At 37.5% G+C, this 205,783-nt stretch overlaps 6 protein-coding genes and 1 long non-coding RNA gene across 12 annotated transcripts; 3 read left to right on the top strand and 4 right to left on the bottom strand.

The window, feature by feature from the left end:
* Nucleotides 1–2,274: 2,274 nt before the first annotated feature.
* On the bottom strand, nucleotides 2,275–10,345 carry LOC117984354 (retinoid-inducible serine carboxypeptidase-like). Its single transcript, XM_034970979.2, has 9 exons — nucleotides 9,880–10,345; nucleotides 8,761–8,987; nucleotides 7,720–7,816; nucleotides 6,588–6,718; nucleotides 5,853–6,153; nucleotides 4,823–5,005; nucleotides 3,619–3,696; nucleotides 2,890–3,044; nucleotides 2,275–2,369 (listed from the first exon to the last, which is right to left on the bottom strand). The coding sequence occupies exons 1-9, from the start codon at nucleotides 9,989–9,991 to the stop codon at nucleotides 2,313–2,315; spliced, it is 1,341 nt and encodes a 446-aa protein (XP_034826870.1). The 5' UTR covers nucleotides 9,992–10,345; the 3' UTR covers nucleotides 2,275–2,312.
* Nucleotides 10,346–11,463: 1,118 nt separating this feature from the next.
* Nucleotides 11,464–18,526, bottom strand: LOC117984521 (retinoid-inducible serine carboxypeptidase-like). 2 transcript variants are annotated; one of them, XR_011236989.1, is made up of 10 exons: nucleotides 18,030–18,526; nucleotides 17,069–17,292; nucleotides 15,741–15,840; nucleotides 15,496–15,626; nucleotides 14,832–15,147; nucleotides 14,175–14,366; nucleotides 13,485–13,562; nucleotides 12,973–13,127; nucleotides 12,260–12,383; nucleotides 11,464–11,516 (listed from the first exon to the last, which is right to left on the bottom strand). XR_011236989.1 is itself a non-coding variant. In XM_069500073.1 (9 exons), exons 1-9 carry the CDS (start codon nucleotides 18,079–18,081, stop codon nucleotides 12,321–12,323), a joined length of 1,311 nt encoding a protein of 436 aa, XP_069356174.1. In that variant the 5' UTR covers nucleotides 18,082–18,526; the 3' UTR covers nucleotides 12,171–12,320. The 2 variants fall into 2 exon arrangements, 1 of the variants encoding a protein (XP_069356174.1); XM_069500073.1 differs by lacking the exon at nucleotides 11,464–11,516 and having other exon boundaries at nucleotides 12,171–12,383.
* Nucleotides 18,527–26,329: 7,803 nt separating this feature from the next.
* On the top strand, nucleotides 26,330–49,628 carry LOC117984353 (facilitated trehalose transporter Tret1-2 homolog). Of its 3 annotated transcripts, XR_011237029.1 has the most exons (10): nucleotides 26,376–26,672; nucleotides 31,092–31,227; nucleotides 32,888–33,102; nucleotides 34,356–34,500; nucleotides 34,942–35,074; nucleotides 36,076–36,242; nucleotides 41,954–42,149; nucleotides 42,731–42,914; nucleotides 46,088–47,883; nucleotides 48,124–49,628. XR_011237029.1 is itself a non-coding variant. In XM_069500312.1 (9 exons), the coding sequence occupies exons 3-9, from the start codon at nucleotides 32,923–32,925 to the stop codon at nucleotides 46,268–46,270; spliced, it is 1,188 nt and encodes a 395-aa protein (XP_069356413.1). In that variant the 5' UTR covers nucleotides 26,330–26,356; nucleotides 31,092–31,227; nucleotides 32,888–32,922; the 3' UTR covers nucleotides 46,271–49,628. The 3 variants fall into 3 exon arrangements, 2 of the variants coding, with proteins under 2 accessions (XP_069356413.1, XP_034826869.1); XM_069500312.1 differs by lacking the exon at nucleotides 26,376–26,672 and adding an exon at nucleotides 26,330–26,356 and having other exon boundaries at nucleotides 46,088–49,628; XM_034970978.2 differs by having other exon boundaries at nucleotides 46,088–49,628.
* A 2,481-nt stretch (nucleotides 49,629–52,109) lies between these two features.
* On the top strand, nucleotides 52,110–55,077 carry LOC117984520 (pro-resilin-like). 2 transcript variants are annotated; one of them, XM_034971152.2, is made up of 5 exons: nucleotides 52,110–52,328; nucleotides 52,440–53,009; nucleotides 53,114–53,303; nucleotides 53,972–54,007; nucleotides 54,335–55,077. In XM_034971152.2, exons 1-5 carry the CDS (start codon nucleotides 52,317–52,319, stop codon nucleotides 54,700–54,702), a joined length of 1,176 nt encoding a protein of 391 aa, XP_034827043.1. In that variant the 5' UTR covers nucleotides 52,110–52,316; the 3' UTR covers nucleotides 54,703–55,077. The 2 variants fall into 2 exon arrangements, with proteins under 2 accessions (XP_034827043.1, XP_069356420.1); XM_069500319.1 differs by lacking the exons at nucleotides 52,110–52,328; nucleotides 53,114–53,303 and having other exon boundaries at nucleotides 52,359–52,950.
* LOC117984245 (uncharacterized) lies at nucleotides 54,914–63,027 on the bottom strand. The gene is made up of 6 exons (XM_034970865.2): nucleotides 62,736–63,027; nucleotides 60,841–61,049; nucleotides 59,188–59,323; nucleotides 57,835–58,100; nucleotides 56,818–57,019; nucleotides 54,914–56,363 (listed from the first exon to the last, which is right to left on the bottom strand). The coding sequence occupies exons 1-6, from the start codon at nucleotides 62,776–62,778 to the stop codon at nucleotides 56,290–56,292; spliced, it is 930 nt and encodes a 309-aa protein (XP_034826756.1). The 5' UTR covers nucleotides 62,779–63,027; the 3' UTR covers nucleotides 54,914–56,289.
* A 17,461-nt stretch (nucleotides 63,028–80,488) lies between these two features.
* LOC117984267 (uncharacterized) lies at nucleotides 80,489–201,887 on the bottom strand. 2 transcript variants are annotated; one of them, XM_069500332.1, is made up of 6 exons: nucleotides 201,649–201,887; nucleotides 169,483–169,595; nucleotides 92,168–92,382; nucleotides 83,036–83,171; nucleotides 81,216–81,475; nucleotides 80,489–80,903 (listed from the first exon to the last, which is right to left on the bottom strand). In XM_069500332.1, exons 2-6 carry the CDS (start codon nucleotides 169,538–169,540, stop codon nucleotides 80,688–80,690), a joined length of 885 nt encoding a protein of 294 aa, XP_069356433.1. In that variant the 5' UTR covers nucleotides 169,541–169,595; nucleotides 201,649–201,887; the 3' UTR covers nucleotides 80,489–80,687. The 2 variants fall into 2 exon arrangements, with proteins under 2 accessions (XP_069356433.1, XP_034826781.1); XM_034970890.2 differs by having other exon boundaries at nucleotides 201,653–201,887.
* LOC138402630 (uncharacterized) lies at nucleotides 153,981–154,589 on the top strand. Its single transcript, XR_011236988.1, has 2 exons — nucleotides 153,981–154,222; nucleotides 154,463–154,589. It is a non-coding gene; the product is annotated as an uncharacterized lncRNA (long non-coding RNA).
* Nucleotides 201,888–205,783: the final 3,896 nt, after the last annotated feature.

Genomic DNA, 205,783 nt, shown 5'->3' with positions numbered 1-205,783 from the left:
GGATTCTTTAAAACCCTAAACCAACGTAGACAAAGTGGCGGGCATCATCTATTTGGTGAAGAGATAGCTTGCATCGGAGACGGTTGTAGGCTACTTTTATCACGGAAAATTGGACTTCTCACGGGATTTCTAAAATGGTTTTTTGGATGATATCCACGTGGACGAAATCGCAGGAATTATTTAGTATCATGATAAAATACCTAATGTACTAATGGAGCATAGAGTTTGACTCGTTTAAGAGATTTGTGTTAGATTACAAGTGAGCTGATTTTAAACTTACCGAATTGCTCACATCCGAACACACATCGAGATCTCCGTGGCATTTTCCCTGCACAAATCTATCGACAGAAAATCTTTTCACAAAGCAAAAACAAGTCCGTAATCCGTAGCCGTGGTCAATCGTTCAGGCATGAATCGAGTCCGTAAATCAATCCTTAGGTAGTTATCGAGGTGGTTAAAGGAAACACAGAGTCCAGTAAACAAAGCAGGGTCAGATAAATTTATCAGAAATAGAAATATTTAGAACCGCACAAACAACAATACACGAAAACATGAAAAGTTTTGAACTTCAACGGTGACCAGGGTTGCCAGATATTTACCAATTGAATTCGCCCGTTTTTTTTTTTTTTAATAGATATAGCGAGCAAGCGAGCAGGCGGGTCACCTGATGTTAAGTGATTACCGCCGCCCATGAACATTTGCAGCACCAGAGGAGCCGCCGATGCGTTGCCGGCCTTTAGGAATTTGTTTTAGGATTTTGCCTGCTGAGTAGCCTAAAATCGCCCGTTTCTATCTTCCAGGGGCCCTACCGCGGTTGTTTGACAGCTACAATGTTACGATCACAATCATCTCTGATTGGTTAATGCTCGCTCACTATTGGCTACAATGCATTGTTGCAACAAGGATTGCACAAATTCAGCCAATCAGAACAATTGAGATTGTAATAATGATTGATACCGGTTTTAGACAATCGCCCTACTGGTAGCCTAAATGGTTACTGGTAGCCAATCGGGATTTTTGGGCGCCGATTGGCCCCCCGAGGTAGCCTAAATGGCGGTAATTCGCCTAATCTGGCACCACTGACGGTGACTGTGGCTGTCCAAATGTTTGTAATTTAAAATTACAACAATGTGCCCGCCATCTATTTACGTCTTTTATTAACTGTTATCTATTTGTTTAGCCGTACTCGCGCTTAGATGGCACCACAAGCGAATTTCAATTTGCGATTTTTTAATGTTCTGGAGTTGCACCCCTATGGCCTTGCTTGCTCTGCTTGGATGTTAGGAAACCTACTTTTTTTTAACTGGTTTTACGGCTCTGGGTTCTAACCCTTTTGAGCCTAAGTACCTTGGATATATACTATCTCTATGCTAAGTACCTAGACCTACGATCGTAGACTGATTAAAAAAGCTAAAGTACTGTGTAACCGCGTGTCGTGTGAGATAGCGATAGCACGATGTAACGATGAATAACACGACAATTACCATTGTTTATAAACCGCTCAACAATATTTGTAATAAACGTTTTTTTATGTGAAAACAAGTAAATAAGTAATGAGAAATACAATTACGCCACGAATTCTCAAAGTTTGTTTTGCAACTAAAGTTGCATTGCTTGTATGTATTCTTGAAAAAAACCAGTTACACGATAAGGGACAAAAAAAATATTAGCTGCGTCTCTGTTTATCACATTAGTAACTTTATCTGTGCTCTCTTTTTAGTGTAAATGAGAAAGCAAACGTTCCTTTGTCTACATTTTTTACTGGGTCTACGCGTCTACGCCTACGATTCACTAACGCCACAGATATATACCTACAGATATGCAACTAGCATGGCCCCCTCAGTCCCTCTCGCTTAAGCAGAGGTACAGAACGCGGCCGAAAGTACATTACTACATCGGCCTTTAGAATGACATTTCGGATTTGTAGAGCGTTATCTCTGTCACTCATACCTATATGACCTTTTGTCGGTCTCAACGACAGAGACAACGCTCTACAAATCTGCTATCACCTTCTAAAGGTCGATGTATTCGGCCGCGTACCTACTGTACCGTGCAATGCAACCAAAGAGTAGTAAAGGTAATCACTACGATTGGAACCTGCGTCGCTCTTTGACCACTAGGCCAAGCTCCGGGCGTGATACCTAAGCTGGTAAACCTACGCGCAGGTTCAAATTCTGCCGGTTCTGCAATTTTTGGTAATGATGTACGATGTACCTACCTATTTAAAAGTTATTTCCAATAAGTTGAATAAATAAAACAAACTTTGGCCATACTTAGATATTATAGTTTCTATTTATTTTATTCTATTATTTTTAATTTGTAATACGGTTTAGAACTCTCCTGATTCCAACGGGATTGTCGAGTGGAACCTGTAAAAATAGTATAGGTATTATAGTATGGGTAGTTACCATAATAAAATAACGTACATACAATATCTCCGTTAAAGAATATCAAGCTCAAATGCTTCGTAATAAACCAAGCTGGTTTCTAATTCCAGATCCTTCTTTCCACGCACATGCAAACTGTGGAACCAACTCCCATCGGTGATATTCCCATTAGATTACAACATGGAGTAAGGGGCGGACCAACAAATTCCTACAAGACCGGCAACTCATCGGTGGTTATTCTGGTGCTGCAAATGTTCATGGGCGGCGGTAATCACTTAACATCCGCCGCTTGGCGACCCGCCTGCTCTTTTGCTCGCTATCTCTATTAAAAAAAACGTCGCTGACTGGGTCGCGGTTGATTGGTTCTGTGTTCCCGTGACCCAGACGCTAAGCAAAGCGCAGGAGCGCCGCTATTTTTAATTAAAAACAAATTACTGGTAGATCGTCAGAATTGGTGGGTGGATTACCTTTTAAGTGAGTTAAGGATAAATGATAGGTTTACCAGTTGTCCTGCGACGTTTATCCAGTAAAATCGCAGCCTTGCCGTCTCTCGGAAGTAGCCTTCAATAAGACGATTGAACACCAAGGTGGTTCTTTCGGAATCTAAAAATTCTGCCTGTCCAGACCACGAGAGTTTGTTGACCCATTCTAATTGACCTAGGTATGTAGAGATTAGAAAAAGAATATTAGGGATATTATTAGGTATAAAAGATATAAAACGGCGATAGCCTAGTGGTTAAAACATCGTCGGCCTATACAAGACGTCGCGCGGCGGTGCGATTCGATCCCGGGCACGCATCTCTAACTTTTCGCAGTTAAGTATGTGAATTTTAAGAAATTAAATATCACTTGCTTTGACGGTGAAGGGCAACCTTGTGAGGGCAAACATGCATGCCTAAAAGTTCTCCATATTATATCCTCAAAGAAGTGTGAACTCTGCCAATCCTCACTTGACCGACGTGGCGGATTATGGTTCAAACCTATCTCACTCTGAGAGAAGACCCATAATCAGTTGCAGAGCGCTGGCGATGTGTTGATGATGATGATAAGGTATAATACAAACTTTAATAGTTAATACACTACTATAGGTCTGTACTATGTAACTTTATGTAAGTAGGTATAGGTACAAACAGTCGTGGTACCAATGTATAAAAAATATAGATAATCTGTTTTTGAAGTCGGTTAAAAACTGCGGGTATATAAGTAATACAAAAAAGCAATGAGTATTTACCGGGCGTATTGGAAACTGCATCCAGGTTGCCATTATAAATATTGACAGTCAAATTTGTGTTCTTGAGAATATGTTCCACTGAAATAAAAATTGTGGTTAGAGTTAGCATCAACTTCAAAGTACCTAGGTAAATATCTAAATTTATTAAACTAAAACATAAAATGAATTCGGATGTGGAACGTCCTTCCTTTCCCTCCAATTTTAATATGGATATGGATACCTTCCAGTCAAGAGTGAATAGACATCTTCTAGGTACGCGCTCCATCTTAGGCTGCATCATCACTGAGACTTGCTGGCAAGTGAATCACTTGCGCAAGTCTCACAGCAGCTAAGCGCTGGTCTGGATTAAATGAAAAAAAATCATTTTTGGAAATGGACCCTATCCTCGCTGTCGCACCTTGCTTCGTACGACCAAATAAAGTGACAAAATATCACCCACTTTAACTAAGCTTTAGATCAGAGCTTTTTCATGAAGCCAACGACTGCAGGTTTGTAGAAAACCACTCTGAATCCAAAGTTTGAATCTATTACCCCGAGTTATTCAGCCGTTTGAGTACTGAATAAAGATGTATTACTCCGGTACTTGGCAGAAGTGAATAGTTAGTGAACCATGGCCTGTTGGCCAAAGGCGCTTCGGGCGCGATACCCAGGGAGACACAGGTTTGAATCCTGCCGGTTCCACAATTTTTAGGGTTCCGTACCTCAAAAGGAAAAACGGAACCCTTATAGGATCACTTTAGTGTCTGTCTGTCTGTCTGTCTGTCAAGAAACTTACAGGGTACTTCCCGTTGACCTAGAATCATGAAATTTGGTAGGTAGGTAGATCTTATAGCTGACATTTGGGGAAAAATCTGAAAACCGTGAATTTGTGGTTACATCACACATAAAAAATTAAATTGTGGTCATGAACTAATAATTAGTATTTTAAATTTTCTAAGTAAGATAACTATATCAAGTGAAAGGTTTTCACCTGTGCATTCTAAAACAGATTTTATTTATTTTATTTATTTATATGTATCATAGTTTTTGAATTATCCTGCAAAATGTCGAAAAAATACGACTGTAGTACGGAACCCTCATTGCGCGAGCCTGACTCGCACTTGGCCGGTTTTTTTATATGAATATGAATTAAAAAATATATTTAGATATTACCCGAAGCTCCAGCCGCTTTAACCACTAGTCAATCACGGCTTGCAGTGCTTACCTTTGTCCACGATGGGTTTCATATAAGAGCTTCTAAAAGCTTGTATCGCCGCCTCACGCTGTCCATCATACTTGACAGTATCAGAAATGCCTAGGGCGGGCGCCACTACTGTCTCCATAAAACTGTTTATATTTGTGTTGGAGCGAAATACACTTTCAACGTAAGTTCTCTCTCCGAAATAATCTGAAGATATAAACGTGTAAATTAACATTTTAAGTAAAACATTGAGTAGGTATGTAATGTAGATGTTTTTATGTGTCGTGGTTTGTCGAGTTTTATTTTATTCATCCTTTTGTATACTTTCAAGCAAGTGTCAACAACAACTGTACAAAGTTACAACTCAATCGGTAGAACGATCCGCGAACGCATAAGTAATAATCGAAAAACCGCTTAATTTGCGGTTACATCCTTGCCTTTACATTCTAAAACAGATTTTTATTTATTTTACTTTGATTTATCGTGCAAAATGTCGAAAAAATACGGCTGCAGAACGGAACCCTAGTAGTAGTGCGCAAGTCTGACTCGCACTTGGCCATTTTTTTAATAATAATAATGTACCTAGGCTATCGCTGACTGAGGCTATCAACGCACAGCTTAAATCGCTGGGTCAGGAATTTTTAGAAAATTTCAGAAATTCTACCCGAGTGAACAAGGGGCTGGTCACCAGTCAACTAGTGATTGCTATACATATTATTATAATCGATAGTTTTCCAGTTTCCGTTATTTATGCTGACCTAATCCCTGCAGTAGGTATCAGGATTGAGGAGTGGAACTTGAAGTTCAATGACAAAGTCCCAATACCCGAATTTTGTACCAGCTTTGTACGCGATAGTTGTGTGGGACGTCATCAAATTAAATTGTTCCTTGTACTACACCTACAAGGATCTGTTCTGAATATAGAACAACGGCAACAATGCGTGATTGCAGCAATGCGGCTTCTACAGTGGCTGTACAGTGTCAATGTCTATATTGCATTAGGTGCAGAAGCAGTGTTGGACACATTTCGTCGCGCAATTCTTGACGTACTTACCCTGAGTGGAAGAATTCAGAGTCAATTTCTCAACAATGTGGGCCAAATTAACAGCAATGGCGCCAGCGTCCTCATTAACGAAATATCCGAGGGACGTGAAATGATCGAAAGCGTCTTGAAGCTTGTCCGATTGAACCAACGAGTTTGTTGTCTCAGAGAAATTTTCAACAGCTCCTCGGCCTCTACCGTCTATGTAGCCGAGCTGTTCTAAATAAAACCCTAACTTTGTAAGAGCCAAAGCAGGGGAAATCACAGGATTTCCTAAAATTATTCCCTTGAAGTCATTTGACACGCTGCCGTCCTGTAAAGTAAATGGTATAAATTTATAAAATGGTCTTTACAGTTCCGTACCCAAAGGGTGCCAGCGGTATTGCCGTAATAACAACCATTAATAATAAAAAGTTAAAAAAAAGGGTTACTTCTTTTACGATGGTACACCCTTCGTATGCGAGTGAAACTCGCACTTATTCATATTATTATATGTATATTTTATAAGTTTGTGAGTTTTAATAAGGGCGCAAACACATGACTGTGTTGTGGGGTCTTGCAGTAAATCTGGTATGGCGACGACCAATCGGAGGCCACGAGAGTGACAGACAAAAGTGCATGTCTTCTGCATATAAAATATACCTACTAAGGCTTTGAAGGAAAGTCTTCTGTCGCGTGCGGTGGGATCGCGTCACGAGTCACGACACACAACAACACGGATGGTTATGCAAAAGTATATTAACTTACCTCATATAATTTTATAGTAAGCGCAAGGGCAAGTTGTGAACCGTCTCCCTGGCTACAAATGTAAAGAGATGAATTTCTATATTCTTCGTGTGTGTCGTAAAATGATTGTAGTGTTCTGAGCAAGAAATCAGCTGGAAATATAAATCGTAACATTTAGTTAAAATTTTCAGTATAATAGTTTAATATAAGTAATTATCTTCTTATTAGGCGCGATATAATATGTAGAATATAGTTTAGATTATACAGAAGTGGAGAGGACGTGACCGTGCTATGCCACAAGAACGGGCATAATGTGTGGTACTGTACATTATGCCCGCTACGCTCAAAGACCGAAAACGCTCATTGAGCGAAAAAATAATAGGACGTTAGGATCCATATCGCAAATCACTGTGCATCGTACCTATTCTAATATGGTTCCTGAATACGAGTCATGGTTTTTCTTCATTGCCACAATGCAATATTGTGTCGTATAGCATGATAGCCACGGCACGAATTTCGCTATGTGAGCTTTCTTCGTTTGTCACAACTCGTCGTGAGCATTTTGATAAGAGCCATTATCACGAATTTGGCCTTGAACGTTGTCCCCAACCCTGGTCCCAACTCTGTTTGCCCAACGTGTGGATCGGGAAATTAGCATTGTGCCAACATTGGGAGTTGGGCCGTTCCATGTCGATTTTTTCAAAGGAATCTGCGCCAACGTTGGCGATCCATCCACACGTTGCCGCCAACGTCAGTCTTGTTGCAATACATAATATCGAGTGCGTACGTCCACCATCTTTTTTGACGTGGCATTTTTTTTTTTTTTATAAAACAAATAAAAATTATATGCACTGTAAGGTAAAATCGCTTAGAGCAATTTCAATTTCTGTATCGGACTTTTTCACGTTTGCTCTGACGCGACGGGACAGGCACCAACGTGTGGAGCCGGCCTTACAGTGCCACAACGACTTGTGAGCTACTTTTTGGCTCAATGAGCGTAACATTCACATCTACACTTTACTAACCTCTGTTTATTTGGTCTATGGAGGAGATATATTATACATCTTCACCACGTTTTCGCCACTAACCTAGCCATTACTGTATAAACCATGTTCAATGCATTTTCAAAGCGTATATAATAATAAAAGCTTACCATTCTGGTCTAAACCCGGGAACTTTGCTCTGTTGTTACTTGTACTAAAACCTGTTCCTAAAGGTGCATCCACGAATAATAAGTTATAGTTATTTATCTGTAAATAACACAAATATTATTAAAATGATGACTGATTTCTTATACAAAGAACACAAAATACTTAGAATACCAATGGTCACAAAGATGCTAATCCAGCTGCACACAAATCTCCAAATCAAAGTTAAGTAAATGACAACAAGCAGTGCTATAGTCACAGCTACGATATACCAGTTGCGCAACGCCTTTGACGTCGAAGAAATAATTTTGTTGTTAAGTATTATTCTCACATTATTTTTACTAACATAATATCATGTATACATACCTCATAGGTTAAAAAGTAATCATCGAACAAGGACAATTTTTTTTGAGTTACACACCCAACGGGTGCCAAACGGAACTTAGATATTTAACCAATTGACATGTACCTACACTGTTATTAGGAATAACCAACTTCAGTAAAAACTAAAAAGGAGTAAATGAGCCATTCCGGAAAAAATGCCCCGTCATTACCCGTTCAAAAGGGACAAATGCGGAAAAAATATTCCTGATTTTATTATAATTCTCCGCGCGATTTAATCATGTACACGAAAAGTACCTACTTTTTGCATTTCGCGCCGCCCGCGCTCCGCAAACGTTGCTTTGTATCAGTACATCGATGCAGAACTGGTATATCGTAAAAGCTATGGCTATATCGTTTTCCGCAGAGAACAATGTGAAAAAGATAGCACTACTCCTAGATCCACCAACCTAGCCCAGCCAAGACTCGTGTACAACAGGACCCTGAGGTTAGTAAGCAAACGTAATAGCGTTGAGGTCAATTTGTTATTTTATATATATTGACTAGCCTATCGTATCGGCCTTCGTCGTGGTTTGACAATTAGGTAAGTAGGTAAGGTACATACAAATCTTGAAAACTGACAATGGGAACTTGGACAAGGGACATTTTCAAATTATTCTTTAAAATAGTTATTACTCACAGATAGAATGGCTTTTTTTACTAACCCATGAATCGGCTCTTCTATTAAGATTCTCGTCATAGGGGCCAAACATGCCAAAATTAGCCAGAAAACTGGTCGATGTTCCAGTTATTCCATGTAGCCACAAAATTACAGGCCGGTCCATCGGGGAAGGTGCAAGAGTCGGGTAGAACCACCAAAACATATCACCCTGTCCGCGAAATCTTGTGAAGGCAGCCGTGGAGTCCACATCTCCTACTCTACCTTCTAGAACTGGTAAATAAAGTTAGTTGAATGAATGAATGAATATATTTATTTGGACATTTTTGGAGTGGAGGACGCTCCAGTCATACCATCTATTTTGTAGGACAATTGTTTTTCCGAGATTATTATCCAATTGTCTCAATATTTAAAATAATACTAAGTCTTTATTCAGACAATTTCGAAACCCCACCGAATCGACATGTTTTATACCTGCGCACTAAAATAGCTACCTACCTGAATCGAGTATTTTCACAGAGAAAAACTTGGGCGTCTTTTAAACCGAGCCTACTCACGAAGATTCAGCCTGTTATTATAATCACAAAAAAAAACTGGCGGCAGCTGTTGGACCATACTCACACCGCATGCAATGAATGAACAATAAGTAAGTATATTAATAAAATCGTGTACATAAAAAAAACCTAATTTATGTTACTCTACACATAAAGAACCTTAACATCAGTATGAAGCTGTCCAGCAATTTCCATTAAAGTCCTCTTGAAAATTGCTGGCGTGCGGCTGCCGCGGCCATGAAATACCAGATTACAGTCCTCTGTAATGAAATCCTTTCTTCAGTAAAGTAGGCAATTTCACAAGCAAGTGACAGAAAAAAAATTTACTTAGCTCTAGGATTAGGTATCTGTAAATTACTACGGAAAGAAAATAATATCTGAGACAAGTCAATAAGTATAGGTACAAGTACAAGTTTATCATTTAACACGTTTTTATGAGTTTTGTTAAAAACTATTAAGTACCTACCTATCCAACTTGTTGGTTGGCCTAATTTCTGTATTTACCTTAAGAAATTCCTCTTATGGACCTTTTTTAAAAGTTGCAAAAATTACAAAGTGTACCTACCTACTTATTTACATAAAAAAATTATCATAAAAATTATCTGACTTACGGATAGTTTCATAAAGATTTCTACTAGGAATCAGCCACCAAATAAGGGCGCCCAACCCGGCACCTAGTGCAAGTCCTACTATAACCAACAACACTACAGTAATATTTTTCATGTTTCAGCAGGACTAATAAAGTAGAAGCATGAACAGCCATGTAGCTTAATATCAATAAGGTATCGACCCAATAAAAAATTTTGTTATCAGAAGATTATTATCATTAGGTAGCTAACTACTTATATTATTCCGCAACTGATTGTAACCAAATAATGGCCATTTGTCATATAAATTACTAGCGACCCGCCCCGGCTTCACACGGGTAGCTTATTATAATTTCGAAGGGATCTCAATTCTTTTAAAATATAATTATAGCCTATGTCACTCAGCATTAACGTAAGTAGCTTCCTACTGGTGAAAGAATTTTCAAAATCGTTTTAGTAGTTCCAGAGATTACATCCTACAAACAAACTTACAAACTTTACCTCTTTATAATAATAATTATTACTATGCGAAACTATGACTAATTCTATTTTGTACACAATCTCAAAACTAAACTAAATGAACAGAGGTCTAAAATATGTATATCCCTGTGCAAAAGGATATGACCTGCCCATGACCTGCCAATGTATTTTAGTTCAGAGATTGTGTACAATACACTAATAAAGCTAGCTAGCTGCTAGCTTTTCATAGCCAATCTGCTTGACCGAAATTTGGTACACAGAAAGTTTACATTCCGAGGTACCTATGAAAGTACAAATACTTTTAACCTGCAAAATCAAAGAGTTCCAACGCTATGAAGTCGCAGGCGTCATCTAGTAATAAGTTTGATATATTTGTTGTTTATGTATAGGATATTTGAAGTAAATTATACCTAAAATATGGTGGGAGGCTTCAGCCATGGATATTATCTCTGGCCATGGCTAGTTACCACCCTACCGGCAAAGCCGTGCCGCCTAGCGATTTGACATTCCGGTACGATGCTATGTAGAAACTGATCAGGGGTATGGGTTCAATGAAACTGCCATACCCCTTTCAAGTTAGCCCGCTTCCATCTTAGACTGCATCATTACTTACCATCAGGTGAGATCGCAGTCAAGGGCTAACTTGTATCGAAATTAAAGAAATTAACCGCACCGAGCGAGGGTTCCGTACTACAATCGTAATTTTTCGACGTTTTGTATCAAGAACGCATTTATGTACATATGTATTATGCATTAAAAAAATGTGTTTTAGAATGTGTAAGTAAAGCCCTTTCATTATGATGCCCCATTAAGTACATTATTATTAGGTATTACTTTGAAAGTTGACATAAACACATTTAATTTTTTTTTTTGTGATGTAATCATAAATTCAAGGTTTTCAGTTTTTTCTCTTACGTGTCCTATAAGATCTACCTACCTGTCAAATTTCATGATTCTAGGTCAACGAGATTAGGTACACTATAGGTTTCTTGACAGACACGAGAGAGAGACAGACAGACAACGAAGTGATCCTTAGTGGTCCTTGTTTCCTTTTGAGGTACGGAACCCTAAAAATATCAGAATGCACTGAAAGACGGATAGATTTCATTGCACTTTATTTTCTTCTTCAGCAATGCAGCAGCTGCCGTGTCTCAATACACGGATATCCGTGATCCGCGTACCTGCGTATCCATTGTAAATAAACATTTTATTTTACCTAAGTACATATTTACCTACTGGTGTAATCTAGGTTTCTTACTATTTTCCCAGTTCCGTTATTAGTAAGCTATAGTTTTTGTATAATTTACATATTTTGTAAATACAGAAGAATAGTAAAGTTTCTATCCATACTAATATTCCATACATATTAATGTTATAAATGCGAAAGTGTGTCTGTCTGTCTGTTTGCTAGCTTTTCAAGGCCCATCCGTTCAACCGATGTTGACGAAATTTTGGTACAGAGATAGCTTGCATCCCGGGAAAGGACATGGGCTAATTTTATCCCGGAAAATCAAAGAGTTCCCACGGGATTTTTAAAAAGCTAAATCAATGTTTTTCCAGGATGCTTAAATTACGTAGATACATTTAAATGTAATCTTTCCTTGTTTACTATGGAACCCTAAAAAGTGGTAAGTCCTGTACTTATATAAAATCATTTGCATTTTGTCGTCATTACATTTTAATAATTAAGTAAGTACCTAAGTTTTGTTTGATTTTGTCCCTGAACAACCGCCCAAATATCTGCCATCAACATCTAGGTATTATCTATAGAATCCATCAATATTATACGAAATGCGAGATTCCTATTTCTAGCTGTGATAGTAAATTATGGGATGATAAATAACTTGTACTTAGGAATTAGGATACATTTACAGTTCTTTTAATATAAATTACTTAGGTACTTATAAGGTTTTGCTACAGGTACCTAGATACTAATTCCAGGATTGAAAATAAATGAAATAGGCTTGAGAAAGATTCTTCAATGTTTATCCAAATGAAGTCATATCACGTAAGAAGGCGTTGGTTCCCGCCGGATTGTCTCTTGGGACCTGTATAATTAATTCATTATTATTAATTATTCATGGTAAGTAAGTATACAGCAATTCATTTTTAATCACTTAATCTAATTAAATTTTAGAGTGGAGATCGTTGGGTTTAAATAATATTACCTAAATAATACTTAGTAGTAAACCTAATGCCTAATGCCAAAAGCTTTTGTTTTATAGCAAGGCAGTACAATACCCATTTTCTTCACTTCGTTGTCTGTCTGTCTTTCTGTCTGTTGTGTCTGTCAAGAAACCTACAGGTTATTTCCCGTTGACCTAGAATCATGAAATTTGGCAGGTAGGTAGGTCTTATTAGCACACACAAGAGGAAAAATCCGAAAACCATGAATTGGTGGTTACATCACCAAAAAAAACTTAAAATTTGTTCATGAACTGTACATTCTAAAACAGATTTATGTTTATGCATAATAGTTTTCGATTTATCGTGTAAAATGTCGAAAAAATACGACGGTTCCTTACTTTCTATTACGGTTACTTATAGTAAGGAACCCTCAGTGCGCGAGTCTGACTCGCACTTGGCCGGTTTTTTAACTTAGGTAAATCTTGGTAACAACTGCCGAAGTATTCTTACACTATGACCAGCTACATTGATCCAGAAGAACCTAAAGTTTCCGAAGGACTTGTAGTATCCTTCCAATCGGTCATTCTCCCAGATGGGTCGTCGGGGTGCGTTCCTGTATCCTTCTGCACCGGCCCACTTTAGACGATCCACCCAGAGAATTTGTCCTGACGGTTTTAATAAAAAATAATGTTTGAATAGACACCTATAAAGAAAGCGAACAGAAAACAGCAATCAGACACCGAATACCGACTACATAATAAGATACTTATTTTAAACATATCTAATAATAATTAAATTCTTAAAATAATTTGGTAGATACTATGTGATGGACATTCTTTGTATATTTTTTCTACTGTTATAATCTTTGGAATATATGTATACCTATATGCACCTCTACATAAATAATCTGTGTTGTGTTGTAAATGTTTTGAAATGTAACACGTTTTAGATATAAATAAATATATTAAATTATATTACAATAAATTATAATAAAAAGTATTTCGTGGAGGCTTTCAGCTTACCTGGAGTATCACAAATGAGGTCCAGATTGCCGTTGTATTTTGTTAAGATGATATCCGTTTCATTCAAAAGTTTTTCAACTGAAAAATTAAACAGATGCTACATCTATAGGTATTTAGCCCTTACTTAGAAACGATAGTCACGTTAAATATCACTTTATTAAGGTTTAAGATAAATTATTATTTATTTTATGTAACTACTAGAGGATGCCCACGACTTCGTCCGCGTGGATTTAGTTTTTGAAAATCCCGTGGGAACTCTTTGTTTTTCCGGGATAAAAGTAGCCTATGTCCTTCCCCGGGATGCAAGCTATCTCTGTATCAAATTTCGTCAAAATCGGTTGAACGGTTGAGCCGTGAAAAGCTAGCAGACAGACAGACAGACAGACAGACACACTTTCGCATTTATAATATTAGTATGGATTTTACGTAAATATTTAAATGAATGAATGGGTCTTCATTTATTGATCCAACACGTCACGGTACTCAGGTACGTAGGCTTAAAATCTAACATAACTAAATCAGAGTAGGTATTATTAGCTCGCAATAAAAACAATTGTAATTAACAACTTAATTATGTACCTACCTACAATCAGCAAATAAATGATTTGTATTTGAGTCTAAAATGTCGTGTGTCGTGCCAGTGAAATATTTTTTCAAGATAAAAAATAGTAAGTACAAGAGAATACTAACTGCTTTCAGTAACAGGCTTCATAAAGTCGGTCCTTAATGTACCGAAAACGTCATTACTTTGAGATCCCCAAATGACTCTTTCAGGAATACGAAGAGCTTGTTTCACCCTCGTGTTCATAAGAGTATCTAGGTTCAGTGCTTGTCTTGTTGATGTGTACGGCATGTCGCGAATCATCGCGTCCCTAGCAATTTCTGAGTAAAGAAATAAAGTTATTAAAATCACGAACTGCAGGAAACTACAAAATTTTCTTTTGATAAAAACCAGAGAATTCATCCGCGTTGATTCAGGTCTTAAAATCCCGTACTTAGTAACGGAATACGGTAAACGGAACTTTTCTCGGAATAAAAATGTAACTTCCAGAATGTAAACTAATCTAAATTCTAGGTAGAATTGCGAAGAGATAACAGATGGACAGACAGACTCGTATCTGTATATACAATAAAATTCTGTATTAAAAAAGTCCTGACTGACTTATAAAGTATTAAAATATCTACATAATAGGTAATGTGTAAAGAGTGAATACAATAAATAGATAGTGCTAAAGGTCATCTCTAATTCAAGTGCAGTAAATATAGGAATTGCCCCTGATTTCAGCAGTAGCATACCATAATTAGGTGCCTATTAACATAAAACATACTTACTTTTCACAAACTTACCATAAGCGCTTAAATTATCCGGCAAGTTGACTTCCATTTTAGTCAATATATTGTAAAAATCAACCCTAGTTGTTCTCCTGAGCACCACCTGTTGCGTTGCAGCCCACTGCATAGTAGAATTCCAGAAAAAACCTTCGTTAAATAACCTTTCGGCTTCTCGAGCTGATGCCTGTATGTCTTCATAGCCTTCCTGGTCAACAAGGCCAGCTGCTAGAAGTAAGGGTCCCCAAGTGAGGGTCGCATCTACTGGATGTATCCAAGCATTACCCATAGCGATTCCTCTCAAATTGGATTTGATTGAACCAGTATCTTCAGCCTATTAGGAAATATGTAGTTTAAATACATAACCTGCCTTACCTAGGTATTGTAATTAAAATACAGGGTGTTAACCTACTCGTTATCAATTTTTAAACAAAAAACAAACAAAAAGTCACACTACCTACGTAAACAAATGAGACAATTTGCTTATGTCGTGTAACTTATGAATTTACAAAGTTAAAACGATTTTGTTTTACGACGTACCTACTCAAAATGTTACATTGTGGTTACTATGGCGAATTTCACAATCCTAGTCGTGATGCTGGGTATCGATAGAGTTACCGACCTTGCACACGGGCCTTGGTGATATGACCATTAATTAATAAATAATAGTTGATATACCAACCTCTCGCATTCGAATGCCCATGTCAACTGCCATTTTCCCCCCATACGACTGTCCGTAAATGTAAAGTTCAACTCCTTCAAATTCTGGGTTACTCTGATAAAAACCTTTCATCAGCTCTACAAAATCTAAAGCTGTAATCGTAATATATATATTTTTTTAGAACGTGGATATAATAAATAAGTAAGTAAGTAGGTACCTAGTCCAAAAATAATCATGATGGCCGTTTTTGAATAAGGTGTTATTACCTATTTCGTCGTTACTTTTAGTTAAATATTTGTTATCTTCGACATAGCTAAAGCCAGTGCCGACAGGATTGTCCACAAATAGTACATTAAAATTTTTAATCTGAAAATAGGTAAAATGAAATGTATTGTAGGTATAAACTCTTTGAAAATTTTGCTAAAGTGAGCCGTTAAACACAGTCATGAGTGAGAAAATAGAGGTACAAGTAGGGACTTCATAATTATGGCCCCAACCAGACATGAATTAATTATGATTAAATTAATGCATAATAGAAAAATCCATAGTAAGTAATTATTAAGTAGGTACAATGGATTTTATAAATACAAAATAGATAGGAACTATGAATATTAGAAATACAAAAGTGTCTGTCTGTCTGCCACGTTTTTACAGCCCATCCATTCAACTAATTTTGACGGGTACCTACAGTGATAGCTAACATCTCGGGGACAGACACAGTCTACTTTTTATACTTATACGAGAGAATAAAAGGTTCCCAGATGGTTTAAAAAAACCGGCCAAGTGCGAGTCATGGCTCGCGCAGCGTTCCGTACTACAGTCGTATTTTTTCGATATTTTGCACGATAAATCAAAAAAAAATATTATTTCAACTAATGAATAAATAAACTATGTCTAATGTTAAATTGTTTCAGACTTTTCATACCCCTAATCTTATTTTTTTAAGAAAGAAAGAAAAGCTTTTTATTTGATCTCAATGAACACTCCGATAAACCTTAAAGCTAATTTAATTAATTACATAAAAATTATACTTATAGGTAAAAAATATTCTAAATAAAGTGTCACGTGTGACCAAATATAGGTCTCCTACTCAGCATTGCTGCAGCAAGCTGCAGCGCTGGTTTTCAGTGGGAGCCTAAAAAAGTGAAATCACGGACAAAAAGGTACGGTACGATCTATTTAAAGAATATTATCTACATTATAAAATAAAATTTAAACAAATAATTAAAAAAGACTAACAGTATATAAAAATGAAAAAAATGTAGGTGCTTAAAAACATAAGAAGAGGTATAACGGAATTATTAAGACAGAATATTGTAATAGATGAGTATTGTAATATTATATGAAATTCAGTGCTATAATCTCTTTTGAGGTTCGTAAGTTTAAAATCAATATTTTTGACAATATTTTATATATCAATAAACCTAGATAATGACGATATAATACTTAGTTTTGAGTGTACATTATCAAATAATGTAGTAATTACCCTTCTAAGTTTGTATGAAGAAAGCACCGTCCTGCGCCCACTTAATCCACGCGAACGATGTCACGGACATCATCTAGTAATAAATAAGTAGGTACAATAAGGTCTTACCCAAGTGTAGTTTCTCTCTTGCAGTGATAAGTCAAGTGGTCCGAGTATTTCGAAATTTCCGACTCCGGTGGATGATCCTCCCGGGCCGCCTTGCAACCATACTATAAGAGGTCTCTCTGTGTACTCTGTGACACTGGCCGTGGTGTAAAACAACCAGTAAAACATGTGAGCTCCTTCACGAACTTCGACATAGCCGAAATTTTGCTTGAAATCTCCAAACTGGGCTATTGATTACAAAATATTCATTACAGAAATATTCGAAGGGTTGAGTAAAACTATTTTTTTTTAAATCTTGTGTGCCTAGGACGTAGATCCGAGGCGATGCTATTCAGTATAACTTGGATTTGGATCAGAGAGCAGATTAGTGCGTAACCAATATTCGAATTCGGTCCGAGTTTTTGATATCCGTATCTTCACGGATTCGGATCGGATGAGGTTGTAATCGCTCTTAAATACATACATATATCTATAGGTATGTAAATCAGACGACTTGGCAGTAGGCTTATTATGATCACAAAAAAATTTTTTGTGTGTTATTATTATTCTAATCGGACACGATTTTCTAATATCAGGCTGAAATCTATTGAGCGATACTTTGACTTTACTCAGAGTTACAACGAAATAGTTTTATGTGAGAGCTATAATTATTATGCGTCTCTTTTTAACTGAAGCAAATGTCAAAGTACGATCTATAGCTTTTTAGCTTAGTCCTATGGCTTTGTCTAACATACTTAGGAACAAGAGTTCCTAAGTATATGAGCGCGCACCACGGTAAATTTCCATACGTTTTTTTCCGCAAAATCTGTGAACCATAGAACTAGAAAGAAGCGCGCGCACTGCCGAATTATATCCGCACCGGATTGTCATAGATATAAATTCCAATTTACGGATTTGAAAACGCACCGCAACTCGCCGCACTGTGGTGCGCGCTAGCTCTAATATAAAAAAAACATCCACTTACCATTTGCACACGCCCCTAATAATATTGGTATGGATAATGTATAGAGTAACATTTCGAAGTAATTTCTATGCTAGGCACTAATTACGAATGAAGAAGAGTAGTCGTGGAATATCCGAATCAGATAGGAATATAGTTATCAACTAATCCGATTAACTAAATTACTGTATTGGTCAATATTTGAAAGCATATCAGTTGTAATAATTTTTTAACGATAGTAGGTATAACCATTTACATCTATTCTATATTTTTATTTATTTGGTTCACTTATTCAAAAATAATATTACTTATTTATAGTTATTCTTAAAAAAATGTTAGGTAGGTAATTTCTAATCGATTTCAATTAGATTTAATGTAACCACTAAACAAATAAACACAACAATTCTAAAAATTCGTTACGAAAAATTCAGAATCATTTAAAAAATAAATAAAGTGTAATTAAGGGCGCGGCTGCAGGAGGCAAAGCGGCTGCAGGAAGCAGAGCGACTGCAGGAGGCAGAGCGGCTGCAGCGCTGGGGCCGCGCTCCTTTGTAAATTCGATCTATGAACTGATGCACGGCCGTAGCGCGGGTGTAGCGCTGCAGCCTACCTGCAGGTAAGTATTCTTGTCCTATATTATTCCGAAGCATACAAAGAGTAGGAATTAATGTTAATGACAGAGCTGTTGCAGTACAATCTTGGGACAGGACATTTGCCGCCAAAGTTTGAAGATTTATGCAATGGGTGACAAAGTGATGTTCCTAATGGATTTACGTGGATAATGGGGAGAAACTTTAAATTTAAAGTTGCTCACCAGTTGAGGACTGTTGATTTTAGGATAATTAAAGATTGCACGTAAAGGAATTGTAGGTCTAAAAGCTTCTTACGTTTTTGTAACGATGCATTTTTAAATAAGACACCTTGACCTTTCCATAAAGGTATGCAAAATTTCAACTTTCTAATATATTCAATTTTACCAATACTAGTTAAGTTGTAATCAAATTATCACTCCTACCAGTCAAGCAAATAGTCGTAAAAGAAATAAAGTAAATATTTTACCATTTGTTACATTAAGTAAATAAGGCTAAGGCAGACAGTTATAGTAAAAGTTATCTGGTTATTACCTTGTTGATATTAGTGACTATCACTACGAGTAATTTTTTTCAATGGGATAGAATTTCGCCTAGAACGCTTTATAAAAGAGTTCCAAATTCTATTAGGTGCGTCACATAAGATTGTAAAACAATGGAAATAGGTAGTCATAGATTTAATTTTGCTATTTTTAGCCTTTTATTTTAACTAGATGATACCTGCAATTTCGTTTGCGTGGATTTGGTTTTCTATCCGAGAGACCCATGAAATATCGTAAGAACTTTGATTTTCTGGGACAAGATGTAGCCTATATGTCTCCGAGATACAAGCATAATGTACTCTGTGATACAAGCTATACGAAAGTATGTCTGTCGGTCTGCCGACTTTTATAATATTAATATGGACAGTATAAGTAGATTTCGGTACTGTCTGTAACTAATATAGTGTCAGTGCTCTGTCAGAACTGATAAAATTCCCAACACTTGGAGAGTTGATTGATCAGCGACTATGAAGTTTGGATCATGGTGGCTTTAGGCGATAAAATAAAATAATAATAATACCTAAATAAAAATAATTTATTTGTTTTATTTTTTATTTATTTATTTATACCTATATGCATAGGTCACAATATCATATTTTCTGGAATTATTTTTGTTTATGTACAATATTTCGTCAAAAACCGGTCAATAACTTCTATGTTATCGACGATAGTGGATTTTATCAAGTCTCAAAGTCAAATCAAATGTGGGCACGTGAAAGCGATTCACGTAAGAGGCAAGTACCTACCTACTTTGCACCTTTTTCTTAATCTTAACAGTTGGAGTTGTCCGATAACAATCATTTGGACAGAACTGATTCTTATCACGAGAAAGACGCTGGTAATGATCTTGGACGCGGTCGTGGGCTTACGTACAAGCGGCAATTTTTCGACGACAGGGTGACTGCAGCTGTCGACGAGACATCGGTTGTTGTTGACGCCGACCCTGTCGTCACCAAGGTCGGCTCTAGCCCATTTAGCGTACGCTAGTAGGGCACGATTAAAATGGAATACCTAATTTATATTTTAACCAGCACATCAGAAATTCGGGAACAAATAGAATAGAATATACTAGCTTCTGCCCGCGGCTTAGCCCGCGTGGCCTCCAGGAAACAAATGGCATTTTTTTTTCAGAAACAAATATTATAACATCAGGACGCGCACCCTGAACAGCACCGAATAACACATAAAACCTTCCAACCCCCATTTCATTCCTTTAGGAGGGGGGGAGGGGGGGGGGGGTGTTTCTCATAGTTGTTTCTTAGCTGACACCTAACCTCAAAAAAAACCACCTAACTTTCCAAATTTCAAGGTCTTCTTCTTCTTCATTCTACATTCTGGGCTGGTTGCATAACTTCATATAGTGTGTTTTCTAATTTACCACTGATTAGGATAGTGAGGTCATAGTTTTTGGCGCCTTGTATCGTGCCAAGGTTTTGTCAATGCTATCAAAAGTTGTTCTGTCAAAGGCTCCCTCAATATCTATGAAAATGCCTAATGTCGATAGTTTGTTTTCTAAGCCATGCTCGATTTTGGACACAACAGAGTGCAATGCGGTTTCTGTTGATTTACCCGTACTGTAAGCATGTTGGTTGGGATGTAGTGGTATATGCTTTAAAGTTCTGTCCCTGAGAGACCGGTCGCCCAGTCTTTCGAGCGTCTTTAATAGAAATGATGTAAGGCTGATTGGTCTGAAGGACTTTGGCAATGTGTAGTCACTCCTACCAGGTTTTGGTAGGAAGACCACCTTCACTTCTCTCCAGGCCATTGGGATGTATTTGTATGCTATGCAGGCCTTGTATATTATTTCCAGCCAGGGCATCAGTTGAAGTTTTCCCCATTGTAGAAGTGCTGGGAAAATGGTATCGGTCCCTCCTGTTTTGAAAGGGTGAAAGGTGTCTATAGCCCAGCTGATTCTATCTCGCGTGACTATGTTGTTGGCAAGGTCCCAATCCTAAGACTATTGGATGGTGACCAAGGGTGTTCACCCAGTCTGTTGAATCTACTATTCTACAGCCAGGGAAGTGTGTTTCTATGAGCGTTTCGCTTATCTCTTTGTCGTCCTTGGTGTATGTTCCGTCAGCTTTCCTCAGCGAGCCGAGTGTGCGGGTGTTATCGTTTGCTAGAATCTTGCGTATGCGAGCAGCAGTATCGTTTGATTCTATGCTTGTGCAGAACTTTTGCCAGGAATTTATTTCCTTTTCCCTGACGCGTTTATTGTATTGGTATTGGGCCTCCTTATAGTTGTCCCAATCTTGTTCTTGTTTGGTGTTTTTGGCTCTGTTGAAAAGATGTCTATGTTTTTTCCTCATTCTTTCCAGATCAGGACCCCACCAGCTGTTTTTCGATGGTTGTTTTATGTTGTTTTTCTTTAGGGGACAAGCTTGTTCATAGCTTGTTCTAATATATTTTGTTAGTTTATTTACGTTTCCTTCGATGTTATCGATATCATCGATGTTTTTTGGTTTACTTACACCTATTTGTTGTGTCAGCAGGTTTTTGTATTTTAATATGTTAGTTTTCCTTGGATTTCTTTTTGGTACAAAAGAAATTACAGTACAGAAATTAGTACAAATTTCAAGTTAATAATATCAATAATTAAAACTTTCCCATACAAACTTTCATCTCCTGTTTTACCACCCTTGTGGGTGAGTTTCCAACAATCCTGAAAAACGTATTTCTTCATTTGAAACCGAAAACCGAAATACCAATTTTCATGCAAATAACTTGAAAAATGACGGACTTTCATACAAACTTCCATCCCCCATTTAACCCACTTAGGGGTGGAATTTCGAAAAATCCTTTCTTAGTGAATACCTACTCTTTACAAAGAATAGACCCTCCAAATTTCATGTCTTTAGGACCAGCGGTTTAGGCTGTGCGTTGATATATATGTCACTCAGTCAGTCAGCACTTTGAATTATATATATATATATATATATATATATATATATATATATATATAGAAGATTTGTATTCAAGTAAACTTTTACAAGTGTTTTTGAATTGTCAAATAATTTAATTTACCACTGGTTCGGAATGCCGTGGTGCATTAGGGTATTTTACCATATTATTTTGAAAAGTTTTAATTTGACCCTAAAGTGATAATAAGCCAACAAAAAATTTACAAAAATTTTATTCGATCGATAAGTGCAATAAAAACGCATTTAAATTTTGCATTTCTAATTTCACCGCGAAAACGCTGCCCGGCATCTTGTAAAGTTCGTGAGCTGTGATGACGTCACTTTGTCAAAAAGGAATTTTCTTAGTGAAAGAGTACATGAAGAAGTACATATTTTTTGCAATTTAAGATAAGTAAAGCGCCGTTTCATTCGTGTGCGATGTGCCTGCATGTGGGAATTACCAGTGTAAAAACACCGAATAAATTGTGGATTCAAGTCCCAAAAGATTTAAAGTAGGAGAAAAACATGGTTTAAAATTGCGAGAATACTTAGTATGAGAATAGTAGATAATCTATGGAGCTACCTATATGCTTTTACGAACCGGTTTTCCACTGCAATAATAGTAGATTATTAACCAAGGGGATAAAGCAGTGTCTTCTGTAGCGAGGGATTTAAGTTCACCCAAGACTAAGACAGCTTTATCACCGAGGAAAATACTCTACTTTTCGTACCATTTGCGAAAAAATTAACACAATAATAATATGAGATAAGCGTTTATTAAACGTATTTTTAGAACATTAACTTATTTATAAAAATAAATTAAAATAAACTTAACGTTTATGTATTTGAAGAAAACAAAAACGCGGCAAATTCCTAAGACTAATATTTTTTGTCGGAATAGCAAAGGCATCAAGCTCATACGGCCTCGTCGGTTTTCGTTATTTTATTTAATAATCATAACTGCATAATAAATGCGTATTCCTTTTTCAAAAAGATGTATAATGCTTTATATACAAACTCAATGGTGTAAACACAGATGTAGTTCAGTATAAATTTCGGTAAGTATTCCAAATTTAAATCACATTCTCCCACTAGAGGATGAATGAAATTCAGTACAATTTTCTTTCGCTGTTTTTAACAGATTAAAAATGACTATTGTTATGTTCCCTTTTTGTGGCATAGAATGTCATTCTTTTGAGCAAGTGGTACGAAAATGAAATATACTGTACAGGAACGGGAGTAATAATTTATTCATGAATCTGAAATTATACCTACTATTTGAAACGAAAACAAAGTAAAAAAACTTAAATTGAGACAAGCAAACAGTCTGAGCATACAGTGGTATTTTGTTAACAACTAACAAGTCTCTAACAAGTGCTAAGGTGACATTACACGACATTGACATCGTGACGTCACAGTCGGGATTCATCATGGCGGCTACAGCTTAGTGTGTTTCGGATACTTGTAGAACAGATTAAAAAAACCGGCCAAGTGCGAGTCAGGTCGTCATTTTGCACGATAATTCAAAAACTATGATACGTAAAAATAAATAAAAATCTGTTTTAGAATGCACAGGTTTAAGCCCTTTCATATAATACTCCACTTGATATACCTAGTTATCTTACTTCTAATATTAAAAATACTAATTATTAGTTCATGACCACAATTTTTTTTTGTGTGTGGATCTAACCCTAAATTCACTGTTTTCAGATTTTTCCCCAAATGTCAGCTATAAGATCTACCTACCTGCCAAATTTCATGATTGTAGGTAAACGGGAAGTACCCTATAGGTTTCTTGACAGACAGACAGACAGACAACAAAGTTTTTTTTAAAAATTTTAAATTCAGATACAAGTTAGCCCTTGACTGCAATGTCACCTGGTGGTAAGTGATGATGAATGTAACCTGGAAGGGGTATGGCAGTTTTTATTAAACCCATACCCCTTTGGTTTCTACACGGCATCGTACCGGAACACTAAATCGCTTGGCGGCACGGCTTTGCCGGTAGGGTGGTAACTAGCCACGGCCGAAGCCTCCCACCAGACAAAGTGATCCTATAAGGGTTCCGTTTTTCCATTTGAGGTACGGAACCCTAAAAATGAAATCTTTAAAATTTATTATATAATTTTATAAACTGAAAGTAACATTTTTCGATTGCTTTTTTCTCGCTTGGTGTAAAATACCCCATTATAAAATATGATGTTGGAAAACAATATTTCCCTTGTGGTCTTTGAAATCGCCGTGCTGCCACCGCGCTGGCCCAGTGCGGATTGACAGACTGGGTCTAACGTATTTCGTAGGGATCACGTGGAATTTGTTTTTGAAGTGAAAAGCCACTTAAATGTGATATGATAGTAGTATTAAGTCCAAGTATTAATCTTTAAAACCGAAAAGTACCTAGCACAATAATAATTGTTATAAACATTGATAAGTTCTCGTAGGTTTAACGATTTATTACTGATCATACTGATGATTAAAATTTTTACGCAAGATTTTGAGAATCCGAATTGTGAAGCTAAAGCAAGCTAAAGTCGAATCAAAAATTCAGTGAACTAAATTGACGTTTACAGTGTTAACAGTTTCTAATGCAAAAAAAATAGTGTTGTGATTAAAAAATCGATTATCCATCACTCACTTATTACATCGAGTAAACACACATATTTTGTTATTTACTGAAACTTCCCAATTGTGTTTATTATTATCGATATAAAAATATTTTAAATAGATAGCAATGATGCTTAGTATGGTTAGATGCTTAGTAATGATCTCCTTTTTGTCGGCATGTACTGAGAGATAATTTGTACGATACTGTTCAGTCCGGAAATAAAGCATTTGCCGACGCGAAGATTTTTCTTGAAGAAGAAGAATTGGTATTTCGGACAAGGTTTGTATAGTACTTTTTTCCCATTTGCGAAGAAACAATAAACAAATTATTAATCAAGAAAAAACGAACATTGCAGTTTGTACAATTAGACAACGATTCTTTTTAAACACACATAACTTTTGAAACAACGAACACTTAGTATGCGTGTTTCTATGAAATATTGACATGTGACGTCACAATGATTTGACGTCCGTATTGCTGGCGTGCTTACAAAAAAGAGAACATACATACTTAACAGGCTCGGGGTAGGTACCTAATAATAATTTCTTCAGTGGCTCAGATCTGGTTTTCTGGGAAACTTCGGTAGGTAATGGTTAATATGGTACGTTATCACGAAGAAACGAATTTGGAGTGTGGATTGTTGGATCGTATCATTGATATCTTAGATTGTAAGACTGTCTCTGTTATCATCAATTTTCAATTACCTACTGTCTACTGAGATTGCCATTAAGAGCATTAGCTCTTGATGGCAACTTTTAACTTGATGGAAAATTTTAACGAAATTATTCGTTACAAAAAAGCCCTGAGTCGTTTAAGAGAATTTGTAGAGTGATAACTTCTCAGAAAAACTATGCGTTACCGAAGTGTCCCATTACTCAAACTTAAAAAAGGTTTCAGAAAATATTTCTGAATTGAAACAAACCTCGAAATTGATTTTTGATATGTTTATTTATTTTATTTACATCTTACACTAAATGATGCCCACGACTTCGTCCACGTGCACTGAGGTTTTTAAAAATCCCCTGGGAAATCTTTTATTTTTCGGAAGGCATATAATGTCCATCTCCGAGACATAAATCCCGCAAATTGCTATTGCGCTGGACCCATGTCTCATTAACATCGAAATGACGTCATTTGACGTATATTTAAGTTAAAATATACCATCAGCTCGAAACTTCAGTCTAGTGCAGACGTCACTTAAATGGCGGCCACGCGCATTAGCAATTTGCAGGACTTATACGAGCGATTCTCTCATCTAAATCTATTAAACGGACGGGTCGTGAAAAGGTAACAGATAGCCAGATACACTCTCTCATTTACGATAATAAGCTGACTAGCTGATGCCCGCGATTTCGTCCGCGTGGACTTAAGGTTTTTAAAAATCCCGTGGAAACTCTTTAATTTTCCGGGATAAAAAGCCTATGTCACTCTCCAGGTCTTTATCTATACCCCTGCAAAAAATCACGTCAATCCGTTGCACTTTGCGACGTGATTGAAGGACAAACCAACAAACAAACACACTTTCGCATTTATAATAAGGGTACTGATTAGTAGGTATATGAAGGTTAGCCGCGACCTTACAAGTTTACTGTTAACAAGCAATTACTTTTCGATGTGTAATAACTAATAACCACTTCAACGAGAGTTCGCTTGGGTTGTCATGGTAAGTACAGTTCATTGTGATCCTTGGCAGTGAAACGTCTTATCGTGTAACGTAAGTAATCTCACATGACCGCGGTATGAACTGAGATTCTTATACGATTGTAATCGCGAATCAAAACAGATTGACGGATACGGTAGCGGTAGCAGTCAGAGTCGGCGGTCAAGAGGCTCCGGTCTCTCTCATTTGCTCGATACGATTTTCATTCGCTGATACCTACTTCCCTTTGGTGCATCGAGGAATAATCGCGGTGCGAGGAAACCGCTCTAGAGAGATATCAATTGCCGTTGTCGTCGGTGCGTTCTTGTTTGTGGAATACAATTGTGAGCGTTTCGTCATGATCAAAATTCCGGCAGCGTTCTTGAAACAGGTGATATGATTTTTTTTTTTAAATTTCGTGGCTAAGTATTTAATTACACAGGTTTACACAGGTCGGTTTGGAGTATAGAAGGTCGCAGTCGTCTATAGTATAGGTAGGACTGTACAAGAGTTTTACTTTAATTAATTTGAATTTAATTTTGAAACTTTAACTTTTAAGCAGATAATTAAAAAGATAGGATTGGTGAAATTTGGAATAAAGTATTTTTTCTTGACAAAGAATGTAATCAACCTATACTTACCAATACAAATAATTTAAAAGAACCTCCAAAATTTTAACGAATTTATTATTTAAAGATATAATGAAAAACTCTGAAACATTGTTGTTTAATGTACAACAGTAATTATGCTAAGCATTTCTTATTTCAATAACAATGAGAATGCTATGAAAAGTTCTGCCTTCTGGCCTTAACAATAGACATGAAACTTAAGGTAATTACTATATTTAACATACCTAGGTATATTTGATAATAAAATTAGACGCGAAAAGAATACAGCCTACAAACACTTTAACAGGTGTTTAGTTTAAAAACGTTGAATAGGTATGCTCTTTTTGGATAGGGAGCGGCCGCTCGTGTCAGATGTAAATTGTAATAGTAGTTTTTCAAAAGACTCTATAGTAATAATAAAAAAACTATCAATCGATACTAATCGACAATATTATTATAATGTGAAAGTGTGTCTGTAAGTTACTTTTTCCCATTACTTTACTATTTCACGTTTCATTTAGAAGTTTTTTTCTGGTGGGAGGCTACGACCGTGGCTAGTTACCACCCTACCGGCAAAGCAGTGCCGCCAAGTGATATGACGTTCCGGTACGATACCGCGTAGAAACTAAAGGGGCATGGGTTTAATAAAAACTGCCATACATCTTCCAGGTTAGCCCGCTTCCATCTCAGACTGCATCATCACTTACCACCAGGTGAAATTGCAGTCAAGGGCTAACTTGTATATTAATTAAAAAAAAACAGTAAACGTCTTCCGCAAGAATTAAGATTTGAATAATATTTTTTAATAAAATTAATATTATATTTCCAAGACTCCATTATGAAGGGATTGATCTTTAACATTTTACTTTTTTTGTTATAATCGTTACATCTGAAGCATGTCTCGGTAAAAATAGCTCGTAGTTCTTAAAAAATTGAATATCGGGGCTACTGATTTTTTACGAAAACGATAGGCTGTGATCGGTTAAACTTAAACCGATTTGAGATACCAACAGAGATATAGCTTGTATCCTGTATAGATAGACGGATACAGGCTACTTTTTATCCCTGAAAATCAAAGAGCTCTATTATTTTATTTTATTGGTAGAGCCAAATGGCTATAATAATAATAATATAATCTATGTCTAATTTTATTTTTAAATGGAAGCGATTGATGTTTTAAATTAAGCAATTAACTTAATACTTTGCTCATTTTCCTTATTTTAAATAAGTACCTACTAAACTTCTTTCATGTCGTGTCTGTCTGTCTGTCCATCCGCGGCTTAGCTCAAAGACTTTAACTAGCACTAGTCACTAGAAAACTGTAATTTGGCCTGGGTAGGTATATGCGGACCTAGTGGTACTTGAAATGTTAAAAAAATTCTTTAGGGTATTTCCACTTCACGTAAATTGGGGTCGCCGTTGGATAGGTCTTTCAAAAATATTGTAGGCGTGTGAAAACCATCGATCCGTTTGCAAAAATTAAGCTTTTTAAATAGCTAATACCTAAGTACAAATTTTTGTTACGAATCAACTCAATTTTTACATAGACTTAAAGTAGTACAAGTAGGTAAGTATGGTGTTTTCATAGTCTATCTATACTATAGTAAAGTTTGTAAGTTTGTTTGTAGGAAGTAATCTCTCGAACTGCTGAAGCGATTTTGAAAATTCTTTTACCTGTAGAAAGCTACATTATTACTGATTGACATAGGCTATATTTTATTTTCAAAAAAAAATGAGATGCCTACGAACGTTGTAATAAGCGCCCCTGCGAAGCCGGGGCGGTTCGCTAGTAGGCACTATTATAAAACACCACACCTACTTGTTCACATTCATACTTCGTATTTTTAAATTGTTATTATAAAATGAGGAACGGCACTTAACATCTTTGGTTCCGGTCAGTAGGTACATAACTAATATCTACATGTATGTGTACCTTTGATTGTTATGTGATGCCTGATGACACACACTGATGTGGACGATGTTTTACACAATGATTTTATAATATACATATCAATGTTATAATGTACAGAAGACCGGTAAAACGTTACTGATTCCGTGGAATGGTTGTATGGGAGGTCACCTAAATACTATCAAATGACCCCTAAATACCTATGTATGAAAATGGCCTTAACTCAACAGAGTTATTGATTGCCTTGTTTTTTTTAAAAACGTGAATGACTTTATTTAAGAAACTACTTAATGCATATTGCCATTGGGATTTTAAAATTTCTAATCACGCGTAAGTTTCAATTTAATAATTATTTAAATCATTAAAATTAAAACACCTTATCTAATATTTTCCTACTTGGGTTTCGAAACTACTTTCATGATAGGTATATAAATTTCTTAATTCCAATATTGTTATCTTGGCACAGTGCTATTTTTCTGATTAAAATGAGACTTGAGATCTGAGACCCGTGCTCAGTAGTGAGCCGGTGATCATGATGATCATTGATCATGATGATGATGATGATGAACATCTCCTACAACCATAGTACATAATATTTTAATGCCTACAACTCCTCAATGGGATCGTAACGTTTTACCGGTCACTCTGAATACCTAATACCTCTTTTTTGTATGCCTACCTATTATAATATCATTGCAATGCTTGGTTTCACATAAATTGCTGTTAACAGTAGGTAGGTATTTTCCGGAAATCTCAGATGAAAATGATTGTTATCATTATTTTCATTACCGTCATTATCACAATGGCTTCTTGGGTTTGTAAAATAAAATGTAAAATTTACCTACCTTCAGGCATACTGTTAGTTATATAAGTTTTATGAATTGAGTACAATAAATGGTAGGTATCTATATATTAATATACCTAGATACCTACATATTATACTTATAATATCAGTGTAGTACCCATTCTCAGAGCTCAGTTTACACAAAAGTGCGTTCAGACGTCATTATAATTTAAGCTAGCTCACCAGGCAAATATAAGTACCTACAATATTTTTTTAGGTTAGTAGTTATAAGGAAAATAAAATACAGTTAAAATTCGACATTCAACGTGAAACCTGTTTTGTTTTTTATATACGTATGCATACTTATTAATATTATCTTACTTCTTTTAGATAAAGGTACAAGGTTTAGCAGGTAAAAGCCTTACGATACGACATTTTCGAACGCCAAAGACTTTTATTTCGTTTCAAAAGAACATAGGTACCTATGTCATGTCGGCGTGGATAGCTGTCAAGAATCTTTCGTCGATCTAGATACTAGCTGCTGAACAGCAAAGCTGATTCTTTGCACAAAAAATGACCCACAATTCACACTAGGTATCACAAATCACAATCGGTCATAATTTTAATATTAAAAGGCAGTTTTTTCGAAAACTGTCAAAGAAACTTCATGATTAAGTATTTTAAAATACCTATATACTTAACAAGGTATCACTCGAGGAGGTAAACCACTTTTTTTCCGACATCCACATTTTATCTACAAGAGAAATAATTTTTATATTATTTTGTCTCATCAGAAAAGAAAAAAAAAAAAAAACATCTTAAATCTAGGCAACTATGGATTCAAAAAACTTTTTGATAAGGCAACCTAATACGGCTGGATTGGGAATAAAATGATCTTTGATTTGGTATATAATTCGATTAAATAGCAGATGAGGGTATTTTAATAATGCTTCATTATCTGTTCATACTTCATACAGCTGGCAACCCCATAGTTGCGCGGAGGGAAAACTAGGCAACCTTTGTTTTTTTTAACTCCTTGGGGTATAATCTTTCGGCTGATGCTCGACTTTCATAAATGACTAATAAGGGACGTTTAACGATTTTTTTTTACATAATATTCCCGTGATTTAGCTAGGCTAGCAAACTATGTGCGATGTTTCAATCTACACATTATCTACCATATATTTTCTATCACAATTAAATAACAGATGAGGGTAGATATTCCTAATACCGGATCTCTATTTATAGCTATGACTCTCTAGGATGTGTGTAAAGCGGGTTTTAGTAACGTCATCAATAACAAAAAAATATATATCTAACTACCCACCAGCGCAGCGAACAGGCTTCTTTACACTCCTAATACTTATTCTAATTTCTGTGGTAGGTAGGTATGTACTCGTAGCAATGAAAGCTAAATATTAAAAGATTGAGGATGTCGATGCGTGGGCTATCCTTTGCGATGTCCTGCCAGCATCATAACGGCCGACACTTACAACTAAATTGTTTCAGTTATGGCTGACCTTCGGTGCATCGCTGGCTTTTCTAATCATCGGTCTGGTCAGAGGATACTCAGCGTCCGCTATTCCATCGATAGAAAGTTTAGATTCTTATCTAATACAGAACAGCGAGGAAAAATCATGGATTGGTAAGAATGCATTTTTATCGTCTCTTATAAAAAGTTTTAGTTTACAGGCAGCCTCAAAATTTATCATGTCTAAATAGGAAGAATTTTTTAGAAGAGTGGAACTTTGGTTTCACGTTTCATGAGTGAAGATTTACTACGCGCGTACAAACTAAGAATAGGATTGAACTTCCGCCATATTGTAAATTCGCAGCTGGAAAAATATTTTGATTGATTCATTTCATATTATGTTTTCTGTATAATATTTTGTAGTAAGTACCAAGACTTAGATAAATACCTAATGTTAAAAAAATGCGTAAAAATGTTACGCATGCAAAGTATTTACCTTGAAAAAAGTAACTTTCAAGTGACACTTGATAGATAGATAGTTATTATAGTCGGCCGTCCTATTCTAACTTTGAACGCGTAAGAACACACTTAGTTCCTGCCATATCTAAAATTGTAAACCCGCTGTCTTGGCACTCTTGAAGAATAGTCAAGCTCTCGTTATTAGACTAAGCGCTCTCGCACTAGCTGTTCCGAAGTCAACTTCAATCACTCGAACGAACTTCTTTTAATCAATTTGAATTGTATGATTGTTAATAAAAATATATTTTCTATTTTACTAAGGTGATTGCTAATAACTAGATATATTCTTCAACTTAAAACTAAAGCCAGGAGAATTACAAAGACATGGTCCTGGTCTGAGAAGAAGTACACAAGAAACTCAGCCTAAGGAATCGGTCGGTAGGTATGCTGTCAGGTGTGATAGTACAGCACACTGTGGTGAGTGGTGATAGGAATATACTTAAGATAAATACTTAATTAATTATTATTATTGTAAATGATTATTATTATTATTATTTTTATTTATTATTGTAATTTTTTACTGCATCAGAAGGAGGGTAATGGCTTTGTTAGCGTTAAACAAAGATATTGAGTATAATTTATTCATAAAAATCCAGATAAGCAAAGCTTATAAAGTATTTTTTTAAGTGAAGACAAACTCGTATTCGTTATTCGTATCGTATTCCTATTTCATATTAGCACAGACTACAACGAAGGGCATAGGCTGCTTTTATCGCGGAAAATTAATGAGTTCCCACGGGATTTTTAGATAACCGAATTTCACGAGGACCTGGCGTAGACAAAGTTGCGAGCTTCATTTACTTGGTAGGTATAGCTGGAGCTCTAGCATCCTGGAGATAGACATAGACTGCTTTTTATCACAAATTAGATAGGTATACTTACTTTTATTTATATAAAAGCTGACTGACTGACTGACTGATCTATCAGTGCACAGATCCAACCTCTGGACGGATTGAGCTGAAATTTGGCATGCAGATAGCTATTAAGTCGTAGGCACTAGTCCACTAAAGGATTTTTGAAATTTCAACCTCTAACTAAGGGGATAAAATAGGGGTTTGAAATTTGTGTAATCCACGCGGACGAAGTCGCGAGCATAAGCTAGTGAAAAATAAAAGAGTTTCCACGGAATTTTTAAAAACCTAAGTAAATTCACGCGAACGAAGTCGTGGCCTGTGGGCATTATCTAGTAGATAATATTGGCGCGGGGTTTACGCACCTTTGGGTAAAATGACACTTACGAACGTGATTGGAAAACCAGTCTATAGAACTTAGAAGTCGTTGGAATTAAATTGCAATTTCTTTTATTTTCTTGCAGGCGCAATCCCACCTCTGGGCGCGTTCGTAGGAAGCATGTGTTCCGGGCCGCTGATGCAGCGAGCGGGCAGAAAACGCACACTACAGTTGACAGCTCCCCTCTGGGCGGCCAGTTGGATCACTCTAGGTTTCGCAGCCAACTTCCCACTCATCCTGCTGGGTCGAATTGTGTCTGGCCTTTGTGTAGGCTTCGTTTTGGCACCGGCGCAAGTATACGCAAGTATCATTTCATAATCTTCCCTACTCAGATACCTAGTAAGTAGTAATAAAGGTTATTTCCTATTAGCTGGCCACCCACTAAGCATGCCAGCCAGCCTTGCACTGCAATCGTAGTACGTTTGCCTCGAATTTCGATTGAAGCGCAAGGCAAGACAGGCGCGGCGGCATACCACAGAATACTAATAATAAAATTAATACTTACTTAGTACGAACATCAACGTGTTAATCTGGACCGCTGGACAACGCAAAGCCTGGCGAGGCAGGTGTGTTTGTAAGGGATTTGCATAGGATGGAAAGTCAAAGAGTTCCCAAGATATTAAAAAATTGGTCAAATGCAAGTCTGACTCGCACACGAAGTTTTCCGTACCATCGTACAAGAATTGATAACTGTTTAATTTTTTTTAATTTTCATAACAGCAATAGAAATAAGTAGGCACATTTTGTAAAAATTTCAACTCTCGCCCGCGAACAGACAGACGGACAGACGAACAGCGGAGGCTTAGTAATAGAGTCCCGTAGGCACCCTTTGGATACGAAACACTAAAAACCATAAATCTACACAGACGAAGTCGCATCACACAGGTTAGCATTGTCGATAAACTAAGATCTTTTGGTCATAGTTCGAACAATTAACCGTTCCAAATATAAATGAGTCTCTCTTTGCTTCGTGCTAAGTGCTAAGTAATATAAATTGTCTGTTTATGATAACGCTCATTTGCGATAGGTATTGTTTATATCTGTGAGAAGGACTGTGTGACTGATAGAGTCCGGAATTCTAAAAGTCAAAATCGATGTTTTTTTACAAAACCTTGTCCTTATTGCATTAATTTGCGGAAAAGCAACCTCACTCGTGAAATGACATACTAACGTTTAGTTGGGACTAGGGCCACTAGGCTTAAAAATTTGGGACAGGGAGAGGCTTGAAAAAAAGTTGATCTACCCAAATAATAGTTTATTCAAGGCATTGGAGTTTTATATTATAAAGTCACAATGGCTAACGTGCCCGGCACAGTTTAAAGTGAATTAATTATTCCTTACTTCATATAAAATTCCAATCAGTGCCTCATCCATCTGTCGTAGGTACGTGATAGGACTCGTGCCTAGCATGATCAGATAAAAAAAAAACAATAATGAGGCACCGTTATTTTGATTCTTGTAAAAATACACCTTGAACTTGTTTTGGTAGTATTGTATTGTATAAGCTTAAAATCATTTGTTTTAGTTGATAATAAAAATCATTTCTTTTTCAGGTCAGTGAATGCTGTGACCCCGAGATCCGCGGGCGCCTGGGCTCTTTGCCCACTCTGTCTATGTCCCTGGGCATCCTCATCTCTTACACAGCGGGCAGTTGGCTCTACTGGAGATACCTTGCCTTCTTTTCTGCTGTATTTTGTGGTGATGATATATACTTTTTAATTTCTGGCAAAGACATTTAATTTGACAAGTCTTATAACTAAAGAATGCAAAAGTCAAGACATTTAATATATTTTTACCACCACTCGCTCTAGAATGCCTTATTACCATAGATAAAAGAGTGCTTATTACAAACCTGTTAGCTAACGGTACAGTACGTCATAACATTCCTATGACTTTAGCCTGGTAAGTGGTTGTATAATGTTGTACTGAAATCCACTACGTCTTAAGGGTCTAATTTGAATTTAGAACATCCCGCAACATTTACATAAAACATGTTGAAAACTCTGTTTATTGTATTAACTGCGTTTTAATTGCCCTATTAAGTACGGTATTGAAGAGGAACTTGTTTGAAATTGCAAATCTGTCAAAAAATACTACTAAACTGATACGCACTTGACCAGTATCTTAATTTTCTTTCAGTGGCTTTGTTTGTGGTACTACTTCCGCTGCCCGAGTCCCCCGTATGGCTGCACTCCAAAGGGCTCGACAACACGTCTGCGATCAAGTGGCTCCACCTGTCACAGCATGCTATAGCAACAGTCAAAGATGAAGAGTAAGTTGTGCATACCCTACTGTATCTACCAGAGACAACTGTAGGGCGATTGTCTAAAACCTGCATCAATCATTATTACAATCTCAATTGTTCTGATTGGCTGAATTTGTGCGATTCTTGTTGCAGGAGAATGACAGCTACAAAGTCACGATCGCAATCACCTCTGATTAGTTGACACTCGCTCACTATTGGCTACAATGCATTGTTGCAACAAGAATCGCAAAATTCAGCCAATCAGAACAATTGAGGTTGTAATAATGATTGATGCAGGTTTCCCGCAGTCAAGGTGCAGAACTACTGTGGTTATTTTACGTGTTCATTACGTAGTTGTATCCATACTAATGCGATAAATCCGAGTGAGTATTTCTATCATCTATCTATCCGTACCTGCCATTTCACATATTTGGGGATTTCGCAGATGAGGGAACATTTTATTTTTAAATAAATAAAATGCAAAATTGTGGATAAATAACAGATAGTAGGTACTACAATAGTTAGATCCGAACACAATCTCCTGCCGCTGCCGCAGACAGTATGAAAAACTATAATGCAGTTCTACATCCAATCAGTGGTCACAAATTAATTAAAATTACACTAAAAAAACCAAATTTAATAATAGTTTAGTGTAGTTTCATCGTGGTCTTGGTCGTTCTTTGTCTGTACCAAACTTACAGATAGAGATATAAAATTTTATAATTAATTATTATTGTGACGCGAGAATATTATTATTACCAATGTGTGATCAGCAAAAATGCTGGTAGGTAGTTATTACTTTATTATACTTACTCACACGAATAATCTTTACTAATTAAATTAAATTAGTAAAGATTATTCGTGTGAGTAAGAATTGCTGTAAGTATTATAACATAGTGTAGGGTTGACACGACACCACCGAGCAGTAATCCAAGTTGGCACACTCAATTCAATTAACATTTAAACATCTAGATTAGAATTGTCATCTTTGCCAAAAAAAAAGTATCTTTAAATGTTGTATATTACAGAATTAACGAAAAAGTAGAAGAGCCGAAGAGTCTTTTTACCCGTGAAGTTTTCTTCTCCTCGGCGGTCATCAAACCTCTGACAGTCGGGTTCGCGCTGCTCTTCTTCCAGCAGTTCAGCGGCATCGATGCTGTCATATTTTTCACTGTGGAGATCTTCCAAAGCGCCGGTAACCGATTTGTACATAAGAAACAATGAGCCAAGACAGTGTTACGAAATTCTTGGTAACAGCCCAGAGTTGACAACCCGTGTCTCAGAGAGCACGTAAAGCATTCGGTCTTGCACCTGATTTCTCTCCGGTCGAGTCCCATTGGATGCCCCATTGAAGCTGGCATTACAGTGCAGTCAGGCGGACGATTTGCTAGCCGTCGTCGTTCAGGCGGACGCACAGGTGGGTAGGCTAGCAAGCTGATAGGTAGACGGGCAGGTGGACAATTAGAAAGAGATTTTTCTGATTTTTAATAATATTAAGATAACGTAACGTGTTCAACGACTATCACAAAAAAGCAATATGACATGAACATGAGCAATAAAAAATAATATTAGTAGGTACTTAGTTGTATATAGGTTTGATTATACCTACTCATTGGTAGTACCCGGATCCAGGTATCTACCCATTAATTTTTTCTTTGCCAAGTGAGCCATTAGTTTTTGTAGGTGTGTACATTGTACAGAGAACAATATATATTTCGATATACATATATTGTTAATGTTGTGAATCAAACGAGCACTTGATGGGAACTGACACTTTATTATAAATAGTTTTGTAGCATACCCACATAGTTAACATAATATTACAACATCTTTCCCCTTATTTTTATAAAGCTAAGAGTACAATATAATAATTATAAATTGGGCTGATATTAGGTATACATTTTAATATACGTACTTCAATCTTAAATATTAACATATTATATTTAGCTGTTTATATTTAAATCTAATCTATTATGATACTATACATTAATATACAATATCATCATTTCATATATTTTAAATTCATGCGAGCCTTGACAGCCGCCGGTCTGCGTGCTGTTATTATATTTTCATTATTTAATGCATTCTCATTATCATGGACCGGAAGGGTTTCCGCGGTAGTAGTAGCAGTAGAACCAATATCCTGATTTTCTGCGTCACTCCACTTATCTTCCTCCGTTGCGGAAGCTTCAACTGGTGGCATGAGAAGTAAGTGACGTCTATTTCGTCTGTATCGCCTCCCGGACACATTGTCCTTGACAAAGTACGAGCGCGGATGAGGCGCTGCACTTTGCACTACAGCACGCTTACGTTTACCTTCATCGACCATAACAACATTCTGTCCCGGTACTAGGTCAGCCAAAATTCGCGAATGCTGATCGTAATAAATTTTACTCTTAGCCTGCTTACGTAAGATGCTTTGGTGATCCGAGGTGTTATCACGGCAGGGTCTAAGGGATTGCTCGTGCGCCGGAAGCCTAGTATTTAATCTGCGCCCCATGAGCAGTTCAGCTGGAGAACTCAACCCATCGCGTGGACATGCTCTAAAGTTCAGCAAACCCAAATAAAAGTCTGAACCTGAATTAGTCGCTTTAATTAACATGTTTTTAATGGTTCTTACGCTTTTTTCACTTCGGCCATTAGCTTGAGGATAGTTGGGTGACGTAGTGATATGAGAAAACCCCCATTTTGTCCGGAAATCGGCAAATTCCTTTGAGCAATAAGCCGGTCCGTTGTCAGTAACCAGTTGCGCTGGAATACCATGCCTAGCGAATTGATCCTTCATGGCTTGTATGACCGCTTTGCTTCCTATACTACTGAGCGAACTGACCTCTATAAAGTTTGAAAAATAATCTACGAGAATCAAAAAGTTTTTATTTCGATACTGAAAAATATCCGAGCCTACCTTCGACCACGGGATGTCCGGTATCTCGTGTGGTATCATGGGTTCTCGCGAAGGTCGGGGCGCGTGCTGCGCGCACGTTGCACACCGGCGCACCGCGCATTCCACGTCGCGCGACATGCCCGGCCAAAACATTACCGCTCGAGCGCGCCGCTTGCACCGATCGATGCCCATGTGACCTTCATGAACACGGTTTATCATTTCTGCACGAAGACTTCGAGGTATGTAAACCAAATTATCTTTTAAAATAATATTATCTATGTATTCAAAAGTTTCTCTGTAAGACCATAATTGGCGCACACTTTCATCGACATCATATTTATTTACTGGCCACCCATCTTTTATGTACTTGATAATAGTTTGGCATTCCTTATCCGACTCGACACCTTTTTTAACTAATTCAATTTTTTCATCAGTAAATCGGACGTTATTAATTACAAAACATGACTGCGCCTCGACTTCGACCGATACATTACTATTCATCAGCTCCGGCAGGGGAGCGCGCGACAGAGTGTCCGCAACGAACATATATTTCCCTGGCTTATACACTACCTTAAAGTTATAACCTTGAATTCGTAGCATCATGCGCTGCAAACGCGCAGGCACCGCATCTAACGGTTTATTAAACAGGGCTTCTAAAGGCTTATGATCCGTTTCGACTGTGATGTCACCCCGGCCGAACAGATACTGATGAAATCGCTCTAAAGCAAATACAATGGCAAGCAACTCCTTTTCTATCTGCGCATACCTGGTTTGCGTGTCGGTAAGGGTGGAGGACGCAAATTCCACGGGGCGGCCCGCCTGCAGCAGCACAGCGCCCAGTGCGTGCGAGCTGGCGTCCACGGACAGCAGCACTGGCTCGCGCGGCGAGTACAGCGCCAGCACGGGCGCTGCGCATATCTTCCGCTTCAACTCACGCACGGCGTTATCATGTGCTTCTTCCCAACACCACACTACGTCTTCTTTCAATAAGCTGCGCAGAGGTGATGCCATTTCAGAGTAATTCGTGATAAATTTAGACAAATAGTTAACCATGCCTAAGAACCGTTCTAAAGCGGACCTATTTTGAGGCGTAGGCATGTCTTCGATAGCCTTTATCTTGCTTCTGTCGATTGCCATGCCCTTCGAGCTGAACGTGTGCCCTAGATAGCTCACTTCCTGTACGCTGAACTCACACTTTTCTTTATTAAATTTTATACCTACTTGCCTTGCCCTTTCTAATAAACATTTTAATCTTTCATCGTGCTGCGCCTTAGTCGTACCCCATACGATGATATCATCCACGAACGAATCTACACCCTCCAGATCTTCCAGGAGTTGCCGCACTCGAGCGTGAAACACCTCCGAGGCGCAATTAATTCCGTAAGGTAAGCGCAAAAACTGATATCGTCCAAAGGGTGTTCCAAACGTGCATAAATCTGCGCTCTCGTCATCAATCTGTATCATCCAGTACCCCGAACGAGCATCTAGCTTGCTGAAATATCGCGCGCCCTGCAGCTTGACGGCTATTTCCGTGAGTGTAGGTAGCGGGTAATGCGCGCGCCGCACCGCTCGGTTTAGCGGTCTCGGATCGAGACAAACACGTATACTACTACCGTTTTTCTTGGCTACCACTACTATCGCGTTCACCCAATCGGTAGGATGAGATACTTTCCTTATAACACCCATATCTTCCATACGCTTTAGTTCCACTTTTAACTTATCACGAACACCGATAGGTATTTTTCTGACAGGACAGACCGACGGTTGTACTCCTGAATCAATAATAATCTTATACTCGCCCGGTAACTTACCTAATCCTTTAAACAAATCCGTATATTGATCTATATTTATAGAGAATACACGTTTAACAATACCTAACTCCTCACAAGCATATTTGCCTAACACGCTCTCACAGTCATATTTACAAATGCAAAAATTAAGGTTATATAGACTATTTTTATATATCCAAGTAAGGTAACACGAACCCAGTATAGGTATTTTAGAACCACAAAAAGATTGAGCCCTAACGTTATTTTGATGTAAGGATGATAAATGAAAACCTAATTGTTTATATTTTTGCAAAGATATAACGTTAAGGTCCGATCCAGTATCGAGTTTAAATTTTTCCCTTTGAACACTATTAAGTAATTGTAAAGTTTCATACCATCTGTTGCTGTCCTTAAAAGTTAAATCACCTTCGACTGTCGAGATTACATAGCATTCTTCATCCGTATCACTGTTGTGTGTGTTGTGTATTTGATACACATTTTTTCGTGAATTTACACAAACTTTTTGAAAGTGCCCGATAGATCGACAAAGGAAACACAAAGCCCCGCGCGCCGGGCAATAATAACCACCATCGCACTGAAATCCGCCACATTTGTTACAAGACCGCGACGCCGCGTCCGTCGAGGATCCCCGAGGCGGAGCGCGAGCCACAGCGCCCCGAGCGCCGCCGCCACCGCGCGCCCAGCCGCGCCCGCGCCGAGTTCGCGGCGCCCAGCCGCCGGCTCGACCGCTTGTGCGCGCGCCTCGTATCATGTCCACTGACGTCGATGATGACGCACACGGCTCATCAGTCTTCGTCTTGGTGCCTTCGATGTTCTGTTTCTCTTCAATCGACATCTCATTAGCCCGGCATATCTTAAGGGCACCTTGCAGAGTTAACTCTTCTGATCTCAGTAACCTATCTCGTACTTTGCTATCCAATACGCCGCAAACTATTCGATCCCGAATAAGACCTTCCTTTTTTATAGTAATTAGATAAGGCTAGCTTTAAGTTTTATTGTATTAAAAAAAAAAAAAAAAAAAAAAGTATAACAAACGGTTGAAAGTAATAATTTATTAGTGGTTGTGCAACAATCTGGCAACAATACGGTGGTGCTTATACCGGTACTTACTCGGTACGAGATTCTAAAGGAGCCATTAGTACCTAAATGTACCGTAATGATACGTTGTTAGGGCCTCTTATAATGTGACTCAGATTTATTACATGCACCTAATTGCTAATTGAGATATTTGTACAGGCATATAAAAAAGATTTTAACGAAATAGTACAGAGATAACTTGCATCCTGGAGACGGACATTTTTATCCTAAAAAATCGAAGAGTTCCCACTGATTTTTTACAATCTTAAATACACCCGGGCGAAGCCGCGGGCATTGTCTTCGTACCTAGTAAGCAAGTTGCAACTTAGCGTGCAAACTAAGGCACAGCATGCACGGGATTTCGTTTGTTTTTCCACTCGTTGAATTCCGATAGATGTTCCAGTGGCCCTACCGCGGTTGTTTGACAGCTACAATGTCATGATCGCAATCATCTCTGATTGGTTAATGCTCGCTCACTATAGGCCACAATTCATTGTTGCAAGAAAAATCGCACAAATTCAGCCAATCAGAACAATAATTGAGATTGTAATAATGATTGATGCAGGTTTTAGACAATCGCCCTGCTGATCCAACAATTCGATGTGTCGTCCCTGACGCAGTAGTGAGCGCTGTGGTCTTTTATGTGAGAGATCTCGAGTTTGATCATTTTCAGGGGCAATTTAGGAATTTTTAATTTCTAAATTGTCTCTGGTCTGGTCAGGTGGAAGGCTTTGGCCGTGGCTAGTTACCACTTTAAAGTCGTACCGCCAAACGATTTACCGGTACAATGCCGCGTAGAAAACAATCAGGGTAGGTATAGTATGAAACTGCCATACCTCTACCAAGTTAGCCCGCTGGCCGCTTCCATCCTAGACTGCATCATCACTTCCAACTTTCATCACCAAGCGAGATCACAGTCGAGGGCTAACTTATATTGGAGGAAAAAACCAGTAGGTTGATTTCGAAAAACTTGCATCAATCATTATTACAATCGCAATTGTTTTGATTGGCTAATTTATGCTATTCTTGTTGCAACAATGCACTGTAGCCAATAAGTGAGCGAGTGGTCAGAGGTGATTGCGATCGTGACATTGTAGCTGTCACTCTACCGCATTCGAGCAGCTGATCCTGATCTGACAATCGGTTTATCTCCAGGAAGCACGCTGAACGCGATGATGGCAACGATAGCTGTGGGCGCGGTGCAACTGTTCAGCAACGGCGTGAGCACCCTGCTGGTGGACCGCGCGGGGCGGCGCCCCTTGCTGCTGCTCTCTGCGGTCACCATGTGCGTCTCCATGGTGGGGATGGGGGCGGCGTTTTACTTTAAGTTTGAACCTTCTTCATATCTTGGGTAAGTTGATGAGTGTTTTGAAACCCATGATCCCTCGGGATTACACTACGTTCATTATCATGATCAACCCATCGCCGGCTCACTACAGAGCACGGGTCTCATCTCAGAGTGCGAAGGGTTTTGACCATAGTCTACCACGCTGGCCATGTGCGGATTGGTAGACTTCGCACACCTTTGAGAACATTATGAAGAACTCTCAGGCATGCAGGTTTCCTCACGTTTTCCTTCACCGTTAAAGCAAGTGATATTTAATTAATTAAAACGCACATAACTCCGAAAAGTTAGTGGTGCGTGCCCGGGATCGAACCCCCGACCTCCGACTAGAAGGCGGACGTCCTAACCACTCGGCTATCACAACTTTTAAAATTATTACCTTACTAAAATCATAACTTACATCAGAATCATCCACCCCTGATCCGCGATAATTTTGATTTTTACTATCTAAATCATTACCGAAATCAGGGGTGCCGTAAGAAGAGGAGGGTGATCCACCAAACTGTTGTCTAGCGCCTTGAACTTGGCATGGACACACTGGCCGTGTGTGTGCCTTGATGTTAATTTTTTGCTTGCGATGCTTTCAGATACTTGCCCATCGCGAGCTTGGTTGTGTTCATGTTGGGCTTCTCGCTGGGTTTCGGCGGGCTGCCGTTCCTGCTGCTCGGAGAGCTGTTCCCCATGCACTACCGCTCGCAGCTCTCCGCCATGGGCAGCGCCGTCAACTTGCTCTCTATGTTCACTGTCATCAAATCCTATCACGCTTTAGAGGTAATATAAAATATACAGTACGCGGCAGAAAATAATGTACATCGACCTTTTGAATGAGAGTTCTGCTTTGTAGAGCGTTGTCTCTGTCACTCATACCTATGTGACGTTTTGTCGGTCTCAACGACAGAGGCAATGCTCTACAAAACCATTATCTCTTTCTAAAGGCTGATCTTCATTATTTTCTGCCGCGTAATGTTCACGTATTTTTGAGGGAGTTCGACGTGAGCTCTATTTCATTCAATATTAATTAAGTAAATCAGAAATGAGGAGAAATAGGTATGAGAACTAGAGTAACCGACATAGCTCAATGGGTTGTGAAGCTGAAGCGGCAAATGGCAATGGGCAGGGCACACAGATCGACAAACCGATAGTTGGGATCTCGTCTCAAGATGCGGGAATGGCGACCTTGCTCCGGAAGGCACATTTGCGTTGGAATACCCAACAATACAAGTCACAGGGAGCCGTTGGATTCAGGCGGCGCAAGACTGTGACGTGTGGAAACCCCTACAACTGAACTATGTGCAGCTTCGGTTGACGATGATGATGATGATAATGTTCTTTGAAGAAATTCATTCTAGTCAGTGCCGCGCCAATATTCCGTCCGAGTGCATTCATTCAGTCGTATTGGGTATTACATGTTCCTGCACAAATTTAGTTTTGACTACTGAAATCACGCCTTAGGAGTTCACATTTATTTTATCCAAAACACACTTGTTTTAGTCTCGTTCTTCTTTGTTAATGTCCCGCCTCTAGAGAACAACAGTGTTGTAAATGTGTACCCAACACTTATAATATTACGACGCAATATCGGGCCTAAGCGCTCCGTAATCCGTACACTTGACGTGGCCCACTGAGTTAACTAGATAAGAGCAACAGACATGTTACCAAGCTTTAAGCGTCATGATCAGGCCAAAACACCCCCAGTAATGATTACAAAGACGTAGCTTGGAAGGGTAGCACCGTAAGCACTGGCGAGAGTTGGTGGAAGCCGTTGCCGCGAGGCACTCAGAATTTAGATTTTTTTTGTAAGCTTGGAACTATTAACTATTTTTAGGTCCTTAATATAGTTTCGTTCAGTCTGTCTGTCCATCTGTCCATCTATCTGTGTGTCTCAGTTATTTTAAAAGTCTAAAACTAGATATAAGAGCTGCAAGGATCAAAAGTAGGTACAGTTATAGAAACCGCTACACAGAGGCATGTTTAAATTCTGAAAACACTACACAAATTTTAAACCCCTATTTTATCCCCTATGGGGTTAAAAATATTTTTTTTGAGGATGTCTACGTCACAATAGCTATCTGCGTGCCAAATTTCATCCCGATCTGCCTGGTAGACCTGTTGACCTGTGCGTTGATGGATGAGTCAGTCAGCATTTCATTTTATATATTTAGAAGATAATTGTGACATATTTTCTTTGACAGTTATTGGAAAAGTTTTTAACAACTAGCATGGCTACGGAACCCATCCGTATGCTTGTTTTTTTTTTTTTTTTTTTTTTTATTCAGATACAAGTTAGCCCTTGACTGCAATCTCACCTGGTGGTAAATGATGATACAGTCTAAGATGATAGCGGGCTAACCTGGAAGGGGTATGGCAGTTTTTATTAAACCCATACCCCTTTGGTTTCTACACGGCATCGTACCGGAACGCTAAATCGCTTGGCGGCACGGCTTTGCCGGTTGTTTGGACACAAACTTGACCAGTTTAAACATATTTAAGTACTTTATAAACTTTGAGTTACAAAAAGAGCATAAATATATATATATATATATATATATATATATATATATAATATATTATCCATACTTAATATTATTAATGCGAAAGTGTATCTGTCTGTCTGTCTGTCTACTAGCTTTTCACGGCCCAACAGTTCAACCAATTTTGACGTTTGGTGCATAGATAGCTTGCATCCTGGGGAAGGACATATACTACTTAGACCAGCGGCAAATTACAAAATGAAGAAATAAATAAATTAATAAAATAAAAATATTTTTTATTCGAATAAACTTTAATAATCTATTACTAGAAACTTTATTCGAATAACTCGAAAGACACGAATGGTACCCAACTGGTAGCAGGTTGTAGTCGGAGGATATTTTGCGGGACGTCTCTGACTCTAGTAGCACAGTAACTCTCTGACAAAGCCCATAAACAGCGGGTTCAAACTTATAATTGCCATTTCGTACACAAGCGTGGCCGTTTCGAGTCCATTCAGATTTCAGTGGCGGACATTCAACAAACTTTCAATTCTAGAGTAATTTGATAGAGATGCAAGTGGACTTCGATTTACATAATATGCACATAGGTATGACGTAGATACCTATTTGTACAGTTTTGAATTATTTAAAGGTGCCACAGTTAAATTATTGTTTCAACCGTGTATAGCTAAAGCGAAACTAAATTGACCCGAAAATTACTCTTTATCCTTTAATCTATACTTTTATTTATTTATTGCATTTATTTATACTCTTTAATCCTGTACCGAAAATCGGCATTATAATATGTTTAGATTTGGCAAAAGCTAACAGGCATTTTAGCGTTTAAACCCCCGTTAAAGACCCCGGATGGGTTCTAAGCTAGTCGGGCTAACGTCGACTAAACACGTGAGTACAGCCGGGACAGATATTATTTCTAACAGGCATTGGTTATTTTTATTATATTTTATTGGTATTTATATTGGTAGAGCCGATTATAATAAAAAATAAACAGTTTCTCTGACTTTTCTACAATAGTTACTTTACAATTTAAAATAAAATAATGTAGGTAGGTACCATGTAGGTACCTAAAATGTAAGATTAGAGGTAAAAGGTGGATAGATAACTGACAAGGTTAATTCATATGTAGAACACAATGCGGATTGGCAGACTTCACACACCTTTGAGAACATGGAGGACTCTCAGGCATGCAATGCTTAAAAACCCACATACCTCCGAAAAGTTAGAGGTGCATGCCCGGGATCGAACCTCCAACCTCCCGATAAGAAGGCTATCAGCGAGCAAGAATATTCTGTACCAAAAATTCAGATTCACGATCACAACGATTGAGATAGTAATTTATAGCAATCTAGTAGTCACCAATTTCGGGCTGAGCGGCCTTGCATCTAAAGAAATATTTAAACGTTTGACAGTTATGTATATTATACAAACAACAGTTTTTATTGTTTGTTACAGCACGTATTGACGTCTGCGGGAACCTTCTGGATGTACTCTTGCTTCTGCGCACTGGCCTTCTTCTTCGTGCTCTTCATGGTCCCCGAGACGAAGGGCAAATCTCTCGCCGAGATTGAAGAACACTTTAGGGGAACCAAGGAAAAGGACAACGTGAACTTACAAACGATAAAGACTAAATTTTAATCTTGGTCCATTTATACCTGTATTTGTACAGGTATAACTTATAGTTAAAAGCCGAAACACTGGCGCACCTTGGTTTGGTGAGGTAAATGGTTAACCTATAAGTAGGAAAGGCTTAAGTTTACCAGATTTCTAAGCTAAGGTTAGGATTCTGGTTTGGTTCACCTTATAGTCAAATTAGGTGTGGTAGAAAGCTGTAGGTAGGTAAAGTCCGCGCCAATCAAATTGTAGGCTCTGAATTAAACCGCGAGACGCGTCGCAATAGCATTTTTTAGGTGTCAGTGAAGCGTTACGTACGGGAGAGCGTTGCACACCAGCCCGCACACCATGCTGCACACCAGCCCGCACACCATGCTGCACTGCGCGTTCGCTATCTGCATTAGTGTGAGTGCTACATCCGTACACGATACACGAGTGCGTGGAATAATACCAGCGCGAGCTCGCACTTGCATCGTAGTTCAGAGACGACTACTTCATTACCGGTAATTATAAGTGTGGGTGTAGAAACAGATTAACTCTGCTCTCGCCTCTATGCTAATTTGAGGTGGACACTAGAATTAAGTAAAACGACTTTTGACTGGTCGAGTAGGTAGGTACTTTGTACTATAGTCTCTCCTAGGATTGGAATAGAAGAGGTTTTTATTCCAATAAACTTTTCCATGTGCTTTTGAATCTCCAAATGCCCTCACACCGAGAAGAATCAGCAAAGAACTCGGTGGTTACTCTTTTCAAAAATTTAATTAACAATATTATGTCATGTAACTACCTATTTACAATAAGTACCTAGGTAAGTAATTGCGGCCCGCGTATTCCTGTACTGAAGTAAATAAAATCTCTTTTATCATTTAGGCACATTTATATGATAATTTGATAATGTATGTAATAAAAAAAAATATATATAATGATTTATTTATTTAATTTATATGATAATAATAATATGCTCTACTCTTTTGAAGACTTTTTAAACGAATCTAAAATTAACTGTGGAATTATGTTTTATGTTACCTACTATTCCCACAAACGATTTTCAGACTTTCCTGATTGATTTTTGGGTACGCCGGTGTTTCATCAGCTTACATAAGTACTAAGTAGGTAGTCAATTATTTTTTACCGTTTGGTGAATTTTCCTACATTAATAAAAAAATAGTTGCATGTGTTTCCTTTTAAGAAATTCACCAAAAAATTAAGTTATTCATGCTCGGGCTACACTTAAAATCTTATTAAACATGTTACCGGTATAGCAGACTACAGGAGGATTGATTCTTGTAATTGTTATTTCATTTTAATTTTAATTCAAATGTGGATTATATTATGATTCAATGTGATTACCTTATATTACTATAGAATAACATAAATTTCATGCTTGTAGTCAATGATATTAGAAGAAAATAGGTAGATACGTTATACGCGGACCGCAAGTGGCACGTTAAAACTAAGCTAATTAGCAAACCTGAGCTCAGTCGCCCGCTGTCGTCGCGCTATCGATGACGTCGTTGATAGTAATGTGTATTTTGTTTTCGTCTCCCAAAACAACCGAAAATGCCGTCGTGTGTGATGAGATTCTGCACAAACTACACAAGCAAGGTTTCCAAAAGTCAAGGAATCACATTTCATTCGTAAGTAAAACTATTTCTTTTATATAATTCGTATTTTTCACTTATTTAACAATAACAAACTCGTGCACGTTCGTGTAAAATGCAACTCATTGCAATTTGTACCTTATGTCACATGCCATAAGTACGTATCAAGTTATCGTTGTACGTATTTTAAAGTTTGCGATCAAAGAATATAAAATAAACAGATAGGTCTCTTCTGAGTATTGACAATTCAAATAGTGTGCATATTTCCTGTTTTAGGGAAGGATAAATTAACTATGGTCTAACATCTTTTTACGGTCCACTGCTGGGTCTCTTCATACAATGAGGGAATTTTGGCTATGGGTATGTAGATTGTGTAATAGTAAATATTTTCAAAAATAAAAAATATTTTCATTTCACATTTTATTCCTTTACCTACCTTCCCGCGGCTTCGTCCGCGTAAAATTTAGTAATTTTATTTCGACTTCTTTTCCATGTATGGGAGCCCCCTTTATTTAATTTAATTTAATTTTTATTATTTTTATTATAGCGGCAATAGAAATACATTCTGTGAAAATTTCAACTGTCTACCTATTACGGCTTACGAGATACAGCCCGCTGACAGATGGACGTACAGACAGCGGAGGCTTAGTAATAGGGTCCCGTTGGCACCCCTTGGGCACGGAACCCTAAAAACGAGCGGAACCGCGGGAAAAAGCTAGTTCGTAATATATTAAATACCACAGTATAAGGTTTTTATTTTACTATACAACTACAGTGTAGGCATAAATCGGCATTAGCCGAAAAGACTTTACTGTTTTTTTTTTCTTTGGAGTTTCTAGTTTACCATCTCGTCCCGTCTCTTTTACGCTCGCATTATTAGGCATATATCCGTCCTTCTTCCACTCTTCTGTGCAGGACGAGGTAGTGCAAAATATAACCGTCTCTTTTTCGTGCGCAACTGAAGCTGATGTTATTAGTTCACCGTCCTTTACTCTCTGTTGTGTGAGGTTAAAATACTATCTATGCGTTTATGTGTGTTGAGTCTTTCGGCGCTGACGCAGCGTGCCATTAATAAACATCGAATTTGATATAAGTAACCTATCTACCTCTTTTTCTTCTAATATCATTGCTTGTAGTAAATAAAATAAGAGTAGAATAATTGAAGGAGTGATTGCCATGCAGCTGTGATAAAGTGTTGTATTGTTTTTAAGGAGGACTGCTTTAAATTATTCGTGTTAAACAATGATTTCTCATAACGTTTATGATTGTGTAATTAAATATTTTAAAAGCCGAAACAACCAGAACGCACGACTGAAACTTGTTCGACACAGCTCCCAAGTCCTAGAAGTTGTTAAGGTGTATTTACACATTCGCAAAAGAGGGAGCATCGCGACGAATGGCCAGTCGAGAGAGTGGAAGAGAGAGAGAGAGAGAAAAGTTTATATTCGTCTCCATTCTCGTCTTTCGACCGCGCAGCGGCGAGACCTTGCTCGACAATTGCAAATGTGTAGATGCAGGAACATACATGGGAACTGCATGAAGGTCATTACTCATTAGATATCACAAACAAAGCGCGCGTTGGACCTGTAGGCGCACACACGCGGATGCAAGTGGAACGTCCTGACTTCTGTCGAGCAGCAGTTGCCATTGCAGCGCGAGCCGTCGAACGTTGTGTCTGTTTCAGCCTTAAGTACTTTAAGTTTATGACATAATGCGGACGTGTTCTGTATAACAGAATAAGATGATCATAACCGTGATAATAAAGATGTTTTATTTATAAACTGCATTTTTATTTTTATCGTAGTCTTCCTATAGATATTATTTATTAGTTACCTACTATTGAATTAATCAATACCCATGCCAAATTACTGATTTCTAGCACTAATAGTCTCTGAGATTAACTGAGGACGGACGGACGGACAGACGGACGGACATGGCGAAACTATAATGGTTCCTTGTTTCTTACGGGGCCCTAATTAGACAAACCCGCACCCCTTTTGTGTGTTTGGGCGGTGGGCCATAGTCATAATATGGTTTGGGCTCTGACTACCGTGAACGAGTCACACCGTGCCGTGGCCAGGCCTATTAAAAATGCTTAATAATTTAAGTATAAATACTTACTAAATAATTCAGCGGTATATATAGCCGTTCAGGCACTATTAGGTAGGAAGTGAAGCAGGCTGGAAGTCGTAAGTGTACCTCGCGGGTAGGTATCTATATTGTGCACGCGTAATACTTTATAGCTAGATGTTATACTACGACACGACTGTTTGAACCGCGGCCAGTCAAAACACGTGTCCAGACCCAGGGAAAATTTATCTGCTCCAACTGCGGTGCGTTACCAAGTATACTCATATGCCCTGACTAACCAATTTTATAGTTCCGGTACAACGGGCAGCTTTTAAGGGATACCAACTAGTCTAATGACTAGTCCGTCGTGAATCGAAATAACTCAATCACAGTCGTTGTGAAATTGCATAAGAAACGTGCACGCTCTGGATTACACGTTCGTAAGAAATCACTCGTGAACGTGACGATTATTAGGTATATTACCTTTGACAAATTTAAAGGATACATATACTTATATTTACCTACTTGCTTTGCGCCTTTAAAAATGTGCGTCCTGCCTGCTGTGCTCGATTTATTTTTTAAATCCCGTGAGATCTCTTTGATTTTCAGGGATAAAAAATAGCCGTTATCCATCTCCAGGATGCAAGCTATCTCTGTACCTATAATAAATATTTAACTTTTTGACTCTGAGGCAATATAATAGTAGATTGAGTGACTTATAAAGTACAAGGGTAAGGCTTTTTGTAAAAACTATAAAATTGGGTGTTTTCCTACTTTAGAATTTGATAAATATTATTACTTTATTATAAACTAGGATAAAAATAATGACGTACCTACTCTGAAAAAAATATTAAAATCCGACAATGATTTACAAAGTTACAGGCATTTTTATTTTGGAGTGGGAGGGTCTTCTATCCCTTTCTCGCTAAACGAAAATTTGTATGAAACCGCACGAAGCTACTATGGCATTAGTAAGGTGTGACGTCAAAATGCTATATCGCTATCTCTTTCTAATCAGAAATGTTTAAATGCTTATAACTTTTTTGTTATTTGATCAATTTAATTAGTTTTTCAGTTTACGTCATTATTTTTATCCTAGTTTATAATAAAGTAATAAAAAAATTGGAGTCAAATACTCAATTATAAGATCTTTTAAAAGTATAGTTAGTCATGTCTACGTATAAGGTTTTTCATAATCAGAGTAAGGTTAGAGATGGATAAATACTAAACTAGAGCGTGCGCATGAGCATTGCACCATGCGCGGGCCGCACGCGCACGACGATGTGACACGGATCACTCACGAACAGATTTATCCGACGAACCTAAGTTCGATTTAAAGCAAATGTGTTACGTTATTACATGCCTCGATTTGGTGCTTCGGCTTTGCGTCCTCAATTTAGAATAGTGGCTTATTTGTCATATTGTTTAGCGGAGAACACAAAATAAGATTAGTTTCCACCTGTGGTTTCCACCAATATGGAGGTAGGATTATAAGAAAACTCGCGCACGAAGGGTTCCGTACCATCTCTATACATAAAAATGAATCGCTGAATGTGTTGCTAAAATGCGCAAATCTCGAGAACAGCTGAACCGATTTCGCTAATTCTTTTTTTATAATATTCCTTGAAGTACGAGGAAGGTTCTTACGGAGAGAAAAATTAAAAAAAATTGCCTGAAAAAGTCTAAAAACAACACTTTTCTATATTCACATACAAAAGATTCGTAATACAACGTTCGCCGGGTCAGCTAGTTCGGCAAAATAAAAACGACAAAAAATCATGTCTGTTGTATGGGAGCCCCCTTAAATAATTATTTTATTCTGTTTTTTAGTATTTATTGTTATAGCGGCAATAGAAATACATCATCTATGAAAATTACAACTAACTATCACGGTTCATGAGATACAGCCTGTTGACAGAAGGACGGACAGCAGAGTTTTAGTTAGTCCCGTTTGACCGTTTGGTACGGATCCCTAAAAAAAATTGCACGAGAAACCAAACAAGATGACATGAATGAAATAGATGGTCATGATTTCAATAGCCTAAAATGAGTTTTAATAATTAACCCAAATTAGCGAAGTTTAGTTTAGATTTAGATTAATTCCAACGAAGTAAGTACTTAGTACTTACCAATAAAAGTACATCTGTAGATAATCGTGATTTATGGCAATGTTGAACAGTGACAAGGATTTGAGCGCCCTGCTTTTGGAGACAAATGCATGAAATTAAAATCAGCCACGATGCGCGTGCACCTTATGGGATTAATATTGATAGGACATTCACCACTCTGATTCACACTATATAAGCTTAGACAAGAGGTTTCAATTTATTCCAAACTCAAGTGTGATTACAGGAACAATCCTAAAATCGAAATAGAATAGAAGTTAAAAGTGTATTAAAATGATACTAGTTGTAAGCATTTTTATTATGATTGATTATAAGTCACCGGTCTTTTAAATATTTTTGATGATGTTGTGAATTGATAATATTTTATGAATATTTATTAACTTCATTATTTTGCAGTGGCTTTTCTCCCTAACAGTTCTCTTGGTAAGGACGACCAAATGTGAACCACCAGTAAACAGCTACCTACCTCCATCAGCAGGATCTGGCGGAAGACCATCGTCACAATATGGTGCTCCTAATAGGCAAGGGAGACCTGGCTCAGGACCACAAAGTCAGTTGGGCGGCAACTATAACGCTCCAGGAAATTATCCTTCAAATTCTCTGTCAACTGAATATGGAGTACCTGGGCAAGGTTCTTCCGGATTTCCAAGAGATGGCTCACAAGGTCGTCAGGGGCAAGCTCCCAGTCAACAATACGGAACTCCCAACCAACGAGGTGGTAGTGGTGGAGGCAATTTTCCACCCAGCGGACGAGGCTCTTCCCAAAGGCCAGATACCTCTTACGGAGTACCATCTACCGATTATCAATCAGGAAACTTCAATGGCGGAAATGCAGGTCGCCAAAATCAAGGCGCTAGACAACAGTTTGGTGGATCACCCTCCTCTTCTTACGGCACCCCTGATTTCGGTAATGATTTAGATAGTAAAAATCAAAATTATCGCGGATCAGGGGTGGATGATTCTGATGTAAGTTATAATTTTATTAAGGTAATATCTATTTAGAAGTTTTCTCCGTTGATTTAATTTAACAGTTTGTTGAGAAAATATTAAAGACGAATACTTTTTTATAGGAGCCAGCTAAGTACGAATTTAGCTATGAAGTGGATGATGCAGCTACAGGTACAAAGTTTGGTCACTCTGAACGGCGAGATGGTGACGTTACCACAGGGGAGTATAACGTAGTATTGCCCGACGGTAGGAAGCAAGTGGTGGAGTACGAAGCAGATCGCGAGGGCTACAAGCCTCAGATCCGATATGAGGGTTTGTTTATTGTATCTCCGCTTAGGTATTTGTTTATTAAACAGCCATCCATAACGAGCCATCTGACAATTAATGATAATCATGATCTAGGTCACAGCATCTACAGTGTTAGACTCAATAGGTAACAAGGAATCGATGGTTTTTAACAGGTAGACGATTTCAGGCGATACATGAATTACCGAATGAAAAAGTTATTCTGTTTAGAGGTACCAAAACCCTTAAGTGCATAAGTTACTTAACTACTTATAGTTCAACCGTTTCAAAGCTGCTTTGCGGTTAATTTCAGTAAGGCGGAGTCAAGATAATTCTCAAAGCTAAAGCAGAGATCGATTTTTGTCAGCAGGATTCACCAATAACGATGAGATTGCCAAGACATTTGTTTTGAAGTAACTTAAAGCAACTATAAGTGCGCGACAGGTTAAGATGGCGCTCCGCAAACTCACACAGCCCCGCACTAGACAGCGCGGGTGACGTGCGGCTGCGAGGGGCGTTCCCCCGCCTCGTACCCCGACTGCTATCTCGACCCGTCGCGTATTTATGTTTAGTTTAGTTTTGAGTAGATACATTGGTAAATTATAATGTTATCAACGTACCTACTATTATTTCTAATCGCATCTACTATTATTTGTACGTATTATTATTTCTAATCGCATTTTGTTTCCAATTAGGAACTGGTGGTGGCAGTGGATCTGGTTTTGGAAGTGGTAATATTTTGAAATGTTTTTGTTTTATAAAAATTACCATAGTTTCGCTATTAGGTATTTTACTTTCTTTAGTAACGTTTTGATAGTATTTAATTTATTGCTTGTGTATAACGTGGTAATAATGCGGTATGTCCGTCTTCGGGATGCAATACAAGTATATCTCTGTATCAAGTTGTGCTAATGTTGGTTCAATGGTAACGCTATGAAAAGACAAACATAGGCCGACATAACAATAAGTTTAGTACAATAAGTACTATGGAATTGGACAGTCTGAATAATTTAGCTCTTTAATTCGACCTGAAGTAAATAAATGTTACTTATTTAAAGGAGGAAGAAACCAAGGTTATCCACGTGCAGATGCCAACGCTGAGGCTTTCGCTGGAGCAGGCTACTCTCAACAACCTGGTTCTGGTCAAGGCGGAAGATATCAGCAATCTGGTTTTGATTCAGGATCCGGTGCCGGTGGTTATCCGAGTAGTGAACAAGGCTTTCCCGGTGGACTCGGTGGTGGTAGTGGCTATCCTAGTCGACCTCAAGGTGGTAGAGGCAGGGGAGCTCAAGGTGGTGGAAATTATCCTGGCAGTCAAGGAGGGTATCCTGGGGGCAGACCACAAGGCGGCAGAAATGGGCTCCAAGGAGGAAGCGATGGTTACCCTAGCGGTGGCCCGAATGGTCCACGTGGTTCCGGATACTAAAATGTTACCGATATAAACGAGTAATAGTTAAGTCAAACGCATCTTGATCGCTTGTAAATAAATCCACATTGTAGAATAGGTATTTTTTTATTCTTAATAAATCACTTATCACATAATATAACACATTTCTTTTTAAAATGCGGCTTAGGTTCTAATTAGATTGAAGATTAAATTTTTTTGAACAACGTACCCAAGAATAAACTCGCGGTAAGATTACTTCCACGGCTGAATACTTTTTTTTTTATAAAATGGAAAGTTGTGAACTCAGTGAATTATCTATATTATTATTAAATGTATATTATAGAAAATGATGTCAATTTTTGGGCTAGTTTAATGGTCTTCGTCAATAATTGTCTGATATTTTTAACATGATGACTAAAATACACTTTCATTTCAGTTAATTAATGTACTCGTATATTGTTTAATGATTTGGCGGTTTGGAAGCTTTGCCGCGCCGACTTAATTAAATATTTTAATAAACGTAATCAGCAGTCGATTAATTTAATTTCACATTTTATTCGTGGCTTGATTGATTATTTATCAAGTAAAATTGAAAATGACTTACAAAATTTGTGCTAAATTATTTTATATTCTGGACAAAATATACAAATACAATAGCGATGAGCTGCAATTTATTGTAAAAAGATGTCAGAATCAGTGTCTTCTTAGCTAAAATAGTCATAATCCTACTAATATTATAAATGTGAAAGTGTGGATGTTTGTTACTCAATCACGCAAAAACGGCTTAACGGATATGGCTGAAATTTGGAATGGAGATACATTATACCCTGGATTAAGACATACTTAGGCTACTTTTTATCCCGCAAAATCAAAGAGTTCCCGCGGGATTTTGGGAAACGTAAATCCACGCGGACGAAGTCGCGGGCATCAGCTAGTATTCTATATTAAGTATTTGGATTGAATAATCGTATGTAGTTTTATTCATATTAAGTAGATGTACACATTTGAAAAAGCATATTACACAATCGAAGATTATGCACCTAAATGATAAAAGAGCGTGGATTTGACCTGGCATAATATATCAAATACTTATATCAAATCTTTGAAAAGAGCAACCGCCGAGTTTCTTGCTGGTTCTTCTCGGTAGGAAAGGCGTTCCAAACCAGTGGTAGATGCATTTGTCGTTTCAAAAGTACCTTCTTGTTAAAGTTAAATTGAATAAAAAATATTTTTATTTTTATATTTAAAAATAAACAAATTAATTTTATTATAAATAACAGATTTTTAGAAGGTTAAGAAAGTACGTAAAAATCTCTTTTATAAAATAAATGAGCTAAAACTGTTTAAATATATAAAACTAAAGAATCGTTTGCAAATAATTACATTTTAATAACATAAGTTAAATGAATACAAAATACAAAACATTTATCCTCGTGTCAGTTTTATACAACCTACCCTAAATACAGCACTTTTTTTCCAAATGCTCCAAATGCATAAATTTTTATTATACAGTTAAAGGAATCTCTTGATAATGTTAAAAAGTCGTTTTTACTCTATAATACTCTTAATGAAACATGGAAAAATAAAATATGCTTGTGGAATAATTAAAATAAACGAACAAAAAGCCTATAATATAATTAGCAGTGTGAATATTGCTGGAATAATGGCCCAAACTGAGAATTTTGTCCTTGTACTGTTATCTGAAAGGAAAAATGACCGGTCAAGTGCGAGTCGGACTCGTATGTCTTGTAAATTATTATAGTAAGTGACGTGCGTAGTGTGAGCGTGCGTAGCAGTCAGTGGGACAGCTCTGAAGTCTAGGAGCCGTGCATTTGAACATATTGCTATTGCGCTTTGCTGGGGTCGCCGGCTCTGTTTCTTCTTCTTCTTGAAGTGCCGTCTCCTATCGGAGGTTGGCAACCATTAGGGCTATCTGCGCCTGCATTATGAGAAATAGCAAATACGACCTCCTTCAGCTCATTACTCAGTGGAAAATAGCCGACAGAAGTCCACCTGGCCGAAGAAGAACATCGTGGCTAAAGAATTTACACCAATGCAATGGTACAGGAAGCGAGTACCCGATCTCTTTTCCACGCAGCAGCGTCCAAGGTTAACTAAAGTTTAATTAATGTTTAAATGCTAGACTATTCTTACCTTTGACAAGTTCCTCATTCTGTAAATCTGCAGCTGGTAGAAAGCCAGTAGTTTCACTAAACGCAGGCATCTCATAGATGGGCGGTGCTGCATCAAAGTTGTCTCCTGCATCTATAAGATCAGGCGAAGGACGTGGTGAATCCACTCGAAGGATGTGATGAATTACTTCGTCTTGGTATAGTGGCGGTAGAGCAGCTTGACACTGAAAGTTTTGACTTGTTATATTATCTTACGTGAAGGACGTATGGCCTAGTCGCGGGATGTGCAGCAGTGTTGGCATGAATCAATTAGGTAATTTTATTAATTTTATTTAGATTAAATATGAAATTAATTTAGATATAAAATTAATCGTGATCAAACTTAATCATGATTAAGTTAATCGCGATTATTAAAATTAATATAAATATTTTTGACATAAGGTATTGTTAAAACAAGAAAAAAAAAGCTGAGCTAGCGTAATTGCGTGATGCACAGTCGCTATTCATAGTCATGAACTCACTATTGTCTGTCCGTTTAGTACATCGTTGTACATAAATAGGAAAAAAAAATCAAAAAAACATGAGCACCGAATTCTCTTACCTAATCTTAGTCAAGTCGTATGCAGAAAGACCATGGGATTCCATTGCATTACCGAAGAAAACCTTTATCACTATGTGACGACCCTCAGAAATGGAATAAGACGCAGGGAGAGAGAGAGAGAGAGAGAGAGATTTTATCTCAACTTATCATTATTTAATCTATAAGTAGAGACCTTAGTTCTTTATTTCTTTAAAATAGTATTTGAATTAGCTGAACGACTGTGAATGTATAAACAATCCTCGAATTTTTTTCTAAATGATGATGAATGAAAATCGTTTTGAAATCCACCACGAAGATTTGCAATAGTTGTTTTAAACTTTTTGGAGAAAATATTATATGAGTTAAGTAGGTACCAATATTGCTTGAAGCGCTGAAACAATTATTTCTGGAAAATACAATTGCATTTTTATAGGTAAGACAAAAAAAGATGTAATTTACCTTAACAGTCAGCACGCTATCATGGAAATGATGCGGCATTAAAAAGAATCTTAACTCCAACGTCGTTTCGCGAGCATCGGCTCGTTCTCTTGATATCCTTTCCCAGGGTCCTCGGATATATTTTTTCGGTGCTAGTTGATCATTTATTAGCCACATTATTTGAGTCTTTGGGCGAGATCTAAATGACGTACAGTTAGCGTCTAGCAAATCACCTATTTCATACTCGTTCTCTAGTCCTTTTACTAAGGGCTTATTGTTTGGAAGCACTGCAAATTGCAATAATAAAAAACATGATTGAATATTTTATTTATTTGTACACTAGATGATACCCGCGACTTCGTCCGCGTAGAATCAGGTTTTTTTGAAAATCCCGTGGGAACTCTTTGATTTTCCGGGATAAAAAGTTACTTATGTCCATTCCCGGGATATAAGCTAACTCTGTAGGTACCCATCAAAATCGGTTTTAAACTGTTGGGCCGTGAAAAGCTAGCAGACAGAAGACAGACAGACACACTTTCGCATTTATAATATTAATAGTAAATAGTATAAATAGTAGTAGTAGTATGGAGGTTATTTACCCGTTAGGTAAGTAAATTATTTTCTCTTCTAAAATATTTAAAAATCCTGTTACTTTATCTAGCTTTTTACTTTTTAATTTGGGTTTTTAATGTCACGATAATTACCGTTAGGCCGCCCACGAACTTTGTTCTGTGGTTAGGTCTTTACTCAGAGCCTTTACCGGGTCAAAAGCTCATAATTTGGCTAATTAACTATAGGAACGAAACTATAAAGTATTTAGTATCACTATTCACAACCCACATCTTTATATATATAAAAGGAAAAGCTGACTGACCGACTGACTGATCTATTAACGCACAGCTCAAACCACTGGACCACAGAACAGAGTACCTATTGGTTTACTCCTCGGTGCACTGGACGGATCGGGCTGTTTGGCATGCAGATAGCTGTTATGACGTAGACATCCAATACGGAAGGATTTTTGAAAATTCAACCCCTAAGGGGGTAAAATGGAGGTTCGATATTTATGTAGTCCACGTGGACGAAGTCGTAAGCATAAGCTAGTTATAAAATAAGTGTATTTATTTGTTGTTTTGTCTTTCAATCACGCTGTAACACGGCAACGGATTAACGTAATAGGTAGGTATGGTTAAAAACCTGGAGGATGGCATAGGATACTTTTTGTCCCAGAAAATCAAAAGGTTTCCTCGAGATTTTTAAAAACCTTAATCCACGCGGAAAAAGTCACGCATTAGTTAGTAGGTAAAGTACAAGGAGCAACGCCAACAAGGCAGGCATTTGTTAGCAATAACATAACTATGTATGGAAACGTACGGTATATACTGACGGCTTTTTCTTTGTGAACTGTAACGAAGTAGGGCGCTTCTCCAGACACTTCGCAGCGATAGAGCCCGGCCGAGTCTTTTGTTAGGTGCTCCAGGGCGACCATCGTGCTTGATGAATGTGTCACCTAAAATTTACAACAGCTAAGTTATTATAAAACGCGTACTGAGCTCTGAGTGTAACTTTTCAGATTGTCAAATCTTTTACAGACTTTAGGCCTACAAAAATAAATATTATTTAATTTTTAGGTTTCCGTACCTCAAAAGGAAAAACGGAACCCTTATAGGATCACTTTGTTGTCTGTCTGTCTGTCAAGAAACCTACAGGGTACTTCCCGTTGACCTAGAATCATGAAATTTGGCAAGTACCTAGGTAGGTCTTGTAGCAGACATTTGGGGAAAAATCTGAAAAACGTGAATTTGTGGTTATATCACACAAAAAATATTAAATTGTGGTCATGAACTAATAATTAGTACTTTCAATTTTCAAAGTAAGATAACTATATCATGGGTATCATATTATGAAAGATCTTCCTGTGCATTCTAAAACAGATTTTTATTTATTTTTATGTATCATGGTTTTTTAATTATCGTGCAAAATGTCGAAATAATACGACTGTAATACGGAACCCTCGTTGCGCGAGCCCGAATCGCACTTGGTCGGTTTTTAATTCTTTGAAACTCTATTAGTACAATCCGTGTCAAACGGTAACAATAATCGTTTTACAGTACAAGTAGATACCAGATACGAAGTTACGTTAATGAGTTATGAGATGAGTGTCCCAAGTCTATTTACTGCTCATCAAGTAGGTACCTACCTAGGTAGCTTATATTTCTATGAGAAATCGCTTAAAGTTCACGCCGTTTCTCCAAAGAGTTTACAAGATGTTATTTACCGTGCTCTTAAAAGTACAGTTAACTTTAAGCGGTGACTGTTAAACAAAAACTTCTTAAAAGCAACATATTATTAGTAGAAGTATTTTCTAAACCGATGCACTTCAGTTAACGCGGCACTGCACGTAGTTGCTAACAAACAGTGCTATCGAATATTGCTAAACTTCACTACTTTGTGACAGTTTGAGATAAATGGGAGTTAAGTAAACTTGATGAGTACCTTCACAGGGTAATACTATAGTATATCCTAATAAATATTAGGTATTTACTACTTATCTACTACTTAGGCACCTACCTATATACCTACCTTAGGCTTGCTTCTCAAATAATTTTTAATTCATGAGTTTTTCAGGGATATCCCACCGGGATGTTAAGAGTAAGTATTTTCCTACTCAACTTTTACATTTCAAAGTTTATCTTGCTTACGTTAGAAGTTTTTAATAAATCTAAGTCGCTCAGATGCAAGGAAAGACTGAGAGCCAGCGCATGCCAGACCTTCGTATTTTACACAGAGAGGAACGATCAGCGACTAAGATTGAAGTTTGGATCCTGGTGGCTCTGGGAGATAACAGGTACTATAGGTGTAAAAAAATCCTACGTCAAAGTAGTATGAAGTCTTATTTTGTATATTTGCTTCGAAATTTTTGGTAAAACAACACCTACAAACATGCAATAATCCAAAAAATGGTGGTCCGTTATTATTAATTTAAAAAAATTGTCCCAGACTTAAAAGTTGTTTCACTGAACTTACATCAACAAACACTCCAGGCATAGTAAAGTAACTGATGGCTTTGTCATTGGAAGGCACATATCGATAGAACTCTCTGCCGTCTTTGTACCACTTGACGGAATATAGGTCATCACCTTCGAGATCAAACTGGCATCCCAGTAGCGCCTGCCTGCCTTCCGCCGCGATGCCTGGCACCTGGAGCTCTTTTATGTGAATACTTTCTACTAAAACTGAAATATACAAAGAAAAATAAGATAAAAATGTGTCAGGTGAGAGTCGGACTCGCACACGAAGGGTTCCGTACTATCGAACAAGAAATAACATTAAATTTTTCATTAATATTCGTGGCCATTTTGAAATTTTTATTATTTGTTGTTATAGCAACAATAGAAATACACATTCTATGAAAATTTCAACTATCTACGGACGGACGGACGGGCGGACAGCGGAGGCCTATTAATGTGGCAATAGGGTTCCGTTGTCACTCTTCGGGTACAGAACCCTAAAAAAGTTATAAGCAATGATAGTCTAGTTCAAGAGGTCGACTTTCTATTCGGCGGGTCCAGAATTCGACACTGGGCACGCACATCTAGCTTTTCCGAGTTATGTGTCTTAGCACTCTTAGCAATTAAATATCCCTTGCTCTAACGGTGAATCAAAACATTTTGACAAAACCTGCATACCTGAAAGTTTTCTATAATGTTTTCAAAGATGTGTGAAGTCTGCCAAGCGCACTTGACTATAGTAGACTATGGTTAATTCTTCTCATCATGCGAGGAGACCTGTGCTTAGTAGTGGGCCGGCGATGGGTTTATGATGAGGATTTAAAAATAATGTTAAGTAGGTATCTATCTAGTTAAGTAAATCTACTTGGTTGTGAAGTAAGGCATAATCTAGATAAGTAATAGCAAATAAGTATAAAAACATAGTAGGTACGATTGATTCATCCAATTAAAAATTATACGCGTACATCGGAGAAAAATTTTCATACCTACCCTATTGACTTTAATAATGGGTCAAGTTATAATATTTACTTATTCAAAGTCGAATAAAAATAACTTAACCCTAGATTTTTTTAGATTGTATGGAAGTTATCGATTATTTGATTTTCAATTTTTCTTTGGTTCTCAATTCGATGAATAAGTATTATTTAAATATACCTACCCTATTTAAATATCACGAAAATGGCCATTCGAAAAATATCCAAAGAATTTTATACTCGGCAGCACAGATACCTATCCCTTAAATAATCTAAAAACAACTATTTACAAAAGTAACCTCGCAATTACATCCTATAAGAACAATGTTTAACCTTTATCCTTGTTTACGATTCTGACCGAACCATAAGAGTTTTTGTTTAGAAATGTTCTAATTTTCATTCATATTTTTCCCCAGTTGGCCGCTTTTTATGGGCACTAAAACGTGCGCGGACTACGCCGATATTTAAAGTTGAAAAACTCTACCGACTTGTTTTCCACAAAGGAGGAAAATTCACGCCTACTAAAACATTATTGCTATTGCTTATTGTACAGGCCCTTAATGTAGCTAATCAAAGTTTTTATTTCCTGTTAAAACTGTAAAAAATACTTTTTCCTAAATACGTACCTACCTAACGTCAATCGTTATGGACAGCAATCAATCAGAAAGGTAAAGGAACTAAGATGGCAACTTTACGAGACTACTAAGTAGGTACTAATTTTCAGTCACTAACTAATCTAGTCAATTGACGAAACATAATATTGGATAGTTAATAATATTATGTTAAAACATCTTAAGTAGGTACAATGTTTCTTGCAAATAAACAATTTCAATTTTAATTTATTAATTAAATTTTCACATAACGAAAATGCAGGCTTCATGAAAGCTGCGTTAATTAAATTGAGTTGATAATTGGTAAATATATGAAAGTAATTTACCGTGTTTCCACAATAATATTGTAATTATCGGTGCACCGAACATATTGTCACTTTGTTAGATTTAATTTAACGAGTGGTCCACATACGCCCCCACAAATTATCCTCATTTCACTGCACAGCACGGAAAACCATCACAAGTTTTAATGTTGAACTAAGTTGTATTATTTCAGAATAAACAATAACATTGGAGGTTAAATTGTGCCGTTTGCGGCGAATCGGAAATAAAATAGGACGGCAAAATTCCGGCGACGCGTCTAAATTTAAAACTGGTGCCGACGCGTACGCATGCGCAGTAGTTTGCGAACTTTACTACTGGAATAGTATCAAAATGTTTGCGTGTGGCTTATTATTCATAACTAGTTAATACACTCCGCCTTTACCCTAAAAATTGTTTCTCATTGGAGGTCCACGCTATAGCGAAAACTTACATGTAAAATAATGTTTTTAGATCCAGCAGTTTAAGCTGTGTGTTACTATCATTATCGTCAACCGGTAGAAGTCCACTGCTGGATATAGGTCTCTTGTAGGGACTTCACAAGCCACGGTCTTGCGTCGTTTGAACCCAGCGGCAAAGTCGCTATTCTAGCACCCCAGGGCTCTTCCAACGTCTATTGGTTTTTAGAACTACGGGGCCTGTCCATTGCAACTTCAGCTTCCCAAACCGCTGAGCTATGTCGGTAACTCTGGACAAGACTACTGTGGAAGACTACGGATCAAAATGAGGTCACGTATGATCACGTAGAGAATGCTCCAAGCATAGCTCTCCTCATTGCCCACCGAGTGATGGCATACAGGTTTCCTCACAATGTTATCCGTCACCGTTAAAGTAGTTCATCTGAGAACATTCTCAGGCATGCAGATTTCCTCACAATGTTATCCTTCACCGTTAAAGTAGTTCACCCTGGTTAAAGCAACCACTGGGTTATCAATGTTAAGATTGATAGATTGACTGTATTTGGACAGCTTCGTATTGTATTAAGACAGGTCAGTAGACTAGGTACATTCAAGATATGTAAATGGGGTTAACCCCTTCGTAGAAAGGCACAAAGGGTGATGCATAATGAAGTTAATGCGATAAGTAATGCCAATGACTCATATAAAAATAATTCCCCTTGTTTAACGCAAGTAACAAGTATTCTTAATAAAAATGGCATAGGGGGAAAATAAATGTCGTCATGAGTAAAATATGTCCAAAATGAAATTCTAAGAAAATAAATGTTGTCGGTAACAGTCCAGTCCAGTAAGTAGTGATATTGAGAGACGCACGGTGGGATAGAATAATACCTACTAGTTTAATTTAAATAAACTCGCTAAATAAAGGCAAACAACCAACACTAAACCCAACTTACTTGTGTAAATAGTTAAACTACAGCAAATGTCTCTAAGGTTAACGCAGAACACCGATAAAACAAGGCAAATACTTCTATTTGCAAACATTTAATATTCCAGGGTGGGTTAATTGCGCGTAGTCACGGCCTTTTTGCTTCAGTATGTAGGCATGTGAGGAGAGCTGTTCATTCGAGTATTTGTCAAAGGAATTGAATCGATTTGGCCCTTCGATTCTTAAAGAGCAGACGGAAAACAGAAGCTTGATATTTTATCATCCGATTGCGAAAGCTATCGCCATGTCGAGTAGGTACCTACCTAAAAATAGTAAACATGAGAAACTAATAGAGCAAACAGGTTCGATTTAACAAAAACTAGGTTCGCAATTTCCTACGTTGCGAGGTATACTATATACTATTATAACAGTTATATATGGACCTATTGTTGTCTGAAAGTACAAATAAATAATAATAATACGAGTCCATAATTTACAGGCAGGATCAAATATGTTTTCGAGCTTAAAAGCTAAATAGCTTTATATATTAAAAATATATAAAGCGTGAACGACAAAATCAATGTTTTTGACACATTTTCATACGACAGCAATTTATACAACAATGGGTTGTTTGAATATTTTCGGCTTCCAGTAAAATTATAATTGACGTATACCGAAAATATTACAATAAAACTTAAAGCTAGCCTTATCTAATTACTATACAAATCATGCCCACGTGGAACGGTGCGGTGCCAAGAATACTGGCTGCATTTCCGCGCTGGACAGCCGTATAGTGATTCTATGTGTACCTATAATTTCAGCTTTCTAGGTACAAGAGTTTGGGCTGGGCTTTGATGAGTCAGTCAGTGATCATCAGTGACAGTCGACAGAGTTAGGACTTTTCTTTTTATATACCTACTCAGATTAATGATTCAGAATATAGTTGGACCCTCCTGATATCAACTAAATTGTGTGCCCCCTATAGTTACCTACATCAACATTTATGTCGAAATGAATCATGCCTAGTTAATAAATAAATAGTGCACGAAAAAGTTAAGTAGGTATAATAATCAAAGTAGTGTTGGCTGAAATTTGAAATGGAGGTAGCTTATACCTTGAATGAACACATTTTATACAATTTATACCGGAAAATCAAAGAATTCCCACAGGGTTTTTAAAAACCTAAATCAACGCGGATGGAAGTCGCCGACACCCTCTGAGTAGTAATATATATTATCTAACTGTATAAGTTGACCGACAGACGGCGAAATAAATCTAAATGAAACCTTGCTTGCCTCTGTGGAATGAATGATTAAACGGCGAAGTTCTTAGTTTGTGTTTACTTCAGCTTGGACAATAGTGTGTGGCCTGGACTAAGGGAAAATTACGCAGCCCCCGGGAACGCGCCCCGGTAAATCATCATTAGACGCCACGCTTGCGAGACGCGCCGCGTCTTTATAAAAGATTCAAGTTAATACGAGTAACTAGACAGGCGAGTAATGGAACTTACACTTGCAAGAATACCCTAAAAAATCGTTAGCGGCCATTTTTTACAACCAACTAATTGGATAGGAAAAGAACCGATTCCCAAAGACTACAATTTTTTGGAATGGCTCTATGGCGCCACTTTACATGTGAAAAACTATACTTTTTAAATCGTTTTTTGGCAGTGTTTTTTCTTTAAATTGCGGTTTGTTTTGAAACTTCTTTTGAAATCATTTCTAGACGTATACCTACAAATATCTTATTGAAAAAAATATAGTTTTTTTGCATAGTTGTCGATGTTGACTCTATTTGTCAAGATACAGGGCGTTATAGGTTTTTAAATAACTCTATGGTTTTTAAGGTTGGTTTCAAGCTGACTGAGGACACCAAATTGAAACTGTACTTATTTTGTTTTATTACTTAGGAAAGTTGCAAAAGGAGGACATTGTGAAGAGATGACGAGCGTGAGACGCAAAGTTTTGTTAATCAAAATACCGGTGAGCTGCCGCCGCGCCGGGTCAAAGTAGTTTGCAGTATCCCTTTTGATACTAGTGATGGGTATGATCACGAATATTAAATCATGTTCATTTGGTGATATTATAATTATTTTTCTTCACAGTGATTTCACAGGTGATTCTTCACGGAAAATGATTTTTCAATTTTCGCACTTACAATCTATTGCTACATTAATTTACAGATTGGTTTTCATAGAAGTTGTTCTCGCTCGCGCGCTCTTTAGCTCGGGTCGGACACAGTGCTCGTGCGAAATTGAAACAATAAAGCGGTATTAAATGTTATAATTTTTAAACTTTGTAAAAATTTACTTCATGATTTTTCTATATGCTAAAAGTAGCCTTAGAAGTAAGATCCTACTTAGCAAGTGTTACAATTAAAAGGTTTTTTATTTGATTTTTCTGCTATTCATGCTATCTGTGAAATAGTCCACCTCTCCTTGATAGGGGACAATGCGGGAATTATTTAAATTTATTAAATTCACGTTCATTAAACATGGGATAATTGCCACTGTCTTGACTTTATAATGAGCAAACTAAAACATTCAGGACATTTCTGTTTTACCTTTATTAGATTGTTGAATAATTTAGAAAATAAGTTCGAGCAGTGATGGAGTAAATTAGAGGGATGGGCTTATTTAAATCTATATTATAGGTACTAATGTTATAAACGCAAAAGTGTGTCTTTTATCTGTCTCCTAGCTTTTCACGGCCCGCCCATTAAATCGATTTTGGCTAAATTTTAAGTAAGAAAGTACAGCTTCATCTACTTACTGTCGTTACCGAAAGTTTGTGATTACCGAAAGTCACTTGTCTTAATTATGATAGATACCTAAGTGATGATAGCTGAACTGTGGATTTAATCTTACAGTACCTAACACGATACGGAGTTTCCTGGGAATATAATTACCTACCGCTTGCTAATATCCGAATCTAAATATTATTACTCCCGAGGAGATAGCTTTGTAGAATTATGTAACTTTGATTTAATCAATGCAAGCTGTGCAATTTATAATGCAGACATTCATAATAACTAGGTTCTAGGAAAGCTCAATAAGCAACATACATATTTTTGAACATTACTAACTAGATTATCCTCGGCACTTCGCCCGCGTGGATTTAGGTTTTAAAAACCCCGTGGAAACTTTTCTAGGAAAAAATTTGCGTATATCCAGGTCTTTAACTACCTATATCCTTCACGTCCTCCCGTTGCTTCGTTTCGACGTGATTGAAAGATAAACTAACAAACAAATACACCTTCGCATTTATAATATTATGGGTAGTGATAGTGGAGAAGGCGCGCGGGGCGCCACGCTTCCTGGTTCTGCCCCGAAAAATCAGTGCCAGTGAAATCAGTTGAGTAAGCCGTTAAAGCGTTCAGAAAGAAAACATGAATAAACATAGCAGTAATAGCACGTACCTAATAGCGAAATTGAGAAGGATTTCAAAACAATTGCTACCCCAATTTGAATTTGTACCCAAGGAGTTTTATTTTTATAACATTTAGCACTTTTTGTTTCGATTTACATTCGGTTACGAATTGAATAATTTGAAGAAATAAAATAGAACTAACAAAAAGTTTTAGTCGGTGCTGTATTTTAAGTACATTTAAAAGATAGAGATAGTAAGTATTATGCATTCTGTGATAGACCTAACTTTAAATTCCTCTTCTAAGCAAGGACACTAATTAATCCTAGGCTGCTTTATTTGTATTCATTGGATGTCTTTGTAATTGCATGAAACAGATTTGTTATAAAACGACATCTTGCCTAATAGAATAGTTATTTTGATAAGAAGATTAACAATTTCAGTAGTTAGGTAAGAGCCAAATGCAGTAACCGCAAGCAATTTGGCTGGATTGGGTGAGCTCACGATACTATTTGTTTGAGGAGAACTTTATTTAATGCAGTTCCGAACATTATGAATTCTAAGTCAGGAAGTTAACTACGACGGAAATCTCGCAGCGATATACTAAGAATATAAATCCAACCTTAGCAAAACTCTACCGACAGGTCGAGATGGCAATAGGGGAGATAACGCCCCGTACACCCGCACATCCCCCGCGCTTACCCGGTGCGGGTGAGCCCGGTAGGTAGACGTGCGGGTGTGCGGGGCGTCCCCCCGCCTCATACCCTGATTGTCATCTGTACCGGGTGGGACATTTCAGTGGATGCTTATAGGCTAAGCATTTGACTTATCGGTAAAGTCGTACCAATATCAAATACTATCAGTAGGTACAAGTGACTACTTTTTATATAATTTCAGTACCTATTATTGCACTATGTACTTCATGCTATCTATTGAAAGTGTATATAGGTACATACCTAATTAGTTAATTACCTATTTTAACTAATTGTTACAAATGTGAAAGAGTTCATTGTTATAAGTAGGTAAAATTTTTTTCGCATGGCATATCTGGTCATCTGGTTTGCATGATATATGCAAAAAATCATGCAAGGTCTGGTATAAAATAGCTTCATTACGATATAGATAATTTTTTACCAACTCAACTTTTCTAACTGCTTACACCCACCAAGGTTGCAATGCCTATCGAGGATTAACTACTTGTACCTATATAAACCTAAGTGCTTGCTTGAAGTGCTAGAACTTGGAAGTCTATTCATCTTGGAAATCACATTCGATAACGATATAAGTCCCACACGCTAGGCCTTGCGACGCCTGAATCCAACGGCTCCCAGTGACTCGTTTGATGTCAGCTGTCTACCTAGTGAGGGGTCGGCCAATAATGAGCTTTGCGGTGCGAGGTCGCCATTCTAGCTCCTCGGGACCCCAACGTCCCATGTGTGCCATGTGTTATGTCATTGTCACTTCAGCTTCGCATTCCGTTGAGCTTTGTCGGTTATTCTGGTCCTGCTCATTTCTGATTTGATTTAGATCTAATCAGAAATTCAAGTTTATTCAAATTGGGTACATTGTACACTTTTTGATGGTTTTTTTTTCAGATACAAGTTAGCCCTTGACTGCAATCTCACCTGATGGTAAGTTATGATGCAGTCTAAGATGATAGCGGGCTAACCTGGAAGGGGTATGGCAGTTTTTATCCCATACCCCTTTGGCAATGCTGCTCTCAAATTACCTATGTGTCGTTGATATTTTTTATGGTTCATAATCCATTTGTTTCACTAGGTGCAAAACTGCTGAGTTGTCTGTTATTTATGTGTTATTGTGACACATCGATTAATAGTTTCACCTGTTAGGTGGAGCCAAATGCAGTTACCGCAAGCAATTTGGCAGAACTCAGTGAACTCACTATGCTGTTTGTATCGGGAAATGTTATTTTGATGCAGTTTCAAACGTTATGAATACAAAGGTGGAAAGCTAACGACTAGACGTCGGTTATAATCTTGTCAATACTGCCTCTATACCTATTGTTTGAATAAATAAATAAAAATCTTTTTTATTCGTATACACTTTTACAAGTACTTACGAATAGTCGGATGCATCTACCACTGGTTCGGAATGCCTTGAATGAAAGATTGATCGGTTTGATTTTAACAAAGAATTTCACCTACGTCCTCTCCAGTTCTTACCTAATCTATGGAAACAACCTTGACAAATTTTGTGTCAGATAACCTGACCTCCGCCCGGGACCCGGGCAGAGATCGGGTTGTATGGGATTTCTACTCAATAAAACTCTCTCGGTGGCCACCATCAGTGCATTTACATTCCATTAACACATCCATTAACGGCAGAGTGAACAGGCATCTTCTAGGCAAGCGCGCTCTAAGACCAAGAACCAAGACCTCATCATTGCTTTCTTTAAGTTTAAAGCATGATTCTCGTCAAGCGCAAGTCTATCCTGTAAAAAATAAATTATAATGAGCGACTCCAGGAACTCTTAAAAACGTGTGCCGGTGCCTTTCTTGCGCGAGACCTCTTGATCTTGGCACAGAAAAATGAACCCCGAGCTCATGTTAGGCTTGGCAGTTCACAGGGTCACATACCTACTTATAGGGATGCGATCCATCCACTAGCTATAGACATAGAGTATAGTCTAGCTAGTCAACTTTGGTAATAAATAATGAATTATTGATATCTACCAACATTATTTAGTAAGTTATAAAGTTGTTGACAACCTCCCTGGCGCAGTGTTAAGCGCTGTGGTCTTATTAGAGGGAGGTCCCGGGTTCGATTCCTGGCAGGGATTTGGAATTTTATAATTTCTAAATTTCTGGTCTGGTCTGGTGGGAGGCCTCGGCCGTGGCTAGTTACCACCCTACCGGCAAAGCCGTGCCGCCAAGCGATTTAGCGTTCCGGTACGATGCCGTGTAGAAACCAAAGGTGTATGGGTATAATAAAAACTGCCATACTCCTTCTAGGTTAGCCCGCTCCCACCTTAGACTGCATCGTCACTTACCATCAGGTGAGATTGCAGTCAAGGGCTAACTTGTATCTTAATAAAATAAAATAAAATAAATAATAAGTACGTATTGCATTTTGTAAGTGATGTTAGCAAAGTGTCAATCTGTACCTGCTTGCATTTGAACAGGGTTACAAACGTTTTTTATATTGAAACAATCGCGTTTGTTTGATATTCGCTAATAGCTAAGTTCTAAAGTAGATTTCAGTGCGGTTTTCACCGTCCTTGTGTAATGTCGAACATTTTACGAGGGCGACTTAATATTACTAGGTTATGCCCGCGACATCGTTCGCGTGGACTACACAAATTTCAAACCCCTATTTTACCCCTTTAGGGGTTGATTTTTCAAAAACCCTTTCTTAACGGACGCCTACGTCATAATAGCATGCCAAATTTCAGCCTGGTCCATCCAGTAGTTTGAGCTGTGCGTTGATAGATCAGTCAGTCAGTCAGTCACCTTTCTCTTTTATATATTATATAGCTTGCACGGTGGTAATTAATATATTCTTCACCTATAGCCCTAATACTATTATTAAAAAGAAAAAAACTGGTTTGTAATGATAGCCTTGAAGCTTTATCTATTCGTGAATGAGCATTATAAAACAATATAGGCAGAATCAAGATAAAGTTTGTATCAGTAATTATAATACTTTCTTAATGATATTACAATAACGAGCAGCAGAAAGTAAATCAAAAATTATTAATGGAATCAATAAAACTTTAATCAGTTATAGTTCGGGTGAAATTTTGATCAAGCTGAGTTTGTAACTCTGATTTTAATCAAAGTTATTGACCTTTTTTAAGGTAGTAAGGTAGGTAAGTACCTTTTTTAGGGCTCCGTACCTCAAAAGGAAAGTCAGAACCCTTATAGGATCACTTTGTTGTCTGTCAGTCTGTCAAGAAACCTACAGGGTACTTCCTGTTGACCTAGAATCATGAAATTTGGCAGGTAGCTAGGTCTTATAGTAGACATAGGGGGAAAATCCGAAAACCGTGCATTTGTGGTTACATCATACAAAAAAAATGTAGTCATGAACTAAAAATTAGTATTTTCAATTTTCGAAGTAAGATAACTATATCAAGTGGGGTATCATGTACCTGTGCATTCTAAAACAGATTTTTATTTATTTTTATGCATCATAGTTTTTGAATTATCGTGCAAAATGTCGAAAAAATTCGACTGTAGTACGGAACCCTCATTCCGCGAGCCTGACTCGCACTTGGCCGGTTTATTTTATTCATACAGTGTGAGATAGAAGCGGGTTAATCTGGAAGCGGTATGGCAGCTATCATTGAATACATACCTCTCTAGCCTATTTTTATTATATCCATATTATCCCTTTTTGGTTTCTATGTGGCATCGTCATACCGGAATCTGTGGTTGTACTTATCCATAGATGTAACTTACCTCAATCTTAAAACGCTAACTGCTAGAGTTTCATCGTAATCGATCTTGTAAAGTTTGTGTAATGTGCTAATGGGACAAACTATAACGGAGGAGGTTATCTATTCGACCGATTTGCATGTGTTCATACATACGTAATAAGCTATAGGTACGTTGAATTATTGTCTATGTCACTCAGTCAGTTTCTCCTTTTGTATAAATAGATGTAGATGTTCTGTGTTTATTTTGTAGTTTGCAGCTTTGTACAATGTACTCCTAATCTTAGTTACCCTGTGTAGTAGGTATATACAATAAGTTAAATCGTTAGTGACTGAAACTTCGTAATTGCCTTATTGGAACGGAATAAGCTCATTTAGATGTTCAGACCAATTGTTCAAGCGCTCAATACTCACTGATTAAAGTTACAATAGCGGATAATGATGTTTTAACTTTGATGATTCTTCTCGCGACTTGGGCGCGTTTGGAACCCTCGTAGCTTTAGTTTTAAGTTTGCGTAATAATTATCACCACTATATCTTACAAATCCAAGAACTGACAATCGAAATGAGTAATTTATTACCTATTTTAAATAAATCATTTGTTTTTGACTTTGACTTGACTTTAACCATTGTTTTAACAGAAAACTCCATTTTTGTCTATATAATTATTCATAAGATGTTTTTAAAGATTTAATTAAACTACCGTTATTATACCATTTCTAATTTAAAGAAGATAGGGATCTTTTAGGGCTTTAGGCTCTTGGCCCAGATTTAAACGCGCATCGAAATTGATTTTATTAATTAGCACAATAATTCAACTTTTGTAACCATTGGAATATAAGTTAGCCCTTGATTGCGATTTCAACTGATAGTAAGTGATGATGGAACTTAGAAGGGGTATGGCACTTTCATTAAGCCCCTGATCGGTTTCAACACGACATTGAACCGGGACACTAAATCGCTTGGCGGCACGACTTTGCCAGTAGAGTGGTAACTAGCCACCGCCGAAGCCTCCCACCAGACCAAACTAGAAATAATTTAGATAATTATAAATTCCCAAATTAACCTTGCCAGGAATCGACCCCGGGACCTCCCACGTCTTATAATAAGACCACAGCGCTCACCACTGCGCCAGGGATGTCGTAAAAGATATAGAGATAAGTATTTTTTGGTTTTTAAACGAAACGAAATGGCACAAAAAGTCTAGATTTAGTTATAAACCGACTTCAAGAAAAGGGATGACTTCAAAATCGACAATTTGATAGACGAACACTGACTGGTCGTCTGTTAGTCGTCTCGCGTAGCGCGTTGCTACGAATCGCGCACCGCGTAATGCGACTGAAGCGTAGCGGAGCGGACCACTATTCCTGGAATAGGTAGATACCCTAAGGGTCCACTAATGAAAGATTTTGAGAATATCGACGCAAATGAAGTCGCGGGAATGAGCTAGTCTGCAATAATCCTTTTAAATTTTAGAGCGGTCTCAAATAAAAGTTACTTATTTGTTTTAGTACCTACTATTTTTAATAATAATTATACCTACGTTTCCTTTCAAAGTATTGAAACTTTGCTGCGCGAATCTGACTCGCAATTGGCTGGTTTTTTTATCACGCTCGCCTGACTTCAAAGTACACTATGTTATTTGAAGTTCTTTTTTATTTCATTAATTACACGTATTGAAATTCTCATTCAAACATGAAGTATTTTTTAAATAATTTTTAAATCAACATTAGGAGAATGTATTCAACAAATATGTTTTGACATAAATCAAGCCCCCTATTACCAAAAAATACGTTTTTATTATTTTTTCATACTTACGTACTGACTTGCCGCACGACTGAGTTTTTCTTTCTACTCAATATGTGAACGGATGTTTTGATTTCACACGGTGGATACATCGGAAAGTTATCTATTAGATTTATAAACATTTATAGACAGCCCTCGCTATCTTCCCCTCCGACGTCACAACAATAGCGTGAGCCATTTCCAGGCATTTCCCATTTAAATTTGTTCCCTCGGTTTCCTTATCGGCGGGGCGGTTGAATGCAAAGACACGTGGTGCATTACACGAGGGGATTGCTTGATGACTCACAGTTGCAATGGCGATTGATCGGCTGCTTGTATCGTAGAATAAGTAATTGCTGTTGGTTTTCCTTTTATCGGGGAGAAAATAAAGCTAGATGGCATTTGAACAATCCCTTCTAATAGCGACTTTGCTTGTTTTTATACGGATAGGCTAATTAGAATAGATTATGTTATTTATGAGATGGTGATACTTTGTCGTGGCCTTCTTCTCAAACCAGGGCGCGTGTAGAACCACAGCTTTAATTTTAGGTAGTTAATTATCAGCATTACTTCAATTCATTTGTCAAATACAACAATTGACAATCAAAAAGTGTACAGTGGTAGGACCCATTTTGAATAAAAGCCTTTGACTTTGATTTTCATAGCAAGAAGGATAAAATAAATAATCACCTGAGTTAATTGATTGCTTGGCAGATTATTATCAAATAAACCACTTAGTTGATCACGCAGAAGACTATCTTATTTTTGAGCTTTTATAGCTGAAAGTTTGTAAGCTAGCACTGCCTTTATTATAGCTAGCATCTTTTCAAAATTTACAGCAGACTCTCGGGACATAAGTAATATGCATGTATCGAAAACAAAATAACCTGTCAGTAACAAAATGCCTCTTTGTTGACTATTCAATATTCATTGCACATTTCCCAATATTGTAGTCTGTAGCATATTTCTATAACATAGGTTACTATAGGACATATATACATAACTCTATTGGTTTTAATGCCACCAACATCCTCTTTCACACAATAGTGCACCACAGCAATCAATTACTTACCGAACGTCCAATATCAGGGACATGACATTAATTGACCTGATTTATAATAATGTTTATTCATTTTTCGAACACAACATGACAACAATTAAGAATAATGAGTGTGTTAACGTAATGCGATGGAGAGTGGGCGCGCCATGCCTCAATATTATGCAAACTGTATGCAAACACCTAATGGGTTTGCCACACGCAACATCCTAAGCGTCTACGAGTAAAACATTTTATAGACAAAAAAACTTTTTTTAACATAGTAATGATTGTAGGTCGGCAATAAACTATTTTGCTATTGGCACGCAATTATAAATGCACGTAACTCTTGTATATGTAAAACTAGCTGATGCCCGCGACTTCATCCGCGTGGATTTACGTTTTTCAAAATCCCGCGGGAACTCTTTGATTTTCCGGGATAAAAAGTAGCCTATGTTAACACATAGCCTGGATTAACATCCAGGGTATAATCTATCTTCATTCCAAATTTTAGCCAAATACGTCCAGTAGTTTTTGCGTGAAGGAGTAATAAACATACACACACACACACACACACACACATACAAACTTTCGCCTTTATAATATTAGTCGGGATAATATTATTTATTTTTATTCTTTACGTGTACCATAAGACCTACCTACCTACCTGCCAAGTTTCAGGATTCTAGATCAACGGGAAGTACCCTATACAGGTTTCTTCACAGACAGACGGACAATGAAGTGAGCCTATAAGGGTTTATTTTTTCCTTTTGAGGTACGGAACCCTAAAAACTAGATAAACACCAGATGGAGGACTAAGTTACGAGCATCAGTGTATAATTATAGATTGGATGGTGGATTATTTATTATCAAAGCAAGATCACTGACACTTCTCAAGTGAGATGATGCAAGTCCAAGATAATAAACACTTGGCGCCCTCATGTGGCGCAAGCATGACGAGTTTGATATTTTCATTTACCTATTAATTTATGTAACAGGTGCAACTTACCTCTTTAATAAACAATTTTAGTCTGAATTGATAATAATTTAATTAAAAAGTGGGCTCGGACGCAATCCCTATAATCCTTGAAATTTAGCCGTTGGCACGCCGGGGAAAAATTTGTTACGATATTTAGGTAGGTGTCCAAATTAACCGTTAAGTAAAATATTTATTAAATTTACAGCATTCTTTCTTGTTATTTTCATAAATCAGAGCCAGCTATCTAGAGCTATCTAGGCCATTACCTACCTACTCTTCTTTTATTCGTAATTAATGTGGGACAATATAACTTCGCGACAGGTCGAGATGGCAATTGGGGTATTTAAGAGGTGGGGGGGGGACGCCCCGCACACCCGCACGTCACCCGCGCTATCCCGCACTGGGTTAGCGCAGGGGCTGTGCGGGTTTGCGTGGGGTCCCCATTCCGATTGCTATCTCGACCTGTCGCGTACTAAAGGTAGATTAAATCCTTTTGACATTTTTATTTTTCGATAATCAGGAATAATTTGCTATCAAGAGAAGAAGAGAACTTTACTTGTGAGGATGAATTGTTGTATATCAAATAATATTTGTATAAAGAGCAGAATTTTTTGTATAAAGAGCAGAATAAAAAAAATCTTTTTGATCACATAGTATATTAATGTTTGAGCTACTTTACTCATTATTTACATTTTCATATTCACGTAGATACTTATAGGTACTAATATTTAATAACAATAAGCAACAATTTTAACTGGATACCTTAAAACATGTAAGTAGGTACTTATAATTAACGTAATTGAAGCTAGTACAATGACAATAATTGATTAAAGGCAAATATTTCTGCCCTTCAATTTATTTCGGAAAATAATCAACCAGAATAATAATATTTTTTTCTAATATTACGACGCTAAAGTTAGGCGCGCATAAAACTTTAATTAACTTATTTGAATCATCAATGTGCCAACCAAAGTCGGTCGTAATTTTCTTAAATCTTTTTATGCCTCAAAATTTTTATATTGTTCATAAACTCTTTTATGCAGCATGGCCAACATTATGTACTATTCTTTTATTTTTTTATGTACAATATTAAAATAATTTAAAAACGTCACAAGCTTAGACATTTTCACTTCATATGCCTACTTAGCCAGTATGATAATATTTTTTTGCGTATACAGATTTGATTATTACATTTTCATAATTTTCTTTATTTCTTTGTTATGTACAGTGCATATATTTTGTGTCGATAAAATGAAGACAAATATATTGTAAATAAAATAAAATGGTTTTTAAATAACAATAAGTTGTAGCGTTTTATTTCTTCGGGTAGTAATATTATAATATTTTTCAAATTTCCCAAAAAGCAAATATGGTTCATTGGATTAACACGACTATTTTTATTACTTGATATCTTTTTATTTTAATCGACGTCTGCCACGAAATATTTTATTTTGATAGATAATATTTTTATCAGTACCTACTCTGCCACAGTCCAATGTAAAAAAAATTTAGTACGGATTTACTGAGACAGCTAGTGTAAAGCAAAGCGCCCACTACAAATAAATTTTGTGGGAATTAGTTTTGGAAAATCACTTGCACTCGTCGCTTACGTACTTACGCATTTAAAAGCTAAAAACTCGCAACAACTGAACTCTTGGAAGTTTTTTATACTAAAACTTGGTGAAATTGACACGGACATGACAATAACAGCTGACTTCTGCAACTTTTATAACTAGTGCACACTTAGCTTTAAAGTTATACACAATATTAGGTATATTGTGTCTTTTCCGAATATTTTTTAAACTTATTCTTAATGTGTAGATATAACTTAGTATAAATAGCTATGATTTACTATCTTAATATACTTAGCATCGGTTCTACCGCAAATTGACTGAATATTTACTTAAGTATTAGTTACTTATAATACGGTAGGTACATATACAGTATTTTATTTTCGTACATAATTTTAATAACAATATTTTGAAAATTTTTCTATACAATTCGTCCCTGTTATGTAAATTTTTATATTTCTTATTTTTATATTTTATATTCTTTATTAATTCTTTATCCGATGAGTATCCGAACTTTTTCTAATAATACTTTGCATAGTAATTAACAGTAAATGATTGCAATAAAATGAGTAGCCTAGCCTATTCCTTTCACAAACTATTTTCCTTTAAATAAGTTGTAAGATACCTCATCTCAATGACTAGGATAAATATTATTATAACATTTGCATATAGACAATCAACAATTAATAGTTGATTATAAATACTTCGTAGTAACTAAATATTTTATAATAATAATAAAAATTAAAGTTTTATTAAATGCAAAAAAAACTCAGTATACATATTATTAAATATACATTTAGAAAAACAATGTATTATTTTTAGCGATGCTTGTGAATAGGATCTCTTCTAATAACGAGTATTGTTGCATTAGCTATTAGGTTAGTAGCGATTGTGTTGCAACTGCTCTGCTGTCACACGACATGTTGTGGCTAATGTGAATACGCCTTAACAGAGGTCCCTCTGTCACTCGCTCCATACAAACGTAGTTTCATTCTCATTTGAATATTAAGTAACCAAAGTCAATGAAATTTTGTAGACACATTTTACAAACTAATACCTGTGTCTGTGGTGAGCCCAATTTCAGTAAAAATGTCTAGTTTGAAAGTTACACGAGCTTAAAGATTTGTATATAAGTAGGTAAATTCTAAAGTCCGTGTAATTATTTTAAAACAAAATATTTTTACGGAAATCTGAAAAACCACATGTAGAGATATATATATTAGTTCCTAGAACGTATCCACAAAATTTCATTGAGTTTTATTGGTTATATACAAATGACAGTTAAACTACGTTTGTTTGGAGCGCACTACGAATAAACCCCTCTTAAGGCGAAGCATGCCCGATACCTTTATCATCACCAATCAGCCATTTTGCGACTACTTTGATCACTAACTTATTTTGATGCTGCATCGTGCTTTAGTGATTTGTTGCGTTAATGTTGTGTGTCTCATTAAATCGTTGCATGGCATACAAAATATGTGCACGGATTGAAACGTGTAGGCTTCAATAATAATCAAAATATTATGTGTAGAGCTAAAAGTTCAATCACAGCTTCCAGCTTCCTAAAAGCAAACAAATCTCTCAATTGCAATTGTTTTAAAAGTATCGTATGTGCCAGCCTTTAAATTGAGCGTTATAGCGAATATTATTTTGCAGAGGTACAAAGATAAAACAAGGACTGTCCCTGGGGCCTAGAGTGTGACGTGAATTTAGCTAGCTAAGATAGGCTCTGAGTCTTGACATATCAAAGTGATACAGAAAAATTAAGAAGTGAAATGTCTTCAACTAAACTCGATATTATGTTCAGAAATCCAGAGGTATCGTTAGTCAATATTATATTTTAGAAAATCAGTTCTGCGGACACGTTTCTACCATGTACCTAACAGGATTGGCACAAGGCAGAGTCTTCGTTCCCTGTCTTCAAAGTACATATATACAAACCTCTTGATCTTTGAATGGAGATGTTAAATTATATTCCTGCTATTTATTTCTTATTTACATAACAAACAAAAATTATGTCAGTTTACAATTTTAAAATTACTACAATAACATGCCTACTTGTGGCTTTAAATCATTAAACCATATTTTGTACGTTCATCTGCATATTAAAGCAGCGATAAATTTTGGTGGTACTCAATATTAAAATACGTTATTCAAATTTGCTTTATCAAATTGTATATTACATGATATAAACCGCGTAATTGTATAATTTAAACTTTTCGTTTTACAGGTTAATGGTAATTATAGCTTTGGCAAAAATATAGTTCTTTGGATCACTGAGGTGATAAAAACAATCTTGTAAATTTTGTTATAAATGCAGGTAACCTTATTTAAATAAAAAATAAATAAAATAAAATAAAAATCGTTTTTATTCAAATAAACTTTTACAAGTAGGTACTTTCGATTAGTCGGATGCATCTACCACTGGTTCGGAATGCCTTTTCTACCGATTTGTATCAAGTATACCTAATTTAAGTAAATAAGACAAAAAGCATTATGTGTGGGCATGCATATACTTACACTTTGTACCTACTTTACAAAGTATTTAATATGGCTGCAAACACATTGTATACTTTATAAGTAAGAGTAGCTACAGATTTTTTCATCGATCATCTCACCAAGCACGGAAAAATAGCTTCTGGTGTGTATAGTGTAGAGACTAGAGAGCGTAAAATGTGATAGCGTCAATCATTTTTAAGCTAGGTCTACATTTGCGACGCGAAACCCACAATACATAGTGCGATTAGTTTTGTGGCTTCGAGTTCACTATTTGCGGCGTTCCTCATGTCCCGATATCGGTACTTCTGTCACGAAAAAGGTACTACAAACTAGATTCCGAAAAGTTTTGGTAAAGTAAAATTTTGGTAGTGTAGAGGGTTTTTTTTAAAGATTATGCACGAATCGCAGGCTATTCACGGCCGCGATTCATGCGGGCTCAAGACTATCATCAAATAACATTATCATTAATTTTAATCGGCAAATTGAAAACTTATCTAAGGGTCTGTATCACAATCTCCAGATAAACTTTATCTAACGGATAAATTTGACATTTTGACAGATGTCCTATACAAAAACTGTCATTAGGTCAAATTTATTCCTTAGATAACGTTTATCTGGAGGTTGTGAAACAGGCCCTAAATAACAATAAATATATTTTACAAATATTGTACATTGATAAATATAATTTATTTAGTTGCATACTTCAATTTATTATTTACTACGTTGTGTTCAATACAAGTTTATTAAAACCTCAAAATGGCAGTTTCTGTATGATAAAATATACAATGGTAAAACATACAATCGGCTTTATCATGATTTATTTGCGTAAAGTGTATATATTATTCCAATTCATATTTTTATTTTCTTTATCTCATGACACTTTCAACTAATTATCCATACACAAAATTTGCATTAAAAGATCTACATATTATAATAACTATGATACATTTCACACTTTGGATATGTACTGCAACTTGGAATGCGTACTGTATAAATTAGGTTAGAATCTACAGAGTACTGTTGAGTAATGTACTAGTAGAATTAGTATTAAAGGCAATGTTGCCCGACGCTCGGCCGACTGTCCAGTAGCCTGCACGCGATCGGCGCGCGATGTTCCTTCAAGCAATTCTCGTGAACGCGCGTATCCTTTCAGTCTTTCGCCTTGCACGCTCTCTTCGTTGCTTCGCCAATAAACTGTGGCGATAGTTGCGAGACACTAGTAACAAAAAAATGTTTTTTACATGACTTCGAGGAATAACAAGAAGAATGAGGTTTTATAACTATGTATTTCATACACAATATTATTGATTAGACTAAAAAGCTGTTTTTAAATCGAATAGGTGCTGCTAGAACTACATATTTATACTTTTGAATTGTAAAATGAATTTACGACTGATTCGGAATATAATTATTCCTTCCGAAAATTATCACCAAGAAAGTAGATGGTTATTTTTTTCAATATTTTACTTCTTAGATACTATTCCTATTGTTAGTAGGTAGATTCTTTTAATATTCAGTAAGGACTTACTTTTAACTTAAGGTCTCCTTTTCTAAAATGTTTAGATTTAACTTTGAAGTCGAGGCCAAGAGTCGTGGTCTCGAGGCCATCGTCGTGTTTGAAGTGATCTGGAGGCAAGACTGCACCGGAGGGCGCAGGCTCCCCGTTAATGTACCATGTCAGCCTGGTGGCGGGTCGCGATCGACCCGATGTGCAGTTGACTTGCACTCTATCCCCTATCTGGTACCGCAGGCGGGAGCCTGTAATAATCGGCCCCGTTGCAGGCAAAGCTGAAACAAAAACAGTATATAAAATAAAATTTTTCAGCAGGGATGTGCCAAGGCATGGGTTTAGAGCCAAAATATAAAACTACCTTGCGACGCGATGCAAATTCGTAACACAAACTGCGATGCGTTGTGATTTCGTACCGTAAGAAGTCTTTCTATAGTTTCTACCATGATTCAGATAACTATCCAAACCATTCATTCCGGAATCATGAACAGTAGCTGTAGCGTATTTTTTGTTTTTGAGGATTGTCTAGTATCATAGATTGCTAAAAGTGTGTTGCACGTTTGTAACAACGTAAAATTGGAGACCGTATGCGCGATGCGAATCAATTTGTAAGTTTTTGCGAAGCGTTCGCAGAATTTGAGGATGCGGCGTCGATAAATGTTGTTTCGGCTCAACCTGACCTGCGGGATATTCGCTAACTCAGTGTCTAATACTGAATGATAGCCACCGAGCTCATTTGACATTTATTTTTAGTCCATTGAAGGTCTTCTACGAAAAATTATTTTGATGTCATTCAGTGAAGCAGCAATGTAGAACCAACCAATACTTATAATAAAACTGTATGTCAAATAAGCTCGGCGGTTATCATTCAGTGTTAGAAACTGAGTTACGCACTCATCCAATCCGAGTCGTGAAAATACGTTTCGAAGTAATCATAGAACAATTTGTATGGTAGCTTATGACATATGACGTAGATATTTTTTATATCCGTATTTTCACGGTTTCGGATCCGATGAGTGCGTGATCGCTCTGAGCGAATTCGCTGGTATCTACCGGCGGCGGCGGGGCTATTTGCGTTTTTTCAATTCTTGGCGTATCTTAGGGCTAGTGGTAAAGTAATGTTTGGAAAAGAAGGGATTCTTTATTCCTCGCACATCCTTAAATGGGTCATAAATATTTTATAGAACTTCTCAAGTGATACCTATATATGGTTAAAACTGTCGAGCTCTATTTCTGGTTGTCGCCAGTGGGTTAGACTGAAACGGCCTATAAATAATTAAATGCTGAACTTATTTAAAACTCTTTCAGACAGGAAAAATTAAAATTGCAAAGTGTTAAAACAAACAGTGAACAAACCAAACCTGGACCGAAATAAATATGTATAAAATGTCAGAAAAGAATTCCGTTTACTAAAATAATATCCATACTTTCGTCATGCCAAAAGTGAAATATTTATTTCATGGAGGATGACAATATGTGCTCAGAAAGAAAATTCAACTGAGAAGAGCCGCCAAGAAACTCATCAGGTTTTGGACTCGGAATTTTCAACTTTGCGGAAAATTAGGTAGGTATACCAAGTTAGTTTAGCAATTGCGTTTGCCTGTTTCCCGGACATCCAGGCGTGTAACATTGGGGTTTTTGTTGATCTTGTAGGTATATTGTATTGTTGGTAGGTACATAGATATACCGTATATAGTCAGTCATATCTGCTTGGTCGGAGACTGTATAGAACAGTGATCGTTTTCCGTAGATATCGCAGAGATAGCGCCCGCCTGTCTCCAGGACAGCTTAGGTAACATGCTACATCACGTGTTATATTGATGTTATACGGTACATACCGACTATAGTCATATCCGCGTGGTCGGAGACGGTGGGGAACAGTGGCCGCTCACCGGACACCTCGCAACGGTAGCGTCCGCCTGTCTCCAGGACAGCCGGGTAAAGTGTTACATTTGAGCCGTTAGGGCTTGAATTCTGTGAAAATATAGCCTTATTTTAATACTACAAATAATTAAGCATTAAAAAGGTAAGGCAACTATACAGCTTCGCTATTGCACACGTCATGTCAATTTTATACAAAGTCTGCAATTTTTTTCACCTGCAGCATACATAAACATATATATTAAGTACTTTAACAGCAACCCAAATGTGAATTCAAGGAGCAAGTTGCCAAATCAAAGTTCATAATTTGTATTAGTCAATTAATTCAACTACGTTACCGGCAGGTCCAGATGGCAATAGGGGTATTAGGCGAGGGACGCCCGGCTCACATACCCGTACGCCACCCGCGCTATCTTGCACCAGGTTAGCACAGGGGCTCTGCGGGCGTGCGGGGCGTCCCCACCTCGACTGCCATCTGGACTTGTCGCTTACTATACTTATTTCTTGTAAAATAGGTAATACATAATATGCGTAATATATAACATGTGGAAAACACGTATGGTAACACAGTTATGTTACTCAATTGCAGGAACTAATGCCAACATAATATACAAATGTCAGGGGTAAAAATAACTCTGAGCGGACTGTATGCCGAAAGTTACAGCGATTGAAGTCGGTAGCTATATGAAATAGTATTTTGTAAGGTTAAGTTGGTAAGGTTAAGCCATCTGTCAGGGTTCATAAATCCTAAGGCGGAGCTTCGTGCTTCTCACTCCCCCGTCGTGACACTGAAAGGCCAGTAGAGCCAACATGCATAATTCAAAAAGTTTCTGACATCTTTGATTTAAGCTAACGGAAAATAAGATAAATGGCTGATTAAAATTCAGTTAAGGGCCAATTTTTAGATGGCTAAAATAATGCTTAGCTGAGGAATAAATCTGAGAGTATGTAGAGCGTTGTCTCTGTCACTCATATCTATATGACGTTTTGTCGGTCTCAACGACAGGGACAACGCTCTACAAATCTGCTATCTCCTTCTAAAGGTCGTTATTACTTTCGGCCGCGTACTACAGTACCGCATACCACTACAGTAGTGGTATCGTAACTAACGTAACCTGGTACAAAAAAGTTATAAGCATACATCATACACATTATTACATTCTCATAGTCCGATAGTCCAGAGTTAGACGAATGCAATAAAGAAGAGAAACGATGAATAGTCGTGAAGCGTGCATCCATGTAACCGCAATATTGTCTTCATAGTTCACATAAAAACAATTTACATGTGTTATGCTGCATTTGACATAGCAAGGCTCATGTTCTGGGACAGAGATTCGTAGTAAAACAAGGGTACATCCTTATATTTTAGTCCAGTTCGTATGTTTTTCGGATTTATTCTTTCAATTATTTTACAAGACCTACCTCTGTGCTCTATAAACAATATTGTATAGTCCGCGACAGTTTGAGATGGCAAACTGGCATAGCGCAGGAGCTACTGTGCAAGTGTGCGGGGTGTTACCTCCCCGATTGCCATCTCGACGCGTATCATAGGTTTGACGATCGTATGCAAATACGCTTTGAAGGGTTCTATTGTTGCGGTCTTATTTTTGCCGCAGTATGAGGCATCGAAAATCTATAGATATCTGAGTACATTACTTACATACTATCAAAGCTTATACCAAGACTAGCTTATGCTCGCAACTTCGTCCGCGTGGACTCCACAAATTTCAAACCCCTCATTCACCCCCTTAGAGGTTCAATTTTCAAAAATCCTTTCTTAGCGGATGCTTACGTCATAATAGCTACCTATCTGCATGCCAAATTTCAGCCCGATCCGTCCAGTAGTTTGAGCTGTGCGTTGATAGATCAGTCAGTCAGTCACTCACCTTTTCCTTTTATATCAAAGCTTATACCAAGACTTTAGTATTCGATATGACGATGTTTCCGAGAAATAAAGCCTTAACATTCGGATATACGGACAACAAAGTGATCCTATAAGGGTTTCATCTTTTCCATTATGAGGCACAAACCCGTAAAAATGAGGGAATAATTAAATAATGAATAAAGAGAAGAGGTTGTAATTGTAAAGGCAACGTTAGTTAAATATGGTTTATTATTAAATATGGTATTTTGGGGTGTAAGTGGCCCGAATTCCATCCTAGTGGCCAAAGTCAACCTCACCTGCCCGTGGTGCACCCTGCCAATCAGCTAACGAGGCTCTGACGCTCCCAGTCCCATTCATGGGTCGCTGTATTTATACCGCACAGCGTAATCACTATGGTATGTCTGCTTCGTGGTAGGATTCTATCCCGAATCCGCCTGGCTAGCGACCACACTCCAGTCGTAACCAGCCGCAAAGCACCCTGTGCGTTCCGGCTGCGAGCTGGAGAGCCAGTTCCCCCTCCCATCCCCCCGAATAGTGTAATTTCTGTGGCCATTGGGTCCGTCGTGGAGAATTAGGCCCTCTCGTATCCGTAGGCGTGATATATTGGCGCGGGGTCCAGGGAGACCCGATGAAACGGTTGTCCACTGGCCGCCCGTTGGTCCGTAGGGGGCCCGAACCTAGGATTCCCGACCTAGGAGGCTGCCCCGCCGGCGACGAAAAAAGCCCGGTGAATGACCGGAGTGCCGGAGTGGGAGACCGGAGTGGAACCCGCCGGTCATTCAACGGATCGGATTGGGGGCCCTTCCGTCCCCCGTGCCAGTAACTCACTCTACCTGCGTGATCGGGAGCGGCTGACTCTACATCTTTGACCTGGAGACCACCGTTGTTACAACATTCGTCAACCCGGTCCCCTCTTCGATCAACCCCCAATATACACACATGATGCCAAAAATTAACAGAAAGAATCGTTATACAGCGGCGCCTCGTTCCACATTCCGTGTGAACTTTTGCAACATTAGAGGGTTGCACTCCAACCTAAACGCCGTTCATCATCACCTTGAAACGGCGAAGCCAGCTATACTATTCCTAACTGAAACTCAAATCTCACCCCCCGACGATACTTTGTATCTAAACTACCCCGGCTACAAACTGGAACATGTCCTCTCGCCACGCGCTGGCGTGTGTGTGTATATTAGAGGGGATATTTGCGGTCAACGCCTGTACACCCTAGAGGTTGGGGGCCTATCTCTACTTTGGTTGCGCGTGGACTTCGGGGGTCAAACCCGAGTCTATGCGTGCCTGTACAGATCCCATAGCGGAAACGCTGAGACGGACCGACTCTTCGACCACGTCCAAAGATCAGTGGACTATATACAGGAGCATATTCCTTCCGCCGAGGTGGTGATCCTAGGGGACTTCAATGCCCACCATGTGGAATGGCTAGGATCACGTACCACTGATCACGCCGGGAGGTGCGCCCATAATTTTGTCCTGGCATACGACTTCAACCAACTGGTTACGCTACCTACTAGGATCCCCGATATCGCTGATCATACCCCCTCTATTCTCGATCTTTTTCTCACCACTCACCCTACCGGCTACCAAGTTAGTGTCGATGCTCCGCTAGGGACGTCTGATCACTGCTTGGTATAGACCACCGTGCAACTTCCATCATCCGTTTGCACGCGTGCTACCGGTAGCCGTAGAGTTTGGCATTACAAATCAGCTGACTGGGATGGTCTCCGCGAATTCTACGCCTCATATCCATGGGGGCAGCTTTGTTTTTCCGTAAATGACCCCAACATCTGTGCTGTGGCCGTTGCTGACGCTATACTCCAAGGTATGGATTGCTTCATCCCCAACTCTTTAATACCCACCGGTGAGCGAGCACAGAAATGGTTTAACGGGACCTGTAAGAGGGCTGCAAACCTTAAGCAATCCTCTTACCGATCCTGGTTATCAGCACAACGCAACAACGAACCAAATACCGCCATCCTGAAAAAACAATTTAATGCTGCCTCTAGATCCTACAAAAATGCCATTGCCAGGGCAAAATTCAAGCATGTCGACAGAATTGGACAGAGACTAGTCGCAATGCCATCTGGTTCCCGCGCGTTCTGGTCGCTGGCAAAAGCCATTCAAGGCAACTTCTGTCGTTCCTCGTTTCCACCTTTGCGCAAACCGGATGATACACTGGCCCACACCGCCAAAGAGAAAGCCGAAATTCTAGGCACACTCTTTGCTGCCAATTCAACGCTTGATGACGGGGGGAGAACACCGCCTACCATCCCGCGGTGTCAAAGCTCGCTGCGTGACATACGCTTTACCCAAACAGCTGTGCGTAAGGCACTCCTCTCTCTCGACGTCAATAAAGCGAGTGGGCTGGACGGTATTCCTGCGGTTGTGCTCAAAATATGTGCTCCTGAGCTGACACCGGTCCTGACTCGTCTGTTCCGTCTGTCTTACTCCTCCGGCACAGTTCCATCTTCGTGGAAGACTGCCTTAGTTCACCCTATTCCGAAGAAAGGCAATCATTCGGACCCCTCAAATTATCGACCTATCGCGATTACCTCCCTCCTGTCCAAAGTCATGGAGCAAATCATTAACGCCCAGCTGCTGGGATATCTTGAGGAGCACCAGCTGATCAGTGATCGTCAATACGGTTTTCGCCACGGCCGATCAGCTGGTGATCTTCTTATTTATCTCACGCACCGCTGGGCGGAAGCCATTGACAGCAAGGGAGAGGCTCTGGCGGTCAGTCTTGATATTGCAAAAGCCTTTGATAGGGTTTGGCATGGGGCACTTCTATCGAAACTACCATCTTACGGACTACCAGTGAAGCTGTGTAATTGGGTCGCCAGTTTCCTTGACGGTCGCAGCATCAAGGTCGCTGTCGACGGTTTTTGCTCGGAACTCAAACCCATCAATGCTGGCGTCCCTCAGGGCTCGGTGCTATCGCCCAGACTGTTCATCCTGCATATCAATGACATGTTGCATCACAACAACATCCATTGCTATGCGGATGACAGTACGGGTGATGCCCTGTACAAAGGACATACACAGCTTTCTCGCGCAGTGCTGGAGGAGTGTAGAGCCAAACTTGTGTCTGACATAGAAACCTGCCTAGGTAAAGTGTCAGAATGGGGCGCACAAAACCTAGTGCAATTTAACCCCACTAAAACACAGGTTTGCGCGTTTTCCGCCAAGAAGTCCCCTTTTACACTGCCTCTTCTCTTTCAGAGCACTCCCCTCACACCTTCCAACAGCATTGGGATCCTTGGAGTCCACATTTCGAGCGAGGTTCAATTCGGCGATCATTTGGAAAGCAAGGCCAAATTAGCCTCCAAAAAGCTTGGGGTGCTCAACAGAGCAAAGCGGTACTTCGCGCCCGAGCATAGGCTCCTACTCTATAAGGCGCAAGTCCGCCCTCACATGGAGTACTGCTCCCACCTTTGGGCTGGAGCACCCCAGTACCAACTCCTTCCATTTGATCGGATCCAAAGGCGGGCTGTTCGACTTGTGGACGATCCCAAACTAACCGGCTCGTTGGAAAGCCTGGAGCACTGCAGAGACGTTAGCTCTCTATGCGTGTTCTATCGCCTGTATAATGGGGAGTGCTCTGAAGAGCTTTTTGACCTCATTCCACCCTCTTTTTTCTACAACCGCATCGCGCGCCACCGTAAGGAATTTCACCCTCACCATCTGGGTGTCTGGTGCACTTCGACCGTCCGCTGCGCCAGATCCTTCTTTCCACGCACGTGCAAACTGTGGAACCAACTCCCATCGGCGGTGTTCCCACTAGATTATAACATGGGGTTATTCAAGGGGCGGACCAACAAATTCCTAAAAGGCCGGCAACGCATCGGCGGCTCCTCTGGTGCTGCAAATGTTCATGGGCGGCGGTAATCACTTAACATCAGGTGACCCGCCTGCTCGCTTGCTCGCTATATCTATTAAAAAAAAAAAAAAAAAAAAAATGGTGCTTGTTTGCCTTCACTATGCTCATGGTCTCTGATATAATATTCACAAACTGAAATTCGTGCAGTGCAAGGCTTTGCAGGGAGTAGATTGTCTATTAACATCCTAAGTATAAACTCTTTGGTGCTTAGTGCTCGTTAATAATTCGTTATTAAATACGTCACTATATTATTTCATCCAGAGTTATTCTTTCTCATTTTTATTTTTAAACATTTTGAAATCTACATTAATTTTAAAAACCGGCCAAGTGCGAGTCAGGCTCGCGCAGCGAGAGTACAGTACTACAGTCGTATTTTTTCGACATTTTGCACGATAATTCAAAAACTATGATGCATAAAAATAAATAAAAATAAAATACCACAATATTTTTTTGTGTGATGTAACCCTAAATACACGATTTTCAGATTTTTCCCCTTATGTCTTCTATAAGACCACCTACCTGCTAAATTTCATGATTCTACGTCAACGGGAAGTACCTTGTAGGTTTCTTGACAGACCGACAGACAGACAACAAAGTGATCCTATAAGAGTTCTGTTTTTCCTTTTGAGGTACGGAACCCTAAAAAGAGGTAAAGTTTGTAAGTTTGGATGTAGGGTGTAATCGCAGGAACTAATGATCCGCTGAAAATTCTTTCTCTGATAGAGTTACATTATCCCCGAGTCCCCGAGTCTATAGGCTATAATAATTAGGTACTTTATCATGCGGACAAAGTCGCGGGCTAAGACTAGTACCTGCTTATTAAAAAATTTAGATTAATTGATTTAAACTCTTTATAAATTCTTGAATAAAAAGCGTTTTAAAGTGTTACAGTACGTAAACAAGCGTAGAATAATGACATTTACCTACCTGTCTTGTAAGTGTACCTGTGTATGTAATTGTACACTTTTATCATGCTCAAATTTTCCTTATAAAATTATTTTTTAATTTATGTTGGTAGGTACAATACAGTAAATAAAAAGTTTCTTTTTATACGGTTGAAATTACCTATGGTGGTGGAGATTAATACACGGAAGAATACTTTTCATGGCGAGTTTGTTTACGACGGCCGCTTCATGCGGTAATTTCCGCTTGTACAGTGTACACGGGGAGCTCCGAGACCTAAGCAAACGCCGCAACTCACAACACGATTAATTTAATGAAACGCCCTGTCAAAACTTTCTATTAGGCCTATTGCCCACTAGGTCACCGAATTTGAATCACAGTTTTTACATACTAAAATACTGAGCGCTAGTCAAATCACTTGTGCCGGTGCCCCAGGTAGACGTATCATTTGCGGCGGCGGCGATTCGATTCGGCGACCTAGTGGACGTTAAGCTTTAAGCTAAAGGCTAATTAGGAGTGAGCCGTTCGCGCTGAAGATTTCTGGCTTTGTTAGTCTTACTATACTGGTGCGCTTTCAACATGCGTAGAGAGAACTACCTATGCTAGGAGGAAGCTGCCAAAGCAATGCATGCAATAGTACATATTATGAGTAGTAGGTACCATGTATAATATTGCACGTGTTGCGTGTGCGTCACAAACGAAAGAGAGGATACAAGAGTGTGCTTGCGTTATTAAACAAGCACCACAGGGTTTAAGGCACGCTTATTGTCAGCGTAAATGACGTAGGTACCTACCTATGCGCAAAGCATACGAATATTATGTTTGGGTAGTTACGGCATGCATCTAACACAAGTTGAAAGCGCACCAGGCAGTGTGGTTAGGCTGATCCTATTCTGATCAGCTATCCCGACTAACTCTGATTAACTCTGGCATTATTTAGGGGATGTGGTCACAATTCGCAAGATACATAAATAGTACCTAATAGACATAATGTGGTTGCAGCTTCGTTTTTGATTTAGAATAAAAATAGTTCTAAAGCTCTAAGTTGACTCCAGGATACTTAGATATAAAAAGTTAATCTTACTTTACTGAAAGTAGATAGCGCAACAATTCATAACATAGGCAGATAAAAGTTGCGGAGGAACCGTTGCAACTAATTGACGGAAGTCGGAACAGCTTTTCACGGCAAGTGTTTACGGTGGCCTCTCCACGGCGTAATATCCGCTCGTGTGGGAAGCTCCGAGACCAGAGCAAACGACTCGACTGGCGGCATGATTAATTTCATTATACGCTCTCTTAAGAGTTCTTTATTACTTGACTAGCTGACCCACTATAGCTTTGGTCAGTGACTTGTGAATATTATAATTAGGTGTATAGAAGGTCACTTGAGACATTTGGGATGGTTTGAGCTTTAGTTATATTACTGATGATGCGGGGTATAAAGTGGCATGTCGTATGATTGATTTAATAATAACAAGCGCTCTCAAGCGTTTTTTATTATTTATCCTTTTGGGGACGTTCTTTATTCTCGGGAATTCTTGGGTTTTCTGTGTCAATCGATCTTTTAAAAGTAGGGTCTAATTTTATAACATTTTACTTTTCAAAATCAGCTTACAACGAAGTAGTAAAATAATACCTCGTGAAAGGCTCCTGAATAAAATAGAGCCTAACTACTTATAATTAGTTAGGCTTTAATAAGGTCTCTAATGAATTAGTATTAAAATTATTACATTACATTATATTAAAAACCTAAATACGAAGCCACGGGCATCAGCTAGTTATTTTAATAAGAGACCTTACCTATTAGAACTGAATATTTTAATTTAAATCCATACTTATATTATAAATGCGAAAGTGTGTCTGTCTATCTGTCTGTCTGTCTTTTCACGGCCCAGCAGTTTAACCGTTTTTGATGAAATTTGGCACAGAGTTAGCTTACATCTCTGGGAAGGACATAGGCTACATTTTATCCCGGAAAATCATAGAGTTCTCACATGATTCTTGAAGGCCCATCCGTTTAACCGATTTGTATGATATTTGGTTCAGAGATATCATCACGGAATACACGGCATAACGGAAATTAAAACAACTTTTATCCCGGAAAATCAAAGAGTTTCCACGGTATTTAAAAAAAAACCTTAATCCACGCAGACGAAGTCGCGGGCATCATCTAGTAAAACATAATTACAGATTGTTCGTGACGGTACAAGACTGTAACTTTTCTACAACTTTCATCCCCTATTTTACTACCCTCAAGGGGAGATTTTCGAAAATAACATATGCAGGTTTTAATTATTTAAAGCTAGTAATCTGATTTCTAACTTCAAAAACTTAGGACTTTTATATAACCTTCCAACCCAACCTTCCAACATCAAAACCTTAGCATCTGCAGTGACTACTCACTTCTACATCAACTCCAGGCAGCAAAAACTTTCTTCTCGGTTCAACGTCTCTCGGAACATGCCTGAAGAATTCCTTTCCGTCCTTGTACCACTTGACCGAGTACAACACGTCACTTGGGCCCAGCTGCCAGCGACAGGACAGGGACGGCCGTGTCCCCAGGGGCACATGCGCTGGCACCCGCAGCTCCAGCAGTTCTAGGCTGGTCACCGTGTACTCTGAAACAATTCACGAATTTATTGGATCATAAAACTTTTTTCCTAGTAGGTACATGTACCTAAATTGTGGAACCAACTCTTTGCTTACTAGATGATGCCCGCGATTTCGTCCGCGTGGATTTAGGTTTCTTAAAAAAACCCCTTGGGAACACTTGGCTTTGCCGGGATAAATAGTAGCCTATGTCCTGCCCCGAGATGTAAGCTAACTCTGTACTTATCCTAATAAATCCTAACCATCAAAATCGGATCAACTTTTGAGCTGTGAAGAGCTAACAGACAGAGAGACATACTTTCGCATTTATAATATTAGCATGGATTAGGTTTTAATTGTGTTATTAAGTAGATAGGGGCGGATCAACAAATTCCTAAAAACGCATTAGCGATTTCTCTGGTGATGTTCAAGGTGTCAAGAACATCTGCAGCACCAGAGAAATGCTATTAGGAATATGTATATTCGCTTATTGAATAACCATATATCATACTTTTGGGGCATCGCCAAATTTATTCTTATAAATATAAGAATAGGATACCTAGATCTCCATAAAAAACAATAAAATGGTGTCAGCTACACCAATAATTGAAGCAATGGGGGCCGTGGTGATGATATTATTAATGAAGTAGTCGGTAATCAACTCCTTTGACACCCGTTGGCATTATGCAAAATACTCCTCTTCAAATATATTCCATATGCCTACATCAGCTCCTATTTATTTAAGTATTTTGTATACTCGCATTTTTATTCGGCTGGAGGTAGCATGTTATGAAGGCAAAAATCCATTAAACGCCACGTCAAATAATTTCCCATGTGACGTTCGCTCGCGGCCCGTAAAAGAGGCACTATTGCCCTCGCCCAGCGGTGGATAATATTACTTTACGACCCGCGGGGCTTCGCGGGCGGAACGCAAATGTAAGTAAATTGGCGAATAAAGACAACAAGCGCGCAAAAGAGGCACACCACTGTCGCCAAGGCGTGGATACAGCTTCTAGTCTTGGGCCCACTTGCACCAAACTGCAATCTGGTTTATTAAAATTGTAATGCTGTTACTTTGGTCAAAATTCCAAGGTTTATCGAAGAATATAGAAGTCAAAGAAGAATAAAAGGACATAAAAACATTTAAAAGGTTGGTGCAAGTCGACCTTGGTCCCGTAGGAGGGTCCGCAGCAGGTGCCGCCGCTGTCCTGTAGCTCAGCCACAAGGCGATGCGTGGATCACCGTTGGTTTTACTCGCTAAAAGTCCGTCATTACCTTCCCGGGCGCGGTAGTATCTTATTTACTTTAGTCTTCATATTCGTTTATAGCTGATGTATAAACAACTTTGAAGATGCGAAGCTTTTGACACAGAGATCATATTATAGGAACATAGAGTCACCATGATAGAACTGTATCTACATGGTTACCAGTTACCACACCATTCGTACGAGTTAACGGGCTATGCTATTGTACATCCCAGAATGTCTTCTGAGATAAGTCCCAATGTAGTTTGGTTTGTCAACTTGTTGACAAAAAAATGTCAAAACATCAGATTTAAAAGTTTGAACGGCGAAAAGCTAAATAGCATAAAATAATGGAAATTGGGTAGCGATAAAGTATGTACAAACCCCACAGGCTGCAGCATGCTAACAAACTCGAAAATATTGCACATTTTTCCTTAATAAACCATGTAATTAAATTTTTAGAAACATGTTTCTTGCGGTGAAGCAATTTCAACATTCTAAATTGTAATTTCAGTTTTCATTTTTATTCAATCCCTTGAACTACATTTCCCTTTCCACGCTCGCGAACACTACGGGAAAGAGAAAAGCCAAATTGAATAGAGATTTCAAATTACTTACTATTATAAAATGTGAATCCCGTTCTTATTTTCATTTTCCAGCTTTTATTGAGAAGACAATCTATTATTGGAATGCATTTTTACGGTTATATAACTGTAGTTGAATGAGAATTTTGCAATTCAAATGAAGTGCAACTATTAAGTGATTTTTTAGGAGTTTAGTAGAAAAAGAAGAGAGAACTTTATTGCACACCAAGTGAGCATGCAACTTGCAAGGGCTTACAAACAAGCTCTTGCTGGCAATGTATGGATATACTTTGGTTTTAGGTAAGTAGGTAGTTATATTAATATCACAAAGATGACCAAATTTAAAATAAACGTGTAGCCAAGCAAAGCAGAGTTGTATCTAAATACTAATTATTATCATAGAATATTATAGTTTCGCAATATTCTTTTATACAATTCTATTAAATAAACTTAAATCTAAATTAAAAGTACTTAAAAATATAAAATAAAACATACTAACTTAAATAAACATTGTGGCTAATTCCGTTGTACACAATCTCTAAACTAAACTAAAATAACACGTCTAAAAGTCAAAAGTCAAATGATTTATTCAAAATAGGTAATAAATTACTCTTATTGATTGTCTGGTATAGTGTTAGATTTGTAAGATAATATAGTGGTGATAATTATAACGCAAACTTAAAACTAAAGCTACGAGGGTTCCAAACGCGCCCAGGTCTGAGAAGAGCCCACAACAAACTCAGCCGGGTATTCTTTTTATTATCACCACTTTACAAAATTATTGAAACTTATTAGAACTATCACAAAGTCGTTAAGCAACTCATTCCCAAGCTTGCTTATCATTTAAATAATCCTTTACATTGTAATAGGATTTTTCAATTAGTTTACGTTTTATGAAAACTTTGAACTTGTTGAGAGACATCTCCAATATGTCTTCTGGAAGCTTATTATAGAAACGTATGGAATTACGAGCAAATGAATTGCTAACTTTACTGAGCCTAGAGGCGGGAATTACAAGTTTATTTTTATTTCTAGTATTTATATTATGACAGTCACTTTTTTTTTTTTAAATTATTTATGTTTTTATGTACGTACAGTAAATTTTCAAAAATATATTGATTATGCACTGTCATAATTTTAACTTCCCTAAATTTAGTTCTCAGCGACTCTCGTTAAAATTTAATGCTATCCCTTTCATAATGTTGCTGCGGAAAAGGATAGCACTAGATTTAGACCTAATAATTTAGTTTAGTTTAGAGATTGTGTACAAGAGAATCGGCCCAACTTAAAATTAAACGTCGTCAAAAAGTCCGCCCCTGGTTGCCCCTGGGCCAAAGGTGCCCATTAAGCTGGCACTATTGCCACGCTGAATGGCGAAGGACAACCTTTGGACCAGGTAGGCCCCAGAATAGGAATAGTATAGCTTTAGAGTTTCGAATAATTCTTCGAAGTTTATAGACATGTAGAGAAGACGTTCACATTTGGCATGAATGCTAGTACCACGAGTACTGTACTTAGGATGCGAAAACACACTGTTAAGTTAGTTAGATATGGCTGTAACTCTTCCCCAACGCGGGTGCCTTGACTACGAAGATAGCGCACGTCGCGACGGCCTTTAGTAGTTTAGTACTTGTACTTCAAGTTCATCCGTACCATGTAAAGCTGCCAACTTTCGAGTAAAAAATTTAGGATACTAATTTTTTTAATTTTTTAATTTGTCAAACTAATAAAGACTTCAGTAGAAATAGAGTAACCGAAATTAGTAGGTAATTCAAACCAAACGTGATTCAGGGGCAGCGGTGTGGAAATCTCTCCAAAAGACCTTTAACCAGCAGCGGACGCGGACGTCCATCCACTGAGACGACGAATAAGGAATTATTAAAGTGAATCTTACTATACAACCAACGTGTAGTCCGCGACAGGTCGAGATTGCAATCTGCAAAAAATATGAGGCGGGGGGACGCTCCGCACACCCGCACGTCACTCGTGTTCGCCCGCACCGGATTAGCCCGGGGGCTGTGCGGAAGTGCGGGGCGTTCCCTTCCCGATTGCAACCTGTCACGTACTATAGATACCAACAGATACCTACAGCTCAAATTGCTGGGTAAAGAAACTTGACCAGGCGTAAATCATGTCGAAGATTTTGGTCTGAAGGCATTCCATTGCCGCGGTAGCCGATAGCCAGAGGGAATCCCTGCTAGTAAGCACAAATAATACGTATTGAAGAATTAAGAAAACTCGAGATTTTGCACGTAGGTTCTCTCTATAACGTAGATCCTAGCAAAGAAACGATATTCAGAAATTCCGCCCGATTGAAGCTAAGTAGTTTGATATAAGTATGGGATTAATAAAGAGCCAGTTTAAATAATACAAAATAAAGTCAAGCCAAAGTAGTCAAGCAGAATTGGACAGAGTTTTATCAATGCTCTACATAATAAAGGTCATTATTAAACAGATATAACAATATAATAATTTGGTATAATTGAAAATATTGATATAGTAATTAGATAAGCCGGCTAACTGTAAGTTTTATTGTGATATATTTTTTTATTGTGGAATTAAACCAATTTAAATTTAAATAAACATGTTAAAATCTATTTCTAGTTTCACTCTAACCAATATTTTAGACATAAAATACCTTCCTACCTGTTAAAATTTTCATTTGATATTTTTATGACGTTTATCGTGAAATAGGTACAATGTAGGTTTTTAAAAATACACAAGTTCAAGCTGAAATTGTAAAAGCGAGTGATTTTTGCCTGGAATACACAATGGGGGTTCGGGATCAGGTGTATCGGTGTTAGAGGGTATAACGGTGGTAATGTATTGTTTCAATATGCGGTAGCTATCAAAAACCCCGACAACCGTCGCCTTCGCGGCCTTTTTTCCCTATTTCCTTTTGTTTATAAGCATAAATATTTTCATAAGTCTCGTGGTCTATTTGTCCCTCGTGACGTGACTGTTCGACCTGTACGCAAATTGGTCACGATTCGCTCGCAAAGAAATATTGGTCATACTCATACCTAAGTAGGTATATGGCTAAATTCCTGTAAAGTTTTATTTAATTTTTGCATGCTGCCATGCGGAGTAATTTCACTAAGTTTCGTATTTATTTTATCTATATTCCAGAACCAAACATAAAACCTATTATTATTATATCAATGTTTTGCCAAAGATATTTTTATTTTGCCAGAGTAGGAAAATCCGGTTTTTTTATTAGAGCTTAAATTTTGAAAGTTCTAATTATACTTACCTCTGATAATATATATATTAAATAATTGTTTAACCTTTAAGAGTCGAATATGTAATCGAATCGTATGCGGAAATATTTGACTATTAGTTACTGTGAATATATTATCTCTATGGGTGAATTACTATCCCAAAAAACCCTTCACCACTAAATGATAAATGAAAATGTTATATCACAGATTAATTTAAAATAGGTTACCTTACTTACTTTACTCAGAATTTTTACCTTATTACATTACCTTACTTATCTTATTCAGAATTATATGGGTCAAACACTTAGCAATGAGAAAAATAATGCAGAGAGAGACTTTTTTTTTATTAAAAAAACATTTAGGGGCCAAACTCTAATAATTGAGAATCAATATCAGTGTAATTACTGAAGCCGATCACGTACGAATCGAACATGCTTGTTATATCATTCCCAGAATATTAGATGAGACCTACTATCGAGCTCACGCTAATGTAATAATTTCGTAAGTATTTATTAAATGAGTTTTATGTTAACTAGCTTTTGTCTGCAGTTTTAACGACCACTCAAATGAAAAAAAAACTTCTTTAAATTGGTCGACCCAAATAAAAAGTTATATATTATACAGATCGCGCGGCGAGAGTTTGGCTTTGACCTTCGGGTGGAGGGGATTACTGCGCATGGGTACTGTCACGCACACAATACTTTTCCTTTTTTATGTACCAGGTTGGATATTTGAGTGGGTCAAAATTCATGTACAGTGGTAATAATGCTAGAAAATAATACGAAATAGATAAACTTCTTCATTTATTAAAACTATTGATAGTTATTTTACTTATATAAAATGTTTATTTCCTTTTAAAGTTTACAGAGACAGCGATGAAAATTCTAAATAATTGTTTTTTAATAAAATTATTTATTCCAAGATACATGTAAAATTGGTACATACAAACAAAAGAAAACTTAAAATAATTATTAAATACAAAAGTTAACATTAAAAAAAAGTCTTAGCAGCAGTGCTATTCAGATTCTGAATCAGTTAAAGGTTTAACGCCTTCTATGAAATCACCGCATGGTCCAGTGGTGCTGCCGCGACACGAAATTGTTGAAAACACTTGTGAACGTGATTGTACAACACGAGTGCGCGGTACGTCGTATCGATGCGAGAGGCAGGGAACGACTGGAGCAGTGGAGCGCCAATCAGAGCACCGCGTGCGCCTACACACCCGCCCCGCACCCCACTAATTGCCCGTTGATACCCAATTTCTGATTTCTGCGCAATAACGGTCAAAGCCAAACTCTCGCCGCGCGTACTGTATCAATGCAGAAGTTACAATAATTAAAACTCTTAGCAGTTTAAACTACTTCTAATTGCAAACACCAGTCAAAAGTACATGAATTTAGAGGTTCGTCAAAAATAGTTTTATCTAAAAATTTACTCGCTTAAACCTGCGACTTCGTCCGCGTGGACTACACAAATGTCAAACCTCTATTTAATCCCTAGGGATTGAAATTTTCTAAAATCTTTTCTTAGCGGACGCCTACGTAATAATAGCTATCTGTATACCAAACTTCAGCCTGATACGTCCAGTGGTTTGAGCTTTGAGTTGATAGATTAGTCAGTCAGTCAGTCAGTCAGTCAGCTTTGCTTTTTATATGTATAGATTATTTTTGAATCTAATGATGATTAATTTCAGCGAAGGGGTTTTTTGTTCTAGAGATACGGAACCCTACAAATTACGACGAAATGTGTGTGGGATTACCTAAGTAATCTAATCTAAATAAAATAATAAGCAGTATACACTATATTAGTATAGCTTTGATATTAGGCAACATCTGCCCCAGAGGACGAACATGACTGCTCATGTCACGCGATCCAACGCTAATGAATTGACAGCCGCCATACAAACGCGCTTGTAATCCCAGCTACAGCCGAAAGCTCTTCTGAGTATTCCGATTAATGGAACTTGATCAATTTAACCCAATTATAACGGTACCCAGCGCTTCCTTCTTCAAACTCATTCAATTTTGAGACTATTTGACCCCGCAAATATTTGTAAGGTCAAGAACCCGCCAGTAACAAATAATAATTTATTGAATAAAATATCCTACGTTTAATCATTTACTTGGACTTTACGTGAAATCCAACGGTAGAATTATGCAAACCAGGACAGCATCGACATCCAAAGTTAATAGTGACGATGTGAATGTGTTTTGCCGGACAGCTCGTGAAAGCAGAAAGAGGGTAGTTCGCTACTGTCCATGACAGCTCGAACTTCATCTTTCGCAGCACTGCAGTCCGGTCGTGACCACGACCTGTGCAACTCGACTGCAGGGTCGAAATATCGACAAATAAAATCATAAATTAATCGTAGTAATCCGTTATCTACAAACCACGAAATAAGCTTAAAATCGATAGTGGGAGAGTTCGACTAAAAACAAAATTCAAGCAACACAACTTCAAGCAGTCTTGTCTGCTATATCTGTAATCTTTTTTGTAGAGTATGAAGCCAAAAGCTGAGAGTACTGAATGAAGTGAGCCTACTGACTGGTGCAAAGTAGAGAGGTGACAAGTGAAGTATGCCGATGACTTTGGAGTAGGTGAAGCTGAATGAAGGGATGACAAAGCTAGTCTTCTGGCCTAGCACACCACTTACGTTTCAACGTGACGATTTTTCAACATTTACCCTAACTCTGATGAAAAACCTAAGATTTACTGGTTGAATGCTAGTAAAGTCTAGAATACGTCGGACTTAGGTTTTACTGGAAAAATCTTAGGATTTACCTAATCTTTTGCAATGAGTGACTGATAATAATCTAATTTCACTTGACCCAATAAATCGGACCACTTGTCAATAATTAAATGTACCTAGTAATAAAGAAGATACATCGCATCTGTTTAATGTCCGTCACAAGAGGCGTGTAAACAGTCGTCGGCACTTTGCACATGCGTCCGGCTGAGTGGCTTTTGATCGGGATACTCTTCAGTTGATTAGCAATAAATATATCCAATTGTAGGCGGCGATGGTCTAGTGGCTAAGACTTCGACCTCCTATTCGGGAGGTCCGGGGTTCGATCCCGGGCATGCACCTGTAATTTTTTTGGAGTTATGTGCGTTTTTAAGCAATTAATTAATATCAGTTGCTTTAACGGTGAAGGAAAATATCGTGAGGAAACCTGCATGCCTAAGAATGAATAGGTACGGTATATGTTATTATGTCAACACTTTATTCAGCCCGTTTTTTTGAGGAAAAATTCGAAAAAAAATTAGCCATGGTAAAAAATGGTGCGTTATAAAAATGCTTCTTTCACTCTTGTTTTCTTGGCTTCAGTTTACTCACAAAGGCTGAAGTATAAAACACAGCGTCAGCCTTAGTTTTTATTTCGAGCACTGAACGTCTCAATGCCTAATTACACTCGAGATTAAAATAAGGACCATTCGAAGAACTGGGTAACTCAGAAGAACGCAAGTTGTATAGAAATGGGCCTCAGTGCTTGAGAACCCTCGGTCCCCGGTCTTTTCAATATTGCCGTGCCTGCTACTTAAGTGCTTTAATTAAAATGTTAAGCATTTACAAACAGCTTTAAATATAACCTAAAGAGATTTTTATAATTTAAAAATTAGCAACTTAAATAATTGTGCCATATTTATTAGGTAGGTATACTTATTAACCCCGACTTTGGACGTGTCGCCATACCTAAATATTAATTTATACTCGTCCCTACTACCTAGTCTCTAGGTTATGTATAGTGTATACCCATTGTAAAATACGTTTTGTACTTTTTGAGATTGCCACTTTCGTATAGCCACTACTAACTACTTACTCACAAACTACTTTGACAAATGCCAAGGACTAACTTTATTTTCTATTTCATTAAGTTATAATTTCGTACCGTACTTGTACCTACTTCGTTGAAACTGGGTTGCTCTTGTTTTAGAACACAAAGCATGTCCTGGTAAAACGGGAATATACGTAGAACTGTTAGCAGGTTATTGTATTGAGCAAACATGAGGCATACCTAGTTACGTTTCAGTATTAGGTATGTATGTGGTAACTATACATAGATAGTAGGTATAGGTAGTAAGCAGGAGTTGGTACACTACGTTATCACTAAATAATACATTATTTAGAATTATACTTACATAGACTGGTATTGAGGGTGGTTGTAAGGACGATGCAGCGGATTTTCAGGGTTCCGTACCTCAAAAGGAAAAACGGAACCCTTATATCATCAATTTAATACATCACTTTGTTGTCTGTCTGTCTGTCGGTCTATCAAGAAACCTACAGGGTACTTCCCGTTGACCTAGAATCATGAAATTTGGCAGATAGTTAGGGCTTTTATCAGACATTAGGAGAAAAATCTGAAAACCGTGAATTTGTGGTCACATCACAAGAAAAAAATTAAAATGTGTTTCGAACAAATATGGCTATTTTCGACATTCAAAGTAAGATTGCTATATCAGGTGGGGTATCATATGAAAGGGCTTTACCTGTACATTCTAAAACAGATTTGTATTTATTTTTAGGCATAATAGTTCTTGATTCATCGTGCAAAATGTCGATAAAATACGATTGTAGTGCGGAACCCTCGTGCGCTAGTCTGATTCGCACTTGGCCGGTTTTTTTAGCTTAGCAATAGTTTACTCTGTCTTTGATTTCACGTCACCCCTAGTGTTTAAATTATCAAACCTAGAATTTTGACAAATGTCGATTCAGGATCAAACCGAGAGCTAACTCTAGTTCACTCTGGCGTAGCACACTCTGTATGGCATGAAGTAAACTTTGACCCTTAACTCCCACTATCAAATTAATCGGGTACCTAGGTACATTTAGCGGTAGTCATTTGATAAGTTTGATTTTCAAAGTAAACCCGAATTCAGTCAGGCCTGTGACGTCACCGACATTTTCCCAAACTATATTTTGTAAATAGTCGAAGTTTGGTAAGCAATTACCGTGGTAGGTAAATACTAAACTTTCTAATTCGAAACACAAACGTCGCGTCGTACGCTCTTGTGAAATTATAGTGCGGTAAGTGAGTGTGTCAATAAAGTTGTCGTTCAATGCTCGATAAGTGTTTCGGGTGGTAAACAAGCAGTTGTGCATTTTATGTGTAATTAAAACGCGCTGCAGACATGTGGGTGCACCGTAGTGATGCGACGACGTGACGAATCAACTAATTAACGTAGTCGATATATCTAGACTAGTGTAGAATAGAATAGAATAGAATAGAATTTTTTTTATTCATGTAAACTTTTTAAAAGTGCTTATGAATAGTCAAGTAGTTTTAATTTTAGAATAATAGTTTAATTTTTAGGTGTTGAGATCTATAGGGTGTATTTTGACTTTGCTCAGACTTTAATTAGAGCTTAAACGAGATACTATTACGACTTTGACATACCTAAATCCCTATGTCTTAAGACCACACTACCGGCAAAGCCGTACCGCCAAGCGATTTAGCGTTCCGGTACGATGCCGTGTAGAAACCAATGTTATATATAGGTATACCATAATAAAAATCTGTTTTAGATTCCACAGGTGAAGCCCTTTCATATGATACCCCACCTGATATAGTTATCTTACTTTGATAATTGAAAATACTAATTATTAGTTCATGACCACAATTTAATTTTTTTGTGTGATGTGACCACAAATTCACGGTTTTCAGATTTTTCTCCTAAAGCCAGCTATAAAACCAACCTATCTGCCAAATTTCATAATTCTAGGTCAGCGGGAAGTACCCTGTAGGTTTCTTGACAGTCCGACAGACAGACAGACGTGCGGACGGACGGACAGACAACAAAGTGATCCTATAAGGGTTCCATTTTTCCTTTTGATGTACGGAACCCTAAAAAATACCATACCCCTTCCAGGTTAGCCCGCTTCCATTAGACTGCATCATCACTTACCATCAGGTGGGATCGCAGTCAAGGGCTTGTATCTGAATAAGTAAATAAAAAGTCTGAGCAAAGTCAAAGCACGTTCTACAGATTTTAGCCTAAGTATATTCTATTTTTCCTAAAAACTGCTCACGAAAACGCGAGATAACAATGAAATCGGATTATAAAGCACGAAGAATATTTTTGCAAGGATTGTTTAATAAGCTCTAATTCTAAATACTGGCCCACAAGTTAGGAAGTTGCCGGTTCCGATCATGTTGGATTGCCAACCCACGACCCATCAGGCGATGTAAGTGAGGGAATAGGGAGTGCATCTGTGTTTGCACATACACTTGTGCATTATAATATTTCCCGCACAGATGGCTTCTCTGTAGAGATTTCGACTTCCGAGACTACATAAGTTCGAATTTCGGAAGACCTAATTTCGGCCACGGCGTAATTCGGTCGAGAGGAGTAATCTACTTTTCTGCTTATAATTAAGTACTATATTTAGTGTAATAGGTATCTACCTGAATAAGCGCTATGTTAAATAATTGTTGATTCATAAAAGTTTTATAGATAGTATCGAGTCTCTATAATATTAGATACCTACTACTATTAGAGAGCCACGTGCACTGTGCTAAATCTGTCGAGAGATCGATTCAAATTAAAGACGTGACTAGAATTTACACTTCTTTAGATATCAAACACTGCTTAGTTTATTTCGACAATCTATACATATAAAAAGACGAACTTAATAGTATTATCAAGCTGTTGGTTTTTAAACTTGAGATTTAGCTTGACCGCCTGAAACTTAAATTAAGGCTTTTTTACAACGTAGGTATAGATCGCCAATAAGAAAATATTTTCAGAGGTTTGTTGGTTTGTCCTTTAATCACGTTGCATCAGAGCAACGGATTGACGTGATTTTTACATCGGTATAGTAAGAGACCTGGAGTGACATAAAATCCTTTTTATCCCGGAAAATCAAGGAGTTCCCACGGGATTTTTAAAAACCTAAATCCACGCGTACCTACACGGTCGCGTGCATCAGATAGTAACATAGTAACTTACAAACACGGAGGACGTTAATATCGAAAGAGTTATTTTGGAGTTATGAGGAAATCGATGGTTACAACACACAACACATCGACTGCCAAACCTATAATTTCTAACTTATAATCCTCTCGTAATCGATAAAGGGTAGGTATAACAATATTTTCGCATCACTACCGTCGACCGACCACGCGACACCCGACTCCGTAGGGTAAGCGTCCGTGTAATTGACTGACGCCATGTTTTAGCGCATGCGAAAAAAACGTTTAAAAGTTTTTAGAAAACGTTTCAATGCTACCCAGACTCAAGCAAGTTTTTAATGACTGTTAATTTGCCGTTCATATACAAAAAAAAATGGTTTCAAAAGCGTCGTTTTGGTGTAAATAAATATTAGTTGGTAGGTACCTGGTGTTTTATGTTGATGTAAGTAGTCTGCTGGCTATAAAATTATAATACGTAAATATGGCGTACTTTATCGAAAGCGATCAGGACTAAAATATCAGATGCCCCGCTTAACATAAAGTCAAGATACCATATTATACTGAATTCGCACGTAAATATGACTTTATAATACAGGATTATATCTTTAGTACCTTAAAATGCTAACTAAACGTAGGTAATTATGTTTATCCCGGAAAATTATACATTTCGCACGGGATTTAAAAACTAAAATCCACACGAACGAATTCGCGGGCATCAGTAGGTACTTACTTAATAAAATCAATTAATATAATGAGGAAGTTTCAGAGCGAACGTTCCATAAAATTTTCATAGATGGCGCTGTGTACTGCACCCACTAAAAACGAAAAATAATACCCATATCTATATGATTTAGCCAGAATGTCAGCATTTTCGTTGCCAACTATTCCAGCATGCTCAGGTACCTAGCGTAGAACCACCCGGTATTGGGCCAGGTTGTCTCTGCAGTTTTCAACCAGTCTTGAGTTAACAACCTCAGAGGACAGAGCTGAAAGAGCTGCCTGGCTGTCCGTATGTTTTATTGACGTTGTTCTTGTGCAGGATGTTTTACGTACAAATTATTATAGCGGATACCTTCGCTCGGAAATTATTTTTCGTTTTTAGTGGGTGCAGTAAACAGCGCCATCTATGAAAATTTTATGGAACGTTCGCCCTGAAACTTCCTCATTGCTGGAGAGAAACTTGAAGAGTCATAATATAGGCTACTTTTCATCCCGGAAAATCAAAGAGTTCTCACGGGACATCATCTAATATAATGTATACCTACTTACCAATACGAAATTCAAGATAAATACTAATACTACTATACTTACTAATAGGTACCTATAGTCTATACTTTATGTTACCATTACACCAATGTTACGTAAGTATAAAGCTAGCGAAAAATACTTCAGACTATGGGTAGCAGCGCTCTGCGACGTAAAGCCTGATGCCTTTATTTGTTTTAATTAATTAAGGAAACAAGCTGGAACGCTCTGGTACTAGTAGTTTGGAATCCGTTTATGATACGTCGCTGCAGAGGATTTATACAGGATTTTCGATTAAAAATGTGTATTTACAAGATACGGTTTGTTAATTAAGCTAGTCGTTTGGAGGATCACAATCTATATCTATACAAAACTTCGATGTATGATCGAAGATACAAAGACATAATATATAATGTTGAAGGGACTGTCAATGATTTCGGAATTTTGTTTTTGAAACCTAAACACCCTTTTTGAAAATTATTCTCCGTTCGTCTGTTTATGCGGGGTTTTCTCCAAGACTACATACTTGAAAACCGATTATGATGGGACTTTCGCAATTCGGTAGAAGACTGCACTGAAAAAATGATAACCAAATTATGGCTTTGTAGTTGTACAACAGGGTACAACTCGCAGGGAGCCTGCTAAGTTTGTTTATTTAACAGCATTTTTAACAATTGCAAAACTAAATTACGTGACAGGTTGAAATGGAAATCGGGGTATGAAACGCCCCGCACATCCGCACGTTACCCACGCTCGCCCGCACCGGGTTAGCGCGGGGGCTGTGCGGATGTGCGGAACGTTCCCTCCCCGATTGCCACTTCGACTGTCGCGTACTCATACTTACATCTGAATTCTGAATAGTAATTGTTAACCATGGGGAATCGGTAACTTTGCTACAACTTTTCTTCCCGTGGGCAAGGATATCTCTCCTGATCTATAACCTAGGTACTTTTTATCGTTTGAAAACAGAGGATTTCCAGTCTCAATATGGGATTTTTAAAACCTTCAACCATCCCATGTGGACGAAGTCGTGGGCAAAAACTATAAGACACTTATTATGTTACGTTTGTACCTATTTGCTTAAAACATTTAACTAATTGTTTCTTTGATTATTATTGTCCAAATCATTGATGTCTACAAGCGTTTTACCGATCGATCGCTTAATCTTTTAACAAAGAATTATACTAGAAGATGATGCCCGCGACTGACCACGTGGATCTAGACATTTTTTAAATACAGTAGGAACCGAAGATGCAAGCTATCTCTGTAACAAATACATGCTACCCATGGATTCGTCCACTTGGATTTAGGTTTTTAAAAAGCTGTGGGAACTCTTTCTATTTCCGGGATAAAAAGTACCTACCTATGTCTGTGCTCGGGATGCAAGCTACCTCTGTACCGAATTTCGCGAAAATCGGTTAAACAGATGGGCCGTCAAAAGCTAGCAGGCAGACAGGCAGACACATTTTCGCATTTATGATAATAAGTATTGATTTTTTGTAAAGTCTACTATTCAAACGATTCCGAAGAGCAGAGTTTGTATCAAATAAGGGCAACCCAATGCTCTCTACTAGATTGGCCAATATTTTATTTAGAAATAGAACACTACCTTTTCTTATTCGGAGTTATAGTAATATTTTTTTGGCGTAAAGCTAAATTTTCATAAAAGACATAAGCCTTCGTTCTTTTCAATGCGCATTTAAAAACTGCGAATGATCTATAATAATGATTATAAAAAGTGGCAATGATTACTCTTTATAGGCTGATTTTTGTCAAAATGTCTAATTTATTCGTCAGTTAAAGTATATTATTCTTTATCTGACGAATAAAGACATATTCGCCATACTAAAACTGTCAAAAAGTCTTTATTCCTCAGATAAACTCTATTTAGCAACTGAAAAATCAGCCCTTGATAAATATTATGATTTAGTTTTTCATTAAATACTCAATTACTCAAGTATTTGTACAAAGTCTGACCAGCGCGCGGGGTGATTTGCTAACTCAGTTTCTAACACTGAATGATAGCCACCGAGCTTATTTTTTAATCCGTTGACGGTTTTCTACGAAAAAATATTTTAGTACCACCCAGTGAAGCAGCAATGTAGAAACAACCAACCTCGGTGGCTATCATATAGTGTTAGACACTGAGTTAGCGAATCACCTAGCTGATAAGTTCAAAGCCAGTCAAGACAAGTACCTAGTTAAAAGTCCAGATAGGTCAGGACTCAGGACAAATTCTGGCATCTGGTAACCCTACCCAATGCTGCAATAAAAAAAGCGAAAGACACCTTACATTGGCTAATCTGTGTAAAGCCAGAAGAAGAACAAAAAAAAAGCGTAAGAAAACAATGACGTTTATACGCGCGTTCGAAAAGCGTCCGTGTGAACGAGGGCTGCAGTGCGTACATACGAACGATCGCAATGAAAATCGAGTGCCTATATCTATCAGCGTTTGCGGGAGACCGAAATAATATTACTTACTTTGAACAAGCAAAGTAATAACCTAAGCGTAGGATCACCATATTATTTTATACTGAGCATTGCTGACAAAAAGCCTGATTTTTTCAGAAATGGGCTGATATTTTAATGTGGATATGCGCAACATTAATTTAAGACGTTACAAAGAAAAATTACCTATTAATTTCGTACCAATAGCGAACAGTACGCTTACTATTACCATGTAAAGAAAAGACATTCACTTATCCCGTGCTCGGAACATAAGGGTACAGGCGGCCAAGTAATACCTACATAATATTACGTAAAGCATTGTCGATCGATTCACGTATAGCATTGTCCTTGTCAATTATGAATAGATGATTAGATCTATTTGCTTGTATGAGATGTTGAGGGTGTTCCCGTAGTGTATTTTACAAACTATCCTTTTATATGATTCAGTATTTCATCAAATATGTAAAATTCTGACATGAGTATTTATTTTAAACTTTGTCCTACTGACTAAAAGTCCTGACATACCCAAATAAGTCCTGTCGTCTGGTAACCCCACGTACGTAATCTTTGCCCTACTTTGTTTTCGCATATGAGAAAAGTCGCGTTATTATAAGTCATAAGTTCTCGTCAGTCACCGATACGCGCCGCGTGTAAAGCGAGGTTAGCGTACAGTTTAATCTCAATGTTTAATAATAATAATTGATGATGTATTTTTTTAGAGCTAGAATAAATCATGCTCCTGTTAGTATTCGTGTTAGTGTTAGCAGGTAATGTATTGTTTCGGAATATTTTTGTAGTTAAAGTTAGTACAAGTAACCAATACAGATTGTTTTTCTCTGCTACTTAGTCATGATTGTATTTTCGTTATTGCGGACATTTTTCAAAAAAGGTCTTTTAGGTCGTCTTTGACTTTTCAACCCATTTACGTCCAGTGTCCACATGGGTATAGGTCTTCAATAGTAGGAGTGTACAACAAGGGCATAAAATGGGTTGTATGACTGAGTTATACACTGAGAAAATAATCCATATTAATATTATAAATGCGAAAGTGTGTCTGTCTGCTAGCTTTTCACGTCCCAACAGTTCAACCGATTTTAATGATATTTGGTACAGAGTTAGCTCACCTCCCGGGGATGGACATATGCTATCCCGGAAATCAAAGAGTTTTCACGAGATTTTTGAAAAACCTAAATCCACGCAGACAAAGTCGCGGGTATGAGCTTGTATTACTATAAGTACATTATCTAAAGTGAAATTCGAGCAATTTTGTAATGAGGTATAGGTCGCAACCATAAGTAAGAAATGTTACTTACTGGCAAAATAGAAATTACATACAATGCGACAAGACCATAGCGCTTACCACTGCGCCAGGTAGGTCGTCGTTTCTTATGAGACATATAGTTTTACTGGAAAATCTTAGGATTTACCGTAGCTCGTGCTTTCACAGTAACAAAACAACGGCAACAGTACAAAAAATATAGATACCTAATGGTCATAGGTTACCGGATAACGAAAATATTTTTAAATGTTCGTAGAATATAAAGAAAGCAAAAAGAAAACTAAGTTAATGCATACGAATTCAGATGGGTTTTTATTGTAGCGCACATTCGTATTCTGAAAATGTTTATTTAGATAACATATTGTACAGGAAAGTAAATATTGCGAAGAATGCCAGTTCATTTAAAATAGAAAATGCTTCTAGATAGTCTAGACTTGCAATTCTAAAAACTTTATATTTATATTTATATTTATATGCTCGCGACTTCGTCCGCGTGGATTTAGGTTTTTTGAAAAATCCCGTGGGAACTCTTTGATTTTCCGGAATAAAAAGTAGCATGTGTCCTTCCACGCGATGTAAGCTAACTCTGTACCAATTTCATCATAATCGGTTAAACTGTTGGGTCGTGAAAAGCTAGCAGACAGACACACTTTCGCATTTATAATATTAGTATGGATTATTTCTGCTCGTTTGCTCGCTATCTCTATTTAAAAAAAAAAACAAAAAAAATATGGAAAAAAGATGCACTATAAGCACCACCGCAAGAGTGAGAAGATGCTATTTTACTCCGGTTGTTTTGGAAGTTTTGTGTCGGGTTTGATTCGTGTCTGTGGATTGTTGACTTGGGGTTACCATTAAAGTTTTAAACGTCAATCATTACCCATATTATAAATGCGAAAGTGTGTTTGTTTGTTAACTTGTTTGTTAATTGGTTTATCATTCAACCATGTCGTAACATAGTAACAGATTGACGTAATTTTTCGCATCATATAGTCAAATAGTTGGAGAGTAACATCGGCTACTTTTTATCCCGGAAAATCAGAGAGTTCCCACGGAAATTTTAAAATCTAAATCCACGCGGACAAAATCGTGGGCACTCGTAGGCATCAGCTAGTGCCTAGTACCTAAAAGCTAAATAGCTTGAACTATTTTGTTAAGTATACTTTTATTTATTTATTTTTAATTTGTACCAAAAACATTTACAATAAAGAGAAAAAGAGAGTAAAAGATATATATTGATTTTTTACCTTAGAATCTAAATTTAAATTTAATTTTATATTTGACCTCTGTAATAATATGGGTACAATTTGCCTAAAATAAATAACATTATTATTATTATTAAAAGTGGACAAGGAAGCACTTATATCTATCAGAGATCTCTACTAGTGAAACTTGTCAGTGTGAGAGGTTCTATCTTTTTCAGAGGAGAGGTTTTATCTTAATCATGGAGGTATGAATATTGGTTTGTACAACCCACTTTACGTTTTATAATGGTTAAAATAAATGTTGACGGTAATCGTAGCTCATTTTCGCCTGATATGCAACTGGCCCTTAGGGGCGCAGTCCTTTGACTTTTAACTTTGCACTAGGCACTTGATGCCAAGCAAACAGTTGTGAAGGCGAACTTTAACAAGGCTCTTAGTTTGTCAAGCATACACTTTAAGTATGTTTGTGTAAATTGTGTATAATGTCAACGTGGATGTTTGGAACGTTTTAAAGATTGGTACATCACTATTCACTACCTACCCGCAATAATTATAAATGCGCAAGTATGTTTTTAGGTTGTCTTTCAATCACGCCACAACTGAGTAGCGGATTGACGTGATTTTTTGTAGAGATTAAAGACCCGGAGAGTCACTTAGTTTACTTTAGATTCCTGGAAAATCGAGAAGTTCTCACGGGATTTTTAAAACCTAAATCCACGCGAACAAAGTCGCGGGCAACTGCTAGTAAAAGATTTAAACCTAAGCTTATACTTTCATATACATAGATAAAGTTTAGCCCGTTTGAATTGCAATGGCTGACATTATCGTAAAAGTAGGAACTTTTGCGTGAAATCAGCTTTTACGAAACGAAACATATTCGCTTACATTTGCCAAAGTTTGTAATTCTTATTTATATCTCATACATGTCTATCATTTATCCACACTATCCATACTAATATTATAAAGAGGTAGAGTTTGTAAGTTTGTTTGTAGGCGGTAATCTCTGAATACCGAACCGATTTTGAAAATTCTTTCACCAGTAGAAAGCTACATTATTCCCAAGTGCCATAAGCTATATTTTTTTACATTAGAGATCCCTACGAAAATTGTAATAAGCTACTCATGCGAGCCGGGGCGGAACGCTAGTATGAAATAAATTCCGAACTGTTTACATCGACAATACCTACTCTCTCAGTGGCGTATTCCTCATTGCGTTGCTGACCTCTTCCATTGATCAACTTTACAATGGGATTTCGTGAGAATAATTATGCGGTTGGCTTCCACATCCTACCGTACACCGACATTTAGCACTCATAATAATCATCATTATCAACCGATACACGTCTACTGTTGGACATAAGTCTCTTGTAGGGTCTTACAGTCACACGGTACGGTCTTACGCCGCCCGAATCGTTTGATAACGTAACTCGTTTGATGTCGTCTGTCTATAAATGTCTAGTTAGGGGACAACGGTGCCTTTTCCGGTACGAGATCGCCATTTTAACACATTGGGCCCCCAAGGTTTATCGGTTTTTCGGACTATATTATGACCTGCCCATTGCCATTTCAGCGTTGCACCTCGTTGAGCTATGTCGGTTACTCTGGTTCTCCTACGGATCTCCTCATTTCTGATTTGATCACGTAGAGTAGAGAAACTTCAAGCATAGCTCTCTCCATCGCCTGCTGAGTGACACTGAGCTTTCTTATGAGGCCCTTAGTTAGCGACCACGGCTCCGATCCATGTCCGGGAAAATGTTTAGAACAACCGACCAAAGAAACTATGAGCAAAAGTTGTATTTCGTGTATAGAATGTTATCACTGGCAGCACGCACTGCTCTAAGGCGTAGGTCTTCAAGCACTGACGTATTTTGGATGAAAATAATAAAATTATTAGAATATTTGAATTACCTCTTGAATTACATACTTACATTCAACCAATCAAAATAACTTTGTAAGTAATAGTGAATGTCTCTAATAACGGGAACCCGTTGGTTTCAAGTATATGTGCCAGTAAAATGATACGAAGTAACTTGGGCTAACATGTTTCAAATTATACGCAAAAGATATAAGCCAAACGCTTATCCTTTCACACACACAGATAAAGTTTCAGCGCGTTTGAATGGCAATGGCTGACATTATCGTAAAAGTAGGAACTTTGCGTGAAACAGCGCCGGCGAAACATAAGGGGCTCGCATACAATTGCCAAAGTTTCTAATATACTAGCTCGTACGTTTCTATTGTGCCCGTGATAAATGTCAACCTACCTGTCCCGGTTCACTTGCAAAAATCCGCCTATTGTTTGGAGGTCACCTATTTAAATGGGCATTCAAATAGTTACGTATTTGGTCATTTTGTCAAGAAATTCTCAGTAGGTACCAACTAGTCATCACCCAGAGTCAGTAAATTGACGGTGCTTCGCCCCTTTGCTTCGGAGAACACGTAAAGATGTCGGTCCTGCACCTGGTCTCCAACAACCAGTTGTGTCAAAATATGGGTGTCCTATGGGCAATGAGGATGAGGGAAGAGAGAGTGTATCTGTGTTTACCTTGCGCACACACTTGTGCACTTTATTATTTCCCGCGCAGTGGCTAATCTGCGTGGAAATTGGCTTCCTCGCCGTGCTACGCCGAAGTTCGGTAGGGTTCGGTCGCAACGGTCGGATTATTATTAAATTGGCATTATTATGCAACGAGTTTTGACCGTGTGTTTTTTTTAATAGAGATAGCCTGAAGTTAAGTGATTACCGCCGCCCATGAACATTTGCAGTACCAGAGGAACCGCCTGATGCGTTGCCAGCCTTTTAGGAATTTGTTGGTATAAAATATACGTGTACGAATAAAATAAAGATAGGTAATCTTTCTATATACAAGAGGAGAAATATCGGTAGGTAAACCACAGTATAAACAGAGACAAAGTAGTTTGATGCCTTTGATCTCGTGGAAAAAAGACGACCACGACAACCCTTTAACATACCCCTAACTACTTTGGCCAGTTTAGGTCACTCGTTTATCCAGTACTTAGCGGATACTGCACCATTGCTCAGCATATAATATAGCGTCGAACCAATCTATGTCATATTGTCTTATGTCCGTATTCTACTAACTTTAATGAAGAAACGACGAAGGAAATCTTCTGGCGTAGACTTGCAGACGTACCTATGTAAAAGATCGAAACGGTGGAATTCTACTATTCTACCTGTGACAAATAATTTAATATCAGATGTTAGCGGAATCATCAGTAATCTATTTAAATTCCTGCAACCAAAGACATCTTTACGTAATCGGTAAAATGCATTCAAATAGTATTCAAACATGCAGACAGTTTACATTGTAGCTTTAATAAAGTAGCTAGCAGCATAAATTAAGGAAGACATTGCTTAATCCTGGAGTAAGCCGGCGCCGCGCGCTCCGCCGGCGCTGTGGGTCTTCCTGCACCTACTCGCTAGTCGCTATCGGGTAACAGGATCAGGATTCACTTAACAAGTTCTTTTGCTCATTAAACGCTTTAATAGATCCGTTCGAAAAAAATTCTACGCCTATAAAGCTTTTTAATTTTTAATGCAATGTTTGACAAATTGCAATAAAATATCCGCACTTAGTTGGGTTAATTTATGGTATTCTTGCTGCAACTGGGTATTTAAGCCAAAAGTGAGAGAGTGTCAGCCAATCAGAGGTGTTTGTGATCGTCACTGTAGCTGTCAAACTACAACGACAGAAGATTTGAAACAATGAAACTTTTATGAAATCGCTAAAATATACGTAGGTACGTAGTCCATTCTCTAGCCTCAATTTCACTTTACATATAATCTCATCTAATCTAGTTACAGTTATTCTATTACAGATTGTTGAAAAAAAATCATATCAATAGGTACGTATTAAAAATCTGCATATAGTAGTCCTTAATCTAAGAGTCTAACGGTGTTTGCTAAAAAATTTACCTTTCTACCATAAAATGAAAATAATGTACCTAAATACGTTACATAAGTAGGTATCTAAGACTAAAGTAAAGACAAAACTACGACACTTGTGTCACACTAGTTGTAGAGCCCTACCTCGTCTAGTCTTGTGCGTTTTGTATCTTCTGTCTTACTCATCATCGAGCACTAATTTTATATAATGGCAACATGTAGTTTGCCTCTATCTATACTGACAATACATATTATATAATTTTGGGAAAATCATTTTCATTCTCCTTAGAAACCGCAGCGAAATATATCAGGGTAATAATTAACGAGCCCCATTATTGTTTAGCGGTATAATAAAAACATGTTCACACGAGAGTTATTAAGCACTTCTTAGGTATAATTAAGCGTTACACTTAGAGGCGGATGAGTGAGGGCGCCAGGGTGCCACTCAATTATTCGCAACTCGATGCGAGATCACGAGCCCGAGCCGCGACACCCAGCATCCGCAAATCCGACGCCGCGTCGCAAAACTCCGCACCGCAATTATGCGGGACACGCGACAATCGGATGGATTATGTGAAATTAAGCTTATAAAGCGAATTAAGTGAGCATAATTTATTACGACATTGTAGAACAACGAAATGTTGAATTCAAGGTCCTCTACAACTCAGCAGCAGTTATACCAATACCACAGTATAAAGAGAGACAGTAATCTGACGCCTTTTATCTCGCGGTAAATGACAATCACGATGACTATTCAACATAGGGCCCTAACTACCCCTAACTGCGTCAGCCAGTTCGCTTCTTCGTTCCGCAGTTACCGCACAATTGCTCTATCTTGCGGTATTCTAGACGGCTTCGTCACTCTTCTCTCTTTCCTTACTCTGTGTCAATACAGAGTTTCTCCAAATCCTCACTTATTTGAAAATATTTTTTTCTCTACGCAATATAGAAAATTAGCCTAATGCCAATAGCTGTTTGAGCTGTACGTACCGAGTACGTACTATATATACTGTACTCAGATATCATCTGAGTCAGTTAGTATCAAATCTTCCCTGAATTCGAGCGGGAATTTAGGGATAATACCAATCAAATCGTAACCAGATCTTACATGAAAGTTTATCTAAAATCATGGCATTTTGTTACCGAGGTACAAATAGTATAAGCAAGTTTGTTATTCAAACGAGTCTCGGTATCTTTGCTGTAAAATACGTAAGCTTGCATTCGAATAACATGTACATAATTCCCGCTTTAGAAGCTTCTACGTTTCCATGTTACAGCCTAAATTTGGAGTCGCAACAGTTTTGTTTCACCATTTGTTACCAGACCTAACTAAATAGAATCAGCACCTTAGCTCAAGAGTAAATTAGAAGACTAAATACAATTTGAGTGGTTTCTCGCGTTATTGCTTTTCCGTGGTTTTATTTTTTTAGCGTGCTATTTAAGTCCTCCGGTCGAATTAGTAGAACAGTAGTAAACAGTTATATATAGAACTTATTATTCAAAGAGTATTACTCACTTCATACCTTGGTTTTGTAGAGCGGTGGAATTAGATTCTTCAGGCATTAATATAAGGTTTGGTTTCCTGTGTATAAAGTCGATGTAGTCATAACAGTATGAGATTACGCAGTGTCGTTACGATGCTCGTTTAGATATGGAGCATGAGGGATTGCAGATCTAGAAGAGAGAGAATCTTGCGGGGAGCGTCATATTATCTCTTTATACACTCGAAATCGTAATTGATCACGTCGTATGAAATCCGTTCATTTTTAGGGCTCCCAAAGGCTCCAAAAGGGAATTTACGTATTAAAATTTCAGAGGATGAGCTCCTGTTAACAAGCGGATTACCCATCTCAACTTTTGGGATAAAACAACAGGAAATACTTCTATATTCGAGCAAAATATAATCCATACGAGTGTAACAAATGCCTTGGAATCAGAAATTCGCAAAACGCTAGTTCCAGAAATTCGACAAGTTTTTTCGTACGCCAATGGACAAAGTGTAAACTTTCCACAACGACTAATTAACTAACGTTAACTTAACTGTGTTAATGGTTACATGATAACTGTTAGTTCCAACTACTTACCACAAAAACTACCGTACACCGACAAAGAGTCGAGTTTAAATGTTTAGTAGGTATAAATTATAACACAATACTTTACAAATATCACAAGATCAAATCAAATATCTATAATATAATCTTCAATCAAGGATCACTTCGTCGTCTGTCTGTCTGTCCGTCTGTCGTGTCTATCAAGAAAACCTATAGGGTACTTCCCGACTCCCATTGACCTAGAATCATGAAATTTGGTAGGTATGTCTTATAGTATTACAAATAAAGGAATAAATCCGAAAACCGTGAATTTGTGGTTACATCACAAAAAAAAATGTTTTCATGAACAAATAATTAATTAGTATTTTCAATTTTCAAAGTAACACAACTATACCAAGTGGGGTATCATATGAAAGGGCTTTACCTGTACATTCTAGAACGGGGTTTTACTTATTTTTATGCATAATAGTTTTTGATTTATCGTGCAAAATGTCAAAAAAAAATAACCGAGTACGGAATCCTCGGTGCGCGAGTTTGACTCGCACTTGGCCGGTTTTTTAAAATTCCGTGGGAATTCTTTGATTTTCCACTACTTACCCGCTACTAGGTGGACAGTCGACATCGAACGAGTCGCAGGGGGCCGCCGTATTCAGGCAGCGCAAGACCGTGGCATGTGGAAGCCCCTACAAGAGATCTATATCCAGCAGTAGACGTCTATTGGTTGATAATCATTATGATGATGATAATATCATTATTATACTCGCTAATTACACCATCGGCAGTGTTTCCATTAGATTACAACATGGGGTTATACCAACAAATTCTTGAAAGGCCGGCAACACATTGGCGGTTCCTCTGATACTGCAAATGTTCATGGGCAGCGGTAATCACTAACATCAGATGACTCAGGAACTTATTTAAAAATATTTACTAAACAAGTCTTAAACGTATAACAAATAACCTCTTTAGCATTAGCTGTATGCCGCGTAAAATAATGTCTTTTTTCCGTTTCCCAAAAGGTTTCACAAAAACCCTGAAGGCCAACGCAATTTGATCAACTTTATTTTTTGGGAGCATCGTAGTTATTTTCATCTTGTTCAATATTAATGAAAATTCAGATAAGGCTAACAAAAACATTTTCGTGGAGAATATAATATAGGTTATCATAACGATAAAATATATTCTAAGAACGATCAATATTCATTTCATCGTGTAACAACTTTCTCGAATTTTTGAAAAAAAAAACCACTTAATTTTTCGAAGGAGGAAACATCTTTCTAGGGTTCCGTACCTAAAGGGTGTCAACGGGACCCTATTACTAAGCCTCCGCTGTCCGTGCGTTCGGTCAGTCGACCGTGCGGTCCGTCTGTATTTCATGAACCGTAATAGGTATAGAGTTGACATTTTCAGAGTGTGTATTTTTATTGCCGCTATAACTACAAATAATAAAAAAGATAAAATGGCCGCCGTGAATATTATAAATACAAACTACATAATCTTGTGCGATGGTACGGAACCCTTCGTGTGCGAATCTGACTCGCACTTGACCAGTTTTTTACCTTGACTTAATATACGAACACACGAACATAAATATGTTAATAAAGAACATAAGAAATTTGGATTCCAATCAGGAACTTTTAGAAACTATTATATTGAACCACTTCCTCGGGTTGCTTTTATAAGATCACTTTAGTAAATGCCTACCTTATGCAGATTACAAATTTTTAGAATAGTATCTTACCAAACAGGCCTTCTAAGTTCTAACTATATTTTTACAAGGATGGGGCTTCTAGCTAAACTAAGATGAACCTGTGTGTCAGATTTAGAGCCGACCTCCCTAGAAGTTTATAGTTCGTACTTATTTTTGTATCTTTTTATCAAAATATATAACACTCCGCGTAAGGTGACCAATAAGTATAGACCGCGACAGATTGAGGTGGCAATCGGGGTATGAGGCAGGAGGAAGCCCTCCATACCCACACGTCAGCCTCGCTCGCCCGCACCGGATTAGCGCGGGGGATGTGCGGGTGTGCAGTGCGTTCCCTCCCCGATAGCCATCTCCACCTGTCGCATACCTACTATAGATACATAGATGAAATATATATTATACCCATAGACAGGTCTTCTGCGGTGTTCTTTGATCTTTATTATACAATAAACTTAGTTCATTTTGCCCCAGTAATGAATATTAATGCTCTCGCTTTAGTCATAAAATAAACTTTATCTGAACAACGGCAATGCGTTGTTCCTCCGCCACCTCTTCTAAAGTGATAAATCTACAAAGAATAAGCCAAACTCCGGCCATTTTCAATTAAGTCTTAATTAGTACGATGGCACGCTTAGGAATTTTGTTTGGGACAATAATTGTCACTTTTACAACGTAATTTAGATTATTATAATATAATACGGCAATCTTTGCGACAGTGAGCCAACCAGGAATTCTTTGATTTAGTATTCAAAATGAACTTTATTTCGGTGACTATCTATACGAAGGACTTCAATTAATTATTATTAATGAAGTACTTCGTATAGACACCGATATATGTAGTCGTAGATGAAAGGGCGTTGGGCATACGATTTAACTCGTGTGAGATGTGCTTCGTTCAAATAATTTTTGTCTGGTGGGAGGCTTCGGCCGTGACGTTATGTAGGTACTTTATCATATACAATAAATATATTTAAAAATTAGATTGTAAAAATCACTGAAAAAACTTACCCACCGAATTGAGAACCTTCTCCATTTTGGAAGACGGTTAAAAATAGTTGAAAAATCAAGGAAAAGATATGATCAAATATACTAGGTAAAGATTTTATATCATATTGAAATAAAACACTTGAAATCTACATGCAGTTCTCGGAACATAACATTTTAAAAGATGAAGTAAGATTCAAGAGTTTCAATGGTATAAAGAAAAGCCAGTCGTTCTATTAGGACGCAATTCATAGTTAAAGAAATAATGAAATAAGTTTTTAAAAGCTTGCATCAAAGTTCCATAGCGTGCCTTTCTTTTAAATCGCATTCCACAATCTCGTTTGCCAGCAGTTTCAAAATCCGTCGAGCTCATAGTTGCAATTACGAATAAAATATTCCACAATTCGCGAATAACGAAGCGATTCAAGGCGGATGCAAGCAAGACTATAAACAAAGCCTAATCTCGTTCCGCGCTCCGTTACGTTTGCTGAACAAACAGCTCCAATGTTTATGCAGACAATAGCTAAGTACAATAATTGCGCGTGAAGTGCCCGGGAGAGCCGCGGCTTGTTGGCACAGAGACCCGCTAAGCCTTTCCTATGTGTGACTAATGTTTGACTATGCTAATGAAATGTTAATGGTGGCACGGGGCTCGCTGTAACTAGATCATCCGCCTCCGTTTCCATCAGCGATCGGTCATCGGTCCGGGCTCAAGTAGTGTGTACAAAAGCTTTCTGAATAAACACTGGCCCAACTTTGTTTGAAGTTGGAATGTTGCACGATTTGGTGCGCAAACAAGGGTCGGTACTTGCGGGCAGGGTTGTCGTCGCTTCTCATTGCTCCTGTTGACTTTGTCATTTTTAAGTGCCTTTAAAATATTTACTGTATTTGTGCACTATCTTTGCCTATTCAAAAAATGCAACGTCTGATTTGTTTGAGGTCTTGTAACTGGTGAAGTAGGTACAAACCGGATTATCGTGTTGGATTTCTGAGATGCCTACTCTAATACAACATTGTCGCAAAGAGTTGATGCCCGCGACTCATAGTCACCGTTAATTTCAGTTTTTTTACAAACCCCGTGGGAATTCTTTGATTTTCCGGAATAAAACGTAGACTATGTCTGTTATTTTCCGGGATAAAAAGAAGCCTCCGGGATATTTAGGCTATCTCTGTAGGTACCAAATTTCATCAAAATCGGTTAAACGGATGGACCGTGAAAAACTAGCAGACAGATAGACACACTTTCTCATTAATAATATTATATATGGATTATGGAAATATGGGTCTGGATCATATAGATAAAAGAAGTACCTACCTAAGAGATGAAATAAAATGTATTAAAATATTAAATAGATATTGAAATAGCTTTACTTATGTAAAGAGTTGGTAGCTTTTCCAAAAATTTCGGAGGTTTATTTGTTTTACATTGTATATTTTTAACCGACTTCAAAAAAGGAGGAGGTTCTCAATTCGTCGGAATCTTTTTTTTTTTTTTTTTTTTTTTTTTTTTTTTTTTTTTGTATGTTCCCCGATTACTCGAAAACGCCTAGACCGATTTTGAAAATTCTTTTTTTGTTTGAAAGGGTATACTTCAAAGTTGGTCCCATTTCAATTTGGTGAAGATCTGATGAACATCTTCGAAGATAGATACTGGAACTCCTCAACGGATAAGAGTAAATTGCTCGCGATCAGTGTAATAGCTTAGTAAACAGTAGACTTTTAACCAGTCATAGCATAATTCCATGGGGCCACTAAAAATTGTGAAATAAAAAATTTTTACAAAAAAAATAAAAACCGACTTCGTTACACAAACACTAAAAATTGAAAAATAATTTAATTTATTACCGAATATATTATGTATACAAGAGTTAATATTATAGTTCCATAATAATATTTTTTGGGGTCGGTGCCAATGAGGTGCCATGGTGGAGTCCCATAAAAATATGAAGTCTAGACGATTCGCGCAGCTAAAGCTAATTGGCACCGGCACCAAAAAGTATTATTATGGAACTATAATATTAACTCTTGTATACATAATATATTCGGTAATAAATTAAATTATTTTTCAATTTTTAGTGTTTGTGTAACGAAGTCGGTTTTTATTTTTTTTGTAAAAATTTTTCTCTTTCATTGCTATTAAAGTTTGATAAAATGACATCCCTAAAATTTAGGTTTCACAGTTGGGTACAAGGGATATTTTAGTAATATGGATTTATGCCTGGTTCTGATTTACGAGCCAAGGAATAAATGTGGACGAATGTTGAACGTTTAACGTTAACTGCTGGAAAATGTGACCTTTTAGTATTACAACGTGACTTCTGGTATTACAAAATAAAATTTGAAAAAAAAACTTAATTTCAATAGAGTGGGCGCTTTTGTTCGGATGGCTTCTTAGAAATTTTCAGAAGTAGGTAGGTATTTATGCGCAAGCTTTCGGGTTGAAACTTTCAATTGCTGTAGGTACCTAGGTACTGATTTGGAAACGAAACAACGACCTTCATGTTATAAACTTATGAACCTAACATTTAAAGCCTTACCAATTAAACATACCTACGTGTTTCTCTAATATGTGACTTATACACAATTTTTTTCATACAAATGACGTGTAATTTATATATATTACAACTGTATGTAGTACAACTTTCAATACCTATACCACAGTATATATAATAGTACTACGTACCTATACATTACCTACCTACCTACCTACCTACCTACCTACATTTCATGTAGGGCATCTATAGTGTCTCTACTACGTCACTCGTTCAAGGGACTCTAGTCTCTACCACCGGTACTTAATAATAAATTAGCTATACACGAATTAAAGCACTTGTAACACATTTATGTACAAACGAATCGCAGAGTTAAAACAATATAAAATACCTACTCGTACAACGAAACGTTTAAGCCGTTAAGTGGCTAATGTCTTAATCGTTATGTAATTTATTCACTCTCGCCGAATTCAGGTGCTCTTATTCCTTACAAATGTTTAGTGAAATTGTAAAACTCATGCCAAAATAAATGTTAATTGATTTGTGTAGGTACCTGGTACATATTATATTTATATTATGGTACCAAAGATATTATAAAACTCCAGATATGCAAAGCTCATACATTATTATATTCTAGAAAGTGAAGATAAATTCGCACGCTTGTATGAAGCTCGTAGTGGTACCACAGGCGGTACAGACATCTGGGCTCGAAGGTGTCATCGATACCTTTGATGCCTCAAAATATGGTGGCCCGTTATCTTAGTTGTATAATACTTAACCAGGTAATACTTAGCAAATGTTTAGAAAAACTGCATAACGATACCTGTAGTCACCGCAGAGTTCTAATTATGATACTCATGTTCATTTTTTATAGGCGTAAGTAATTAATTTAATTAAATTAATATTTGATTAATTGTGTAAAGATGTGGAAGCTCCAACTTGAAATAATTCGTAGTATTGCGGGTGTTTTGACGTTTTTATTTCAGTCTCATTTCCATGTCTCGGCGATTATTATGAAATACTTCCAGAGCTAAACACTAGTCATATTTGAATTCGATATTACGACTTGCGATAGCAATCGCTACCTAAGCAAATGACAATTGCCTAGGATTAGCTGAGTGTGATAATGATTAATTAATTAGATTAATTCCCTCGTGAAGCTTCTACGTGTTAGACCTATGTTCCCTTAAGCTTAAGGGCTTTGTCCCGTGAAAGTAATTATAAATTAATAAAAAATGTTTACTTCTGTAACGATGTTGATCCCCATTTGACCCCCCAAATCTGGTAAAAAGCGGTAATAGCCTAGTGGCTGGTCGGTCTTCCAGGCAAGCAGTGCGAGGTTCGATCGCGGGTACGCAACTCTAACTTTTCGGAGTCATGTGCGTTTTAAGTTATTAAGTAAGATCACTTATCACTTGATTTTAGGTAAAGAAAAACATCGTGAACAAACGTGCAAAAAAATCAAAATCATTTATTCAAAATGGGTATCATTGTAAATTTTTTGATTGTCAAATTATTGTGGAATTTGTAAGATATCTTATAATGTTGTGATAATTAATTACGTAAACATAAAACTAAAGCTGCATAATTGAGAGTTCTCTATAAGTTCTCAAAGGTGTGTGAAATCTGCCAAGGTTTAGGCCAGTGTGGCTGACTATGGCCTAAACGTTTCTCATTCTGAGAGGAGACGCGTGCTCAGAAGAGAGCAGTTGATGAGTTTATCATGATGATAATGATGTGCTAAAACGTCTTTTGGCCAGATTGTACCTACTAAGAATAGGTGTGTATTTCAAAATTTTACGCCTCAGACTAGTAAGATTTATAATATTCGTTTAAGGTAGAACTGGAAATCTACGCTGCACACAAAAACTGGTAGGTTGCCAAACGTGGCTTAGAATAATAAGCAGGTTGAGGTTTGAACTGCACATTCGACCTCCGACTTTCCGATGTCTTTATACCGGAATGATTGTACTCGGATCTAAGTCGGAAAAGAATCTCTACCTAAGATAGCATATGTAAAGAGGATGTAAGCTACCAAAGTTTGCTTACTAATTATATCAAAACTTCGTTTGTAATTGGGCTACCATTTCCGTTAGGTAAATCAAGGCGCGTTTGAAGCCTTCGTAGCTTTAGTTTTAAATTTTAAATTGAAAAAATCGGTCAAGTGCAAGTCGGACTCCGGTTCTGTACCATGGTGCTAAAATAACACTTTTTATTTTTTTTATTTTCATAGCGGTCATTTCGAAATCTTCATTATTTGTTGTTATAGCGGCAATAAAAATAACTCATAAAAATATAATACCAATAAAAGGAGTAAGTAGTTTAAGGATAACAACGGTTCATAATCTAATGAACGTTCTCTCAAAATTGTAAGAAAGCTTTTACAGCCCACATCACTCGCTACATGCAAACGTAGCTTAGTTCTCGTTTGAATGTTAACCAATCAAATTGGATATAATTTATAGATACGTTCTACTAGAAACTAATATATATGTCTGCGGTTTTGTGGTATATAAAATAACTAGTTTTAAAGTTACACGGGTTTAAAAATTTGTATGTAAAGAGGCTGTGTAAGAGCTAGCGCGCACCACGGTAAATTTCCGTACGTTTTTTCCCGCAAAATCTGTGAAGTATAGAAGTTCACGCACTGCGGAATTAATTCCGCATCGTATTTTGATAGATTAAAATTAAAATTTGCGGATTTTAAAACGCACCGCAACTCACCGCACCGTGGTGCACGCTAGCTCTAAAGGGCATACTATCTCTATGGCATACTTAGATTGAACATTCTGGAAAACCACAGACAGATATTATTATCTAGAACGTATACCTATACAAACATTAAGTGTGATTGGTTAGTATTCAAATAACAGCCAAATTACGTTGTTAGTATTCAAATACCAGCCAAAGTAGGTTGATTACCTACCTATCAATTTAAATAATTGATAGGTAGGTAATCAACCTACTATATATTATTTAAATTATACTGAATGATGTACCTACATATTTTATTGTAATACATAGATACATTAGGTAATAGACGTAACTTAGTAAGTCATAATCAAGCCTATAGCTAGTCCCCCATCTACCGGCAAAGCCATGCCGCCAAGCGATTCAGAGTTCCGGTACGACGCGGCTCCATAGAAACTGATTGGGGATGGATGGATGGATTTAATTTAACTATGATTCCGTCTTAAGTTCCTGCCTGCTTCCATCTTAGATTAGGGGCCTAAATTACTTAATAATTATCACCTGGTGACATCAGAGATAACTAGCAAAAAAGCTAACTGGACTTCGAATAAAAAAGCTATTCATTTTCATTCCTATTCCATTCTCAATTCATCTATTTATTTGTTTGTAAACCTAATAATTTCTAGAATCAGCGGAAAATAAAGTAGGCTATGTAAAGTAGCGCGTGCCCTGCCCGGTAATATCCTTACATTCCCTAGTTGGATTTGCCGACATTGTTGTAGGACTTCCCAATATTAAAGCCGTCGACCTGCATAAAAACCTCTTGTTCACCTTTTTAACACGATTACAAATCACAAAAATAATACAAACCGGGCTGCATTTTTCCGCTCTCATAAATAACGAATTACACAAGAAAGCTGCGCTGATAACAATACGTTTTCAAGAATAATTCATAGCCGTTGCATTCATATGAAAGGGGCACGTACTCGGTAACGTACGGCCCAATTTTGGCGCACAATTTACCTGCAGATGCAACAAACACAAAGAGGCTATATTCGAGGAGGGCGCGGAGGCGCGAGGGCGGAGGGCAGCGTGTGCCGGCTCGGATTACGACGGCCATCTGCTGCGCGACACAGAACAATCAACCTAACGAGTCGCGCTCGCGACGGGATTAAAGCCTAATGCCGCTGCGAACAATACCGTCGACGCCCTTTATCAGTTACACTTAGACGCTAACAGATCGCTCGTGTCACGACAATGGCCCTCCTTGTTTATGGCTAATCCTAAGTGGATTACTTCAGCTCGCCGCTCGGCTCCGACCCGCTGCGATCGGCGATGAGGGATGGACGCCAATCACTTGCTCTGGTTAATTTGAACAAACTGCCTGCTGACGTTTCGAGAGCTTAAGCTTTTTTCGCTGGACTTCGATTACATGAAGGATAATATTGTTCAGAGGAAAATGTCCATTGTAAACAGTTCATTAGGTATTCTTTTCAACCTATACGTAAACAAGTATGTGTCTATAAAAAATGATATTTTAGATTATAGATTATAGATTAAATATGCGCGTAAGAAAACTAATCATCTTAAATTGCTACATAATATATGTTTGTATACTATGTTGTTGAATGATGTTTATAGGTACTCTGTAGATATACACTTCCTATACTATATTGCAGAACTTTATAGCCAAGTAAAGTTGATGAAACTTGTAAGTAAAGTAATTAATAGAGAGTCTGGAAACTAAAGCTACGAATTTAAAAGTTATGTTTTTAAATCAATTAAAGTTCAAAACGAAAACAAATTACTACCGATTTATGGGAATAATGGAGACAAAATTATCTGAGTAGGTGGGGCACCTACTTAGATAATTTTCTTGTTCTATGTTAATATTGTACATTATATTTTACGATAGTCAGGTGTACATATTCAAAGTGTATTATAAAAAAGCTTCAACATGACGTATATGATATTATGTTGAAACTGACGTTATTAAATTATTTGTTGTACTTATCCATTTTTATACCAGCAAATACAAATTATTTATTTTTGTCTTTAACTAGCAATCCGCCCCGGTTTCGCAAGAATGCAATTTACTAATAAAGAAAATGAGAAGTGTATTGCGATTTTCATATGAAAATACCATCCTTTCTGGTTTTTCTGATATAGGCCGGCTTTTCTGTTGGATTTTTCTATAATTTACTTTCATGCAAACCTTGTACCTACTGACAAATCACACCAAAAAAAAGTCAAATCGTTCGAACCGTTCTTAACTTGTACATGCAGCAATTGATTTTTACTTAAATAGGTAAGTAATTAAATATATATTTAGTAAATCAGTAAATTAGAGTTCCAACTTATGTCACCACATGATTACTTTGGTAATATAAAAATATTCAATAAAATGTCTGTGAAGTTGAAATTCGCTAAAGTTCCCTAAACTTTGTCCACTTGTCAACCCGCAGCGCGAAAGCGGGAAAGACGAAACTAAGCGCCGCTGCCAGAAGTACGTGACCTTAATGTATATCAATCCGGGCTTGATTTATAAGGGGAGGATCTCTAAAATATGATATAAAATAAACATTGACAGCCAAAACGATGAATTACGACGCAGCGCTGTGATTTAAGGGCGCGTTTCAGGAGATTTTATGACGCCATAAAATCAGCTCCCGCCGTTCTCGAATCGCGCACGTACTGCACAGATTTGACAAAACAGACGACGGACATTTATTTGTTCCTAGTTTTTTCCAAGTTTTATGGACTGTTGCCAACGTTATACTGTCCCAACGACGGCCGATTACGTGTGACAGGGTAAAAATTGAACATAGCGATTTGATTTCTCTTTCAACAACTGGAGTAATTTTTCATTCAGCTCGAAAAATTTGTACGCGCTCGCATTTCTCTTATTTACAGCTACCTCTGTTTTGTGTGCAACGTTGTTCGCGGGAAGGCTGTTAACGCACGAGTCAGTGTGAATGTGTTTAAAATTACTCGTTTATATTCATAGTAATCCGTAGGCTCTTTAGGAATAGGTATACCTACTCTTAGGTTCCCTATGTGTGGTATTTTTTTAGGGTTCCATACCTCAAAAGGAAAAACGGAACCTTATAGACAAACGACAAAGTGATTGTTAAAAGTAGGTAAGTGTATTAAGCAATATTATCAAAGTATTATCACTATATTAAGTGGGGTGCCATATGAAAGGACTTTACCTGTACATTCTAAAACGGATTTTTATTTATTTTAAAGCAAATTAGTTTTTGATTTATCGTGCAAAATGTCGAAAAATACAATAACTGTAGTACGGAACCCTCGGTGCGTGAGTCTGACTCGCTCTTGGGCGGTTTTTTATATGGAACTTACTTCGTATCTCTGCTTGTATGAGTGTCAAGAGGCTCTCGTGCGAATAAAGGCCATGGAGAGCGGATAGAGGTTTAGATGAGGTTAGTTTCATAAAAGGTTAGAAAAACTGTTCTGCCCACTTTTATAGACCTTTTTCTGTTATTTTTATATAAGTAATTAAGTGCTTCTTTACTCATTTAACTAATATTTTTCTAACTGGTCTAGTATTTTAAGTTTGTTTGTTCGTTTTAAGCTCTTTATTACACAAATGCACAGAACAGAAATATAACAGGCGAACTAAATTAATACCTAGAGGAGTTCTCTTCCAGTTAACTTTTGGTGATGGAGATAGCGAGTATTTATTTACTTTGTGTGTGATATTTTTTTTATAATTAAAAATATCACTATGCTATGCTGCAATGGATTTTGTGGAGTTTATTAAAAAGCAAACCAATCTATTTTGCTTCTACGGTGATCTTAGCGATTAATTTATTACCTACTATAATTATAATTATGTTTGTTCCAATAATTATGCGAGTGGTTAATCAATTACGTATTCATGGAACCATTGTCTTACAATAGTAGCGTCATTGTACGTTTAATGGGATTATTGTTAAGAGGGCGGGTGGCGGCTGGCGCGACTTTAAGAGGGCGACACCTTTCAATTAAAGACGTATTGAAATGGTGACAGACGAGGATGTGATTAAGTGCCACCGTAAATTATAAACTTTCTGGTGGTAGTGTAGTCGATGGTTTGATAGGTAGGTATGTAAAAGAACAATTCGAAATCGGCTCTTTATTCAGTTATTATCAATTAGTTTATGCTCGCGACTTCGATTGCGTGGACTTAACACATATTTCAAAACCCTACTTTACTCTCTTAGGGGTTGAATTTTCAAAAATCTGTTCTTAGCGAGGGTCCATGTCCTAATAGCTATCTGGATGCCGAATTTCAGCCCGATCCGTCCAGTAGTTTGAGCTGTGCGTTGATAGATCAGTCAGTCAGTCAGCTTTTCCTTTTTTGTATATAGAATAATTTAAATATCAAGTCACGAAAATCTCCAACCAACGCACACCCGCACACTCACAGCCCCCGCGCTAACCCGCTGCGGGATAGCGCGGGTGACGTGTGGGTGTGCTGCGCGTTAGCCTGCCTCATACCCCGATTGCGATCTCGACCTGTCGCGTACTATAGGTACCTACACAATATTTATATGCCAAAAAATACCCGTAGTAAGAACATTATTATCTTGATAATATGTCACGCCGTACATAAATCAGGATTGTCCCTTTCTGACCAATGAAAGCGCGCCGTATCTACGACTATCTTTCTACGCAAAAGCTGACAAAATACATAAAAATAAATCTTAGTCAATCTTGATGATGTAGGCATTATAGGATTAGGTCTTTGATAATTTAGACAGGTAATTATGAAAGGATTATTTTTACACGTGCATCGAGTTAAGTACTTAATGTATAGGCGTGATAGACCTCAAAATAAACAACGTAGTTTTAATTTTTGGCACATGACGGGCTCTTAAAAGTATATCTTCAAAATTCCCAACCACTAGGATGTCGGCTTCCACCCTTTCCCACTTCAATGTCGCTCATCTTGCGACGTTGTTGTTCGTACGCGATCGGGCATAGAAGTGACGCGCAAGTGACGCTAGCTGCCGCGTACTGCAGTTGTAGTGCGGTAGGTACCGTGAGCGGCCTGAAGTGACGCTTTCTGCAGTCGGACTGAAGCGACGCGCAGCGCAGCTCAGGTGCGTACAGATCTTTATACCTAAGAGGAGCAGTCGGGTTGTAGTTTTGAACTTTATCTTGTTTTGATCGGAGTATGGAAATAACAGACGCCGTCAACTAAATACCTTTTAGTACAATGCATAAATAGGTAGGTACTTACTTAGTATACGAGTGTGAATTTCTAACGCTCCTGTGTGTGAGTTTAAAGGAACCATTACAAAAATTGCATCGATATGATGTATTTTCGGAGTTTTTACAGAGAAAAATTGGACAAAAGGCCGCTTCACCATTTAATAAAATGGGTACGGTTCATATTTCACTCGAACAACTGTTGTATTGATTCTGAGTCAGTGTTTGCGAGGGTGTATTAATTACACGAATAACCATGTAGGTATCCGAATAGGTTTGCATATTTGCTGATACAATTACATCGTGTGGCTATTCGGTGTAAATCTTTTTCGTTAGTATCATGCCAACTTTGGCTACACTGAGTTCTATCTAAACAATAGGTATATAACATCATAATCTGAAGTAGAACAAAATCACTACCTATATCCATACTAATATTATAAATGCGAAAGTGTGTCTGTCTGCTAGCTTTTCAGGGCTCAACAGTTTAACCGATTTTGATGAAATTCGGTGCAGAGCTAGCTTACACCCAGAGGACGGACATACTACTTTTTATCCCGGAAAATCAAAGTGTTCCCACGGGATTATTTAAAACCTAAATCCACGCGGACAAAGTCGCGGGCATCCTCTAGTATACTCAAATTATATTTTACTAGCTTATACCCGCGACTTCGTCCGCGTGGACTACACAAATTTCGAACCCCTATTTCACCCCCTTAGGGGTTGAATTTTCAAAAATCCTTAGCGGATGCCTACGTCATAATAGCTAGCTGCATGCCAAATTTCAGCCCGATCCGTCCAGTAGTTTGAGCTGTGCGTTGATAGATCAGTCAGTCAGTCAGTCAGTCAGTCACCTTTTCCTTTTATATATTTAGATTTTCGGTTTTTTTCGTTTTTTTGAAGGAGCGGGGCTTCGTGTATCATGTTTTTTATTCGTGTATTTTTCTTGGCTTTTGTTTGATTGAGGTTGACTATCCAAAAGCATTTTGTCATTGCAAAGTCATCGCAAGAAGTCGTCTGAATGAGGCCTAATACCAAAATACACCTACGAATTTCAAACAATACCAGGAGTATTGGGTAGGCAAGGCATATCGTCTGTAACATAATATGAGAAGCGTGAAATAGGCATACGGAATTCATGTTCACTAAAACTTTCCGAAAGCTACATATTTGACCTTTTACGGATATCATGTTAAGTTAATTTTAACAGTTTTAGGGTTCCGTACCTCGAAAGCAAAAAAGGAACCCTTACAGAATCACTTCGTTGTCTGGCTGTCTGTCGTGTCTGTCAAGACACCTATAGGGTACTTCCCGTTGACCTAGAATCATTAAATTTGGCAGATAGGTAGGTCTTATAGCACACGTAAGGGGTAAAATCCGTTACCCGTGAATTTGTGGTCACGTCACAAACAAATTATTAAAATGTGTTCATGAACAAATCATTCATACTTATTTTCAACTTTCATTAAGATTAATATACCAAGGGGGTATCATATGAAAGGGCTTTACCTGTACTTTCTAAAACAGATTTATTTTTATGCATAATAGTTTTGGATTTATCGTGCATAATACCGTACTACGAAAAAATACGACTGTAGTACGGAACCCTCGATGCGCGAGTCCGACTCGCACTTGGCTTGGAAAGAGCATGATAATATAATATTACCTATTTCTAAATAAAAAGTTGTCATTGTGCAGTGTTCCGTACCTACTATAATATTAATTTAGGTATTAGTAAATTTTACCGTAAATCAAAACATGACAGTTGTTGTGCAAATCAGCTTATTATACTTTAACTCTATCCGTGAAAGTAGATAAGATCTTTAATTTAGCTTTACTTGCCAAAGTAAAATATTCAATAAGCAGCGAGTACATGAAACTAAGGTGGCAAATTATCATAATACGCCTATACGCATCGCGTCGCGGCTCACCGTCTTGCAGTACGCTTAGTATAAGATTTTACTTCTCACCAACGCGTAACGTTGATAATATTTAAGAGTCGATACACTTTAGCGTTAAAGTAAAATGGCCCTTAACCTGGCCTAACCTTAAATGGCCTTGTTATAATGCTCAAGTTTGTACATATATTTACAACCAGCGCTCCAAACGGAAACGTTGCGAAATTAAAATCAATGGTACTGAATTTTTGACTTTAAGTCAAGTAATTTTAAGTCCATTTTACTTTGACGTTATTTTGTTTCGACTCTCGAATACTAACAAAATTGGTGAGAAGTAAAATCTCATACTTAGGGCACGGGATAAAGATTATATTACGTGGGTGTTATTCGCGACTTGACTTTTGCGAGGGCGCGCTACGGGGTGTTAGAAATGATTTCTTACTCCAACTAATCTTTTTAGGTACCAGAAGGGTGCCAGTTCATGCGTCCATACGTTCGTCCGTCTGTCTGTCAGCGGGATGTCTCGTGAACCGTTAGGTAGAGAATCGAAATTTTCACACAAATGTGTATTTATATTGCCGCTATTACAAATGATAAAAATTTGAAAATCGCTGCCATAAAATAAAAAAAGTGTTATTTTTGTACGATGTTACGGAACCCTTCGTGTGCGAGTCAGACTCACACTTGACCAATTTTTTTAAAGTTAATCGTCTAATCTCTACTCTGCCTGTATACTTTGCGCTTTATGCACCAAATCATATTCAAAACGTGCGACAGAAACTGCTCCGTAGGACGGCACACCGATTCCGTGCGTACGGTTCACTATAGCACGTGATGACTACGGTAACCTCTACGTGCGGTTTGTAGTGACTACGGTAACTTCTAAAAGAGCCACTCACGGTAGACAGTTGCCCGGCAACTCTGTCGACGGGCAACTCAAGAATCTGTATTTTATATGGAAGTTGCCGAGTCTATACCTACGTACGGAGTTGCAGCGATTCCATGCGTATGACTGTGCGTAAGGGCTCTAAGGGTGAGATCTATAGAGCGCACTCTGACTTTGCTCAGACTTAAGACACGGTTAAACCGAGACAGCGTTTAATAGCTGGTATAAATCTGTCTCGTTTTAACAGTGACTTAAGTTTAAGCAAAGTCAAAGCATGTTATATAGATTTCAGCCTAAGGGCTTTGCTGTGACTACAGTAACACTTACCTACGCGCGCTTTACAGTGACTACGGTAACTTTCACGTGCGCTTTGCGGTGTGATCGCCTTTATTATAATTATTATTAGGTATAGTTCCTTATATTATGACCTCTCTAACCGATCCGCACTACATAGGTACGTTTCCGTCGCGTCGCGCTGCCATCGCGCGCTATGTTTCGGGCTTAAACGTTCACAATCTGAGTATTCTGTCGAGACCATTAGCAATATCCGCAGAGCTTTTGTTATTGTCAGTAGGAGGCTGGATGTAAATTGTTTGAATTAGATACTTGTCACTTCAGCGGGAAGATTAATTGAAAATCATCCAAATAACAAAATTTATTATTGCTTAAAATATTGGTTAAAACAAAATATGAAGCCTTAATATTTTAATGGTTAGAGCCTTGAAATACTTCCCAATACTTTAAGGGCAATCTGAATGGTTGTAGTTTGGACTATTGTCATACTTACCTACTCCCATGCCATTGAGTTATAATGAACTTATTAGAGCAGTATCATCATCATCTACCAAGTTTCGTTTCAAAGAGGACATACCTCTTCAAAACGAAATTTGATAGTCATCTTATAATCTTCAGCCAATTCTTCCTTCCAACACTAATCTTGGAAAAGAAATTAGGCCCCCTCTGTAAATGAGAGCTTCTACTTAATTTACGCACGTGAAGCTCATTGATGAATCAAAATATTGATCAAAAACTTACTCTTTACAGAAGTGGTATATTCATCATAAGTATGCCTAATATTCGAAAAAGTGCCAAAATCTCATCAAAAGTTCAGCAAACGCTCGCTAAAAGATACCGAGTAGTCGACTTTGTAACAACTCCTCTATTCAGTGTCACAAACCTCCTCGGTGTCCCCTAATCTCGCAATGCTGCAACAGCAAAAGCAATCAAGTGTGCGTTGTCCATAGGTTGTTGTAGCAGCGAGTGTATACTCGCTGCTTTGTCTGTACGGTGTACCCGATATACATAAGAAATTCATATAAATTGTAAGTTATTTTCAGTCTAGTGGACCGTTAAGCGTAGCACAACGTTGCTTTGCGTTGCCTGCTCTAGAACCCGATGCTCTCAGCGCAAGCTTTACCTTTGTAAGTCAGAGAGAACAAAGGAATATTACTTACTTAGCCATTTTTAACATACCAAAAAAATGTCACCACTTTGAAATTTTAATACAAGAATTTAGAGGTGTTTGCACTACAAAGTTCGTATTAATGCCACGTTTTGTGAGCTTCAAGCTTTATTGTCGAGCTGTCGTGACCAATCGTATTATCCGTAGAGTCTTTGTTTCTGTCTCTAGGACGCTTGATACAAATTAATTGTATAAATTACTTGTCTCTCCACCAGCAAGATTAATTGGAGACAATGCAAATATAAGCACTGCGGTAATTTTTATTTTATTAATCATTTAAAGACTCATGAAAATTTAATTAATAAATTATAAAATATTGAAGCTTTTAAAATACACTTGTTTTATTATGCATACGTTTAACAATATAGCTTTCAATAAACAATTAGCGAATGCTTACCTTACCGCCTTAGTTTGACAACTAAGCAATCACCTATGATTGGCCGACAATCTCACTATTGGCTGAAATGCATTGTTGCACCAAGAATACAATAAATTAAACCAATCACAATAATTGAGGTGATAGCAATTATTGACGGCTCTAAGTTTGTTCAAGGTCGAGGACTGACAGCTCAACGTACCTTAACGTACTCTCTGAGTCACAGAGTCCGCGAAAGGTTGAGTTAGCAATCGGGGTATGAGGCGGGGGGATGCCCCTGCACACCCGCAAGTTACCCACGCTCACAGATTAGAGAAACTCAAGAAACCCTTTAGTTTCTCTAATCTGTGCCCACGCTCGCCTGAATCGGGTTAGCGCGGGGGTTGTGCGGGTGTGCGGGCCGTTCCCTCCCCGATTGCCATTTCAACGTGTCGCATACTATATGCACCACTAAAGTCACCCATCTAGTTCATTCATAGCCAATTCTATTATAATGGTGGTTTTTTTTCGCTGGGTAAAATGCATTTACGCATTCCGCACAAAAGCGGGTATATGGGAATCAGTGGCAGTAATTGTAACGGTGCCTATCAATCAACCTGTTTGCGTTCTCTGCTGAATATAGGCCTTCCCAAGAGCACGCCACCACACGCGATCCTCCGCCTTCCTCATCCACCCACTTCTCGCTACCTTCTTAAGGTCGTCAGTCCAGCGGGGTTGAGGTCGTCCCACACTGCGCTTGCTGATACGCGGTCTCCACTCCAGAACACGTCTGCCCCATCAGCCATCTGTTCTGCGGCAGACGTGGCCTGCCCACTGCCACTTCAGCTGGTTAATTCGTTTTTTTAACGGTGCCTAGATAGTATAAAAATATAAAAATTAGAATACGGGAACGTCTTGTTTCAAAATATAAAGGGAAGGTTCATATACTATTAGTACTAGTGGTTTTTGTTAAAGCATATCAAAGTAAACTTTTCACCACAAACGTGGCATACTTTATCTAAGTTTTCACCTTTTGATCGGACCCAATCCAATACTACACACAATATCTACGTGAGATAAGTATATCAAATACTTATGTATTTTATCAAAGCTCTATTCAGACCGCAAGGGAAATCCTTCGGGAGCTTAAAGTAACTAAGTTAGTTTTGTGACGGTCCACTGCAGCGCAAAAACTACGCTCATCTTACTAAAGACACTTTTGTTGTTTGTAAATTAAATACGAATGGGTATACTCTATTCCTACTTATCGTTATTAATTTATTACAACATAACGAGACATTATTTTTGACAAATTGAGACATTCTTGATGCAGCAGGCTAGCAGGTCTCTAAACTGCTCTTTTAAATCAATAATATAATATGTATAGATTTACTTTAAAAGGAGATACCTACTGACTGGCAGTCAGTCCAGTCACTGTCAGTGAGACCCTTATGAGACCACTGGATCTACAAACTAGAGATTTTTTATTAGAAAGCCAAAAATATTTTACATAAAACCAACTTCGAATGTCACTCTAAGTCTAACAATGTTTGAAAATAGAGATTTTTGATTTAGCTATGAAGGTAGGTATAATTAATTACCTATTAGAAAGCCAAAAATATTTTACACAAAACCAACTTCATGAACAACTTTGTGATGTAGGTAGGTATAATTAATTACCTATTAGAAAGCTAACAATATTTAACAATAAAACCAACTTCGAATGTCACTCTAGGTCTAGAGCAATGTTTAGGTGTGTAAAGTCTACCAATCCGCTCTCAGCTACCGTGGTAGACTATTGCCAAATCCTTCTTAATCTTAGAGGAGACCCGTGCTCAGTAGTGAGCTAGCGATGGTTTAATGATGATGATTGACTACCTATACGTGTAGGTATACGTGTATTTTCAGTGTAGAAATAACATATGCCTGAATTTCCTGTGGAGCGGGTGTGAAATGTAAGGGGTTTTCAGTTTGTGGTTTAAAATGATATTGTAATTTAATAGCACTATTTTAGCGCGAGTTGATTGTAGCCATACTTACTTATCTCCAACTGAATATTAATGACACTGAAGCAATTTATTCGTTATGAATATATAATGAGAAAATATGCGCTTGAGATTCGAGCGATTAATATTTACAATAAAGTGGGAACACTGATTAGAGCTTCACGATTAAGTTACGTTATCTAAAGGATTTATTTATGAAATTTCTAAACCTCGATCCTCATGTACCTACCTAGCTGGAGTAATGTAAAATGGCCTTTTGATGACAGCAGCGGCATGTAAGTTTATCTTATCTTACATATTATGTCAAAAGTGATCTATTAAATTGGCCCTACTTTAATAGTAGAATTACTTATTTACATGTACTTTAAAATCTGTTATTAGTTGACATGGAAGAGACGTCAGTCCAGTGATACTTGCCCTTTGCTCGCAAGCTGTTTTCCCAGAATCACTCCTATTAACTCCCACGGGTGCGCGTCGGGTTTCAGGAGTTCAGGACGTCATACGTGCCCTGTCTACCATATTACATTTATTTTTTTAAAGAATATAAGACAAATATTGGGCTAAACATGGAACAATGAACGTGACTAATATTCCCCTTACCTTTTCAATTAAGGTTATACCTACTGATGCGAGGTCGCCATATTAATTGAACAATAATAACACCATTTACCTAATAATAAACCTGTTAAAAATATTTTGAAAAGTAAGAACTAAGTAATTCGTAACAAACACAATAATAATATTATCTGACGCACCGCGTCTTAAAACTTTCTATTATAATTTACAAAGAATGAATTTTATTTCGTTAACAAAACTCATTACAAAAAAGTCCCTGTATAACCAAATAATATGAGCCCGGCGAAACAAATTAAACCAAAATGTTTTTAGTTCCTCCTTTTCAGAGGACCAAGCAAATATTTTTTCATTGCAAGATAGGCTTGCTACGATTGGAGTGCGCTTGCCTGGAAGATGCCTATCTACTCTTGCATTGAAGATATTCAGGTTATATGTGGCAGGAAACACGGACGCCGGAAGGACATTCTACGCCTTAGCTGTTCGTATCAGACGTATGAACAAAACCACTTCGCGCGAGTAGATTGGAGGTCGACCACATAAATGGATGCCAACGTTCAGTTTCTCGATGTTCTGTAGTAGAATGGTGAAAGAGAGGAATAAGGTTGCAAAGTTCCTGAGCACACTCATTGTAGTATCTAAATTAATATTTTGCTTGGGTTCGTAATTGGTAATTATCCACATACCTAATACAAAAAAAACTACCTACAAAAAACTTAATAACCGTTTCCGATAAAAACTAAAAATCTAGATATTTGGAACAGTTTTAAGATTTTTTCTTTTGAGAAAGTTGTATTCAATCGAATGGAAACCGAATTTAGATTGACCTAAGAATCAAATTACAGTACCTACCTACGCTACGCGGCAGAAAATAAAGTATTTAGAATGACATTTCGGCTTTGTAGAGCGTTGTCTCTGTAACTCACACCTGACGTTTCGTCGGTCTCAACGACAGAGACAATGCCCTACAAATCCGCTATCTCCTTCTAAAGGTCGATGTACATTATTTTCTGCCGCGTACTGTACTTACCTATATTTTTTTAAATAAAAATTTTCAAAGTTGCAAAATCTACTTTAAAATTATTATTTACAAAAGTTCTTTTCTTTATGTATATGTTATCTACACCTATTTCTCCGAGATTGCTGTACTGATTCGCAATTTTTTTTTCACTATATTACCAATTCGGGTCAACGTTGCTGACAAAGGATTTTCAAAAATTCCATATGAGCGAAGCCAGAGGGCGGGTCAGCTAGATATAAATAAAAGTGAAATTTAAAGTTTAATTAGAACAGTCCTAAAATAATATTTGGCGAATGTACCATGTGTTTATGTAGCCCGCGTAAAGGTTTTAAGGTATTCTGTAAAATATACCTATGTAATATACTTACATTTATAATGGTTTTATTACATCAACTAATTTTATATGTACGAAAAATCTCACCCTCGTTTGTTTAAGGCGGCGAACCCGAAGTTAAACATGGCGAGTTCGTGCTCTTTGAAACATTACATCTACCTAGCATCGAAACAAAGGTTGCTTACTCCAGTTGTTCATGCCTGAATAGCGCCAATCGGTTTCACCAAGCTGCCCTGAGTACGAACATTTTGAATCTCAAGTGGACTAGAACCCTGCACTATTTTGGGTAATGGATTATCGTACAATGAGTTACTTTGGGAGTTGGTGCTCCAGCACGCCACGTGGGATTACTAAAGAACCCCATGGGATGCTAGAGCACCCACCTCGAATGTTGGAGTACGCGGCGCAAACGCCATTTTGAATTTATGAAAAACGAAGAAGAATCACTTTTCGTTCGGTGTTCATAAATTCCTAACCATTCCTAACCGATTTATACTATTTAAGGGATATGTGTATGTATAGCGGAGATTAGGATTAGGAGCGGGATTAGTCACTCCCACATTTTTAAGAAAATTTTTTTTGTTTTTTTTTTGCTAAAAAAAACCGTTATGATAAGGGGGTCAAAATACGTTATTATACCCAGATTCATCGGTATGCGCTTTTCGTAAGTAGACCCTGATTCTGTATTATTTGTATAAGCCATTATAATGGAAAGCTAAACAAGCTTTGAAACTGTTTAACTGAACTCTAAAAAGTGGGGAAGGTACGTATGATAAATGTTCCAGAAAAGTTGAGAACAACAAACATCGTTCTTTAATTTCGTCAGTCTAAGGAACATTTTTACGCAGTCTATATAAAAATGAAAATGTCTGCCCATATGACACCATTATGGAGACAGCCGTCCATAATGGGAATTTGCATACGCACCTAAAAAATTTATTCATAAGGAGAAAATTGTTTCGCTTTCGCGCACTCGAATAGCAGAATCGAATTATGGCTAAGGATTATGAAATTGGTCGTATTTTTATGACCGTAATATAATACGAATATGGGAAAAAAGCTTGAAGTTGAATAAGACTGGGTGTACGTTAGCTTCTATAGCCTGAGCGTCTTTACTCGGTAGCATAGTAGAGAAACCCAAGCTTCTTTCTTTACGGCAGCTATGACGTTCGAATGCTCGAGCCGTCTTTGTATGCGTTTCAATGGAAGGGTAGCTATTAAAAAATGAAACGTACAGTTGTTGAAAAGAAGTGACCGCTCAGTCCTCAGGCAATAGTAGTAGTCCTTAGGACACCAATGGGTGGCCTTAGGAGTACAAAAAATATTAAAAAACCGTCTTCCAAAACCACTACAAAGTAAAAAATAACTTGTGTTTCTACGCGTGTATGTATGTTGAAGTCAGGCGAGCTTCATGCTTTGATTTCTTGTTTCTTTTACTATGCTGTGCGGTGTAGATACGTTTAAAAAAACGGGCCGATTTGAGAACCACCTCGTTTTTGGAAGTCGGTTGAAAATATGTATATAGGGGAAAGCAGGTAGGATTCGTACAGAGGGAGCATTCGTACAGCAGTCATATCTACACTATGCAACATAGTGACGCGTTTGTGTTTTTGTATATGTGAGGCCCGCTCATATTCATAAGCTCACAGCTAAGTGCAGTGGCTAAGCAACAGTCAGTTTTTTTAGAATAAATCAAAACGTGTTTTCACACCGCGAAAATAATTTTTTGACTCATCTTTGAACACATTAATTTGTAATAAGCTTAGCTCAAATTGTTAAAGTAACATATAATAGTTTTTGAATAAGTGCCATCACGGAACAGAAAGAACAGTGGAAGTGCAATTCACCAAAATTACTATAGGAACCGCTGTCGCCAAACTCATACAAATATACCGATAGTCATATATTGCACTACAAAGAAACAAATCATTTGATTTGTCGTTTAAGTTTAGTCAAAACTAGCCTACGTCACAGATTTGGATATAAACCCTGACGCTCTAGAAATAAGATTTATTTTGCTTTAGCGGAAGAACGTATTTACGAGCTATAGTCACACTCACGTCACACTAGATTCAATTGTCCAATTAATTCCGCTACTTGACCATAGATGGCGGTATTCTAAGTAGTAGCAATTATAAACTTAATTACTTTAAACATATGGTTGACATTTGCGTGATCGGTCGATTTTTTTTCCTCCTCAGTTAAGGCTGCACCACGTAGCTCAATGAATTACCTATCGATATCGATAGATACTCGTTATTTTGTTCATTCGCAAAAATAAAATTAAAAAAGGTAATTATAAAATTGAATAAAAGTGCTGGTATGTATGCATGCCTTTTACAAGTATGCACAATAAATACTGCAACGTATGAATATAGATAAATTTTATTTATTGCCCTTGAAATAAAACATATTTGTTAAGAAACTGGCGTTTCGAAAGTCTTATTTTTAATTTTAATAAATGGTGTATGCGAACATTGTTTAGATATGTTGTTCATAGATGTCGCTGTCCATGAAATCTAGGATATTAACTCGCAGCGATTGACATTAGTCTATGTGACACTGTCAGTGACTTGTACAACGTGATTTTCAGAAAATATAACACACTGTTTTTAAAGGTTATCGTAGTTTTATTGGTTTAACGGTAATAAGTGTGAATCTTAAAGTTAAAACGCAAATACAGAACCGTGAGCTAACATTTGGTGCCGAAACCGGAATTGTTGTGAAATATAAAGTTTTAGTGTAACTTGCAAACTTACCATGGATCCGTTACTAGCAAATCAAGACGAACTGTTTAAACAATTACAAAAAGCGGAGTATAACTATAAAAAATCTCCAAAGGAAAGACTTAAACAAGCGTACATCGAAACTAGATTGGAAATATTGGAAGATATCTGGGTAGAATTCAAGAAAGGTCACAAAGATTTAATTTCCATTGTTGACAAAAAAGGTAAGGAAAGTTTATCATATTTTACTTCTGATAAATTCGATCAGTTCCAAGAACTATATACAAACTACAGATGCACACTAAAGGAGGCACTTGCTGGTGTTTCAAGTGATACTAAACAGAGTTCATCATTGTCAACCGATGTAGCGCACAACTCTGACCCATTTTGTGATATAAAGTTGCCCAAAATCACTTTACCAACTTTTACCGGCAAATACCATGAGTGGCAAACTTTCCATGACATCTTCACATCATTAATTCATAACAATAAGAATATATCAGCGGTACAAAAACTTCACTATTTAAAAACAAGTCTGTCCGGAGAACCAGAAATATTAATAAGAAATTTTGCTACAACGGAGCTTAATTATGCAGAAGCATGGAAACAGCTTACTAAACGATATAACAATATAAGGTTCAACTGTAATGCCATATTAAAAACCTTTTTTTCACAAAAACAGATTACTACTGAGTCGCCCGCTGCACTGAAACAGTTATTAGATACAACATCATCCTGTTTAAAAAGTTTAAGTAATATTGCAGTAAATGTAAGTAATTGGGATGCTATTGTAGTGTACTTTGTTGTCTCTAAAATGGATATTGAGTCGCGGAAGTTATGGGAACATCAACAGAGCATGTGCGGAGATGAATTACCAACTTGGTCACACCTTGTTGAATTTTTAGAATCTCGCTTTAGAAGCCTTGAAATGATGGATACTGGGAAACAAAGCTCTAATAGACCTACTTTAAAAACAAAATCATTTCATGCCGCTCTAACTAATGAAAACCAACCCATATGTGTCTTATGTAACGGACCACACTTTATATTCAGTTGCAAGGAGTTTGGACAGAAGGGAGTGAGAGAGAGACAGCAATATGTACAAGAGAACGGGCTATGCTTCAATTGCCTTTCAAATACACATTCAGTGAGCCGGTGTAGACAAATCAAATCTTGCAGACGGTGCAGACGGAGACATCACTCGTTACTCCATTTTGAGAAAGAAAATCATGAGAGGAACACGAACAACACGATAACCAAACAGACTGAGCCACAGAGAGAGGAGAACAAACAACAAAATTCAGATACAACTACACTAGAGAACAGAGTAGTAGCTAACTTTGCGAGAGGAGAGTTACACAGCTATAACGTTTTACTGGCTACTGCAATTGTTAAATCTAGATCTAAGTGCGGAACAAAATTAGTTTTTAGAACATTACTTGATCAGGGATCACAAGCTTCTTTTGTAACAGAAGCCACGGTACAATTACTTGGGTTAAAAAGAGAACCTATTAATGGTTTGGTGTCAGGGATAGGGAACGGACAGGTGAAAATTAAACACATGACTTCTTTAGTCATTGAGTCCTTTCATAATCCACAAAACATAATTCAGGTAAATGCGTACGTTATGAGTTCACTTGCGTCACTGTTACCGACAAGTACAATTCACACACCTGATTGGTTAGAATTAGAGAACCTTACACTAGCTGATCCAGGATTTGCAACACCCGGCAAAATTGACATTTTGCTAGGAGCTGATGTATATGGAGAGGTATTACTCAATGACATGATTAAGCATCCACAAGGAAATCTTATAGCACAAAATACAATCCTTGGGTGGGTCATATCAGGCAGAGCGACACATGATACAACTTCAGCGAGAAGAGAAATTGCGAGTATGCACATCAACATTAGAGAAGACGAGTTCTTAAGAAAATTCTGGGATATGGAGAATGAGCCAAACAGCCTAGAAAAAAAGCTAACGGAGGAAGAACTTAAATGCGAAGAACTTTATGAGAAAACTACAACAAGAAATGAAGAAGGAAGATTCGTAGTAAAACTACCATTTAAAGACGAAGAACCACGAAGCCAGTATGGACAAACAAAAGAAATAGCTACAAGAAAACTACTGAGTTTAGAAAAGAGATTACTAAAAGATGAGAAACTATATATTGAGTACCAAAATGTCATGCAAGAATATTTGACTCTGAATCATATGTCACCAATCAAAGGGGAAGACATTGAAAATCCTAAATCTGTGTATCTTCCACATCACGCGGTAGTGCGCGAAGATAAAGACACTACGAAGGTCCGAGTGGTTTACAATGCTTCGTCCAAAGGAGTAAATAACGTTTCACTTAATGACGACCTTCTAGTTGGACCTAAACTTCAACAAGACCTGAGACATCTTCTGATGAGATGGCGGAAATTTCGAGTATGCATTATTGCTGATTTGGTAAAAATGTACAGGCAAGTCCGAGTTACTGAGGAAGACGCTAACTACCAAAGAATTTTATGGAGAAACAATCCTGATGAGCCTATACAACATTTTAGACTATTAACTTTGACCTTTGGTACTGCATGTGTACCCTACTTAGCGGTAAAAACTTTACAAAAATTAGCGGATGTTGAACAGTCAAACTATCCAATCGCATCCGAAATAACTAAGAAAGACTATTATATTGATGACTTGATGACTGGCTGCGACAGTTTCGAAGAAGCTGTAGAGATATACGAACAAATGAACAAATTGATGAATTCTGGTGGTTTTCAATTGCAGAAGTGGAGTAGTAATGATTCGAGATTTTTAAAATATATTGACAAAGAAAAACACAGAAGTGATCAACTCGTTCCAATTAAAGTAGACAATATGATGAAAGTGTTAGGCATTGGTTGGAACAGAGAAACTGACAATTTTGAATACACTGTTAATTTACCTGAATCTAAACAGCCAATTACGAAACGGCAAGTATTATCTGATATCGCGAGACTATACGACCCGATTGGATGGATATCACCAGTGGTTATTACTGCCAAGATTTTTATACAAAAACTGTGGAAATTAAAATTAGAATGGGACGATGAAATTACTGATGGTTTATTAGCAGAATGGATTAAATTTAGAGAAGATTTAGTGAACTTAAAAGACATTTTAATTCCAAGATGGTTGAATAGCGAACGAGGTTGCAAAACAGAATTACACGCTTTTTCAGATGCATCTCAAGTTGCTTATGCAGCTGCGGTGTATATTAGAGTTAAAAACGAAGAAAATGACACTAAAGTGAGTTTAGTGACGGCTAAAACAAAAGTTGCACCAATTGACAAGGAATCATCTATACCCAGGTTGGAGTTATGCGGAGCAGTCCTCGCAGCTAAGTTGTTGCACGAAGTCTCACAGGTGATGAACATCCCAAAAGAAAATTTGCACGCTTGGACTGATTCTACTGTTGTCCTGGCATGGTTAAAAGGACCACCTTGTCGATGGGCCACATTCGTGAGTAACCGAGTATCAGAGATTTTAACTATGACGGAGTATAATCAGTGGAGATATGTATCAACGAACGCGAATCCCGCAGATTGCGCGTCAAGAGGCCTTAAGCCTGACGAATTAAAAAATCATACACTCTGGTGGAATGGACCGAGCTGGTTGTCAGAACCAACTATTAACACAGAGACAATTAAGATTGAAGAAACACATGAAGAAGAGAGAACCAAATCTTTAACTACCTTAACTCATCAAGAAGAAGATTTTGTATGGACTAAATATTCCAGTTTAGGTAAAATGCTGAGAGTGATTTCATATTGCAGACGATTTTTAAATTATAATCTTCCGAAGAATGAACGCGAAATATTACCAAATTACATTACAGTTAATGAATTAGAGAAAACGCTACAAATGTGTATTAAACAAGTTCAGAATTTAGAGTTTGGTGATGAGTTAAAGAAGTTAAAGACAAAAGGACATCTAACAAAAGGGAGTTTACTTTACACTCTTCACCCCTTTTGTGATCAAAACGGGATTGTAAGAGTTGGTGGACGTATTGAACATGTCAGTGCAAGTTTTGATGAGAGACACCCTATAATTATGCCGAGTAAGAGTCATCTTACTCAGTTATTAGTTGCTGATGCTCACACCAAAACTATGCATGGTGGGCCACAACTCATGCTTAATCATTTACGCACAAAGTATTGGATTATTAGAGCAAGAGACCAAGTAAAGAAACATTTCAGAAAATGCGTAGTGTGTTTGAGACATTCGAAGGTTACAAATCAATTGATGGGTCAACTTCCAGAAGCGAGGTTAAAACCAAGCAAACCTTTCAAATCAGCAGGCGTTGACTACGCAGGACCTATTAATATACGTTTTTCTCCTGGACGCGGATCAAAATCATATAAAGGCTACATCTGCTTATTTGTTTGTATGGTAACACGTGCCATACACCTAGAAGCAGTTACTGATCTAAGTGCTAAAGGTTTTATCGCAGCCTTTCGACGTTTCACATCGAGGCGCGGCCATTGTCAGGATTCACACAGTGACAATGGCTCGAACTTTGTCAAGGCAAACAAGGAGCTACAAGCTATGCTTAACGATGCCAAATCTGAACTTCCACGTGAAATTGCACATTTATTGACTTTAGAAAACACACGATGGCACTTTATACCCCCTCAATCGCCAAATTTCGGAGGACTGTGGGAGGCTGGTGTAAGGTCAGTTAAGACACATTTAAAGAAAGTTATCGGTGATAGCACATTAACTTACGAAGAGCTGTCGACAGCACTGACTCAAATCGAAGCTTGCTTAAATTCACGTCCTTTGTCTGTCCTTAGCGACGATCCTAATGATCCACTGCCCTTGACACCAGGCCATTTCTTAGTAGGTGAACCATTACTTAACGTTAGTGATGTTAATTATTGTAATCAAAAACATATCTGGTATTGAACGTTGGAATGTAACACAAAAAATGGTAAATGAATTTTGGAAGAGATGGTCAAAAGAATATTTGTTAAACTTAAGTCATAGATATAAATGGAATTCTAAGAAACCAGAACCTGATGTAAATGATATTGTCGTATTAAGAGATGATTTTTTGCCACCATCTAAATGGTTATTAGGTAAAATCATAGCCAAGCACCCCGGTCGTGATATGCTAACCCGTGTTGTAACTGTCAAATGTAAGAACGGATGTTACAAACGTCCACTAAATAAGATTTGTGTTCTCACTAAAAGTGCAATGTAATATATTCTCACGGTGGGCGGTGCTGTAGTTATAATTTAGTTTAAGTTCTTATCAAACGTTTAATTTCGCTAAATATTTTGTTGACTGATTTACTTACTTTTTCTTTTTATATTGTTGCTTTGTTTGTACTATTACTATCAATATTGATATTATTGTTTAAAAGTTTATTTAGATTCAGTTTAACTTTGTTTGAGATTGTAACAATTACTATTCTGCTCACTCTTTTTTGGTTAAGTTTTACTTTTTGTTTAACGTTATATTGAAGGACAAGTCCTTGGTGGGCGGAATGTTTAGATATGTTGTTCATAGATGTCGCTGTCCATGAAATCTAGGATATTAACTCGCAGCGATTGACATTAGTCTATGTGACACTGTCAGTGACTTGTACAACGTGATTTTCAGAAAATATAACACACTGTTTTTAAAGGTTATCGTAGTTTTATTGGTTTAACGGTAATAAGTGTGAATCTTAAAGTTAAAACGCAAATACAGAACCGTGAGCTAACAAACATTTATGTATATATTTTTCGACTATTGCCTTCATCAAATCGGTAACGTGATTAGACGCAGGAATCTCCGAATCACTTTGTCTTTTTGAAGAACCTGGAGTGACCACATTTATCATTTTGTGGCTGAAACCAAAATTAAATTTTGAGAATAAATCCGTACTGTAACACAGGGTGGCGATTCCACGTGGAAAGCGGGATCCGGACGGCCAAGATAAAACAACGTTGCGTGACAACACGTTTATTTCGCGTTAAAAGTTACAACTTACAAGTCGTGTCCCTAACCTTCGTCCCACGCAGTGGAAGCGAGAGGTCGGAAGCGCGACTGTACTGTGCGAAAGTCGTGTCCCGTGCACCCGTCCCACGAGGTGGAAGCGAGTACTGGAAGCGCGACTGTAGGTGAAGTCGATTCACGATAGCCGCGTCCCGAACAAACGTCCCACGCAGTGGAAGCGCAGTCGGAAGCACGACACCGATTACTCGAGAACTCGGATCGCATGACAAATGTTGGCTGTGGCGGAGACCCTATACTAAGGCCGGTCGATCTTACTAGCGCAATGCGTTTGTGGCCAACCTACAGCCAACGCCATCTAGTAGCAACTTAGCGAGTTAGGTGGAGTAGGCGCGATCCATAACTTGCCTAGCGCCATCTGGTTATTGCTTGTGTTACAGTCTCCCCCTCAGTTTCCGAAGACGTCCCGACGAGGAAACTGGATTAGTACATTTGTTTCTTACTTGTGTTTCCGGGGCCGTCCCCTTTTTCGTAGAGGTTGAATCGAGGCCGGTGGTTCTTCCTCAGGTCCAATAAACTGCTTTAGGGATGAAGCATGATATGTGCCAATGACTGCATCAGGTTCTCCTGCATTTGCGAGTTTGTAGGATGCGGGACCGGACAGCGCCACTATCAAATATGGTCCGTCCCGCCTGGGGGTGAATTTTAAACTGTAGCCTCTGAATTTAGCAACTGTCCAGACGACCGCTAGCGCCTCGCGCTCAGTAGTGGAATAGTTTCTTTCTGTTGGGGTCAGGAGTCGGCTCGCGTATTCCACCGGGTGTTCATCTTCACCCTCCCCCTGGATCAAAACAGCTCCCAGAGCATAACTACTCGCGTCTGTTTTGATAATGAAGGGTTTTGTCTCCTCGGCTTGTCTCAATATCGGAGCAGAAGTGAGACGACGTTTTAGCTCATCGTAAGCATCCTGCTGTGCTTGTGTTACAGTCCACTTGGCATCTTTCTTCGTGAGCTTGGACAGGGGCTCGGCGATAGCCGAGAAATTTTCAATAAATCTGCGGTACCACGAACAAGTCTGTAGAAACGTCACTAAATGCCGCAGATTGCTGGGTGTAGGAAGATTCGCTATTGCTTCTGTTTTGTCGGGACCTACCTTCAGTCCAAAAGGTGTGAACACATCCTCGAAACTGGAAAGCATACTCCTTGATTGATTTTGCTGATCTGGGCTTAACTCGTCATTGGGGAATAAGTCAATGCCCACAGTGTTAAGACCAATATCCGTTGAGTCCGGAAACAGTGACAGAGAATGTGGTGATAGCTCCACTTCCTGCGTTTGAATACTCATCTGTGCATCTTGAAACATATAATTCAATCTAGGCGAGTAACCATCAAAGACCGTCTTAGCGCGTTTTGGACTATCGAAGGTTATTGCTTTAAGCTCATACTTTCTCGCGGTCTCGTCGCTACCCTCCGGAAGGCTTGCCTCTTCCTTTCTTTCTGGAATAGATATACTATCAGGATCAGAGTAAACGCTCATACTGGTATGCTTAGGAATTGCATGAGCGGGTGCGCATGTTGGGTATGGCATTGAGACTTGCTCTTGCACATTCATCGAGTCAGCTGGTTTACCAACGTCTTCCTTAAACTTAACAAAATCCTCCGTAAACAGTTCGTATACTTCATTTGGGTTGTCCATGTAGTGCCACGTGAATTGCGGTAAGTTTAGGATCATCATGGCCTTCGTAAGGAACCCTATGCCCAGTAAGGTTTTATTTTTCCTTGATTCAGGAAGTATCATGAAGCTTGTGGGAAATACTCTTCCGTAGATCTCTACATCCACTTGAACCGTAAGGACAGTACACTTCTTAGTGACACCATCGGCTAAGGTAACTTCTACATTTTCTTTCATGAAGCTGTAGCCTTGCTCTAGCAGACGACAATATAATGAATACGAGCCGACGTTTGTTTTTGCACAGGTGTCAACATAGGGGTAACCTTTTATTCCACCAATTGTAGCTGGCACGACTGGTCGTGGTCTAGCTTCGTCACGAATGCTAAATGAGCAGAATCCTACCTCCTCGCCTTTCACGACAGGTTTCGTTGACTTCTGAGCGCAGGTAGTGCAGTTCGTACGTACTACGTTTGGGGCACCACAACCGTAACATGAAAACTTTGGTTGCGGAGGTAGCGTGGCCTGGGACTGCGCTTGCCCCCCTGTTGAAGTAGTTTCATATCGAGAAAGACTTTTCTTCTTTTTACGGCATTCTTCTGTTGTATGGCCGGAGTTCTTACAGAACCCGCATTTAACTTTCAGGATGCGTGGAACAAATGTGGAAGTTGGGTGGCTTATCCTTTTTTCCGCCATGATTTGTTCAATGCCTTTCGCCGATTCCAACAGCTGCTGGTAGGTGTTGAAGGATGCTCGCGGCGCTTTATCCCTTATCTCCAGACGCAGCAGGTGGTAAATCATATCTAGTTGTTGCTGCTCTGGGTGTTTCGGTTCCGGAAGCAGGGAGAATAACATTCTTTTCTTGGTGATAAAGTCCTCGGTTGTGTCAGCGGCGCCTTGTCTGATGCTCGTCAATTCTTGATAAATAATATGAGGCAGTTTCAAGGGCGCAAACTTTTCTCTCAGGCGTGACTCAAAGACTTCTACACTTTTAATCTCATCTTTGACTCCTTGCCACCAGGTACCGGCATCGTTGCGTAGTACTAACGGTAAGCCCTGAATCAAGTCCTCGTCCGCTATTCCTTCTAGGCTTCGGAATAGGTGAAGGGCTGCCAAAAAAGATTCTACCTTTTCCGTCTCTTTTTCGCCGTTGAAGACGCATTTACACTTGGTCATGTTCCCGCGCTTGTTTTTGGTGAGAGCGTCGATCACCGACTGCTGCTGCTGGCGATTTTGCTCCAGAAACTTCTGGAATTGCTCCGTCGTCAGCGCCATACTGGTTTTCTTCTTTGGAGTCTTCACGCGATATGTTGATGCCCGTCCCGATCTCGTCACGTAGAATCTTGGGCCTGGTGTGTTCGCTTTGCCCGAGGAGTCCGCCAGTTTTGTAAACAGCGGCCCCACGTCACGTTGTGCGCCAGATTGTAACACAGGGTGGCGATTCCACGTGGAAAGCGGGATCCGGACGGCCAAGATAAAACAACGTTGCGTGACAACACGTTTATTTCGCGTTAAAAGTTACAACTTACAAGTCGTGTCCCTAACCTTCGTCCCACGCAGTGGAAGCGAGAGGTCGGAAGCGCGACTGTACTGTGCGAAAGTCGTGTCCCGTGCACCCGTCCCACGAGGTGGAAGCGAGTACTGGAAGCGCGACTGTAGGTGAAGTCGATTCACGATAGCCGCGTCCCGAACAAACGTCCCACGCAGTGGAAGCGCAGTCGGAAGCACGACACCGATTACTCGAGAACTCGGATCGCATGACAAATGTTGGCTGTGGCGGAGACCCTATACTAAGGCCGGTCGATCTTACTAGCGCAATGCGTTTGTGGCCAACCTACAGCCAACGCCATCTAGTAGCAACTTAGCGAGTTAGGTGGAGTAGGCGCGATCCATAACTTGCCTAGCGCCATCTGGTTATTGCTTGTGTTACAGTACTAATATTATAAATGCGAAAGTGTGTCTGTCTGTCTGTCTGTCTGCTAGCTTTTCACGGCTCAACCGATCAACCGTTTTTGATGAAATTTGGTACAGAGATAGCTTGCATCCCGGGAAAGGACATAGGAAGTTGAAAAGTTCCCACAGGATTTTTAAAAACCTAAATCCACGCGGACGAAGTCGCGGGCGTCATCTAGTACCTATATATAAATGAATAGGAGAAAAATTAATTAGTGTGTTTATGAATTAAATTTGATATTTAGTCAGTCAATCTTCATACAAAAATATAACTAAGAGGTGTGTTGTTTTGTATTATAATATCAAGTATTTTCAATACTTACTGAAAGTAATAAAATAAAACAAGGTTATTTGATTAAAAGACTTAACGATTTTCATTGATGGAAGCGCAGTAGGTTTCGTATATCTATATCCTTTATTTGATATTATAAAATCGACTTCTAAAAAAATGTTCAGAGCATATCATGCTTGATTTGGTTGGCATCCAATTAACTCTACCCGTTGCATCTATCCATTTCTCTTTGATGCTTGCATCTTTGGGAAACCTAAAAATATTTTAAATGAAGGTTAGAGGAACTACTGATGTCTATTTAGTGATCAATGCAACGTCTCACTCATTAATAAATTATAATTATTGCGTTACTATTTATTTATATCCTTGTATCGATATCAATCGATAAATTCAATATTCTACTTGGCCACATCACTATTTGAGTAGCGAACACGGAGCGAAGTACTTTCGGAATAGAATCAATCCAAAATAAACTTTATCTTAATTGTTTAAGGTTGATTTTGACTAACCGTTCTATTAAATATTAGTAAATTGAAATAAATTAAGATTTTATAGAAAACAATGAAAATCGTACTTACCGATGATACGAAACACCTCCATTTTTAAGATTTTTTCTCCTACTATCATTTTTACACTCCAAAACGGAACAGTAACATTGCTAGGGCAATATGAATTTGTCGCGAGACTACCAACTCCACGCGATGTTAGAACGGGACTGGGATCAGTTTTACGTAACTACGCTTAATTGTGGCACGCGTGCCACGCCTACTTAGCACTTCCACTGTTTTTTCTGTTCCGTGAGTGCCATAGATTAATGTATAAACATTAATTTTGGGATAACCTTCACCGTTATTTTTATATTGAATTTATTGTTTGATTTTTTTGGTTGGGGTACCTTCGTACAGTTAGGAGTGGGGTGGATTCGTACTTTACGAATGCACCCTGCGTGAGTTCAGATAGCTTTTGAACTAACTGGGATATGGGATTCCGATTCCTAACCACTCCCAGATGATAACATGCAAGAAATAGTGGTGATGCCTACTAGCAGAGTGAACTATAGTGAAGAAACTCTCGGTTTGATTATGAAATCGACATCTGTTAAATATTAGGCTAAGGGAGACGTGAAATCAAAAATACCTAGTAGTTTCATAGTCTCCCGAGCGTCAAATAAAGGCGACATTTGACGCCTGCCAGTATGGGTGAAGCCTCGATGTTTTTTTACAAGTTTCGTAACTGTCGTTGTAACGATACTCAACTGGCATACTAAAATATTATAAAATTTTAATATGCAAAATAGTACAAATTTTTTTGCTTTAAATTTATCTAAATTAGGTCAGTACATATCAGTAGTAAAGTATTTCACATAAGAATATAAAAGTTTTACTTCTAAGAGTTTCAATTTTAACTCATAACGCATAACGTAGGCAAACATTGGGAATCGAGGATATACGCCGCACGGGTTATCGGGAGCGAAGACAGACAGCGATGCGCGGGGCCGCGTCGAGGCGTTGTGTGGGCGCCGCGCTGGTTAAAGCGTAATAGCGCTCGGAGCGTTCATTGCTGAACTAGCGTTGCGTGCGGCATCGCGCGCGTCGGTCGAGACGGTGAGTGTGCGCGCTCGTCGTTGCGTAGTGGCGCTCATAGCGTGCTCTACTCAAACGGCGATGTGGAGATACAAAATATAATTTACTTATTGTAACTTATGTGCTGGGGCGACACATGAGGTTTATAATAAAGAATACTAATTTGAGAATGGGACCACTTTGAGTACAAGGATACATTTCTTATATTATAGGGCGATACTTTCTAAAGTCTGAGAGCGATTTATGGTTGAACTGACAATTTGGCTGGTTAGGCGGAGAAAACCGCGCGTCCCTCGGGATGTGTTTGGTGAATCTTTGCTTGAGATGGCTTTCAGTGTTATTAGTGAACTATCTGACATTCTTCTGAAGACTTCTATCATTCCGTGGTGATTGCAAACACTTACAAGGTACATAAATGCTGAAGATGGGATTAGGCCTGTGGATATAGTCTCCCTCGCTTCGGCGTTTGTATCGCAGTGCGCCTGGCTCTGTTTGGCGTCTGACTATCAGTTAGATGTTAGATAGGGATTAGGCCTGTAGATGCCATTGTGAGCCTTGTTCATTCTTGACAATAGTTTGCTATGTTTGAATTTGTGATTACATCGGCGTGTGTTCACACATAGTGCGAACGTATGTTAATGGGGTTGCATTCAAGTATAGTGGATGTTAAATTGAGTTGTAGGCCCATGTACTAAATCTGCAGTGAGCCTGGCTCGTCTTTAGGATTTAATTACATTGGAAACTAGAATAGGATTGGCTAGCGATGGCAGATCATACGGCTATTTCTGGTTTTGTCTTGTTCTGGTATCCTGTGTTTACTTTTGAATTATTTGCTGGTATGCGTTGGAGCGCGTTGGAAGACGCTTATGCGAAGGAGACCCAGTGCCTTTGATGCTTTGTGATTCTTATATGAAGGAGAACCTAGTATCTCGGGCTTTGTGAATCCTTTGCTGAGTTGATTCTAGCATGCTTTAATAGCTACCAATCACAGTGGGCAGGTAATGCTGCTGTACTGTTTGTACTCTGACAATCGTTGGAATGCTTAACCACCTTGTGGTGTTTACTGAATACACGCACAATATAAATGCAACATTATTATACCAATACATAAATATTGAAGGTTGGGTTAAGGCCTGTGGATATTCCCGCAGTGAGTCTGACTCTCCTTGAAACCTATTAACAGGTCTGTAGTGGGAGAGCACCACTCTAAAAATGCTGTATCAGCTATGGCTGCATCGTGGGATCATAAGAGGCACGCACCTCTTTCTAAAGTATGCTTGCATACGTTGCGCCGTTTATCAAATGATGACGTTGTGGGGGGGGGGGGCTACTGTTCGTTGGTATTTTATGGACTTAGTGTCATAGGATACCAAGGGAAGGCAGAAGCTCACCGTACATGGCGCGGTGGGGCTATGTACCATCATTTACTTTTCATTTCCCAAGTAAATGATGCCATCCTTCCAAGCTCCTATCCCGAAGGGATAGGTGGTTGGAACTACACGTCTTGACAACGTGATCTCATCTCAAAGGTTAGAGAACTCACTCTTACAATATTATTCAATGTATCCTACAAACTTCGGCTTTCCGAAAGATTGTATTTGGCTCTATGAATGTGATACGTCTTGTGAGAGCAGTCTCTTGATCCTACCATGTTCAACCCGTTTCTATAAGTGAACAGCCACTTTGGATTGAGCAGGAACCAATGATATTAGAAGAAAATAGGTAGATACGTTATACGCGGACCGCAAGTGGCACGTTAAAACTAAGCTAATTAGCAAACCTGAGCTCAGTCGCCCGCTGTCGTCGCGCTATCGATGACGTCGTTGATAGTAATGTGTATTTTGTTTTCGTCTCCCAAAACAACCGAAAATGCCGTCGTGTGTGATGAGATTCTGCACAAACTACACAAGCAAGGTTTCCAAAAGTCAAGGAATCACATTTCATTCGTAAGTAAAACTATTTCTTTTATATAATTCGTATTTTTCACTTATTTAACAATAACAAACTCGTGCACGTTCGTGTAAAATGCAACTCATTGCAATTTGTACCTTATGTCACATGCCATAAGTACGTATCAAGTTATCGTTGTACGTATTTTAAAGTTTCCGATCAAAGAATATAAAATAAACAGATAGGTCTCTTCTGAGTATTGACAATTCAAATAGTGTGCATATTTCCTGTTTTAGGGAAGGATAAATTAACTATGGTCTAACATCTTTTTACGGTCCACTGCTGGGTCTCTTCATACAATGAGGGAATTTTGGCTATGGGTATGTAGATTGTGTAATAGTAAATATTTTCAAAAATAAAAAATATTTTCATTTCACATTTTATTCCTTTACCTACCTTCCCGCGGCTTCGTCCGCGTAAAATTTAGTAATTTTATTTCGACTTCTTTTCCATGTATGGGAGCCCCCTTTATTTAATTTAATTTAATTTTTATTATTTTTATTATAGCGGCAATAGAAATACATTCTGTGAAAATTTCAACTGTCTACCTATTACGGCTTACGAGATACAGCCCGCTGACAGATGGACGTACAGACAGCGGAGGCTTAGTAATAGGGTCCCGTTGGCACCCCTTGGGCACGGAACCCTAAAAACGAGCGGAACCGCGGGAAAAAGCTAGTTCGTAATATATTAAATACCACAGTATAAGGTTTTTATTTTACTATACAACTACAGTGTAGGCATAAATCGGCATTAGCCGAAAAGACTTTACTGTTTTTTTTTTTTCTTTGGAGTTTCTAGTTTACCGTCTCGTCCCGTCTCTTTTACGCTCGCATTATTAGGCATATATCCGTCCTTCTTCCACTCTTCTGTGCAGGACGAGGTAGTGCAAAATATAACCGTCTCTTTTTCGTGCGCAACTGAAGCTGATGTTATTAGTTCACCGTCCTTTACTCTCTGTTGTGTGAGGTTAAAATACTATCTATGCGTTTATGTGTGTTGAGTCTTTCGGCGCTGACGCAGCGTGCCATTAATAAACATCGAATTTGATATAAGTAACCTATCTACCTCTTTTTCTTCTAATATCATTGGCAGGAACGGGTATTCGTCTCATCCGACCAAATGCTTTATAAGTATTTATACTCGAATACGCAAACCCCACAACCGTCAACGCACAAAGTCGTTGGGCCTGATGAACTCATTATTTCCGATACTCTAAAAAGTTCTTGGTTTATTATGGACACAACATTTCAAGGGGTCTTACTGCTATACGATACACGTGCCACTTTAAGGGAATTAATTTAAACCGTAACCTTTGGAAAGATTCGAAGGAAAAATAGGGTAGAGTTTTTTAAGACCTCGTCAGTTTAGTTACATCGTGAGCTGCTATAACTTATAAGTCAAATTAGCAACTTCTTATCAAACGTCAAAACGCTGGCTTAGTATGGGAGCTTGTATGAAAGATATACATAGATGTGATGTCATAAATATTTGACATACTTTTTATATTTAAATCGATAATTTAGAATGGTTATAACTTACAATGGACGTGGATTTCACGAAATTTGGAAGACCCTCTCTTTAATAATAATTACTAAGAAATCGTTTATTTTTGACATAGGCACCATCCCAATTCAACTCCCAAATAAATAACTCTTACTCAACAAGCTCTATTATCAAGATTGCCACCTCCATCACCATCTACATCATCTGTGGGATGATGACGCCAGAAATTATGCAACCATTAGCCTAAAGTGAATGGGAATGCACCTTAAAAGACACAAAGAAAGGAAAATTACCTGCAAAATTAAGGATATAATATACAATCCCGAAGAAAATAGACTGATAGAAAAGGTAAGAGCAAAAGAGATGAAAAAAGAAGAACAAGAGAGAAAACAAAAGGCTAAGGAGATGAAACGCGCGTTAGTATAATGGTAAATTTGAATGTTGATTAATAATGACTTAAATTGTAACAAATTGTTTGTAAACACCATATTGTTAATTATTACTATGTTTAAGGATGATTCTGTATTAATTTTGATACCAATAAATGTTTAAATTTCATATAAAATAGCCTTTTAAATTCCTGTGTATGAAGGCTCCCCACTATGTACGAATGTACCCTACTCGGTGTACGAAGCTACCTCGCGTGTGGGGTGCTTTCGTACGATTTTCATTTTTTGGAAAATTTGATATAGCTTTGTCATCTTACTTTGCATCAAAACTGAACTATACTATAATTAAAGCCAGATAACCAGGTAATCCAGCAGCATTGAAATTATTTTGAAATATCTATTAGTTTTGTTTTTACATGACCTAGAGTAAAAAGTGTACGAATCCTACCTGCTTTCCCCTAAGGATTGCTGGAGTTAGTTTATCCCCTACTACTAGCTAATGTCCAGCAAGCGTAGACTTGCGCGCCGCCTACTGTAGGAACGTCGATGGTACTATGACAGAGACCTTCACGCAAGTGTCGACAACAACTGTACAAAGTTTCAATACAATAGACTAATCACAGGGACAAAGTTTCGATACAATAGACTAAGCACAGGGAACATTTTTTGATAGTATTCATGCTCTCGACACTTGCAGGTTCTGAAAAACGTGTTTTAAAATTATTGTAATCGAGAAAAATCTTGGATAAAATATTACACTTTGATAGATTACAGTTTGATTGGAAGTCCTTTGGATCGTGTAAGGCTTAGCAAACACGTACTAGGTCCAAGATTAGGTTTATTTTGCGACACAGCGCGTTTGAACGGAAAAACACCACAAATCTCCACTCGGAAATGTTCACGCTAAAAGGTCATTTTAGATAAGGTAGCCACTCTTAAACGTTCACAAATAACGTTTGCATAAACAGACATTTGTTTTTATAGGTGTAACTGCATATTATAACTAAAGGTCTTTCTTATCACAATATTTAATAACTTCAATTTGAATTTTATAACTAGTAGGTATATGCCCGCAACTTTGTCCGCGTGGACTATGCTTAAAAATTTCAAATCCCTACTGTACCTCCTTAGGGGTTAAATTTTCAAAAATCCCTTGTTAGCGGATGACTACGTCATAATAACTATCTGCATGCCTTTCAGCCCGATATGTCCAGTAGTTTGAGTCGACGAGTTGCGTTGATAGATCAGTCAGTCAGTCAGGCAGCCTTTCCTTGTATTTATTTAGATGTAATAATTATGACCACATTCCTTTAATCTAAAAACTTGTACATATAGGTTCCTTTTAACTGTTTCCTTGTTTATTTCCATCGCCACCAATCCTTACTAACAAGTGCAAAAGTGTGTTTTGTTGATTTGTCCTTCAATCACGCGGCAAGGACCAACAGATTGTCGTGATTTTTTGCATAGATACAGTTAAAGACATGGAGGATTACTTTTTAGCCCGTATAATTAAATAGTTCTATGGGATTTTCAAAAACCTAAGCCCAATCAGACGAAGTTGTGGGCATTATCTCTAGTCTTTAATAAATTGTTTACTTTATGTCTCAAATTCTCAGTAAATTATTGACTTAATTGATTCAAATTTAACCCTTGTTACTATCGACAACATATATGTAGGTAGGTACTCATATGAGTAAATCCATATCACTTCTCTAAAAGCTTTCAGCTCCTTTATCAAGATTTTCCCCAATAACAATAACGTCGAGTGTTTTATCCGTGGAAACGACTTCCTGGCCTTTATTATAGGGGTTAAGCATCATAATATCATATTTCATAAATTATTTTAGACAGCAATTACTAAGATATAACGGAGTCAAGATAAACGTAGCAGGGTTATGATACCACCCGTTATTTTATGCTTAGGTTTTTTTTTATCCCCCCCAAGCAGCGCTCCTGCGCGTCGCCTGGCGACTGGTTCACGGGAACACCGAAGCAAACCGCGACCCAGCCAGCGACGTCCGCCGAGGCGGACCCTCCACCGGGGACGCACATACGTCCGAGGCGCACCAACGAAATGGCCCCCTCCCCCCCGCGGGAGAGACACGTGGAGAAACCTCCCCCTGCCAGGTCATAAGCCATAGCCAACAATATAACAAAAGGGACCAGCGGCACCCAGGCGCACTTCACAGGCAAGCCTTCAAGGATACTCATTCGTCGTACGTTGGTACATTTAACTAAATTATTATAGCTGCATACTATAAATATTTTGATTGTTTCTTAGGTACCTACATTTTATGCACCGCTTAGTTTTAATTACCATCACAATTCCATACTTAGCCCGTTTATGCAGTTTAAATTTTTTTAATCGTGTTTCCTAAAATATCGAAAAAATAGCAATAGGTAATTAATTGGTTATAATATTCGCTATCTTACTTACTCTCTCGTTCGATCGTAGGGACCTAATAACAATATTCCCTCAATTTTATTAATTACTGTAGATCAATCAATCAATCATTTATTTGCCGCGAATTTTGTTGCTCGCGAATATAAAAATGCCCGTAGGATAATTTTGTCAAAATAATAAGTAGGTAGCCCATGTTACTTTCTGGTGCTTTATATTATTCAAAAATCACGTCTTGATACGTTTCTGCCTTACAAAAACCGGTCAAGTTGGAGTCGGTCTCGCTCATGAAGGGTTCCGTACCATCGTAGTAAATATCGCCCTTTAAATATTATGTGATTGAGTAAATCATTTTTTTCCAGAACACATTTTTTGTGATGTAACCACAAATTTACGGTTTTTAGATTTTTTCCTTTACTTGCCTTGTTATAACACCTATATACCTGCCAAATTTCATGATTCTAGGTCAACGGGAAGTACCTCATAGGTTTTTTTGACAGACACGACAGACGGACAGACAGAGAACAAAGTGATTTTATTAGGGTTACTTTTTCCTTTTGAGGTACGGAACCCTAAAAACAAACGGCACACACTTTAGAAATCATAAGATTGTATGTAAGTATAGATAAATAATGCTGAGTCACAAATCCAAACTAAGTATAATAAAGTTGCCACAAATATTGTACTTGGTCTCAAATAAAGTGTACAGTAAAGCTTGGTTTACATTTGAGATCTATATTCAACGGAAGCGCCGCAAAATGCGACTCATGAATATAATGGAACTGTCAAGACTTTTTATCCGCTCTTGTGCAAATAAACTATGTTCATATGTGTTGCAGTTAAAAGTGGTATGACCGCGTCCTATTCAGCCTATTGTAACAAAAAAAATAAAAACCGACTTCGTTACATAAACACTAAAAATTGAAAAATAATTTAATTTATTACCGAATATATTATGTATACAAGAGTTATTATAGTTCAATAATAATACTTTTTGGTGCCGGTGCCAATTAGCTTTAGCTGCGCGAATCGTCTAGACTTCATATTTTTATGGGACTCCACAATGGCACCTCATTGGCACCGACCCCAAAAAATATTATTATGGAACTATATTAACTCTTGTATACATAATATATTCGGTAATAAATTAAATTATTTTTCAATTTTTAGTGTTTATGTAACGAAGTCGGTTTTTATTTTTTTTGTAAAAATTTTTTATTTCACAATTTTTAGTGGCCCCATGGAATTATGCTATGACTGGTTAAAAATCTACTGTTTACTAAGCTATTACACTGATCGCGAGCAATTTACTCTTATCCGTTGAGGAGTTCCAGTATCTATCTTCGAAGATGTTCATCAGATCTTCACCAAATTGAAATGGGACCAACTTTGAAGTATACCCTTTCAAACAAAAAAAGAATTTTCAAAATCGGTCCAGGCGTTTTTGAGTAATCGGGGAACATACATAAAAAAAAAAAAAAAAAAAAAAAAAAAAAAAAAAAAAAAAAAAAAAAAAAAAGATTCCGACGAATTGAGAACCTCCTCCTTTTTTTGAAGTCGGTTAAAAATGGTAGTATACTAAAAATCAAAATTCTAAAAAAGAATATAATAATGTAGTTAAAATAGTTCAAATGTTAGTTTTTTCAGAATCCGGTCTATCGACATAGTCTCTACAAGCAACTGTTTCGACCATTCTAAAGTTTGGTCCTGAGAGTTATCCTTAATTTGAGTAAGGTGTATGAAGTTGCCAATCCGCACTCGGCACTTGGCCAGCATGGTAGACTAGGGCCAAATCCTTGGCATTATGAGAGGAGACCAGTGCTCAGAAGTGAGCCGACAAATTTTGTTTACAAAATTTAAATTTTTCAAGCAGTTTCACTAATCTTCAGTCTACCTATAAATTGTTAGGTTTTATTCTCTTTAAGGCTGCTAGCTGCCGCAGGAAACCCTCGTCGAAAACTTACCCTGTACGACTTAGTAATGTATAAACGTATAAACCCTCCCAAGAGAATGCAACATGAGTTTAATAAAACAAATTAGTCGTTCACAATACTTGGAATATTAACTGCAAGTACAGCTTAGTCACAACGATAAGCTATAATAGAGTTGCCGTACATGTTCTCAAGCACAGATAAACTGTAGTGAAACTTGGTTCGCTATTGTGATCATTCTGCAGCGATTCTACATACAAGGTATTTCATTTTATAAAACTCCTGCTCACTATAGATGTTTCACAATATTTTTGTTTGAACATGTAAAAACGAAGTTCTCATTAAGCTCAACTGATTTCATAACTAAAACAGTTTACGGAAAGAGAGGAAGAAAAGATTTTTCATTGAGTCCTGCTTGGATGAATCTTTTAACATTTTATTTTCTTCTTTTTAACAATAATAATAATAATTAATTGGGTAATTATAAGTTCCTGTGTGTCTAAACCTTTGTGTTCAAATCAAATCAATCTGTGACAAAAAGCTATGGATTATGCATATCAAAAGTATTGTGAACCTTTTTTTGCCAAAACAGACCAAGTACAACATGGACTTCAAATAATAAAATAAACTTTTTCAAACATTTTCTGTCCTAATAAAATATTAAATATTATCGATGTATCCTCCAAAATCGCTGTAGGCAACGAAAGCGCAGCAATTTTATTGTGTAACAAACATTGAACAGTGTAATATTCCGTGGAATACGTCCAAGACAATTTTAATTCAGAAAATGACATTCGGTTTTTGTTATTCTTTGTTTGTAGACAATCAGGGTCGAAGACAGGTTGCGTTTAAACTGGGTGGAGTTGGCTTTGAATACCGATGACGGCGCAACTACGGCACTCGTTTCAATCTCTACTCTATGCATAAGTAATGTGAAAAGTATGGAGATACCGCTCCTATGCGGAATACAACCTCCTCTAAAATATTATTGTGTATTTTTATGGTAACGACTTGTTATTTGTTCCGCTGTAGATTCTTTTGAGTTATACAACCAATTTGTAAGCTGACTTGATTGAAGACGTTATAGTTAGACTGCAGACGGTAGCACGCATAGGTTTTTAGCATTTTTATAGTGAGTTTAGAATCTAGATCAGTTCTGTTTACGAGAAGTTACACTTACACGACATTATTATTAACTATCTAGCTGCCTGAACTTCGTTCCGCCTAACAGTCGATTCAAATTTTTAAATTTTTTCCCTCCGTAAGAACCATCCTCGTACTTCAAGGAATATTATTTAAAAAAAAAATAGCAAAATCGGTTCAGCTGTTCTCGAGATTTGTGATGAGCAACACATTTAGTGATTCATTTTTATATTATAGATTTTGTGATTAAAATTAAGTGTTCCAAGATGAAGGCCGCATTAGTTGAAAGTTACACATATATCTCATATACTTACAGTTCGGCTGAGTTTGATTTGGACGTTTTTAACCCATGCTTGTACCATTAAGTTATATCTCAGTTAATGAAAAATATTATTTTTGACTTTTTAATCTATATAAAAGGAAAAGCTGACTGACTGACTAACGGACTGACTAATCTATCAACGCAGAGCACAAACTACTGGACGAATTGGGCTGTTTGGCATACAGATAGCTATTATGACGTAGACATCTGCTAAGAAAGGATTTTTGAAAAATCAACCCCTAGGGGCTAAAATAGGGGTTCGGAATTTGTGTAGTCCAGGCGGACGAAGGATATACTAATAAAGGAAATGATTTTATTAGATTAAAATTTTGACTTTGTTAAAGTAGCTATACGTATTTGAATCATGCCAGCGATGTCATGTCAACTAGTCAAGGTGTAAGCAATGCTTTATATTTGCTGAATAGGCACAGGCAATGCATGTAGCTGACATGGATTGTTGACATTGAATGTACATAATGCATATCTACCATTGAGTGTACAATTAATTGACTGAAGGGAAGCGTCGAGAATTGTAGTCAGCATTCTTAACTGAGTGCTTTTGGATTAATATGTGAAATGTGCACTGTGAAATACACTTTATTAATTGTTATTACTCCTTTGGTATACGAGTAGATAGCTAACTACGTAGAGATGGAGAAGCATCTGTATCACTAAATAGAATGAAGCTAAGCCGTGATCCCCATTTGTCTGTGAATAGAATAGAATATAGTAGAATAGAATAATGTTTATTCGAGGTATCATATACATGGTGTAGACAATATCGTCCTGTACAGCAGTGCGTGACGTCTCGGGCCCCTCAGACACAACCTCTATGGCGAATATCTGAGGTACCAGACGCCCCAACGCTGATTTTCAGTGACCGCCTTTTATACTATTATAAAGTTGGCGAGTTATATACTTTAATAAATCAATAAATAAAATAAAGTTTTTAAAGTGATTTAAGACATAAAAGAAGAAATAAGAATGAATACACATTAATTCAGTAATTTTTAATTTCATTTAAATATGTAGGTAGGTAGTTGGTAGATATGTATCATCTTAATAATTTTGACATTGATTCAATTGACAAAAAATAGCCTAATCATAAAACGCTATTTTTGACTGAAATCTACAATTGAAATTACAATTCGAGCAAAACTTGAAGGCACTCAATACCTTCAAATCAAGGATGCATTTGCTTCTTCTAGGCAAGCGCATTCCAACCTAGACAGTATCGTTCCTTACTATCGGACATTATTGTAATCAAGCCTATCTTGCATAAAAAATGGAAACAATGCACTTCAAAAGTTAAATTAATTCAATCGCATGATTGCCTTAATTTCTTGCGCAGAAAAAGTTTATCAACTGTGTATTATAGGTACAAGAAGACATTTTCATACGGCATTATGAGTTAGTATGTGAGTAAACGAGCGTTTGGCGTGGGTAGAGAATATTCCAGCCAAGGCAATAAATGGCCGATTATCCTGTTTGAGCGACGAATAGACGTCACGCGTCACATGTTTTTTCATATTAGCTATAACTTTGGATTTATTGCATTCGTAGGCTCAGTTCATATCTACTCGTATTGCCAACTTTACCAACTATCTCTATGAACACTTTTTGAGTGATACCTACCTACTACGTTTTACGTGTACATTCGTAAAGGACTATATTTAACTCTCTACCTACACCTATAGAGTAAAATATACTAGGTACTTTACGAATTACGATTGTCGGTGGACATAAAATCAATTAATCAATAAAATAAAATTCCGATAGGAGACAGAATGATTTTTGGGTTTTTCTGACTAGCCGACGAGCCAAGCTGTTTGGCAGAGTACATTAATTATTGTAGATGCTTTATATTAATAAAATTTATTCTTCGGTTTAAGTTTATTAAACAACTTACGAAAAGGATGGTATGATACAATGCATAAGAAATAAAGTAAATCTATAGCGTAGGATCTAGTTAAAAAGAATTAACAACGTATAATAATTAGGTATTGATTATAATTATATTGTCATAAAAATTAAATGACATAAAAATAAATACTTAATGATATTTATTATGTAGTCCATCAGAACTTTATCAATAAATCGTTAATTTAAATTTTAAAACACTTTGTTTACGCTTCGTGACAGTCCTAATAACTTTTCCAAAATCGGAACGCTCAAATCCGTATTTAAAGTGGCTGAATACAAAATTAGGAAAAAAGCATAAATATTCAACAAGACTATATAAATAAAGTAAGTTTGGGCCATTTATTCCGATACACCGGGACTCTGTGCAGAGACTGGAAAAGTTAGGCGGGAACGGGATTTCCTAATGCGATTTTAATTCCTTCTTCCCGCGACGAAGAGGGTAATTTCAATAAAAAAACAAAGTCACTGGATATTTTATCCACATAAAAAATAAAATACGGTAAAGTCGGATTCGTATGAATTAGGTTTTTTAATCGATGACAGTGGTTATGCGGATGCGGATGATACAATTATGTAGATAAAATTAGATACATAAGGCCCACTCGCATGACAGTCGCGGTTAAAGTTACGTTACGGTTAGCGTTAAACTTTAAAAAAAAGGTGCTTACACAAGTTAGTATTCATAGTTCATACCTAGGTACATGAATAAGGTCAAAAGTAATGTTTGGTCTAAAGTTAAGTTTTGGTCTAAAGATACCAAATCCTAAGTTTTGCAATCCATTTTGATTTTATTGACAGTCAAAATTTAACCGTGACGTTTTTTTAAATAAAAATAGCGAGCAAACGAGCAGGCGGGTCACCTTAAGTGATTACCGCCGCCCATGAACACTTGCAGTACCAGAGGAACCAAAAATTCGTTGAATATCGTTTTCGATTGGCCTTATGTAACAACTATAAGAATTAAAAAAAATATAGATATGAAATAAATAATATTTTTATGTTTAATAATAAATAAAAGAGTAAGTTCGTATGCTTTCTGAAATATATTATCAGGGTTATGAATAAACGTCTGTGTCAATTACCTACCTGGAATTCTGTAATCCATACAGTAATGTTTGAGTAACTAATGGTGGTGCGATTTCCTGAAACTGTGTTTCTGTACGCATACAAAACTCCGTAGATCGACGCGAGTCTCCTATAGAACGGCGCAGGCCATTCCGAAACAACCGATTCTACCGTCCAAATGATCAATTCGAATATGCGAATCGATGCATCGCGATCGTCGTGAATATACCGTTATTCTTTCCTTTCTATTGCGTCGGAATGACTCAATTAATTGCTCAGTGGGCACGCCACATCCCCACTAAGAAAGGGTTTGGAGAAATTTCATCCAACCAAAGCCAGGGCGTGTCAGTAGTGCGTATCACTATCCACATTTCACTACCCGTATTATAAATGGGAAAGTCAGTGTTTGTTTGTCCTTTAATAACGTCGCAACGGGGCGACGTGATTTTTTGCATGGGTATAGTTTTTACGACCTGGAGATTGACATGGGCTGCTTTTTATCCCGGAAAATTTAATAGTTCCCACGGAATTTTCAAAAACCTAAATTCGGACGAAATCGCGGGCGTCAGCTAGTACGTATGAATAAGCATATAAAGCAAAACGCGGTCAACTCAATACATAGTGTTACAAATCAAACAAAAGTAGTATGTACACAGTTTCCCTTTGAGCGATGAGTTCATAGGTCATCAACAGTTGGTAATTTGTAAAGCTGTTTGCGCGGTGCCTGCAAAATAAACGACGGACACTCTATAAAGCTTTACTAACGATGCATTTGTTGCAATTTGTGAAACTTTTACTGAAGTACCTACCCATCTATACATCTATATTTCGAAATTACTGCCTTTCATTCAGCTGGTTTAGTTACAAAATCCCAAACACACATTTTTTCTATACAATTGTCTGTTTGTCTGGCGTAAGACTAAGTAAGGGCGAAGTAAACTTAGTAATTCATTTATTGGAAACTGTGTAGACTGTAGGTACGTTTTTACAATAAGCTCCCAGACGACATATTGAAGATGCCTCTCAACAAGTTCAAAGTTTTCATGAAACGTATACTTATTAAAAAATCATACTGCAATGTAAAGTTAAATGATAAGAAAGCTTGCCGATACAAGGAATGATGAATTCCCTCAGTGGCTGGCAGTGGTGAGCTCTGTGGTCTTATAAGTGGGAGGTCTCAGGTTCGACTCCCGGCAAGGGCAATGTTACGATGTGGGTTTAATAAAAACTGCCATTCTTCTTCCAAGTAAGCCCGCAAATCAGGATATAAGTTTTACTAAGCCCATATCCACCTCGATTGGTGTCTTACGCGCCATCGTACCGGAATGCTAGTTCAGCTCTGACTATAGTTATTAACGCTAGGGCTGAAATATCAGAGGTAATTTACAAAGTATATAAGTAGGTAAACTGACGCAGTCAGGAATCAAACCCGGACCCCCGGACCCCCGGGCACCCGGGCCGGGTTCACTTATCAATTCATAGAAACGTGACATTTCTTTAGCATTTTTTATTCTTGAACTCTTGATGTCAATGAATCACTTAACACGAGTACAAGGTCGACAGACACTTCATTATGTTTTGTCTCGCTCTTAGAATTGTCTTCGAAGGGCATTCAAATCCTACCTATGCTGATATACACCGTAGGTTACGGTAAATTGAAATTCTCTCTGTATGTAAATTGTGATTTCTGAACATACAAGGGCACGCGAGATTCAGATTTTTATGAACACCATAAATATCTACAAATAGATAAAGTTTACAGGTCAATACAACAAAAAAAAACTATATATATAGTATATACATACAGAAAAACTTATCACTAAAAAATTTATATTTACAAAAAATATACGCCGTCCAAATGGTCATTTATGGGCATTGTGCCCAAAACACTGGCGCTATTACCTCGCTGAACGGCAAGGCTCAACCGTTGAGCGAAATAAGCACCAGCTCTTGGGTCACCAGACGCGTGAATCAGCTTTTGGGACACGACGTTTATAAAAATAGATAAAGAGGCATATTAAAATTCTGAAAAAAAGAAAAGATTTTTCAGGATACCCTTCAGAATGTGAAAAGTGAGAGTCAAAAAAAAATTTTGGTTTACCTCCTCGAGTTTTCTAAGAAACCTAATTAAAATAGGTTAGGTTTTTTTAGACATTAAAAAAACTACCGTTTCGTAAAATCGCCAACGTTTTTAGCAGCTATCTAGTATCATTGCTATACGGAACCCTACCGTATGCGTGTTCTGACACTCACTTGCCCAGTTATTTTTACTGGCATGATTACGGCCATATTCCGACGTACCTACCTACGCACTTGATCGGTTATTTCACATAAGCGACATTTCGGAAAATGTTTTCATTTAAACGGTGATGTAGCAAATGCTTTCCATTAGGGTCCGAAAGCGAAGTAATTTATGTTTGCTTAATTTGTCCTCTTTTTATTTTAAGACTCGCTGATGTCCGTGACTTCGTCCGCGTGGAATTAGGTTTTTAAAACCCCCGTGGGAACTCTGATTTTAAAAGTAATAATAATAAAAAATAGCCTATGTCACTCTCCAGGTCTTTATCTATACCCATGTAAAAAATAACGTCAATTCATTGCACCGTTGCGACGTGATTGAAGGACAAACTAATAAACCAACAAAACAACAAACCAACAAACAAACACACTTTCGCATTTATATAAGGGTACGGATTACAATTATTACTCTCTGACTGACGCATATACTTACATAATATACTTATGGACTATGAGCCCATAAGGGCCAGACCTTCGTTATTTTATAAAAGCTGATAGTTTCTATGGGCATTGTCTCTGACACCTGTTTGTGTCTGGCAGGGGGTTGCCGTGGTACCTACTGGTCTGGCATTATACATGACATGATTTCTAATACTATTCCGAAGAGAATATTAAAAAATTTGACTTTATACTTTAACAAAAGAATTCATACCGTCATACGTCTTTGTTACCTTTTATCTGCCAAAGCCACCATGATCCAGACTTTATATAGTCGCTGATCGTTCCTTCTCTGCACATTGTCCCCAACACAGGGTGTTGGGGATAATGTGCAGAGAAACTTTCAGCTTTTATAAAATAACGAAGGTCTGGCTCTTTCTCATAGCTACATAAACGGCTTAAGTACATTTTATAGCAGTGAAACAACATAAAGACTTGCATGTATCTAAGTAATGGGTAATATTGCGGTTGTATTGTTATGCCTTAAATTGGTAGACGTGATTTGCCGCGACGATTCTCTACATTTACATTTAAAGTGGGCGAAGATTGCCGAGCTGAATATTATTCATCATACACTGTCTCGATTGGCTGGTTTTCTGGTATAAGTAGTATGTACTATTTTTCTTTGACCGAGAGTTTACTGACCACCGACGCTTTGCTATTCCATAAGCAAATTATACAACAAATGTTATAGATCTTCTTTACCTAAAACGAGTTGATAGTCTCTTGATAGTACCCTATCGGCCGAGATTAATAAGTCAATCTTTCTGTAATCTGTCGATAAGTTACTTAGCGACATTGTCCTTTCTCAAAAATTGAATGGACATTTTTGTCAAAAATGTACAACATTGCCTAAGTAACTTATCGACAATTTAAACTCGGCCATAAGTCGTCAATTAAGATTAAGGCTATTTATGTGACTCCTTTTATCATGTGTAATAGATTTAAATAAGATTTGCGGATTTCAGGCAGTATTAGAATATGTTCATCGTTTCAGAACTTATAAAATCTAACAGACAGCTGGATACAGACAAAATTCACTCTAGTAGACTTGGAAACATCTCTTCGTTTCGACAACAAAAGTTGCATCACATGGTTGATAAAGTTAAGTAGGTATGTAGCTGGTAAAATAATGACAATAACTTTTTTTCCAAGCACGAGAATTGCCAGGTGTTATGGTTACCAACATGACAGCTGACTTACCTGCGCTACATGTGCGCTACACACAAAGCACGTGCCACGTGCTATATAGACCCCACGCAACAATCCATACTATTATTATAAATGCGAAAGTGTGTCTGTCTGTCTATCTGTCTGTCTGTTTATCTGTCTGTCTGTCTGCTAGCTTTTCACGGCCCAGCAGTTTAACCGATTCTGATGAAATTTGGAACAGAGTTAGCTTACTTCCCGGGGAAGGACATAGGCTACTTTTTATTCCAGACAATTAAAGAGTTCCCACGGGATTTTAAAAAAACCTAAATCCACGCGGACATAGTCGCGGGCATCATCTAGTCACATAATTATAAAGATACCTTGATGGATCACATGTTGAATGATCATAATTTATATAAGGATAGCTATCGGGTTTCTGATAGGATCTGCTACAAAACTTGATTATGTAGAATATAGAAGGAAGTTTAATTATAAATCTTTATTAAAAATCTATGTCAAAATCTCAAAATATTGTAACACATTTTCTTCAGAGCGTTTTAGGCGCACATTATGCGGTCACCTTTCATTCCATATGCTATCAAAAGGTACTTAGTTTATCTGAGTTTACATTTACAACATTTTTTTTCCTCGGACTTTAATCGCCAGGTGTAAATAATGGGTATCTCACCTTCACACAGCAGTAGCAGCGCCAGCACAAAGGCGCGCACGTGCCACACGGACCCCATGCTGCGTCACTGTGCGCGCGGCCCACCGCGCGGCCCGTTCATCTCACTCGGCACCCTGCAAAAAAGCGCAGAGGTAACATATGCCATCAGGACTCCTCGATATAAAATTTCAATCACCTCACAATTGTTCATGAAGTCGAAATTTTTATTTATTTGAATGAAAGTTAGGGCCTAAACTCATAAAGGAACCTTGTGGAAATTCGCAAGTTAATCACGTTGCGAGACCACGTGAGACTTCGCGCCGTAAAGCGTCTGCGAATCGCGCCGCTTTTTTTACCTAAGTGTCGCTCGAGCTTGCAGGTTCGGTTTTGAGTTCCAGCCTTTAGGCTTTGATTGAGATCTCACCCTTTGATAGGTGACGAAGGAGTTAGCAGTTCAAAAGCGCTAATCAGTTTCTATCCTAACTACCTAAATAAAAAAATGGAACATAATATTAACTTTTTAATTTTTGTCATACCTAACATAACGGTACTCTAGTTTACTTAACGGCACGACTGGAGCACGGTAATGATAATATTAACGTAACTGGGGCATCCCACCAATTTAGACCTAAGCATTTGTTGGTTTATTGGTTTGTTGGTTTGTCCTTCAATCACGTCGCAACGGTGCAACGCATTGACGTAATTTTTTGCATGGGTATAGATAAAGACCTGGAGAGTGACATAGGGTACTTTTTATCCCGGTAAATCAAAGAGTTCCCAAGGGTTTTTTAAAAACCTAATTCCACGCGGATGAAGTCGCGGGTATCAGCTAGTGATATATAAAAATAACTCAATTTATTAAAGTCAATGACAAGTGACATATTTAAAACAACTACCTAGCTAAGTATTACACTGATGAATGCACGAAGTTGCCCCGCGGTCGCGCATCGTTCGTCAAACGATGCCCGACGGAAAAAACCTCCCCCAACACTTGATTAATGTTTGTAAAAACCCCAATTAAGAGCAGCCGAACATTTAAACTGCACCCGTATAACTAACAGCTGTTTAGTAAACGAAGGGATCGTCCTGCGTCCATTGATTCTACTTTAAAGAACTCCCACTCGCGACGGAAACTGCACGAGACGCGATGCTCGACACCACGTTAATAATACTGTTCAAGGTACTGCTGGGATTAGAAACATGAGATTTTGCCTGTAAGTAACTTTTATGTAAGCACTCACTAAGCAAGGATTTTTGAAAATTCCACCTCTAAGGGGTTAATAGTGGCCTAAGAGCCAGCGCGTGCCAGAACTTCCTTATTTTTAAAAACTAAAAATTTCTCTGCGTATTGTCCCCTGTGTCCCCAACACCGGGAGGAACGTTTGTTTGGTTATTTGTTTGGACCATGGCTTTGGGAGATAACAGGTAATAAAAGTGTAAAAAATCTTACGTCAAAGTAGGTATAAAGTGTATTTTTTTTTGTATTTTCTTCGGAGTAGTGTTAGAAATCACGTCATGGACTGCCAGACACCTTTAAAGTTTAATAAATTATTGAGTCAAAGTAACTTAAGATTTTTTACACCTTTATTACCGGAATCTCCTAAAGCCACCATGATCCAAACAAACGTTCCTCCCGGTGTGGGGACCATACGCAGAGAAACTTTCGGCTTTTATAAAATAAGGAAGGTCTGGCACGCGCTGGCTCTCTCTATAGGGAGTGAAAGTTTGTATGAAAGTCCGTAATTTTTTATGTTTTAAAGGATGAAAATTGGTTTTTGGACTTTCGGTTAAAAATGAATAAATACGTGTTATCAATAAGGTGAGGATTATATTATTATCCGTTCAAATATCTAATGATATTTATTATATTTCAATGAGATTATAAATAGGTAGGTAGAGTCTTAACTCATGACACTTTTTTACACATTAATTAATACCTAAATGATTTTGAATGTGAATTAAAATCCTATAGAATCGGAAATAAAAAATATATTGACATAATACAATGAAATATATATATAAGTACCTACTAGTGGTTTTCGTTAGAAATAGCAATTTGCATTTCTTAGAATTTATTCAACCATTATTTAGACTAGGTACTTGAAGTTCTCTAGCAAATGCTCAACAAAGCGGGTAATGATAATGGCTTTCTGATGTTTATTCTCAATTTGTTAATAAATTATACGAAAAGTATTAGCATGGAAATGAATATTTATTTCGTTGGTTGAAAAATACGCAAATTGGAAAAACGCTTTGCTGCTACTTTTCATCAATTAAGTATTCTGGGGCTTAAGCCCTATTGGTTACATGGGCTGAACAGTTATCTTTTCAACAACTAGACAGCCTATTAACAGTACAGAAAAGTAATATTTTTTCCCTTATTTTTCAATTAGTGTTAGTAATAGTTTTCATTTCATTTCAGTTGAAGCGGTTGATTGAAAACTTTAAAATTACGTATTCTTAAAGAAATCTAGAAAACCACAGCCACAGATATTAATTCCTAGAATGTGTTTGCAAAATTTCATAAACTTTGGTTGCTTAATATTCAAATGAGAATCAAACTATTAATGTATGGATAATCAAACTACGAATGTATGGAGCACGTGACGGAGAGACTCCTGTTAAGCAGCTTTAGGCTTTCATCGAGACGCTTTTTCTTATTCCTTTTAGATGCTGTGGTTTTTTTCTTATTCTTTTTTAGATACTGTGGTTGCTAGAGCGGCTAGATGGTTAGGGGATACCGATATTTGCATTGAGCATCCACCACAAAATAGAAAGAAATAACAGACCTAATAAATAACCTCTTCCAGAGACGCATGCACCTACAGCAACTTAAATAACATAACAAAAATGAAATATAACATCCATGCGTGCCATAAAATTCACTGTGTAATTTAGAAGTTATGAGCAATAATTTTCATTTAAATATTATTTCGAGTAACGAAGAGAGAGCGAAATAATAATATAGAGTTACTTCGGAGTTAGAGAATGCTAATAAGTTATTCTCTATCAAGGATTTATTGAACTACCTAAAACCTATCCAAAACAACATAACATAAGATAATATTATAACATGTTGAGCAAACTTTTGCAAACGTAAAGCTTGATTATAGTCTATACTTGTGTTATTTTGACTACCTAAAAATAAATCAGATTGTAGGGTTGAATGTAATATTTTATTTTTTGTTCGATAAAAGCACAAAAATGTTGAAAATCTATAGCTTCAACTACGAGTACTTATTATTCCACGTTGCGCTCGGAAGTCTCATGAGACAATACTCGTATACCTAACGTTAGATACTAACTCCCAGAAAGTTATCATTGCCGGAACCTCGGACATAAAATGGCAACATTTTACTATTATAGAGGCAGTGATGTCCCGCAAAATGCCCTTACTAACCTGACTTCCGCATTTTGGACCTATTTCTCCCCTATTATTAATAATGACGCTATTCTTACTAAGTAACTAATAACACATTTGAAACACTTATCTAACAGACAAAATATGCTTACTTAGTTACTTACAAGATAATGGGGCCTATTACGCTATCAATATTATAATATTGCGTTGCATGTGTGGATTGTAAGGTCTACATCTCACGAGGATGCTCCGGTATCGGGGCGAAACGTGCGTCGAGTGTGTTTTGGGATTTGTATGGTGCTGCGTGGTGGTGGTGCGTATTGCTTGCCTAGTGGCTGCTATTTCCTGCATGTTTAGCAGTGGGAGGGCGGGCCTTTCGCATGCTGCCTGTTGCACCATACAGATTCGACCTGTTTTAGGGAATTATAGCAAGTTAAGCTTTTGGTTCATTGTACAATGTAATATTAACACGCGATACGCGAATCGCGATTCTGTATCGAGAAAATATTGTTGATAATCACAGTATCGCAATATATCTTTCAATCTCCTTGAAATTCTGAGATACTTACTAGAATCGCGATTGTAACAATCCCAATGATAATATTATATTCATTGCTTCCAAGCTTACGTCTTTGTAATCATTTGCTGTGGGCCACTGGACTGGGCCCTTTTTTAACGTCTGATGAATGCACCTCTAGTAACATGACATCTCTATACTAACTCCCGGTAAAATACGCCCTCCAGATTTCAATACAATGAAAAACGTTTATTGAGTAAAATCTATTTCGAAAACTTTTTGTTTTTATTTCAAAACTCTTGGTTTTCATTTAAACTTCGGTACAATTTTGTTCGGAGTTTGTTTATTGTTTGAAACAAAATTGGAAAGGTCATGCGCTGTTTTTTTACTAAACTTCGAAAATACATACTACGTATCTAACTATTCAAGGGAAGGATCGAAAATGTTAAAGAATACACCATTTACAGGGTTCCTCATCTCAAAAGGAAAAAAGGAACCCTTATAGGATCACTACGTTGCCTGTCTGTCTGTCATGTCTGTCAAGAAACCTATAGTTAGTTAGTTCCCGTTGACTTAGAATCATGAAATTTGGCAGGTAGGTAAGTCTTAAATAGCAAACTAAAGGCGAAAACCGTGAGTTTGTGGTTACATCATGGGTTACATCCATCACAAGAAAAAATGTGTTCATAAACAAATAATCAGTTTTTCAACTTTCAAAGTTAGATTAACAGGTTGGCTGAAGTATGAAAGGGCTTTACTTACAGATTTTTATTTATTTATATGGATTATAGTTTTTATTTATCGTACAAATTGTCAAAAAATACGACTGCAGTACGGGACCCTCGGTGCGCGAGTCTGACTCGCACTTGGCAGGTTTTATTCATATTCCTTAAAGGATGGTATACAATTAAGGTTACTCTTCTCACGTTTATCCACAAATCTATTACGCTGTTTTTTATTGTTCCAAATCTTAATTTTTTTTTTAAATAAGAATGTTAGCCCTGTTAATGATGACTAATATTCCCCTTTCCCCTCCAATTAAGCGAAAAGCTTGTGCTAGGAGTAGGTACGACAATAGTGCAACGGGTGGGGTTTGAACCGGCGACCTTTCGGAATTCAGTCCGATTCCTAACCGTTGAGCTATTGAGGCTCTAAATCAGATGTCGATTTATCTCTTCATCATCTACGCGCTACCATAAATAACATAGTGAAATAATATTTACTTTAAAAGTTATCAGTTATGAGTGTTATGTTATGACCCTTGAAAAAGCCAATTTAATGGGAAATTTTGAGGCAACTTCGTGAGTAGATAAATAAACTATTTATGTAAACACAACATTGCAAAACTAACAACGTGTAGGCATACATAATAATAATTTCACATTATGTTTAGTTAGTTTCAAAAGTTCGATTAGTTTTGCAAAAATTAAAGTAAGTAATAGGTACCATAGTACGTCATTTGCATGGTCAAAATATCGCTATCACACTCTAGAGTAGGTAGATACGAGTATATTCTACTTGGTTAATACTTAAATTAGAACTAAACTACGTTTGTATGGGAAGCGCTGGGTAGCGTGCCAGGGCAACTTCTTCATATACAACTCGTGAGGAAAGGACGCGGCTCAGAATCAGAAATTGTAATCATTAAATCTGTGTGATTAATTAATATAAGCTATGTGAAGTCTGCTAATCCGCACTGGACCAACGTGGCAGACTATGGCCTCTGTCCTTTTCATCCTTTTCATTCTGAGATTAGACCCGTGCTCTTTAGTGAGCCGGGGATGGGTTGATATACCATTGACCTTAGGAACTCAAGTCATTATATAAACAATCTCTGGATTTAAATGCTCTTGAAAAACTTTCTTGTTAATTTAACGCGCGATTTCCACACCATTAAAACCCGATATGTCTTATCTTTACCCGCCATTAAAGATTTAAAGAACAAGGGCTTGTCTTTAAACTTTACTATGGCGTTGATTTTTAAGTTGATAGGTTTCATCTGACGTTTTCAAAGGAAGGTACCGAATCACTGACCTTTACTAATAGAAGTAGGTACGGTACGCGGCAGAAAGTAATGTACATCGGCCATTAGAATGACATTTCGGCTTTGTAGAGCGTTGTCTCTGTCACTCATACTGACGTTTTGTCGGTCTCAATGACAGGGACAACGCTCTACAAATCTGATATCTCCTTCTAAATGTCGATGTACATTACTTTCGGCCGCTTATTGTAGGTACGCTGTACTTGCGATTGTCATCATTTTGGCACTGATAGTAGCAGCGTACTTGGAACTAAATGTTAGTTATATGTCAACATTGTCGAAAAGAAGACTTTTAGCACATTACGTCCCCTCGGTAGGGCTTCGAATCGGCACAAAAAATACTTAACTGTATTATTATTGATTATTGACCTTTTCCAGCGTAAGTACCTGGTATAGGTATGTCCATTTCAGTGCGCGTAATGGATATGGTTACCTACTCTGTTCCACCTCTGATTCTGTCTGATCAAGAATTTATAAATAAATAAAAATCCACAAATACTCTCTGCTTCTGCACTGAGAGGAACCGAGTTTAAATACAGAAATAGTACAATAATAAGTCATTAACGTAATATAGTTGGTAGATTTAGTGGGTACACTAGACTTTAATTAAGATAAACATCACGTCAGACATGACTTACATGAATCCAATGAAGCGTTCGGGTGGTCTATCACAAAAGTGAGCTGACGTTCAGGCGTGAGTAAAAATAAATAATTATAACAGGGCCGGCCCGTGCGCAGTAACGCGTTGCGGTTTGCTTGTCTAAACATTGCATCCGTGAGTTGACTTCCGACAACCCCATTAAAATTATAATTTAAATTCATATCGCAATAACAATAGAGATTATATTTGAATAAAGGTGTGTCCATCTGGCCCTGCTGTATTTATCCGTGCGTATCAAATACTGCACTCCGGCAAATTCTTGTCAAGTGCTGATTGATATGTTTAGCTCTTGTTTAGCTGAGCTCATGCTTCATGGTAATGTTATCTATTATTCTTATATTAACCTATCTAACAACCTCTACCACCAGTATAGGTACCGCTGTAGTACAATAGAAGTCACCCCGTATATTTTATACTCTATTGAATAGAGTATAAATACGGGGTGACTTTAAATACTGTGGCCTGTGGTAGTACATACAAGATCACTCTGAACAACAATTAAAAAAAAAACATACAGTCGAATTGAGAACCTGTTAAAAAATGCGGGCTGCACCTCGTTTTTGCTTACAACTCTATGTGCATTGCGCAATGTCATTTCGGCAGGTTCATAAAACACGATTTTTGTTTAAAATAGGAAATAACCCTTCTATAGGTCTCTACTAAATTAGTTCAATTAGTTATTATCAAAATACAACGTCAAGACAATTAATGGTTTCCGGCGCATTCGTTAGTCGTTACTCGTTACCATCACTAACTCTACAAACTCTCTAAAAAAACTGAATGCTCTCCAAAAACTTACTCTGTCAAGAAAGCGATGGGCAGGAAATGTGCAACGCATAGTAAGCCGTGAAAAGTTATTGAGGCTGACCATTAAGTATTGGTTCTTGACCTAAGGTTGATGGATTGACGGAATGGAGTAGGACTTGAAGGTTTTAGGAATTCGGAGCTAGAAGGAAGCTGCACCTAACTTCTTCCAATGGAAAAGATTGTTAGCCAAGTTAAAGCCACACTTAGTGTTGTAGTGCTTTGATGAGTATGATTTATCAAATAGTGTTGAGCCCTCGACTTAATTAGTGGGGGTTTATGAGATAATGCACTCCGGGCGAAAGTCTCATCGAAATCGATCGGCAGATTTTGAACAGGACAAACAGACAGACAAAAAGGTAGCCATGAAGACATGACTGTAAGATGGCTTTTATGCTACTTAATGCCTAGATTTTTAGAATAGAAACAATTATTCAGTGAAATTAATTATTTAGGCTTTGTAATGAAAAAAAGCTAACAAATGTTTGTGATTTTAAACCAATTTTTCACACAACAAAAACAATAAAGTTTAGCCAAGATTGAAGCATTGTCTAAAACTGACAAAAACAATTTGTAAAAGTCAGCAAACAATTTGAAAAAGGAGACAAACTTTTTGCCCTTTATTTCGTAAAACTTTCATGATTGAAGCGTGGTATTTCCTAAGAATAAATACTTACAAATAAAACTCATCGCCCATTCATTGATAAAACTCTTTCATAGGCTAAAGAAATCCGAAAAGTCGTACAAAGATCGCGTTTTTTGAAAATCCTGGGAGGTATTAATTGTTGTGGCCACTTTTTGTACAAGTTTTTAAGGAAAAGTATTTCGGATCACATGGCTCGAAACCCAATGAAATTTTTCACTTCGTCTCGGCTCGACAGACGTAACTTAAAAAATATGTAGGTATCTATGTCAAAACTGAAATCATCGTAAGGCTGCCTGCAATCCAACAGGGATGAAAAAAGAAATTTGTATATTTGGAAAGTAGGCAGAAAAAATAAAGTCCAACTTACTGTATCAAAGTGTTGTGTACATAACAATATCCTATGTTTAATAACGAATTGCATCTTAACTCTTAATTGCTGTTATTTCAGGGACCATAATGTTCACACTACAATATCTCTAATGTTGTATTCATGTATGCCGCCTTGACCATTTGCATTTGTCGTTAAGTGCATACTAGACATAGCTTTGCTTAATGGATGCTTAATACATATTCTATTTACATCGTACTTGAATTATATGCTTACGCTATGTTCAGATGTATTAACGAGTATAATCCATCTCTACATGCGTCTTCGTAATTTTAAACTCAAGTAGATTATGATGTAGTCAGTTCTTATCTTCTTACAAGAAATAGGATACCTACCTTTATTATGTTTATTTCATGGTTTGTGCTGATGTGCTCAAGGCTCTGGCTAATAAAAATGAACCCACTGTTTATTCACGATTTAAACACCTCATGTGTGACAGAAATGTGTTTATGCCATGTGTAATAGTGTATATATTATTATTAGAAAGACGGTAAGTATATAGTTAAATGTCATTGAACTTTATTATGGAAATTGGGAATTCAATAAGTTAGATAATAATTCGCGAGATCGTCCGAGCAGTCACGCTCGAGTTGACGTGAAAAATCCCAATACATTATTATTATTCCGTTAATATGTGGATACTACTGAAAATTACAACATAAAATCTACGTTAGGAATACCTTAAAAATTAATGAGGTTGACTATAGACAAAAGTTTAAATCAAAGTAATAAAAAGTGTGGAAAGGACGGCACCTTGGGATGTAAAATGAAAAATAACCGAGGCGTAGACTGGGAACATTAATATTAATAAATAATAAGACGGTTCGCACGGTAGTACATAAATCCGGCATGCTGTCGGCCGTCACAATAGTAATATATTAGGACAAATGTTATTACAAGCTTGACTCGTTATGTTATTTTTGGGCGCTCCCCCGAGTTACGAATTTGAGAAAACAGCCGGGCTTACCACAGCATGAATAGACGTTACCTAGCTAATAAAATAATGTTGACTGTACTGGAGGCAAAAGTTATTTCAACCACAATTTCACTTTGCTCTCATAAAATCAATATTATCTAGGTGTCATACTGCACTTTTTACTCGTACATAGTCTTTCATCATTATTTCTTCATCTTGATAGAACGTTACAATAATGGACCAACTGTCTATAATTTTACAGCCTCTCTGTTGAAGCATTTGAAGGGATACTGCGAAGTTAATCCGACTGAGTTGAAACGTTTTATAGACCTAGTATCTAGTGAAGTTCTAATGTTGTGAAAATTAATTTTGTGGGGACAATTATTGAAAAGTCAGTTTTTCTGAGACTTATTATTTAACTTTTTCAAATTATTTCTATTATTGAAGCTTATTATTTTGTGAGCTTTTGTGTCGAATACAAGAGAACTAAAAATAAACTCCTTTTTGCAGTCGGTTGAAGGTAGAAAAGCTACTTGTTATTTGATTATTCCTAATTTCTATCTCCTATCTCGAATTCAACTTTTTTATTTCCAAAAGTGATCTATCAGATCTGACAAAAATACATTGACTTGTTTCAAATAAACAGGCTTTATACGAGGAGATTATTTTAGAACGAACCGTCGTGGTTGCGGTTGCCTCTCAAACTACTTATCGACTAACAGGATCAAAGAGCTTTACCTACTAGTTTAATGCTATGGAACTTATCAATAAACCACCGCGTTGCTGGACTTGGGGTAAACCTGACTGAGCGACGAAATTTCTTGATGTAAGACTCCAAATCTGAAAAACTTAGGTCAAATATCAGCAATCAGTGATGAAACTTCGGAAGTAAAATTCCGCAAGTTACTTTACCATGGGAAAACTTGCAAAAATGTTGTAAACACAACAGTACAAATAACTTGCCAGTTCTGCAAGTTAGTTATATACTAGTGAACACTTTACATAACATAAGTCTTGCGACTTGCGACGCGTTGTAATTTTTCAGGCTTTATGGTAACAAAAGCTACAATAAAATTTTAGTCCGGTAAGTACCTATTAGTCCTACTTTCCAGCAATTAATTACATCATGAAAAATAAACTCAGGCAGGCTAATTCTTTTAGAATTGCATTGCATGCCTGATTAGCTCCTATCGTTAAATCGATACTCAAGCAGGTTGGCATTGTTTCAATCCTGTATTAAACATAAGTTTTGTTTTGTTAATAAAAAACCGGCCAAGTGCGAGTCAGACTCACGCACAGAGGGTTCCGTACTGCAGTCGTATTTTTTCGACTTTTTGCACGATAAATCAAAAACTAATTATGCATAAAAATAAATAAAAATCTGTTTTATTATGCACAAGTGAAGCCCTTTCATGATACCCCACTTGATATACTTAGTTATCTTACTTTGAAAGTTGAAAATAGCGATATTTGTTCATGACCACAATTCAATTTTTTTTTGTGTGATGTACCATAACTTCACAGTTTTCAGATTTTTCCCCGAATGTCTGCTATGAGACCTACCTACCTGCCAAATTTCATGATTCTAGGTCAACGGGAAGTACCCTGTAGGTTTCTTAACAGACCGACAGACAGACAACAAAGTGATCTAATAAGGGTTCCATTTTTCCTTTTGAGAAAAACGGAACCCTAAAAAGGAACTATTTTTCCACGCTGTGCCCATATTGCGTTGAAGAACTTGAAGAAGACCTTGATGCGGCAATTGTCCTGCACTGGCACGATATTATTATTATGTACGTTTAATTAAATTATCTTACGCATAAGTGGCCAGTCAAATTGAGCGGGTTGGATGCATGGTGAAGTAATTATATTTTGTAGGGGCGTTCGTGGGGCGACGACATGTGGCAGCGGCCGGCGGGGTAAAGGCATCAGGTCAACGGCTATTGCGATAGGACAATATGGTAAAGTTGTCACCCGACACCATGGGCTTTAGCACGAGATTGAACATCTCGAAAACATAAACAGATTTCTAGCATCACAACACTGCAGAGTTTCTTGTCGGCTCTTTTTATTAGAATCTGATTTGTGGTAGAATCCCCATAAATAATAAAAATTCATAGTAAGTAGCACAAGTTGTCCTACATGAAATAAATAATAATTAATTTAATTTCAATAACTTCAGACTGAAATGGACCTGAACATCGTTGTTTTTTCATAGATTTTTATATATTGCTAAGTTTCCACTTGGGGATCTGGCTGTAAAGGTAAACGTATCGATGAACTTGAACCTTAAACAACTTAGATTTATAGTGACTTTATAGTGTATTGACAATCGAAATCCATCAACGTTATCGAGATGTGCAAGCTTGTACTAAGCACACGGGCAGTTTATGTTTTAATTAGGTGTAAGACCACCATGGGTAAAGCTTTGTTAGATCGTTAATGACCTTTGGGCCTTGTAATTGGAGTTAGGCCTGTTGAATAGATTACGCACTTTAGTTAATAGACTCTGGTGGTTTTTAAATCAATTTGTTGGTAGATAGGTAGCTACAATATGCGAAAATCGAATAAAAATATCTAGTTATGATTACTAAAATGTTTCTGAATCCGAAGACAACAAAATGTACTGTTATGGTCGCAGATTTGTTTTCGTTTCATTACAATTATTGAATTATCGATAGGAATTATAAAACTAGAAATACAAAAAAGAATGTATTAGTTATTAATAATAATACCTACCTACTGTTGTTAAAACAGCAATATTTTAGTAATTACCATTAAAATTTTGTTTTTCACGAATACAAAACTGTTTAGTAATTTCTTGTGGTGTCTTTATTTTAAGTGTCAACTCCTCTTTTTTACAAACCGAATAGGTACATAGGGGATATTGTGCTAAGTTTTCAAATTCTGGAAAACTCCCCAGTGCTGAAGAAAAGCAACATTTTTAGGTACGAATGAACGTATGATGAGCTTTATGCGTTAGATATTGTGGTAGAAAAGCTTTTATTGATAAAACTTGATGTATTGATATATCGATCATAAATTAACAACTACATAATTGAATAACTTCCTAGAGTAATTTGTATGGTAATCTGTGAAAATATGCCTAGTGTCACGTTTCGGTTTACGCGTCCTTCATACGCAGTGGCAATTAAACAATATGGCGGGGCGGGTGTGAGCCAAACAACATGCAATAAAGCTCCGACGTCGACGCTCGTTCCCGATCGCTTTGATCGTCCGGATGTCACGCCATTTGGACAGTTTGCCGTGCGATATATAGGCGACATTTGGTTTAAATTTAGCAAAATTCGCGATATATTTAGGCTTCTTTCAGACGTAACGAATGAAAACGCGTACAGTCTGTTTTTTAAAATTCATTCTGACAGTTGTCATTTTATACATTGGTTGGGGTAAGTACTTGTATGAAAAACAGGGCTTTCATCTGATTTACCCCTAACCCTAACTCCCCTCTAAATCCCTGTCAACCGTGTAGGTGAATGCACCCGTAAGTTACTTACATAAATGTTACGGAAACAACTTATAGGTGTAATCGCGGCCTGCAATTTAGTATATTATACTCTGTCAACATAAAAAAGCCCTAAGCCATACCTTACTTATAATAGGTATATCATAAGTTATTATACCTACCATAAAAGTGGAAACATTGACAGCAATAGAAAAGAACAACAGGAGCACATCTTAGTTCAATTCGCACATATCTATACGTATCACAATTTAAAGACGATTTCAGTGGTTGTTGCAAACGTGTGCTCAATTATACCAATATTTAATAATAGTAGGTAGATAGATACATGTGTATATTCTACTATAACAGTAACGTTACCGAAATTGGGCCAATTTCGTTAAATGGGGCTTCGTTTTACCGTTCCACATCCATATAGTAGACTGTGAAACTTAGATGTTGTATTGCGCTTTTTATCAAATGTATATATAATTTGTATTAGGTATTTTTTATCATAGAAGACTAACACTTTAGAATAGTGCAAAGCTAGCGGGTGTTATTCAAATAGTTAAAGAAGGTCGTCAACTTTGCAAGGAAAAGTCATCGAACGCCTTGGATAAGTCCTAGCACCCCACACACCACACACAAGATGCCAACCGGCGCGCGGGACTAACTCGGCGGGTCGGGCCGCAAGTTATGCCCTCATAACTTGAAACAATCATCTGGAGGGAGATGACAAAAGATACAAATAGTCAGTTTCATTACACGGAATTGTTCAAAAGCCAGTGTAAAGTAATATGTTTTTTTAAACGTAAAACATTTAAATTGTGCGTGATCGCATAATTTATTTGATCAAATGACCTCATAATTAAATAACTTAATACTCTCATTTGTATGGTAATCCGTTAAAATATGGCCGGTATTAGAATCAGCATTTGCGTCATATAGTTTAGTGACAATTTAACAATATATTATATAACTACTATGTAAATATTTGAAAGAACAAACTGACTGACTGACCAACGTGCCTACATCCATAGGTCCAGCTCAAACTGCTAGGTCTAGAAACAACTTTTTGCAGATAGGTCTTCTCCATAACTTAGATACCTACCCATAAGAGCAGATTTTATGAATTCCACACGAGTGAAGCTGGGACGGATCAGCTAGTCTATATTTAGGTATACCTTAGGATATTATACTTAAGAAAGCAAAATACCTGACTTATTATAAAACTTTAAGTTTTTGGTCATATTACACATAACAAGTAACTTAATGAAATACGGACCTATCCATGTAATCGAATCATAAAGTACCTAGGTACTTTTATATTAAGTAGGTACTTCTTTTGCGTGTCAGTACGGATTATTTATAATTACTTATCGGAGGGCTGTAAGTTGTTAGTTTTTCTTTAACTGGAAAAACGATAAGACGTAAAACATTTTTTTAATGGTGGTTTTACTACCTAGGAATCTACTATTTATTTTAGATACTTGTAGGTACTAGCACAGGTTAACGAAATACTACCAGTTGTTCGACGCCTTTGAAGTCGAGCGATGCCGCCGCTCGTGTAGGTATATACGTGTTCCTACGCAAATATGCAAGGGTTGTCACAAAATTGGGATTAAAATCGCGGGGAAATCGGTGAAATTTTAGACCCTTGTTCTGTTTAGAATTCGTATAGCATCCGTAGACAGAACAGTAATGCACCATTTTATGATAGAACTTACTAAACGACACTTAAAATATTTAAAACCACGCTCACGTAAACCCTCGTCCATCAATCACACAGACTACGCGAATCTGTGTGCAGCGGGCCGCGCCGCCCGCGCTCCGCAACCCACCCCACCGTTGCTCTGTACAAGTACATTCGTAATTGGACTGTATATTTCAAGGCTGTGGTACTAGGTACATAAACTTACTGCACCTCACCATCATCATGATCAACCAATCGCTGGCTCATTAATAAGCAAAGAAGGGTGACTCGCTAACTCAGTGTCTAACACCGAATGATAGCCACCGAGCTCATTTGTCATTGGTTGGTTCTACATTGCTGCTTCATTGAGTGATATTAAAATAATTTTTAGTAGAAAACCTGCAATGGATTAAAAATAAATGTCAAATGAGCTCGGTGACTATCATTCAGTGTTAGACAATGGATCAGTAGGCTGGTCTCCTCTCAGAATGAGAGGCCCATACTCTGCCACGTTTGGTCATGTGCGGATTGGCAGACTTCACAAACCTTTGAGAATATTATGGAGAACTCTCAGGTATGCAAGGTTTCCTCACGATGTTTACCTTCGCCGTTAAATATATTTAATTTCTTAAAACGTACGTAGCTTGGACAAATTAGAGATGCGTGACCGGGATCGAACCCCGGACTGCCCGACTACTAGGCTGACATCTTTTTTACTAGGCTATCACAGTTTTTTTTTGGAGTAAGATGCAACTTTGTTTTTAATTATTTAGAGATGATTTGGAAATATTGTTAGACATAATACCTACATCTTTCATAGGTCATTCATTATATTTTATAAATAAAATCTACCCTTATTAGAAACAAAGACGGAACACACTGTTTAGTATACCAGCTATTTAACTAGGTCGCGAGTATATTACAATTCACAAGTTTATGACGGAGAATCCGCCACACTGCTGTAAAATCCGCCTAACTGAATTAATTAAATGGCCAGTAAAGTTATAGCCTTCATAAAGGATCTTAATTTAAAGCCAAACCAAATTTCCAGAAGGCTATTTGTCGTATATTACATGAAAGCGAAGTTTGCCCATGATATTGAATTTAAGTCTTCATTTTGCAGCAAGTTTGTCAGAAGCATAATCTCCAAGTTCTCTAAAAATATTCAATTTGCGACGACCAGCGGTTTTATAACGAAAAAATACTGTAAATATTTTGCATTTTGAATTGAAAAACATTCAGCCATTTCCGGGGAAAATGATACACCAATTAGTAATTTAGCATTACAGTAGGTATGGCATGCCGAAAAACCATTAGGTGCAATGCTCACAGCTTTCAACTTAAATTCGGGTTTGAAGACCTCCCTAGCACAGTGGTGACCGCTGTGGTTTTATAAGTGAGAGGTCCTGTATTGGATTCACGGCAGTCACAATTTTGAATTATCTGGTGAGAGGCTACCGCCGTGGTTAGTTACCACCCTACCGACAAAGCCGTGTCGCCAAGCGATTTAGCCTCTAGAAACCGAGAAGTTTAATAAAACTGCCGCACCCCTCCCAAGTTGCAGCATCACTTACCACCAGGTGAGATTGCAGTCAAGGGTTAACTTATAATGGAATAAAAAAAGAAGTTTGTTTATTTTAAGAAACGGTTAAGATTGTTATGACGATAAAAATTACATTACATACATTTTTATTAGTTTGTAGAACATTTCCTCGCCATTTCAACAATTTATTCTTTATATATCTACATTTAAAGACAAAGTTGCCTCGCAATAACGTTGCAAGTTTGGTGAAACTTCGAGAGATCAAAAGGCATAATAGTTTTAAGATGTAGGTAAAGTTTTCGTCTTCGTCAATTTTATTTTGATAGTGTTTTGATTTGAAAAGTTCTATTTTTTTAAAGAATAGAAAGAAAGAAAATAACGTTTTTTCTCTGAAAGCTGTGCCACACATAACCAGTTATAAGTACCTAGGATAGGTTATCCCGGCGCCTCTAATACTTGAGCATTAAAATCAAAAGACCCTAGAAGTAGAAGAAGCGCCGGAATAAACTGTGTCATTTGTGTGGCACAACCTGGAAAAAAGGTCCCAACTCAGCATAAATGCTGTATGCTGTAGGTATGTCGTAGTTGTGTTCTAAAGATCCCTAAAAATAAAAATACTATGATATTATGGAGCATTCGGGTTAGCGCAGACCGTTCGTGCCGAGCGATGGTGAATGGAGGCGAGGCGCGGCGGATGGTGGCGAACAGAAGCGCACCACCCCGAGTGCCAGCTAATGCACGTTTTAACTTTTAATATAATGGCAATCGGTACTATGTATGAGGCAGGGGGATGCCCCGCACACTCGCACGTCAACTGCGCTCGCCCACACCGGGTTAGCGCGGGGGCTGTGCGGGTGTCTAGGGCGTTCCCTCCCCGATTGCCATCTCGACCTGTCCTGTCATTAATTACAGTGGCCGGCAAGAAATATTGTACATCGACCTTTAGACTGAGATTTCGGCTTTGTAGAGCGTTGTCTCTGTCACTCATACATATGTGACGTTTTGTTGGTCTCAACGACTGAGACCGAACTCTACAAAACCGCTATCTCTTTCTAAAGGTCGATGTACATTATTTTCTGCCGCGTACTGTATTTCAAGTAGGTACATACATAAAATTATTTTTCTAAAGTCACCTGGAGATAGTGCCTATAATATACACTTTTGCTAGTTTATTTACTAAGTACATCTATTGGAATAAATATTTTTCTAAATAAGTACATTACAAAAATTGCGTGATTTGTGTGATATTATTTTCAGTCGAATACAAAACCTTATGGTTCTAATCAAAACCCGCTCGTTGGTATTAAAACCTACCGTGGAAACTGATTAATTATTGTTCACGGCTGTAGTCGTGGCCGGAGCTATTTTAGGATAAAATCGCCAAAGCCTACTATTCAAGGCATATCAATAGAACAATAGAGCTGATTAATCAACTATCCGATAAATTACCCATTAGGTATTTATGAAACTAATACATTCACCCAAACACGAACGTGATTATTTTGTTGGTATAGTGTGTGAATCATTAGGCTATAATATAATATCTATACAAATTACAAGCTTTAATACGAATACCTAACAAAACTTATTACAATAGTAGGAAATTATGTATTTAAATACGAAAGGTACCTAATAGGTAAGTACACGGTATCGAACTTGTGTTACTATTTTCGATCAATCAGAAATCAATGAGATTACCTGATAAAACTATCACGTCATGTAACAACCTAGTACGTGACAGGTTGAAATGGCAATTGGGGAGGGACGCCCCGCACACCCGCACAGCCCCCGTGCGAAACCCGGTGCGGGCGGGTGACGTGCGGGTGTGGGGGGCGCCCCTCCGCCTCATACCACGATTACCATCTCGACCTGTCGCAGACTTATTATGTCTATTGAACACGTCGCGTTGCCGCCACATGAGTAAAGTGTCTCCGCTCCACTCTGCTTCAGTAGAAACGCACCCTTACTTCAGTTGACAAAACGATATCTACTGACCTACCTCCTGCTTTACGTTAAGATGTGTACTTACAAATTTCGACTAAAGAACGCAATTTAAGTCGAAGCCAATGTCTTAAATTTTGTCTAGACTGGTGTTTGCACAGGAAATTTGGCAGCAAGTCCACTCTAAAGATTCGGACGGTAAACTTTACGGAATGTTTTCTTTGACTTTATAGGGTCTACAATCTACAGCTCTACACAACCAGCCAACCATATACGTAATAATGGAGTTGAAAGCCGTGATTTATTGTCATTCCTTAAGTAGCCGAAGTTTGCAACGCTTTTATGAATCAGCACTAAGTTAGAGCCTTTTAAGTTTTATGATACAAGTATCTATTGCTATCTTTAGTAATGCTAAGAGGGAGAACCAATCGAAATTAAATTACGCTCTTCAATATTTCACATCTCTACACTGGAGTAGGTGGGTACCTCCAGTGTAGAGATGACCGGACTTATTATTAACGGAGGGATTACACATTCATTATTATTAATGCCATTATTTACTGTGTAGACAATAATTTTGAATTGAAATTAATTATATTGATGCAATATTTTTTATTTTGGGGTAGGTATATAATTTTGGTAACCAAATTACCATTATATCTATTATGAGTTATGACCAGGAAAGGAAGAAAATATAGGTTGTTATTTAGCATAGATTTTTACAAGTTACATTGAAGATTTTCTACTAAAAATATTTTAATATCACTCAGTAAAGCAGCAATGTAGAATCAACCAATGTCAAATTAGCTCAGTGGCTATCATTCAATGTTTGACACTGATTTAACAAATCACCCCTTAGACCAGACCATATATTTAGAGATTATAAAATTCCAAACCCGTGCCGAGAAACGAACCTAGGGCCTCTCACTAATAAGACCACAGCGCTTGCCACTGCGTCAGGGAGGTCGTCAAACCCTACCTACCTATGGACACAAATTAAACCTGGATAAATTGAAAAAAAAATCAATGCAAAAGCTGTGAATAGGTATAGAAGTTTGATGAACTTGATTGTTTTCCTAGAACGCATAGCTCTCAAAGATACCGTATAGTACAAAGAATGTTCATCAACAGTTCAAAGGCGAGCGTTCAAGGAGCCAACACTAACAAGCTTATGTGCGCAGACGCTCATTTGCGAGAACCCGCAGCCATTGACGACTGATTGCTTAATTGCTTCGTTTAATCAATTGACCGCTTGAGAAACACGCACGACATGTTTAGACGCTATGGAATTATTGGTAAACTCCCTCGGGTCAATAAATCCTTTGTGCGGAGCCGGAGGGCGATTTGATCAACCGATTTAGGGACACTATCTGATATATAGTAAAGAATAAAGAACAGAAGAAAGAATTGTCAAAAATCTACTTATTTATTTCATGTAGGATAACCAGTAGGACCTCTCATGCTACGTCTCTCATGACTCTACCACTGAGTCGGAAGGCATATTCTACTGAGGAGCGGGCAAGAACCTCAGCAAGTGGTCTTTTCAAATCATCATAAAAAGTTACAATCTTTTAGTAGGTATTTAAAGTATTTAAACTATACCAAGTGGGGAATCATATAAAAGTACATTCTGAAACAGATTTTTATTTATTTTTATGCATAAAAGTTTTTGATTTACTTATTGTGCAAAATGTCGAAAAAATACGAGTGTAGTACGTAAACCTCGGTGCGCGAGTCTGACTCGCAACCACATTTTCGAATCGAATTTCGAATGTTTTTTGAAAGCATGTTTGTGGATAGATCATCAATAGGATAGATAGACTAGGTATAATTTATTGCAGAAGTCAATTTTATGTACCTATCCACTCTTTGTAACTCATGGTATCACATTCACAGTTAAAACATAATATTATCGTGTACTAATTTGATTTAAAATTGTACTGTCTGCGATACCGTTCAGAATGAGTTCAGTTCAGCATAAATGACCTGCATCGTAATATGTAACTGTAACAATTCTGGGCGCTTATTTTCAGCTGTGACCTACCATCGCGCGCGCGTTTTGTGTTTTCAGTGTCTAAACTTACACAACAGTACAAAATAATTTTAATATAGATAACGGGTACAATTCTCACTAGGAATTAAATTCACTTACATGAGAAATTTAACAATTCACGATTAATATAAAGTTTTTATTTGTCGATATTTCAACCTAATTGCACGGGTCGTAGTCACGACAGGACTGACTGCTTAAAATAAGTTTAGTATCTTCGGAACGTATCAGCTAGCAGATCTCGTTTACCATAACCATGGACTAAGAGCCAGTACGTGCCAGACCTTCGTTATTTTATAAAAGCTGAAAGTGTTTCTGCGTATTCTCCCCATCACAGGGAGGAACGGTCGACACATTGTTTATTTTTAAGATGTTATTCTATAAGTATTCTAATTATCAATTGTTTCATTGACTTTTATTATTAATCGCGTGTAGGTGCCTTGAATTGATCAGTGCCTGACTACCTGAAGTTAATTGATGTATTAAAAATAACAAACATGAATCATGTTTGTTTAATTGACTTTTATCATTAATCGCGCGTCGGTGCCTAAAATTGGTCAGTGCCTGACTATCTGAAGTTAATTGATTCATCACCTACTCTGACCTTGGTGTCTGAAACACTAAACTAATGACAGTTTTTTCAGTTAAGTACTTACCCAAGTAAGGTAAGTAATATCGTAAAGTGTGCCAACTGTGTGCATGCATCTCAACTCACGTCTCAATAATATGATTTTATATATTTAAAAAAATATATTCATACCTATAATTAACATGATTTTGTACTCCAACCCTTCGCAAAGTTTTAAGATTTAATTAAACTTACAATTTCAGGAACGAACGTAAAAGATTTCCTGAAAGATTTTCTTCTTGTTTCGCTACAAACAAGCTTATTAGCGTAGCGTAGGTTTATGTTTGTGGAAGTCAAACAAATCGCAGGTACATACCTACTGCGACAAAAATGTTTATACACATTAAAATTCCTTTACTTAGTAGGAGAAAGCAATGCAATGTGTATAAGTGTAATAAACAGAATACTAACGCCACTTTAAAAAGTTCCGAACATTGACAATGGTGTCCAAAATGTAGACTTTCTTATTATTTGGCCTTCTTCATCTCATTAGATACCTACAAAGTGAGTTACTTAAGTAATTTTATTCACTCTACCGCTCAATTCCTACAAGTCCTCTCCAAATGTTGCCTCTGGTTGCCTCCTATAGATTGTTGTTATAAGGTGGTAGAAGGCTTTGACTTGCCTTTACTTAATTTAAGGTTATATCTCTCTGTATTTATTATTTTTGAGTGTGCAATAAAATTTCTCTTCTTCAGCTTCCTTCCCAATATTTTTTTTATTTTATTCAGATACAAATTAGCCCTTGACTGCAATCTCACCTAGTGGTAAGTGATAATGCAATCTAAGATGGAAGCGCGGTAACCTGGAAGCTTTGGTTTCTACATCGCATCGTACCGGAACGCTAAATCGCTTGGCAGTACGGCTTTGCTGGTATTGTACTGGTACGGTGGCATAATATTTTGAAGCACATAACAATGGACAGTGTCTTTTGGGGAAAGTCCTCCCATGTAAAAAAGGCAAAATAAAGATATTATACTAAATAGGTTTTTAAATATTTCAACCAGATTATATTTCCTTAATTATTTCTTAGTTCCTTAGGAATTGAAACTTTTAAAAAGTACAAGTTTTAAGCCGCATAGCATCCAAGCCGGGAAAATTCTCTAATGCACTTCCTTTTTACTTAACGGATACTAATAATAAAATATTGAGTTTAAAACTATAGAATATGAATAAAATATAGACAAAAATAGATATCTATTTTCCCCAAAAAAAATTATTACTTATCCCTCTTTACCTAGTTCAGGATTAAATATTACTGATTTTTATAATGCAACTCTAGAGCATAAGGTAAACTTATTTATCTTTTACCTTCAATGTACACTGAATTTAGTGAGAGATTTCATGAAGTACCTTTAGGAATTTTGCCCCTTTTTAACTCCTAAAAGTTGAAAAATCCCTTCATCCCTTTAAGACAAAACAAATGGACCCAGGTCTCTAGGGCTTATGGATTTGGAGTTACGGTTAACACAGTCCCAAGGCTTTCTCGCTTATGTATAGAAAATTGGTTTGAGCATAAAATATTAATATCTGACCGTTCGTTTCTGAATTAGGTATTATTTGGAAGGTCCTTTTCCGTATATACCTCATACTACGAGCAGACGTCATCTAAGAGCTTATCTGTACAAATAAAAATTGAAGATATTTGATCGTCATCTAAATCTACCACTAGTTCGAAATGCCCTTTAATCCCAGAAGAACCAGCGAGAAATTCGGTGGTTTCTTGCTGGTTTCTCCTAACCTGGTGCCTGATAACTGCCGTGGTCAAATCGGTCGTCTGCGACAGGATTAAAGTAATGTTTCAGGTTAAATGAACATCAATTTCAGTGTAAACCGCGTCCGTACCTGTGGGAAATCAATTAGTTATTATTCATTAGATAGATACCTAGAACATGATCATTGATGATCATGAATATTGTACCTGTGCTGAGCGTTGTTATTATGTTTGATGTTGTAGGTACAGTGAAATATGTTGAGTTGATCTCAATTAACCAAATGTAACTGAGCTGGTTGAAGTATTTTTTAACTATTTTGTATAGCCTTCACTATAATCACACTTAATAGCAGGTGACAATGCAGCCTAAGATGGAGCGCGCCTGTCGCCGCGGGTTGAATTTTCAAAAATCATTTCTTAGCGGATGTCTATGAAACGCAACGTTTCAGTAATCATCAGAGCTTAATCAATAGATCCTGTAACTTCCAGGATCTATTGATTAAGCTCTGATGATTATTGACACAGGCTGTAACACAGAACGCTTACCTACAGGCTGTAAGCCACCTAAACTAACTCGAGACCAAACCAAATCCAAACACGATATTTGTGCTGTATTGTTACGGAGCAGATGTAGAATACCTACTTCATAAACTATCTTGGTTGGACCATCATGTCAAGATTGTTTACTTAGTATTCCGAATTATAAGTCTCGCAAATTGCTATTGAGCTGGAACCATGTCCACTAACATCGAAATGACATCATTGTGACGTCAGCCGAAATTAAAATATACCATCAACTCGAAACTTCAGTCTAGACTCTAGTGCTGACGTCACTAAGATGGCAGCTACGGGCATTAGCAATTTGTGGGACTTATACGAGCCGATTAGATAACTACATTTATGTGGAAGTATATAAGTATCCCGATGTGAATCAAGATCTAAAATTATCAAAACCAAGTATATTATTATTTGATTTTTTCGGCGGATTTCTATAAATAAGTGCATGGTACAGCCAAGTAGGTATCTAGATTCTAGATCAATTATAGCTTGCGAGTAGAACAAAATTAAGAACACTGAGGCTATGTTCAAGAAACAAAATATTAGTTCAAGTACCTATTCTGTATTGTTAATTACACAAGTGAAAAGAGTATTATCGCAAACCGGAAGAATCCCGGACTTTCGTTAAAAGCTATCTTCCCTGATTACACGAAGAAAACTTGCTACATAAAATATTAGACTATATCGACACCTCCCACGTAAGTTGTTGTATCCCCAAAACCGCAACTTTTCAGTAGAGCGTTTTAAAGATACAAATTGAAATTAAAGCTTCATTTTTCAATATTTTTTTGTGAAATTCGGTATATGGTTATAATTTACAGTACTTTTAACTATTCTGAAAAATACTTTATAAAAATACTTCAAATTTCTGAGATTTTGTTCATACAACATTTTACGTGGTGTTTTATCTTTGGAAAATGTTGTATGTGATACTTACAACAACTTACAGGGGAAAACAAGGACTGTGTGTCATTGTATGTGTTAATTACAACGGTGTACGTTGCTTAAATTATAAAAATAATATTGTATGTGTGATACTATTCATCATTTTCAACAAATAAAAGTCTTCTGCAGGACATAGGTCTCTTGTAGGGACTTTTAGTCACCACGCTCTTGCGTCTCCTGAATCCAGCGGCTCCCTGAGACTCATTCGATGTCATTTGTATACATAGTGTGGGTCTGCCAACGCTGCGCTTTCTGGTGTGAGGTTCAAGTACTTTAGGACCCCAACGTCTATGAGTCCTTTGAATTATGTGCCCCGGCCATTGCCACTTCAGCTTCCCAAACCGTTCATGTCAGGTACTCTGGCTTTTGGACAAATATCCTCATTCCAGATTTGATCACGTAGAGAAACTTCAAGTATAGCTGTCTCCATCACCCACTTAGTGACTCTGAACTTTCTTATGTGTCACATCTCAAATCCATAATATTATGTCATCACTGGCAACATGCGCTGTTCGAAGACTTTAGTTTCCGTACGCTGCCTAGCTGAATCGGACTCGGTGGCTGATCAGTTTCTCGAAATTGGACTTACCTAACTTGGTTGTGTGTCCCAGTTTTACACACTCTTCTATAGTTTTGAGCAAAGAGCTCTCAAAGACTACTGGGTGGGCCGAAACATAGGTATTAGACATGCTTTTCGTCTTAGTCATTTTCATTTTCAGGCCCACCTGTTATGAAACTTTAATAAGGTCACTGTGCAGTACATCCGGTTTCCCAGTCTCTGCGATAACAACTAAGTATGTCATCGAAAAATCGAAGGTGAGTAGCTATTGATGTTAATGTCAAGTGCATTCCAATCCAGAAGCTTAAAGACGTGTTCTAAAGTAGCAGTAAAGAGCTTCGGAGAGTTGCGTCTCCCGTTAAGTGTTACTCTCTGTCACTGCAATTGGATTGGCCTCCTCGTCTGGCCCTGTATGTGGACTGACATGGTGGTGTTTTCGTACAGGTACCTACTTCAGCATTTGTATGTACCGGTAGTCAATCCGGAATCTCAATAGCGACCTTAATACAGCCCAAATTTCCACTGAATCGAAAGCTTTCTCAAAGTTCACAAACGCTTAGCAAAGTGGCCGATTATAGTCTTCAGTTATATGTATGTATAAAATGTTGCAGCTTCTGAATGTGATCTATGGTGCTTAAGCTATTTGAGAATCAAGCTTGTTCAGGATGCTGAAAGTCGTCGAACCTATAAGACTGACTTACGATAACAACAGCTTGTAGACATGTCTATGTTTCTTCTTGAGTAATGTTTAACTTTGTAATTACAGTATGCAATAAACCAAATTAACTTGAATATAAGATTCACTATTAATTTGCACACCAGAAGGTACCTAGTAGAATGTGTAAGGTGACTCAATTAATACAAAAACTGCTTCTGTATGCAAATTCCAGTGAATAAACTATTATTTATTAAGGTGTTATCGCCTTTTTTGAAGAACAGGACCGTTACACTACAAACAAATCATCTTTTAAAATTTTGAAAATAAAATAATAAGAACCACTACGCTCCTGTGCGATGCTCTTATATTTTGCCAATATTTTTAAGCTCCTGCTCCACTCTATGATATCTTTCTTCTTCTGAGTCGTTCACTCTTGACAGAGTGGTCGTGGCTATGAATTTTTCACTGATGCTCGTGCGATCTCCCTCCAGCGACTTCTGTTGGTGGCATTATGTGCACACGTGGAGACAGGCGTGTTGGTTGCGGAGTGGATTAAGTCTGTCCACCTAGTTGGGGAACGCCCACGTGGTCGTGTGTCCTCCACCTGACCTTATACCACGAGGTGTTCGATGGTACCACTCTTCCTCGTAATGTGCCCAAAGAACTTGGTATGGTATCTTTAATCCGGCGTTAAAGTTCCGAAGTTGCGTGTTTGTGTATCAGAGATCTACCGGTAGGCAAATGCATCTGCTCTATATTGTAGTCACATTTGTTGTCTTTTTTCCATGAGCTTGAGAGTATGGTCATAGAAATTATTTATTATTTTCGGACGATAGGTCGTAAAGAAAGTCTCAACCACCTGGACAGTCCCTACCAACCTATTATTGGTAAGGTAGGCTCTGAAATAATACAATATTGTGTTGATTTTTGGTTACTTACATGATATCCTAGTGGTATTATAAGCGAGTACTTATTTCACTATCTATCTTAGGTTTACATCGTCATCAATCGAAACTTTAGCTTTGTTTTATTGGCGTACAATGTTGTATGTAAGAAAAAAAAAATGTCATAGCAACGTAAAATATAGCATGTGATCATACAATAAAATTTTGAGTAACAAATGCCGATGTAAAATGTTGTATGTATTGCTTAACACAAAAATCAATATAATTCTGCAACGTAAACGGTTGTATGTCATTATACAACACAGTTTTTTGTATCCTCAACGACGTAAATTGTTGTAAGTAATCTGTACAATAGTTTAGCTTGGCATCACTATTAACTTAGTAAAATATGATAATAGAATAAAAAAATGCGTAGACAACCGAGATATATCGGAGACTTGACTCACAAACCTGGTGTTTGAAGTCCGGCGTGATCTGTTGTATGTGTTACATACAAGGCGCAAATGCGTGACCTCGTCCTACGTAAAACGTTGTAAAGGTCGATGTGATGTTTTACGTCGTCGTCGTTTGTAAAATACAACATTATACGTCTCATAAGTACCTTAAAAAATAGCATTTTTAGCATTTTTTAAATTTGAATGTGTAAAATAGATAAAAATAGGCATTGTTATGTAAAAAACGCAAAATGCCAATTTTGTGGCTTACAACAACTTACGTGGGAGGTGTCGATATCTACCGACTTACACAATGTTTGATTTCCAAATTAAGCAAAATAAACGACTGTCAATGAAATAAGTGGCAATTTTTTTTAATAATATTTAAAATTATGTAGGTATGTACTACGGACTTACCTACTAAATACATTTATTATGTAAATTAAAAAATATAATATAGGTACTAGCTGACCTGCCCCGGCTTCGTTCGGGTGCAGTTTAGAAAATTGAGGGGGAGATTGAATTTAATTTTTCTCTTCGTAAGAACCATCCTCGTACCTACTTCAAGGAATATTATAAAAAAAGAATTAGCGAAATCGGTTCAGCTGTTGTCGAGATTTGCGATGAGCTCATTTCTTATTTCTCATTTTGTATTTATTTCGATATAGACTCATTACAAGCGCTTACGAAAGTCAGATCGGCATAGAACAACACATTTAGTGATTCATTTTTATATTATAGAAGAAGATGAATCAGCTTAAAAAATTTGAACATGGAGGTAGAGGTACTTGTCAGATGTGCGTAAATGACAGATACACTAAACAGATACATAACATAAGACGTCACTAATATTTAAGTGCCCGTGTGTTAGGGAGATAGAGCCATGGAACTAGGATAAAGCTTAGCTTATTACTAAGATGTTTCCACAATGAAGGCTTCATATTCATTCCATAATTTGAATTTTACAAATAGCACGTTGTAACTGTGATAGCCTAGTCCGGATATCCGCCTCCTAATCGGAATTCCTAGGTTCGATCCCGGTCACGCACCTCTAAGGCCTCGTTTACAGAGATGCGGGGCGTCGGGCGTTGCGATGGGCGGCGCGGCCCGCACTGTATTTAAACATATGGCGTTGTATGAGTGCGTTTACGGAGAAGCAATTTTATACGCGTTTGTTTGAGATGGAGCGTTTTTTGCGGCCGAGCCCGCGGATGGCATCGACGCGTCCCACGCGGCGTTCATCGTACTGTAAAAAAAACGTACGACGCGCCGCGAGACGCCACGCCACACGCAACGCGCAACGCCCCGCGTCTCCGTAAATGAGGCCTAACTTTTTGGAGCTCTGTGTGTTTTAAGTAATTAAATATCAGTTGCTTTAACGGTGAAGGAAAACATCGTGAGAAAACCTGCATGCCTGAGAGTTCTCCATAATGTTCTCAAAGGTGTGTAAAGTCTGCCGGTTTCGCATTTTGCAGCGTGGTAGACTATGGCCAAAACTCTTTACTCTGAGAGGAGACCCGTGCTCTGTAGTGAGCCGGCGATGGGTTGATCATAATGATGATGATGTTTCAAACAACAATTAAATTAGTCAGTTTTTATTATATAACCGGTATGGGTTCGAAACTAGTCGGGCTAACGTCGACTAAACACGTGAGTATAGCCGGGTGATAGATATTATATATAATGGAAATCACTCACGATATAGTTTAAACGCTAAAATAGTCCGTTTTGTTTATCTCCGTCTCACACTGTAGCAGTAACTACAGAATATTGTGTCCATAAAAAAGCCTCTGCTCTGTACTCGTACTTATATACAAAAGTGTAATATATGGACAATTGAAGTAATCGTATCGTATATGCACCATGCCAGAGCACGTCACATTTTCTAGCGTTATTTATCTATAGTTCCATCCTCAATCTCATTGACTACTATAGAATGATATTATGTATATTTGAATAGGTACCTACCCCAGCTACCGGCCTACTTACATAAAAATCCGGAACTGTTATAAAATATTGGTCTTTTATAATCAAAATTCACAAACACGAGTTTGTGAATAGGCTTAAAAGTATAATATAAAGGCAGGAGATTTCCCGAGGGTTCATCATTAGCTTGGCATAATATTATGTTAGTACCTACTTATGAATTGAAATACGTAGGTACCTATTTGTGTTTAGTAAGCGAGCTACAGTTTTACGACATAATCGGTTAAGTTTTGGACACATATTTTTAAAATTACACAGATTAAAATGTTTTCTGTATTACTGTCTCGGTACCTACTTTGATAAATTGAGACTTTTCACATTGAGTTTCTTAGGCGAGCCCTGTTGCGGGCTTGCTCGCAAAATATAAAATTAATAATTAAACAAAAGTATTTATTTCTCAAGGGTCAGTTTATGGTTTATATGATAATAATTTTTCTAATATTCTTTACAGATTTGGAAAAAAAATTCTACTGAGAAGAGCCACCAAGAAAATTCAGCGCCCTTATTATCAATACAATGTTTGTTCTTCAATCGAAACGGACGGAGTAACGGATTGACGTAATTTTTTGCATGGGTATAGTCAAAGACTGGAAAGTGACATAGACATTTATCAAGGAAAACTAAAGAGTTCCCACGGGATTGTTAAGAAACGAAATCCACGCGGACAAAGTCGCGGGCGTCAGCTAGTACCTAATAAAAGTAGTACTTCCAGTACTTACTGTCAGTGTTCTTACTTCCAGTACTTTTACAATACAGTGTGCGTTTTCTGACTACCTTAAAAAATCGCGCCCGCGCGTTTGCGTTTTTAATTTTCGCGTAATTGTTAAAATGTTAGGCACATATACAATTACGCGAAAAATTACATAGCTTTTACTAGTGCTAGTGCCCAAAAAACAAAATAGGTGTATTACAGATATAACAGCTGTAGACGTATTAAATATGTACTGTAAAATAAATATGAGTTCTTAAACAAATTATTAATTTCATCTTGCAAATGATAGAATCGTAATAAAACGACCTACTTACTTTAACTAGGTATTTACTTACCTACCAACTTTATGAAGAAATTAAAAGAGACGATAGGGAATAGTGAACTCCTGTCTTTTCTCTAATTAAGGAAGGTTCCTCAGTAACTTTTCCAAAGTCGCAAAATGGGAATGGTTGAATGGGAACAATGGTTCGCTTTGTTGTACGAATACAAAGTTCGCTGTAATATTTACATTTAAATAATATAATAAGCCTATTTTCTAAAATGAACTTTAAAGTTTTAAAGTTTCAAATGTAAGGCGGAAGTTAGTTTAAGGCACATGGCATGTACAAATGCTCAATGACAAGTGAGGAGTAGGTAAGTATCCAGTTCAAAACCAGTTCACTCTGCCGATACATTCATGATGATCGATTACTAACTTCCCGGAAAAAAACATAAAAATACACCAAATTAAATAGAGTTTTCATAAGAAAAATACAAGATTGTAAAAATACGAAAATACTTTTGTTTAATATAAATCAACATTGTTTTCATATCCTAAAAACTTTCAGTGCTACTCACGGAATAGGTAATAAAAAACCGGCCAAGTGCGAGTCAGAATCGCGCACTGAGGGTTCCATACTACAGTCGTATTTTTCGACATTTTTCACGATAAATCAGAAACTATTATGCATAAAAATAAATAAAAATCAAATTTAGAAAGTATAGGTATGATATGATACATTCTATAGAACTTACTTTAAAAATTGAAAATACTAATTATTGGTTCATGAACATTTTTTTTGTGATGTAACCACAAATTCCAGGTTTTCGAATTTTTCCCTTAATGTCTGCTATAAAACATACCTACCTGCCAAATTTCATGATTCTAGGTCAACGGAAAGTACCCTGTAGGTTACTTGACAGACAGACAACGAAGTGATCATGTAAGGGTTCCTTTTTTCCTTTTGAGGTACGGAATGCTAGAAATAATATTCAAAAGATTAAAACAACAAACAACAACTTTAAGCCTAGACTCCGGCGTATGCAGTAAAATCTCCCTGAAAACTTATGCCTCATCTAATATTTATTAGATTCCGTGCGGTAAAGCACTTTGTGGAAGCGCATCACCTGAATTACCTACTGCAGCAACTGTGGGTACGACAGGATAAGCTCTAAAACCTTTATCTAACAGGCCCCATACACTCGTACGAGATGATTAGTAGTCACTCTGCGGTCGTTTCAGGTTAATCGAAATCACTATGGACCTCGAAATACGCTTACACAGTTCTACAGCTCTATCTTACTCTGCATAGTCACTTAGTACATACCTAGTAGCACCGTTAAATATCACTTGCTTTAAAGGAATCCACCCATCGCTGGCTCACTGCAGAACACGGGTCTCCTCTCAGAGTGAGAAGGGTTTGGCCATATTCTACCATGCTGGCCATGTGCGGATTGGTAGACTTCACACACCTTTGAGAACATTATGGAGAACTTTCCGGCATGCAGGTTACCTCAAGAAACCTTCATCGGTCGGGGGTTCAATCCCGATTCCCGGCACGCACCTCAATTTTTTGGGGTTATGTGTACTTGCTTTAATGGTGAAGGAAAATATCGTGAGGAAACTTGCAAACCTGTTCGTCATTTTTCCACTTAATTTTTCATCTGCACATGAGAACACAGGTGTGTGAAGTCTAATAAACCGCACTTGGCCAGCATGGTGGACTATGGCCAAACTCTTATCGTTCTGAGAGGAGACCCGTGATCAGGGAGACCCGTACTCAGTAGTTAGCCGGTGATGGGTTAATTACACAGATTACAGAAGCTTCTTTTATCTATGGTTAATTACCTATGATGTTTATGAATATCAAGAACAACAAAAGAAACACATTGCCTAAAATTATACCTATAATTCAATGATCAACAATGATGCAGGCTAGATCATATTATATTAATTTACCTACCATCCGCAAGCTATAGGTAGGTACCTATAGTTTGTACCATTTTCCAAATTATTATAATAATTTATGCTCCCTGTTAAGCTTTTGACTAACATGCCACGGTTTTGCATAATGTTTATTAAAATCGGCTTAATATAATTAAGTGCATTAATTATTAATGTGAAATTATTATTGATATACTTAACCATTAATCATATTTATTATTGCAAATAATGCTAATTTATTGTCAATTAGTAAGCACGTACGTAGGCAGTGTAGTGAAGTACTAACTAAAATTTACTTTATTGCATGACGAATACATTTTAATTATCTAGGTACCATTAACTTCATGCCAGGATGTTATCACAAGCGATATAGACTATGAAAGCCGGAGTATGATTTTCGTCTGAAGAACTGACTTTTTTTCAAAAGTGATTTTATTTATATTATTTTAAATTACATACTGTAAACGGTAAAAGCCTAGCACTTTTCCTACTGGCCTACAACTATTTATCATTTTTGTCATGTGTGGTGGTAGGTACCTATAGTAAATTAGCTTTAAGCTAGTAGAATGTAGATACCTATACAGTGTCTATAACTTACTGTTGCTTTACAGCAATTTTAATATGTACCTATAGGTAATCACTTTTGAAAGAAAAATCTAGCTCTCGTGGCCTTAGGCGGACCTGACTACGGAAGTTTTTATTATTAAGATACATACTTATCTACATAAGTTTATTATAAGCACGTCCAAAATCGGATTTCAGTAATATCCACATGACGTATATTCAAGATTTTTTAAATAACCATAAGTAAAAAAGTTTCGTCTAAACAAACGAATGAGATATAAATTAAAAAAAAAATACTTACACATGATTCATTAAAAACCAATCATCCAATAAAATAGTTCCATTACTATATAACAGTTTCCAAACTCGAGATCACGTAATAATTCTATCACAGAGCACTGCATAAATTGCACAAATTGCATCCAATTTCATTCGGGGCACACCGCACTTTTCTTTGGTTGAAAACTTACTCGGGAAAGTTTACGTCTCGGGTCGAGGCGGCGGCGATAGTATGAAGCAACGTGCACGAGGCGCGGGGAACGACACGAAAGTGACTGCGAGCGGGGACACCACTAGGGCAGTCCGCCCTCCTGTTGCTGGTTTCGCCCGCCCCATTTGATTAACCTTATCAATAAATGTGATTTATACATAGCCTTCCCTTACAATATTTTATCGATAAACCTCAGCTGCTTATCAAACTTTGAACTAACGAATTGTTCATTCAAATAAATGCACCGAAATATAACACTTAATATAACACTTGATATAACGCCGTAATGTGCCGCCCTGCGTAGATTTTTTGTAAGTACAACTTATACTTCTATGGCTGAAACAAACAAAAACATTTCATAGAACTAGCTTATTCCCGCGACTTCGTCCGCGTGGACTACACTTTCGAACCTACTTTTCCCCTGAGGAGTTGAAATTTACAAAAATCCTTTCTTAGCGGATGTCTAATAATAGCGTCATGCATATAATAGCATGCATGCCTCAGCACAGAATAATATAATAGTACTAAGCCTCAGCCCGATCCGTCCAGTATTTGAGTTGTGCGTTTATAGATCAGTCAGTCAGCTTTTCATTTACAAGTCACTGTATGAAGGCATTCATAGCTACAGTGCACAACAGACGGAAACGTTTAAGTGCGGAAACCAGCCCAGAATGAAGAAGAAGAAGAAGAAGCTACAGTGCAAAGCACGCGCTGAAGACACGCTCCTGCACTCGCGCCTTCATATTCAGCGTCACGCGCTGCACTGCAGTGTGACCTGTTTCATACAGTAGGTAGGTTGCAAACTAGATTATTTTGACTTCGTCGGCGTGGATTTACGTTTTTTAAACATTCTATATTGAAACTCAAAATCCTTCCTAACCGTACTCTTGGGGTACTCAATCCTTCCTTACCGCACTCTTGGGGTACTCAATCATCATCATCATCATCGTCAACAACCGACCCTCTAAGCTATTGGTTTTTCGAAGTACGAGCATAGTATGAAACGCAAGAATAAAATAAGCTCTAGTAAATAGTACACGCGTACGCGCGTGTTTAGTGTGACGTTTTTTCGTCTAGTTATCGTCACTCGTCTTGTATGGTTCAGGCTTTATGCGTGATAAATGATGAATATTTCGTGAAAGCTCCTGTCGCGCGGCTGCTGAATTGGTTCACTTTATTCGTTTAACATTATTAATTAATGTAATTTACATAGCATTTTGTTAACTATAACGTTTTATAGAAAAACTTCACTCAGGCAAAGTTTAAGCTAACGTATTCGAAGAATTTTAAATTCGTATGAAAATTCCCACTTACCATTGCTAGAAAATTTTACTCGTTCATTTTAATAGGCAAAATACAATAAATAGAGTATCAAATTTTAGTTCATTTATTTGAAAACATTCGTATACACAGTGTAATTTTAAAACCTAGTTACCAATATTTTGGTTTACCTACTTAGTTTGAATTTATCTTATAATAAAGTATCTTATAGTAAGGACTAGCTGATGCCCGCGATTTAGGTGCAGGAACCATATTATTATGATTTCCCGTAGATGACTTAGATAGCCTAGATGACGACACCTTACATAATAATTTACTACCTTTCTGCACAAGTTCCCTCAAAATCGGTTCATTGGTTTCACAAAATGTAAAATTTTGTAAATCCGACATGATGTAGAGAAAGATCGGGAAACTCGCGAGGTGAACAGAAAATCTCAAGCAACTTGCTGGGAGCCCCAAGACCGTGTTCAGTAGAATATTTATTCGTCATATGATGTGATGTAAGAGACCCTTGGCTTTCGCTTGACTACCCATCCAATAATAACTTTACCATTCGTCTTCCAATAATAATTTTATTAGCTACAAAGTCTGTTCAACAAAAGTACAAATTCATATTCATTGTATTGTTTGTTGAAACAATTTAAACTTGAAGAGTGCACTAATCCACGGCCCAAACGATATACACTGTTATTTAAATATTCTGAGCGCTAACGTTAGTTACTATTGTTGGTGTTTCCAAGCTTTAGATAGGATAGGATAGTTATTTGGGTCGGTTGACAGTTTGCTTATTCAAGGGACAAAAGTTTATTGGGAGCTTATTTGTATGCATAACATAAATGTATGCAACCGTATTCGAAAGGTGTTTTTACAGTTCCATAGTGAAACAAGGGAACCCTTATAGTTTCGTCGTATCTGTCTGTCCGTTTCTTTAGATGTCACAAGTATTGTTTATAACACCGCTATTTAACTTATCATTCAAACCAGGATTTTTTAAAATTTTTATTCAGGTACATGTTAGCCCTTAACTGCAATCTCACCTGATAGTAAGTGATGCAGTCTAAGATGGAAGCGGGCTAACCTGGAAGGGGTATGGGAGTTTTATTAAAACCATGCCCCTTTGGTTTCTACACGACATCGTACCGGAACGCTGAATCGCTTGACGGCACGGCTTTGCCGGTAGGGTGGTAACTAGCCACGGCCGAAGCCTCCCACCAGACCAGACCAGAAATTTAGAAATTATAAAATTCCAAACTCCTGCCGGGAATCGAACCCGGGACCTCCTAGTAATAAGACCACAGCGCTTACCACTGCGCTAGGGAGGTCGTCATCGAGGATAATGCTTTGCCTGTATTTTACCACTGGTCGACGGTCGTTAACATAACCTAATTGAGCAGTAACATCAAACCACACCATATACATATAGATAGGGACATATTGTTAGCGAAGCTAGATTCACTACAATTATTTCACTGTTTTGAATTTAATCATGTTTAATGTGTTGGAATAGTTTCGGCATAGGTATTTTGATACGTTATAATTATAATAATAACATTCATAATAATTAGTATAATAGGATCGTAAGGTCCCGTGGGCATAACAATTATTGTTTAAATGTAATCACTGATCCATTATCACCATAGATAACAGAAACTACTCAGTGATTATTATCTACAGTACATATTTACTTCGTTTTGAAGCTTCAAACATTTGTCTTCCAAAAAACGTGGTATTTCCGAAATTCATACAGTTCCGGTCACAAGCCAATTTTTTTATACAAGTAGCTGTATTTTCAGACCTTTAACTAGAAGTTTGGCTATAGCTAAAATGATTTAAGTACCTATGTACTACAGTTCGAATGCTTACAAAAGTTTATTGGGAGCTTATTTGTATGCATAACATAAATGTATGCAAACATAAATGTGTCCTTTTTTAGTTAAACCATTCCATTGCAGCCAAATAGTTTTTTTTAAATTTACTACTGAACGGAAAAGATTTGCGTTATTTAGCGCTTCCTAATTTATATTTCAAAAATAAGACAATAGTTTTAGGGATTTGAACCGCCAACCTTTCGGATTTCAATGCGCTTCTGAACCGTTGAGCTATTGAAGCTATTGTATAACATTTACCAATACAATAATTTCTTTATCCAGGATTAGCCATTAAATGATATCTAAATTTAAGGAAATGGTAAACGAGTGAAAATTTACAGCTCTTAAAAGCATTTTCGTATCCCATTGTGTAGGTACGAGCATCCTACGTGTATAAAATGCATCCGCACACATTATGCAGAGCCTGTGGAGCGGCAAATCGATATTTGTTAAGCTATTTTAAAAATAAAACAATGTGCTCACCCACATAACAAATGCATTTTTAGTAACCCTTTACATATTAAGTAATACGGAGTTCCCTCGGATGAGATACGGTTATCGTTTACGAAAATAATTGTGCTGGATATGGATTTAGTTTAGACTAAGTGCTTGCCACCTCCTCCGCGTGGATATTTAGGTAGGTATTTTAATAAAATCCCGCAGAAACTCTTCGATTTTCTGCAATAATAAATACTTAGCCTAGGTATATAAATGTTAATTCAGGGTAGGTATCTATCTGCATTCCAAATTTCAACCAAATCGGTTCAGTGATTATGGCGTGAAGGACTAACAA

Source organism: Maniola hyperantus, chromosome 8, assembly GCF_902806685.2.
Source record: "Maniola hyperantus chromosome 8, iAphHyp1.2, whole genome shotgun sequence".
Taxonomy (NCBI): Eukaryota; Metazoa; Arthropoda; class Insecta; order Lepidoptera; family Nymphalidae; genus Maniola; species Maniola hyperantus.
This window is presented reverse-complemented; position numbering and strand designations above follow the sequence as displayed.

Coding starts and splice junctions, on each gene's coding strand:
- LOC117984354 (XM_034970979.2), bottom strand. CDS start 9,991: ATGAAAAATATTACTGTAGTGTTGTTGGTTATAGTAGGACTTGCACTA. Junction 6,719..7,719: donor CCCGGGTTTAGACCAGAATG/GTAAGCTTTTAT, acceptor TTATATTTCCAG/CTGATTTCTTGCTCAGAACA. Junction 5,006..5,852: donor TCTGAATTCTTCCACTCAGG/GTAAGTACGTCA, acceptor TTATATCTTCAG/ATTATTTCGGAGAGAGAACT.
- LOC117984521 (XM_069500073.1), bottom strand. CDS start 18,081: ATGTTACTCTATACATTATCCATACCAATATTATTAGGGGCGTGTGCA. Junction 15,148..15,495: donor TGGGCATTCGAATGCGAGAG/GTTGGTATATCA, acceptor ATTTCCTAATAG/GCTGAAGATACTGGTTCAAT. Junction 13,128..13,484: donor CCTCATTTGTGATACTCCAG/GTAAGCTGAAAG, acceptor TAAAACCGTCAG/GACAAATTCTCTGGGTGGAT.
- LOC117984353 (XM_034970978.2), top strand. CDS start 26,640: ATGATCAAAATTCCGGCAGCGTTCTTGAAACAG. Junction 26,673..31,091: donor CGGCAGCGTTCTTGAAACAG/GTGATATGATTT, acceptor AAATTGTTTCAG/TTATGGCTGACCTTCGGTGC. Junction 31,228..32,887: donor CGAGGAAAAATCATGGATTG/GTAAGAATGCAT, acceptor ATTTTCTTGCAG/GCGCAATCCCACCTCTGGGC.
- LOC117984520 (XM_034971152.2), top strand. Junction 53,010..53,113: donor CAGGGGTGGATGATTCTGAT/GTAAGTTATAAT, acceptor ACTTTTTTATAG/GAGCCAGCTAAGTACGAATT. Junction 53,304..53,971: donor GCCTCAGATCCGATATGAGG/GTTTGTTTATTG, acceptor GTTTCCAATTAG/GAACTGGTGGTGGCAGTGGA.
- LOC117984245 (XM_034970865.2), bottom strand. CDS start 62,778: ATGTTCGGTGCACCGATAATTACAATATTATTGTGGAAACACG. Junction 61,050..62,735: donor AATATTATTGTGGAAACACG/GTAAATTACTTT, acceptor TGTATATTTCAG/TTTTAGTAGAAAGTATTCAC. Junction 56,364..56,817: donor GAATGAGGAACTTGTCAAAG/GTAAGAATAGTC, acceptor TTTTCCTTTCAG/ATAACAGTACAAGGACAAAA.
- LOC117984267 (XM_069500332.1), bottom strand. CDS start 169,540: ATGGGGTCCGTGTGGCACGTGCGCGCCTTTGTGCTGGCGCTGCTACTG. Junction 83,172..92,167: donor TGCCTGGAGTTGATGTAGAA/GTGAGTAGTCAC, acceptor ATATTTTCACAG/AATTCAAGCCCTAACGGCTC. Junction 80,904..81,215: donor AAGGAGACCTTAAGTTAAAA/GTAAGTCCTTAC, acceptor TTTTGTTACTAG/TGTCTCGCAACTATCGCCAC.